The sequence below is a fragment of the Emys orbicularis genome, chromosome 2, assembly GCF_028017835.1.
Source record: "Emys orbicularis isolate rEmyOrb1 chromosome 2, rEmyOrb1.hap1, whole genome shotgun sequence".
NCBI classification, from domain to species: domain Eukaryota; kingdom Metazoa; phylum Chordata; order Testudines; family Emydidae; genus Emys; species Emys orbicularis.
Window position 1 is genome coordinate 14,210,910 of NC_088684.1, and position 288,358 is coordinate 14,499,267.

General features: G+C 41.7%; 1 protein-coding gene across 1 annotated transcript; it reads right to left on the minus strand.

Moving 5' to 3' along the window:
- Window positions 1-12,311: 12,311 nt before the first annotated feature.
- On the minus strand, window positions 12,312-234,644 carry KHDRBS3 (KH RNA binding domain containing, signal transduction associated 3). Its single transcript, XM_065399700.1, has 9 exons — window positions 234,557-234,644; window positions 167,171-167,289; window positions 139,770-139,886; window positions 134,700-134,846; window positions 110,044-110,183; window positions 76,390-76,582; window positions 51,935-52,017; window positions 14,682-14,740; window positions 12,312-12,403 (listed from the first exon to the last, which is right to left on the minus strand). The coding sequence occupies exons 1-9, from the start codon at window positions 234,642-234,644 to the stop codon at window positions 12,312-12,314; spliced, it is 1,038 nt and encodes a 345-aa protein (XP_065255772.1).
- Window positions 234,645-288,358: the final 53,714 nt, after the last annotated feature.

Sequence of the window (288,358 nt, forward strand, 5' to 3'; positions counted from 1 at the left end):
GAAATCATGACATTTATGATTTTTAAAATACTATGACCGTGAAAGTGACCAAAATGGACCATAAATTTGGTAGGGCACTATTCATTACTTCCCATCCTGGGTCTACTACTGATGGGGAATTCTCTGGTTGAGTCTTGATCCTATGGCTACTGAACTGCTGAGTACTCTGAAGCTTGATTAGGTCATTCATAGTAATGACCTATTACACTTACAGGACTTTCCCACTGTCCTTCCCAAGGCATAACGCTCACAATCACTGTACACATTCCTGTTAATGTGCTACACAAAACAAAACTAGACAACTAAGCTTTAAATTTCTGGGGTTGAACTACAGGGCCTTAACCTCCTGACTGTCTTTATGGCATACTACAGCAGTTCATGGACTTATGTAACTTAGCAGTCATCGTTTGTGCTAGCCACTTGTCACATTACAATGGCAATACAGAAAACTGCAGGCTATGCAAAGATCCTGAGGTTCTAATGTCAGAATTTTTCCCATTGCCTTTTAAATCCCTTTTGAGTGGTTTATAAACAGTTGAACAATGCAAATGAGCTTATCCTTTCAAATACTGAAAAGGCAAGTCTTGAGAGTGGTTGCAGCAGCGTTAATTGAAAGACCTTGGCTGTTTCGATCGCCTTGAAAGTTGAGCTGAGTTTTCTGCGCTCTCTTCTCAACTGCTTTGGAAAATAACAGACTCAGGTTTTTATACCAGAGTATTATATCCCTCCCATATTCTCTTTAATCTAATGGAACTTCTAAAAAACAACAACTCCAAAACCCTAAGTTTGGATTTGAAAAATTTGCGTCATACAAGGGACTTGTATGTCTTTTGAGTAATCTCTTGATAGGACACATGGGCATACATCCTATTAAGTGGCCTATTTAACAACATGGGCTAATTATGGATTTGCACTGCAAATGCGTCATCTGAACTCTGGGCCTGTTTCTTAGTTACTCCATTCCTGTGATTGGGGATTTGGTTTGGTGGGAGCAAAGGTAGATTTAAGCCTCCTTTGCACTCTCCAAATTACAGGGCCATGTAGACACTGGCCTGGCAGTCAGTGTAAGTCAGAGCAGCCTCAAGGCTATTCTAATGTACGCTTTGTTCCATAAGTCCTCAGAGAAGCAAAGAATAGCTGTAGTGTAGCACACTCTGGCCACACTATCACATGCCCTTGGTACACCCTGTATGCAGGGGACTGTGAGAAAGACTGGTTCAGAGCCTTTGTATCAGCTAAACACTGGCCAGGAATAGCCTCTGTACAACAGCTAATCTCAAGAAGACATTTCTGCCTACTTTAATGCTGCTAGAATGGCATAAATGAACCTTAGAGTAACTGGGAATCAGCCCTTCTCGGTCTTTGATGAAACCAAGATCCTGACAACTTGTATTCATTAGAGAGCCCATGGCACTCTCTCCAAATAGGGTGTTAATGCTGGGACATTGCCCAGATCCAATTAAAGGTAATTACATCATGTCTGCCTAAATACCCTCTGCAGTTTCAGTTACTTTTCCTGTCCTGAACTTGTGCAGTGTTGCTGGGCACTGTGATACAGCTGCTGACTTCCAACCTGGAGCTGTCTGCCTTCCAGTAGGGAGTGAAATGGTCCAAATGTATCACCATTGACTTACTTCAAAAGTCTTTTGGGAAGGTTAGTGAGATCCTCAAATGATAAGCCCTGTGTAAGTGTAAAGTCTCCGGTTCCCATTGGCAGAAGTGTTACGTCACGATAGCACTGAATTTACTCTGGACACCAAGTAGGCAGTGCATCCAGCTAGTGCCTAGATAACTGGCCTTTCCCTCAAAGGACTGACTCTGGGATAATGGCATACCAAAAATGGGCTATTACTTACTCAGCTATAAAGAACAGCACAATTGGCTAGGTATATTGAGGGGGTTTCCCTTTCGTCTGATGTGACAAGTATTGGCCACTGTTGGGGGTAGGCTGCCAGACCTGATGGACCAGTGGTATAATCTGAAACGGCAAATCGCTCAAATACTTTTTTTTTGGCACTTCCGAAAGGTACTTAAAGTTTTTTAAAAAGTAGATAAACATTAGTCAGAAGTTCATACCACGATTTTTCAACGGGGCCTCAATTGTGGCACTTCTAAATGTTTCAGTGTATGCCTTACACCATACTGAATGAGTTATTGTTCTAATGCAAGTGACCCTGACAACATGTAGCCCTGAGCTACAGAGACGGAGATTAAAATGCCAACCTAGGACTTTGAAGATCTCAGTTCAAGTCCCTGCACTGATACAAACCTCCCCTTGACTTTAGGCAAGTCACTGAGCCTCTCAATCCTCCATGTGCAAAATGGGGGTAATAGTACTTCCCAACCTCACTGGGGTGTTGTGATGATCAATAGATTAAAGAATGTGAGGTGCTCAGATACCATGATAATGGGTGCCCTATAAGTACCTAAAATAGATACCAACACATAATGCTGACAAATGATCTTACTAGACAGATGGTAACAAGAGGGCTGACACTTTGAAAATGAGCAGCTATCATGTGGTTGCCCAAGAAAATCTGTTAATTTAAATAAAATAAATATATAAAACCATTGTCTAAAGGGACTAGAGAGCTCAGGAATTTGTATTGTGATGCAGAGCCTTTCACTTCCCAAGTCTTAATTTCCACTCCAGAGCAGACCCATGGTAAACAAGGGTTGTTAGAACCTAATGATTTGGGGAGGGGGAGTGACCTATGAAAAGGATATGACGGTGTTTTTCTCCTCCTTTAATTTCTTCAAAGACACCATGATTTTTTTTTATTTTTTTTTACAAAACCAGTTTTACAATGCCAGTCATGATCAATTAAAAATTAAGGTCCAAATTACAATCACAAAAAACAAGAAACTTCCCCACCGTTCCTGACATGCATCTTGTTGTTCACTGAAATGGAATAACTCACTCAGGCACATGTACTCTCCTCCCTCAATATACTCTTTCATCAACCTTCAGATGCTTTCCGTTTATTAAGTAGCAATCTTTTGCTAGTCAGCTGAATCAGTAGATGTTGTCCTGTAATTTACTAATGGGTAGAATACTTCTGAGGTCCCCCAGTAGAAAAAATGTAGTGTCCAAGAGAATACCACTGCTCAAAACATATTAGCTTTTTGATATACTTCAGGCCAAATTCTCAGTAGGTGTAAAAAGCTGAAACATCAGAGGAGCCAAGTTAATTTTCACAAGCTGACAATCTGGCGCATCATCTCAGAATGTACGTACAAATGACCATTCTCAAAATGCATACAGCAAGGTAGCACTCAGCTCATTTTAGACTTGTCATTTGCTTTGAACTCTATATTTAGGCACTCTGAATGGAATTCTTAAACAAATAGACCAAAATATTGCCATACAAACACGGCAGGAAAAACCACAAAGGGTAATCTGGCTTCAGGTAATATTTTGATGCCCTAGCAGCTGCATGCATGGGAGACAGAAATGAGTGATCTTAAGCAAGAATAGCTATTTTACATAAGAAAAGGATTGTTGAGCAGGCCACATGTGGTCATGCCATGGGGAAATACGTAACTAAACCAGGTACCATTCTATTCATCATTCATAAGAAGCCAATATGGTTCTCAAGGAGATGCCGTGTATACAGGTCTGTCTCATCTTACGCGGGGGTTCCGTTCCGCGGTTAGCGCGTAAAGCGAAAACCGCTTATAGCCAAAATCCCATTGAGTTCAATGGCGGGCGAAATTGCCCGCACTACAGGTATAGTATTAAAATTGTTATTTTTCTCTTTTTTTTTTTTTGCCGACCGCGTAAAGTTGAAATCGCGCATGTTAAATGCGCGTAAGATGCGACAGACCTGTATCTTGTCTCCTACTAACACAGGACAGGATGCCACTACTATAATTCTTAATTCAACAGATAATGAGGCAATATAACATCTGGGAAAACACAGAAGGGAAAAATGTGAAATTAATTACCCCAAGGAAGATTTGGGAATGAAGACACCGACTTGGGGTTCTTTCAACAAACAAATCAGCACTAATAGGACAAACTGCTATCAACCAGACCACTTAGCACTTTGCAGGAGATGGAAGCTAATTACTAATAAGTCAGTAGGTTCTCTTAAGTGGGCTCTTCTGTATACAGTAGTTAGTAATTTAAGTTCAAGAGTGAGATTCTGGCCCCATTGAAGTTAATGGTAAAACTTCCATTGACTTCACTGGGGCCAGGATTTCACCCTATATATTTTATTTGCCTAAATTACATCTCACTGTCCGTTAAAATTACTAGCCTATATTTGTGTTCCACACATCTATATAATACTATTAATATAATAAAAACAATCTGTGATAAAAAATGTTCAGGTTTGCAACAGCACAAACTGACCTGTACAAATTGATTGAAGTTCGATTTTTGCCTCTGACTGGCAGAAATAAAAACAGAAGCTTGTTTAGCTAGCATAAGGAGTCTACGGTAACTTTCTATCTTGAAAGGACAAGAGTAATTTTCACTGTTTAATATACTAAAAGAGAGTTCTGATGATTTTTTGGCATAAGCCTTCATGAAACTAAATTATTTTGATCCTACAAGGCGTTTGGCAGAAGATTTGAGGTGTCTATTAAACCCATTCCATAATTTGCCATGTTTATTAACACTGTGTCATTGTGCCATACATTCTTAACGTTTTCCAGTGAACAATTTGGTAGTTCAGAGTAAAACTACATATTGAGTCAGCTTTACGTTTGCTGTCGGCTAACGTTTCTATGCATTTTTAAAATAAGGGTTTGTCTGCAATATCCTCTCAACACCCAGTTTGCAAAAAGTCTGCCTGAGCCCATGGCCAAATTTCTTGGATGATCATTGTCATGGGCGCTTCTATTTTAAGATAGCCAGCTTAGTACAAAATAATGGTGAGCAAGGTGTAAGATCCTAAGCAGAACAGAAAGAGAAGGGGAAAAAAGGAGGAGGGGGGAAAATAGGAGGGCAGAGAAGAATTTTTCATTTTACTAAATTTATTTTCCCTTGTAAAGAGTATAATCTACTCCCAACTATCAAAGTCAAATTCGATCTGATTTATTATTGCATATAGATCCATTTTATCCCTTTTTTCCCCCTGAATATATAATTGCTTCAGCTGTACAGATTAAGAGCTCCAAATTGAAAAGCAGTAATAGCTATGACTTCAGGCTTATCCTAATTCACATTGTCATTGGAAATTAGTATTAAATCTATTAATGATGCTCAAATTTCCAGGAGTTGTTTCTTGTGGCTCAGTTATAAACATCATGAGCATCAGCCCCTAATGGGGAGATGCTCACCTCAGAAAATCCACCAGCACAATTACTGACAAGATAACATGGAGACTGAAACATCCACTGCTAGAGATGGTCAGGTTCTCCACACTCTTATACCACCTTTATGTTTTCCCACTGAGATGTGGTATAAAACTGGTTAACAGGACAGCAAATCAGGCCCACTGTCTCTTGGTGAGAGTTAAAGCACAGTCCCAGGCACACTGCTGCTGCCCATACACATGTATAACCTCTTGTGAAACACACATTGGGACCAAGGGCCAGATCTACAAAGGGATTAAGGTGCCTACATCCAAAATTTAGAACCTCAACCCCCTTGTACAGCTGCCACCTAACCCTGTCGGTGCCTAAAATCGGCCAGTGGGCATGTGCACAGCTGCCTCTGTCCTGAAACCCAGCTCACATCTAAGCCCCAGTGGGATCCTCAAAATCGGCATTCCCCAACAGACCCCAATCTGGTAAACATGCTCAGAGGCCGCCCTAGATCACAGCAACTGGATGAGACTTGGCACAAAACATAGCTAGAGGAGGTGGTGCTCCCCTTTGCCCAGTGGTAAGACCACTTGCACTAAACACAAAAACAAATCCCACACACTATCTGATATAGCACAGGGACTTGAATCAAGCTCTCCCACATAAGTACCCTAGGCACTAATGGGTGAAGAGGAGGAGTAGTAGCGGTGGCTGCTCCTTTTGATTTGTAAGAAATGGCCAACTTGGCTGACATATCTAACTCCAGGAGAGGGTCCACTGCAGTGAATCCCAGTTGGGGATAGGCCCCCAGTCCCAGAGGGGGAAGTGGCGGTTTAGGCTACACTCCTCTCTTCAATTTCCTATTGGCTAATCTTGGACTGCTCTGAGCTCAGCATGCTGGCGCTTTGTGGATCCTGTTCTCAGGCCCCTGCTTTCCCCGTGCATTGCGTAAGGAGGCTGGGCACCTAACTTGGGGCTGTGGATTACAGTAGGCAGCAGGGAATCTAAAGTTAAGCATTCCAAGGGTGAGCCTAAATCCCATGTATGGATCTAGCCCCAAGGATGAAATCCTGGCCCCACTGACATCAATGGCAAAATGCTCATTGCCATCTCTGGGGCCAGAATTTAACTCAAGTAGTTTGTTACACAAATATGGACGTCTACTTGGTATGTAGATATAGATATTAAATTTAGGACCATCTTAACCAAGTTGCCTGTGTGCATATGAATTACATAGCCTGCAGTCAGACCATCTTGTGTTGTGATCAGATTCCTCAAGGTTAGGCCAGGCCAGTACTTATGTAGGAAATACTAAGAAAATACCAGAGATGCTGGAAATAGCATTGGTAATTTAGTACTGGACACTTTTCCCTCTGAGTCAGTGCTAACATCATTTCCCACCATGATATTTGGAAGCTGTGCTGTTACAGATGCAGTTTAATTAGATAAGACTTAGAACTGAAAATCTGATACCTTATTTGTAAGAGATCACTGTGTGACTAATCCCAGTGTCCTCCTGACCAAATTACAATTAAAGAAATTGTCCTCTGCTCTCTAAATTCCCTCTGCAGAGTCAGAGAAATGTATTCATTTTCCAGTCTTACATACCTGGGTAGAGTTTGCTATAAAAAGTTAAACAGTTGCTATTTCACACCAGAGATGCCTGCATTTTGGTGTGATGTGAACTCATCCCTATGCAGTGATTACCTACTTCATTTGAAGCTTGAGGCTCGTTTATTTTTAAATCACTTGTAAGTCTTCTGGAAGGGGCTACGGCAGTGCAGTTGTAGTAGAGTGAAACAGAGTAAAAGGGAAAATTCTTGGAAGATGTACAATATAATTTTGAATAACTGAAACTTTACGGTGATATAGCTAAGTGGTAAAGAAGAAACAGGAAGACTATCCTTTTTGACTACACCTGAAGCTCCATCCAAACCACCAAAGGAGAAAATAACTAAATGAAACTCCTTTTGCTTAAGGTAGCTTTGAGAAATCAACGTGAAGAATAATCTAAGATCTGAAATCAATTTTCCCACCTTCCTATAAAAACCCTTAAAGACAGTCTTCAACAGCCACTAAATGGTAATAAAACATCTCAATGTGCGTTGATGGAGATGAGGAGTTTGAATAGAAGACACTTATGTTTAGTGATATTCCTTTATTTTGCAAAAAAAAGTAATAGTTTGCCTTGAAAATATACACTTAGCTAAAAAAGAAAAGTCTGGCCTCACAATAAGGACTAATATAAAAATGAAAAAGCATTGAGGAAACAGGTCTACCAGGTACAAGAGTGCAAATTTATCAAGACATAAAAACTAGCTTGAAATTCCTTTCACTGGAAAACATGTGACCTTATATTATAAGAGTAGAAAAGATACTTCTGTAGATGTAAAATTATAATCACAATATACCATGGAGTAAGTGAAAGAGAATGAACAATATAATACAAAAACAACGAGGAGTCCTTGTGGCACCTTAGAGACTAACAAATGTATTTGGGCATAAGCTTTCATGGGTTAGAACCCACTTCATCAGATGCACTGATGCATCTGATGAAGTGGGTTCTAGCCCACAAAAGCTTATGCCCAGATAAATTTGTTAGTCTCTAAGGTGCCACAAGGACTCCTCGTTGTTTTTGCTAATACAACCTAACACGGCTACCACTCTGAAACCAATATAATACAGTCCACAGTGATTATGACCTTCATGTTCTATAAACAAATTAGTGAAGGAAATTGAAATTGGGTTTTTCTCTCTCTACTAATCAGTCTTGTTTCAGGCACATCTGTTTACACTTAGCCTATGAGCAATACAATAGCTTCTGTGTAACACACTTGTTTTCATGTTTACTTGTCCATGCCGCACATACAGTAGATAAACCACTTCCAAAAGTGAACTATGGGTCTAGTCATAAAACTCCACACAAGGTTCGCTCATAGCTGCTGTGTAGGAATTACAAAGTCACTGAAGGAACATAAGGATGCATTATTGCTTTGTACTGGAGATTTAAATGGAGATTCTTTATTGACTTCTACATAAATAACATTGTTAGGTCATTAAACAATTAAGGGCTTTTATAGCAGTTGTTAAAAATAAAGGATATAATATGATACACTTTAGTACTACAGTACGTAAAATACTGGAAGAGAAACAGAACTGCATTTTCAAATTCCAAAGCTGATTTCATCGTTGACTAGGCACATTGGTGAATATAATAGTCTAAGCAGTCCATAATAATCACGACAGAAGTCCCTGGAAAAGAGGAAAACAAAATACGTTTATGTACATCAGGAAACAAATAATTATTACTGACTCTCTGGAGACTGTCAGATTACAGGCAGTGGAAACAGATAATTGGAAATACAATAAATGTATGTAGATTTATGGAAAAGAATGCAAAAAAGGAGCTAATTGTTTAAATTTAGTACACAGATGACAATAAAGCCTGCGTGCAATATGGAAAAATTAATAATTATATGATTAATCAATTGTTAAGATATTATTCACTTATGCTATTGGATTTGACTCTAGTGATATGGAGTGATTGACCAAGAGACGTGAGAACATAAAATTCTACACTGAATGAACTAGCTCTTCTTAGTAATTAAGTTTGTCACACTGAAACAGGATTATCTAATATCTAAACTACCTTCCTTGGTAGGTTATTCCATTATTCCAAAGAAAGCTGGAGATATAATAGAGGAAAATAAGGTCAAAGTGTGCTATTTTAGAAAGTAATGAGAAAAGATTTATACTGAAAATACTGAACCTATAAAAGGGTCTAAAATTCTGCTTCAATGTAGTTTCAATTTTTTGTTTTTGACAAAAAAGATGCGCAATCAAATCCTTGCAGAAAGATGAAAAATATGGACATAAATTATAAAAATATTCCCTGTCCAAATATTTTTAAAATATAGTGATGCTATGGTCACTATTCACAAGGGTTCTTCTGTGTAGAAGTCTGTGTAGATTTAGATAAAGTCATAATAAGAACTATTAACTAAAATTGGGCTGAAGTGTGTAAGGGCTGCAGTTTTCATTTGATTGGTTCAAAAATTGCATATGGATTAACATCAGACTTTTTATGCAACCTTAACTCTTACACTGAAACTATTTTTTTAAAAGCTATTTTGAGGATATGGACAAAATCATGTTAACGTAGTAATTAAGTGTTTGACCCAGAAAGCTATGAACTTTCAGAGAAGACAGCTTCAACATACCCCCACTCTATTGTGCCTAGGTATGGCAGCAGCTGTAAGAGTCAGCCTTGCTCACTAATTTTGGATCTCTGTAATTATTCTGGCCAAGGCAGATAGAAGTCTCAGCTGAACTTTTTAACGTTTACAAGTCTTATGGGGCCTTTTGGCTAAATCTTAAACTAAGTCTTGAATTTGTTCCAGCAAACTTTGCATGTGCAAATGCAGGTTTTGTATATGCAAATGAAGAGACCTCCTAATGTTACTGTGTTAAACAGTAACTATGTATGCATTATTTAAAAATATATAGCTCCATTTATACTACAAATTGCAAATTAAAGGCACCAAGTTGCTGAAAGCTCCAGGAGCCATTTATTAATCAATTAACCTGGAATTTAAATGTTTCTTATGGGCTTAGTATCTAGAACTACCATTCAAAGTAGGAAATAAACCCCTCAAAAGTTAAAAGTTTCTGTCCTAGTTTCTGTCATTTTTTTTTTATAGCACAGCACATAAATCTGGGTGAATTATTTTTTAACCTAGTATCTGACTAACCTCATTAGAAACAGTAATCCACAGCAAACATGCACACAAGCAGTAGATTCAAGCTCTGTAAATACATTTTTAAGGGATTTGACTTTCCCCTTCACCAGTATTCAACATGTTTCTTGTGCAGAAATGTTCATTTTGGTTCACCAAGTCATCCTGTACCAATTTTTTTTCCTATCAAACTATTCTCCACAAAGTTATTCTCAGAAAAATTATAGATTGGGACCTCTCTGATAGAATCTGTCAACATGACTTTCTATCAGGATTGAAGTTCTCTGTGGGGGACTGATGGCATAAAATTATACTCATTTCCTTCTACATTCCTCTATTAGATCAGCAATTCCTTTACCTAGTTAGCTGAAATTGATATTTCAAAGTTAATTCTTAATCTGAAGAATAGAAAGAATCCAACAACAGCTAGGGGCACAATGGGACAGTTCAATATTAAGCTTTACATGTCAGACTGCCTGAAAAAAGGTACTTTTCTTTTTGGCAGATTCTTAAAGTAACTTCAGAATTCAAAACAATCACTGCCCTTAGTGATTATTTAAGGATTAACCCAGAGCCTCGCTAAGTCATTTTTCAGAGTATGCATCCGAAGAAGTGGGTTGTAGCCCACGAAAGCTTATGCTCTAATAAATTTGTTAGTCTCTAAGGTGCCACAAGTACTCCTGTTATTTTTGCTAAGTCATTGGCAGTCTTTCCATTGGTTTCAATGGGTTTTGAATTAGGCCCTTAAAATTCTTTTCTCTGGTACATCACTGATCAGAGAGTTTAAAATATATGAATAGGTACATACCAGAGCATCAACAGATTTAGGTTTTTGTTCTCTTGGCTCCCCAAGATGTTTAGCGTTTCCTGACAAGAGAAAAGATCTGTTTACTAAATACAGAAGAAGACTTTAAAATATAAACTACAAACAAACAATTCAAATTAAACTATAATTAAAAAGACAAACTGAATCTTCAAGGAAAAGCTTTTGAAAACATTTGTAATGTTTAAGCACTGTTCTCAGTTACTAGAATTTATGGAAAAATAAGGTATTACAAACTACTAGTTATGAGGTTTTACATTTGTTTAATAGGGAATAGTTTGTCCAAATTAAACTGACTGAGCTAAGGCTTTTTAGATTACTAAAACAAATTAAACTTTTTAAAATGAGAATTTAGGTGAGCTTAAAACCTTTCTAAAATCTAAAATGAAACTTTCTAATTTGTATCCTCCCTGATTTTATTGGTTATATTAAGATAAATTAAGTGAGATTAAAATCTTATTTGATTTATTTACCTTTGCAAATGAAGACCGTTTTAAGGGTTACACATCCTCTGCCTCTGACGAAAGCGACCTCAATTAGTCAAGTCAGAAAGTCTTTAAAAGCTTTGTGTTTATTGCTTCCAGCACGGAGCGAGGTGGTCATTAAGGTACCAAAATTCTCATAAAAATTCCAAAGTTGCACTAGTGAAAAAATGCTCAACAAGATGAAAACTAGTCACATCTTTTTCAGAAAATTCATTAGCTATTTTAAACCATTTTTAACCAAGATTATTTTTTTTATATGTGGCATTCAAGCAGATCCATACCATTTGGATATTTAACCAGCATTTAAATCTATCGTGAGTATATAAATGTACATTTAGGTTTATACCATTTTTAAAAAAAAAAAGCTGTACAGTGTTTAGTATGAGCGTTTTATGTTGATCATTGTTAGATGAATTTCTCCCTGTTTACTACTATTTATGAAGGTTTATTATAAAATAAACTAAAGCATAAAATTACTCTCACACACACTGATTTTCTTTCAAAAGTTTATTTAGTATCAAGCAAGAGTAAATTTTGCTTAACACTACAGAACATTTCAAGACTTGAGTTACAAAATACCACATTATTTGCATTTGTAATTTGCTTCCCTTTTTACGCATGTTTGCAAGAGAAAAAACTAGCAAAATGGTTGAAAAATAAAACTAAAAGAACTAAATTGCTGAAAAACCTTTAAAATAAAAGGTTACGCTTATGTTAAAAGAATGGATTAACATATTTAGTAAACCTAGTTTTTGTTTAACACTAGTTAATCAGAGGTTATTTTTTTTGATCACCTATTTTTCAAATACAGTCTGGAAATAACAAAGTTCCTTGTTTTACATATCTTTCTGTCCAGGTTGTTCTTTCAACAAAATAGTTTAAGTTCAGTCCAGCCGTTCAATTTTTAAACACGTTGATTTACTAAAAAGGGATTGTTTATAGAAAAAAATTACTTGGAACAGTATACAGGACTGGTGGAGATTGGATATTTCACAACATCAGACAGTACAATCAGTATCTGGCATATGGCTGGTCTCTGTAGATTCCCTTTGTTGTCCTTGCTGAAGGTGCCTTGTGTCTTGAGTTGGTCCATTCTTCTTGCCCTGAAACAAAGAAAAGCAATCATAATTAGACCTTTCCTAATGATCATTGTGGCAGTGTTTGTTTTTACTTATAATTTTTTTAGTTTAATTTTGGAGTTCAGTGCTTTTGCACTGACAGCTGTAGCGAATGAAGTCTAATATTTAGCCAAAGAACTGGTGAACTTCCCCAAACTGCTCTTCCACCATGCCTCAGTTCTGACTGGGATTAGCTGGGGGTGAGAATGTGTTTAGGCACCTATAATATTCAGTATGGCCTCTAATGAGGTTGCAAAGAAGAGTGCAACTTTGGTGGTAGATTGTGTTGTGGGTACTTATCCTAACAGGACCTGGAGTAAAAACATGACATTCTATGTAGGCTACTGAACAGCTATAAATCTCTCCTCCCCTCCAACTTCTTTTGGCCACTACCAATTTAGGATTACTTTGAATTAGAAAGCTACAAGTGAAAAGTTTCATAATTCCACTATGAACACCTGTGGCTTCCCTTCTGAAAACACAACCTAACGCAGCATTTCAGATAACAGTGGATTTCACAGAAACAAATACATTTCCTGTAAAGCGCAAGATCTACAGAGCTGGATTTTTTTTTAATAATCTTCAAAGAGCAAAGGAAATTGCTTTCCTCGCTTGTAACAACAAAATGAATAAACACACAAATAAAGATTTTCACAACACACACTGAACTGTATTATTAACAATAATAATGGACCGAATCAGAGTTCTAATGTGTTAGACATAGAAACACATAGCTCCCCAAGGTGCTAACAATCTTACTGCAAATCTCGAAATATGATGAGGTACACTTAACATTTTGACCTAAACTCCTGGTAAACAAGTTTGCCCTGACAAATAACAAGCTATCAGTTTTAAGTAACAAAAGATTTAATGAGAAAATTTTAATTTTTTTACCTTAAATACTGTAATGCTACAAAATGTTACATCTTGTGTCCTGCATTAGGCAGGTTGTAAGCTTTATCACTATTGATTTTTCCCTTAGTGAGATACTCTGAGAAATCAGACCCCTACTGTCAAACAGTTAACTTTAATGCTGAAATATACAATGATTTAAGCAATGCAGTCCACAGAGACCAATTTAAAGAACTGTGAGGGGCAAAAATTGCTTGAAGTGACCTCCTCTTTTGATGCACTCATCTAATCAATTACTTTCCCTCAAGTTACTTGCATCAATTCCAGTAGATGACATGTGGCAAACTTATATGTTCAAAGTGTTTGTTATGACAAACAAATCTTAGCTGAGGTCATCATTGCTTTAGGGAGGAGACATCGTAAAATGCACTTCAAAAGATACACCAGGAAATGGTTTTCAGTTATGTTCTAAAGAATGTCATAACATCCATTAACCACAGTCATGATTCACTTGCACCAGTCACTGGCAATTCATGAGTTTTTGAGCTTCCTGACTGATCGAAAACTGCATTTCTCTGATCTCTAGCCAGAGGTATGAAGTAAAGGTGCCTTTTAACAGGCTTTATGCTTCTAATCCATAACAGATTCCTTTAATTAAACCTGTCACCGCTGCACTTCTGATTTGAAAAAAATAATCCTATCATTGTGGCATATGCTTTTTGCTTTATTATGTGTTGTCTTGCCTTCATACAAGTACTCCAGTACCCTTGTGTCTATTACATACCTAAAATACTTTATAACTTTTATATAATTACTACCTGCTTGAGTTTACAGAACTGGAGCTTGGAAATTAATTTATACACCAAAAGACCATGAACTAAGTGTGCAATGTGCTCAATTCAGCCCTGATTCAGCAAAGAACTTAAGCATATGCTCAAGTCCCACTGACTTCAATGAGTCTTAAGCACATGCTTTACATTAAGCATATGCTTAGGTACTCTGCTGAATTGAGGTTTTATGGCCCAATTCTTTGCCATCCTTACTCACACTAAATATTATTGTACGCTGAAAATAATCCCATTGATTTGGGGGAATGTAGTAAATAGGAGTAAGGGTGGACAATCTAGCCCTTAGTGCTTATTTTTACTGTTATATGGCAAAGATAGCAAACAAAATTACAAAAAACAACAACCCCCCCCACCCGCCCCCGAAAAAAACCAACAAATATGTCTCAGTAACCATAAATCTTCAACGTCTATAACAATGGGACTCCAGACCAGCACAAGAGTTGATGCAAGTGGATCCTGATGCAGGATTGCAGCATTCTTCATAAAAAAATTTTTTGTTTTAAATTGATTTTTTTCAAAATTCTTTAAAATACACTGATAATTCCACTTACAAAGCTACTCACCATAAGAATCATATGTTTCCTCACTAAGTCCATGTCCATAATCATAGTAATCTGTTCCACTGTATGAAAAAAAAGACAGACAACGTAAGTAATGCTGTTAGAAATGTAGTGTTAAGCAACATGTCTTAAATCATGATGGACTAGATTCACAAGGGACTTAGGCACTTTGCCTTTTTAGGTGCCAAAGTCCCTCATTTAGGTGGCAGTGACATTCAAAAAACCATTGTTTAGCTGCCACCTGATGCTGTCGGTGCCTAAGTTTCTGCCAGAAGGCATGCAAAATCATCTAAATCTTGACACTGCGCAGCTGCTCGGTGCCCTAGCTTATTTTACAGGGACAACATCCCACAATGTTTTTATGGTCCAGACGTTCATAACTATGTATAACCTTTTGTATGATTATTGCTTTAAAAAATATTTTACATGTGATCAAATGCCTACGGCAGGGGTAGGCAATCTATGGCACATGTGCCGAAGGCGGCACGCGAGCTGATTTTCAGTGGCACTCACATTGCCCGGGTCCTGGCCACTGGTCTGGGGGGCTCTGCATTTTAATTTAATTTTAAATGAAGCTTCTTAAACATTTAAGAAACCTTATTTACTTTACATACAAAAATAGTTTAGTTATTTGTTATAGACTTATAGAAAGAGACCTAAAAATGTTAAAATGTATTACTGGCACACGAAACCTTAAATCAGAGTGAATAAATGAAGACTCGGCACACCACTTCTGAAAGGTTGCTGACCCCTGGCCTATGGGATGTTTGCAGGACACTAAGCAACAAATAAGAAACACCATTTAAAATACAAAATGGGTGATTGTGGTAGTTTGGTATCCAGTAGCCAGATAAATCCAGAGCCAGTGTGGAACACATGGCTATTTGGAAAGTAACTAAATTACAAACTGCTACAACCAAAGCCTTGTCTTCACTAGGAAAAAAGGCTGTGTTCTTATCTTATGTTGGCTAACAAGTGCTAACTAACACAAAGTAAAATCCAAGTCAATCCAAAGCAATTTGTAGTTTTACCAGGAGTTCGCAGGTAGAGGTAAATGCCAGGCTCTCACATAATCTTTTTATGTACAGAGTAAACAATACATGTATTGCAGTTGCATTTAACTTGCAGAAAGAACTACAGAGCTGAGACAGGTAATGAAATAGAGTTGTCAAATTTTGGAAAATACCTGGGCCAAAAGTGTAAAAATTCGGACATATGCAAATACAAAACAATAAGAGCAGTGAATGAGTCTCTGTTATTGCCAGTCTAAAGGTGCCTGAACTAAAAATTCTACTAGTGTCTGCACTGTAAAATTCTGAAGACCTATATAAGAGCTAAAATTCTCATCTATGGTTTGTCAGCCCACGTGATACAGACCTGTATATTAAGGACAAAAATGTGAAGCATACAAAGTAGCATAAATTTGTCCTGCAACAGTTCAGTGATAAAACAATCTTAGTTTTGACAATCAAGAACTTTAAATTGACATTCTCTATCATTTCACACAGCATCAGATTATTTATTGTAAGACTGTCATCAAGTCTAGAGGTCTATAGCAGCTGAGCCCCATCCCTGTGCCTGTCAATCCTGTCAGAATTACTTTTGCAGTGTTTCATTTCACAGACCTAAAATGTCTATTAAACAAAAAATGACTCACATTTTATGGCATGTAAACCGCAAAACCAATAAACACTGGAAGGGAGAAAATCACTTATTTGCATTATAAGTACATCAAAATTTAACTTTATTACCTGACAGACTGTTCAACATTAATAATCGGGTCAAATAATAATGTAAAGTGCTCAAAGTTGCTTAAGGAAGTGCAATGCTCTCTCTCTTCCCTGCACCCTCTCCTCTCAGGCTCTATAACAAAGTAATGCTGCTAAACCCTTGCATGACTGACTTCTGTCTGAACTTGAGAGTCTATACACAAATATGAAATTTTACACAAAAGGGCAATGGAATGTTTGTAACACAGTGAACATATTTTGTGTAAATGGTTGTAGGGAGGACTGAGGAAAGGAGAAAATATAAAAAACGGTAAGACTACCTATATATCGCAGGCCTTCCTATAATTGGAGCCACGTGAAATTCTTTTATTTTTATAATTTTTTCATTTTATTTTTTGGGAATTTCGCGTTATTTTGTTTTATCCCCAAATCCTCACAATCCGCCCCCTTTGCCCTCTGTTGTAATAACTGGGCCTACACATTTACACGCATTGTAAACTTAATTGTAAGACATGACAGTTTATAAAATGTCATGTTAACTTATAACGACAAATGGAAAAACGGTGCAAAAGGGACACAAAAAGACTAAATTAGTCCAAACAAAAAGGCCTATTGATATAACTCAAGGACTGAGTTAACATCATGTCTGGTAAACAAGAGAAGTGTTGGACCAGAAATCAATGAACAATATGAGGTCTAATTAATGAACAAAATAATGAGAGAATGGGCTATTCCACCTATCACTCCATTTGTTTTTTTTAAAAGAAAAATACTTTTTGGGAAAAATTAAGGGAAGAACAGAAGCAAATGCTGGCTGACTGAAGAACTAGAAAAGGGGAAGGAGGGATGTCACCATGACAACTGTCACTCCCACTGTTTCATTGGACCCCTGACCTTCTTTGTCCTAATCCTGAGAAATGTCCTGACCAGGCTGGGCCAGAGAGAGGGAGCCAAATTTCATTGTCACTCCACTAGCTCCGGCTAAGTCTCCAAACACCACCTGGGAAGTGAGACTTTGCCATCCCCCTCTCCATGTGTCCTTTTTCCTTCCCCACCTTATTTCTTTTCTTTCCTATCTCTCCTTTTCCTTGTGTCTAAGAGGAGTCTGGCTTAGCTGGCCAAGACTGTATATTTTGCAACACCGCTGTGAGCCTTTGACCAGAAAAAGGCAGCTAAATGCAATTCCCTGAACAGCCCAACATTGGTACAAGTTTGCCAGGTCTCAATATGGCTAGTAAGATCACATGCTGTGCCCGTGTTTCTCCAGCAGTGAGGCTGCAAGTGAGTCAGCACCAAAGACAGAGGCTGCATTTTCTATCTTTGCTGTTCTCTTCTTTCCCCTCTTCTTTCCCCTCTTGTGTTTGTCTTGCTTTGTCTTCTAGAAAACAGGACTGGACTTCAATAACAACAGCAACAATGATAGCTCCAGCCCATTTCAACTAACTTTTTCTCATTTCCCTAGAAAGGACAGTTATTGCCATTTTAAATACCACCGAAAAGACTATAATATGGGGTAGGGTGAGGGGAGGGTTTCCTTTTAAAAACTCTTTCCAGCTAAAGGGAAAGGGAACACGGGTTGTTGTTAGAATAAAATTTACTTAATACTCTATATGTTAAATGCTTTAACTGTTTTTCTCTCTTTTCTGTATCTTTAATTAAAGATTAAAAGGAATTTTAATGGTGTGTTTGTCAATGGTTCTAAGCAGGCTGAGGGCTCTGTATACAAAATCCTGAATCTTGTTTAACATTGTTAATGTTGGACATTGACAGGGTCATGGAAACACCTTTGACTCCTTGGGCCTCTTTATAACATCTACATTAATATAACACCTCTCCCCCCAACAACCCTGACTCCACCTGCCCCCCCAACCCTTGCCCCTCTGAGCCTTAGACATCCCTCCCCCGCCTGCCTCGACTCCTCCAACCTCTGCCTGAGGTCCAGGCACCATCGTCTCAATACCCAACCCGTGCCCTGACTCCTCTGCAGTGATGCCTAGTGCCCAGCCAGGACTCATCACTCCATCCCATGGAAGGAGGGGAAAATGCAGTGCCACGACTCCCTTCATAGTCGTGGTCAGGAGAGGTTGAGCACCCGCTCTCCCTAGCTCCCTCACCACAATGGCTGCCTCAGTCAGGTATCTGTCTCTCTCCTGCACTCTTCATGCGGCTGCCAAATCCTCCTGCCAGCCCTGCCTCAGTACGCACAGTACACATGCACCATGAATGCATGTGATCCTGGCAGGCCCTTCCCCAGGCTGGTGCACTCCATAAAGTGATCCTATTAGCTCACTGTTTGTACCTGTGGGTGCTGACACTGGCCACTGAATCTCCCATGGTTAATAAGAAGCTTCGTCTTTTTGTTTTTTGTTTTCATTTTATATGTAGTTTTTTTGTTTTATTTCTGGTTATTGTGTATTTGAGAAAAATATGGGGCTCTACCTCTATAACTGCAGACTCTAAGCAATGCTTGAATTCAAAAGCTAACACCCTGTATTTTCTTGGATTAATTAGTATATATCCATCCTCTTTGGAAGCATCTCATATAAAATATGAAGGTACTAAAATCACCTACAGAAGAACTGTCTCATCCAGGAGCGAAAGATTTAGTTTTTGATAACTTTCCTTTTATAGATATTTACTTATAGATCGGGGTCGGCAACCTACGGCACGCGTGCCAAAGTTGCCATGTGAGCCGATTTTTCCTGGCACGCAGCGTGGGCTGCCGGCTCCTGCCAGCTAGGGTCCCGCCGCGGGTCCAACTCAGCATCAGCTGCTGGCCTGGGGTTCCTTCCCCCAGGCTAGCAGCGGGCTGAGATCCCAGCTGGCAGGAGCCTGCAACCGAAACCACAGAGCGGGGGTCGAGCTGAGCTGCTCAGCCCACCCCGCTCTGGAGTTCCCGCTGCCGGCTCCTGCCAGCGGGGGTCCCCGCGGGTCCAACTCAGCACCCGCTGCTGGCCGGGGGAGAAGGAACCTCAGGCTGGCAGCGGGCTGAGATCCCAGCTGGCAGGAGCCTGCAACCAAAACCCCAGAGCGGGGTCGGGCTGAGCCGCTCAGCCCGCCCTGCTCTGGAGTTCCTGCTGCTGGCCCCTTGCCAGCCGGGTCCCACCGCTGGTCCCACTCAGCACCCGCTGCCGGCCTGGGTGAAGGAACCCCAGGCTGGCAGTGGGCTGAGACCTCAGCTGGCAGGAGCTGGGGCAGAAACCCCACAGTGGCCGCAGGCTGAGCTAGTCGCTGTTCTGGGGTTCTGGCTGCTGGCCCCTCGCCAGCAGGGGTCCCTACCGCGCAGCTCCACTCACCTTGCTTCCGGTTGGAGGCTCCCTTGCAGACAGGGTCCAGGCCTCCAGCCCTGCTCAGGCCTACCAGCCACCTACTCCACTCACCTCAGCTTCCAATCTTGGTTTCCAGCCCTTGCTCAGCCTGCTTTCGGGCCTGGAGTCCCAGCAGGCCACCCTGGGCTCTGCTCCTGGCCTTGGATCAGTCCTCTTCAGCCTCCCTGCTGTGGCCCACTGTCCCCAGCCTGGGACAGTGAGGGTTGCACGCCAGGCAAGAGGGGGTGCAGCTCAGCACCCCATCTTAAAATTGCTTATCTTAGACCACACTGCCTTGGACTTGTGCCTGCCTTCTATTGCCATTTTTTTTCCCACTGAGAGTTGAAGGGAACATTTGACAAAATGGCAGCTCCTAAGAAAGCGAAGCTAGATGTCCTATCATTTCAGCCTGCTTGGACAGATGCATTTGGATTTATTGAAAAGAAGGACCATGCTATTTGTGCTTTCTGTTATGAAGGTATTGTTTGTCGCACATCAAGTGTTCGATGACATTTTGAAACGAAGCACGAGAAAACCTTTCTTGATGAAGCAGACAAGACTGAATCAATCAAAAAGGCAGTAGCAGCCTATGAGAAGCAAAGCAGTGTTTTTAAAAGCTTAAGTGTAAGTAAAAATCAAGCTACAGAAGGAAGTTACAAGATTGTACAGTGCATTGCAAAAAACGGAAAGCCGTTTACAGATGGGGAATATATAAAAAGGTTTTCTCAGCAGTTCAGAGATTTTGTTCAATGATTTGCCAAATAAAGATACAATCATATCTAGAATAAAAGAACTGCCCATCTCTGCCAGAACAGTTGAGAGACGTATAAGTGAAATGGCAGAAAACATTAAGGAAAAGCAGACGACTGCATTGAAAGACACAGCAGTGTTTAGTGTTGCAGTTGATGAGAGCGTGGATATAAACGACGTTCCACGTTTGGCAATTGTTGCAAGATACTGTGCTTCCGATGAAATCCAAGAGGAACGTTGTTGCCTAAAACCCCTGCATGGCACAACAAAGGGGGAAGATATACTGGAAAGTTTTGTAAACCATTTTGAAGAACGAGGAGTTGACATCAGAAAAATATTTTGTGTGACAACAGATGGTGCTCCTGCCATGGTTGGAAAACAGGAGGGATTTGTAAAGTTACTTGAAGATCAAATTGTCCATCCGACAGTCAAATTTCACTGTATCATCCATCAAGAAAACCTGTGTGCAAAAATTTCTAATTCAGAGCTTAATAATGTGATGAATACAGTGGTGCAAATTGTGAATTTCCTTGTTGCTCGATCTGCTTTGACTCACAGACAATTTAAAGCACTGCTAGAAGAGATGGATAGTGCTTATAACGACATCCCACTTCACAGCAACATTCGGTGGCTAAGTCGTGGCAAGGTTTTGGTGCGCTTTTTAAACTGTTTTGAGGCAATCAAGGCCTTTTTGTCGGAAAAAGAACAAAACTACCCCGAACTGGATGATGACAAATGGCTGTGTAAGTTCATGTTCCTAACTGATTTCACTGCTCACCTGAACGAACTCAACCTCTGTCTCCAGGGTGCAGGGCAAACAGTTCTGGATCTTTATGAAACCTGGAAAGCATTTGTTGTGAAACTAGCAGTTTTTTCTAGGGTTATTCAAACTTCTACTTTCCACTACTTCCAACACATAAAAGAGCTATCGACACGTTGCACTGTCAGTGTCGATGAGATTGGAAAGTACATGCAAGAACTGGAATCAGAATTTTCTGACAGATTTCAAGATTTCCAGCGATTTGGCCCAATGCTTTCTTTTCTAATTAAACCTGAAAAGTTCAACGAAAGGGACTTGGATTTGTCTGTATTTCAGTGGATGGGTGTTGAAGATTTCGAAATGTAACTCATTCAGTTAAAAAGCTCAGAATTGTGGACATCAAAGTTTGTGGATCTGCGGAGCGCACTTGAAGCTACCAAGAGAGATCATGGGGCCTCTATTCTGACCTGCTGGACGTCCCTGCCAGTGAAATTTAACTGTTTGAAGAAAATTGCATTTGCAATGCTTTCAGCATTTGGATCCACATACCTGTGTGAACAGGTATTTTCACACATGAAATCTGTCCTCTGTCCCTCTCGGAGCCGGTTAAAAACTGATCACTCAGAAGCCTGTGTGCAGCTTAAAGTATCCAAATACGTGCCAGACATTGGAAAACTCAGCAAGGAAAAGCAAGGGCAAGGATCACACTAAACTGATAAGATCTGCATTTTAATTTAATTTTAAATAAAGCTTCTGAAACATTTTGAAAACCTTGTTTACTTTACATATAACAGTAGTTTGGTTATATATTATAGATTTATAGAGAGACCTTCTAAAAAGCGTTAAAATGTATTACCGGCACGCGAAGCCTTAAATTAAAGTGTATAAATGAAGATTCGGCACACCACTGCTGAAAGGTTGCCGACCCCTGTTATAGATATTTACTATTGACAGAGCTGAGCGCATTTCACAAAGAGTCTGCTCTATTATAACTTAAGGTTCCTTTCAAATTAAATGTTTTAATTCATTAGCTGAAACAATCAAGTAATTTCTATTTTTATGGCCATCACATTCCTCACAACGGGTATAATTTACACCTATGCAGAGGACCCATGGTAAGCCTGTTATGCGAATAAAGGGATCTTTGGTTTCCAAAACTCTCAAACACTTTCAAAAGCATTAAAATATAAAATAATTAACTAAATAAAAAGTTTAATTCTCTGAATTTGTAAACAACCTGGATGCACATCTTTTTCACATGTTAGAGCAACAAGTGCGTCAGCATTTAAAGATGCTGGTCAAAGATTGCCTGAAGTTTGTATTTGTTTTTAAATGGTCTAAATCAAGAGCATTGGAATGGGAGGGGGAAATCTGAAACCCGCTTTGTCAATAATTCAGTATTGCTGAATAATTTTTAAAATACGAAAATTTTCTTTCCTGACAATTTTCTTTCTGAGATTTTCTATGCTGCCCAGATGTCTGAGAATAGCTCCTTCCTACCAGCAGATGGAGACAGTACTCTGAAACTTTTTTGGTGATGTCTGCTCTGATTATAAATAGGGCCCTACCAAATTCTCGGCCATGAAAAACATGTCACAGACTGTGAAATCTGGTCTCCCCCCATGAAATCTGGTCTTTTGTGTGCTTTTACCCTATACTATACAGATTTCACAGGGGAGGCCAGTGTTTCTCAAATTGGGACCTGACCTAAAAGGGGGTTGCAGGGGGGTTGCAAGGTTATTTTAGGGGGGGAGAGGCATGGTATTGCCACCCTTATTTCTGCGCTGCCTTCAGAGCCAGGCACCCAGCTCTGAAGGCAGCTCCCCACCAACAGCAGTGCAGAAGTAAGGGTGGCAATACCATACCATGCCATCCTTACTTCTGCACTGCTGCTGGAGGCGGCTCTGCCTTCAGAACTGGGATCCAAGCCAGCAGCTGCCGCTCTCCAGCTCTGAAGGCAGCACTACTGCCAGCAGCAGCACAGAAGTAAGGGTAGCAGTTCTGCAATCCCCCCTACAATAACCTTGTGATCCTTCCATAACTCCTTTTTGGGTCAGGACCCCTACAATTACAAGACTGTGAAATTTCAGATTTAAATAGTTGAAATCATGAAATTTATGATTTTTTAAAATCCTATGACTGTGAAATTGACCAAAATGGACTGTGAATTTGGTAGGGCCCTATTTATAAATATATTGCTCTCCCATGTTGGCTGAAGCTTTGAAAGCACTAAGGCCATATTTTCTCAACACTATATAACTTCATGTAATTGGGGAAGGGATAGCTCAGTGGGTTAAGCATTGGCCTGCTAAACTCAGGGTTGTGAGTTCAATCCTTGAGGGGACCATTTAGGGATCTGGGGCAAAAATCTGTCTGGGGATTGGTCCTGCTTTGAGCAATGGGTTAGACTAGATGACCTCCTGAGGTCCCTTCTAACCTTGATATTCTATGAACTTTAATTCTGAATCTAGTCTGACTGCCATTAGAATTTTAACTATCTACCAGATGCTTCTGTACATTCATATATCTAATATCTACATCTGTTTGTGTGTATGTAACTACCAGGATTTTGATAGTACAAGTGTAGTATCTTAGGCTGAAGGGAAGGGAGAGCCTGAAATATAGTAAAGAAAATTAAATTATTAGGTAGGAAAAAAATCCCATTCTCTTTGATTTTCTGTGCCAAGCTAAAAACTTGGAACCTCACAAAGCAGTATGTACACAACAGTATGAAGGGATTAGCATCCAACAATAGACTTCAGTATGCTGCTCCTAATTGCTGAGGTCTGGACATTAATCCTATAATGCTTAGAGAGAGTGTGAAGTGAGACCCAAGTAAGTAGTTTACATATTGCCAAGAGGGTAGTGTCTAATTTCTCTGTTTAAGAAGTCACCACTGATCAAGCAGAGTGAGCTTTGAGAGATTCTGTCGCTTCCTTATCACCACACAAGTAAGCCACTTGGATGAACTGTTTTATCCAAGTAAACAACATGGTACATAATGTGGACCTGCAATAGCCTGTCCTTTCCTGGTGCAGTGTGAAAAATGTGTCTCTAATGAACTGAATTTATAAGTGTAGAAGATTGTGTAGAACAGGGCCTAAGTTCTCCAATTCTTTTTGCTGTGCAGACTGCTTCTAAAAATAAAACTTTGGTAGACCATAGCTACAGAGTGATTTTTCATTCAGATACAAACAACAGTTTAGTAAAAAGCAACAAAGGATCCTGTGGCACCTTTAAGAGTAACAGAGGTACTGGAGCATAAGCTTTTGTGGGTGAATGCCCACTTCGTCAGTTTAGTAAGGGCTTTCAGCACCAAGCTCATGCCTCAAAGAGAAATGGCAGCTTGATTGCTGGCTTTAACTACAGCCTGTTATTGCTGGAGATGGCTGGATGTTCCCTAAGGCCTTGGCTACACTGGCAATTCACAGCGCTGCACTTGCTGCGCTCAGGGGTGTGAAAAAACACCCCCCCTGAGCGCAGCGAGTGCAGCGCTGTAAAGCGCCAGTGTAATCAGCGATTGCAGCGCTGCACGCTCCCTCGCAGCGCTGCAAGCTATTCCCCTTGGAGAGGTGGAGTACTTGCAGCACTGCGAGAGAGCTCTCGCAGCGCTGGCGGCGCGACTACACTTGCGCTTCACAGCGCTACCGCGGCAGCGCTGTGAATCCGCGAGTGTAGCCAAGGCCTAAGTGACAGTTATCTCCAGAAGAGTGGACTTATAAAGGGCTGGCATTCATTCCCAAGTCCAGCCCATCTTATAAGGATATTTGCTATCTGGACAATCAGAGGATCAGTACCTTTACATCAACACCAGACAGTGAACATATTCCATATTTTTGCATAGTGTACATGGGTGTACTCTAAAAATATACTATTGTTGATGAATTGGGATATAATGACCCTTTAAGGCTGATGAAATAATCCTCCAGGATCAGTATTACCACATATCAAAGTATTCTCTAACAGACCATGTTACAGGGGGCATGATTGCTGAGGGAGAGGAAGTAGTCTCAGAATGGCAGTTCGTAGTTTGGGGAGAAACCCAGACTGTTAACTCTGATAGGGCTGGTCACTGGAGTGCAAAGAGAAGAATATTCTGGAAGCCCTTTTCCCCAGTCAGTGCCTAGAGGTTGCTTTGAAGTGTAGTTCATAGGCAGCCAGTTGGTAGTTCTGGGCTAGTGCAAGGCATGGTGGAAGAAGTGACAAGTAATCCATTAAAACAACAAGGAGTTTGGTGGCACCTTAAAGACAGATTTATTTGGGCATAAGCTTTCGTGGGTAAAAACCTCACTTCTTCGGATGCATAGAGTGAAAGTTACAGATGCAGGCATTATATACTGACCCATGGAGAGCAGGGAGTTACTTCGCAAGTGGAGAACCAGTGTTGACAGGGCCAATTCAATCAGGGTGGATATAGTCCACTCCCAATAATAGATGAGGAGGTGTCAATTCCAGGAGAGGAAAAGCTGCTTCTGTAATGAGCCAGCCACTCCCAGTCCCTATTCAAACCCAGATTAATGGTGTTAAATTGGCAAATGAATTTTAGTTCTGCTGTTTCTCTTTGAAGTCTGTTTCTGAAGTTTTTTTGTTCAATGATAGTGACTTTTAAATCTGTAATAGAATGACCAGGGAGATTGAAGTGTTCACTTACTGGCTTATGTATGTTACCATTCCTGACGTCCGATTTGTGTCCATTTATTCTTTTGCGGAGGGACAGATACAGACAGACATCATCTTCCTCTCCACAGATACAGATACAGACAGACATCATCTTCCTCTCCAAATGCAAACAGATGGACATCATACCAAATGGACTGAAGGTAAAAAATCCATTGCAATCAACATACTACACTGACTATGGTGAGAGACTGTGCCACACACTCTCAAAGAAACTGAGGAACCACCTGATCAGCATCCTGTACAGCAGACAGGAGAAGATCAAGAATGAGCTCTCAGAACTGGAGACTCTCATACAATACCAACCTTCCACACAAACTTCCACGTGGCTGGACTTTACAAAAATGAGACAAGCCATTTACAATGCCCACTTCACTTCTCTACAGAGGAAAAAGGACAGTAAGCTATCTGAACTCCTACCTGCCACAAGGGGCTACAACAGTGGTACGCTCAACTCATCTAACAACATTGTCAATCTTTCCAACCACACACTTAGCCCAGCAGAAGAGTCTGTCCTATCTCGGGGACTCTCTTTCTGTCCCACCATCCCCACAAACACGATACAGTTCTGCGGTGATCTGGAAGCCTACTTTCGTCATCTCCGACTCAAGGAATATTTTCAACGCACCACTGAACAGTGCACTGACCCACAGGAACCCTCCTACCAACACTACAAGAAGAGGAACTCTGCGTGGACTCCTCCTGATGGTCGAAATGACAGAATGGACCTCTACATAGAGTGCTTCCACAGACGTGCACAGGCTGAAATTGTGGACAAACAACATCACTTGTCCCATAACCTCAGCCGTACAGAACGCAATGCCATCCACAGCCTCAGAAACAACTCTGACATTATCATCAAAGGGGCTGACAAAGGAGGTGCTGTAGTCATAATGAACAGGTCGGATTATGAACAGGAGGCTGCCAGGCAACTCTCCAAGACCACATTCTACAGGCCACTATCCTCTGATCCCACTGAGGAATACCAAAAGAAACTACACCATCTGCTCAAGAAATTCCCAGCTACAGTACGGGAACAAATCTACATGGACACACCCCCAGAACCCCGACCAGGGGTATTCTATCTGCTACCCAAGATCCATAAACCCGGAAACCCTGGACGCCCCGTCATCTCAGGCATTGGCACTCTTACAGCAGGATTATCTGGCTATTTGGACTCTCTCCTCAGACCCTATGCTACCAGCACTCCCAGCTATCTTCGAGACACCACCGACTTCCTGAGGAAACTACAATGCATTGGTGTTCTTCCTGAAAACACCATCCTGGCCACCATGGATGTAGAAGCACTTTACACCAATATTCCACATGAGGATGGACTACAAGCTGTCAGGAACAGTATCCCTGATGAGGCCACAGCACACCTGGTGGCTGAGCTTTGTGACTTTGTCCTCACCCACAACCACTTCAGATTTGGGGACAACTTATACCTTCAAGTCAGTGGCACTGCTATGGGTACCCGCATGGCCCCACAGTATGCCAACATTTTTATGGCTGACTTAGAACAACGCTTCCTCAGCTCTCGTCCCCTAGTGCCCCTCCTCTACTTGCGCTACATTGATGACATCTTCATCATATGGACCCACGGAAAGGATGCCCTTGAAGAATTCCACCTGGACTTCAACGATTTCCACCCTACCATCAACCTCAGCCTGGACCAGTCCACACAAGAGATCCACTTCCTGGACACTACAGTGCAAATAAGTGATGGTCACATAAACACCACCCTATACCAGAAACCTACTGACCGCTATACGTACCTACATGCCTCCAGCTTCCATCCAAGACACATCACACGATCCATTGTCTACAGCCAAGCCCTAAGATACACCGAATTTGCTCCAACCCCTCAGACAGAGACAAACACCTACAAGATCTTTATCAAGCATTTGTAAAACTTCAATACCCACCTGGGGAAGTGAGGAAACAGATTGACAGAGCAAGACGGGTACCCAGAAATCACCTACTACAGGACAGGCCCAACAGGGACAATAACAGAACACCACTGGCCATCACATACAGCCCCCAGCTAAAACCTCTCCAGCGCATTATCCACGATCTACAACCTATCCTGGAAAATGATTCCTCACTCTCACAGACCTTGGGAGGCAGGCCAGTCCTTGCTTACAGACAACCCCCCAACCTGAAGCAAATACTCACCAGCAACTACACACCACACCACAGAAACACCAACCCAGAAACCAATCCCTGTAGCAAACCTCGTTGCCTACTCTGTCCCCATATCTACTCTGGCGACACCATCAGAGGACTCAACCACATCAGCCACACCATCAAGGGCTCATTCACCTGCACATCCACTAATGTTATATATGCCATCATGTGCCAGCAATGCCCCTCTGCCATGTACATTGGCCAAACCGGACAGTCCCTCCGCAAAAGAATAAATGGACAGAAATCGGACGTCAGGAATGGTAACATACATAAGCCAGTAAGTGAACACTTCAATCTCCCTGGTCATTCTATTACAGATTTAAAAGTCACTATCATTGAACAAAAAAACTTCAGAAACAGACTTCAAAGAGAAACAGCAGAACTAAAATTCATTTGCAAATTTAACACCATTAATCTGGGCTTGAATAGGGACTGGGAGTGGCTGGCTCATTACAGAAGCAGCTTTTCCTCTCTTGGAATTGACACCTCCTCATCTATTATTGGGAGTGGACTACATCCACCCTGATTGAATTGGCCCTGTCAACACTGGTTCTCCACTTGCGAAGTAACTCCCTGCTCTCCATGTGTCAGTATATAATGCCTGCATCTGTAACTTTCACTCTATGCATCCGAAGAAGTGAGGTTTTTACCCACGAAAGCTTATGCCCAAATAAATCTGTTAGTCTTTAAGGTGCCACCAGACTCCTTGTTGTTTTTGCAGATACAGACTAACACGGCTACCCCCTGATACTTGACAAGTAATCCTTTGTTTGTTGCTTTTGCTTGTTATTTTGCAATATCAATACTATGGTTGTTTGGTTTTTTACAGGCTTTGAGGCTGACCCCTTTGCGGAGAGGTCAGGATAGCTTTAGAAAGAGTAGTTGAGGAAAGCCAGTGGCAGGGAAATTTTAATTTGTTTTTGAAAGAGCTTTATGGGTTATGTCCAGTAAATTCCTGCTCAAGGAGACATACCCGCACTAGCACTGACTGAGCTAACTTGCTGAAAATAGAGTGCAGCCACAGAAGTGCAAGTGGCTGGAAGAGCTAGCCATCTGAGTATGGGCCTAGCATCTTGGACAGGTATGTATCTGGGGGGCTACCACTGCCACTTGCACCACTGTGGCTACACTCAATTTTTAGCAGTTTAGCTTGATCAGAGTGGGTCTTGATCATAGGTATGTCTCCTTGAGCTGAAATGTATACCTCTATGCTGGAGTGTAGACATACTCTATGTATGTGGACTCTTTTGTTTGGCCTGCTACAGACTGATAGCACAGAACAAGCGAACTAGGGAACAAATGGCCTGTCAAAACAATTGTCTTATTTGTTCTGCCACCACTGTTACGAAGATGTCTGACAAACCCTCTTCCCATGTCTTGCCCTCTCAATAGTTATGTCCTAAACCTAAAGTGAGTTAGATCTTCCTGTGTGAGTGGTCCTTATATTAAGAGATTTTCCCAGCAGTGAATTGTGAGAAATGTGTCCTGGATTTTCCTGTGGGGGAATCCTCACATCTCGTTTACTTTCTTGAACATCCTAGGGTTGAGCTCCTTCTGAGCTTCTTGTGTTCTTCTAGATCATCAGTGCCTCTTATGGACACTGCAACCAGACATTTATGTGGTAGTGTGTTCTGTCATAAAGGTAGGATCAGGCGGATGAGAGGTACCATTTTTTTATGTCTTATGTGTTAAAAATACAATGTTTTCCATCTGCTGGAGTGAGAAATGACTGCCCAGGTTAAACCAACACGCCTGTCATACAAACAAGATGACATCACTGAAAATATTTCAGCATATTGTCTTTATCTGCTGATAGAGATGAACTGTAGCCAAGCATGTGGACTGGTACAGATGATCAAAGATAGCTGCTGGTTCATGACTCATTAAAAATAAAGTTTAGATACTATTAACCCCCTCTCAATTCCCCCCTGCCCCGCCATGTTGAAAAAAATTAAGGTTGCAAAGTCAAGCACTCAAAAATTTAGGAAATGTGAGAATTAAGGTTGCTTCTGGAAAACTTAGTTCAGGCCCATGTCCACATGCATTTTCACAGTCTTGAATTACATGATCGCATACTATTTTTACCACAGGACCCCGGCTTGCTTTCTTTAGTGCCGACGATAGACCTGCTCTGGGACTGAATCGGAGTCTTGCAATGGAAATTTATTTTTCCTTACTCTCATTCTTGGAAACAGCTGAACTGTTTTATCTGAAAATTTTCAAAATAATTTAGCCTGACACACCCTCAGCATGGACAATTTTAACCCAAACTGTTAAAGTTTGGCAGCGACATAAGGAACTGAAAACAGGGTCTTATAATGCGAAGTGTCAGACAACCTTGGTGATAGGCGGTGCCACCAGTCCTGACTTTAATAACCATTGTGGCCTTAACAAATTTATTGTTCAGCATAGTATATGAAGTCCAGGATTTTTAATACTCGACTATTAATTACAGTCGTCAGATGCTGCTATTAAAAATTTTGTGAGTCAAAATACACACAAAACACATCTAACAGTGTAGGCTGTTAGATCTTGAAGAAATGCTATATTGTTATTGGATGCAACTATTTTAGAAATTTTTGAATATAGCACTAAAATTTGTGCTCTCCCTTGGTTTCTGACTAGAGCCACAGAACTGCTGCCCTACAATGATGCCCACAAATATTAGAAAGTGAACATTAAAAGGCTTTCATTTTTTTCTTCAGCCGCTGTAGATAAGGTGCTCCTACTTGGGAGTCTTATTTCCCACTGCAAAATATTAATGCTGTACAAAATGTTGAGAAGGGCAGCAGAAAGGACATATGAAGTAGAGGTGATTGACACTAGTCCCTATCACACTGCCAGTAGGCAACTGGCTTTATAAGTGTCCCATGCTGCAGAGGAAGACATACCATGACCAAATTCTTCCCTCAGTAGCAGCCTTCTCTCCTACTGTGTATGTCAGTCACAGGACATCTATACATGCTGGTGACCTGAGAAAGCTAAACCAGGAAGGAGGTAATGAGGAGCTACTGAATCGACAGCTAAGCATACAAGATCATTGTAAAGGCCGACCAAGCTATCAATATTTTTGCTTATAGCAATCTGCCATTCTGGTTCCATTAGACTCTGAAGGGACACAACTAAAATAGGTAATTTGTTCTAAAGGGTAATATTGGCTGACACTGCTCTGTTATCCACACATAGCTTCTGATAATACATGTGTTATGTGGGCAGTGCAGGATGGTGGGTTTTGCCATTTACCCATCTTTGCATGTTATCTAAAATTGATCGTGAGGTTATTCCCACTTGCACAGCATCCATTTTGAATAGAATACTGACCAGGGCAATAGGAGCTGTGGCCACTTTAGCCCCCTTGTTATCCCTATTTGGCATTGTACACGGTCTAAAAGTTGCAGTTGCAGCTATTGGTGAGGCTTCCCTCCATTAAAATATTCCATAAACAGAAACTATGCAATCAAAATTGGTTAAGCATAATATCTACCCAATACAAATTCATAAAAGAAAGGAAATGCCAAGTTTTGGACACCACTTAGCTGTACCTAATGTGCATTGCATGAGTGATAAACCAAGGTTTGAACCTTGGATCTACAGCACCACAGCACAGATCTCTACCACTAGAGCTAACTTAAGGAGAAACTCAGTAGCCTGTTATTCTTTAGTGAGCCAGCCATTACAGAGAGACCGAACATGCACTTTTGCAATGAGTTACACTGTCATCTCACATGATCCATCTATTGTAAAGCGAATAAACCCCTTGAGGGCACTATGACACACTTCCCCTATTAGATGAATATAATGGTCTTCTCTGCACCCTCTGATCCCAGCTCAAAAGAGTGTAAATTTTGTGTGTATAAACTATATAATGTTTTCAACTCTCTCTCTTAACTCCCAGACTTTCACCCATTTGCCTAACAACCCATAAAAGACAATTTCCCAAAGATGACAAACCAGCTCTGCCTCTGCTCATAAGTGAAGTTTCGTTTTTTTTTTTTATAGCTATGGCAACTCCCCCAGCCCTTTCCAATTTGCTGTTTTTTTTCTCCCAAATGAAAGTTTATTTGAATCACTGCATCTAAAAAGAGACTAGACTATTTCCGAAAAGAAAGTGTTCAAAAGGGTCAGAAAGTAAAACTGCAAAATTTCACCCAGCTCTAGTGAAAACCATCAACATGTTGAATGTGAATATGCAAACTACTTTATCTTTGAAAAAATGTGGTCTTGGTAGAAATTCTGGTGCATTTTTTGTAGCATTTAGAGATTGAACTGAACTTTTAGATTCAGCACATTTTTCTTCCATAGGGCAGCATCTGGTGCTTGAAGTTGAGAAAGTTAAATTGCACACTTTACTTTTAATATAGTATCACTTTATTGGGAACACACAAACTTTCAAAGAACAGGAATAGGCAGATGGCTCATTAAAGCCCGTTCTTATAACCATTATTTGTTATTCCTATAACAAGTCAACCAATCATTTTAACATCAAGCAGTACATTTTTGAAGAGATGTGCAGAGAGAGATTTAGTCAAATAATTCCCTCTGATAGTGGGAGTTGTATAGCTCAATCTCTGCACAATGGTTTGAAAACTTACCCACAAACAACTGTCTAGGCGATCACAACCATAGTATCCAAAGTCCAGATCCACAAATGGAATTGGACTTTTAAGCCCCAGTTTTAGGCACCACTGCAATCCAGAAAACTGCTTGGCTGCTGTGTAGCCCAGTAGACATGCAAATTCACTTGTGCCTAAATTTTCATTGTAAAAGTTCCCTAGTCACTTAAGTTTCTGCTTCTGGGCGTGCATGCTGCTGCCTCACTCTAGGTTTCTGGATGCCTCTCTCACACCTAAGCCCCGGCACGATCCACAAATCAGGAAAAGACAGACATTCACCCATGTATCTTGCCTGAGAGGCCCAATTTAGTAGGCATGCTTACAGCCCCATTCAAAATCCAGGTGGAAATGCAGGTAATGGCGCCTCCCTTATAATTTTTAGCCCTGTGCTTAGGTCACTCACCCACGCTGTGGGAGAGAGAGGTTCAATTCCCACTTCTGCCTGATAGGGAGAAAGGTTTTGAACACGGGAATCTCAGCTCTCAGGCGAGTGCCCAAACCACTGGGCAATGCCATATTCTGCCGTGGAGACCCTCAGTTTCTCCTGTTGAAGATATTTCCTTTTGGACACAGAATTAGAGTCACTGGAGCAGAGACACTGGATCTCCCACATGGGTGTCCTAACCCCAGTCTATACAGTCATTCGTTCTCTCTCTCTCCCTGGACCAATGATTAAGTATGCCCCGACTCAGGCACATAACTCCTTGATAGGGGTGTGGCTTAGGACACCCCTTCTGGTCAGCATCTCCTATTGGCTAGTTTAGGGATCACCCTGCCTAGTGTGCTGGCTTTTGTGGATCCCACCCTTATGTGCCTATTTCTTCTTTTCATTGTATAGGGAGCCTAGGCACCTAATCTAGCCTTTGTGGGTCCCATTGTTATTCCAGTGATTTTCTAGGCACTTAAGACCTTTTGTGGTTCCGGGCTCGTGTGCCTAAAGAAAAGCTATACTCCAAGATTTCTCTCTTCAAAAAACTGTCCTGTTACTTGTTGAACTGAAAATTACTTGCTCTAGATTCATCTTTGGCAGTTTTCTAAACTTCAGCTATCTTATCTTTTGTGTCAAAATGTTTTGCAGTTAGTTCAAGTTGTTTATGTAACTAAAGATATTTTTAATCCACTGCTTTTTAAATTAGTTACTATTATAAATATCTGCAATGTATAAGTCCTGAAGATCTCACATTTTAAGATTACTAGCTTATTAACATCTTTCTTAAGTAGAGGTCACACTTCACCTATCCTTTCCTAATGATTTCAGCTCTCCAGTAAGCAAAGGAGAAATTCTTATGTCCTATTGATTCTCTTCCACCTTACCAGCATGGTGATAATTCAGACAGAGGTTCAAAAAACTGTATCTGGGCAAAACTGAAGAATTTGTGCAATATGAATGAGTTAAGTTTGCAATCAGAACTTTTTTTTTTCCATTTCCTGAATACTTAAAATATGACTGTTCTTGTATTTGTATTATAATTATAGCAAATAAAAAAATCTATAGCAGTTCTCCAAACTGATTTATTTTATTTATTTTTAGATATATCCTAAAACAAAGTTCAGGGAGTATTACTTAAATCATTTATCGCATACAGGCTAGATTTTGTTTTTTTTCCAACAGTTGAATTTTCAGGCTTATAAAACAGTCTATTCAGTATCACTAACACTACCTAAAAATACTCCTAATATTTATTTTATTTAGTAGCTCCCTGATTTGCATCTTGGACTACCATTTGTTTGATTACCCCTCATCCGCTTTCCCCTATTTTCTGAAATATCATATGGTATGTTAGCCTCACGACTTCCATTATCATTAGTCTCTGCTAACTTCCTATGCAATAATTTGGAAGTTTATCCCTTTGTAGCATTCCAACTGCTCTACATTTTATAATGTTTACTAAATTTGCAGACTAATCATTTTGCAAAGCATCAAACACTTTTCTTAACCTCAAATTATTTGCTAGATTTGGGGCAAATTTTTCAAAAGCACATAAGTTATTTAGAAGCCTATGGCTAGATCCACAGAAAGGTATTTAGGTGCCTACTCCATCATCTAGGCCTTTTTATAGACTAGACACAATAAGAATTAAGGGGACGTCTAAAGTTCAAGTTAGGGCTGTGGTATCAAGGTTGAGGAGACATATTTGTGCTAGCTCTCATTGAGCTAGTCAGCTAAAAATATAGTATAGCCACAGTAATGCCCTTGAGTAAGTGCCTCTGGTGTCAGATGGGCATGAGTTAGGGTGGCTAGCACGTCTTGCAGCTATTAGCTCAACGAGAGCTAGAGCAAGTATTTGTCCTCGAGTTCAAAGTGCATACATACCCTTAAAAGCAAGTCACAAGACACAGCAGACTCATTTTCAATTAGAAGCTACAGTACTATCCATGAACATAAGAACGGCCATACTGGGTCAGACCAAAGGTCCATCCAGCCCAGTATCCTGTCTACCGACAGTGACCAATGCCAGGTGTCCCAGAGGGAGTGAACCTAACAGGTAATGATCAAGTGATCGCTCTCCTGCCGTCCATCTCCACCCTCTGACAAACAGAGGCTAGACCACCATTCATTACCCATCCTGGCTAATAGCCATTAATGGACTTAACCTTTATGAATTTATCTAGTTCTCTTTTAAACTCTGTTACAGTCCTAGCCTTCACAACCTCCTCAGGCAAAGAGTTCCACAGGTTGACTGTGCGCTGTGTGAAGAAGAACTTCCTTTTGTTTTAAACCTGCTGCCCATTAATTTCATTTGGTGGCCCCTAGTTCTTATATTATGGGAACAAGTAAATAACTTTTCCTTATTCACTTCTTCCACACCACTCATGATTTTATATACCTCTATCATATCCCCCCTTAATCTCCTCTTTTCCAAGCTGAAAAGTCCTAGCCTCTAATTTCTCCTCATAGGGGACCCGTTCCAAACCCCTAATCATTTTAGTTGCCCTTCTCTGAACCTTTTCTAATGCCAGTATATCTTTTTTGAGATAAGGAAACCACATCTGTATGCAGTATTCAAAATGTGGGCGTACCATGGATTTATATAAGGGCAATAAGATATTCTCCGTCTTATTCTCTATCCCTTTTTGAATGATTCCTAACATCCTGTTTGCTTTTTTGACTGCCACTGTACACTGGGTGGACATCTTCAGAGAACTATCCACGATGACTCCAAGATCTCTTTCCTGATTTGTTGTAGCTAAATTAGCCCCCATCATATTGTATGTATAGTTGGGGTTATTTTTTCCAATGTGCATTGCTTTACATTTCTCCACATTAAATTTCATTTGCCATTTTGTTGCTCAATCACTTAGTTTGGGGAGATCTTTTTGAAGTTCTTCAGTCTGCTTTGGTCTTAACTATCTTAAGCAGTTTAGTATCGTCTGCAAACTTTGCCACCTCACTGTTTACCCCTTTCTCCAGATAATTTATGAATAAATTGAATAGGATTGGTCCTAGGACTGACCCTTGGGGAACACCACTATTTACCCCTCTCCGTTCTGAAAATTTACAATTTATTCCTACCCTTTGTTCCCTGTCTTTTAACCAGTTCTCAATCCATGAAAGGATCTTCCCTCTTATCCCATGACAACTTAATTTACATAAGAGCCTTTGGTGAGGGACCTTGCAAAGGCTTTCTGGAAATCTAAGTACACTATGTCTACTGGATCCCCAGTTTGTCCATTTTGTTGACCTCTTCAAAGAACTCTAATAGATTAGTAAGACATGATTTCCCTTTACAGAAACCATGTTGACTTTTGCCCAACAATTTATGTTCTTCTATGTGTCTGACAATTTTATTCTTTACTATTGTTTCAACTAATTTGCCCGGTACTGACGTTAGACTTACCAGTCTGTAATTGCGGGGATCACCTCTAGAGCCCTTTTTAAATATTGGCGTTAGATTAGCGATCTTCCAGTCATTGGGTACAGAAGCCGATTTAAAGGACAGGTTACAAACCATAGTTAATAGTTCCACAATTTCACATTTTAGTTCTTTCAGAACTCTTGGGTGAATGCCATCTGGTCCAGGTGACTTGTTACTGTTAAGTTTATCAATTAATTCCAAAATCTCCTCTAGTGACACTACAATCTGTGACAATTCCTCAGTTTTGTCACCTACAAAAGGACGGCTCAGGTTTGGAAATCTCCCTAACATCCTCAGCCGTGAAGACTGAAGCAAAGAATTCATTTAGTTTCTCTGCAATTACTTTATCATCTTTAAGTGCTCCTTTTGTATCTCGATCGTCCAGGGGCCCCACTGGTTGTTTAGCAGGCTTCCTGATTCTGATGTACTTAAAAAACATTTTGTTATTACCTTTTGAGTTTTTGGCTAGCTGTTTTTCAAACTCCTTTTTGGCTTTTCTTATTATATTTTTACACTTAATTTGGCAGTGTTTATGCTCCTTTCTATTTACCTCACTAGGATTTGAGTTCTACTTTTTAAATATGCCTTTTTATCTCTCACTGCTTCTTTTACATGGTTGTTAAGCCATGGTGGCTCTTTTTTAGTTCTTTTACTGTGTTTTTTAATTTGGGGGTATACATTTAAGTTGGGCCTCTATTATGGTGTCTTTGAAAAGTGTCCATGCAGCTTACAGGGATTTCACTCTAGTCACTGTACCTTTTAATTTCTGTTTAACTACCTCCTCATTTTTGCATAGTTCCCCTTTCTGAAATTAAATGTCACAGTGTTGGGCTGTTGAGGTGTTCTTCCCACCACAGGAATGTTAAATGTTATTATATTATGGTCACTCTTTCCAAGCGGTCCTGTTATAGTTACCTCTTGGACCAGCTCCTGCGCTCCACTCAGGACTAAATTGAGAATTGCCTCTCCCCTTGTGGGTTCCTGTACCAGCTGCTCCAAGAAGCAGTCATTTAAAGTATTGAGAAATTTTGTCTCTGCATTTCGTCCTGAGGTGACATGTACCCAGTCAATATGGGGATAATTAAAATCCCCCACTATTATTGAGTTCTTTATTTTGATAGCCTCTCTAATCTCCCTTAGCATTTCATCGTCACTATCACTGTCCTGGTCGGGTGGTCGATAATAGATTTCTACTGTTATATTCTTATTAGAGCATGGAATTACTATCCATAGAGATTCTATGGAACATGTGGATTCATTTAAGATTTTTACTTCATTTGATTCTACATTTTCTTTCACATATAGTGCCACTCTCCTCCCTCCCCCCCCCCCCCCCGGCATGACCTGTTCTGTCCTGCTGATATATTTTGTACCCCAGAATGATTGTGTCCCATTGATTGTCTCCACTCCACCAGGTTTCTGTAATGCCTATTATATCAATATCCTCCTTTAAAACGAGGCACTCTAATTCACCCATCTTATTATTTAGACTTCTAGCATTTGTGTACAAACACTTTAAAAACTTGTCACTGTTTATTGGTCTGCCCTTTTCTGATGTGTCAGATTCTTTTTTATGTGAATGTTTCTCATCTGGTCTGGCCCATACTTTATCCTCTTCCATCCTCTCATTCTGACTAAAACCTAGAGAATCTCTATCAATAGACTCTCCTCTAAGAGAAGTCTCTGTCTGATCCACGTGCTCCTCTGCAGCAATCGGCTTTCCCCCATCTCTTAGTTTAAAAACTGCTCTGCAACCTTTTTAATGTTAAGTGCCAGCAGTCTGGTTCCACTTTGGTTTAGGTGGAGCCCATCCTTCCTGTATAGGCTCCCCCCATTCCAGAAGTTTCCCCAGTTCCTAATCAATCTAAACCCCTCCTCTCTACACCATAGTGTCATCCACGCATTGAGACTCTGAAGCTCTGCCTGCCTACATGGCCCTGCATGTGGAACTGGGAGCATTTCTGAGAATGCCACCATAGAGGTCCTGGATTTCAGTCTCTTTCCAAGCAGCCTAAATTTGGCCTCCAGAACGTCTCTCCTACCCTTCCCTATGTCATTGGTACCTACATGTACCACGACCACCGGCTCCTCCCCAAAACTACACATAAGTCTATCTAGATGCCTCGAGAGATCTACAACCTTCGTACCAGGCAGGCAAGTCACCATACGGTTCTCCCAGTCAGCAAAAACCCAGCTAGCTATGTTTCTAATGATCGAATCTCCCATTACTAACACCTGCCTTTTCCTAATGACTGGAGTTCCCTCCCCCGGAGAGATAACCTCAGTGCGAGAGGATACCCCAACATCATCTGGAAGGAAGGTCCCAACTATGGGAAGGTTTCCCTCTGCTGCTGTTGATTGCTCTCTTTCCCTGAGCCTTTCATTCTCCTTAACAGCACAGGGGCTGTCTGACCGGAGGTGGGACAAATCTACAGTGTCCTGGAAAGCCTCATCAACATACCTCTCTGCCTCCCTTAGCTCCTCCAGTTCTGTCACCCTGGCCTCCAAAGCCCGTATGTGGTATGCTTGTGATAATTCTTTTAGAGGGTTGCTTTGTAATAAATTATGTACTTCCAATAAATAAATGTGTCCCAGGTGCTCTGTAATCAACAATTTGCAAGATACTAGCCATTTAACCTATCACAGGAAATCAAACTGTTATAGATAGGATCGATCGATTCCTGAATACATCAGAGACTGAAACATATTCTGCTACCAGCAGTAAGATGCAGAAAATTACACGTTGAAAAGCTGTAACAGACACTGTTTTGCATATAATCCATATTTATACACCCTGAAAATGCATGATTGCTAAGACGCCTAACAATGTAAATTTAAAACATTGAGCCCCACAAACAAAATGTCAACAATTAAATTTTAGTACAACTTTGAAATACCATCATCTGCAAATCAATGCATTAATGAAACTTTAAAATGAAAATTCCCATAATACAAAGACACTGCTGCTTACCAGCCTAAGAAACTTTTTTCTGATTGTATGCTTAGTGGCAGCTATGGATTCAAGTACAGAGTATCAGGAAAAATCTTCCTGACGTATATTAAGTTGTAAAATTGTTTCCAAGGACATTCAAATGGTTGAGGTGAAAACTATAGCTGGTCAGGAAAAAACCTTTGATGGAATCGTTTTCTGAGGTAAAATGCAATTCCATTGAAATAAAAATGCCTTGGAAAGTCATGCCGATTTTACCAAAATTTCATTTAGGAAAAATAAAAAGAAATTTCCAACAATGTCAAAACATCCCGTTTTGACACTGTCTAAATGAAACATTTTGATTTTTCATTTTGAAATGACTTTTCATTTCATTTTTTTTTATATTTTGCATTGTATATTATAACACATTTTAAAAAGTCAAAATCAAATAAAAATGTTCCCATCATTCTTATACATTTTTTGAGTTGTCCTTAGAGGGGAATTTCAAAATTTTCAGGTTTCATTCCAATCTGAAATGAAGCAAATTTTTAAATCTTATAAACCTTAGTGAAATGGAATGTTCACCCTCTGCGCAGTTCATGAAGTATGGACATTTAAAAGTAGACTGAAAAGTACGGTAGTAAACATACCGGATGGTACGATCATTCAAAGGAGGAATATAGGCAAACACTACAGGAATGCAGGGGCAAGCTTAGAAAGGCAAAGTTACAAAATGAGCTCAAACTAGCTACAGAAATAAAGGGAAACAAGAAGACTTTTTATCAATACATTAGAAGCAAGAGGAAGACCAAAGACAGGGTAGGCCCACTGCTCAGTGAAGAGGGAGAAACAGTAACAGGAAACTTGGAAATGGCAGAGATGCTTAATGATTCTTTGTTTCGGTCTTCACCGAAAAGTCTGAAGAAATGTCTAACATAGTGAATGCTAATGGGAAGGGGGTAGGTTTAGCAGATAAAATAAAAAAAGAACAAGTTAAAAATCACTTAGAAAAATTAGATGCCTGCAAGTCACCAGGGCCTGATGAAATGCATCCTAGAATACTCAAGGAGCTAATAGAGGAGGTATCTGAGCCTCTAGCTATTATCTTTGGAAAATCATGGGAGATGGGAGAGATTCCAGAAGACTGGAAAAGGGCAAATATAGTGCCCATCTATAAAAAGGGAAATAAAAACAACCCAGGAAACTACAGACCAGTTAGTTTAACTCCTGTGCCAGGGAAGATAATGGAGCAAGTAATTAAGGAAATCATCTGCAAACACTTGGAAGGTAGTTTTGTAAAGAACAAATCGTGTCAAACCAATCTGATAGCTTTCTTTGGTAGGATAACGAGTCTTGTGGATAAGGGAGAAGCTGTGGATGTGGTATACCTAGACTTTAGTAAGGCATTTGATACGGTCTCGCATGATATTCTTATCGATAAACTAGGCAAATACAACTTAGATGGGGCTACTATAAGGTGGGTGCATAACTGGCTGGATAACCGTACTCAGAGAGTTATCATTAATGGTTCCCAATCCTGCTGGAAAGGCATAACAAGTGGGGTTTCGCAGGGGTCTGTTTTGGGACCAGCTCTGTTCAATATCTTCATTAACAACTTAGATATTGGCATAGAAAGTACGCTTATTAAGTTTGCGGATAATACCAAACTGGGAGGGATTGCAACTGCTTTGGAGGACAGGGTCATAATTCAAAATGATCTGGACAAATTGGAGAAATGGTCTGAGGTAAACAGGATGAAGTTTAACAAAGACAAATGCAAAGTGCTCCACTTAGGAAGGAAAAATCAGTTTCACACATACAGAATGGGAAGAGATTGTCTAGGAAGGAGTACGGCAGAAAGGGTTCTAGGGGTTATAGTGGACCACAAGCTAAATATGAGTCAACAGTGTAACACTGTTGCAAAAAAAGCGAACATCATTCTGGGATGTATTAGCAGGAGTGTTGTAAGCAAGACATGAGAAGTAATTCTTCCGCTCTACTCCGTGCTGCTTAGGCCTCAACTGGAGTATTGTGTCCAGATCTGGGCACCACATTTCAGGAAAGATGTGGGCAAATTGGAGAAAGTCCAGAGTAGAGCAACAAAAACAATTAAAAGTCTAGAAAACATGACCTATGAGGGAAGACTGAAAAAATTGGGTTTGTTTAGTCTGGAAAAGAGAAGACACAGGGGACATAACAGTTTTCAGATACATAAAAGGTTGTTACAAGGACAGAGAAAAATTGTTCTTAACCACTGAGGATAACACAAGAAGCAATGGGCTTCAATTGAAGCAAGGGAGGTTTTGGCTGGACATTAGGAAAAGCTTCCTAACTGTCCAGGGAGTTAAGCACTGGAATAAATTGCTTAGGGAAGTTGTAGAATCTCCATCATTGGAGATTTTTAAGAGCATGTTAGACAAACACCTGTCAGGGATGGTCTAGATAATACTTAGTCTTGCCATGAGTGCAGGGGACTGGACTAGATGACCTCTTAAGATCCCTTCCAATCCTAGGATTCTATGAAAAAAACATATGGCATATAGGTTTATGCAAACTAGTTTACTCTCCATGGCTTTCACAGTTTAAATTATTAACTCTTTTCTTGACAAACTTCCATCACTGGTGGGGATACTATGGATATAGCACCCAAGAGGAAGAAATCACTGTATCCATATCACATATATCAACAAACGATTCTAGAAATACTTTTTTTTTGAAGTTTCTAGGAGACGTGGGGAAAATTGAAATAGTTCTATACATTTTTAAGAGCTTTGAAATCTGAGAAAAATTAAGCATTTTGTTTTGTTTGCAAGCATTAATCATTCTCTCTTGACAGAAAACTTTAAAGTAGATACTAAACCTTTAGTGCTGTTGGACAGGTAACAAACACATATCCTTTTTCAGCAATCTTGTCACATAATCTGAATTTTAGTAACAAACCTCATTCTCAGGCATGTTAATTCTCTGCAGCATCTGTCACTGCTATGAATGGTTGATCATAAGTACCTCTGTAGTCATCTCAATGCTATTAAGCAGATGGCAGCGCTAAATCTGAATGATGTAGTACATCTCCCTAGTGGACTTTGTTTCCATATACTACCATTATTCTACAATTCCTCAGTGATAAATCTTATGTATTCTAGAGAACATTAAATAGTGAGCTGACAGTGGCAATTGATTTATTACCAGTAGTTTGCCTTTGCCCTATTATTGTCTTCGCAAACACTTGTGTATATCATGTATGAAGCTTCCAAGGCATAAAGGCCATTGGCCTAATTTTTTCTGTAGTGTTTTAGAGATTTAATATTTTAATGTAATTTGTCTTCAGAGTGAACATGTTTAAACTCTGGTCTACAGATCTGAAATAATTCCCTGTTAAAATTCTCCTTTTTCCTCTATTATATTCTAATCTGTGGATTTTCGTGATAAAATGTTCTAGTATTAACATTAGGCCATTAAAACAGCAACTTCTTTTGACCATAAATCCAAGTAAAAGATTATTGCCTGATGTATGGTTTTGAGAAGTATTATTTGTAATTCAACTTTGTTTCATAAATATCATATATACACACACACACACACGAGTGAAGTTGGTAAAAAAGGCACTTGTGTGCCAAGCACAAATGAATACAATAATATGGGGGGTTATTGTTTTAGCAGTATTTAACTTCTGCAGTTCAATTTATATTTAAACAGATCATTTGTGCTATATACAGCAGTATATGTTAAATTATTATGTATCTATGTAGTGCAGCTTTCATGAAGAAATTACTGAATGCATAATGCAAAAGCTGCCTGCAGAAAAGCTATATTGCATGGCATATGGCAACATTAATTTTAGTCTTTTTGCTTTCCTTAGCTTGGCATTGAAAATCTACCATGAGCGTTCATAGCTTTTGACAGTTTCCATTATACTCTGGTTTTTAGGTAGAGCTGGCTGACTGACAATTTCACAAATGTTTCCTATTCTCAATTTTCAAAAGCTTAAGCAACAATGTTTCATAAACTCATTTGATCTTTCTTACTATGACTGGACTGCTTTAGCATTATTTGTTCAATTAGCCTTACTAATTTGTATGGGTATAATTTCTATCTAATATTATCCCCTAAATGTTAAGTGCTGCATGGGAATTTAATCACATGTCTCCCACAGAAGTCAATGGAGCTGGCTGGCTAAATCCAGCACACTTCAGAGTTATCTATTTGAAGACTATCATAATTGCCAAAGATAGTTCCTTTGAAAGCCCACCAAAATGCACTCTATTTGTGGATTTACTCTATGAACAAATTATTTGTAGACGATGCAACATTTTAGTATTCAAAATGGAAACACTCCCCACAGATATTGTACTTGCTTGCTGGGACACTACCATGTGTAAGAATTGGAGAGAAATCTCAAATTTAGTCTTCTCCTCTCTGGTATTAGAGTGAAAGGTTTTTAAATAAAACCCAAGGTTGATAGGTACCAGGAGTCATGCAAAAGTGATTCTCAGTGATGACATCTGAATACCAAACAAAATGCCATTAATAAAACTTAAAATGGGCATCACTTTCAGTCTCCTAGTTGGAGGTTGGCTACTATATAACAATATTGGTGGCTGGAGAGAAGGGGAGGTTAGGTTGTAGAGAGAGGAAGAGCAGCTTTTCATGAAGGCAAGTGAAGATTCAAGTACCCATCCACCCACAATATTTAGACCATGGTATCTGAATGTCATATCATTCCCTTCAACCCCTATCAGCTACAGATATCCTGGGGAGACAGTAAGGAGGATGTGAAAGTATCATATGGTGCCGTGCTAGAGGAGAGCTCTATCCAGTTGTACTGGATGCCCCAAAATGGAGAACAAACTACAAAAATTTACTACTGCACTTCACATTTGAGATGTACTTGGGTTGGACAGTGAGCTATTCATTCCACTGCAAGAACATTCTCTTTAACTAGCACTGTACTATTTTGATTCACATAAGAAAACTATGACTTAGCCTAGAACACCAAAAATACCACTACCCTGAGATGTACAACAAATACGCTAAAAAAATCATTATTTTGCAAATCAGGAATCCTAAGACTGAATAACAGCAAATAGATGAAGCATCTGTAATTTCCCTTGAGTAGTAGAAGTACACATACAGTGGAGTACACTTCAAAACTTTAGTCTGTTTCTAGAGATATTTCCAGTTCTAGTGGCATTCCTCATTTTAAGTACACAGAATATCTCTGAAATCTGCAATATTTTTAAATCAGTATGAACTTTTTAAGAATTCCACGTACCCACAGTACTAGAAAAAAGGAAAATGTAGCCCTAACTGTTGACTGAGTTTAAAGAGGCTGATTAACCTAATATTTGCTTTAACATTATTTTAGGGGTACTTAAAACAAGCAAACCTTGCTTTTACATGCTAATCAAAAAGTGACCCATTTTAAACATGTGGACCTCTTCTTCATTCAAATACATCAAGTTTTTTTCCCCTTATAATGAGGGGAAAGTATCAAAAAAAATTTAAGATACTATAGCATCACAATTCTCTTTTGTTTCACATAATTTGTGTAACACCAAGACATTTAGATATATTCCAGTGTTACAAGCATCTCTCAGTAGTTACAAATGACATTACAATATGTGCTATTCTTTGATCATCAGATTAAAAATTGTTCTGTGTTGCTCAGATGGTTTGGTTACAGCTATTAGTTTTAGCCTGCTAATGCAATTCTGAAATATGTTTGCAAAAAATGTGAGCCGGGATTGTGTGAGCAATATTTCATTGAGCGAATTCATACCCCCTTCCCTTTCACCATGAACTACCCCTATTGTTTATAAAAACGGCAAAATAAGTAAGTGAATAAGTCATTCTTTTAAAAAGTTTATCAAATTTGGAGTCTAGTGAACATAACTGGAACTATATCCCAGTTGCAACATAAAGCAACTACCTAATAAAGTAATTCTACCCTGGTGAGACTCAGGCTTGGTCTACACTACGAGTTTAGGTCGACTTTAGCAGCGTTAAATCGAATTAAGCCTGGACATGTTCACACGACGAAGCCCTTTCTTTCGACTTAAAGGGCCCTTTAAACCGGTTTCTTTACTCCACCTCCGACGAGGGGATTAGCGATAAAATCGGCCTTAGCGGGTCGGAATTGGGGTAGTGTGGACGGAATTCGACGTTATTGGCCTCCGGGAGCTATCCCGCAGTGCTTCATTGTGACCGCTCTGGACAGCACTCTCAACTCAGATGCACTGACCAGGTAGACAGGAAAAGCCCCGCGAACGTTTGAATTTCATTTCCTGTTTGCCCAGCGTGGAGACCACAGGTGACCACGCAGAGCTCATCAGCACAGGTAACCGTGATGGAGTCCTAGGATCGCAAAAGAGCTCCATCATGGACCGAACGGGAGGTACGGGATCTGCTCGCCATATGGGGAGATGAATCAGTGCTAGCTGAGCTCCGTAGCAGTAAACGAAATGGCAAAATATTAGAAAAGGTCTCCAAGGCCATGAAGGACAGAGGCCATAACAGGGACGCACAGCAGTGCCGCGTGAAAATTAAGGAGCTAAGGCAAGCCTACCACAAAGCCAGAGAGGCAAACGGAAGGTCCGGGGCAGAGCTGCAAACATGCCACTTCTACGCGGAGCTGCATGCCGTGCTAGGGGGTGCAGCCACCACTACCCCCACCGTGTGCTATGACTCCTTCACTGGAGAAACACACAGGGAAGCGGGTTCGGGGTACGAGGAAGATGAGGATGAAGATAATGTAGATAGCTCACAGCAGCAAGGAAGCGGAGAAACCGGTTTCCCCAACAGCCAGGATATGTTTATCACCCTGGACCTGGAACCAGTAACCCCCGAACTCACCCACGGCGTGCTCCCAGACCCTGAGGGCACACAGGGGACCTCTGGTGAGTGTACCTTTGTAAATATTACACATGGTTTAAAAGCAAGCGTGTTTAATGATTAATGATTAATTTGCCCTGGCAATCGCGGCCAGTACAGCTACTGGAAAAGTCTGTTAACATGTATGGGGATGGAGCGGAAATCCTCCAGGGACATCTCCAGAAAGCTCTCCTTCATGTACTCCCAAAGCCTTTGCAAAAGGTTTCTGGGGAGGGCTGCCTTATCCCGTCCGCCATGGTAGGACACTTTACCACGCCAGGCCAGTAGCACGTAGTCTGGAATCATTGCATAACAAAGCATGGCAGCGTATGGTCCCGGTGTTTGCTGGCATGCAGACAACATCCATTCCTTATCGCTCTTTGTTATCCTCAGGAGACTGATATCATTCATGATCACCTGATTGAAATGGGGCGATTTTATTAAGGGGACATTCAGAGGTGCCCCTTCCTGCTCTGCTGAACAGAAATGTTCCCCGCTGTTAGCCACGCGGTGGGGGGAGGGGTGAAGTGATCATCCCCGATAATTGGGTGTGGGGGGGGGGAGGGGGGTTAGTTGGGTTTGTGCTGCATGTTAACCCGGAAACCGCAGCCCCTCCTTTTACATTGCAAACCCATTTTAAATGGCCAACCCAATGGGTGCTTGGTATGGGAAATGAGGGCGCTACTGTTTGAAACTGTTCCCACATGTTAAGAAGGTTAAAAAAGCCAAAAGACTGTGGCTTACCATGGCTGCCTGCAAGCCGAAATCTGTTGCCTGGCACTGCATGAGTGATCTCTCACACCAAACCGGCAGGCCCTCAATATAAGAGGAAAAATGCGACCTTGTAACGAAAGCACATGTGCTGTGTAATGTGAACAGCAAAATTTAACGTGAAAGAGTGTACCCATTGTTCTCTAAAATTTGTCTTTTTTAACCACCTCTCCCTTCTCCTCCACCAGCTGCAAATGTTTCTCCTTCACAGAGGCTAGTGAAGATTAGAAGGAGAAAACGGCGGACTCGGGATGATATGTTCACGGAGCTCCAGATGTCCTCCCACGCTGACAAAGCACAGCAGAATGCGTGGAGGCAGTCAATGTCAGACTACAGAAAAGCACAATATGAATGAGAGGAGAGGTGGCGGGCTGAATCGCGGGATGAACAGAGCAAGTGGCGGGCTGAAGAGGATAGGTGGCATCAGCTTGCAGACAGAAGGCAAGAGTCGATGCTCCGGCTGCTGGAGCATCAAACTGATATGCTCCAGCGTATGGTTGAGCTGCAGGAAAGGCAGCAGGAGCAGAGACCACCGCTACAGCCCCTGTGTAACCAACAGCCCTCCTCCCCAAGTTCCATAGCCTCCTCACCCAGACGCCCAAGAACACGGTGGGGGGGCCTCCGGCCACCCAGTCACTCCACCCCAGATGATTGCCCGAGCATCAGAAGGCTGGCCTTCAATAAGAGTTAAAGTTTTAAACTGCAGTGTGTCCTTTTCCTTCCCTCCTCCCCCACCCATCCCGGGCTACCTTGGCAATTATCCCCCTAGTTGTGTGATGAATTAATAAAGAATGCATGAATGTGAAGTAACAATGACTTTATTGCCTCTGCAAGCGGTGCTCGAAGGGGGGAGGGGAGGGTGGGGTGGTTGGTTTACAGGGAAGTAGAGTGAACCGGGTGGGGAGGGGGGCGGAGGGTTCATCAAGGAGAAAGAAACAGAAGTTTCACACCGAAGCCTGGCGAGTCACAAAACCCGTTTTCAAAGCTTCTCTGATACGCACCGCGCCCTGCTGTGCTCTTCTAACCGCCCTGGTGTCTGGCTGCACGTAATCAGCGGCCAGGCGATTTGCCTCAACCTCCCACCCCGCCATAAATGTCTCCCCCTTACTCTCACAGATATTGTGGAGCGCACAGCAAGCAGCAATAACAATGGGGATATTCTTTTCGCTGAGGTCTGAGCGAGTCAGTAAGCTGCGCCAGTGCGCTTTTAAACGTCTAAATGCACATTCCACCACCATTCGGCACTTGCTCAGCCTGTAGTTGAACAGGTCCTGACTACTGTCCAGGCTGCCTGTGTACGGCTTCATGAGCCATTGCATTAAGGGGTAGGCTGGGTCCCCAAGGATCATGATAGGCATTTCAACATCCCCAACGGTTATTTTCTAGTCCGGGAAGAAAGTCCCTTCCTCTAGCTTTCGAAACAGACCAGAGTGCCTGAAGACGCGAGCATCATGTACCTTTCCCGGCCATCCCACGTTGATGTTGGTGAAACGTCCCTTGTGATCCACCAGGGCTTGCAGCAGCATTGAAAAGTACCCCTTGCGGTTTATGTACTCGGTGGCTTGGTGCTCCGGTGACAAGATAGGGATATGGGTTCCGTCTATGGCCCCACCACAGTTTGGGAATCCCATTGCAGCAAAGCCATCCACTATGGCCTGCACGTTTCCCAGAGTCGCTACCCTTGATATCACCAGGTCTTTGATTGCCCTGGCAACTTGGATCACAGCAGCCCCCACAGTAGATTTGCCCACTCCAAATTGATTCCCGACTGACCGGTAGCTGTCTGGGGTTGCAAGCTTCCACAGGGCTATTGCCACTCGCTTCTCAACTGTGAGGGCTGCTCTCATCTTGGTATTCTGGCGCTTCAGGACAGGGGAAAGCAAGTCACAAAGTTCCATGAAAGTGCCCTTACGCATGCGAAAGTTTCGCAGCCACTGGGACTCGTCCCACACCTGCAACACGATGCGGTCCCACCAGTCTGTGCTCGTTTCCCGGGCCCAGAATCGGCGTTCCACGGCATGAACCTGCCCCAGTAACACCATGATTTGCACATTGCTGGGGCCTGTGCCTTGTGAGAGGTCTATGTCCATGTCAATTTCCTCATCACTCTTGTCGCCGCGCTGCAATCGCCTCCTCGGCTGGTCCTGGTTTTGCTTTGGCATGTCCTGGCTCTGCATATACTCCAGGACAATGCGCGTGGTGTTCATAGTGCTCATAATTGCCGCGGTGATCTGAGCGGGCTCCATGATCCCAGTGCTATGGCGTCTGGTCTGAAAAAAGGCGTGAAACTAGTATCTGACAGACGGAGGGAGGGAGGGGCGAGTGACGACATGGCGTACAGGTACAGGGAATTAAAATCAACGAAGGTGGCTGTGCATCAGGGAGAAACACAAACAACTGTCACCCAGAATGGCCCCCCCAAAGATTGAACTCAAAACCCTGGGTTTAGCAGGCCGTTGATTTCACAGAGGGAGGGGGAAGCAAATGAACAAATCTATTTTTTACATCTTAAGCTGGCAGACGATGGTGCAGCATGACTGATAGCCCTCGGCATCTTCTGGGTGCTTGGCAGAAAATACTGGGCGCTTGGCAGAAAATAGCATACTACGACTGATAGCCATCATCGTCAAGACAGTTCGATAGGACTGAGCATGTCTGCCCAGGTGCCCATGATTGACAGCCACTGCAGTACGACAACGACGGATACCAATCGTAATATACCATCTTCTACCAAAAGGCAAGGGGCTGCTGCTGTGTGCAATGCAGCCCCATGTCTGCCAGCCCCACGTCTGCCAGCACCCAGATCGCCGATGAAGGCTACCAGTCATACTGCACTGTCTACTGCCAAAAGGCAATTAGCTGCTGCTGTGTAGCAATGCAGTACCACGTCTGCCGGCACCCAGAGGACATATGGTGACGGTGAGCTGAGCTGAGCTGAGCGGGCTCCATGCTTGGCGTGGTATGTTGTCTGCACAGGTAACCCAGGTAAAAAGGCGCGAATCGATTGTCTGCCGTTGCCCTGACGGAGGGGGAGGTGCCTGACGACATGTACCCAGAACCCCCCGCGACACTGTTTTGCATCATTCAGGCATTGGGATCTCAACCCAGAATTCCAATGGGCGGCGGAGACTGCGGGAACTGTGGGATAGCTACCCACAGTGCAACGCTCCGGAAGTCGACGCTAGCCTCGGTACTGTGGACGCGGTCCGCCGACTTAATGCACTTAGAGCATTTTATGTGGGGACACACACAATCGGCTGTATACAACCGATTTCTATAAAACCGGCTTCTATAAATTTGACCTAATTTCGTAGTGTAGACATACCCTCAGGAATAAAACATTATGGCTAGTAATCAGTACTTTACATATGAATTACATGTTGTGTTTCATTTTCTTGGAAAATTGATTTTTGCTCATCACCATTCAGAGGACCACCAAAATTTGTAAAAGATAAAAAAAAAAGTTCATAACAGGTCTTGTTTAAAACCTGACAAAAAGGAAAAACAAATTCAAATAATCATTTTTAAGTTTTAGTCTAGTCCAGTATTTTCATCGTGCTATCTGGAAGCATAGCCTGCAATAGCAAATAAAACCTATTACTAACATTAAAAGCAACAAAGCAAAATAGAACTGTCAATATTAAAAGTAAGAATTCTAAGACTTTTTTGACCAGTATCTTTACTAAAAAAATCATGTTAACTGCTGCTATTGTCTAAAGGTAGTATGCAAGGTAGACACGTCCTCCAGAGTTCTTAATGCTTCTGGTGTGCACATCAGTTTTTAGAAATTTACAAAACCTTTTCAGGTAGGAGACACCATGAATAAAGACTACTCTTTTCTGGTTGTCAAAAACGTCATAAAAAAACAATCTCAGTGAAAACAGTGAAATTAAAACTTTCCATTGATTTTTCACTTTGAGCAGTTTGCCTGGTTTTGAGAGCTTTCTTCCCTCACAAAGACTTAAATCATTCCTGACAAACAGAATGGCAAAATATTCCTCAGTTGCCAGCTGGGAAAGTGTTTTTCCTCCTCAACTGTGTTGTGAAATCAGGGTTCTTTAGTTTTTCAGATTTTGCTGCAAAGCTACAATGCGTTTAAGTAAAAGTTGTCTTTAACTTGTTTACTGGTGGGTGAGATATATTGTCAGTTTGAACAGCACACTCCCTATCCTTAGAGATATTGTAAAGGACATCTTACAATAGACATGAGAAAAATTGTAAGAGAAATCTTTTAAAGTGAATAACCATGGATAATGAATGCAGGAACATAAAACCAGAATATCTGCATACTCAGCATGATCAGCAAAATGAGCTCAACCAAATAAACCAAATCAATCAAATATAAAGTCCCCTAAAATTCTTTTATCAAAATCTATTTGTACTGAACAAGTTACACGTTATCCTTTGATTCTTGAAATTTTTCGAAGTCAAGTTCCAACAAGCTAAAAAGTGAGTGAAAATTCCTTTTCTTTCAAATATATACAGTTCAGGCACTTTAGAATGCCACTGTCAACCAAGTTTCTGAATAATGTCATCTAGTAAAATTTGCCATTCTTTCAATACCTCTTCTCCTTGTTTACTGGGTTCCTTTCAACCCCTTTTGGTGGCAATTTGTCTTTTATACATACCTGATAGCAGAGAAGTATATACGACTGCAGATTGTTGCTAACAATCCTCTTGCATAATATTTATGCTGTTTAAGATTAGATGTAAAAGGAATTCATCGGTACTGAAAGTAAAATTAGCTACTTGATTTTAGGAGTTTTCTGCTATAAATACAGTGGGACTTGATACTTACCTTTGTGCCTGGGTGCTATAGCTGTTGTCATAGGAGTCGTAGCCCTGCTCATCATAAGCAGTGCCATATCCATCATCATACTCCTGAAAAATATAATAGAAAAGTAATATTAAAATTTAAAGAACACAATTCAGAACCTGAAAGAAATACGTTAATAATTATAAATGTGAACAACACTATCAACTGAAATCTAAATTCATGCAACAAGATGTAAACCGTGGAACTATAAAAGCTTAATTTACTTAATACACACCAATTCTATCTGAGAGGCAACATAAATCTAAGATCTAAGATTTATGTAGTTACTTTGGATTTAAGTTTGAGATCTTGGTGGCAACCTATTTTGCACTTTTAAGAGACTAGCATGTTGAATAAAAATGGCTACTTACCACAAAGTAACTGTGGTTCTTCAAGGGTGCTGCCTCTGCATATTCACACCTGTGGTATGTCTGGAGCCACAGACCTTCAAGAAAGCAGTGTCAGTTCGGGACCTTTTGTGGCAACAAACTTTGGACCCAAGGTTATAAAAAGGCTATGCAAATCCAGTTGCCTTAGTTTTTTCCCCTAAACTCAAGAATCCTGTAAGAGTATAATTCTGAAGAAGAGAGAGGCTGACAGGCAGTGTAATTATGCAGAGACAACACCCTTAAGAACCAGAGTTACTAACGTAAGTAACCATTTGTACTTCTTGAAGTAGCCTCTGCATAGTCCCACTTGTGGGAATTTAGTAAATGGCATAACCCCATGAAGGAGGGCAGAGATCTAATTAAACAAGAATTGTAGAACTGCCCTCCCAAAACCAGCATCAGACCTAGATCCCAAATTGAGAGAACAGTGTTGTATGAAGGTTTATACAGAAGTCCAGGCAGGACCCTTCCAGATGTTTATAATGAAAAGAATACAGAGGTACCCCCGTGATATTCGCTTATGCGTAGCAGAGTGAAATCTAGAACTGTAAAGAACTGACACCTTAGATAATTTACAACATGACTCAATGCAAAGCCTAATCCATTTAAACAGATGCTGACTGGAAATGACATTCCCTTCACATTGATCCCCCGAAGTTAAATAATTGTTGACATTCTAAAGGCCTCAATTTTACCCAAATAACTCAAAGCCCTCTCTTGCCATAGAAGGTATACAAGCCTAGTTCCCCCAGGTAAGAAAGAAGCTTTGAAAAGATACTTGGGAGACTGATGATCTGATTCAGATGAAATTAAGACATCAGATTTGGAATAAATTTGAGATAAAAATACAGGGTAGCTCTCTTGTAGATGTAATTGTGACTAAAAATGGTGCTTTTAGTGTCAAGTGGAATAAAGAACACGGTCATAAGATCTCCAGCTGTACAATCTTGTCAGCACAACACTAAGGTTCCTTGATGGAATAGGTTCTCAACTCTGATGGGAAAACACCAGACCCTTTCAGGAATTTTTTGATGACTGAAATCAATAGAAACATCCACTGGGAGAGAATATAGTAAGATTATAGATAGATGTACCTTGATAGAATACAATACAAGGGAAGACTTAAACACCAAGTACAATAAATATTTCAAAATCAGTTATGTGGGCATGGGTCATGGAGACATTATGTTATTACCTTTGAGAAAACATCTTCTGAGATGAACAATTCAACACAGATGGCTTTAGAGAATGTAGCAGAGCCTCCTCTATTTCCACAGAGCATTCCACATCAGAAGTAGTCAATGTCTTATGATCAAAGCAACGGAGATGAAGTGACTCCAAATTGGTAAAATAGAGAAAATAGTCTTCCTGTGATAGCAGGTCTGATGATGAATGTTGAAGACCAAGGAACTTCATGTACCAATACTGTCTAGCTCAACTAGGGCAACTAGTATGATTTTGGAGAATGTCTTGTATCTTTTTATTACCATTGGAATTGTTGGAAAGGCATCAAAGAAGCCCTTGCTCCAGTTCAGCAAGAATGTGTCTGTGATAGTCTATCCATCACTGTCTGTTTCAAGGAACACTCACACTGTTCCTGCAGCCAGCAACTGAGAGTCTGTTGCCATATTCTCTGTCAGTCAGATCTGCTGAGTTGCATTTGATGAGCCAGACTCCCATCCGACACAGCCATTAGTTCCTGGCATTATTGTTAACTAGCACCTCATTATTTATTAATGTAATATTTAGCCATTATGTTAACAACATAGCCCTTATTCAATGCCAGAAAGGATTCGAGGCAACCTAATAGCTTTGGTCCACTACATGTATATGGCACTTGGTTTCCTCCCCCAGATTCCACCAATTTTGAACTCTCAGCTTCGGAGATAAGCTTTCAAACCCAAACTGGATGCATTTGTGATGATCACAATGGCTGGGGGGATAGAGGATCAAAATGAACTTCCTATATTATATTGGTTGGGAGCTTCCACCAATGGAGAGTCCTAAGGAATTTTGGAAGTCGACTCAGATAACCCATATTGGCTACATTAGGAGGGAATGTTTTGCTGAACAGTTGGCCCTGAGGGGTGTGGGGGAAGAGAAGGGTCATAAGACAAAGAAAAGAAAAGTGGCTTTTGCTTGAGACCCAGCATATCTAAACCTTCTTAAAAGGAACAATGCCAAAATGTGCTCCAAGTAGGAAAGAGTGCTAGCAAACTGACTCCACCACAAGGGAGACAGAATGCTGGATAAGTATGGCAGGTTCAACTTAGAGTACAGAGAGAGGATTGGTTCCATAAGTTGCTAGCCCAATTGCCTTAATAGGGTGTAACTGGCATGGCCAATACTATCGTTTCCTGTCCCATCCTGGTTGGCAGCTCTGTGTGTTACTATATTTAGTATCTGGATAACTTCTCTTTAAATATAATCTTCTTCCAAAAAGTTAGTATATTATTTAGTAGCTTTGGGTTTCACTGAACTTTCCAGTCTCTGAACAGGTATTGGACTATTCTGTTTTGATGCGTTCACTTTATAGCATGTAAAGGATGATAAATGAAGGTTACTTCCCTATAACTCACAATTCTTTGAGATGATTACATATTGACACTTACAGGTATTGTGCCACCGGGTGGTGCCTAACCGGAGAACCTCCTCCAAGCAGTGCGCGTTAAAGAGCACATGCCTTGCCTCTTTCCCTTGGCATTTCCAAAAGCTTTACAAGGGGACGCTGGCCCTCTACAGTCTCAATTCCTTCCATTGCTAACTCAGAGTGACCATAATAGGACCCTGAGAAAGAGGGGGAGATAGGAGGGAAGTGTGAATATGCAGTCATATTGAAGAACTTGTGTTACAACAAAGTAACCTTCATTTCTTCTTCGAGTGGCTCTGCTTATTATCTGCTATGGGCAGTTTGACAAGCAGTGCTGAAAACCCAGGAGGTGGGACCAAAGTCAAAATTAAATAATGACTGAAGCACTGCTCTACCAAATTTGGCATTCACTCTTGAAGCCAGATCCAGAGCATAACATTTAGTGAATGCGTTCACTGACTTCCAGGTAGCAGTTCCTAGCTGGAACATGTTTAAGAAAAACAAAAGATGCCTCTACCGCCATGCAGAATGAGACCATACAATACAGAAAGTACAGGACTTTCTGCTAATTTGTAGCACTAAATAACACATTGCTTAACCCATCTGGAAATAGTCTGAGCAGACACACACTGATCCCTATTTTTCTTAGCATAACAAACAAAAACCTAGATTAACTCTGAAAACTCTGTTATATTTAAATAACATGGAAGAACACTTCTAGCATATAAAGTACATAACACAGATTTCCCTTTATTAGTGTGAGGTTTTTGGGGAAAAAAACACTAGTAAAATTGTCTGGTTGATAGGAAACTTGGACACCACTTTTGGTAAAACATAGGGATCAGGTCTAAGAGCTATTTTATCTTTACGAAAAACTATAACTGGCAAGTCAGCCGTCAGGGATGGAATTTGCTCACCCTTCTGGCTGACGTTATAACAATAATGAAGATCTCTTTAATAGATAAACAAAATAAAGAACATTCTACCAGAGGTTAAAAAGGTACCCTCATAAACGTAGATAAAACCAGATTAAGATCCCAGCATGGGACTGGATACTTTAAAGGACGATACACATTAAATATCCCTTCATAAACCTTTTAACAGAATAACATGCAAAGAGTGACCTACCATCAATCAAAGCATAGTAAAATGAAACAGCTTCCATGTGAACTTTTAAGGAAGAATCAGATAATCCTTCAGATTTTAAGTGCATTAAATATTCCAAAATACAGGGTATGGAAGATGAAACTGGACAATCAAATTTTCCTGCATTCATGCAACAAAATCTAGCCCATTCTAAATAGTAACATTTCTAGTAGACAATTTTCTAGAATTAAGCAGTACATTTTGAACCAAAGAGGAATATGACTGTTCAAGACTAGCCAAGGTCCAATAGCAGGTAGTAAGATGAAGCGACTGAGGATCTGGATGAAGGATCCTGCCTAGTTGCTATGATAAGGGATCTGGAGCCAGAGGAAGATACAGGTACAGTCTGACTAATAGCTGAAGAAAAAGCTTATGCTAGTGCTGTCTTGGCTAAGCTGTGGCAATCAAATACCATTTTTGCCCTGTCCTGACGTTTCCTCTGCACCACTTTCTGAATCAATGGAAAGGGGAGAAGGGCATACTCTTACCCAGTGTAGAAGGACTCTCCCTCTCTGCTCTTGAACAGAGAGGAGGAAACTTTTTATTGATCCTTGTAGCAAACAGGTCTACATCAGGCCGATCCCAACAGGAAAAGATGTCTCATGTTACTCAATCCTTTGGGGACCACTCATGAATTTGAGAACTGTTCCTGCTGACAATCTGCTAGCACATTGCTTTCCCCTCCTAAATTCAGGACAACCAGATAGATCTCAAAGCATGCATAAATCCCATAATTTGACTGTTTCACAACATAACTGGAAAGAATGAGGACTCCTCTGGTTTGTTCATGTATTGTCTGTTGATACATGAACAACCTTTTCTTTTATATGAAGGAAAGATCTGAAGGCCAAACGAATAGTTCTTAATACCAACACGTTATGAACAAGCTCTTTTCATGAAAATACCAGTGACTCTGGATTGTAATCCAGCCTCAAAATGGGCTCCCAATCCACTGTTGGATGCATCTGACATTGTGGTGATCGATGAAGCGGGACTGAACAGAACACCTCAAATAACATGATTTGTCTGTTTACAAATTCAGTGAATTCAGAATCCATAAGACTTTGGAACGCAATCACTTTCTAGGATTGGCAGGCTCAAATTTGGAAAACCACTTGTTCTATTTGTAGAAACCTGTCCTCTGGAAGAAAAGCCTTCCCTGCCACTGACTCCAGTTTAGAACCTATAAAAAGAATTCTCTGAGTTGGACAGAGATATGATAGGATGACATTGAGAAGCAGACCCAGATGCGAAAAGAGGGAGATTGTAAATGTGATGTAGCAGCTTTTAGCCACCAATCATCCAAATATGGGTAAACAAAAATACCCTGTTTTCTTAGATGTACCACTACCATGAAAAGGCACTTTGAAAAGATTCTTGGTGCTGTGGAGAGGCCAAGTAGCAGCACTTTGTATTGGAAATGGCATCCCAACACCATGAAATGCAGGTATTGTCAATGACTGTGTCGGACAGAGATGAAAATAAGCATACTTTAAACAGAGAGTGACAAACCAATCCATAATTGTAAACGAAGGAATTATGGAGGCCAGGTTTAACATACGTAATCGGAATGTCCGGGAGGATCTGTTAAGTTTTCTTAAATCTAAAATTAGACAGAAACCCCCACCTTTTTTTTTCTATACCAGGAAATATCTTGAATGTAACCCTGACCCCACAGATGTTTGGTTACCTCTTTAACAGCTCCTGTCTGGAGCAGCTTTTGAACTTCCATATGTAGAATAACTTTGTGAGAAGGTTACCTGAAAAGGGAAGGATAGGGACAGCCATGCAAACTGAATAGCATAGCCTCTGTCTGTAATTTTAGTACCCATGCATTCTATGTAATCAGCCTCTGATGAACTGCTGATGAATTGGGCTAGCCTGTCCCCAAATAAAAGAAGAGATGGATACTTGCTCATAGGACCATGATTGTCAATCCTCACATCAAATGTGAGATCTGGTGTTAAAGGAAGATGAAGAGGGAACAGATTGCCTCATAGGTCTACATCTGAAAGGCCTCATTTTATGATTGGTCTCAAATAAAGATGGAGGTTGCTGGTGCAGTTGCCGACATCAGATTTGTAGAAAAATAAACAGATGACGGAGAGTAATATTTCTACGGATATTGAAAAAAAGAAGCAGAAAGTCTTCTGATTGAGGGCTAAAGACCTAGAAAACGAGCAGTGGCTCTAGAGTCCTTTAAACAACAGTACATTAGTCTTATTGCAGAAAAGACAATTCCCTTTGAAGGGGACATCTTCCACTTTAATTCTAGTGTCTGCTGCCAGAGAAGAAGAATCAAGCCAAGCATGCCTCCTCAAGGTAACTACAGACACCAATGCTCTGCCGGAAGAGAGTAATGCATCAAACAATGCTTTAAAGACATGCTTTGCCATGTTCTGTCCTTCTGTCAAAATGGCATTAGACAAGCCTTTTTTAAATCTTGAACAAAGAAAATCATCCTTTCGCACAGGTAGAATTCATAATGGGCCATCACTGCCTGGTAATTAGCCACTCTAATTTGAAATGCTGAGAACAAAATTAATCAAGGAACCAAAGGACACAAAGAGAAGAAATTCTTAAATTGCTTGTACATTAATACTAGGAGCCTGGGCAACAAACATGAGGAACTGGAAGTTCTCATTTATGACCATAAAGTTGATTTAGTCATATTACTGAAAGCTGGTGGGATGATTTGCACGAGTGTAATGTTAAAATCAATGATTATAAGCTATTTAGGAATGACTGAGTGGGGGAAAGGGAGGGGGCATGGCATTCTAGGTCAAAAACAGCATTCTACTAACGTCTCAGGAGGATGTTAAACAGAAGTTACTAAAGTTAGACATTTTAAAATCAACAAGTCCAGACAACTTGCATCCAAGAGTTTCAAAAAGCTGGCTAAGGAGCTTGCTGGGCCGTTAATATTGATTTTCAACATGTCTTGGAGCACTGAGGAAGTTCCAGACGACTGGAAGAAAACTATTGCTGTACCAATTTGTAAAAAGAGAAATGGGATGAGCCTGTGAGCCTGACATTGATCCTGAGCAAAATAATGCAGCAGCTGATATGGGACTTGATTAATAAAGAATTAAAGGAGGGTAATGTAATTAATGCAAGTCAACATGGATTTATGGAAAATAGATCCTGTCAAACTAACTTGGTATCTTTTTTTGATGAGATTACAAGTTTGGTTAATAAAGGTAATATGTTGACAAAATACACTTAGACGTCTTTAAGGGGTTTGACTTGGTACCGTATGACATTTTGATTAAGAAACTAGAATATAAAATTAGCATGGCACACATTAAAGGAATTCAAAAAATGTAAATGGTGAATTGTCATCAAGCGGGTCTATTTCCAGTGGGGTCAGTTCTTGGCCCTATGCTGTTTAACATCTTTATCAATGAGCTGGTAGAACACACAAAATCATCACTGATAAGGTTTGCAGATGACACAAAAACTGGGAGAGTGGTAAATAACAAAGAGGACAAGTCACTGATTCAGAGTGCATCAATATTTCTCTTTTCTCTATCAGCAGGAGTGGAGTGAGTTTGGCCAGACCTAAGCTTATTACTGGAAGCAGCCACAACCAACAAATTTGGCAGAGCATGCATATAAAAGAAAGAAAACCCTTCATGGAGAAGCTGATACAGTTTGTCTGCTTTCTTGGAAATTGGTCAACTCCTGCTTCCTGTCAGCCTAACAGTCTTAGGAGGCTGCAAAAAACCATCCAGGATAAGAAGTGACAGCCTATTGGTGCAGTAGCCCCAAGAAAATCAAATGGATGGGAGGCTGCGTCCGCAGTCACCAAAAGTAAGTTTAATGTGGCTACCATGTGATCTATGAGGTCATAGAATTGCAAAGCATCCTCAGAAGGGGAAGAAGCAGAAGCTACACCTAACATGCTCATCTGGTGACAAATCAGGATTAAAGTCAGTATCCATTTGTATCTCCTCATCCTCTTCTTCAGAAAGCATATCAGGTACAACTACCTGAGCTGCTGATGGATCTGGAGGAAATAGATCCAAAGACTGTTAAGCCACCGGATCCTTATTGGATGAAACATCACCTCTCTATCTATAAGGAGGATAACCCAAAAATTCTTGTGGTGGAACCCAACAGGTCTCTTTAGTAGCTAGGATCTGGAAACATTTCCACAGGGGAAGCAAAAGCATAATGAGGCATAACCTGGGACAAAACAAGTTTCCTTCCTCTAACCTCCTCTAAAATGGGATGGGACCTCAGATCTGCTATGTATCACACCAGACACAGCTACGTAACCACAGGGTGAAGACAGACATAAGGTGAGAAAGATCTACCTGAAGATCCTGTTGGAATTGGAGGAGGCGGCAGCGGCACAGATGGTCCCCAGAGAAAAACTAACAACCTTCTCTGCTCTTCTCCTCTTTGCAGGTGAAGAAGTAGACCACAGAACTGAAGAAGACTGCCTCTTCCTCATTACAAACTTCCAGTCAGTTGGATCTGAGGAATGCACAGATGCAGGAAGATACACATCAGCCACCATTGTTAACATCCTCTTTGGATCTAAGGACTGTCCCTGAACAGGAGTGGAGGATGGAACTGGCATCACAGGCCTGAAAGGCACCAGACTTTGAAGCGGAGCCCAATTTGGATTTCGAAACTGGAACCATAGAAGCTATGGCAGAAGTGGACGGATCCAATAAGTCTATCATACAGGATCTGGCACTGCTAACAGTGACCGCCTTCTCCCTCAGCTGCTTCTTTTGAACCAATACAGTTGGAACCGAAATGGCTCTACCTTGACAGCTTTTTCTGAAGGACTGAGAGCTGGCACTGGCAAAGATACCAATGACTGGGAAGCCTTAGACAATTTAACCTTGCTGGAGAAAGCCACCAGATTAGAAACACTTAGTCTTCGGATCCGATGACCCTCCAGATCTGGATAGCTTAGTGGCAAGAACTTCTTTAAGCAAAAGCACAGAGATCTGTTCTGCCTGGCTTTGTGTGTTCTGGGCATGAAAGTCCAGCAAACAGAACATCCAGAAGGAGAGTGACCTTGTCCCAGGCACTTAAAACACCTAATGTTTTCGTCCAATGCCAGGAAGACCATTGGTCATGAAACATCTTTTAAAGCCTGGCTTCTTTTGTGGTACTACCATCACATGGCACCAACCTCACAAACTACATTAAACTATTTATGCTTATTACTATGTTTAAGACTACCTTATACCAAAAACTGTGCTAAGAACAACCATTATAAACTATCAATGCACTATAAATGGAGAAGAACCCTGGTGCAACAGTTGAAAAGAATTTAGGCGGCAGAGGGCACAGACTTGCCCTCAGAACATTCAGAAACACTGAGGGAGCGTACGAGGGTGGTGCACATGTACTCTAATGGGCACTGCCTGCAGAAGGTTCTATTGTTAGGCTCCACCAGTTGGCCCTATACCCATAAGCGGGAATATGCAGAGCCCCTCGAAGAACTGCCGCTTCACTGGAATGCTATTGCACTTTCAAAAAACAAATCTATCCTCTGCAAAGTAAAAGTATGATTCTTTGACTTTGTGATGTAATTCAAAGGTAGAATTACAGTGGCCTAAGTACTTACAGTGAGATGAAAATTAAAAACAGCTGTTGTACTGTGATTGCTGTCTGATGTATTGTTAATATTTAAATATGCAGTAGTGGATATCAGGATGACAAAATTAATAGTTTAAATAGAATTTTCAAGTCATGAAATTGGGTACTTGATTTCAGTCACTCTCAAAAGTGTACAAAGAGTCTTAGGGGGGAAAAAATCTATTGTTTTTTTCTCTTTCCAAAATATTGTGTCCACCAAATGATTTTATCACGCACAAAAGTTTCTTTGGACTATTTTGCAATATGATACTTGCAAATAGAAAATAGTGCCTTCCATATGTCCATAAAAAGCTGCCTCAGTTCCTTGTTGTTGTTGGGTATCCTTCTACTGGATTCAGATCAGGTGACTGATGGCCAAAGCACAAAATAATTAATGTTCTTCAAATTTCTAACTTTTTGTGTACTTTGGGTTATTTCTTGTTGAAAAATTGTCTTAAGGTTTATTCTCTAAAGGAATAGTTGTGGATAGTAATATCCCTTTATGTGCTGCTTTGTCCATTATGCCATCAATGAAATATAGTTTTCAGAACAATCATCCAATGCCTTCATACTACAGTACCTTCATCATGCTTACTTATTGGAACCTTGAATATTCAAATCTTTCTAACACTATGGAGCATTTTAATCACACCATAAAACTGTGTTTTAACACTTCACCCTTTTCAGTTGTTGGGAGCAGAGTTTAATTTTACTGCTTTACAGTATTATGATTTCCTACAGGCTATATTTTCATTGAAGCAGTCACTCCTTATTGCTTATCAGTTCTTCCATTCACATCAGTAATACTGTGTTCCTTAGATCTTTTATATTTTTAGTAGTATATCCTCCTTTCTTACTGGAAATATCAATATTGCTTTTTCCATTTCATATTGGTAGCCCCTCTCTGGTTTAACAGCATACAACCTGTTTTGTTGCATTCTCCATAATCTATTTAGATAATGTGTCACCAGTTCCTCATTTGCAGCCTAGTATTTAAATTTATCAAATAAATTACCTTGAAAACCAACTAACAAGATAACTCTTTCTACAAAAATAGAAGATGTCTAAGAACTACTCAGAATGGATTATAGCACCAAAACAGAAGGTAAGACATTCAAATCCTACAAATTCTCTTACAACCCATGAACCCCTTTAAACAGCAATCTGGCATGGGTGGTTCAAGTATGTTTTAAAGCTTGCCCTTAATTAGATTTGACTTCTTCGTGTTAGTATTTTGTGTTAGGAGAGCTTTTAAATGCTGAATATTTATCTTGGGCCATCTGGCATGTAAATTTATAGTTTTAATTTTAGATAAATCTCTACAAATTTGAATATATAGAAAAATTAGACCACCATTTGTTTCCAAAATAGAGACTTCTTGTGGCTCTGCACAATGTCCTCTTTAATCATATTTATAACATCAGTGAGCAATACCCATTGCCATTTGGCAACCTGCATTATTGTAAAATTTCATAATAATTTAAATAAAAGATATGTAAGCACCATTTTGCTGCATTATACAATAAAAAAACTACTGAAGCGATAACTTTGCTGCAAGAGATCTGTATACTTTAAAGTTCTCTTTGTAAGAAGGTATTATTTACGAGGGTTGTTATATTAAATATTTTATTATAATAGAAAATATATTCATAACAGATGTTACCTTTCATGTTAATTTTGTATTGAGTTTATTTACACATACAATTCAACTATTTGCTTAAGGAAACTTCAATGTATTCCATATTTTTTGATTTGGTGCATGGAAACCATTTTTGAGTAGTAGGTGGTTTTGAGTTCCCTCTGATCCCCAAAGAAGATGATATTTCCAACTTACATTTGCCTCCCTCTATACCTTTCTGTCTAGCCAAGGAAGGTGCTACGTTTCCTTTTGGAGCCAGTCAATGCTACTCCAGAAACGGCCAAAGAGTTTGCTTCAGAATCACTAGTTACTCCCACCATATCAGAGGCAAAGAATCACAGTCTCTCATCTTGTACCCTCTAAATCAGTGGTTCTTAACCTGGGGTGCACACACTAATTGCCATTAGTCTATCAGGACAGCCTAGAAAATCTACTTTCACCAATTTTATTTCTATAAACAGAAGATCATTTTAAAGTGTACTGCACTGCTGCATACATCCCCAAAACAAGTAAATACTGATCTGTAAGTAGTACAACCATCTTAAAAACTTTTGTGTATTTTGGATGTCAAACCATGAACTGGAAAAGTAACAGAATAATTATTGGCTAATTTTCTGTAAATTTCAATCTTTAGAATAATTTCCTGTAAAAGAATCACTTCTCAATGCAGAGTATCTTAGAATTCCAAGATGGGAGATTTTCTGAGAAGAGACCAGGCAGCTCTTCTCACATAAGGCATCTCTGAAGCATACTTAATATCCATTTCTTTGGAACGGATTCATATTAGCCAGTTGGCCAATGTCCTTGTAGTTGAGGCAAGAACAAAGGTCAGGAAGTGGTATTGGTAACAGCAACTGTCCATTGCAAAGAATAAATGTTTCTAATGGGTTCAAGCAACAAAGATGTGTAAATAAGCACCATTCAACTCTATAAACATCAAGTGATTCCTCTGAGTCAGTGGCTAATAGGGTGGTGGAGGGAATCTCATCCAAAACTTCTGTTGTTTCACAAAGTAGCTACACCATTTTAAATCCAGAAGAGAGTAGATCTCTTCAACTTCTTCCTTATGATGAAGTAATTTCAGTTCACTCTTTGACCCTGCTGATCTTGGGGAAAAGAAATGATAGCCTTAACTTTTGAAACATGGGCAATGATAGATTAATAATTGGCTCTTTTCTTAAAGGGGAGGGCACAAGTGTTTGGGAGAGAATGAATACAGGAGCACAGGGAAAAGGGAAGGGAGAAAGAATGCAAAAATAGCTGCTCGCTTTCAGCAAAAGAACTTTTGTTTTGTTTTGGAGTGTTGAAAGTTCCTGGGGTGTGTAAGGAATCAATTCCCTTCCAATCCAACTCCACAAATTATGTAAGGGCCAACCCCAGGATGTCAGAACGCATTACAGCTAGACAGATCTGAGCTTGTTGCCTCGTTTATGAAAGGAATGGGTGTTCTCCTGAAATGAATACTTCAGCCAGTACTTTACCATGAAATGCTGAGAACTATGCCTTCTTTTAGATAAGACATTGTGGTTGAGATAACTTGAGGCACACAGATTGGAAATCTTGTAAATGGAGAGAGGACTTCACAGACAAATCTGTGGGTAAAATTAAGCACACCCGTGGAAATGTCGGAGCCTTGAAGTGAAGGAACAGACATTTTCTGCTGTGAAGACATCGCCTTCCCACAATAAGACTTTTGTCAGTCCCACATGACATTCTCATAAGCAAAGTAGGGGAATGTGGTCTAGATGTAATTACTATAAGGTGGGTCACTAACAGTTGAAAGAAGAGTTACCAATGGTTCACTGTCAAACTGCGAGGGCATAACTAGTGGGTTCCGCAGGCGTCAGCCATGGATCTGATACTACTCAATATTTTCATTAATGACTTGGATACTGGAGTAGAGAGTATGCTTATAAAACTAGTGGATGATACCAAGCTAGCAGGGGTTGTATGCACTTTGGAGGAGAGGATTAGAATTCAAAACAATCTTGAAAATTAGAAAATTGGTCTGAAATCAACAATATGAAATTCTAGTGCAAAGTGCTTCACTTTTAGGAAGGAAAAATCAAATACACAACAACAAAATGGGGGATAACTGGCTAGGTTGTAGTATTGCTGAAAAGGAAGTGGGAGTTATAATGGATCACAAACTGAATATAAGTCAACAGAGTGATGCAGCTGTGAAAAAGGCTAATATTGTTCCAGGGTGTATTAACAGGATTGTCGTATGTAAGACATGGGAAGCAACTGTCCTGCTCTACTTCAGTACTGGTGAGGCCTCAGCTGGAGTACTGTGTCCAATTTTGGGCATCACAATTTAGGAAGGATGTGGACAAACTGGAAAGAGTCTAGAGGAGAGCAACAAAAATGATAAAAGGTTTAGAAAACCTGACCTGTAAGGAAAGGTTGAAAAAACTGGGTAAGTTTAATCTTGAGAAAAGAAGACTGGGGGGGGGGGAGGGGGACCTGATAACATTCTTCAAATATGTTAAGGGCTGTTATAAAGAAGACGGTGATTAATTGTTTCCATGTCCACTGAAGACAGGACAAGAAGTAGTGGGATTAATCTGCAGCAAGGGAAATTGAGGTTAGATATTAGGAAAATCTTTCTAAATGTAAGGGTATATTAGTTGTGGAACAGGCTTCCAAGGGAGGTCATGGAATGTCCATCATTCAGGGTTTTTAAGAACAATTTGGACAAACACTTGTCAGGGATGGATAGTATAGGTTAACTTGGTCCTGCCTCAGCGCAGGGGGCTGGACTTGATGACCTCTTGAGGTCCCTTCCAGCCCTATATTTCTATGATTTTTAAAGTTTAATCCAGAGAGCACTTCATGCAGCTGCAAAACTACTAAGGATGTTGGCCAGTATCTAAGGCCAACCTGAGTCACATCATTAAGGATATCAGAGGGGTAGCCGTGTTAGTCTGGATCTGTAAAAAGCAGCAGAGAGTCCTGTGGCACCTTTAAGACTAACAGATGTATTGGAGCATAAGCTTTCGTGGGTGAATGCCCACTTCGTCGGATGCATGTAATGGAAATTTCCAGGGGCAGGTATAAATATGCTGGCAAGAATCAGTCTAGAGATAACGAGGTTAGTTCAATCAGGGAGGGTGAGGTCCTCTGCTAGCAGTTGAAGTGTGAACACCAAGGGAGGAGAAACTGCTTCTGTAGTTGGCTTGCCATTCACAGTCTTTGTTTAATCCTGATCTGATGGTGTCAAATTTGCAAATGAACTGAAGCTCAGCAGTTTCTCTTTGGAGTCTGGTCCTGAAGATTTTTTGCTGTAAGATGGCTACCTTTACATCTGCAATTGTGTGGCCAGGGAGGTTGAAGTGTTCTCCTACAGGTTTTTGTATATTGCCATTCCTGATATCTGACTTGTGTCCATTTATCCTTTTACGTAGTGACTGTACAGTTTGGCCAATGTACATAGCAGAGGGGCATTGCTGGCACATGATGACATATATAACATTGGTGGACGTGCAGGTGAATGAACCGGTGATGTTGTAGCTGATCTGGTTAGGTCCTGTGATGGTGTTGTTGGTGTAGATATGTGGGCAGAGTTGGCATCGAGGATTGTTGCATGGATTGGTTCCTGAGTTAGAGTTGTTATGGTGCAGTGTGTGGTTGCTGGTGAGAATATGCTTAAGGTTGGTAGGTTGTCTGTGGGCGAGGACTGGCCTGCCTCCCAAGGTCTGTGAAAGAGAGGGATCATTGTCCAGGATGGGTTGTAGATCACTGATGATGCGTTGGAGAGGTTTAAGCTGAGGACTGTAGGTGATGGCCAGTGGAGTTCTGTTGGTTTCTTTCTTGGGCTTGTCTTGTAGCAGGAGGCTTCTGGGTACACGTCTGGCTCTGTTGATTTGTTTTCTTATTTCCTTGTGCGGGTATCGTAGTTTTGAGAATGCTTGGTGAAGATCTTGTAGGTGTTGGTCTCTGTCTGAGGGGTTGGAGCAGATGTGGCTGTAACTAATTCAGGAACAATTCAACATACCCTTGGAGCCCTGACCGGGGTTATTCTATCTACTACCCAAGATCCCCAACCTGGAAATCCTGGACGCCCCATCATCTCTGGAATTGGCACTCTCACTGAAGGACTATCCGGATATGTAGACTCTCTGCTCAGACCCTATGCCACCAGCACTTCCAGCTATCTCCGTGACACCACTGATTTCCTGAGAAAACTATAATGCATTGGTGACCTCCCAGAAAACACCATCCTAGCCACCATGGATGTGGAGGCTCTCTACACAAACATCCCACACACAGATGGAATACAAGCTGTCAGGAACAGTATCCCTGATGATGACACAGCACAACTTGTTGCTGAGCTCTGTGACTTTATCCTCACGCACAACTATTTCAAATTTGGTGACAATATATACCTCCAGACCAGTGGCACCGCCATGGGCACCAGCATGACCCCACAATATGCCAACATTTTTATGGCTGACCTGGAACAACGCTTCCTCAGCTGTCGTCCACTCACGCCCCTCCTCTACCTATGCTACATTGACGACATCTTCATCATCTGGACCCATGGGAAGGAGACTCTGGAAGAATTCCACCACGATTTCAACAGCTTCCACCCCACCATCAACCTCAGCCTGGACCAATCTATATGGGAGGTCCACTTCCTAGACACCACAGTACAAATAAGTGATGGCCACGTTAACACCACCCTATACCGAAAACCCACCGACCGCTATGCCTACCTTCATGCCTCCAGCTTCCACCCTGGACACACCACACGATCTATCGTCTACAGCCAAGCACTGAGGTACAACCGCATCTGCTCCAACCCCTCAGACAGAGACCAACACCTACAAGATCTTCACCAAGCATTCTCAAAACTATGATACCCGCACAAGGAAATAAGGAAACAAATCAACAGAGCCAGACATGAACCCAGAAGCCTCCTGCTACAAGACAAGCCCAAGAAAGAAACCAACAGAACTCCACTGGCCATCACCTACAGTCCTCAGCTTAAACCTCTCCAACGCATCATCAGTGATCTACAACCCATCCTGGACAATGATCCCTCAATTTTACAGACCTTGGGAGGCAGGCCAGTCCTCGCCCACAGACAACCTGCCAACCTTAAGCATATTCTCACCAGCAACCACACACCGCACCATAACAACTCTAACTCAGGAACGAATCCATGAAACAAACCTCGATGCCAACTCTGCCCACATATCTACACCAACAACACCATCACAGGACCTAACCTGATCAGCTACAACATCACCGGTTCATTCACCTGCACGTCCACCAATGTTACATATGCCATCATGTGCCAGCAATTCCCCTCTGCTATGTACATTGGCCAAACTGGACAATCACTACGTAAAAGGATAAATGGACACAAGTCAGATATCAGGAATGACAATATACAAAAACCTGTAGGAGAACACTTCAACCTCCCTGGCCGCACAATAGCAGATGTAAAGGTAGCCATCTTACAGCAAAAATCTTCAGGACCAGACTCCAAAGAGAAACTGCTGAGCTTCAGTTCATTTGCAAATTTGACACCATCAGATCAGGATTAAACAAAGACTGTGAATGGCAAGCCAACTACAGAAGCAGTTTCTCCTCCCTTGGTGTTCACACTTCAACTGCTAGCAGAGGACCTCACCCTCCCTGATTGAACTAACCTCGTTATCTCCAGACTGATTCTTGCCAGCATATTTATACCTGCCCCTGGAAATTTCCATTACATGCATCCGATGAAGTGGGCATTCACCCACGAAAGCTTATGCTCCAATACATCTGTTAGTCTTAAAGGTGCCACAGGACTCTCTGTTGATCATTAAGGGTGTTAGTGGCCAAAATTCACTTAGATCGTAGGCTCTTTGTTGCAGAGTTCATGTCTCTTTTGTCCACCTCTAGTCTAGTACACTTTTGATTGGGATGTAAGTAATACATAAAACTTTTCTTGACTGAGTTAGGGAGAGAAACACAAAGTGTTTTTTCTCCAGCTTTACGTCTGTAAGCCAAAAAATGGCTGATTGAGAAATATAGCAGTGGGCAACCATTGTAAACTGAGCCATCTTGAGGTCAAAGAACACCCATTACTTCTCTATTTATTTGGACACAGAGGGAAATATTAGACTCAAGAGAAGGACGTGTCCATACCATAAATACAGAATGTACTTTTTTTGGGGGGAGCACACCAAGCCATTTGCTGGAAAAGCTGGATGAGAAGCTAATATGGTTTGGAGGTTATTGTTATTGTTTTTTAGACGAATCAATTTAAAAAATGCAAAATAGCACTGGCAGTCATGAGTTTCTGTACAAACAGATGGAGAAGTAAAGCTTTTCTTGGACTTTACTCACACAGACATGTTGCAATCCTTAAAAATCCAACTTTTCTTTGTGCTCACTCAACTTCATGGCCACAAATAAGAGTTTAATAAGGTATCCTAAGTCCTCCTGAGAAACTGTGTGGGGAGGTTTTAAAAATCCTATTTTCCTGGCCCAAATATGAATTAGTTTACACTCTGAGAAAGGTCAAGAGAGGAGAGACAGGCCGAAGGCATTAGAACCACAGCCTACATATCTGCGACGTCTACTGAGGGACCACGGCAAAAAGTACATTGGATGCCACAGAAAAAATGGTCTATTGAAAAAGTGGGAATCTCCTGCTCAAGGGGTGATCTGACGAGATGATATTTGGCAGAGTAGGGCCTCCATCCTTCTGTAGGCAGCCAGATAGCACATTTAGAACTAATAGAGTAGGACATACAAGAGAGAGGGAGTCTGAAATCCTTTACCAGTCCCAAGGTCTAGTTTCTCATACCATTCACTGAATCTATATCTCCTTCTCTGCGGTCTGCCGCTAGATCTCATGGACTACTCTGTATGCTACAATCCCAGAGCACTGAGTCTACAGTAATTTTGTAGGAGCTTCCATTAAGGGATCTGCTGAAAACTACTGCTATGGGAGTGGGAGCTGCTCATACTGTGAACAGTGAAGTATGGAGCTAGTAATTGGTAAGCCTTTTTTCATTGGTCTAAACTCATTTTGAGCTGAGAAGCAAAAATGTAGGCCTAAAAACAATTGCAGTTGCTGAACCAACTTGCCACACTATATGCTGTAACAAGACAGGAAGAAGACTGGGGGTTACAGTGTTCATTCATGTGGAAAGAGGCAGAACTGGAGGGACAAAGAAACAATGTGATTGAGATAACCTCCTCCTCATGGAAACACAGGCAGGTCAAAGTCTTTTCCAGGAGACTAAGTTTGAAAATCCTGTACAGTAAAAACATGGTTAGAACTCTGTTGTGATTGAATCAGAAAACTACCAATGTTTGGCTGGCCAATGAGAATGAGGCTAAACAAAACTCCATGAAAACAATGTTCTTATAATAATTTTAATGCAAGTTACTTTAAAATGGGTAATGCTTACATTTACATTAATGGACACTGCTGAAGACTCAGCAATTCTGAAAATCAGGTCACTTATTTAGGTGCCTAAATATGGATATAGGAACCTAACTTCAGGCACTTAAAAACAAAACAAAAAAACAAACAAACAAAAAACAACCTTGGCCCAGAATTGTAAAATAGTTCAAAGGATTTGTAGAAATATTACCTTTTATTTAAAATTAGAAAGGATCCCTAAACCTCTATCTAGTATACTCTCCATCTTAATTAAATTTCCTATTACGGAAACCAAGCTAATTGAAGCATCTTAGAGATTAGTTAACTGTCAGAAATTATGCAATTAGGCACTGCATTAGGAAAATCTGCCATCAGTGCAAACCTTGTCTGAAGGCTAACAAAAAAAGCATCAATAAAATAGCCAGACACATAATTAAAGCTCTGTCACTAATTTTCACAGACTGGAAGGAACCCTTAGAACTAATCATTGGCTTCCACAGTGGTCTTAAAGAAAGACTACATTTCAAATAAAATTACAACACTCTGACTGTGGTTTGCAGGACTTCTGGGATTCTCTCATTTACAGTGCAGAATATCCCTACACTCATGAACCACTGGTTCTAAGTTTAAATTCAAAACCCAATCCATAATTACCACTTGTCTAAAAACAAAACATTATCTTGAATGTATATCCTGTCCATTTCAACAAATACGAGCAGTGCTTAGAATAGTCACTTGCCATGCAATCATTATATAAAGTCTTTATATAATTCTTGAAGTCAAATATTTCATTTGGAATAAATCATTTTAAAAATTCTATAAATCAGAACATCAGTAATATTTAAAATCTATTCTGAAAACAATGGCACTTGGGTATAGTCCCTTCCAAATTATTAGTGAAGAGGTTTAGAAAATCTTTAAATATTGTGGGAAGGGAATAATGGCATAAAAGGTAGTAAACTCTGATTATTTATAAGAAAAGTAAATTATGGTAAACATGTAAGTTTATTTCTATAACCACAGTCATTGTTTCAGAGAGAACTAAACGGTATGAAAACAATGAGTTATAGGTATATTGCTATGAAATATCTATCTTCTGCTTACTGAGAGAAGTCTAGAAAAATATGAAATCATCTCCATTCCATTAGCTATTTATTAGAAATAATTACTGTTTCTTATTATAATGGAATAAAGGCAGTTGACTAAATCACGTGCACACAAACACACGTGCACACACATAATGTCTTGATTTTTTGTTAGCTTAATTTGGCCCAGTGTTCAGGAGAATATTCTTTTCCTCAGTAAACAAGCATAAACATCTTTATTAAGTGGCTTAGAAAGAGGTTACTCTAACTTACTAATTGAAGCAGTGTTCCAGCTAAAGTCTTTTGCCATCCTCCAGTTAAGAAATCATGAACAGAACATGTTTTGATTGTAGTTATAGGAAAGTGCACAGATTGCTTTTCTGTAACCCTGTACCTCCTAAAGATGCAAGTCTTAAACAGATTGTCTGTCACTTGGAGGCCATATATGTCAATAAATTAATTTAGTAGTTAGGGTTGTGGTTGAAACTATGTATATAGTATATACTTGCTACTATATATACACAATTTCATTTTAGATTGCCTTTTTTGAGAAAAACAACTATCTAGAGAAGTTTATAGAATCATAGAAATGTAAGGTTGGAAGGGATCTCAAGAGGCCATCTAGTCCAGCCCCCTAGAGCCAAGTATACCTAGAATGGCTTAGTATTTTGGATAAAGTAAGCTTTTACTTAAAGATCCATCCCTTTCACCCCTTCTCATAAGCTGTTCAAAAACTCATGAATAACCTGTCTTTTGACCTCCCTGGGTATGTCTACACTGCAATAGAAGACCCACAGACATGGCCGCAGTTGGCCTGGGTTATCTGACTCAGGCTTGCAGGGCTCAGGCTAAAGTGTAACAAAATTGTAGCAGGGCGAGAAAGTCTCAGAGTACATCTACACTGCAATAAAAAAAATGTAGCACCATATCTCAGAGCTGGGGGTCAGCTGACTTGGGCTAGCAGGGATCGGGCTGCGGGTCTAAAAATTGCAATGCAGACGTTCAGGCTTGGGCTGGAGCCCAGGCTCTGAGACTCAGAAGGGAGGGTCTTAGAGGATGGGGTCCAGCCCAAGCCTGAACGTATACACTGCAATTTTATAGCTATACACCCCAAACCTCACAAGCCTGAGTCAGCTGACCTGGGTCCTGAGACTCGGTGCCATGGGTTTTTTATCATAGTATAGACATACCCCGAGGCCTTGCTGCAAAACCTTTCTGCATCAAGAAGAAAAAGGACACAACGCACTTAAAAAAAAAAATTCTTTGCAAGTTACATAACTGCTTTAGGTAACTGATCTCTTATCCTCTGGCAATGTACACAAGCTCCTTCCCTTAAAAACTGACCCATTATATAACACATTAACCTCCTTGAGATAGTGGCAGTTAAGCACTGTCCCAGTTCCTAGAAGCTCCTTGAACATCCAAAAGAAATGACCTTCTTCCCATCCACATCTTGTAGATATCCAACCCCAGGTGATGGTGTGTGTTTATTACAAAAAGTCTTGTAAGGACTGCAAGGGCACAGCCATACTCCCTTCCCAGCACAGCTAGTATAATATGCACAATCATCTGTAGCAGTAGAGTGTTCACATCTTCACCGTAAGGACTTGGGGTCATCCAGTTCTGCCTACACTAGGGTGTTACTAACCTCCGATATAAATGAGGACCTCCGATTTTTCGCCCTTATGCTGTTCCAAATCTATACTATTCCGTATAGGGGAACATATCTGACTTTCCCCACCCACTATTCAGACTGCTGGCACTTAACATTAAAAAGGTTGCAGAGAAGTTTTTAAACTAGGAGATGGGGGAAAGCCAACTGCTGCAGAGGAGCATGTGGATCAGACAGAGACTTCTCTTAGAGGAGCGTCTATTGATAGAGATTCTCTAAGCTTTACTCAGGAGGAGAGAATGGAAGAGGATAATGTAAGGGCCAGATCAGACGAGAAACATTCACATAAAAAAGAATCGGACACATCAGAAAAGGGCAGACAAATAAACAGTGACAAGTTTTTAAAGTGCTTGTACATAAATGCTAGAAGTCTAAATAATAAGATGGGTGAACTAGAGTGCCTCATGATAAAGGAGAATATTGATATAATAGTCATCACAGAAACCTGGTGGACTGAGGACAATCAGACACTGCAGGAGTTATATCTCATTGCCACAGGCAGTAAGAAGGAACCAAGGGATGACTGACCTGCTGTTTTTTATGCCCTATGATGGGCACCTAGGCCCTAGGCACAGTCCCAGCAGATATCGCTGGTCAAAAGAATCTAATCTCACACATGGGGCATATGCACCCAGAAGCAGAATCCACGTGGACTATCACTTGAAGATGATGGAGTTAAGGTTAAGTATATAGCAGTAAATAAAGGGTAAAACATTACAGGGATGTTGTAATTATCTCAAAAAGAAACATTAGCAATTCAAAGTCAGGTGTAAAATGCACAGTTAAGAAACACCAACCTTTACTTCTATCTGCACTAACACCAAGAGGAAAAAAAAGTGACGCATCTTCAATTTAACCTAATATTGGACTACAAACACTAAAATGTACTAATCATAATTGCAACTATATTGCATGGTGTCACTACATGACAGAGTTAAGGCTGTTTGAGCACCTTAACTGTGCATTTCTATTCCTTAATGTTTTCATTTCTTTTAAGTTTATCCTTAACGCTGAAGTTCCTGGGTTTGTAAATCATGGTTTTGGCATAACAGAACAGTTCTCAAATGTTTTTACCCTGGAGCTACAGATATGTAATCAACTGTAACTTCATCATAGCACAGTTTATGTCTGGGAATATATTGTAATGTTAAAAATGCAACAGCAGGCTCTATTGTATAAAATATGGTTTTAAATGGTGTTTCCATTCTAGCTCAAACATTTTCTATTGTAAAACAAATGATATAGTATTGGAGAACATTTCATTTAAAAGTTACTTTGTGTCTTATTCATTTTCTTTGTTATTGTTTCCTAAGAATTCTCTTTTAAAAGCTAGGTGTACCTCAGTATACTGACAACCCTAACAATCATTACCATACTACATGCAGCTACAGATAAAGGCAATAGGTACATATTAATTAACAAACACCAATTTATTTTCTAACATATATTGCCAACAGCAATGAAGAATATGCCTTGGGAATAGTTTGTGAGAACAGATTTAATGAGGAACATTTAAAAGACATTATAAGTTACTGAATAAATTCATTGCTCTCTTTGACACAATCAATCTTCAGTTAGGTGTTATCAGGTATGGCAACAGGACATACTTTGTCATATGGGCTAATTAACTATATTAATCTATTAAGAATCCTTTTTGTTGATCACTCAATTGATCCTAAACCAATGCCTACATTCAACTCTCTTTCTTTACACAGGCCTAAGAAAATTACAAGAAACTACAGGCACATATTTATGATTATGTGATATAAAGGAGGGTTTTTTTGCGGGGGGTGGAGGAAAAGGGGGGCAAGGGTGATATAGACTGAAGATCTAATCCATCAGATATGCTGTCTCTAGCAAAGGAAGACCATGAGACTCCCACTACAGGGAGGTCACTTGTGAGATATAAAACACTCACATCCTCAGACCAGTCTGTAGACCTGAACTCAGATATCACCTAATATATCATCATCAGAGTGCCAAAGCTTTTCATAAACAAAAACAAATCCTTTGACCTATCTACCTGCAAATTTCTGTAATGTTTTTAATACTGAACCCATTTTTATTTGTACAGTTAATGGATTAATGAGCTATTTTTTTCAAACCATTAGCTTTGTGTATTAGTCAAAATTAAGTTTGTTCTTTAACAGTTTTTGCCATGCAACTGTTGAATACTACATTAAAAATAAACTAATTTAGAATATGCTTGAGATCAAACATCTATCTTTTATTTAAAATGTTTAATGCCTATACTGTAAACAAATTAAAACATTATTTTCTCATGGAACATGGGAGACTTATAACTCAGCTTTCAAGAGCCAGAACTCTTTTAAATCTCATATAAGAATTTTATGTTATATTTTCAACATATGGAAGTTTTTCAACTGCTTAAACATAACACAACGTGATTCCTATAAATAAGGAAAAAGACGTATATGGCTGACTGCATGGTTTTTAAACCACTTGCATTGGAACCTAAAATTTAACATTTTTCTTAAAGCTTATTAAGTAAAACTTCATTAATTCACACTTACAACTAGACAACTGACCCATTACATAGTTTTGAATGTTATAGGTTAGTAAAAACAAGAAAAAAGCGGGTAATTCATTAAAAGAATAATTTTATTCATTTGTCAACTGCAGGTTAGATTTATTTGTATCTTAAGGTATGACAGCAAAGTGTAATAGAGTATTTTGTAAAGATACTAAAATTTAAGAATATGATATCCAGTACACTGTTAAATCTTTGTAAAAGTGCTGAGAGACCACCAAATCTGGTGCAGATTTCAGGTGTGGGGTTCAGTAAAGTGCAGATTAAAGACGTTCTACTGAATTCTAAAATGACACTCACAATCTTCTGTTACTAGAATAATGAAGATTATGCTTGGTGGTACCAACAGGTAGGTGAAAGGTTTCACTTACATATTCTCCATATGTCTCCTGCGCTGGAGGTGGTGGCAGAGGCCGGTATCCTGCAGGTGGAGGTACTCCTCTTGCTCGGGGGGCTAGAAGTCCACGACCACGACTGACTGGACCTCTACTGGGAGGTACTCCCCTGGGAGCTGGTGCCCCTCTTGGTACACCTGCTGGTGGGGGTGGCACTCCTCCACGGCCCCTATGAACAAGAAGATAATTTTATTAAATACCATATTCTTACTTTTGGTCTTCCCTCTGCAAGGTTTTTCCCAGTAACTTGTCAATTTTGCTCCAGTGATTACTTCTACAGCTCGCTAAGAAGAATGTTTAAAGGTTCTTTACAAAAGAGGCAATTTAGAGTTTGGCATTTGTATTTCACATTTTGATTCAGTTACGCTTAGTATGACAGTACTACCAAAGGCACAAATTGCATGTAGGCGATTTTTTACTAATGTCTTGTGAAGGTTTCTGCTGATAGTGTACGTGGAAGCCTCCTAGTGAAATTATAGTAATCAGTCAATTGCACAACAAATTTAACTTGAGATGTGGAAATACCATCCCAAAAAATAAAGGATTATCTTGAAGCTATTATTGGTTACATCATATCCCTTAGATCCATGCACAGAGAGATCAGACCCATCTCCCTAAGACTTAGAATCATAGAATATTAGGGTTGGAAGAGACCTCAGGAGGTCATCTAGTCCAATCTCCTGCTCAAAGCAGGACCAACACCAACTAAATCATCCCAGCCAAGGCTTTGTCAAGACTGGCCTTAAAAACCTCTAAGGATGGACATTCCACCACCTCCCTAGGTAACCTATTCCAGTGCTTCACCACCCTCCTAGTGGAATAGTGTTTTCTAATATCCACTTCTCTGCATGGTTCATGGAACATGATGAAAGGAGAGACTAGGTGGGGACAGCAGTTGATTTTCTTCCCTTTCTGGCCCTATGGAAACTACATTAAAAGATATAGCCATAGCTGTACACTTGTACTGTGGTGAGAGCTATAGAAACACATTAAACTTGCAAAACACAGCCACCTACTTGATTATCAGTGCTTCAAGCGGGAAACATATAACATCCCTACTTCAAGAGTTTTATAAGATTGCTATATAAAATTCAGGTGGTATTCAAGGTGCTGGTTTTAACCTATAAAGCCTTTGGGGTACGAGGAGTGGTTACATTAGAGAATACACTTGCCCACGTGTGTGGTTTATGGTAGTGGTAAGATGTTTGCTGATGTGTGGAGGAGTACAGATATGTATTGCTTGGTGGCTTACCTTTTCATTTCCTTGCTTTTGTGATTTAGTGTCTGGCATGTTTTTAATTGTTCAAGTGGAGTGAATGAGGGTGGGAGAAGTTACCCAGAGCTTTGTCACAGAAGTGTAGCTGCTGACACAGAAGCTGCACTTCTGTGGCAAATAAAACCTTCTCCATTGTAGGATAAAATCCAACAGAAAAACGTAGTTGCTGAAGGTAAAGATGTTATGATTGTGCTGAATAGACAATCAATAGGTGTGAAATACAGATAGCAAGTCAATTCTTCAGAAGTACTTAGTCTACATACAAAGCTTTAGTCAAACTCCTTTTCTTGTTCTATAGGATTTATATTTGAGGATATGATGCAAGAGCAAAACAAATGAGGAAAAACCTATATAAAAATCTGTATGTCTCTTAAATGTAAAAAAAAAAAAAAAAGATAGTGGTTAGCTTACAAACTATACCTTCTTTGCTTAGTTTGTGTTTTAAAATCGATGATGGATGACCTTTGAAATGCTAGCAGAAAGACCTAGACAAACATCTTATTTCTTCCACAGCAAGGATTTAAAATGTGCACTTGGTATTCTGATTCACTTATCTACTGCCCACATCTTGTAATACATCTAGAGTAACATCAACAAAACACTCCATTCTCTACCAGAGAGATAAATATACTCTGTAATTCATCCAAAAGAAGTAGAGAAGCAAGAGTGACCCTTGCAATTACAACCTGGCTATTAAAGAGAATAGATTCTAGACAAGTCTGACTTGGGCAGAAAGGTTTAGACTCATCTGATATGATATAAAATAAGGAGGGCCAGGCTTGTCTTGTGGATAACATATTGGTGATGGGATCTATACACACTTTCTGTGTAACCTTGATTAAACCACAGAACCACTCTGCACCTCACTTTTCTTATCTGTACAATTGTTTTAATATTGCCTTACATCACTGCTGAATATATTAATGTATGAAAAATTGTGGCACTGGCTGAGAAACTTAGAAGTGCAAAGTTTGATCATAACAGAGCAGATACATATGAAATTACTCATAATAATTCATCAAAATATCAAAGGGCAAAACATTTTGAACAAGACGATGAACAGTATGATTAACTGGTGTGGTCTGCTGAGTACTTACTGGTCACAAGCTGCTAGCTGAAGCTCCTACTTTATTGCTGCTTTTACAGGGTTTGCAGTGATGTGTCTGACTACCTGCAGAAGTGGCATTAAAGGAGAAAAAGCAAACCTAGCACTTTCCACTAAGGGATGCAAAGAAAGGGAGAAGCACTTGAGGTCACCAGCAGGGTCAGTGCCAGGAGATATCAGCAGATCTAGACCAAGAGCCAGCTGCAGTGCCAGACCCAAAAGTTTCAGGAGAGAGAAGTACTCAGGGGTGCAAGAGACCAGGCAGATACATGCAGGGAAGTGGAGGTGGTGGATGGGGAGAGGAAAAAAAGAACCTACAGGATTCTTTGATGAGAAAGTAAACTATTTAAAAAGTTTATTAATTGACCAAATGTTACAGTTGTCACAAATGCCTCATCCACCTTGCCTTCCTGATCTGGTGGTCTAGAGTAGACCCCCCACCATGACATCACTCCTATTTTAACCCTTTTATCTTTACCCAGAGACTCTCAACTGGTCTGTCGCTCATCTCCTTGTGGACCTCATGAGAAGTGTATCTATTCTTTATGTATAATGCAACCACTCCTCCCTTTTCCCCTGCCTGTCCTTTCTGAACTAGCCATACCCCTCTATATCAATACTCCAGTCATGAGACTTATCTCGCCAAGTCTCTGAGATGACAATTAAATCATAATTTAGCTTATGTACTAATACATCAAGTTCTTCCTGTTTATTCCCCATACTCCTTGCATTTGTATATAGGCATCTAAAACATTAATCAGATTCTCCCACTCATTTCCTTCTTGTTCTCCCTTCAACTCTATTGTAATTTTCCATGTCCCCCCTCCCCCGCATCTAACCCTCTGTTATGATCATTTTTTATACTTATCTGTGGGCTTTTGTCATCTACCCCCATTGAACCTAATTTAAAGCCATCCTCGTTATGTTGGCTAGCTGGTGCGCAGAAATGTTCTTCCTCTTCTTGGTGAAGTGGACCCAATCTCTTCACAGCAGAACTTCTTCCCAGAACGGCATTCCATGGTCAAAGAAGCATGTCAGCATACCCTTTGGAGGATTCTCTCCATCCTCCCTACCAATTTTCTATGGGGGTTCTACAGGTCTTTGTCTTTGCTACCCTTCTTCCAACTCTCCCTCTACACCTTTTTCTTGGGTAATCTCATCCCAAACACAAATTCAACTACCATCGCTATGCTGATGACTCACAGATCTAATTCTCTACTCCAAACCTGTCATCTTCTCTAAAAACTAAAACTCTAAAAACACTGTTGACTCATATCCAGTTTCTCGTCCACTGTAATCCCCTCCTTTTCTGCAGAATTATCGCTTAGCAAGAAAAGGACCTGGGGATTACAGTGGATGAGAAGTTGGACATGAGTCAACAGTGTGCCCTTGTTGCCGAGAAGGCTAACAGCATATCAGGCTGCATTAGTAGGAGCACTGCTAGCAGATCGAGGGAAGTGATTATTCCCCTCTATTCAGCACTGGTGAGGCCACACCTGGAGTATTGCGTCCAGTTTGGGGAAGGATGTGGATGTAAATAAGAAAGAATGTGGATAAACTGGAGAGAGTCCAGCAGAGGGAAACGAAAACGATTAGGGGGCTGGGGCACATGATTTACGAGGAGAGGCTGAGGGAACTGGGCTTATTTAGTCTGTAGAAGAGATGAGTGAGGGGAGATTTGATAGCAACCTTCCACTACCTGAAGGGAGGTTCCAAAGAGGATGGAGCTAGGCTGTTCTCAGTGGTGGCAGATGACAGAACAAGGAGCAATGGTCTCAAGTTGCAGTTGGGGAGGTCTAGGTTGAATATTCGGAAAAACTATTTCACTAGGAGGGTGGTGAAACACTGGAATGGGTTACCTAGGGAGGTGGTGGAAAAACCTCATTAGAGGTTTTTAAGGCCCAGCTTGACAAAGCCCTTGCTGGAATGATTTAGTTGAGGTTGGTCCTGCTTTGAGCAGGGGGTTGGATTAGATGACCTCCTGAGGTCTCTTCCAACCCTATATTCTATGATTCTATGAAAACTAAAATCTTGGCCTGTCTCTCTGGTATCTTCTTGCAGAGGTCTAGCCATCAGTTCAAGTTCAACATGGCTAAAACAGAGCTCTTAATCTTTCCTCTCTTTTCCCCTCTATCTCCTTTCTTGATCACTGTTGAAATACCACCATCGTGCCTGTCAGTCAGGCCCGTAATCTGAATATCATCTTTGACTCAGACCTCTCTCTAGGTCAGCCGACCTGTGGAACTCTTTTCCTGAGGATATTGTGAAGGCCAAGACTATAACAGGGTTAAAAAAAGAATTAGATAAATTCATGGAGGATAGGCTCATCAATGGCTGTTGGCCAGGATTGGCAGGGATGGTGTCCCTAGCCTCTACAACGAGGAGTCCTTGTGGCACCTTAAAGATTAACAAATGTATTTGGGCATAAGTTTTCATGGGCTAAAACCCTCTTCATCAAATGCATGAAGTGGAAAATATAGCAGGGAAGTATAAATACACAGCATATGAAAAGATGGGAGTTGCCTTACCAAGTTGGGGGGGGGGGCAGTGCTAACAAGCCAATTCAATTGAGGTGGTAGTGGGCTATTCTCAACAGTTGAGAAGAAGGGATGGAAATCATGTTGGTAGTGCTAATGAGGCCAATGTAAACAAGGTGGACCATTTCAAACAGTTGACAAGAAAGTGTGAGTATCAGCAGGGGAAAATTAGTTTTTGTAGTGACCCATCCACTCCCAGTCTTTATTCAGGCCTAATTTGATGGTGTCTAGTTTGCAAATTAATTACAGTTCTGCAGTTTCTCGTTGGAGTCTGTTTTTGAAGTTTTTGTTGTTGAAGAATTGCCACTTTTAAGTCTGTTATTGAGTGTCCAGGGAGATTGAAGTGTTCTCCAACTGGTTTTTGAATTCCTGATGTCGGATTTGTGTTCATTCATTCTTTTGCGTAGAGACTGTCCAGTTTGGCCAATGTACATGGCAGAGGAGCATTGGGAATGGGGGATGGATCACTCAATGATTACCTGTTCTGTTCATTCCCTCTGGGGCACCTGGCATTGGCCACTGTCAGAAGACAGGATACTGGGCTAGATGGACCTTTGGTCTGACCCAGTAAGACCGTTGTGATTTTCTTCACATCTAGACTATGGCTCAATCTTGCAGATGGCTTCTGCATAATATCTCTAAGATACAAATTTTCCTATCCACTCACACAGTTTAAATTCTTGTCCAGGCTCTCATCATCTCACATCTTGATTACTTTAACATCCTTTTCTCTGGCTGTGACAAATGTAATCTTGCTCCACTCAAATCAATTCAGAATTCTGCTGCAGAAATCATTCTCCTACCCATCTCTTTGAACATGGGCAAACCTCTCTTTGCATCCCTTCATCAGCTCCCTCTTCTTTCTCTCTTTAAACAAACTGCTTGTCTTCACTTTCAAGGCCCTTCACGGCCTAATCCAACCATATCTATCATGTCTCATTCGCTATCAAAACCTTGACTCTGACCTCTGATCAGCCTATGACATAGGTCTCCACTGCCCCCTTATTACATTTTCAAAAAAGCTGTGTTGTGCTTTCTCTCATTCCACCCCACACCTTTGGGAAGAGCTCCTAGTCCAGTGACTCTCAACCTTTCCAGACTACTGTACCCTTTCAGGAGTCTGATTTGTCTTGTGTACCCCCAAATTTCACATCACTTAAAACGGACTTGCTTACAAAATCAGACATAAAAATACAAAAAAGTGTCACAGAACACTATTACTGAAAAATTGCTTACTTTCTCATTTTTACCTTATAATTGTAAAATAAATCAATTGGAATATAAATATTTCACTTACATTTCAGTGTATAGTATACAGATCCGTACAAACAAGTCACTGTCTGTATGAAATTTTAGTTTGTACTGACTTCGCTAGTGATTTTTATGTAGCCTGTTGTAAAACTAGGCAAATATCTAGATGAGTTGATGTACTCCTTGGAAGACCACTGCGTACCCCCAGGGGTTCACATACCCCTGGTTGAGAATCACTGTCCTCGTAAACACCTGCAGAGATACCTCATTATCCTCCTTCAAATTCTCCTTTGCCATGAGGCCTACAAAAATGTGTACAACTGTTAAGCTGCTGCTATCACTGCTTATCACACTGACCAATACTGTCTCATTGTTCCCTTGTATCTATCTGTCTATATCCATCTGTTGTCTCTTGTCTTAGATTGTAAACTCTTTGGGGTAGGAACCATCATTTTTGTTCTGTGCTTGTACAGCACTTAGCACAATGGGGTCCTGGTCAATGACCCCCATGATTATTTGTCTAGTAATTCAAACAAATAATAATATTTGTATAATCCTCATCATTCTAGTACCTGAGCACTTCATAATCATTAACGGATTTCTATCTTCACAACATCCCGATGGAAGAAGAGAAGTCCTTTTCCCTAAGCACACAAGTCACACAAAGCTTGCGTTAGGGGTGTGTGTGGGGGGGAACCCAGACCTGAGTCCCAGCACAGCACCCTGCCAATTAAACCATCCTTCCTATTGAATGCAATTATAGAAGCTATCTTTAGGAAGGATTTGAAAAATGTACTCAATACATGGTAACTTTTAAGCTTGAGCTGCTTCCCCAGTCCACTCCAGACAATGCTTGCCCCTCCTGATTCTGGGGTCTGGTTCAATGACAACAAAACTACTGACTCCCTAAAAAGTAGCACTCATGGAATATCCGGTTTAAGCAAATCTCAAACAGAAAAAAATGCATACATTTATACAGGACAACCCTGATGTCCAAGCCTTCTCCTCAGGCATGGTTAACCATCGAGTTTCAGATTCTCCATAAGCACCTACAACAGGTCTGGCTCTTCTCCTTACTGGAAAGATCCACCAGCAACCCCTTTCGTTCTCCACGTGTTCTCTGTAGAAAGACCCATAAGCAGCTAATACTCCCTTCATGCCAAAGCAAAGCTGAACACTGAACCTCACTTAAAAGGGCCAGCATGCCTTATGACATATCTAAAATGAAATACATCTGTTTCACCTCTTCCCTGGTACACCAAGTCTCTTGCAATTAAACAGAGAAACGGCTATGTACTTTTTAAAGTGAACTGTATTTTATTTGTATGTTTTTTGAAAATTTATCAAATAGCAGTTGATTGACAATGTAATTAATACTAGATCTGACTGAACAACAGAGATAAATATCTGGTAAATGTATTAAATGCATTTCAAAAGTTGTAGAACAACATAATTGCCAAATAGTATCTAACTATGAATTAAAAACTCAGACATTATTCAACAAATACCAGAGAAAAAATCATTTACATTTTTGCTGAATATTATTTGACAAGCCCTATTACATTTCTTTTGATTTTGTTATACCTTCCCTTTCTTCTTAGCTTCATCTCCAGTCCGCACGTGCTCATAGCTATTCATGGACCTACACACTGGGGCTGTAAATTTTACCAGATACTTAATAGCCAAGACCAATTCTAGGCATGGGCAAGCAAAGCAGTCACCCTGGGTTCCTTCTTCCAAGTGGCACTGTACTGCTCAGCTGTTTCTCTTTTGTTTTCTGGGGACTGGCGCCACACTGATTAGCCAGCTTCCCCGCTCCCCTCGGCCATTCAATGGAGGGAACACAAGGTCCATGTGAAAACATCTTCTGTCCTGGATTGCAAAATGGCTAGGGCCACTCCTTAGGAGAACTAAACCTAACAGTCACAGACTTATATGAATGATGAGAGAACCCTCACAGTACAGTGGCAATGCAATTGCTAGAACAGGGAGTGTGCTGTATTTGCTACGAGGGTGCTGTCCTGGACTGCTCATGAGCACATTCTTTTATACCAACCTCCAGAAATTTGATAAACTTGAAGAAGTCCACTAGAGTCTTCTGGCCACGAAGCAGCATTCTGTCTTTTGCTCTTCTAGAACTTCCCAGCGGCGGCAAGGAAAGTTCTCCATTATTGGGATCTCCATTATTCTACTTCTTCCATTTTTGAGCAGTGAATCACCTCCTTTAGTATAGGTACACCCTGTCTCCTCAATATGCCCAGCTAGCTCTGCAGGCTCCACTCCCTCCCTACTCCCTTTGTCATGCTCTACAACCCCCGGAAGCACACAAAGGGTAAGACCGCTGCTGCCTCTTGAATTCAAGGACTATGTGATTGTTGCCAAAAGTTTTCAATAAAAAGTTACATTTTAAAACTATAATGTTGAATGTCCATTAAGAAGAATATTAGAAGCTAATAAACTGAATATCTGTCTGTTATTTTTTAAAATAAAAACAGAACAAATGTTATATTTGCAAATAGCCATAAAATAATGTCATGAAGGTAAATTAACCATGTTAGAATAAGGTACATTTTATTTGGAATTAGTATGCAAATACCACTAATGAGTCTCTGGAAATACATACTTAATTTCAACAACTGCAATTATCATCAATAACTATTTATTTGTTCTCTAACTGAAGCTGATAGTTGATTAACTCTCAAGTGTATGAATTACAGTAGAAAAAACCTAAATTAAAGAGGGTCTTTCTCACAAATAAAATTAGAACACTTTACCAGAAATACAAGACGTTTTCTACATATTTGTTATTTACTCTAATGCTGAGGATATTTGCCTGAATTTATTTAAATACATCTCCTATTAACTAAAAAGACAAGAAAAACCTAAAAAGTAGGGCTGTCGATTAACCGCAGTTAACTCACGCGATTAACTCAAAAAAAGTAATCGAGATTAAAAAAATATAATCGCTATTAATAACAGTTTTAATCGCACTGTGCAATAGAATACCAATTGAAATTTATAAAATATTTTTGGAATTTTTTTTACATTTTCAAATATATTGGTTTCTATTACAACACAGAATATAAAGTGTATAGTGCTCACGATCATTTTTACAGTGTAAATATTTATAACAAAAAATATAAAAAGAAATATTATTTTTCAATTCACCTCATACAAGTACTATAGTGCAATCTCTTTATCGTGAAAGTGCAACTTACAAATGTATTTTTGTTACATAACTGCACTCAAAAACAAAACAATATAAAACTTTAGAGTCTACAGGTCCACTTAGTCCTGCTTCTTGTTCATCCAATTGCTAAGACAAACAAGTTTGTTTACATTTACAGGAGATAATGTTGCCCGCTTCTTATTTACAACGTCACCAGAAAGTGAGAAAAGGCGTTTGCATGGCACTTGTGTAGCTGGCGTTGCAAGGTATTTACATGCCAGATATGCTAAACATTCGTATACCCCTTCATGCTTCGGCCACCATTTCAGAGGACATGCTTCCATGCTGACGATGCTCATTAAAAAATTGTGTTAATTAAATTTTTGACTGTACTCCTTGGGGGAGAATGGTATGTCTCCTGCTCTGTTTTACCCACATTCTGCCATATATTTCGTGTTATAGCAGTCTCGAATGATGACCCAGCACATGTTGATCGTTTTAAGAACACTTTCTCTGCAGATTTGACAAAACGCAAAGAAGGTACCAATGTGAGATTTCTAAAGATAGCTACAGCACTTGACCCAAGGTTTAAGAATCTGGAGTGCCTTCCAAAATCCGAGAGGGATGAGGTGTGGAGCATGCTTTCAGAGTCTTAAAAGAGCAACGCTCTGATGTGGAAACTACAGAACCCGAACCACCAAAAAAGAAAATGGACCTTCTGCTGGTAAGCTCTAAAGTTTTACATTGTTTTAGTTTTGAATGCAGTTATTTTTTGTACATAATTTTACATTTGTAAGTTCAACTTTCATGGTAAAGTGATTACATTACAGTACTTGTATGAGGTGAATTGAAAAATATTATTTCTTTTGTTTTTACAGTACAAATAATTGTAATAAAAATAAATATAAAGTGAGCACTGTACACTTTGTATCCGGTGTTGTAATTGAAATCTATATATTTGAAAATGTAGAAAACATCCAAAAATATTTAAACAATGGTATTCTATTATTGTTTAACAGCATGATTAATCACGATTAATTTATTTAATTGCTTGACAGTCCTACCAAAAAGACATTTCAGATTTCAGCATAGTATATTTGTCACTGGAACAAAAATTACACAATATTAGTATTATATATCTGTATTACTCCTGAAAACACTGTTAATGCTGAAATGTCATCCTTAGCTTTTGTACCCAGCTATTGCAGTACCTTACATCTGATCATATACTGTTCTAAGAGTCTTGTAATTGCTAGTCACAACATGAGTCCAATAGATTTACCTAATTTTCTTTAGTTCTGCAAATTCAACCAGACCTTCAACATTACTTTTAAAGGTTTTTTCTTTACATTTGTGGTAGTTTAACTATTAGGTTGACCCAGTGGTACAACTTTTGGAGGCCGACTAAAGAATGACTCCTCTTAAACTCATCTTGGGATGGATGTTGTATTGGTAAGGGGTTTTATTTCCGTGGGATATGTTTTTTAATTACTGACTGAAGTTTAAAGGCAAGTTTTATTAAAGTTCACTGTCTTCTCTATTTAATTTGCACTCAGGAATGAGGAGGTTACTTACGTGTAACTAGAGGTTTTTTACAAAACCTTTACCCAGGAAAGCTTATGCCCAAATAAATCTGTTAGTCTTTAAGGTGCCACCAGACTCCTTGTTGTTTTTCTAGATACAGACTAACACGGCTACCCCCTGATACTTGACACCATAGAGGTTTTTTGAGATGTTTGGTCCCTATCTGTATTCCACTGACCGTTTACGCATGCACATCATGCGTCCGAAGTTGGAGATTTTGAAAGTAGTACTGTCTATTAGTCTGCGCATGCACCCTTGGCTCACCTCAGGGTTTCGACCGAGGTGATAAAGGGCAGGGCGGACCAACAGTTCCTTCGCCACTGCAAATCCAACAGACCTGCAGCAGAGGGGAAGGAGGGCAGGAAGTGGAATACAGATAAGGACCACATAGCTTGAAGAACCTCCAATTACAGGTAAGTAACCTCCTCTTATTATTTGAGTGATGTATTCCACTGAAGGTGATTAACAAGCAGTACCTCAGTAGGAAGAGGGTATGAGGATGAAGATGGAATGGTTGAGCAGAGGACAGTTGCGCTGAAGGAGGCACCTGCTACTGAGACATAATGCATAGCAAAGGTATGTACTGAACTCCATGTGGCCACTTTATATATGTCCCGGAGTGGCACATCATGGAGGAAGGCGATGGTCCAAGCCTAGGCTCTTGTAGAATGGGTCCACACCCAGAGGGTTAAGGCAATCCCAATAACTGATGGAGTGTAAAATGCACCCTGAAATTCACTTGGAGATTCTCTGTGTGGAGGTTGCCTAACCTATAACTCTTTCAGCTACTACAACAGTCAAGGAGATTTCCTGATCAGTCTTGTCCTCTGCAGGTAGAAGGACAAGGCCCGATGGACATCGAGGGAGTGGAGTCGTCGTTCCTATTCCGAGGCATCCGGCTTTGGAAAGAAAGCAGATAAGTGAATGGGCTGATTGGAGCGGCGAACAGCAGACGCTAACAGAGGGAGTTTGCCTGGGATCAGTCCGAGAAGAGGTACGCTAAGTGCTGCATTGGGGGGCTGTGTTGGTGAGTATCCGAGTGTCTGTTGCGGGGACAGTTTGTCAGTTTGACCGTGTGCTTGATTGATTGTTTGAAAAGTGTGAATTGGGACTGCTTTGTTCCAGGTGGGCCTTGAGTGGGCCTGACTGTTATAAAAAGGCAGTCAGCAGCGAACCAGCTGAGCAGCGAACAGTGGAGGCGAACAGAGGGAGTTTGCCTTGGATCTGTCCGAGAGGAGGTCCGCTAAGTGCTGCATTAGGGGGGCTGTGTTGGTGAGTATCTGAGTGTCCGTTGCAGGGACAGTTTGTCAGTTTGACCGTGTGCTTGATTGATTGTTTGAAAAGTGGGAATTGGGAGTGCTTTGTTCCAGGTGGGTCCTGAGTGGGCCTGACTGTTATAAAAAGGCAGTCAGCAGCGAACCAGCTGAGCGGTGAACAGCGGAGACTAACAGAGGGAGTTCGCCTGGGGAGAGCTCACTGAGGCTTTCATCTTGCGGGCTTCTGTGAGTAGCTGCAGTAGCTGAGGAAGCTCTTAGAAGGAAGAAATTATGGAAGGTGAGCGTTCAGCTGTGGTAACCTGCACAGGTTGTGCCATGTTTGTCTTTCTTCCACAGGACAGAAGCGACTTTGTCTGTACCAAGTGCAAGCTGGTCTCCATATTGGAAGAGAAGGTTCGAGATCTGGAGAAACAAGTATCGACCCTGCGTTGCATAAGAGAAAATGAAGATTTCCTGGACAGACGTCAGGATATGCTTCTATGGGCACAACATTCTGAAGAATCGGAGCAGGCTGCACAGAGGGGACAGAGGGACGCTGAAGAAATTTGGCAGCATGTGACCTCCAGAAGAAGAAAGAGGAGCGTCCATGTACCAGCAATGGAGATACAGGTGAGCAACCGTTTCCATGTTCTCTCCACAGGCACTAATGTGGAGAGTGGACTAGATGATACATCTGAGGGAAGGGAGCAGAAGGAGACTCCACCGATTAGAAGGCATGAGATGCACTGTCCTAGGGATGGGGGTTCCACGACCACCGCTCCCAAGAGAAGGAGGCGGGTGGTGGTGGTCAGGGACTCCCTCCTCAGGGGGACTGAGTAATCTATCTGCCGCCCTGACTGAGAAAACCGAGAGGTCTGCTGCTTGCCGGGAGCTAGGATTCACGATGTGATGGAGAGACTGCCGAGACTCATCAGGCCCTCGGATCGCTACGCCTTCCTGCTTCTCCACGTGGGCATCAATGATACTGCCAAGAATGACCTTGAGCGGATCACTGCAGACTATGTGGCTCTGGGAAGAACGATAAAGGAGTTTGAGGCGCAAGTGGTGTTCTCGTCCATCCTCCCTGTGCAGGGAAAAGGCCTGGGTAGAGATCGTTGAATTGTGGAAGTCAATGAATGGCTACACAGGTGGTGTCGGAGAGAAGGCTTTGGATTCTTCGACCATGGGATGGTGTTCCAAGAAGGAGGAATGCTAGACAGAGATGGGCTCCACCTAACGAAGAGAGGGAAGAGCATCTTCGCAAGCAGGCTGGCTAACCTAGTGAGGAGGGCTTTAAACTAGGTTCACTGGGGGAAGGAGACCAAAGCCCTGAGGTAAGTGAGGAAATGGGATACCGGGAGGAAGCACGAGCAGGAGAGTGCAAGAGAGGAGGACTCCTGCTTCATACTGAGAAAGTGGGACAATCAGCAAGTTCTCTTAAGTGCCTATACACAAATGCAAGAAGCCTGGAAAACAAGCAGGGAGAACTGGAAGTCCTGGCGCAGTCAAGGAACTACGATGTGATTGGAATAACAGAGACTTGGTGGGATAACTCACATGACTGGAGTACTGTCATGGATGGATATAAACTGTTCAGGAAGGACAGGCAGGGCAGTAAAGGTGGGGGAGTTGCATTGTATGTAAGAGAGGAGTATGACTGCTCAGAGCTCCGGTATGAAACTGCAGAAAAACCTGAGTGTCTCTGGATTAAGTTTAGAAGTGTGAGCAACAAGGGTGATGTCGTGGTAGGAATCTGCAATAGACCACCAGACCAGCGGGATGAGGTAGACGAGGCTTTCTTCCGGCAACTAGCAGAAGTTACTAGATCGCAGGCCCTGGTTCTCATGGGAGACTTTAATCACCCTGATATCTGCTGGGAGAGCAATACAGCGGTGCACAGACAATCCAGGAAGTTTTTGGAAAGTGTAGGGGATAATTTCCTGGTGCAGGTGCTGGAGGAACCAACTAGGGGCAGAGCTCTTCTAGACCTGCTGCTCAAAAACTGGGAAGAATTAGTAGGGGAAGCAAAAGTGGATGGGAACCTGGGAGGCAGTGACCATGAGATGGTCGAGTTCAGGATCCTGACACAAGGAAGAAAGGAGAGCAGCAGAATACGGATATTCTATGTTTCTATGATTGAGATCATACTGGGAGACAACCTTTAGCAGAAATTTCAGATGCAGGTGCAAGGAAACTATCTTTATGGAAAGTGGTGAAAGAAAGGTCCGCCATCATGGCCCCAAGTTCACCTACCCTTCTCTCCAAAGCGACAACAACAAGGAAGGTGACTTTCATTGAAAAGAGGGACAGAGCGCACAAAGTCAAGCTTGAATGGTGGATTTTGTTAATGCTGAGAGAAAAAGGTAGAGGTCTCACTGGGGAGTGATGGGTTGAACGGGTGGAAAGGTTCTGATGAGGCCTTTTCAAAACCTAGCAATCAGTGTATGTGTAAAGACAGAATGTCCTTCTGGGGATAGTGGAAGGTGCTAATTGTTGCCAGGTGCACCTTAAGAGAGTACAAGACAAGACCCGATGTCTTCAATGACAGGAGGTAGTCTTAAAGGAGGGGAATCTCCATTGCTTCTGGAGAAAACCCCTTCTGTTGGACCCAGGAGACTAAGCATTTCCATTTGCCCCAGTAGGAATGCCTCGTGGACTCTTTCCCGCTGCTCAAGAGATTGTTTTGTACTTCTGATGAACATGCCTGTTCTAGAGAAGATGCCCATCCAAATACTATGCTCTGAAGTGAAGCATCTGGGCTTCGGGATAGATCCTGCCATTGTGCTGCAGCAGTAGCTTGTGGAAAGTAGGGATGGGAATTGGGGGACGGGTGGACATACGGAGGAGTTTGGGAAACCAGAACTTTCTGGGCCAGCAGGGGGCAATCAGGATGACTGTCGCTCAGTCTCGTCTGATCTTGTGGAGTACTCAAGGCAGGAGTTGAAGAGGATGACATCACACGCAAAAGGACACTAATAGTTCTGACCTGGACCATGCGGCACTGAGAAGGAACTGGAGACACGGTCGGGTCCGTCCCACCCTTTATCACCTAGGGTGAAACCATGAAGCGAGCCAAGGTGCATACACGGATCAACAGTCACTACCTACTTTCAAAATCTCCAGTTCTGCGCGCATGTGTAAACCCTCAGTGGAATACAATAAGGACCATCACATGAAGAAGAACATGTTCTTAAATAAAACCATATAAGCTGGATACAGGATTGTCATTTAACACCCATCACACTGCATCATATGTGAAAGTGTGACAAATAGGAAGAAACTAGCATCTTCATTATTATCTTAATTGAAAATAAACCTCTTCTGGGAACCATTTTTGCGGGACGCTTATTCTTCACATATTATTGTTTCTTGATTATATTTCCTATTTTGTTTTACTAGATTTGAAGGGTAATGAAAAAATGGGAAAAAGTATTACTTTCAAAATTGTTTTGAAGGTCACAGACTAGTTCCACTCATTTATACAATTCAGTAACTTTTTAAACTGACATCATTAAACATATTAAAGAGGAAGAGTGGGATTTTGTGTACAAAATATTGAAAGACAGCTACAATATGGATTCTAAGTAGTATTCAAAATGCAAAGTATTCAAGTACCATTAATTATATGAACAATAGAAAGCAAAAAGATCCTTAATCGGATACGGACACAAAAAGAAGGAATAGTACTATATAAAGACTTATTTTTGTACTTATTGCTTCCCCCCCCCCCCCTGTTTGTATGAAGAGTATTTCTAACACTTTGAAAGACATTCTTAGTAAATATAGTCTCTCTCTCTCAGCACCATGTTATACTGTTTACTAGGGTTAGAGATGAAATAAAATTAGGTCCATCCCAGTCTACGTTTCATTAGCTGAAGAGTATTTTCATTGCCATGGAGCAGCAAAAAAGGGGAAAGATGCACTTTTCTTTTGTTCCCATTCTTCTCAGCTTCTTTATGCACTAGAGGATAAACTGATTTGTCTGAAGTATTTGCTTCTCACAAAAGAGATTTTTCAGTGCATTTAAGATTACTTTAATATTTTTCTCCTGTTTTATTTAGTCTCCTGGAGGAATTTAGCCCTTTTCTAATTGGGGAAGATAGCTTTGGGAACTACTCTGATTTTCTTGAAACACTTTATTTGATAGGATCAATTCCTGATATGTATTGCCCTTCCTTTTTCAAATCTGCACTGGCTCTTTTTAGAAACTGTTCTCAGCAAGAATCTGCCACCAGGAACATATAGCCTGGATAAAGAATATTCTACCCATACAATGAAAGAAATGAAATTAATAGATCCAACCTAAACATCCCCTTCTGTTTCAATTGGCTGCAATAGATACCAACTGTCTATTTAGGAGGGAAAGTCCAAATTTGTACAATTTACTTCTTCTGTACCACAAAAAAATCCATTTATTCCAATGAATTAAAAGTGTACCCTATTTTTTCCCCTTCCAATATCCCTATTAATAGTTCTCAATTGTTGACACCTATGACTATGTACTATTTACTTCCAGGCCTAAACTGTTGTGCATTACTGAACTGTACTGTTAAACCATTATAGATTAAATTTATAACTGAGATCTCAGAACAGCATCTCCTGATATCACAAGATGCTATTTTCATGAGAAATAATAGCAAAGATGCACTAACTTTTAATATAACCATTGAAATCCCATTATGGGAATAAAATATGGACAGCCATTGTTAAACTATTACCAGCTGCCACAGCATTATTACAAATAGCTTTAAGCCAGAAGTTTTGTCAATGTGTTCTATTTAATATTATGAATTATATTCATAATAGTCAAACCTTGCTTAATTAATTCAAAGAGGCATATTCACTCCCAAAGCACTAAGAGGGATAAATCCTTCCCTGCATAATTTCTAATGCATGTCAGTTCAAATGAGTCTAAGATTATCTGGCATCCAGGGGCTCTTCCAATAGTTCCTTATCCAATTAATGCCCCTAGTTCAAAATATCCAATCCTACCAAGCCATTCTACCTTGCCCATACTCTGGAATTGCTGCCACTTTTGCAGTTCCTAGCTGAAAATCAGTATGTCTTACATGTTCATGTTACAAGGGTGTTCATGCCCGATACATGGAAATGGTAAATTCTCCATGTCTTGACGTCTTTAAATTAAGAATAGATGCCTTTCTGGAAAAAGATATGCTTTAGTCAAATAAAATATTGAGCTCAATACAGGGGTAACTGGGTGAAATGTAATGGCCTGGGATTTACAGAAGGTCAGACTACATGATCTAATGGTCTATTCTGATATCATACTCTGTGATCTATATGTAGAGTCCTCCCACAGCCCCAGATATCTCTAATTTATCATCTTCAAGAAGCACAGCACATTCTTCAGATGTCGTTTTCAACTGCGCTCTCAGGTTTCAAAAAGAAACACAGCCACCTTACTGTTAGTAGCCAAAACTTCTGGGGCCACAACCTACCAGAAGCCCGCGGAAGAAAGGGAGCCTTACCACTGAAAAAGCCACAGTGATGGGTACAGTAGAAGAACCTAAGTGGAATACACAACTCATTAAGAGAAAGCTCTGCCAAACACCAAACAAAGAATCCCACGCTCATGATAAGAAATTTGATTTGGTTTCCCCTCCCAGTAGGTCAGAAAGTACATCTCTCTGAGATTTCTGAAGAAGGAAAAATGTGTTTTCATCCTCTTTAGATCAGATTGATTCTGAGGACACCTCACTGAAGAATTTTAATGCCCAGAACAGCAGCCACTTACGTGATTTGCATACAGGGGGGAAAAAGGCTTCTGCATTCTTCTGCTTCTTTGATGTAAATGGGACTTCTTTTAAACCAGGTTATGATTTTCCCCTGAAAGTGAGGTTTTTACCCACGAAAGCTTATGTCCAAATAAATCTGTTAGTCTTTAAGGTGCCACCAGACTCCTTGTTGTTTTTGTAGATACAGACTAACATGGCTACCCCCTGATACTTATAACCAGACTGTTAACTAAACTTACTAATGTTTGTTTAATTTCTGAGGAGTCTTGCATTGTTGCTTGGACTTGTGGGTCTCCTTTGAAATATCAGTACTACTGTCAGGGGGCAGTGAGTCCATTTGCTCTGGCAGTGTTATGTCCTGGGGCCAGATGTCCTGGGGCCAGATGTCAGAGACCAGAGGCCAAGTGAGGGCAAAGGCCTGGGCTGGTCCCTAAGGTCAATCCGGGCAAGGAAAATGGTGCGAAAACTCCTTAGACATTTTGTGCTTACCTAAACCAAGAAAGGAGATTAACCCCTCTTTCTGAAACAATCTAGTTGATCGGACTTATTCAATCATTTTCAGGTAAAATTTAAGGGCTCAGACCAGCTGAGACGAATGCAGGTTCATTTCTTTGTCACATTTTGGGTTGAGGCAGGAAAAAACCAGGGATACTACTTGATTAATGTGAAGGCTAGAATTTTTCTTTGGAACAAACTTTAGGCAGAAATCTCAGGACCACTTTGTCAAGGTGAAAGGAAATTAATAGAAATTTGCAATAAACAGTAGATTTCTCCTACTCTTTCTGGTTGAGGTAACTCCAATGAAAAAATGCCAACATGGATGAAAGAAAATTTAAGGTAGCAGCTATCAAGTTTCATAATTCTTAAAGACATTCTTCTGCTGTGTTTTTTTTAACCTAAGAAATATTAGAAATACTCCCAGATATTTTCTGGATAACCTCTTATATATCTCAGAGCAAGCTTACTGTAAGTTATCAGATCTTATCTTACAGGGAAGGGGTGTTCAATATACTCAGTAGCCTCCTTTATTCAAACTCTCAGTTACTGAAGTTAAAGAATTGTTAAAGTTTAATTTAGTGAAATTAAAAATTCCTTCCCCACAAATTCCATCTCATCAAGGTTGGTGGTGAGGCACGAGAATGACACTCAGGGGATATGAGTTCTGATTCAAGTTTTCAGACTTCCTTTGGGCAAGTGGCTTGATTTCTCTCTGCCTCAGTTCCCTATCTACAAAATAGGAATAAAAAAGCCTTAACTCACAGGCATTTAGTGGGAATAAATTAATAAATTGAGAGTGGTGATTGATGCCATTGTTTGACTTTCTCCAATCATCACAGACTTCCTGGACAGATAAGACTTTACCATCTCATAAATGTAAACTTTCAGGGGAAAATCATAACCTGGTTTAAAAGAAGTCCCATTTACATCAAAGAAGCAGAAGAATGCAGAAGCCTTTTTTCCCCCTGTATGCAAATCACGTAAGTGGCTGCTGTTCTGGGCATTAAAATTCTTCAGTGAGGTGTCCTCAGAATCAATCTGATCTAAAGAGGATGAAAACACATTTTTCCTTCTTCAGAAATCTCAGAGAGATGTACTTTCTGACCTACTGGGAGGGGAAACCAAATCAAATTTCTTATCATGAGCGTGGGATTCTTTGTTTGGTGTTTGGCAGAGCTCTCTCTTAATGAGTTGTGTATTCCACTTAGGTTCTTCTACTGTACCCATCACTGTGGCTTTTTCAGCTTCATAGAGTTTAATGCCAGAAGAGACCATTAGAACAGTGTTTCTCAAACCTGATCACCTAGTACAACCTCCTGTGTATCATAAGTAAGGCTATGTTTTAGTCATAGGTATTTTTAGTAAAAGTCACGGACAGGTCATGGGTAGTAAACAAAAATTCACGGCCCATGACCTGTCCATGACTTGTACTAAATACCCTTAACTAAAACTTGGTCCGGAGGGCCGCGGGTGCTCGGGGGGGGGGCGGGGGGGGCTGTGGCCTGGGTGCTGGAGGGGTGGCCCAGGACCCCCACTAGTGCTGGGGGGAGAGTGGCCCAGGACCCCCTCTGGTGCTGGGGGGTGGAGGATTGGCACAGCTGGCAGGCTCCCTACCCGGCTCCGCATGGCTCCCTGGAAGCATCCGGCATATCCCTGCAGCTCCTAGGGGGAGGAAAGGCCAGGGGGGCTCCGCACACTGCCCCAGCCACGAGTACCAGCTCCACAGCCGGGGCAGCCCTGGCCTCTTCAACTAGGAGCTGCAGAGACATGTCAGCTGCTTCTGGGGAGCTCCCCTGAGGTAAGCACCAACCCCCAACTCTCTACCCCAGCCCTGCGTCCCCTCCCACACACAAACTACTGCTGCTGCTTTGGGGGGGGGGGGCACACAGTGGTCCGCGACTGCCCCAGCAGCTTGGGCAGCCCCTGGGCCAGCCGCACCAGCTGCTGCTGGGCAGTCTCAGGCCACTCTGCGGGCCCCCCTGCAGCGGCTGGCCTATGGGCTACCCATGCTGCTCGGGCAACCCCAGAGCCAGCCACACTGGCCACTGCAGAAGTCACAGAGGTCACAGAATCTGTGACTCCCGTGACCTCCGTGACAGGCATGCAGCCTTAATCATAGGCCATTATGTTTCACCCAGCTACACCTATATTGAGTCCAATAACTTGTGTTTGACTAAAGTAGATCTTAGAACTTCCAGAAAGGCATCCAGTCTTGATTCAAACACATCAAGAGATGAGAATTCACCATTTCCCTAGTTTGTTCCAATGATTAATCAACTTCATTGATAAAAATCTGAGCCTAAATTCCAATTTGAATTTGTTTGGCTTGTTACCCCTTTCTTTGCTACATTAAAGAGCCTTTTAGGACCCTGAATTTTCTTCCCATAAAAGGTACTTATACACTGTAACCAAGTCACCTCTCAACCTTCTTTTTCATAGCTAAACAGATTGAGCTCTTTAAGTTTCTCATTGTTTAGCCATTTCTTGAACCCTCAAATCATTTTGTGCACCCTCACCAGTTTTTCAACATCCTTATTAAACCCCAACTGTATGGAATATTCCAGTATTGTCTCACCAATATCATACACCAGTGGTTCTCAACCTATTTACTACTGTGGACTGCATATGCAGTTCTCTATATATTATGTGGGCTGCATCAACACAACATATATACAACCCTGCCTGCTGTGGCTGGCCAGTCGGGCACATCCCTTGATGCCTGCGCCCAGACAGTCAGGGGCAGAGGTGATCCCACCCCCTGAGCCATGAGAAGCTGCCCACATGACAAATTTACACCCCGCAACAGCTCTCTACCCAGTGACAGGACTTAAACGGTAGCCTCCTGCTCTGGCTGTGAGCTCTGGATCTGGACATGGCCAGCAGGGGATGGGCTGGAAGGCGCTGTCTGTTGCAGGCATTCCAGAGCACGCTGCAGCCTGGAGCATGGTCATCCGCCCCAGAGGTGACATGTAGCTGTTGCTGGGGGGGGACGACCATATACCTCCCCCCCATTTTTCCAGACGCCTCTGGCACGGACAGCCAGAAGCGAGGAGGCAGTGTTCCCCCAGCGATGGCACTTGGTCATCCTCTTTTCTTCCCCCTGCCCCATTCCCCTACTCCTTTTCTTCTCCCCACTGTCCCCTGCTCCATCCCTCCCCCCCGTCCTCCTCCCCTCCATCTCCCCACCCCATCCCCTTTCCTCTCCACACTGTCCCCTGCTCCTCCCTCCCGCCCTATTCCCTCATCCCCTTCTTTTCCCCCTGCCCTATCCCATCCCTCATCCTTCCCCACTGCCTCGCCCTGCCCCACACGGGCACTCACCACTGTACGGAAACAGGACTCAGCACACATAGAAGAAGACAACGATGGGTACTTGGACCCAGGAGGCAGTATCCTGGAGCTGCCAGCTCAGTCTGGGGGAGGCACTGAGTGAACTGGCATAGCTTCGGAAGGACAGAATATCCCTCCTCCAAGACAGGCTGAGCAGAGCAAGCCCTGCTCAGTGCTCGCAGAAAATGGGGGTGGGGAGCAATGCCCCCAAAACTACACCCATGGCTGGTGTGGGTTGATGATCCAGCGCCTCCCCCCAACCTGGCAACCCTACAGTGTGTCACTGCAGTGTGGGAGCTCCTCCCCCACCACAGTGAGCTGCTTCACCTTCCCTGCTGGTAGGGAGCACTCCAGCAGGACTCCATGGCACCGTCTCCCTCCTCAGCCGTCTCCACCCCTGCCAGGACCCGGAAGCAGCAAATTTTGATTATTTTTTTTAAAGCACTCAGCTGAGCTCTAATTGGGCCACAAGCAGCCCGCAGGCCACATGTTGAGAACCTCTGCCATTCACAGAAGTAAAATCACCTCCTTATTCCTACTCACTACTTCCATGTTTATACATCCAAGGATCACATTATCCTTCTTTCCCCATAGCTTATGTTTAATTGCTTGTCCATTATGATCTCTAAATCCTTTTAAAATTCACTGCTTTTCAGGATACAGACATTCCCTTTTGTAGCTATGGCCTGAATTCCATGTTCCTAGATGTATTACTGGTATAAAAATGCATTTAGTTTGAATGGCCCACAGTTTACCAAGCAATCTAGATCACTCTCTATTATCATCATTTACCACTCCACTAACAGGCCTATAGTTATCTGACTCATCCAACCTGCCCTTTTTGAATATAGACACAACATTAGCACATTTCCAGTCGTCTGAAAATTGCCAGCATTCCAAGATTTATTGAAAATTAACTTCAGGAGGCCAGATATCCTCAGCCAACTCTTTTAGGACTTTTGGATGCAAGTTATGTGGGTCTCCTGCTGAGGATTTAAAAATATTTATCGCTAGTAGATATTATTTAACATGCTCTTACTAATGGACCAGAAAAATATTTCATCATCCTCACATAAGTACATCATCCTGCTTATTTCCACAAAGATACCAGAAATATTTTTGACCATCTGTCTTTTCTGCAATATTCAAAATTTTACCACTCCCATCTAGTAATGGGCCTATGTTATGCCTAGGATTTCTTTTGTCATAATATACTTAAAAAAAAAAAAAAACATTGTCCTTAGCCCTGCTAGTCACTGATTTTTCCCTTTTGTCTTTAGCTTCCCTTATCAGTTTTCTACATTTCATAACTTCCAATTTATACTGATTGCTCTCTATTTCTCTTCCCCCCCCAAGTTTTATATATATATATTTTATTTCTAATTGCTGACTTTGTTTCACTACTGAACCAGGATGGGCTTTTAGCTAACTTTGTTCTCTTTCTTGATGGCTTTTGGCCATCCAATTAACTCTTCTTAAAGAGCTCCCAATTTTCATTCACATTTTTGTCTGCGCTCTCCCTTCAAATCAATTTTGCTCATAGATTTTCTTAACTTTATAAATAAATAAAATAAATAAATAAATATATGGAGATATACCTATCTCATAGAACTGGAAGGGACCCCGAAAAGGTCATTGAGTCCAGCCCCCTGCATTCACTAGCAGACCAAGAACTGATTTTGCCCCTGATCCCTAGGTGGTCCCCTCAAGGATTGAACTCACAACCCTGGGTTTAGCAGGCCAATGCTCAAACCACTGAGCTATCCCTCCCCTCCACTTTACTAGACTCAGCAGCTGATTGCATGTTGAGCTGGAGGTCTCACCTCACATAATTCAGGCACAAAATATGCCATAGCTGGAAGCAGGCAAATGCAGACATTAGCTGGCAAAGACCCTCTTAATTCAACATTTTACATTTTTTTTCTTCCATCTACTGAATTAAAAAGAAGTTTCTTTGGGGAAGGGCTATACAATAGCTCCTTTCTGATGTGGAATGGAAACTGGTTCTTCTATGGTTAGGAGCAGCAATCCGTTGTGGAAAGAGACTTTTCTTCTTTGGCCATCTGCTTGTCAATCATAGGTGGAAGCATCTCCCTTAGTAAAGATTGTGTGACTTATTCATGGTAAAAATACCATGAACCGTACCGCTGCCCCCAATACCTACACAGCCCAATGGTACAATTACATGACAATAGTATTTTTCAAATATAGAACCCTTTTCCTACAACCCTTATATACATGAATATAGCATTTTGTAATACCTTTTATCATTCTTGTATAGCTACATAACATTCATTTTTATAAATGTAAAATATGTCTTTAGTGATTTAGACTTACATGATAAATTCTATTTTTTTTAAAAATGGTATGGCTTTAGTGATTTCCTTTCTACAAAAACTATGTTTCCCTTCTATAGGCACAGATACAAATCTTATTTTTGTAGTAGGTCAGAAACTGAACCTCAGAGAAATGTAACTATAGAGGTGGCATTTAGTAAATATATTATTATTTAATTCTCTCATCACATTTCTTCAGCAACGTTGATATCTTAGCACCTTGCTATCCACGTGCCAAAAACAAGTAGGTAATTAGCACCTCTGCCTTCCCATTTTGTTTTGTTTTGTTTTAAATACATGTCATTGCTGGAATAAAAACTATCAAAAAGGTGGCCTTCATTTTGAGCTGAACACAGTTAGGCTCATACTCAGTCTCTCATCCTCCGGTAACTGCAATAAAGACATAGAGAACACACTGCCCCACAGCTCCTGAATCTTATCTCTCAAGCTTCAATATCCCTATGGAGTACACTGCCTCAGTGGATTGTGGACAAAAAGGCAGTCTTTATAATTTCCAATTAATTCAGAGTATTATAGATTAGGACTGGGAGTTTAAATTTGCTCTGGAAATTAATGAGGAATTTGTGAGCACATTATAGGAGTGACAAGATCCTATGTCAATTATGACTGAGGCAGGCTGCAGCATTCTAAACTAGCTGTAGAATTTGTGTGACTGTTATATTAAGCCCCAGACCGAGTTGCAGTAATGACGCCTTGAGGACCCCAGTCTGCACACAAAGGTAAGTAACAGGGTTTTAACAACATATATGAATAGAGCTTCTGATCTATATTAATTGGAAACTTGTTTCATTTTTCCAAATAAGCTATCCCAAAACATAAGGACACTATAAGGAGGGCTAAGAAAAGGCATTATATGGGGTGAAAAGATTTGATAATAGCTGCATTCTTAGACGCCATGATTCTAGGAATTTTCTGTTGTAGGACCAACATAACTCCTGCAAGCACATAATTCCATCAAGGAACTGGAGCCACTGAATTGTAGGTGGATAATTTTGGAGATTTTCTACATGATATTAATACTCCAAAGGAGGAAAGAAGGTATAAAAATTGGAAGTCACAATGTTTCTTCATATACCACAATTGCACAAAAGTTACTGTATGCTAGTCCACCTTTAAGCAAATACTTGAAATGACCACTTATATTCTCCAGGGGAATATTAGTCAGAGTAGTTTCTGGTGGTCTTGTATGAGATCCTCAAAACCCAATTAAATATTCTACTGTAACTCCCATCAGTTGCTTGCATGAATTCCTCAAGTATTGGAATTTTGACTGCAAATTTGATCAAAATAAGTAGAAAGAAACCAAAGGGCTAAATGGATTATTGGTGGGTACAAGCATTCAACATAGGTGAAATTACTCAACCCCACCAGAAAACCAGGTGAGTCATAAAAGCAATTCTCTTAGCAACATCAAGAGCTTTAAGAAAAAAAAAAGAATCAGGGCAAAAGGTAAATTCCTTCACTAAGGTAAATTGAGAAGTAGTGTCAGTAAAGTTATATTTTTCCAATATTTTTGGGTTAGGAAATTTGTCAGGAATCTGATTAATTCTGAAGAGTCATGTTTTAAGTTTAAAATAAGCTAATTACTTTACACTTGGAAAAATAAATAAATAAAAAGAAATGCAGTTTTCAGGTTTGCAAAAGGCCCTTGGAGAGAGACACTAGCTAGAGTCCATGAGACTATCAACATTATTCAGTACACACTTATAAAAATTGTATCTGCAATTTATATTATCATTGTTAATGCATGCATTTTTAAATAAGAAGATACCAAAAATCATATTGATTCCAAGGGAGATGTTACAATTAGAGTGTGCGCAGATACAAAATTTGTATTCACATCTGATCCACAAAAATGTTCCATGGATATCTGCAGATGTACAGGGCTTTAAATATAAAATCCACATCCACATCCATCTGCAATCTGCAAAAATGGTCCGCTGATATCCGCATCTGCAGATGTGGATATCTGCAGATATAAAGCAGACATCCAAGGATTTGCAGGGCTCTAGTTACAATCACGTGAATTAATACAACTGTAGGGAAGCGAAATTGGCCCACTCACCGTTGAATAATTTTGAAATTTTAGAGCTTGTTGGGTTCCCGGAGGTGGGTAGGTGCGGGGATAGAGGAAGGGAAGGATGATAGAATCCCTTTGTCCCTTCCTTTCTGATGCATACTCAGAATAGATGTATAATATCTAAAGGGTAAGAGATGTTTATCAATGTAAGCCCCACCACTTTGTAGTACTGCTTCCTTCCTCCTGTCATTATCAGGAAGGCAGAGAAACAAGTGGTGGGGGGGACACAAGAAAAAGCAAGTAGCACTAGACTCAAGATCAACGGAAGGAAGGAAAGTGAATACCTAAAAGCTCAAGTTGGGAAGGGAGGCAAATTCTTCTGTGACAATTAACTCTTATTTTCTATTTCCTCTTTTTCTCCCTCAGGAGGAGTAGGCAAGCTTTCTGTACAAAGCCACAGTAGGGAGGGAGGGATCTCTCTCTTTCATATATTATATATAAATATGAAATATATATACACACACACACACAAATATACACGCACACATTATAAAAACCTATATAGAATATACAAGAACAGAGGCAAGATGACTGGGAGAGTTCTAGTTCTAAGCAAAAGAATGCTCTATGAAAAAAGTACTGTTGTCAAGGAAGTTACAAGGAACCAAACTGACATACATTTATGACAATCCAATGTCTGGCAATTTACAAGAGATAACAAATGTACTGATCTCTATATTCTGAAACTTCTGTATAAAGTGTATACTGGAATTTTATATATGTAAGAAAAGTCTCTTTTGACAAGCTATATTGTCTGCCGGATTTAGAATATAAAGTCCATAGGGAAAAAATTAGATCTTTCCCTGTGCAGCACTCAAGCACACAGTTGGCATCTAATAAATAAAAATGTGACCAATTACCAGGTACTGTACAACAGGTATAGATAAAGTACAGAAATTGAAAAAGAACAAGGTATTCTGTCATGTCCTTAAAATGAAACAGTGAATAAGATTCATAGATTCATAGATTCTAGGACTGGAAGGGACCTCGAGAGATCATCGAGTCCAGTCCCCTGCCCGCATGGCAGGACCAAATATTGTCTAGACCATCCCTGATAGACATTTATCTAACCTACTCTTAAATATCTCCAGAGATGGAGATTCCACAACCTCCCTAGGCAATTTATTCCAGTGTTTAACCACCCTGACAGTTAAGAACTTTTTCCTAATGTCCAACCTAGACCTCCCTTGCTGCAGTTTAAGCCCATTGCTTCTTGTTCTATCCTTAGAGGCTAAGGTGAACAAGTTTTCTCCCTCCTCCTCATGACACCTTTTTAGATCCCTGAAAACTGCTATCATGTCCCCTCTCAGTCTTCTCTTTTCCAAACTAAACAAACCCAGTTCTTTCAGCCTTCCTTCATAGATCATGTTCTCAAGACCTTTAATCATTCTTGTTGCTCTTCTCTGGACCCTCTCCAATTTCTCCACATCTTTCTTGAAATGCGGTGCCCAGAACTGGACACAATACTCCAGCTGAGGCCTAACCAGAGCAGAGTAGAGCGGAAGAATGACTTCTCGTGTCTTGCTCACAACACACCTGTTAATACATCCCAGAATCATGTTTGCTTTTTTTGCAACAGCATCACACTGTTGACTCATATTTAGCTTGTGGTCCACTATAACCCCTAGATCCCTTTCTGCCGTACTCCTTCCTAGACAGTCTCTTCCCATTCTGTATATGTGAAACTGATTTTTCCTTCCTAAGTGGAGCACTTTGCATTTGTCTTTGTTAAACTTCATCCTGTTTACCTCAGACCATTTCTCCAATTTGTCCAGATCATTTTGAATTATGACCCTGTCCTCCAAAGCAGTTGCAATCCCTCCCAGTTTGGTATCATCCGCAAACTTAATAAGCGTACTTCTATGCCAATATCTAAGTCGTTAATGAAGATATTGAACAGAGCCGGTCCCAAAACAGACTCCTGCGGACAGGGCCGGCTCTAGGATTTTTGCCGCCCCAAGCAAAAACAATTTTGGCCGCCCCCTCTCCCCCGTTTTTTTCTTACCCCACCCCCGGCCCCGCCTCAACTCCGCCCCTTCCCCAAATCCCCAGCCCTGCCTCCTCCCCCCAGGCTCTCAAGCCTGGGAGGGAGGGGGAGCAGCGGCGCACGAATCAGCTGTTTCGCGCGCCGCGGCCGCTCAGGATCTCCCCCTCCCTCCCAGGTTTGAGAGCCTGAGAGGGAGGGGGGGCAGCTGTTTCGCACGCCGTGGCGCGCGAGCGGCAGCAGTGGAGGTGAGCTAGGGCGGCCGGGGCACATTTTTAGGGGCGGCATTCTGGCACCGGCCATGCCGCCCCTAAAAATGTGCCGCCCCAAGCATCAGCTTGTTTTGCTGGTGCCTAGAGCCGGCCCTGCCTGCGGAACCCCACTTGTTATACCTTGTTATGTTATAAGGAGAGAGAATTCCACCATGTGGAGAAAATATAACAGGTGAAAACCCAATATTTTAACCTGTAAATAGGAAAATAAACATAATCAAAGGAATTGAAAAAAGATTCTGTGCTGAAAGGTGTTTGTTATATCATATTACATAAAGAGGTTACTGAATGAAGGGAGAGGAAGGGTTTGAGATATTATATCCACAATGGATTTAAAACTACTGGAATTGTAATCTTCTTGTCTTTTATGAGGTATATGACTGAAAGGTGTTTTTTTTTAATCATTAACTTTTCTGCTTCTATGTTTTCTTAGAAATATCAGGAATGTCATTTTTTGTCTTCTCTGCTTTTGTTGGAAGACCTCTGGGAGATCTCAGGGATGCTTGTTTGTTTGTTCAAACATCATTATTTATGGGGCTGGATGTTAAAGCCTTTAACAAAGGCTTCCTTAAATCAAAATGTTAGACATTTCAAGTTAAACAGGTAGGCGCGCTCTCTCACACACAGGGTTTATAGAAAGTCTGAGTAAAAGTCTCTTTCCCTCACAATTGTTCAATTTACATTCTCTTGACTACTGTGATATTACCATTTCATCGGTTCTCAAGCCATCAGCTGAGACAAGACTTCAATTTTTAATGTAAAAACAAACAAACACAACTTTAAAACAACTTAAACAAAAAAAAAAGGAACTCATTTCAGGGCTTCTTTATATCATACATCAAAAAAAGGAATAGAAGACACAAACTCCATTTTTTTCCCTTGGCAGATCACCTTTAAGTTGAACTCAAACTCAGAGATATCTAGCAGACATTTAAACAGAATTGCATGGCTGTTATAAGAATTAAAAAAAGATTGGAGGATTGCAAATTGGAAAGGATAGAAGCTTACAGAAAAATGGTAACTAAAGATCTCTTAAGAATCAATACAAAAACAGAAACAAATTAGTCCAAGTTAATGATCAAATTCTGTATCCCAGAAAAAGGTGTTCTAAGGTAAATGAAAAATTTCTCTCTAAGGCTATGTCTTCACTACCCGCCGATCCGGCGGGTAGCAATCGGTCTATCGGGGATCGACTTACCGCATCTAGTGAAGACGCGGTAAAATCGATCCCTGATCGCTCTGCCATCGACTCCGGAAATCCACCTCGGCAAGAGGCGGCAGCGGAGTCGGCGGCAGCGGTCGACTTTCCCGCGTCCTCACCGCCAGGTAAGCCGACCTAAAATACGCAACTTCAGCTACGGTATTCACGTAGCTGAAGTTGCGTATCTTAGGTCGGACCCCCGCTGTAGTGTAGACCTAGCCTAAATATTAGTAGAGTAGAAAAGCACATGACAGAACCAAAAGTCTTTGTGATGAGAACTAAGTTTAGTGTGCACTTGTTAGGGGTGTCACTGAGAAATGTAGAGACAGACCCTGAGAAGTATAAACCTAAGTTATCTACAAATAACCAAACATGATGTTTGTAGGAATTAGCACACAAAAACCTTTCAGATGCAAATATAAGTGGATCTAAATCTGAACACTATGGAACACCCATCAATAAATCATATGAAGAAAAATTAGAGAAGCACATTAGCTGGAGAAAAGAACGAAAGATATAACCCAAACCAGGGGGAAATTCCTGACAATCAGAATAATATTGCAAGAAAGATCTACAGGATAACCAAGATGTTTGCAACTGGTACCTTAATTTTATAATAACAATTCAAATATATTTTATAGAAATAGAAATATCATTGTTAAAACTTCAGCAAAAACATGTGTTATCTAAGCCTTTATCAAAGGATTTTCATGCTAACACATTGATTGATCTATCTAAAATATACACTTAAAATACTGTAATGAAAATATTACACACGCCGAATGGAGGGATGTAGAGGCTCCTTTCTTTTAAAATAAAAAGTGAATGGATTTAGCAGCATGGATTCTTAATCCTAGTGAATAACATGTACAATGCTAAGGAAGTGGGACATCATGACAGTTTTATCACTGTTTGAATAATCTTTAAATTGAAACAGCAAAGTAGACCATACGTATCTTGCAATAGATAATTTAGCAAACTGTACAAAAGCAAATCATTCCTCCAATATAATAAGCCAGAACAGAGAACAAAACTATAACCTTGAAGGAACAAGGCTCTGATGCAGAATACCACCATTCTAGATAATGTAAATGCTTAAAAATTGACAGACTCAATCTGCATTGTTAAATGAGATGAATAATTTGGTCATCTTTCCAGATTGTCTCAGTTCTCCAGACAGTTCTCCAGACATTTCCCCCCCCAAAACCATCAGTTTACATGAGTTAGGTTAGCCTCAGGATTGTATTTTGAACTTAATTTTGAAGCTAACCTGTGAGTTAGGATTTACCGTAAATAAACATGACAGATCTGGTAGAAGGAAAATGGCTTAATTTACACAGTAGCAACAGTTTTCTCCATAGAAACTAAGATCTGTGCTATAACGTAAATGCCCTGCACTACTTTTTTTACCCCCTCCACCACCCAACACACACTAGGGTTTCAAAGGACTTGGAGAAAAAAAACCTGAGCTGTCACTTCTGTACTTCAAGAAATGGGTATGCAGAGGGTTGATAACGAAGGCATAAAACTGTTCTTGTAGCAGAGGAGAGTACTATAGAAGAGGAAGCATATTTCCCCCCTTTTCTCCATTTAACAAAAATGCTTGTTAAATACTCGAATTCAGTCTGAAGGATTTGGACATGTGGCTTTTTTTAAAGTGAGAGATGGGTTCAAACCCAAACGGAAGCTTCAAAACACCTATGTGAACTTATATTTTTAGCTTCTGATCATGCTGAGTTATCACAATAATGTTAAAATTAAAAATTTAGTACATCTTATAAACCAGTTTAAGAGTTAAAGCAAATTAGTCTTAAATTCAGGACTCAACAAAGGGAAGCCAGACCATTAATTGTTTATCTAAGAAATGTGTCCCAAAAAGCCAATATATAGCAGTTAAAACAACCGAAACATCAGAAGTATCATTGTGGGAGTAAAGATGCAAGACCACTTGTATCAGTGACTGCAGTTACTTGAAAAGGTAACTGAAGAAACTTAAGGAAGGAAGGAAGGATGACACACTATGGTGTTGTGGCTAGTGAATTAGACTAGAAATCAGGAGGCCTGGACACTAATCCTAGATGTGCCAATGAGCTCCTTTGAGACCTTTGGCAAGATTAACTTTTCTGTGCTTCAAAGAGTTTCTTATTTGTACAATGGGGAAAATACATACACTCTTCTTACCTAATAGCGTAATCAATTAAAGTATTGATTACAAAACCCTTAGCATTTTATAACCCTTCCTATCTGAATATCTATCTATTAAGCACATTGTAACTAGGGCTTCTGTTTTTCAGGGTTTATTAGTTTAGTTGGGGGGGGGGGTTATTTTAGTACATTTTGAGTTTTATGTAGGTGCCCAAAAATTGGGGGGTGGGAATTGAGGCCCTCTCTTTGTATATACATTACTCATTACAGTAGTATATACCATAATAAGTATCTCATTGTGAAGTTCCCTAGTGCACTTTAACGTAATACTGTTTCAAACAGCATTACTTTGAATCAGGATAGGGAACCTTTCATGCGCACCATCAGGGCCTACTCAGATCAATTAATGTGCAACACATTAGTGTGGTTCAGAAATCAAACCCTCACACTCTGCAGTACAACTTAGTATACACAAGTTACAAGTAACCATTTCCAGTGCTATACTGGCCTTCATTGGCTAAACACCTTTTTTATTTTGGATAAGAGGCGTTTTATAACTAAAACGAAAAATCAGAAGTCCTATTTATAACTAAAACAAAACTTGATTGGTCCCTTATGTAACTGAACATCCAGGGTAACACTCAGTATTGCAGAGTTATCTTTTCTCAACACGGGCATCATGTCACCCTTGCTAAGAGTTCATAAGACATATGCTTGCTAATTCAAACCACAATGTGTGTATATCAACATGTGTAATCAGGAAAGCCAAAGCACAATTGGAGTTGCAGCTAGCAAGAGATGTGAAGGATAACAAGAAGGGTTTCTACAGGTATGTTAGCAACAAGAAGACCAGGGAAAGTGTGGGACCCTTATGGGGTGGGGCCTCATGGAAGGGGTGGAGTGGGGCCGGGGCCGGGGGGGGTTGAGCACCCAGGGGGAAGAGGGGAAGTCGGCGCCAATGCTGGTGATTAAAATGGGCGAGAAGCTGGATACAAGTCAACAGTGTGCCCTTGTTGCCAAGAAGGCTAACGGCATATTGGGCTGCATTAGTAGGAGCATTGCCAGCAGATCGAGGGAAGTGATTATTCCCTTCTATTCAGCACTGGTGAGGCCACATCTGGAATACTGTGTCCACTACAGAAAGGATGTGGACAAACTGGAGAGAGTCCACCGGAGGGCAATGAAAATGATTAGGGGGTTGGGGCACATGACTTATGAGTAGAGGCTGAGGGAACTGGGCTTATTTAGTCTGCAGAAGAGAAGAGTGAGGGGGGATTTGATAGCAGCCTTCAACTACCTGAACGGGGGTTCCAAAGAGGATGGATTTAGGCTGTTCTCAGAGGTGGCAGATGACAGAACAAGGAGCAATGGTCTCAAGTTGCAGTGGGGGAGGTCTAGATTGGATATTAGGAAAAACTATTTCACTAGGAAGGTGGTAAAGCACTGGAATGGGTTACCTAGGGAGGTGGTGGAATCTCCATCCTTAGAGGTTTTTAAGGCCCGGCTTGACAAAGCCCTGTCTGGGATGATTTAGTTGGTGTTGGTCCTGCTTTGAGAAGGGGCTTGGACTAGATGACCTCCTGAGATCTCTTCCAACCCTAATCTTCTATGATTCTATGAACCACTGTGAATCTTTCTGCAGAACCAAGACAATTTCCTCACATTTTGGTACCCATGTAAATAGAAATCATATGGCACAGAGTTGCTTTGCCATTCTTGTTTTTCTTACATAATACCTTCCCATATGCTCTGGAGAGTCAGACTTGATTCAAGACTGAGCCGAAATGTACATGTTTAAATAAAACGGTGCAGCATTTTGAAGTACCTACCTGGCCAAAGCAGGGACTGGTACTCCTCGTGCTCGTATTGGTGGTTTTCCACGAACAACTGGAACTTCTGCATTTTCTGAACCACCATTCAAATATGTTAACTCTTGAAGCTGTGCCTGTCTGATTTCATCATTGTAGTCCTAGACAGAAGGGAGGAGTGGAAAGCTATTCAACCAACACAGAAAAATACTTATCACAAGAACTGCTTCTAAAAAAGTATTTTTCATAATATTCTAGATGAATTTTTTGTTGAAAATCCTTTAGAAACAATGCAGAAAAATGCTGCAATAGGAACTCCAATTTAACCTAAAATATGATTAGAACCTTCAAATAAAACATGTTTTTAATTATATTTTGGCTCAAATCCTGTTTTCCTCTCTGAGGTTGCCCATTACCGCCAGCATATTTTCCATTATAAATAAATAAATAAATAAGGGGCGGGGGGTTTACTGACTAGCGAAAATAAATTACCAGTACTTAAAACACTATATATGCCTCTTAACAATTTAGAATGAGTATCAGGCAAGACCCGATGGTGGAATCACATTCCATTGCAAAGTGGTGAAAATCCCATCACTTCATTTCAGCTTGTCAGATCTGATGAATTTTCAGCCCAAAGCATTTTGACTGCAGGCCCATGTGCCACAGGGAGAAATTCTGTGCTGGTGGAGGGTAGATTAAATGACCTGCCCCAATAGTTCATTTCCATCCTTAAGTTCTGATTCTATGAATTTCTTCCATATATATGAGTAATTTTATCCAAATAATAAACATAGTGACTGCTGAAAATATTTTCCTTTGAAAAATCTAAAATAGACTTGTATAAGTAAACTGAGGACACTGTAGATTTATTTGCTCTCCTCAACAGAGCTACTCATAGGAAGACTGCAGAATTCATAACAGTTATTTATACAGTTAGTAGAATATTTCTCAAACACATGCAGACCTTGAAATACTATAAGCTATCCTCCAAATCATGTATGCTATATAGGAATGAAACAGACGTTGTGAGCTAATGTGAACTCAGAGCTGAATTTCTTTATCATCAAATTCCATTTAGTATAAATGAACCAAGGATTGCAGTTTTAGTGTAAACCAAGAAAAAGATTGTATTCAAAACGGACTATTTTTAACAGGCTCCTCCATGTACCAGTAATAAGTGCTGGTTCTCACATCATTTCACTCTTGTTTAGTTCAAGAAACAACTACATTGTGTCTATTCCTTTTCCACCGAAGTGGAAGAGTTTTATTCAAACACTGTCAATAGTTACAATTCTAATTAAGTAAGAAAGGAAATCTAGCTCATGATGGAAGTGGAATTTTATCCCATCTATCAATGTGAATGCAACCAAAGAAATATCAAATGTTGACTCGTGTACTTTACTATGAAGCACAGAAACTGAACGAACAAAAGGATTAATGCTACTCTAAGAACACTGGCACTCATCTGTCAGACTTTGTGCCTCCCCTCAATTGTAAGGGATTTTTTTGAAACAAAAGAAGGTTTGGATTTTCCCTCATACTTCATTCCAGAAGGCAGCCTTTTGGTTGAAACACAGGTACTAAATAGCAATGTTACCTGTTAAGCATCTTTGTACACCCTTGGGATGTTAATTCAGAGAGGATAGGTTGCAGTTCACTCTCCATTCAGGCACGAAGGCTGCAACAACCAATCAGTAAGTAAGGCTAGGTCTACATTAGAGAGCTTACAGCGATGCAGCTGTACCGATGCAATAAGATCTCTCGCGTAGCCGCTCTATGCCGACGGGAGAGAGTAATCCTGTTGACATAATTAATCCACCCCCACGAAGCGGCGACATAGCTCTCCCGCCGTTATAGCGCTGTGGACTCTAGCGCTTATGCCGATGTAATATATGCTGCTCAGGCGGGTAGAATATTCACACCCCGAGAGACAAAAGTTTTGCCAAGGTAAGTGGTAGTGTAGACATAATTAAAGACAAACCTTTTTGTGCCCTTTCATAGATGCCTTCTGTGACAGTTTTATTTCCAGGACCTTGTTCTTTCTAAAGCAACTGCTTCAGTAAACTGTTAATACTTTAAACTTGTGTAAGCAGCAAAGATTTTACTGCAATAAAATCTTAGATTAATACCCACATTTCAATTATTTCCATGGGGTGAGCGGTGTTTCATTCTGTTTGACAGAGTACAGAAAGACAATTCAAACATAACATGTCTATTTCTGACATGCCAAGTCATGATGGATGGGAATTGTATATAGGAATCCCTTAGCGACAAAATACCAAATTATACACAAGGAAGAACATTAAGGAACCACTGGATGAGCACAATAAGTAGGATGCATTGGCCAAAGTCCCCCACTGAGGAAAGCAGAGGTGACTAGTCTGCAGAGTTTTGATAAGGCATAGGTTACGGGTGCCCTATATAACTCCTATCCATATGCATCTCTGAACCAGAAATTGCCAAAGCCCCAGACAAAACAGCTTTGACTCCGAGGGGATGTGGCGGATTAGACTTTTGGTAAGTTTTTTTTAATAGATCTTTATTCATTAGGCTGGAGCAGACCTGATCCAATAGACCCTGATCTGGATTCTTCAATTAAAACGAACAGACATTCTGATTTATGAACTGCAGGCCTTAGAATGGTGGAGAACAGCATGCTTCTCCAGTCACATTTGGGAGATGGTTAGAAGGTATACAAGAATATCTTCTGTTTAACCTGGAAATCAGAAGGGAGTGGGGGGGCATTTCAGACTGCTCTCATCTCTAAGAAGATGAGACTGACTGTCAGCCAGATACTTTGACAAGTTTTAAGTAGGTGAACTTCCCTGCCTAGGAGACTGGCATTCCTTATGAATGTTGTCCATTCTGGCTATCTTATCTCCATTCTTCTAAGCAGTTTGACATGCTATAACCATGGAGGACAGTACTGGACAACATCCTAAGGAGGCTGACCTTCTTGGGGTCTCTATTCACAGAAAAGCAAGAGAACTGAATAAGTAGCCTGGCACAGGAGACTTGAGTATGCTGGCATGTCTCTCTCAGGTATAAATCTGACATTTTTTAGGGACTTGGGGAACCAAAAGGACCTCAAGCATATTAGAAATATTGAGATTTTGGAGCAAAAACTTATGTATTTCTATCATCTATGGGCATACAGTGTATTATCTTGGAGATCAATATATGTTAGATAATCCTGGATGATTGATAGAATCTATCTTTTTATTATTAATAAAATAATATTTATAAAGCACCATCACCCTGGAAAAATGCTCATAGTGTTGAACAATCATAAAAAACAATCTCTCATTCATTAATAAAAACACTCTGACCTCAAAGTTACAAACAAGGTGGATAAATAAAACACACTGATTTTTAAACTTTTTTTTTTTAATTACATTTTTTATTTGCAAATTGGATCCATAAATCCAGTATGAATTGTACCCCTCCTCACATCTTCTGGACAATATATTTATAATCCTTTCTGTCTCTGTCTGATTTAGACATTGTAATTGCTGAGCTTATGAACAAGAGATATTGTATTTTGGACTTTGAGATCGGGTATGCCACTTTTCTGGATAGAGGGGGAGACCCGTACAAAGCATGCAGTAACTCATGTGAAATACTGATATCACCATCTGTCCACTTTTATTTATACCTAGCATTTCCAATACCATGACAGACCTCCTCCAACAGAGATGGGCTGGTGAATTTGGTGTCAGCCAATCAGAAGAATTCATGGGGATTTATTTCAGAGGCCAGAATGGGAGAGGAACAGAATTTCATAATAGATTATTCTCCTAACCCCTTGAAAAAGGGAAATGAATATACAAAAGATTTGACTCAGAGGACATGTCCTTTCTGCCATTGTCACAAGTGGAAACCTAGTTTTCAGACCTCTGAATTATCAGATCCTTTCACAGCATCTAAATACACAGATGGTTGTATTCAAAACACATTCAACGGAGAGATAGTACATAGCTTTGTGTTGACATAAATATTTTGGATGGTGGTGAGCTACTATCATAGAAGCTGTATAAGCTTGGACTCCTTTTAAAAAAATGGAGCATTGTCAGGCAGGAAAATAAGTTATTTAGCAGGCCTTGATGTTTCAGCCTCATGGGAATAGGATCTCAAAAATCTCTCTCTCAGTGGAAGTCTAATAAAACACAAACGACTTATAACATATGAAGGAAGCAGTACACATGAAGGTGTACCTTGTGAAGACAAGCATTTTGACAGACAGGCATCCCTGATGGAGGTCCTTCTACTCTTTAGTAAGACCTATCAAACTTGTTCCAAGCAAGTTTGTTCTCTGGGATTTAGCCATGGAGCTTCCAGACCATTATTAACACTCAACTATTTACAATAAAATAGCAGAATACAGTCAACTGAGAGTACTTGCAAAAGCAAGGAGAGCAGTTCCAGTGACCGTCACAGGCAGTAAGAAGGAACTGAGGGGGCTCAGGGTCAGATGGGCCTTTTATACTGATGCCAATGGCATGCAGCATGCAGCACCAGAAGGTGCCCTAGCTGCCCCCAACAGGTATTGTTGAGGGAAAATGTCCGGCCACTGTGAAGGGGGGCACACATTCACCAGTAGTGGACTGCACATGTACAATCACTCAAAGAAGAACTTTAAATTTATGCTGCAAAAAGAGAATAAAAAGTATCGGTAATATTTTTGTTCCAATGAAACTAATGGTACAAGAATCACCTCTCTGCTCTGTCAACCATGCTGCCCCCAAATACCTGTTCTGTAGGAAGAACAGTTAGTTGTGCAATTTGTGGTTAAATAGTTTATCTTAGGAGCTTCTTCAAAAATCCTGTTCACATCTTGTTTTATCAACTCTTCAGTGGTGTTGTATTTAAAAGTTACCTTGTCTACCACAACGTTTTATTTTTCAAAAGAGGAAAGAAAGAATAGGGTGCTGCTCTTTCCTGCTGGCTAATACAGTAAATTAGTGACTGAACAATTTCCCCCCCCTCAAACTAATCTCTGTATCTGTAACCATGGGAGTTCTGTACCAGGTATATATCTTGAACATTTAAGACTGACCTGATCTCTTGGAATTTCTAATGAAAGTGTTTCCTCAAGGAACTGTTCCCTAGGGGTATTTAGCTTCTGAGTGAAAGGCTCACCGAATTGTTTGATCAGATCTAATATGAAAATACTTTTGAATCAAGGATTTGAAATCAAACTTTGATCAGATTTTATATTAATTCTCTAGACATGGATTCTCTTCATACAACTAACATCTCTAGTGTCTCTTCAACTGTCAATCATTTTTGGTGTTGGGTCTGGCTATCTGTTAAAGATCATTGAATCAAATCAGAGAAGAGAATGAGTTACTCCTTAAGCACTTGTCTAATGTGCAGAAAGAAAAATTATGTTACTGGTATTTTAATTTGGGATAAATATGCTGGCGATCTCATGCAGAAATGGTATGGCACACAACACAAGGTAACTCTTTTGGATCTCATTATGACAGATGAAGATGAATTAATCACTAGACTAGAAATTGGTAGTGGTTGCCTAGGGACCCGTGATCATTACCAGATTACATCAATATAGGCAAAAAGAGGACAGTCATAACTAGTAATTATATATTGTGACAGACCCAGACCAGTGGGGTACAGGAGTCTGGTAGAGGGCAAATATACTGGTCACTGGATGAGTAGTTTTCTGTACCCTGAGTGACCGGAGAAGGGGCTGCACTAGAGTAATCAGGAACCTGCTAGAACCAGTTAAGGCAGGCAGGCTAATTAGGACAACTGGAGCCAATTAAGAAGAAGCTGCTAGAATCAATTAAGGCAGGCTAATCAGGGCACCTGGGTTTTAAAAGGAGCTCACTTCAGTTTGTGGTGCGAGTGTGAGGAGCTGGGAGCAAGAGGCGCAAGGAACTGAGAGTGAGAGGGTGTGTTGCTGGAGGACTGAGGAGCACAAGCGTTATCAGACACCAGGAGGAAGGTCCTGTGGTGAGAATAAGAAAGGTGTTTGGAGGAGGCCATGGGGAAATGGCCCAGGGAATTGTAGCTGTCATGCAGCTGTTACAGGAGGCACTATAGACAGCTGCAGTCCACAGGGCCCTGGGCTGGAACCCGGAGTAGAGGGCGGGCCCGGGTTCCCCCCAAAGCTCCCAATTGACCTGGACTGTGGGTTCTTCCAGAGGAGAAGGTCTCTGGGCTGTTCCCCAACCCACATGGTGAATCTCTGAGGCAAGAAAATCTGCCAATAAGCGCAGGACCCACCAAGATAGAGGAGGAACTTTGTCACAATATCTAGGGGGAGGGATGTGAAAGAGTCTGTATCCCTATGTTCATCCTTTTTACAAAACTAGAATGGATTTTGTACAAAGTATGCCTTGTGAGGTATTTGAAACTCAAGATGTGCTCATCATTATTGTCCTGGTAAAATATGTATGGCAATATTGTATGTAACGTTATAAGATTCTACTGTACAACACTACTGAGATATATTCCAAGTTTAGAAAAGCAGGCTCGAAGACAAAAGGCAAACCGACACCTCAGCCAGGTGTCAACAAAATCAAATGGACTATCACCTGGTTAAGTGACCATTCTTTAGCAGGAAAAAGGGTGAGAGTGAGAAATGTACATGTTGGCAAAAAAACAGATAGAAGTTCCCATCCCACAGACTTTCTGTCTCCTCAACCCAGGGGTTGGCAATGTGTCTGTACACAGACACAAGTGTCTGTTGTAAAAAATTTGAGGTCCACGGCATGGGGAACACTCACCGTGGACAGCTCAGCTCCCCGCAAGCGGCTCCCCATCCCTGTTGTTGCTGGCGGAGGGGAGGCATGGCCAGGCAGCTCTGCAGGCACACTACCAGCTCTGTCTGCTGCAAGCGCCACCCCTTGAAGCTCCCATTGGCCACGGTTCCGGGCCCATGAGCTGGGAGCTGTGGAGTAAGCAGTTGGCGGGGGGGGGGAGGGGAAGGGGATGGAGGCAGCATCACTGGTCACTGGGCAGAGTCAGCCATGGAAGCAGTATCACTAGTCGCCGGGCAGTACGCTGCCAACTCAGTCTGCTGCAGGAGCCGCTGGGAGCCGCGGAGTCAATGCTCAGGGAGGAGGGACGGAGGCAGCGTCACTAGTCGCTAGGCAGGGTAAGCCAGGATGGCATGAGGGAGTGAGGGAAAAAGGCAGGAAACGGGCTGGGAGGTGGCATGAGGCTCCCACAGCCACTGATAGCGCGAGGGGGCACGCTGCCTCTGTCACCCCTCCCCAAACACTTACTCCACAGCCAATGGGAGCTGCGGGGGCGGTGCCTGCGGATGGAGGCAGTGTGCCTGCAGAGTTGCCTGGCCGTACCTCGCCTCCGCCAGCAACACCAGGGACAGGGAGCCACTTGCGGGGATGGGGAGCTGCCCGAGGTGCTGGAAAAAGGTGAAGAAGAAAGAGGTTCTTTCGAACTGTTGGCACTGCAAGTCTCTGTAATGAAATGGGTCCTTGCAAAAGTATCTGCTTTTACCCACTGTCGCATGTTGGTAGGTATGTAGAACGGGCCATCTCAGCGGGAGCACCAGGAGACACTGAACCTGATGGGAGCATAATCCCAGACACACAGGGTTAGAACACCCACAGCCCCATCCCTTTAGGGTAGTAGCCATGCTCCTCACCTCCTGCATCTGAGCAGTGGGCAGGCCATGACCCTGCCTCCTCCTCAGCCCCTTTTGTGCCCAAAGAGGCCCAGCCCAGCAAGGCCCCGCTGTCAGCAGAGCATGGAATATGGGAAAGTGGAGCAGGAACTGCATCAAGGTAGGATGGTCTTAGTGAAGGTGCTTTCGGGTCCCTGACAGACCAGGTTTGTATTCTTGGCACTGCCCCTGCCACTGATTTCCTGTGTGACCTTGGGTAAGGCCTCAGTTCCCCAGCTGTCACAGGGATAATAATAACCCATTGTGCAGTAATGAGGGCCATAAAGAAATATTTGGAAAGAGAATGAAAGTCTGATGCTAAAAAAAGATTCAAAAGATGGGGAAGGAGAATTTCTAGTACCTTCCCCTTTCCCCCCACCCCCACACAGCTGAGCATCCATGCAGGGCCCCGGTGCAATCTGGCCCATAGTTTTTATTAGTGAACTGTTACTGCAGTACAGATCACAGAACTTTGATTTTCTGTGGATCCTGTAAAAAGTAGTTATTTTTAAAAAGTACTCATAATTCAAAAGAATTTCCTCCATATTTAATAACTTTATAAACAGTTTTTAGTAATTGCAAGCCCAATAAAATGCAGCGGGGGTACCTTTTATTTCATATGATGTTTTGATACCAACCAAACCCATGCACAGCTATAGCAGGCTTTAATCTACTGATCTACCTACCTATATATCCACACAACAATTGACTACACATGGGATATGTAACATTTCTGAGTGCCATCAGCTTCAGTTAAAGTTAGTTAGCCCAGTCCTGAAAGGTCCCGAGTACCTTGAACTCACACTGCAGTCAATGGCTGTTGAGGGCCCTCAGAAGCTCATAGCAGCTGCTCAGCACCTTGCAGTATCAGGACTTCATTCTCTTTCGAAACATCTCCCTAGGTACTTATATGGAACTCAGTAACAGTATTTGAGTGCATCATAAACAATGAATTTAGCCTCATGCAACCTTTTTGAGGTCTCCGTATGTCTGCCTCTATGTATGCTATTATAGCCTGGGCCGGCTCTAGGATTTTTGCCGCCCAAAGCAAAAACAATTTTGGCCGCCCCCCCCCCTCCGGTTTTTTAATTACCCCACCCCGGCCCCGCCTCAACTCCACCCCTTCCCCAAATCCCCAGCCCTGCCTCCTCCCCCCAGGCTCTCAAGGTTTGAGAGCCTGGGAGGGAGGGGGAGACTCCGAGTGGCCGTGGCGCGGGCGCCGCTTCTCCCCCTCCCTCCCAGGCTTGAGAGCCTGGGAGGGAGGGGGAGAAGCGGCGCGCGAGCGGCAGCGGAGGTGAGCTAGGGCGGCCGGGGCACATTTTTAGGGGCGGCATTCTGGCGCCGGCCATGCCGCCCCTAAAAATGTGCCGCCCCAAGCACCAGCTTGTTTTGCTGGTGCCTAGAGCCGGCCCTAATTATAGCCCAAATCTATAGCAAGGAGCAGCCCTGGCAACAACTTACATGGCACTGTTTCTCATTTTCAATCTTAGTTTCTCTCATTGTCTCTGGAACCTTTGATTTCCCCTATGCCCCCTTTTTGGGCGGGGGTGTTACTTATCCACTAGTGCTATATTATAGAAGCAGGACAGAACTAAAGCTAAAGAACTGCATTTATAATGAATTCCCAGCACCTGTAGTTTTGCACGTAACTTGTTTGGGGTATTTTCCCTACATTATGAAAGTAACTATTCCACAGTAAGGGCCAAAATCTGTCCTTAGAGTTGTGTGTAGGAAGAATTGTACTTCAGCAACAGCTGTATGAAAAGGATGGCTGTAATAAAGAATAAATACAGAACACTGGGAAAGTCTGATTAACATAGTGTTAAACTGTTTCATATTGAGATGACAGACGACATGGGGATAGGGCATCCATTTCTGATGCCTGTTTCCTGTATGTATGTATGTACGCACTATGTTAGGTCAATCAGTCCCACCATGACATGTTTTCCCTTCTTAGGGTCTTTTACTAATATGGTACTTCCTGATCATAGCTTGTGAATACAGATCTACATTACATGAAATTGGTTCTGCCTTTTCTTAGTGGAATCCAAATGTTCTCCATTTTAGTTAACTCCTCAATTTCTCTTTTGTTTCCCCTACCGCAGATGAGCATTACATTTAAAAAAATATATTCTAACAGAGATGTCACAAAAAAGACAGTTATATTGAAAATGGGTTGCCAAACCCTAGGAAGCTCTGTCAAAATACTTCTCATTTCTCCAAATACTTGTAAAGATTTCATGAAGTTTGGTGGGCTTCTTGAGCCCCCGCAAGAAATTGTTCTCAAGGGCTCAATCATGCAAAACTCCCAAAAAGGAATTTAAGAACAGGCCCTAATTATTATAAACCCTCAGTAACATACAGTATGTAGCATTATTTATATACATCTGAAAATATCCCACGAAAAGCTGTTGAAATAAATTTTCAAGCCATATTTTTCAAGGTGCTGTTTTTCCTGTAGCTCCTACTATTTTTTCCACCGTTGATCAAATTTATGCTATTACAGTTTTCAAGTTAATTTAATATACTGATCCTACAGCCCTTGAATTCAATGAGTTTTCCCCTTAACATCAATGGACGCAGGATCAGGCCTTTCACTGAATGTATCTGAACTGAGTTTCTGTGGTGTTTTTTTTTTTAAGTACATCTTAAAAATAACACTTGATATGAACATGAAAATGTATGTCCAAGAACAATAAAAAAGTAGTGACAACAATGCACTGGATATATGGTTTTAGGATAAATATTTATTTAAATACCCCATCCTACAAAAAATATTGACTTTCATTTTTTTAACAAAAAACCCATACTGGAATTTACAGAAAATAGAATATGCACTGATAAAACAGAATAAAAAAAATAAAAAATGGGGGTATTCCATGTTTTTGCCTCACCATGTCAGACTGAGCTTTATCTTGAAAGTTAATGAATTACCATTCCCATACTACGTGTGTCAGTAGCAGCATGATAGTAGAATTTTGCTTCACTGATTAGAATAAAGTAAAATAAGTTCCTCTAGAATCTTGATGACACGTAACAAGAGGCTTTGTTATCCAATCAGACAAAGTGTTAGCTACGTTCAATCAATGTTGTGTGAGGTTTTTCCCCACAGATTGTTTTATGGAGTGTGCAAGATGTGGCCAAGTAATGAAACAGCTCAAGTTAACTGTAGCTCGCGACCATGCTGAGAAGTGGTGCAAAAAAATGTCCAAGGCTTCAAACAACTCGAGTGTAGAGAAGAACAAATTCATTGAGGAGGCCACATCAAAAAGAGGAAGAGAGGTAAAGTCAATGACCAACTTTCTTAACTGGGATTTCAAAGATGCACAGAATGATCTTTGCCTTGCCTACAGTTTAGCAAAAGCCAAATTGCCATTTACAGCAGGCATCGTCTTCAAAGAAATTGCCAAAAAAATTGACCCAAAATGTGCTCCCTTTTAAAGACTGCACTGCAGTGCCAGGACTGTAGCAAGAAACACTGAGGATTTAGGTGACTACCTTTACAATGAAACTGTTAAAGCAGCAGTAAATGCTCCGTTTGTTAACTTAATGTGTGACAAGAGTACCGACCACAGTCACAAGAGTCAGCTTATTATTTACCATTGTTTTGTGAATGTTGACACAAATGAAATTCGCTTCGAGTTTTTGAGCTTAATTGAAATAGCTGAACGCTGTATTGCTGAAAATCTGAATGCAGCCATCGTTGGTTGCTTGGAAAAGGACCAAAACAAGTATCCTATGGAGAAAACTGTGGCATTTACATTGGACAGGGCGTCTGTAATGCTAGCCCAACGTGAAAGCGTTTTAAAGCGACTGAAAGATCGCTATGGTGATTTTTTCATCCAGCACTGTATGACCCATCACCAAGCCTTAATGGCTAGAGACGCTGAATCAGTCGTACCTGACTTTGTGGAAGATACGATCAAAGCGACACAGACATTTCAGTGGGGTTGCGAGAAAAAAGGAGTTTAGATAAATCTGTATCAGAGGGGTAGCCGTGTTAGTCTGAATCTGTAAAAAGCAACAGAGGGTCCTGTGGCACCTTTAAGACTAACAGAAGTATTGGGAGCATAAGCTTTCGTGGGTAAGAACCTCACTTCTTCAGATGCAAGTAATGGAAATCTCCAGAGGCAGGTATAAATCAGTGTGGAGATAACGAGGTTAGTTCAATCAGGGAGGGTGAGGTGCTCTGCTAGCAGTAGAGGTGTGAACACCAAGGGAGGAGAAACTGCTTCTGTAGTTGGATAGCCATTCACAGTCTTTGTTTAATCCTGATCTGATGGTGTCAAATTTGCAAATGAACTGGAGCTCAGCAGTTTCTCTTTGGAGTCTGGTCCTGAAGTTTTTTTGCTGATAAATCTGTGAGCTGAATGAAGAGGAATATTCAAATCTGGTTAGCTCCAAAAATTTCGCTGGTTAAGTTTGGCTGCCTGAGTTGAGAGGTTCGAGCTACTGCGCGATTCTCTAGTGCAATACTTTGAGAGAGTGTCATTTGGGAATGGGTTGCTAAATTATACAAGTTGCCAGAATATCTATGACATGCTACAGTCTCCTAAATTCATTCTGTATCTGTTTCGTTTCCTGAATCGGGTTTTGCCACTTCTCGCAGCAATGAATTTGGCACTGCAGAAAGAGAACTCTGATCTGTACAACGCATACTGCTCTCTGGAGAGCACTGTAAGGTCATTTTGAAGACGTTTAAACAACCTTCAAATGAGGATTCTACGCTGGAATCTTTCGTATCTCCAAGCAACCTGTCTATACCTAGTGCCAAGGTCACAGAGATGCTCATGGAGTGTGAGGAGCAGCACTAGTCGTCAGAAACAGAGATTGCTCAGATAAAAGCAACGTTAATCTAATATACAAAGAAACTTGAACAGGTATTCAAGGCCAGGTTTCCTGAAATACATGCTTTACTTGGACCCTTGCAATCAAAAGCCACCACTCTCAGAAATTCAAAAACTTTCAGCAAAATTTACAAAGCACATTGACTCCAGCAAGGTTGAAATGCAGTATACATTGTACTGTGAGGACGACACGGTCAAGACGCTTTTCAACTCAGACCGCTGTGGCAATAACGTTATCAAATTATGGTAACTTTTATTTAAGTCAAGTGAAAGTGACTACAGTTACCTGGCAATGCTTTCACTTATTTTACTGACACTGAGCCCTGACACATGTTGCTGTGAATGAAGCTTCAGCCACATGAGCTTTATCAAAACATCCACAAGGAATCGTCTTGAGAACTGTCAGGTTGATGCCGGTTTCGTTTTGCAACTTCAACAATGAGCACAAAGGACTTCAATGTAGCTGCGGCGGCGAAGTACATTAAAAAACCCTAAAGTGAGTTAAATTTATTATTATTGTTATTATTATTAGCTAGCTAGGCTACTGTTGTTGGGTTTTTTTCAGTGTGGAAAATTATGTACGCTATTTTACAGGTTGAATGACTGAATGACATAACCCCCCGCCAACGTCCGTTACTAAGTCTGGTAATTTTGTCAAGTGTCTGTCGCGCAACATGGTGGTGCTGACCCCTGCCTGAACCCCAGCTGGAGATGATTCTCAAAGAGGAGGAAAACGATAAAAATGAGGAACAGACTCCCCAAATGATCGCTCCCTTCATCTCTACTCATGGCATCAACACCACCTAAGGACAAGGAAATCAATACTAAACCGGAGGAGGGATCCTTGCTGAAAGGATTCCAGCCAATAAGACTGTTTAGCATGTGGTGAGAGAAATCTTTGATTTGAATTCACTTGCTTGTTAAGTTAGGCATTTTGTGTGTTCTTACCTTTTATTTCTTTGTATACAATCCTGAGCTTGTATTGTCCTGGAGGGTACTGGGCAGTACAAGACACACATTTCTGGGGGGAAAGTCTGGGACTGGAATTTGCTGCTGCTGCTCTGTAATGTAGTTCATGGCTGGCTGGTTGGCTATAGTACTTATACAGTATAGCTGGAGGTGATTTACAAGCTGGAGGCTGTGTGGGTGCAGACTAGGAACAGTTGCGCTCACAGCGAAGCCCTGTAAAGGGCACCCCAGGTAGGAGAATAGAGGGGACATAGTTGTCAATCTGTCCAGATTGTACCTTGGGTAATATCACCTTCTGTGTGTGTACATATACAAACGCTCATGCACACACAGTACTCCAAAAGGGATAATTCCCCAAGCTGAGGAAAATTCTGTGCGAACTGGGAAGGAAGGTGTAAATAGAAGTGTAAATTAAAATATGAAGTTCTTTACAAACAAGTTTATTAGGTAGACAAAAAGCTATGATTCTACAATCAAAAATGAGAACAACTTTGGCTAAAAGTCCAGCCTAGTTCATTAATAAAGTGAAGGCGGCAATTAGAAATCAAAATAATATTATATAACAAGTGGGTGAAAAGGGGAAAACAAAAAAATCAACATCAATTAGAAGCTGCAGTTAGAAAATTGATAAGGGAAGCTAAAGACATCAGGGAAAAAATTGTGGCTGGCAGAGCTAAGAACAATCAGGACTACTTTTTAAAATATATTGGGAATAAAGAAATCCTAGCAATGGTATAGGCTCATTACTAGACAGAGGGTAAAATTGTTCATAATGATGCAGAAAAGGTAGAAAGAAGTATTTAATTTCAAGTGTTCAGATAACACTGGTCTACAATTTTTGAGAAGTCGTCTGCTTCAGAGATAAAATGTGCTATTTATTATGTATTTTGATGTGCTGAATTCAAATATGACAATTAAAACAACTGATTGGCTACTGTTTCTAAGATATTTAAGTTTTTACATTTTATGTCTATGTATATTGTGTAGATAGTAGAGTTTTAATCATAAATTCTAAACCTAGGTCTTTTCATGTGTTTATGGTTGCTTTACATGATAATATTTCACCTGTCCTGTTTATGTAACACTTTAAAAATCAGCAAAAGGGTTATATAAATAAAATTTATTATGAAACAAAAGGCAAAAAACTATGATGTACATAGTTTAGTCCTATTCAGTGTCTACTCAGCACTTCTTGGCTTGTCTCTTGTATTCATTAAATGGAGCATCTCTTGTCACTGTCCAGCAATAGTCTGCAAGCATTGATGGGCTCCATTTGCCCTGATAGCGTTTCTCCATTGTTGCAATGTCCTGGTGAAATCACTCGCCATGCTCGTCGCTCACTGCTCCGCAGTTCGGTGGAAAAAAATCTAGATGAGAGTGCAAAAAATGTATCTTTAGTGACATGTTGCAACCAAGGCTTTTGTATGCCTTGAGGAGGTTTTCCACCAACAACCTGTAGTTGTCTGCCTTGTTGTTTCCCAGAAAATTTATTGCCACTAACTGGAAGGCTTTCCATGCCGTCTTTTCCTTGCCACGCAGTGCATGGTCAAATGCATCATCTCGAAGAAGTTCACGAATCTGAGGACCAACAAAGACACCTTCCTTTATCTTAGCTTCACTTAACCTTGGAAATTTTCAACGGAGGTACTTGAAAGCTGCTTGTGTTTTGTCAATGGCCTTGACAAAGTTCTTCATCAGACCCAGCTTGATGTGTAAGGGTGGTAACAAAATCTTCCTTGATTCAACAAGTGGTGGATGCTGAACACTTTTCCTCCCAGGCTCCAATGACTGTCAGAGTGGGCAATCTTTCTTGATGTAGTGGGAATCTCTTGCACGACTATCCCATTCGCAGAGAAAACAGCAGTACTTTGTGTATCCAGTCTGCAGACCAAGCAGGAGAGCAACAACCTTCAAATCGCCACAAAGCTGCCACTGATGTTGGTCATAGTTTATGCACCTCAAAAGTTGTTTCATGTTGTCATAGGTTTCCTTCATATGGACTGCATGACCAACTGTAATTGATGGCAAAACATTGCCATTATGCAGTAAAACAGCTTTAAGACTCGTCTTCGATGAATCAATGAACAGTCTCCACTCATCTGGATCGTGAACGATGTTGAGGGCTGCCATCACACCATCGATGTTGTTGCAGGCTACAAGATCACCTTCCATGAAGAAGAATGGGACAAGATCCTTTTGACGGAACATGGAAACCCTAACATCACCTGCCAGGAGATTCCACTGCTGTAATCTGGAGCCCAAGAGCTCTGCCTTACTCTTGGGTAGTTCCAAATCCCTGACAAGGTCATTCAGTTCACCTTGTGTTATGAGGTGTGGTTCAGAGGAGGAGGATGGGAGAAAACGTGGGTCCTGTGACATTGATGGTTCAGGACCAGAAGTTTCATCCTCTTCCTCTTCCTCATCTGACTCAAGTGAGAATGATTCTGGTGCATCAGGAACCGGCAGTCCTTCTCCGTGGGGTACTGGGCGTATAGCTGATGGAATGTTTGGATAATGCACAGTCCACTTTTTCTTCTTTGACACACCTTTCCCAACTGGAGGCACCATGCAGAAGTAACAATTGCTGGTATGATCTGTTGGCTCTCTCCAAATCATTGGCACTGCAAAAGGCATAGATTTCCTTTTCCTGTTCAACCACTGGCGAAGATTTGTTGCACAAGTGTTGCAACATATGTGTGGGGCCCACCTCTTGTCCTGATCTCCAATTTTGCAGCCAAAATAAAGGTGATAGGCTTTCTTAACCATAGTGGTTATACTGCGCTTTTGTGATGCAAAAGTCACTTCACCACAAACATAGCAGAAGTTATCTGCACTGTTCACACAAGTACGAGGCATCTCTGCTCACTTTGGCTAAACAGAAATGTGTCCCTTTGCAAAATCAAACACTGACAAATAAGAGAGCACGACACTGTATGATTTCTAGAGCTGATATAGGGCAATTTGTTCAGCAGAGTGATGTAAGCTTCGTTATGATTGCATCATCCATGACTTCTAGGAATAACATGATGCAATTCATATCATGTATGACGCAATACCAGCTTCAGATTGCATCATTCATTGTTTTGCCTAAAAAGCAAGTACTGTCCAAACTCAGTCATAGATTTATTCATAGATCCAGTCAAAGATGTATTTTAGTCATTTCTGGTTTAAATTGAGATCCCTTCCCTTTATAACTCACTTATCCTCCGCCATTCCCAAGTCAAGGGTCGTATATATACTGACCCAATAGCATATCTTGAAAACTAGAGCCAATCAACAATTTTAAGCATCATTTTCGTTCTCAGTGACCCAGAACTAGTAAAGTTTGACTACATTTATTTCAGAAGCATTTTGGCTGTAGAGCAGTGTAACCTGCTGACATGGGTAATTGTAGGCTGATTAGCTTGACATAAATCCTGGACAAAATAATGGAAAAACTGATATGGGATTCAGTTGATAAACAGTAGGACTATAAGTAATGCCAGCAAACAAACAGATCTTATCAAACAAACCCAATTTTATTCTTTGAGATTATGTTTGGTTGATGAAGATAACTGCATAGCTGTACTACAGTTTATAGTACTGCACAATATTCAGGTTAAAATATTAGGACTACACATCATCAATAAAGCACACTAAAACAGGTCAAGATAGATTTAGAACTGACAGATTTCAAAGTAGTCAATGGAGAACCATCATCAAATGGGAATGTTTCTAGTGGGGCACTGTTGGGATTGACACCAGGTCCAATGCTTTTCAAAATTTTCAGTAGTAAAGTAAATATAAAACTACTGCTGATAAAATTTGCAGAGGACACAAAGACCTCCCATCATACAGAAAGATCTGGACCGCTTGGTAAACTGAGCCATTCAAACAAAATACATTTTAATATGGCCAAATACAAAGTTGTACAACTAGGAATAAGGAATGCAGGCCATAACTACAGAATGAGGAACTGTATCCTGGAAAGCAGTGACTAAAAAGGATTTAGGGATTATAGTGGACAAGTAACTCAACATGCACTCCCAGTGCAATGCTGTGGCAAAAAGGGATAATGTGATCCTTGGATGTATAAACAGAGAAGAAGTGAATAGGAAAAAGGAGATTATTTTACCTCTCTATACAGGATTGGTGAGACAATACTGGAACACTATGTACACAGTTATGGTTTTATGGATATTGAAACATTGGAGAGGGTGTAGAAAGTGATTGGGTTGGAGAATTGCCTTACAGTGAGAGGCTTAAAGAGCTCAAGCTGTTTAGCTATCAAAAAGAAGGTTGGGAGGTGACTTGATTACAGCATATAAGTACCTTCACAGGGAGAAAATACAGGATTCTAAAGGATCAGAGAGGTAGCCGTGTTAGTCTGAATCTGTAAAAAGTAACAGAGGGTCCTGTGGCACCTTTAAGACTAACAGAAGTATTGGGAGCATAAGCTTTCGTGGGTAAGAACCTCACTTCTTCAGATGGCATGCCCGGATGCCTTTCAGGAAGAAGTTATTGGGCTCAATTCAGGTGTAACTGGGAGGGAAGATTGGCCTGTAGTATGCAAGCCAGACTCACTAGATGATCTAATGTTCCCTTTTGGCCTTAATTCAATGAATCTATCATTGTTTTTTTAGAGACTTTATTCTGGAAACAAAACAAGAATCATGGGTATACTTGTGTATGTAGGAAGTTCTCTATAGTCCATTTATTTTAAAAGGCAAATTGAAAGGGTAAAATACTAATCTATAATCTGTTTTTTTAATTATATTTCACAGGACTCTCTTTCTTGGTTCTTGTATTTTCAACATAAGAAAAGCTTAGAATTCACATTCTTAATCCACCAAGGCACTGATAGATGAGCATAAGGCTCCCATATTAATCCTTCCAAATGTCAGTGCCTTTAAGGTAAAAAATAATAATGAAGAGGCGGTAGCCTGTACCAATGCCACTGCCTCCTAAACAGCTTTCAGTCAGTTCTTGAAAGTGCAGTAAGAAAGGTGAATTGAAATCTTCAAAGAAGCAGAACTACAGGTATACAAATTTTCATTTTTTTAAATAAGATACCATCTGCACTATTAATTGTACTCCTGGAGAGTAGATATCTCAAATGATACCTCAAAATATAAAGCATAATGATTAATAGCGCAGCTGGCAGAGACAGAATGAAGGGCAATAGCTTACATTATGCAACAAAGACTGAGAAGAATCCTCCTGTGAGCTACAGTAATACAAATAATGAAATAGTCAATGTTATCTGAGCAATCAAAGAGTATCAGGTTTCTTTTCTGCCTGACAAAGACATGAAGAAATGCTGGGAGTGGGATAAGTGATAACAGGCACAAAGATACTGCCCTCCCAGTCAGGGTGGAGGGAGATCAGAGCAGTTGAGTGGGAAAGAAGAAAAGAGATCTCAGCTGCTAAGAGAAGGGGAATGAGAAGACACGAGCAGAGCAGAAGAAGGAGAAGACACTATTGGTACAATAGTCCAAAGCCTCAAGTCAGAGGGGAATGAATTAGGCCTTGATTTCAGCCACAAAGACAATTTCTGGGGAGCAAGTGTTGAAACTATGGAGACGTATATTGCTGATTATGCTTAGGGATGAACATCATCATCTCTGCTCTCTGCTAATGTTCTCTGCTAATGCTTGGATCATGGATGTATGAGGACTTGAGAACAGAGGTTGGGCCTGGGGTTTTCCGTACTAGTCAGTTACTTGAAAGGCAGTCCTCTGTACCAGAATGAAAAGTAAACAATTTATTTTTCCAGCCAAGCCAGAATAGTCTACTTAGCAACTTCTAGAGCCTTGCAAACTTAGCAGCAGCAGCTACAGTTGTTGCAAGCCAGAGTTTGATTTTAAGAAAGAGAATAATGTTTGCAAGCTACAGGTTATAACCAGAGCGTCTGAAGGCAATTATTTTTCCTGAAAGACAAGTGATAGCTCAATTTGCCAAGAAAGCCACACTAGGCTTTGTAGCAAATAAACTACAATTAGGTTATCCACTGCTGCTGAAAAAAACAAACTTGATTGGATTTTAGGAGGTGGACAGCTTCTCTCTTGTGCTACCCAAAATGACTACTCGGTTTTTAAAATGTAGATTTTTAGTCCTTCTGGTAGACTCCTTTTGAAAAGCCAAGAGGACTTAAGACAACATGGGATTGACCCTGGATCTAACAAAAAGGTCATTTTGTACTACCTGAGCTCAGCACAGGCAAGGTTCAATCCCATCCCTTGCAATCTGCTATGAAAAAAATAAACCATGTAATTAGGGAGGAAAGGAAAAAGGTTGCTCTGGTTCTCAGTCTTCATCTTTCCATACTCAGCACTGCTGAGTTGAGAAGCATATCAGTCTCATCCCTTAAGGTGCTAGTAGAATCACAGAACAACTTCTCCACTGAGGTTAATTAATGCCTTTGCGCCAGATGTCCCAGTGGGAAATACCTTCATCGCCAGTGGATGGAAATCGTGTTTCTTATCAAGCAGTCTTCTGTTGGTACCAGGTGCAAATAGTTTCTTGTTCATTAGATTAGTCAACAATATCTACCTCCATTGTCTCCCACTCGAAGAATAGTTCATCCATCACTACCTGATTAAAGAAACAGGGTTTATCATCTGTTGACTAAATGTAATAATGTTCTTATGTTTGGATTAGTGGCAATCCAAAATACCTTGTGAGTACGGCCTATCTGTATGACTTTCTGACACAGGGGGTTATAATCTGGTGCCTTCTTATTTATCTAGAACATGATGTTCAGATTGTTCATTTAGACATGAGATCTGTTTAGGACAGCATGACTGATTGCTCTCATCTCTGGAATATTCAAGAGTAGCTGTTCTTGGAGAGAGCAAACTCTCTAAGTGCAAAATTCCGCTGTGTGGTCTCCCATTCATTCAAGATTTGATGCAAGTTTAGTACAGTGTTTAGACACTGTGGTGATAAGGTACTTTATAAATACCTACAGATAAATCCAAGTGGTTCCTTCCATACTGGTGTGCCTGATCAGCCAGCCATCAAGATAAGAAACCATGTGCACTCCCAGCCCATGCAGGCAGGCTGCCATTACAGCTAAGAATTTCACAAGTATACACAATGCTATTGTAGCGCTGCTGAGGTACAGTCCTTTATAGAGTCTGAACTTTTGGAGTCGCCAGATGCAGAATCTCTAACATACTGGAAGACAGCCAAAGTTCAAAGGGAGTCTCTCACCTTAGAAACCTATGGAAGGGCACGCACAGGAAGGTACTGCCAACCAAGAGGAACAGATGCTCCAAGGAGTACCTCACATTTAGAGCATCGAACTGTCGCCAGTTATTGCTATAGATATACAGACATATGCTAGGCAAGGTATAGGTATGGAGTAAGGTACTAACACAAAAAACAATAGCTTAGCTAAACTAACTGAGGCCTAAGGTCTAAAGATTTGACATAATCAACTAACCAGTAAGTGACCCTATATCATAAGTTGTCACAAGATAGAGTGCTGAATTAAATAACTGATCCTAAACTGCTGACAGGTAACCACAACATACCTGTTTGGACCAGCTTTTCATATTTTAAATCAGAAGCATCAGCAGATAATAATGCCATGGTAACTAAACATATATGCTAATAAGCTTGAGGTAAATGGCCTAGTAACGTATGGGAGAAGAGCACCCCAACATTAGTAGGGTGAGGTAGTACAGGTAAGGAAAAGAGGTTGAAATCCCTATTGTATATGCATGAGGAATAGGGAGTGTTGTCATAACCTATTATAAAGTTAGTGCTCTACCTGTGTACCCCTGTGAGATTTCCGGGAACCTACAAGTCCAAGGGCAACTTGTGGGTCATCTCACCTACTATTAGGCTCCCCACAAAGAATGATGCGAGTACGTGAATGCTGATGTGAGTACATGAATGCTGAATTCTGCATTATCTATTTTGCCGAGTTGTAGTGTTTGTGATATTGCTCATTGTGCTAATAAAACTATTACAAAATCAGAAATTGTTTTCCCTACGTGCGAGTCTCTCTCTGATACACCAGGGCCCTCACTCTAATGTTGTGACCGATCTAGAGGTAGTTGACCAGCGAAATAACACATCATGTTAAATTGCAAACTCTAAATAATACCTAACCAATAGATCAGACAACAAAAGTAAACTGGAAACTATATGCTGCTCCATACACCCAGTGACATCTATGCTGCATCTAGGTCTTACGTGACAAAAAACAAATCTCCTCCACACCAGAGGCACTTCAAGGTATGGATCCGCTGCTGAACTGTACCAATTTCAAAGGCACTGAATTTTCATTTCTTTTTGCACATGGTGCCTCCACCAGGGTATGTCACCAACGTACTGTTACCCAGGGTTTTCAGAACCCAAAGCAGTGGTAACTTCACTGTTTCACTCCAGGTGGTATCAGGAATAAATCAATGGGAACACAGCACTTCCGGCTGATGAAAAATTGATACAAGTAAGGGTGCTCTGATCTAAAACTACTATTTATTAGATTTAAGCACACACAGACACAAGGAATAAGTTTAGAACATCCCAAGCAATTACACAGAATCTGAGATGGTATTGAGTAGTTAGCAGCAGGTCCGTGATGGCTGGTAGCTTCCCCACCAGGGAGTATGGTGTCAGGAAAGTCTCTCAAGATAGCTTCAGAGAGCTCGCTCTAAAGTACACTCTATTATCTAGTCTTTTGATAACTAATTTTTACAAAACACATACCTCATAGTGACGCCTACTGGGTCATCAGTTCTCCTAACTTTAACAAACTACTTATCAACAAAACATTCCTAACAATCTTCGTCATAATAAGCTTCTATATCAAAGGCGCCCTAACTCAAGGTCCCCATCCACTTATTTTATTTCAGTCTCAATTTGTTCAATCTCCTCCCATTCTGATTAGTGAAAACTGCAACCCTGAGCTACTTTTGACCTTGCCTCCAGAAGCCCTGCTTATTCAAATTAAACCTTAACTATGTAGTGTTCTATATTTCATTAATTCATGATGGCTGAAATGCACACAATATGGTTGCAATTAGCTTGATCCAATTCTGGGGTAAGAAAACCACTCCATTCTGGAGCAACAGTACAGCCTCCCCAACTCCAGGCACCACCAGTGTGTCTCTGACATTTAAGATGTTCACTCTGCTCCAGGTAATGGTATTCTGCTGTGGCTCTAAGTTCCAATAGAGCACTGGAATTTGTGCTTGTACCCCAGTGGTCCAGAAGAGAGAGAACTACTGAGTTACACAGACCTGCTTGAATGACTCCTTTCAAGCTTCATAATCATAACCATTAAACATAACATCCAACAGAAGCCAACTTTTGTCAGAGTAGTTCATCAACTTAGACAGGCAAAGAGCTTATCTCCACTATGTGGTGGCAGTGAGTCACTCACATTGTAAAGTTTGTCTTCTACATGCATCACAGAACACTAACACTCTCTATGAACTTTAGATACGCACAGTTTCAGTAGCATCCCTATCATAACAGGCTCAATTAAAAAAAAGACACCATGTAGGTGTATCAAACCTCAATGCTGAGGACTGAAAGTGGGAGCAAACTCTGCCTCAGCTGCACTTAAGGACAAAATCAAATACATAACAATAGCAAGTGATGAAACTTCAAGGAAGACTCTCAGTGATGACAAATAAATTAAGTTCCCATAGCTCACACTTGGGGTAGGTCTACACTTACCTCCGGGTCCGGCGGTAAGCAATCGATCTTCTGGGATCGAACCCGGAAGTGCTCGCTGTCGACGCCGGTACTCCAGCTCGGCGAGAGGAGTATGCGGCATCGATGGGGGAGCCTGCCTGCCACGTCTGGACCCGCGGTAAGTTCGAACTAAGGTACTTCGACTTCAGCTACGTTATTAACGTTATTAACATAGCTGAAGTTGCGTACCTTAGTTCGAAGTGGGGGGTTAGTGTGGACCAGCCCTTGGAAAAAAAAATCCAAGAGTAAGAATGCTGTGTGGGTAGTATCTTTAAAGAAGGCTCTTTATCTACTAAGATCTGATGTAAGAGTTCAGTGTTTTCCTGCAACAGCTCAGGTACGCTCTAACACATAACACAATCATCTGTACCAAAGAAAACATCACCTGAATTAAGATCTTAGCAGGCAAGTAAAGGAGAGGAACTGATTTTTTCAAAATATTTTGTCTTGTAATTATTTGAAAACTTAAAGTTCATGCATATGTTTACGGAAAGCGATTATAGCTTAACTTAAACATAATTTGATCTAGCAGAATAAGAACAATGTTTAGATAAATAACCCTCTTATTATCTAGCTATTATTATCTATGGCATTTTACTTATAACTGTTAATATTGTACCCTTATTTGCAGATAAGGTAACCATGTCTAATTTGCCTTCACCCAGTTGTCATTTGAAATTGGAGATTATTTTTTTTTTATGGTTCCCACTTTTTGAATTACAATGCAAATTTGCTCGCACTTGCATCTTACCCCACCTAAAAGCAAGCAAAATCATGGGTCTGCATATTTCCCATACTTTCTAAGGACTTCCTTAACAGCCTACATGAAGAAACCCAAGTTACCAGGGCCATTTGAATCTCGTGTTTCACTACTAAGAAACCAAAAGTTCCTTTAAAGCTATATTGCCAAATCTGATTATAAAACTGAAGTTTAAAAATCAATTCAATGTCTACCTAATCTGTTTTGACAATGTATTTTTGATAATTAGCTAACTCCAAATTATATTCAATTTTAAAACAGAAGTAGCTAAATCAAAAATATAATTAGGATGAGTTATTGGGAAACAGGCATACCACCAGTGATAAATAACTTAGCTCACATATAACGGTTTTCATCCATACATCTAAAAGTGCTTTTCAAAGGAAGGTATCAGTCCCCGTTTTACATATGGGGAAACTGAGGCACGGTGAGCTGGTCTGACTTGACCAAAGTCACACAGCACATTAATGTCAGAGCCAGGAATAGAATCCAGGTTTCCTGATTGCCAGTCCAGTGTCCTACCCACTAATGATCATGCTGCCTTCCTATTAATATACACATATTAAAATGTTTTATTTTACATGGGAATATCACAGTTTAAAGATTTTCATTCACATCTAGTGCAAATGATCTCTCAAATGAGTTATGGTACACATCCTTCAAAACCTAAGAGAGAGGTTTAGGTTTTGGTTTAGATTGCACATTAAAGAGGCAGAATTAGTAAATAACAGTATAAGATTACAATACTAACAGGGATAAGGAACTTCTTGATTTCTTCCAAAGCATGTCCCATTCTGGCATATGCCTCTGCTGGTGGGGCAAATACTTCAATTAGAACATGCAGGTCATCATTTAGGTGAAAGTATTTTGCTTCCCCACTTTTTCTCAACTCTTCTTCCTGGGAAGGACAAAAAATTTCACTGTAACAAATATAATCATAAAAAGAGAACAATAAAAGTAAAATGAATTTGTGTTTGAGATCAAGTATCAGGGGGTAGCCGTGTTAGTCTGTATCTACAAAAACAACAAGGAGTCTGGTGGCACCTTAAAGACTAAGATTTATTTGGGCATAAGCTTTCGTGGGTAAAAACCTCACTTCTTGTGTTTGAGATGTTTGCCATATACATACAATTCATTCACTTTTTGCTTCAAATACTAAATGGAAACATAACTGGAAATTATAAATTAATATTTTCTACTGTACTCAAAGTCAATGAAACTTAACAATATTGCTATTTTGCCTATCAAAGAATGTTTTATGAAGTATATATTACTCAAGAGAAAATTAATAGATAAGATTTCTACCTTGAGACAATGACTGGTTCCTCTAACAGACAGAATTGTTTCCATTGTTTTGACTTGATTGAAATAAACTCTCAGTATTTGTGAGCAACATGGAAAAAAAATCTTTGTCCTATTTACTGTTTCAACATTGAGGGTTTTGTTCTATTTATTCCTCTTGCTCCAACCTAATTCTGGGCTGGCTGGAGAGAGTGCATAATCTTCATTAAGTGGATGAGCACTCAGTTCAATCTGTGTATGCTCACATTTCTGGAAACAGAAATTTCTGGAAATGCTTAGAGGCTTAAAGGATGTCATCGATTTAAAAATCATAATTATGCCTGAAATTTGTTTTGATGACTTTTTAATAAGCATTGGAAAAACAACAATGTGTTTAAAAATCCCAACACAAAAAGCACTGCTAACAGCCTAAGTATGGTTTCATTGTGCTATTAGACAAGCAGTAAAACATTCTGCTAATCTAAGTATTCAATATAATTTGATTTGAAAATTTTTCTGTCAAATATCTGAGGCTCTAAAAAGTATGCTATTCCTGATATTTATTCTATTTAAACAAGCAATGAATAGTGCTCGAACATCTCTTTTTTAATTGGTCCACAAATAGTAGTTTTAATGAGAGATTAAAGCTTTCTTATTTGTTCCTTCTGGGTCATAATTATGAGTTAAAGTTATGACAATCAGTTCTAGCTTATTGTAGGTAATCTTTTTGTTGTCAAATTTACACAATATATGAATATTGCAAAATTGGTTGGAAAAGCAAAGCAATCTGATTATTGATAGAGCGTTCAGAGCAGGAAAATTAACACATCATAATTAGCTGGCTGAATCTTGTCAGCCTTAACCATCATCTTGTCAATACAAATGATGAATGGACCACAAAAATAGAAAGGAAAAACCTCCCTCAATGAATACAACATTCTAGCTAAGAACTTTAAAAAAGTTAAAGGGGTGGGGGAGTCCTCTTAAGCTAGTTTAACAAATCAGACTGCTCAAAATGCTAAAGAAAATTTCTGCTTAAGAGTCATTTAGCATGGTCCAAAGGGTATAGGTGAGAGCATATGAATTAAATTAAAAATTGAGAAATGTAAGCTGGATATCACAAACAAACTTAACTGAGAACGATTAGACTGTATACTAGTCTCCCTCGGGAAACAGCAGAAGCTCTTGAATAATTTAAGAGTGAACATACCACTGGAAAACATATGATAGTGAATAATCCTGCATAACACTATATGACTTAACAGAAGAAAGATGGACAATATCTAGGATTCTTTGGGTGGTAGCAGGTTCACAGTACAAAACAAAAGGGATTTAATCAGCCTAATTTTAATAATGTGATTAAGTAGATTTCAACAAAGTTTGTTTAAAATCACAATAAGCAAAGTTTGCTCATACTGAGCGCTCATATGCTAAATTTCATCCCTAGGAAACTTGTTGGCTAAAGGGTTTAAAAACCTAATAATCGGAGCTGATAACAGTAGTGTGCACAGCGCTTGGATGTATTAGACCTTTCAGAAAAACATAATTGATGTATTAGACCCTTGAAATAAAACAACCTAAATTGCTCAGATCAGGACTATAACCACTCACCCACTGCTAAGTGCTTTTTCCTTGCACACAATGTAATCTGTATTTTTAAATTATACCTAAGAAAAATAAAAATGTAATCTCAGAAGTTAAGATCTTCCTCTTGCAGATATCTTAAATTCAATGCAGATTTCATAATCAGTCTTTACTATTTAATCCCTTCAGCGCTGTCAATACTGCCCATTGGTTATTGGATGAGAGCAGTGTATTACAGTTAATATACAAAGTATTTAAAATTGTAAACACTGAAGTCATTAATCTGATTGTTAAATACAAATTGGTTTAGCACATAACACTTCTAGTGCTTTTCATCCACAGATTTTAAAATACTTTACAAAGGAAGGTAAATATTATTTTACCCTCCTTTAAAAACAACAAACAACAACAAAAAAACACAAGAACAGATTTAAGGATCTTCCACCTTTAATCCACCATTATTTGACAGGTTGGAAAGTTGTGATCAGCAGCAAAAGGTCCAAAAATTCTGACTTCAGTAATATACTACCATGGAAAGCATTTAGGTAAAAATTGCCATCCCATCAGCTGATCTTTCAGAACACTCTACTCAACAAAAAGTATGTACTTTTGTTAAATTTATGTAATATTGCTAAACATCATGAACGTCTAAGAAACGAGAGCAAAACTCCTATTTTTGACCTCCAAGACTTTGTTATCAGTGATAGAATACACACATACTTGATTTTTTTTTCATTTGAATTTCCTGATCATGAAAATGAAACTCTAGTACCTCTGGCTAGTGGTATCATTAGTAGGAATACTACTATACAGGAATTGCCAGACCATGTCTGGATGATGATTATCTGATAGCAACCAACAGCAGATGATTCAGAGGAAAGGGTGAAATCCATAAGATAATTATAGGACAACGTACTCTTGAGCAACATTTCTATGTCAAATATGAAGAAGAACTATTGTGTTTGTGTTCATATTTTTGGAATGCAACTCCCTAAGTGACACTCATTTACTAAATGACACCTCTATAGTTACATTTCTCTGAGGATCAGTTTCTGACCTACTACAAAAATCGGATTTGTATCTATGCCCAAAGAAGGGAAACATATTGTTTTTGTAGAAAGGAAATCACTAAAACCATACCATTTTAAAAAAAAACAGAATTTATCATGCAAGTCTAAATCACTAAAAAGACATATTGTACACTTATAAAAATGAATGCTATGTACGTACACAAGAATGATAAAATGTATTACAAAATGCTATATTCATGTATATAAGGGTTGTACCAGCATAATGGCCTGTTGAAATACAACTGTACAACTTTATATTTTAAGTGCTTTAGCTGTTTTTCCTTCTTCTCTATATCTTTAATAAAGGTTACATGGATTTTTAATGGTGTGTTTGCCATGATACTAAGCAGGCTGATGTCTCTGTATACCAAACTCCTGATCTTATTTAACACTGTTTAATATTGGACAGCGACTGGGTTATGTGAACACTTTTGGCACATATATTCCATCTAAATTAATATAACAGGCCCTGACCCTGGATATCTAGATTCTAAATATCATTTTTTCTTAAAATAGAAATGAGCCTGAACTAAATGTCTGATTCAGACATCCTTCCCACAAACTCGGAGATATAATTTTGGATCTGAACCTTTTGGCTTAGGCCTTTCCCTTTACAACAAAAAACAAATTGCTTTTGCTGTGAAATTAACCAAAATGGCCTTTGTACATATAAGACCAACAATATTTTTGTTGTAACAATGTAAAGCCAGGAGAGGGAATTATAGGTCAGCTAAACCTTGCCCCAGGAAACCTGTTGATATTATAATACTGGTACACCACAAAAAATGCACAAACCAATGAACAAAAAGAATGCCAAGATGGCATCTGCTCCATCAGAAAATGGAGAGAGAGAGAGAGAGAATGAAGAAAATTTGCCAAATGTCAGAACCAAATCAGTAAACCAATATTTTAATCCATATTTTCCTAGTAAACTTGGCCTCACCCTTTCATTCATCTCCCCACGCCCATTTGTCTCATCCATCTGTTACATTTTGACATAGCTAAATTTTGAACTTTTTGAGATAGAGAATGTATTTTACTGCACATTTGCACAGTGCGTTTAATAAATAAGATACTAATAAGAAGCCACACATCTTAAAGTGCTACTGTAATAAAAACTATACATAATATAACCCCCTGCAAATAAAGTGCATCAAAAGTTGTATTTAAACGGACCATGCAAACTATATTGTGTGGGAATATGAATATTTTACACATTGATTTTTTTTTTTTTATTAGAGAAAGATGTTCCTAACAGGCAACCCTAACAACCACACTTTTAAGTGTAGTTGACATCACCTTCTACCTATGCACTTCTGAAGGCCATCATCATAGTATCTAATTATTTTCTTGGGAGGCACTCCATCACAATATGCCAGTGGTCTAAAATTTTCCTCCCTGCATTCTTTGAGACAGTTTGATTTTAAATAACTTCCCCCTTTTCTCTTCTACTGTTACATTTGTTTATCATGAAATAAATGTCTTTATTTCAAATGCCTCTGAATGGCTATTCATGTTACAAGTTTTAGGTCTGTCTGTGATTAAATTATTTCCTCAGACATTTAACATTCTGGAAAGTTCATGACTTAGGCCCCAATACTGAGATGAGTTTTGTGGTGGGCAGACCCACAAGCCCATGCTGAGCCCCACTGACTTCACTCTCTTCACACGTTTAGAGGTTTGCTTGCATAGAGTTCACTGCAGAATCTGAGGGTTCATATGGAAAAACAGACCACATCTGAATCTGGCCCACACATGCTTAGTTTTATATTCATTTTCTGGTTCTTCTGGTCTTTTTCCACTTTCCCAAACTGTGCCAGGAAGACTAAAGGAAGCCACGTACCATGGTATGCTACACACTAAAATGTTTCAGCTATTTGGTTTACCTTGGCTTTGTCCCTCATGGAGCCTTTTCCCAATATAGACATTTTTGTCAATGTTTCTTCCTGTAAACGTTTCAGTGAATTGCCACGTGGACCCAAAAGTTTTCCCACAAAGTTGAACTGTAAGGAAACAACAAAAACACAATAAAAATATTAGTCTCTAAGGTGCCACAAGTACTCCTTGTTCTTTTTGCTGATACAGACTAACATGGCTACCACTCTGAAATAAAAATATTGTAGCACTGAGGAACTGTCATCATGTAAAATTCCAACAAGGTATGAAATGTTGCTTAAGCAGCATTTTGATGTAGCTGCGAACAAAACAATATATTAGGTCATAACTTTTATAGCATTAAATAAACATATGTGGAATAGATACCACCACTTCAATAACTTCTCCCATTGTACAGAAACCTACAAACATCAATATATAAAAACTTTCAAATACTATAAAGAGAACTCAATTCAGTTCAACTATATTATTTTAGATTTAGGACAGAAAAAGATGCCAACCCTTAAGCCCTAAGTACCTCTGGCCACTGTCTAAAAGCCCAGTTCAATATAAAAATAAAACCAGAAGCTAGCTCAACCATATAGAGAAGCAACCAATCAAGTCTTTTTATTTCTTAAAAGAAAAAGTAGCTCATGCTCCTTAAAAATTATCTGTGAAGGAATATGCCACTCTTCCCCACCCCCCCAAAAAAAACCCCAACAAACCCTCCCTAAGAAGATGAGCACTTATGATTAAGGCTGCCAATTTGTCACGGAAGTCACAGAAGTCACGGATTCCATGACTTCTGCAGCGGCCGGTACGCCTGGTGCAGGGGCAGTTCAGGCAGCCCCCGCATCAGTCGCACTGGTCACTGGGGCAGTCTTGGGCCCCTGCACCCTCCCCTCCCCAGCAGAGTTTGGGTGTGGGAGGGGGAAGGGGATTGGGGCGCAGGATGGGGTGAGGCGGGCTCTGGGCAGAGCTTACCTGGGGGTCTCCCCAGAAGCGGTGACATCCCCCTCGCTCAGATGCTAGGCGGAGGCGTGGCCAGGCAGCTTTGTGCGCTGGCTCCAACCCCCGGGCAGCCCCGTGCAAGTTTTAGTCACTGGTATTTTTAGTAAAAGTCATGGACAGGTCACAGCTGGTGAATTTTTGTTTACTGCCCATGACGTGTCCGTGACTTTTATACAAATACCTGTGACTAAAATGTAGCCTTACTTATGATCAACAGATTTAATCAATATCAGATCAAGGTCAGAAGCCATTTCCAAAGATCAAGGAGCTGTTATGGAGAACATCCTATCGGCAGCTCCCACTTGTTGATACCAAGGTGCTCAAGCACCTAGGTTGATCTCAACTGCGATTTGTCAGAAAAAGAAAGGAGATACAATAGCATAATGATAAAAATTCCTATATTTTCTATATGCCTGAGTGTCTGTCTGGAGAGGTAACACTGAAAGGTAATCTATTGCAGGAGGTATATTCTCAGACACTGACCATGATACCTTTTTGATCCCATGATTAACAAGAATTAGAACAGCAGTTCTAACAGAAAGATTAGAAAAAACGGTTACCTACCTTTTGTAACTGTTGTTTTTCAAGATGCGTTGTTCACGTCCATTACACATTAGGTGCGCACACGGATGTTGGAAACTTTTTCCCATAGCGGATCCCGATGGGTCGGCAGGGGAGCCCCCAGAGTGGCGCCTCCATGCTGGTGCATATATACCCCTGCCGACCCGACCCCCCTTCAGTTCCTTCTTGCCGGAGACTCCGACAGAGGGGAAGGAGGGTGGGAAGTGTAATGGATGTGAACAACACATCTCGAAGAACAACAGTTACGAAAGGTAGGTAACTGTTTTTTCTTTTCGAGTGCTTGTTCACATCCCTTCCACATTAGGTGACTCACAAGCTTACCATAGGAGGAGGGTAGGAGTCATGGAACAATTGATTAAAGAACAGCCCTGCCAACCGCTGCATCATCTCTGGCTTGCTGGTTGACTGTGTAGTGGGCTGTGAATGTGTGCACCGATGACCAGGTGGCTGCTTTACAGATCTCCTGGATCGGGACGTGCGCCAGGAAAGCTGTTGAGGATGCTTGTGCCCTCGTCGAGTCAGCCGTGATTGCCGGGGCAGGAACCTTGGCAAGCTCGTAGCAAGTGCGGATGCAGTCCGCAATCCACTATGATATACATTGCGCCGAGACCAGAAGCCCTTTCATTCTATCGGCTATGGCGACAAAAAACTGTGTTGACTTGCGGAAAGGTTTAGTTCGCTCCAAATAGAACGGCAGTACCCTTCGGACATCCAGAGTGTGCAGGCTACGGTGACTCGGGTCCATGTGTGGTTTAGGAAAGAACACTGGCAAACAAATGTCCTGTCCCATATGAAATTGTGAGACTATTTTAAAGAGGAATTTTGGGTGTGGCCTGAGTTGCACTTTGTCCCTAGAGAAAACTCCAAGGTTAGGTCTCTCAACTCGGACACCTTCCTTGCCGACGTAATGGCCACCAGGAACACCACCTTCCAGGAGAGGTGAAGGAGAGAGCAAGAGGCCAGGGGCTTGAACGGGGGCCCCATGAGCTTGGAAAGGACCAGATTAAGGTTCCAGAGAGGGACCGGCAGGCGTGAGTAGGGGAACACTCTCTCCAGTCCCTTGAGGAACCGCACCACCATGGGGTTGGAGAACACAGAGCATCCGGATTCCCCCGGGTGGAATGCTGAAATGGCAGCTAGATGTACTCTGATTGAGGAAGGACTGAGACCCTGATGCTTGAGGTGCAGGAGGTATTCTAAGATGACTGGAATAATGGCCTGGAGTGGCTGTATCTGCTTAGGCTCACACCAGCAGGAAAATCTTTTCCACTTAGATAGGTAGGCTGCCCTAGTGGAAGGCTTTCTACTGCCAAGGAGAATCTGCTGTACCGGAACAGAGCACTGGCTCTCCATAGCATTTAGCCAGAGTGCTTCCATGCCATGAGATGCAGAGACTGCAGATCCGGGTGGAGCAGGCGCCCGCGGACCTGCGTGATGAGGTCCCGGTATAGGGGCAGGGCAATCGGGGTGGCCACTGACAGCCCTAACAGGGTTGTAAACCAGTGCTGACGAGGCCAAGCTGGGGAGATCAAAATTATCATCGCCTTGTCCCTGCAAACTTTGAGGAGGACTCTGTGGATGAGCGGGAGCAGAGGGAAGGCGTACTTCAGACTCCCGCTCCAAGGGATCGCGAATGCGTCTGCGACTGAGCCCGGACTGTGGTTCTGGAACGAACAAAACTGCGGACATTGGCTGTTGTCCTTGGTGACAAAGAGGTCCATTTGGGGAAACCCCACTTCTGGAAGACTGACTGCAAGATGTCTGATCTCATCGACCACTCGTGCATGTGGTACGACCTGCTGAGGCTGTCTGCTAGCTTGTTTAGTTCTCCCGGGAGATACAACGCTACGAGATGGATGGAGCGGGCTATACAAAAGTCCCAAAGGAGAAGGGCCTCTCAGCAGAGGGGAGAGGAGTGGGCTCCGCCCTGCTTGTTTATATAAAACATGGCGGTGGTGTTGTCTGTCAGAACTGTCATGCTGTGACCTTCCAGAGTAGGGTGAAAGGTTTGGCAGGCTAGACAAACCGCCCTGAGCTCCATCACATTGATGTGGAGCGACATCTCGGCTTTGGACCACAAACCCTGTGTCCTTAGGTCCCTTAAGTGAGCTCCCCAGCCGAGGTCTGATGTGTCTGTCACCAGCGTCAGAGCAGGCTGCAGTGCGGCAAATGGGATACCCTCGCATACTACTGGCCAACTGAGCCACCAGCACAGGGAGTCCAACACCTGGGCCGGAACCGTCACAACAAGGTTTAGGGGATCTCTGCCCGGGCGATACGACCGGGCAAGCCACGCTTGTAAAGTCCTGAGTCGTAGTCGAGCGTATTTGACTACGTGAGTGCACGCTGCCATGTGCCCTAGGAGCTGCAGGCAGCATCTGGCCGTGGTAGTGGGAAATCTTAGCATCGAGTCTATGACCCGCTGGATGGCCAGGAACCTGGATTCCGGAAGGCTCGCTCATGCTGGACCGAGTCCAGCACTGCCCCGATGAACTCCAGCCTTTGGGTTGGTATCAGGGAAGACTTGGGCATATTAACAAGAAGACCCAGCTTGCGGAATGCATCTAGGGCCACCGTCAGATGGGAGCAAACCTCCTCTTCGGACTGACCCGCGAGGAGCCAATCGTCGAGGTATGGGTATACCCGTATTCTCCTCTTCCGCAGAAAGGCTGCCACTACTGACATGCATTTCGTGAACACGCGGGGGAGGACCGTAAACTGGTAATGGTGCTGGTTTATGGTGAACCGCAGGAACCGCCGGTGAGCGGGGTGAATAGCGATGTGAAAGTATGCATCTTTCATATCGAGGGCAGTGTACCAATCCCCCAGATCCAGGGACGAGATAATAGTGCCTAGGGAGACCATGCGGAAGCGGACCTTGACTAAGAACTTGTTGAGCCCACGAAGGTCTAAAATGGGCCGAAGGCCCCCCTTTGCCTTTGGGATGAGAAAATAGCAGGAGTAAAACCCCTTCCCCCTTAGTTCCCGAGGGACTTCCTCCACCGCCCCCGCCTCTAGGAGCAACTGTACCTCCTGCATAAGGAGTTGCTTGTGAGAAGGGTCCCTGAAGAGGGACAGGGAAGGGGGGTGGGTTGGAAGGAAGGAAGGAGAACTGTAGCATGTAACCCACTTGTACCATGCGTAAGACCCAACGGTCCAACGTTATACGGGACCACACCTGGAAAAAGTGGGACAAGTGGTCCAAGAAACACGGGGAAGGATCCTGGAGCTGGGTTGGTACGCTGTCCTCGAGCGCACCTTCCAAACCCCTGCTTGTTGCCACGGTTGGGGCTTGAATGGCTTCCTCTGAGTTGCCAGGGTGTGCATGCCTAATGACTTGAGGGTTGCCCGGGAGTCTTTAAGGCTATGCAGCCTGGCATCTGTCTGGTCGGAAAAGAGGCCAGACCCTGTAACTGGGAGGTCCTGGATGGTATTCTGGACCTCTGGTGGAAGGCCTGAAGGCTGAAGCCATGCCGAACACCTCATCACCACACCTGAGGCGACTGTTCTGGCTGCTATGTCTGCCGAGTCCAGAGAGGCCTGTAAAGAGGTCTTGGCAACTGCCTTTCCCTCTTCCATGAGGGCCGTGAATTCAGGCTGAGAGCCCTGGGGCAATGAGTCTTTAAATTTGGAAATTGCTGCCCAGGAATTAAAATTGTGCCTGTTTAGGATCGCCTGCTGGTTAACAATCTGTAATTGGAGGCCCCCAGAGGAGTAGACCTTCCTTCCGAAGAGGTCCAAACGTTTAGCCTCCTTGGCCTTGGGGGCCGGGACTTGCTGGCCATGACGTTCCCGTTCATTCATGGCTGAGACGACCAGCGAACAGGGGGCAGGATGAGAAAAAAGGAAATCGTATCCCTTGGAAGTGGCGAAGTACTTCCTCTCCACCCCCTTTGCCGTCGGTGTGCTGGAGGCTGGGGTTTGCCAGACCGTCTTGTAGTTAGACTGAATGGTCTTTCTGAGCGGGAGCACAATTCTGGAGGGGCCTTCAGGGCTTAGTATGTCCACCATAGGATTCTCCTGCTCCACCACTTCCTCCGCCTGTAGGCCCAAGTTCTGGGCAACCCTGCAGAGCAGCTCCAGCTGTGCCCTCTGGTCAATCGGGGGAGGCCCCGACACCGCCGTGCCCGCCACAGCTTCATCTGGGGCCTGCTGTGCTTCCTCTGTCTGCTCTTCCTGCCCCTCATCATAGGCCAGGGGCACGTCCGAGCCCTGCCTGGTTGATTGTCCCTGGGATGGCCCCAGGCTCGGTGTCGCTTCCACTCGCCGGTGTTCCGGAGAAGCATCTGGTGCCCTGGATACTGTAGCCTCCTTGGGTGCGGAGGGGTGCCTGCGTGGGGACTGAGACCGATGCACCGAATAGCCGGACCTCGAAGCTCTAGAGGAGGTTCCTTGCTGCTGATAGGCCCACGGTGTCCAAAAGGGCCATTGTCCTGGCGGGCCCCATTGGGGATGCCACGTGGTCTGGGGCTTCCTGCAAGCCGGTACCCTGTGGGCGTAGCTGGAGTGGCCTGAGTCGACCTCGGATTCTGAGGACGCCGACCTCGAATGTCAAGCTAGTGCCGTGGCACAGTGCCGTCAGAAGGCTGGAGAGCGGATCCTCACCGACTGGGACCAGGATCGGTACCGATGCTCCCGGGAGCGGGGATTGCGGCCTTATATCCCCTCGGTGCCGGGGAGCGGTGCGCCAACGGAGCCGGTGCAGTGTGCTGACTCGGTTCCGGTGCCATCAAGTCCTGCTGAGTCAAAGGTAGCCGGCAGACCACGGAGGCTGAGCTCGACCGGGACCGGCGCCGGGAGCGGTGCCCGGGTGGTGACCTCGAGCGGCGCAACATTGCCGGCTTGCCTCTGGACAGCACTCCTTGCGAGGGAGGGGACTTGCCGCCGACACCTTGATGAGGTCTTTTGCCGCCTCAAAGGTGTCTGGCGTGGATGGCTGTTCTAGGATGTCCTCCAGCCTTTCTTCCGCACTCAACCCACTTAGCCCGGGGCTCAATGGGCCCTGCGGTACCGGAGCCACAGGTGCCGGTGCATGTCCTGGGGCCACACTGCCCTTTTGAGTGCTCGGTCCCTTGGGAGGCGCCACCTTCTTATGTGGGGAGCACCCTCTATTGCCTTTCGGGTGCCCCTTCGACTGTACTGGAGAGGTCGAGTGGTGCCAGGGCTTGTCCTGTTGCCTCGGTGCCGCATACTTGCAGTGCCCCACCGGCGCCGGATCACGGACTGATGCCGGGGCACTCCACACCGAGGACGCTGGTACCGAAGCCAGCTGGTCTGAGGTCGCAGGTTGCAGTGCGACCTCCATGAGCAACTGCTTGAGGCGAAAGTCTCTTTCTTTCTTGGTTCTTGGCTTAAAGGCCTTACAGATCTTGCAGCGCTCAGTCTGGTGAGCTTCCCCCAAACAACGGAGACACACGTCGTGGGGATCACTGATCGGCATAGGCTTGCGCCACATGGCACAAGCCTTAAACCTTTGGTCCTGCAGCATGCCCTGCAGCCCAGGGATGGTGCTGGAAACGACTTCCAGACACCTAAACAAAGGAAGCTTAACTGTCTACTATTAAGAAGTGCTAACTACTGATAACTATTAACTACAGATAACAGCTAACTACTGATAACTGCTACAAATGTGCTAAGGGATCACTCGCAAGTGAGAGAAGAGTTGTTCCAATGCTGCCACGGACGGTAAGAAGGAACTGAAGGGGGGTCGGGTCGGCAGGGGTACATATGCACCAGCGTGGAGGTGCCACTCTGGGGGCTCCCCTGCCGACCCGATGGGAGTCGCTAAGGGAAAAAGTTTCCGACGTCCGTGCATGCACCTAATGTGGAATGGACGTGAACAAGCACTCGAAGAACCCAATATTGGAGTAGTCAATGAACATTTAAGCATAATATACCAAAAATATTAAATCTTTCTTTCAGGAGGGGATCAATCTTAGCTAGATATTAATGTGAAATAAAATCTTACCAGATAGCTTAATCTGTCTCTAGTTAGGATTTCCACGAATTCTTTATTAAGATGTTACAAAATTTTCAATAGCCTTAAGCTTCCAGTCTTCTACACATTATATATTTAAACAGACTGCTAGTTAGTTGATCCCCTCCTTACAGATTTAATGGTTTTGGTTAATCATCATTGCTTACAAACAGTAGCCTTATATTTAACATGTAAAAAAAATCTCCATTTCAGTTTAATGGAACGACAGGTCAATAGTTCGAACCATCCCATGTTTCAATGTTTACAAGGCTATTTTTGTACAAACAGAACCGCTAGAAACACAGAGCCAGGTAAGCTATTAGAGCAAGTAATAGAAAGAAATCTTCAATGCATATATAAAGGAGGATAATTCATTATAGTAAACAATGCTGAAATGTATTTCAGAATGTCAAGTGCTTATTTTATTACATAAATCAGAAGACAGAACTTTAATATTTATCCAAAATATCAATTAGAAATATTTAGCTTCAATTCTTCTCTCAATGCCATTTGATAAAAGTAGTTTATAAAAACAAAATTGCTTTTCGTAGTCTTCCCACATAACCCTATACAGTAAATACTATTTACAAAATTAAAATAATTTTAATGCATAATTAATTACAGTTGCTGAACTTCACTTCCCTTTGAAAACAAAAAGCTTTTCCAACTCATTTTAACTACTAAGCTCTCCTAACTAGCAGGCATTAGACTCAAAAGAACAAAAACCAAACACAGTACACACTTTATCCTGAGGGAAGTAAAATCCACCTCAAATACACCACTCTCAAATCTCTGCAATATTCACATAGGAGAAAACAAGCAGAACAAACCAGAACTAACGTAACTAAAAATAAATTAGCTTCACTACTCAAATAAAGGGTGAGAACCCCTTCTCCTCAGGCTTGCATTTGTGGAGATGACTATCCTGACTGGTTCTCCTACTGGAAAAATCTAACCTGAGTCTACTTGGATTCATCCACCACCTGATTGACCTGAGAATCTTCTTGGGGTGAGACACCTTCACTGAGGGATAGATAAGACAGTTGAAGGAGGAATAAGAGGAAGGTCTGTAGTGACTTCATGTGAGCACTGGCACACTATGAATATCCACACAGGATACCACTGATTCCCAGAAGAGACAGAAGCATATGAATGGGTAATTCCCCTTGAGAGGTTGACTATTTGGTAAGATTTTTCAGCTTCTCCAGTCTTTCCTGCAATAACGAACTTTGTAGAGGATAATGACTTCTCCCACTCAGAGAGATTGAGAATATGTCGAAACTGTTAACTGATTCTTTCACAAAACCATAGCTCAGCAGCATCCTTGCTGTTTGGGTGATACAATTTATGACTGACTCTAAATGAGGCTTGAATAAGGAGGTTACCCAGGAAGGGACAGACAGACAACTTTCTGTCTGAGAGCTGCTATTAACAATACCATCACTTTCATAAACACTTGCAGTGTTGTTGCTAAACAAAAAAGGGCAAGGAAGAAGAGGAAAGTTTAGGAAGCATCTATGAGACTCTTAGTTGTGATATAGACATAGGCACCCTTCAAATCTACTTGAAGTCATGCAGTCCCCTTCGCTGATGGCAGCTAGTGTGGATTTTAAGGTCTCTATGTTCAATTTTTAGTTCTTCATAGATCTGCTAAGATAATTGATGTCAATAACTGCTCTGCAGCATTGTTTTTGGTGGGGTTTTTTGGCATGACTATGAGCAATATGCAGTGATGTCTCTGGAAAGGAGGAACAGGTCCTACTGCTCCCATTTATAGAAGATCTAGGATGGCTGTCTGCTTACCCAGATTCTTCCTCTTCCTCAAGAAGAAGGCCTAAGGCTTTGCAATTTATTTATAGGTTGAAGGGGACCATACTTGCAATACTGTCCACACATGTAAGCATTGTTTGTGAAAGTCTGCGGAGGCACTTAGAATGTCTGATGATAGTTCTTTTTTATTTATTCTTGTTGGCCTGTTGTCCCGGATAGATTTCATGCCACAAAGAGGGGGCTGAGATTATGGCTGCCTGGATTTAGCTGCTTGTGAAGGGCCTGTATAGTGAGGAGGCCATGTGACATTACCCAGGGTACAATCTGGACTGTTGAACAGCAATGTCCCCCTTAACTTTATAACCTGAAGTGCTTTTTACACTGCTTTGCTGTCAGAACAGCTACTACTGACCTGCTCACACAGCCTTCAGCATGCAAATTCACTTTCAGATAAATACATGAGCACTCTGACCACTCGCTCATGAATTAAACTGCAGAGTAACATCAGCAAGTTCCCTAGTCCAGACTTTCCTCCCAGAAATGTGTGTCTTGTACTGTCCAGCACACTACTGAACAATGCAAGCTCATAGAAAGTCCATCATTTCATCAAAGGAAGTGATATATGCACCAACCTTGTTATTCCTAATGGTGTTTCCCCACACACTTTAATCCAAACACACTCATTAAGATAAAACAATAAGATAAGTTTCATAACTACAGAAAGATAGATTTTAAGTGATTACAAGTAATGATGCATAAAAGTCAGGATTAGTTACAAAACAAAATAAAAGAGTAATATACAAGCTAATCTAACTTAACAAGATAAATGAAATTAAAAGCAAAAGGTTTTCCTCACCATGTTCTGCTGTACATTTTACAGCCTGGGTCCCCTTTCAGCCTGGGACCACCCCCCTCCTTTAGTTGTGTCCTTCATGTATTCACTGATGTCATAAACAGAGAGATGTGGGGAGGAGAGGTGAGTTGGAGGTTACTGTCTCTCACTCTTATATCCTTCTCCCTTCTTCAAGGATTAACCCCAGCTGGGGTGCAGATGACAAGCAGTCTCCTGAGAACGTGAGAATGGCCATTTAAGCTTCTGTTTTTTAACACCTGGCTGGGGTCAGTGTGTCTGTCTCTGAAAAACTGGTTTGTAGGTGTTACTGAAATATCTTATAATTCTGGGTAACAATATACAGTAGAATCTCATAACCTGACATATAGTATTACTACACATATTTCAATAGGATAATAATGTTCAGCAGATTGTGACTTTTCAAATGATACCTCAAGGCATACTTTGTACAAAATTTGTCATAGTCTTGTAAAAGTGGTGAACATAATGGCATAGACTGTCACAGTCACTCTTTCAGATAAAAATCTCTCGCAGTTAGAAACGAGTCCCTGACCATCAAAGAAAAGGGCACATTTATCTATGGCAGTGATGATAGGATAAATTTTGACTGGTGCACACCAAGGAATCTTCTGGCCTTGTAAAATGGAAGTCTGGGAGGAAGCATGGAGTAGAAAGAAAGACGCCCCTTACTGCCTGCCAGCACTTCCACATGTGGGCTGCTATCCCTCTCATCAGCTGATGGGGGAAGGAGGTGGAGATGGTAGAAAGGCATGTGGCAACCTGCAACAGAAGCTGGAAGCAAAAACCAGGATGGCAGGGCCTGGTGACCTACAGTGGAAGCTGAGGATGACAGCCTGATGCTTTCCCAGACTATTAGGTGTGACAATAATACACTGGGAAATTAGAGCTATTAGGTATCCCACTATTTTACTTACACACACACACACACACACACACACACACACACACACACACACACACACACACACTCTGAGTGCATGAGGGATATACAGCTATAGCTTGTCTAAGGCATCTTTATACCTCATAACTGTAGTTTACATTTCTCAAAATATTCAGTGCACTCTGCCCTGAAAGTCTAAGTCTATCCTGTGTGTGTGGTAGGCTTTTGTTGTTTAAAATACTATATCTGAGTCTCTAGTTCTGATCTGGAGTATTGGCATTTCTCCCCTAAGTAGGGAGATTCCCTGAGGGGAGTGCAGGATATGCACGCTTAGAGGAGACAGCACCTATTTATGGCCAGGTCTTTTCTGCACTGATTTGCCATGCTGCATTCTGGGAAGGTGGGCAGAGGACCCCAGCATTGACTATTATCCCTCATGCTGCACTCCGTGAAAATGAACAGGGTACACAGGCATTGAGGCATCTGCCCTGGTGCACTCCAGGGAGGTAAGCAGGGGAGCCATGTGCTGAGAATACCTCTCCTGCTGCATTCTGCTGGTGTATGCAACTGAGGAGAAACAGATTCCACTTTGTGGCTCTTAGAGTGCCTCCTAGAGGAATCCCCTGAATCAGATTCGTCCAAAGATAGAGCTTGGGGACTCTTTTTTGTGTGCCCATGGTTTATGCTGGGGAGACTTGAAGGGTCTGAATGTCAGAGACCTTTTTCTTCTACCTACCCTTGATCTGCCTCCTCCCCAGAAGGAGAGAGTGTAATTCCATTCTGACAGTGCCCTGGAGAGGGAAGGACCTTGAGGTTACTCTTTTCAGCAACCTTCCTGTCCTGAGAAATAGAAGATTCAGACTGAAGGTGTTGCTGGACTGGGTGCAGAAGAGAGATTCCCAAGTTCCCAAGCTTTGTTTAAGGGAAATTCCTGGACATGGCCTGAACACAGGCTGACCTCACCCCAGAAGCACCAGGCTCCAGTCCTGGAGGTTCAAAGTGAGTCCACCTTGGCCCACTTACTGCACTGGGAGACAGCGCTGGGCTGACATTGCTGGCAGCGAGTAGCCCTGAGCCATTGCAGGGCTGGGGAGGGGGCATGCTGCAGAATGAAGGAAAGGGTTGGGCCTGACTTAGAATACTCTCCTTGTTTTGTCCCAGATGCCTTTCCTTAGCTCCCTGTCACTGCCATAGCTGCAGGGGAGGAGCTGGGCAGCTGCTCTGCAGTCAATAGTCTTGACTGTGAGCATTGGCTCCAACAGCTGGGTGGGAAACTTCCTTGACCCTTTAATACTGTACTTCAAACTATATTCTCCCCATGTGGGGGGAATGAGGGAATCACCACTTGCTGGTCCCAGGTCTAGGGGATGTTGCTGTTTAGGTGCTGCCACAGCTTCCTGGGAGCTCTCCTGGCTGCTTGGGGACTGAGGCTACAGGAACCGTTGCCCCTGCCTGAGTACTTGAGATGGGGATGGGGCTCCAGAGAACAGGCTCACATCTTCATGCAGGCACTTAATCAGCAGGAGAGGTGCAGGAAACAGTGTCTGGCTCTCTCCTCCCCATTTAGCTTTCTCATCCATGAACACTCCACATGGGCGAGCTGCTGGCACAGAGTTCCAGTAACTGAGGGGAAAGGGAATCCTTTCTTTCAATAAAGGCAGGCCCTGACAACCTGGAGATTAAGCCTCTCCCCACCCCCTTTTCCTGCAGCAGCAGCAGCTAGTCTGCTTGCAGTTGGCGAGGAAGATGAGGTTGGATTTTTCAAGTGGAGCCACACCTCCCCTGCCTCTGACTGGCAGGTATGGTCTGCCTCCAAGTCTGTATAAAACAAAGTACCCAATGTCTTGGATCTGTGGACCTTATTAGGAATCAGAAACAGATTTTTTTCCCAGATTTATGTTCAGACTACAAAGGACATTCCTTTCCTAGGCATTTAATCTGCTGTATGAGTTTCCGCTAGAAAAGAATTAATATCAATGCTAAATCAAGTTTAAACATATAAATTACGGGGTAGAGGGGATACATAATAAGACAAGTAATCCTTCTTTATCCCCACCAAGACAAATCTGCTGAGAATGCTATATATCCAGCTTAAATGCTTAGTGAAAGTACGGTATAAACACTTGACCAAATGGTCTATTTGCAAAGCTCTAACAAGCCAATTTCAAAGCTACACGAAGCTTTCTGGTATATTAGGTCCTCCGCTAGGGGGTTCTGTCATTTGGGATCCCTGAAACAGAGTATGGTTGTAATTTGTTTATTGAGCATTGGGAAGTCATTGTTCCTAAACAGTCTGATACCAGAAAACCCTGAGAGAATTTCCTCTGCCTCTTGCAAGAAATGCAAGGCTTCCACAGCAAAAATGTCTTTCCATTTCAAGCACCCAGTTTGTAACACACAATATTAGCCCCCTTCACTTGGGGTATTAGGTAACCATAGCTTTAAATACAACAACAGATCTTAAAGCAATGTTATCAACTTTAGATTTAATCAATTAAAAAAATGCCAAAGCAGTTTCCAGTACTACACCTGTCCCTGATTCCCTGTACCAATTTTTGTCGCTTTATAACCATCTTTTCCTGTTTTTAAAAAAAACATTTATTTCTCCTTCCTCTTTTTGTCTGTGTTAAATATCCATGCAGGAGACACTGACTTGTGAAACAGATTAAGTAATGTCAAATGTGCAAAATAAATACATTGATAGAAAGAGGAAAAGGTTACACTAATCTTTGGTGTTACTTGTAACAGTAGACAAAATGCTTATAGATTGAAATGTAATTTTTAAGTAAACAGTAGCAATTTAACTTGGGGATAAACCCACAATACGGGCTCTGACTGCTGACGGTACATAATTTAGATTAATTCTTAAGGGAATACAATACGTAGATTGCTCACAGTTTTATATCTATTTACTCAGTCATTCTCAAAAGTCAATCTGAAACAATCTTTAAATGTTAACTTATCTTAGAAGGGGAGTAACTGCCCCCAAAGTTATGATGAATCTCTTCAGAAAACTGGTTTATTATTGACTGAAGCCATTTTTTCCCATATCCATTCTAATGCCAACGCAAAGTCAGGTTTCTGAGAAGATGAACTGGCTCAACAAACTACTTACTCATAAAATGGAAAAGAATAGTTACTTAACAGTAACTGTGGTTCCTCAAGATGTCCTGTTAACAAGGATTCCACTTCTGGTTTGTGTGCATCCCATGCGCATGAGATTGGGTTCTTTTGGCCAGCGATGTCTGTTGGAGCCACACCTGCACCCTGGATGCTCATGGGCCTCTCCCCCACATAGGACATAAAGGACAGATTGGGCCCAACCATCCTTTAGCTTCTTCACCAATACAAAAACCCCAGAGCTACAAGACTCTGCAGAAGTAGGGAAGGAGGGCAGGTCATGGCTTCCATGAGAACAATACATGTCAAAGAACAACAGTTACTGTAAAGTAAGTAGCAGTTCTTTCAAGTAATTGTCCCTAGGGATCCCATTTCTGGTGACTAGCAAGGAGTTACACTCCCTAGTTTGGAAGTAAATGCTAGGAGTCCTATTTAAAAAAGGATTGCAGGACAGCTCTACCAAAGTGGAAATCCAATCTGGAAACCTCAACTAAGGAATAGGGCTTGGAGAACATGTTGACTGATCTCCTTGTATCCTGCAATGGATGTATCTTAAGGAAGCAGTAGAGGCTGCCCGAACCGGCTGGGCTAACTTATAATCTAGACAGGTGGCTCTAACCAGGCTAACTTGCAGAAGGATCTTACGAAGAGTTACCCATGCCTTTTACTGCTCAGAGAACAGTGTCCTAAGTTCCTCTCTAATAACCACAGAGGAGAAGGGAGATGAACAGGAGATGACTATTTATTTGTAAAGACATAGAAGATGAAAAGGAGTACATGCCCAGCAGCAGTGGGGCTACTTTTTCTGGCATGCTATGGTGCCCTTGCCTCTCTTTTATCTGGGAAGGAGGAAGGCGTTGGTACAGACATCACAGTTCCTACATATGGGACAGTTATGATAACAGTACCAAGGAGCTCGGTACCAGTGTCAGATACTGCTCTGTGTGTCAATATTGAAGAGTCTGTGTTGGAGGAAATGTGACCTGTTGATTTAGCCAGTACCACATGCACTTGTTTTATGGTTAATACAGAGGCCCTAGGGGGACCCATCTTATGGCACAGGTTATCCTTTGACTGGGGAGCCAAGCCTGAACCAAGTCTAATATATGATGACTCACGTCTTGTTTTCATAGACACCTACATCTCAGCTCTAGAGGAGGACTTCATTGCTCTGCCACCCTCCTTCAATTTCTCCCGCTGAAGCTGTTCTACTTGGGATAAATAATTAATGAATCATTAGGCCACACAAACAGCATGCATGAGAATGGCTGTATATGTGAAACACAGGATCCAATCCCCCTGTTCCAACAAGAGGCCAGACTGAGGGAGACAGACATCAAAATATCCCAAAGCCCAGTGATTAGAGCACTCCCCAATGAGGTAGAAGATCTTTGTTCAATATCTCTTATCCCCCTCAGGTGGAGGGGGAACTTGAACCAGGATCTCCCAGATCCCAGGTGAATACCCCAACCACTGGGCTAAAAGTTACAAGGGAAATTCTTCTCCCCCTCTACCCATAGCTTCTTGCAAGAAACACCTTCAGCACCTAACTTAAAGTAAGGGTTCACAGCTCCCTGCAGCCCAGATTTAGGCATCAAACCCTCTGAGAGGGGCAGGGATCAGGACACATTCTTATCCTTAGCATCTTCCATTGGCTATTAGCATGCTGATTTTTGTGAATCCCATTCTTAGGTGCCTAACTTCCTCCATTCATTGTATAAAAAGCCTGAGCACCTAACTCAGACTTTGTGAATCCCAATGATCTTTTAGGCACCTAGAAGTTAGGCATTCCAACGCCTATGTCCCTTTGTGAATCTAACACTGGATTGCTATACTGTCAGCTGGATGCTCTGCAAACATTTGCACATGGCAACATTTATTCCATTTTGAGTAATGTTCTGAGCAACATTAAGATATGTTGCTCAGAACATTACTCAAAATGGAATAAATGGGAGATACTTTTGGCCCCTCCTTTCCCTAGAACAGAGTGTATAATTTAGAAGGGGCCCAGAGAACATCTTAATAATGAGAGAGAGTGGGTTAGTAAATGAAGTGTTTCTATGAATCTGAAATGAATCTATTAGAGTTCTTTGAAGGGGTCAAACATGTGGACAAGGGGGATCCAGTGGACATAGTATACTTAGATTTCCAGAAAGCCTTTGACAAGGTCCCTCACCAAAGGCTCTTAAGTAAAGTAAGTTGTCATGGGATAAAAGGGAAGGTCCTTTCATGGATTGAGAACTGGTTAAAAGACTGGGAACAAAGGGTAGGAATTAATGGTAAATTCTCAGAATGGAGAGGGGTAACTAGTGGTGTTCCCCATGGGTCAGTCCTAGGACCAATCCTATTCAACTTATTTATAAATGATCTGGAGAAAGGGGTAAACAGTGAGGTGGCAAAGTTTGCAGATGATACTAAACTGCTCAAGATAGTTAAGAACAAAACAAACTGTGATGAACTTCAAAAAGATCTCACAAAACTAAGTGATTGGGCAACAAAATGGCAAATGAAATTTAATGTGGATAAATGTAAAGTAATGCACATTGGAAAAAATAACCCCAACTATACATACAATATGATGGGGGCTAATTTAGCTACAACAAGTCAGGAAAAAGATCTTGGAGTCATCGTGGATAGTTCTCTGAAGATGTCCACGCAGTGTGCAGAGACGGTCAAAAAAGCAAACAGGATGTTAGGAATCATTAAAAAGGGGATAGAGAATAAGACTGAGAATATATTATTGCCCTTATATAAATCGATGGTATGCCCACATCTTGAATATTGCGTACAGATGTGGTGGTCTCATCTAAAAAAAGATATACTGGCACTAGAAAAGGTTCAGAAAAGGGCAACTAAAATGTTTAGGGGTTTGGAACGGGTCCCATATGAGGAGAGATTAAAGAGGCTAGGACTCTTCAGCTTGGAAAAGAGGAGACTAAGGGGGGATATGATAGAGGTATATAAAATCATGAGTGATGTGGAGAAAGTGGATAAGGAAAAGTTATTTACTTATTCCCATAATACAAGAACTAGGGGTCACCAAATGAAATTAATAGGCAGCAGGTTTAAAACAAATACAAGGAAGTTCTTCTTCACGCAGCGCACAGTCAACTTGTGGAACTCCTTACCTGAGGAGGTTGTGAAGGCTAGGACTATAACAGCGTTTAAAAGAGAACTGGATAAATTCATGGTGGTTAAGTCCATTAATGGCTATTAGCCAGGATGGGTAATGAATGGTGTCCCTAGCCTCTGTTTGTCAGAGGATGGAGCTGGATGGCAGGAGAGAGATCACTTGATCATTGCCTGTTGGGTTCACTCCCTCTGGGGCACCTGGCATTGGCCACTGTTGGTAGACAGGATACTGGGCTAGATGGAACTTTGGTCTGACCCGGTACGGCCTTTCTTATGTTCTTATGTTCTTATGAAGTGGGCAGAACACCCTTCAACAACTTTATACTGATTAAAGCATGAAAAAGGTTTAGTTAAGAAGTAGAAATATAGTTTAAGTAACCAAATAATTTGTTAGAGTGTATTTCTTAAATTGCATTTTTGCCTGAGACAGAGAGGTTCAAAGTGCAGAGTCACCATCAATACCCCAAAATGCAATCTGCTTTCTTTACAGTTCTAGCGTGGCAGGTACTTAGAGTTTTCTCTTGCTCAGTCTATTAACTGACAGCAATGTGAAAGCTTTTTGTTAAAACTGTTGGCAGGACTATATTAACTTTTATACAGGGTTGACGCAAAACTTTTATGCTCAATTATTCTGAGCAGAAACAACCCTATTTTAGGCACTCGCTGCTGTAAACCATTAATCACACCATCTCCAAGCAATAGTTCTCTCAGCAGGCTACTCAAAAAATTAGGCTGGTAACAAAATGGCATTCTGTATCTTATCTGCAATCATAACAGACTTGATCACCAAAAATCAGAATCCATATTAAATATAAATCACTGACAACTTTCCATTTCATACCAACATGAACACAAACAGAGAGTGCCTAAGAAAAATAATGTAGTATAATAAGCAAAATATAATAATGGAGGAGAGGGGATTTCATGCATTAAGGACAAAATCACTTAGGGCTTTTCTATAGGGAGTGTTAGTGCGCAGAAAGCTGAAACAGCAATAGGTCCAAGTGCACTACAGATCTTTTATCATGCGGTAGCAGGGCTCACATGACCCAAAAAGCATTTGCGACCCCTCCCAGCTTGGTGTCGTCCGCAAACTTTATAAGTGTACTCTCTATGCCATTATCTAAATCATTGATGAAGATATTGAACAGAACCGGACCCAGAACCAATCCCTGTGGGACCCCACTCGTTATGCCCTTCCAGCATGACTGAACCACTGATAACTACTTGCTGGGAACGATTTTCCACCCAGTTATGCACCCACCTTATAGTAGCTCCATTTAGGTTGTATTTCCCTAGCTTGTTTATGAGAAGGTCATGCAAGACAGTACCAAAAGCCTTACTAAAGTCAAGATATACCATATCTACCGCTTCTCCCCTATCCACAAGGCTTGTTACCCTGTCAAAGAAAGCTCTCAGGTTGGTTTGACACGATTTGTTCTTGACAAATCCATGCTGACTGTTATTTATCATCTTCTAGGTGTTTGCAAATCAATTGCTTAATTATTTGCTCCATTATCTTTTGGGGTACAGAAGTTAAGCTGACTGGTCTGTAATTCCCCGGGTTGTCCTTATTTCCCTTTTTATAGATTGACACCATATTTGCCCTTTTCCAGTCTTCTGGAATGTCTCCCATCTTCCGTGACTTTTCAAAGATAATTTCTAATGGCTCAGATATCTCCTCAATCAGCTCCTTGAGTATTCTAGGATGCATTTCATCAGGCCCTGTTGATTTGAAGACATCTAACTTGCCTAAGTAATTTTTTTACTTGTTCTTTCCCTATTTTAGACTCTGATCCTACATCATTTTCACTGCCATTCATTATGTTAGACGTCCAATCACCATCAACCTTCTTGGTGAAAACCGAAACAAAGAAGTCATTAAGCACCTCTGTCATTTCCACATTTTCTGTTATTGTCTTTCTCTCCCTCATTGCGTAATGGGCCTACTCTGTCCTTGGTCTTCCTCTTGCTTCTAATGTATTTGTAGAATGTTTTCTTGTTTCCTTTTATGTCCCTAGCTAGTTTGATCTCGTTTTGTGCGTTGGCTTTTCTAATTTTGTCTCTACATACTTGTGTTATTTGTTTATATTCATCCTTTGTAATTTGACCGAGTTTCCACTTTTTGTAGGACTCTTTTTTGAGTTTTAGATCATTGAAGATCTCCTGGTTAAGCCAGGGTGGGCTCTTGCCATACTTCAAACTATCCCACTGCATAGGAAAGATAGGCTCTTGTGCCCTTAATAATGTCTCTTTGAAAAACTGCCAACTGTCTTCAATTGTTTTTCCCCTTTGACTTGCTTCCCATGGGATGTTACCTACAACTCCCTGAGTTTGCTCAAGTCTGCCTTCTTGAAATCTATTATCTTTATTGTGCTGTTCTCCCTCATACCATTCCTTAGAATCGTGAACTCTACCATTTCATGATCACTTTCACCCAGGTTGCCTTCCATTTTCAAATTCACAACCAGTTGCTTCCTATTTGTCAAAATCAAATCTAGAACAGCCTCAGACTTGGTCCTGCCTCAGAGCACAGAGCTGGACTAGTTAACCTATCCAAATCTCTTCCAGCCCTACATTTGTGTGATTTTATATTAATTTATTAGTGTCATTTTGTTAACCATCTAGGCAACAATATCCAGTGGGTAGTGTACAGGACTAGGAGACAGGAGGCCCAAATTCTAATCCCAGCTCTGCCACCTAATCATTGTGCAACCTAAGGCAAGTCACTTCATTTTTTTTGTGCCCTTGGTTTCCCCACTTGTAAAAAACAGTATAATAATGCTTACCTACTTTTGAAAATTGCTTTGAGGTCTATGGATTAAAGTCACTATAAGTATTATTTTATTCTTTTTTTTTTATTTTTTATTAGAGGTTATAGAACAGCTGCAATATCCTGGAGGTTTTGGTTATGTGCTAGTTTCAATATACTACAAAAAATTTTTCCTTTTTCTACTGCTTGAAATGAGGGTTACAAGTAGTCTTCCCTTCACATAAGTAGCCATAGGTATAGCTTTAAATCTAAAGTTCATAGAAAATGTATCTGGAGCAGTATGGTGAGGAAGCTGGTATGAGAACTTGTCATAACTATAAAGGGAAGGGTGACAGCCATACTGTGTACAGTACTAAAGTCCCTCCTGGTCAGAGACTCTAAAATCCTTTTACCTGTAAAGGGTTAAGAAGCTCGGGTAACCTGGCTGACACCTGACCCAGAGGACCAATAAGGGGACAAGATACTTTCAAATCTTGGGGGGGGAAAGGCTTTTGTGTGTGTCCTTTGTTTAAGGGGTTGTTCGCTCTTGGGACTGAGAGGGACCAGACATCAATCCAGGTTCTCCCCATCTTTCTAAACAAGTCTCTCTTATTTCAAAATTGTAAGTAAAAGCCAGGAAAGGCGTCTTAGATTTACTTTGTTTTCTCAACTTGTAAATGTACCTTTTACCAGAGTGCTTATCTTGTTTGCTATACTTTGAACCTAAGACAGAGGGGATTCCTCTGAGCTCTTTAAGTTTGATTACCCTGTAAAGTTATTTTCCATACTGATTTTGCAGAGATGATTTTTACCTTTTGCTTTAATTAAAAGCCTTCTTTTTAAGAACCTGATTGATTTCTCCTTGTTTTAAGATCCAAAGGGGGTTTGGATCTGTATTCACCAGGAGTTGGTGAAAGGAAGGAGGGGGGAAGGGTCAATCTCTCCTTGTTTAAGATCCAAGCAGTTTGGATCTGTATTCACCAGGGAATTGCTGAAAGGTTTCTCAAGGCTTCCCAGGGAGGGAATCCATCGAGAATGGTGGCAGCGGGACCAGAGCTAAGCTGGTAGATAAGCTTAGCAGTTTTCATGCAGGCCCCTACATTTGCACCCTAAAGTTCAAAGTAGGGATACAGCCTTGACATGGTGGCACAGCGGTGGGATCGTTTTAAACCCAAAAGCCAGTAAGAGATTTTTTTTTCCTTCTAGCTGCTTGGAGAGCAGAGCTGAAGGTAGATGCATATCTTATCTCTCCTTGCCTGAAGGCAGAGGTGTTAAGTTTTTTTTAACAAGGTCCTTTGTTAAGAGAACGGTTCAATCAGTGAGCAAACTTTGATCTGGTAAAGGTAATTTACAATCTGAATTGTGTTTTTTTTCTTTTTACATCCTCGGGAGTAGCTTGTTAGAAAGTCTCTGTTAACTCAGCAGCACTCAGCAGGAGCCTGAGCTAAATACATCCCAGTTTCAGTCAACTGCAGAGGGGTGTGGCCCAGCACAGGAAAGCAGGAAAATGACTACCAGTGAAGCAGCTAGCAAACTAGAACTGGCCAGACTAGAAGCAGAAGAAAATGAGAAAAAACATCAGAGACTACTTCAAATTAAAAAACTCGAGAAAGAAGCCAAAGAGGAGGCCCACAAGAGAGAGATGGAGCTGGAAAAAGCCAAACATGACAGAGAAGAGAAAGCCAAACAGGAGGCCCATGAAAGAGAAGAGAAAGCCAAACAGGAGGCCCATGAAAGAGAAGAAAAAGCCAAACAGGAGGCCCATAAAAGAGAGATGGAACTGGAAGCAGCAAGGACTAGGCAGGGTGCATCAGACCATCCTAACAACTCCTCTCCAGGTACCACTTCCCATCCCAGGAAATTCCCCACCTACAAGGCAGGCGATGATACTGAGGCCTTCTTAGAAAATTTTGAAAGGGCCTGCCTTGGATACGACATCCCTCCAACCCAGTACATGGTAGAGCTGAGGCCGCAGCTCAGTGGACCCTTAGCAGAGGTGGCGGCTGAAATGCCTAAGGAACACATGAACAGTTATGAACTTTTTAAAAACAAGGCCAGAATCAGAATGGGGCTAACACCTGAGCATGCCTGTCGGCGGTTCAGAGCCCTAAGGTGGAAACCTGATGTGTCATTTACCCGACATGCCTACCACATTGGGAAAAATTGGGATGCCTGGATATCAGGAGCAAATGTTAAATCTATGGAAGAGTTGCCCTTCCTATTGCAAATGGAGCAGTTTTTAGAGGGTGTTCCTGAGGAAATAGAAAGGTACATCCTAGATGGGAAGCCCAAAACTGTAACCGAGGCGGGGGAGATTGGAGCCAAATGGGTGGAGGTGACAGAAAAGAAAAAAGCTAGTAGCAGTTGGAGCGAATATCAGAAGGGGCAAACCGAAACAAAACCTTATCACCGGGGACAACCCAAGGCCCCACCCACATCCCAAGGGAAACCCCAGACGCCTTCTCACCCCACCACACCAGTCTCCATCAACCAACATCGCCCCGGTGATACCTTAGCAGGGCGATGTTTTAAATGTAATGAACTGGGGCATATAAAGGCTCACTGCCCCAAGAACCCCAACCGATTACAGTTCATTACACCCCAATCACACCAAAGAACCCCAGACCCAGATGCCTCTCTCATACCCTCGGAGCGAAGGGAAACCTTGAGAGTGGGCGGAAAGAAGGTTATCGCTTGGAGGGACACTGGGGCACAAGTGTCAACTATCCACCAATCCCTAGTGGACCCCAAACTCATCAACCCGGAGGCTACAGTGACAATTCAACCCTTCGTGTCACAGTCTGTAACCTTGCCTACAGCCAAGTTGCATGTCCAGTACAAGGGCTGGTCAGGAATGTGGACTTTTGCAGTCTATGACAATTATCCCATTCCCATGCTACTGGGGGAAGACTTGGCTAACCATGTAAAGCTAGCCAAGAGGGTGGGAATAGTCACCCGCAGCCAGGCTAAGCAAGCTTTCACCCCCATCCCTGTTCCTGAGCCGTCCACCAGGACCCCGTCTGTGTTACCAGAGACCCAAACGAAGGTGGTGGAACCGGATCCCCTACCAACGACTGCAACAGCCGTAGTGGATCCAATCCCAGAGACCCAGCCAAAGCCAGTCCCAGAACCGGAACTGGCAACGCAACCAGCACCAGGACCATTGTCAGCACTGAGTCCAGCGCTTGCAAGCCCGTCTACAACTCCAATGCCAGAGGACACCAGCGAGCCTGAACTGGCGGAAGCAGCAGATAACCTTACCCAAGAGGCTCAGCCAGAGCCTGAGATACCACATAGTGCACCAGCGAACAGCGGTTCACAGTCAATGGAAACAGCCCCAGCACCTGCATCGCTTCCAGAGGGACCAAGCCCCAGTCCACAGTCCAAGGAGGAACTGATGTCTCCAGCATCAAGGGAACAGTTCCAGGCCGAGCAGGAAGCAGATGACAGCCTTCAAAAAGCTTGGGAGGCGGCGCGGAGCACCCCACCGCCTCTCAGCTCTTCTAACCGATCCCGGTTTGTTGTAGAAAAAGGACTTTTATACAAGGAGACTCTTTCTGGTGGGCACCAGGAAGACTGGCATCCTCAAAGACAGTTGGTAGTTCCCACTAAGTATCGGGTAAAGCTCTTGAGCTTAGCCCATGATCATCCCAGTGGCCATTCTGGGGTGAACAGAACCAAAGACCGGTTGGGGAAGTCCTTCCACTGGGAGGGAATGGGCAAGGACGTTGCTAATTATGTCCGGTCTTGTGAGGTGTGCCAACGAGTGGGAAAGCCCCAAGACCAGGTTAAAGCCCCTCTCCAGCCACTACCCATAATTGAGGTCCCATTTCAGCAAGTAGCTGTGGATATTCTGGGTCCTTTCCCAAAGAAGACACCCAGAGGAAAGCAGTACGTACTGACTTTCATGGATTTTGCTACCCGATGGCCGGAAGCTGTACCCTTACGCAACACCAAGGCTAAAAGTGTGTGCCAGGCATTAGCAGACATTTTTGCCAGGGTAGGTTGGCCCTCCGACATCCTTACGGATTCGGGAACTAATTTCCTGGCAGGGAACATGAAAAACCTGTGGAAAGCTCATGGGGTGAATCACTTGGTTGCCACCCCTCATCACCATCAAACCAATGGTCTGGTGGAGAGGTTTAATGGAACTTTGGGGGCCATGATACGTAAATTCGTAAATGAACACTCCAATGATTGGGACCTAGTGTTGCAGCAGTTGCTTTTTGCCTACAGGGCTGTACCACATCCCAGTTTAGGGTTTTCACCATTTGAACTTGTGTATGGCCGCGAGGTTAAGGGGCCATTACAGTTGGTGAAGCAGCAATGGGAGGGGTTTACGCCTTCTCCAGGAACTAACATTCTAGACTTTGTAAGCAACCTACAAAACACCCTCCGACACTCTTTAGCCCTTGCTAAAGAAAACCTAAAGAATGCTCAGGAAGAGCAAAAGGCCTGGTATGATAAACAGTCCAGAGAACGGTCCTTCAAAGTAGGAGACCAAGTCATGGTCTTAAAGGCGCTCCAGGCCCATAAAATGGAAGCGTCGTGGGAAGGACCATTCACGGTCCAGGAGCGCCTAGGAGCTGTTAACTATCTCATAGCCTCCCCCACCTCCAACATAAAGCCTAAGGTATACCATGTTAATTCTCTTAGCCCTTTTATTCTAGAGAATTAAACGTTTGCCAGTTTACAGCCCAGGAAACTGATGACGCGGAGTGGCCTGCAGGTGTCTACTATGAAGGAAAAAGGAATGGTGGCGTGGAAGAGGTGAACCTCTCCACGACCCTGGGACGTCTGCAGCGACAGCAAATAAAGGAGCTGTGCACAAGCTTTGCACCGATTTTCTCAGCCACTCCAGGGCGGACCGAACGGGCATACCACTCCATTGACACAGGTAATGCTCACCCAATTAGAACCCCACCCTACCGGGAGTCACCTCATGCCCAAGCGGCTATACAAAGGGAGATCCAGGACATGCTACAGATGGGTATAATCCGCCCCTCTACCAGTGCATGGGCATCTCCAGTGGTTCTAGTTCCCAAACCTGATGGGGAAATACGCTTTTGCGTGGACTACCGTAAGCTAAATGCTGTAACTCGTCCTGACAACTATCCAATGCCACGCACAGATGAGCTATTGGAAAAATTGGGACATGCCCAATTCATCTCTACTTTAGACTTAACCAAAGGGTACTGGCAAGTACCACTAAATAAACCCGCTAAGGAAAGGTCCGCCTTCGTCACCCAGGCAGGGGTGTATGAATTCAATGTACTCCCTTTCGGGTTGCGAAATGCACCCGCCACCTTCCAAAGACTTGTAGATGGTCTCTTAGCGGGATTGGGAGAATCTGCCGTTGCCTATCTCGATGATGTGGCCATTTTTTCTAATTCATGGACAGAACACCTGGAGCACCTAAAAAAAGTCTTCGAGCGCATCCAACAGGCAGGACTAACTGTTAAGGCTAAAAAGTGTCAAATAGGCCAAAACAAAGTGACGTACCTGGGGTACCAGGTCGGTCAAGGAACTATAAATCCCCTACAGGCCAAAGTGGATGCTATCCAAAAGTGGCCGGTTCCAAAGTCAAAGAAACAGGTCCAATCCTTCTTAGGCTTGGCCGGATATCATAGGCGATTTGTACCACACTACAGCCAAATCGCCGCCCCGCTGACAGACCTAACCAGAAAGAAACAGCCAAATGCAGTTCAGTGGACTGATAAGTGTCAAAAGGCCTTTAACCAGCTTAAGGCAACACTCATGTCTGACCCTGTGCTAAGGGCCCCAGACTTTGACAAACCGTTCCTAGTAACCACAGATGCTTCCGAGTGAGGCGTGGGAGCAGTTTTAATGCAGGAAGGACCAGATCAAGAATTCCATCCTGTCGTGTTTCTCAGCAAGAAACTGTCTGAGAGGGAAAGCCACTGGTCAATCAGCGAAAAGGAATGCTACGCCATTGTGTACGCGCTGGAAAAGCTACGCCCATATGTTTGGGGACGGCGCTTCCAACTACAAACAGACCATGCTGCGCTACAGTGGCTTCATACCGCCAAGGGGAATAACAAAAAACTTCTTCGGTGGAGTTTAGCTCTCCAAGATTTTGATTTTGAAATACAACACATTTCGGGAGCTTCTAACAAAGTGGCTGATGCACTCTCCCGGGAAAGTTTCCCAGAGTTAACTGGTTAACAATTGTTCTTGTAATGAAACATATTGTTAGTTTTTATATAATCAGTAGTATGTCTAAAGGTACATGTGTCTTGTTAACTCTGTTTTCTCCTAGAACTCCAGGAAGAAATCACAGCCAGTGTGGAACCGAACGTCCAACACTATCTGTGATTTGGGGGGCGTGTCATAACTATAAAGGGAAGGGTGACAGCCATACTGTGTACAGTACTAAAGTCCCTCCTGGTCAGAGACTCTAAAATCCTTTTACCTGTAAAGGGTTAAGAAGCTCGGGTAACCTGGCTGACACCTGACCCAGAGGACCAATAAGGGGACAAGATACTTTCAAATCTTGGGGGGGGAAAGGCTTTTGTGTGTGTCCTTTGTTTAAGGGGTTGTTCGCTCTTGGGACTGAGAGGGACCAGACATCAATCCAGGTTCTCCCCATCTTTCTAAACAAGTCTCTCTTATTTCAAAATTGTAAGTAAAAGCCAGGAAAGGCGTCTTAGATTTACTTTGTTTTCTCAACTTGTAAATGTACCTTTTACCAGAGTGCTTATCTTGTTTGCTATACTTTGAACCTAAGACAGAGGGGATTCCTCTGAGCTCTTTAAGTTTGATTACCCTGTAAAGTTATTTTCCATACTGATTTTGCAGAGATGATTTTTACCTTTTGCTTTAATTAAAAGCCTTCTTTTTAAGAACCTGATTGATTTCTCCTTGTTTTAAGATCCAAAGGGGGTTTGGATCTGTATTCACCAGGAGTTGGTGAAAGGAAGGAGGGGGGAAGGGTCAATCTCTCCTTGTTTAAGATCCAAGCAGTTTGGATCTGTATTCACCAGGGAATTGCTGAAAGGTTTCTCAAGGCTTCCCAGGGAGGGAATCCATCGAGAATGGTGGCAGCGGGACCAGAGCTAAGCTGGTAGATAAGCTTAGCAGTTTTCATGCAGGCCCCTACATTTGCACCCTAAAGTTCAAAGTAGGGATACAGCCTTGACAGAACTATATATAATAAATTAAGAATAGCATGAGCAATAGTAGATAATACTGTTTTAGGTTTAGAACAATCTTTTGTTGCTTAAACAACTGGATATATTTTGCTATCACATTCTTACAAAGAACCAGTTTTAAATTTCTGACAAATTAACTTACCTTAGGGAATTGTTTTACTGGAATTAATACTTTCTGCCCCAGCTTCATATTTTTATTTATCACTACATCAATATACTTTTCTTCTTCCTTTCCTTCCCCTTTTTGGAATTTTTCAATTTCTGTAAAGAAAAGTACAAAAATCTGTTACTGATTTTTTTAAACTTGATATCATGTTCTCAAGTAAATGAATAACTTTTATATCGGCATAAATTCCAAAACCAGTGTGTAACTTGTAAAACAGATTGATTTCTCTCCTAGGATGCAATTTACAACTACATATTTGAGTCATAAGAACATAAGAATGGCCATATTGGGTCAGACCAAAGGTCCATCAAGCCCAGTATCTTGTCCTCTGACCGTGGCCAATAGCAGGTGCCCCAAAGGGAATGAACAGACAGGTTATCATCAAGTGATCCATGCCCTGTCACCCAATCCCAGCTTCTGGCAAACAGAGGCTAGGGACACAATTCCTGCCCATCCTGGCTAATAGCCATTGATGGACCTACCTTCCATGAATCTATCTAGCTCCCTTTTGAACCCCGTTATAGTATTGGCCTTCACAACACCCTCTGGCAAGGAGTTCCAGAGGTTCACAGTGCATTGCATGAAAAAAATACTTTCTTGTGTTTGTTTTAATCCTGCTACCTATTAATTTCATTTGGTGGCCCCTTGCTCTTGTATTATGAGAAGGAGTAAATAACACTTCCTTATTTACTTTCTTTATACCACTCATGATTTTATAGACCTCTATCATATCCCCCCTTAATCGCCTCTTTTCCAAGCTGAAAAGTTCTAGTCTTATTAATCTCACCTCATACGGAAGCCGTTCCATACCCCTAATAATTTTTGTTGCCCTTTTCTGAACCTTTTCCAATTCAAATATATCTTTTCTTGAGATGGGGCGACCACATCTGCACGCAGTACTCAAGGTGTGGGCGTACCATGAATTTATATAGAGGCAATATGATATTTTCTGTCTTATTATCTATCCCTTTCTTGACGATTCCCAACATTCTGTTCACTTTTTTGATGGCCGCTGCACATTGAGTGGATGTTCTCAGAGAACTATCCACAATGACACCAAGATCTCTTTCTTGAGTGGTAACAGCTAATTTAGACCCCATCATTGTATATCTATAGTTAGGATTATGTTTTCCAATGTGCATTACTTTGCATTTATCAACATTAAATTTCATCTGCCATTTTGTTGCCCAGTCACCCAGTTTTGTGAGATTCTTTTGTAGCTCTTCGCAGTCTGCCTGGGACTTAACTATCTTGAGTAGTTTTGTATCATCTGCAAATTTTGCCATCTCACTGTTTACCCCTTTTTCCAGATCGTTTATGAATATGTTAAATAGGACTGGGCCCAGTACAGATCCCTGGAGGACACCATTATTTACCTCTCCATTCTGAAAACTGACCATTTATTCCTACCGTTTGTTTCCTATCTTTTAACCAGTTACCAGTCCATGAGAGAACCTTCCCTCTTATCCTGTGACTGCTTATTTTGCTTAGGAGCCTTTGGTGAGGGACCCTGTCAAAGGCTTTCGGAAAATCTAAATATACTATATCCACTGGATCTCCTTTGTCTGCATGCTTGTTGACCCCCTCAAAGAATTCTAGTAGATTGGTGAGGCATGTTTTCCCTTTACAAAAAACATGTTGACTATTTCCCAACAAATTATGTTCATCTATGTGTCTGAGAATTTTGTTCTTTATAATAGTTTCAACCAATTTGCCCGGTACTGAAGTGAGGCTTACTGGCCTGTAGTTGCCAGGGTCACCTCTGGAGCCCTTTTGAAAAAATGGCATCACATTAGCTATCCTCCAGTCATTTGGTACAGAAGCTGATTTAAATGATAGGTTACAGATGACAGTTAGTAGTCCTGCAATTTCACATTTGAGTTCCTTCAGAGCTCTTGGGTGAATACCATCAGGTCCTGGATTCTTATTACTGTTTAGTTCATCAATTTGTTCCAAAACCTCCTCTAATGACACGTCAATTTGGGACAGTTCCTCAGATCTGTCACCCAAAAAGAATGACTCAGGTTTGGGATTCTCCCTCACATCCTCAACAGTGAAGACCGATGCAAAGAATTCATTTAATTTCTCCGCAACGGCCTTACCATCTTTGAGTGCTCCTTTAGCATCTCGATTGTCCAGTGGCCCCACTGGTTGTTTAGCAGGCTTTCTGCTTCTGATGTATTTTAAAAAAAAATTGCTATTACTTTTTGAGTCATTGGCTAGCTGTTCTACAAATTATTTTTTGGTCTTTCTAATTATATTTTTACACTTCATTTGCCAGAGTTTATGTTCTTTTCTATTTTCCTCATTAGGATTTATCATCCACTTTTTAAAGTATGCCTTTTTGCCTCTCACTGCTTCTTTTACTTTGTTGTTTAACCATGGTGGCTCTTTTTTTGGTTCTCTTACTATGTTTTTTTTAAATTGGGGTATACATTTAAGTTGAGCCTCTATTATGGTGTCTTTAAAAAGTCAAGGAATTTTTTTTAAATACTTTATCTGTTACTATCAGCACTTTGGACTACAACTGACATTTAAGAAAATATAATTTATACTACACACTGGATCATTTATGAGACTTTTTTATATAGTTTACTCAGGTTGGACAATGAACTGTCTGTACTATCATTTTAGGGGGTTCTCCCGCATTTGCCCTATGCTGTTGCATGTTTGAGGTTCCAAAACTTCAAGAGAACGTTTTAAATAAAAAGAAAGCATCCATTGAAAATTCAAGAGTTCATGAGAACATTTCTATTTGATTTTATAAAACCCGTGAATTAACAACAAAACTTAAATCTTGTAGCTTAAGCACAAAACAGTTGCTTTGAAAACTCTTTAAAAAGCTTTAATTTTTTGTAAAATATATATGCGATGGTGTGTACCTGGACCTACCTTGACCGTATGGCTACTACACCCTGCTCTAGAAAGGAGTGGCAAAGGTGGGTCCTCCAGGCCTGCCCGGAGAGGCCTTGTGGAAGCAGCCAATCAGAACTCAGCAAGCTCAGCTAAAAGGAGCTGCAGGGCCTTAGCTGGTCAGTTCCTGGCTAGGGCTAGAGGAGCAAGGGAGGGTGCTCCGTTCTGGACAGAAGAGCTTGATGGGCTGTTTGCGCTAAATCTGGGAGTGAGAGGACCTGAGAACACTAACCCTAAGGTAAACAGGTAGAGGTAAAGGGACCAGGTAGGAAGAGGCCCAGAGACTGCAACGGCAACTAATTAAATGAAGCATTATGTGTGTCTGCCTGGGGTGGAACTTGAAGTAGCGGGTGGACCCAGGTTCCTGCACTAGCCACTAGCAAAGTGGCCTAAGCCCCAAGAAGGGGACAAGGGTCCATTAAAAGAATGAGAGAAGAGCTGGATTTAAAGGGCCCAAAGATAGGGGGTGAAGACCCTGGTGAAGACAGTTTGGCAAATGCTTTGCTACCCCAGAAGGGCTCCATTTTGACGGTGTGACTTGGCCACAGGGCTGAACCACTGAAGACATGCTTAGTGAGGTTGGCAACCAACAGGGGGCTCCAGTAGTAGGAGAAACAGTTACAGCACCACACCTAGCTGCTAGGGCATACTTGAGGTGAATGCCCCATTACAATATTGTATATATTTCAAGTTTAATTCTCTTCTCCCTCCATAATCCACTTTCTATTCCCAACATACATTTTAACAAGAGTTGTAATGGAGTCATATCCTCCACTGTATAGGTTTGACATCTACTTAAACACATTACTGTTAACCTCCAAATGAAGTAAAAACAATCTTTCCAATGTTTAAAGCTACAAAATACCAAAACAAATAACTACATGCCAAGTCCAAAAGTCTAGGATTGAAGTTAATGTACAGATGGTAACATTCCTGTGGATGATGCTTAGAAACACATTCACTCTTCATGTTTTTTAACATCCTGAGGATGTTATTTCCGCATCCAGATCTATGGTCTCTCATTACATTTTCCACGTTACTTTAGCACAGTCTCCTTTAAAACAAACAAAGTGTAAAGCTTTGCATATGCTTAAATCTTTGCAGTACTAGAGCCCTAAACCCTTATCCTGCAATATGTTAACCAGATGTGGAGTCCTGTGCCCACACAGAGCCCAGCTGATTTTAGAGTGCTCCATATAGGCATAGGGTCACCCTCCATCATGATGTCATATTAAAGGATCAGGGGCCTTTGTCAGTTAACCCCTCTGCAAACTGATGGACATTACCATAACTTTTGTTTGTCAACAGGAAGAAAATGGATCAAAAGACCTGTTAAACATTTATTCAATATAGGCTTGACCCTACACTCACTGAATTAAATAGCAAAGCTTCTAATGACATCAGTCATGCAGAATCAGAGTCTTGTTTATTCCTCACATTTTTGCTTTGGGTCAACGCAAAACTCTGAATTATTTAAAAAACTAGTAAGAGAACCAGAGCGTCTTCAAGGTACAGTCTCACAGACTAATTTGTTTGAGTGATTTGTCTCTTTTACTGCTAACAGAAAAAAACAATTAGAAGGAGTCATTCTCGTTCATCACTGCAATAAAATTTGAGGGACAGCTAAAATAGATTAATCAGCTCACATTTTTCTTCGCTACTGAAATTTCACTCTGCTTTTTTATTTTTAGAATACACTTTCACATAGCAAATACACAAAGTAGGAAATAAATACTCTTATGCTTATTATCTATATTAATTTCTTATCGTGATCTTACAAATTAAACAAAAACATGATTCACAAATGAAGACAAAAATTTCTGGTAGGGTGTGCTTCTAAAGTTTAAAATTTATTTTAGTAGCCAAAATGTTAATAAATGCAAAACAAAACAAAACAAAAAAAACTATTTTTAGATGTCACAAATATCTATTGGCCACCTCTTTACTTTTAAAGACCTAGTGCATTTTGACAATTGAGTCAAATGTAAAGTTACCTTGAAATTTACTTTCAGGTGAAATTGACAAGAGTGCGCATACAACAATGAGGAATTTAGGTTATAGGAAGATTAAAGTTTAATGATCCATTTAAAGTTATAAAACTTTTGCTTTTTACAGCTTTTGATCTCCAGATTCACATGCCGAGTGTAGTACTCTCTATACTGCCCTTGTTCCAAGCAAGGTAAATTTCATTATAATCATCTACATTATATATCACTCAGCTAATAAGGTCAGAGTATTACAAAACTTTTTAAGAGGTTGTTTACTCAATTAAAATAAATTCTGCAATATTTAATATGGAAAAAGTGGGAGGAAATGTGTGGCATGTGTGTGTTAATTGCAACATCAAAGACAACATACTAAAGATACATAAACTGCAGACTCAAACCCAAAGCTTTCTTATCATTTAAAAGACTTCAGTTATTCAACACTGGTCCCATTTTACTGACATAACATCTCATGAAAGAGATGACAACACGTTGTATATTAATTGTTTGTAATATAATCTTTTGCCTATGCATTTATTGCCTGTGTCTGAAACAAATTAACTACAATAATAGAAATAATATATAAACCTCAGATTTGATTATTTCCCCTCCTTTGCATAACAATTTTTACTAGAAATTGCTTATAGTTGGTAAGTAAAACAAAAGGTATCCAATGTACATTTTTACTTGTTTTTTTTGTTTCACTGAGATAAAAGCGCCACTCAAAATTGAGACGTCTGGGCATGTACTGTGCAGGAGTAAGTTAAATTTGCAGTGACTTCTGATTATGAAACTGATGTATTAATAGATGATATGTAAGAAACACATTCAAAGACATACTTTAATTCATAGAATAATTTATTTTCTAGTAAACCTAACTTATCTGACGTTTATCTCTGCAGGTGAGCTAACCTGTAAACAGTCATGTTTTTCCTGGTATTAAAAAGGTTACTCATCTCAGCATAAACAAATAAAAACTGAGGTTTGTTTTCTTCTACTAATTAAAGCTGAAGTCATGCACTGTTGCACCCAATTGAACAGATGACATGAGATTTATTCTTTTTTCCCAGGGCAACAAGCAAATTTAACTAGTTCAAAACCAAATCAGAAAGGACTTGTATTAAAACTTTAAAATCTACTTTTGCAATGAATGCTGGTTCACTCTAGGCTTTTATGTACACTGATGGCAAACAACAACAAAAATCACACAACTGAAATCAGCAGTCTGACCAAGAGCTGCTTATAGAATTAAGGTACATTGGATGATAGGTAAAAATAAAAGCTCCCACAATACCTATATTTGCTATTCAACAGACATTGGGATTAGTTCCCTACCGTCATGAGCACTGTGTAAAATATGGTATTTTCTTAAAATGAGATTTTACTCTACAAAATGAAGAGTAATGAATATATATTAACTCAGTATTCTTAAGTACCTCACTTTAACAACAATCAATCCACTTAATATTCGTTGACATGTAATTTATATTGTAATTAGTTCTACTTCAAATATTTTAAATTTCTAAATTAGATTTAAGTTGATACGAGTAAAAATATGTATTATCTGGGACATAAAATGCTATAAAAACAGGTAGCTTTAAGATATTGTATTTATTCACCAATGACACATATTTTGAATTAATTTTGATCTGTCACAGATAAGTAAAAATAAATTCATTGATTCGTCTGAATATTAGCATTTCTGTCCAGAGCAGGGCATATCAATGTACATTTTATTGACCAGCCATTTGACATATCCTACCTGTCCTGCTTTCCCAATGTTTTTCAAGCTTTTTCTTAGCCTCAATACAACTATTTTGTAAACCCGTAAAGGGCCACTCATAACTTGATGGTAAATAACAGATGTTCTTTTAAAATTGCCATAGTCAGGTTTTTTCTAAAATGAATTACTCTTCTTGCAGTAATAGTAAACCTTCCCCCAAAAGTCACCATGTTAGTACTAAGAACAACAAACCAAGAAAGACTTCTCCTATTGCTCTGTTTTAACAGATTAATAATAAACTGCTGTTCCAAGAGTTGTGCTAGTTCATGTTAACATCATAAAATTGAATCTGATTCTGAAAGAGCATTAAAAAAAATGTCCTGTTGGCTGTTGTATCACTAAAGAAACATAGACAAAATTTTTATTATGCATGCCAGAGCCAGTTTATTTTTACCTCTATCTTTTCTTCTCTTTCTGTTCATTTCTTCCCACTCCCAAACCCTTTCAGAAAATCATGAACACCAAGAGTTTTAGCATCAGAGTATACACTCATAAGATATACAAGACTCATTTGACAAATATCATTCATGTATATCAAGCTTAACTTAATTGGGGAAAACTATGCCAGTCCAAGAGCAAATCCAATCAGATTTTCAAGGTCGAACAGATAGGAGGATTTGCCTTTCCCTAATCCCAAGATTACATTCTGTACTACTCGGCTTTGTGTGACAGTGCAGTCTCCTTGTTCAGAAATAATAAATGAACATGTGATTAAGGCTTCTGATAATGCCAAGGGATTAAAATCCCATGTTCTCAGGCCATAGATGTAGCATTTGCATTAGTCTAGGAATTCAGCTGAATGAATAATTATGTGTGTTTTTTTATCCACAGCAGAGAAGGCTAAGCAATGATTGCTTGCCGATTAACCCATATGACACAATATAACATTATTGAATATATTAGATAATGGCAAAGTAGACTTCTTTAACTTTAATCTCAAACTAGAATTAATCTTCCTATCAGAGAACTACAATAGTCAGACATGTTATTTCCAATTTAAATGGTATGCAATACTTAAAAGTCTAAGCAATATTAAAAATGATGCTCTGCCTTTATCTGTTTAATTGTCATCATCATCCTCAGTCTGAGGCCAAAATGTCAAACTCAAATCTGAAGTAGATATTGCTATACTCTGTTCTTTTGTGGGCAGTTTGGTCAAACAATATTGCACAAAACTGAATTCCCAATGCAATGTTTTCCAACTCACTTATAATATTATAGCTCCTAAGCAAGATCCAAAAGATGTTTCTGCCCCTAGTACCATGAGGACTATTTGTTTCAACATGACAAATGCAAGGGTGAGAGCTAAAATGTGTCTCCTAATCTAAAAGGGATGTTCTTACAGCAATAAACTGAAGTTTTCATGCAGTCTCTCTAACATTTGTTCAACAACCATATATATGTGCTGTATTCATCTTAGTTACCAGAAAGAGCCTTTAGGCTTAATGAGATGCTGAATACATGCAATTGCCAACTCTGCTCTCTTACATGAAAAAGCATAACAATACTTGCTGCTGGACATTGGTAAGATGTGAATCAGTGTGAGCTTCACAAGAGACTTATGTCTAGGTTTTCTAAAACTACCGGTGCTGTGGTTACAGCTCAATTATGAATAACAAAAATAATTGTGAGAACAAGTTTTGTATCTGCAAGCCTGGAAAAAAGAAACCACATCACTATTATTTTCAAACAACAGGTACAGTGGCCATAAAATACAAGACTCTTCAACAAACTTCTATTGCACAAAACCTAACCACTTTACATAATGTAAAAAGTCAGCAGGGCTAGTACTCTTTTTTTAAAAAAATAGTGTGAATTCAGAGCTTCTAAAAGGAAATGACTGAAAGTTTGTTAACAAATTACAGCAATGGACCTGACTAAACACTCTAAAATGGACAAGAGAGTATAGGATAGTCAACAGTTTAAGGAAATACTGAAAAAAATGTAATTTGAGTGACAATTATAACTATTAATTGGTCCAGTCCCACATTTCAGCACTTCAGGATCAGATCCAGAAACAAAATAAGTACTTTTTAAAATATCTTCTGTCCACTGACCCCAAAGCACTTTACAATTAATACCCGAGTGATTTTATATATATAATATAAATGTGGGACTTAAGTTAGTTTTAACAAAGATATTAGAATGGTCCTCGATGTCACTGAATGCCCACCATCCAGCTTTTTTTCTGTGCGACAGTTCGCCTTTCTGATTGTGGCGCATGTTGACTTCCTGGCCCAAATAAACGTATTTATCAACCTCTTGGATCTGCTCTCCTCCAAGAGTTATTTGGGTTCTCGGCAGAATATCTGATTTCATGTATTTTGTTTTCGACCAATTCATTTTTAATCCGACTTGACTACTTTTTGCGTTCAGTTCTTTAAGCATTCTCTCAAGCTGGGCTGTATTTTCGGCTATCAGCACTATATCATCTGCGAACCTGAGATGGTTTAGCTGCTTGCCGTTGATATTAATCCCACCTTTCAAGTCTGCTCGTCGAAAAACCAATTCAAGACAGGCTGTGAATAATTTTGGTGAAACTGTATCTCCTTGTTTCACACCTTTCTTTCTGGGGATTCGGAGGGGAGTATCAAACAGCAATATCAATGACAACAAGGACATCCTCCAAGGAAAGATCAGCAAAACAACTCGTGCGAATCTTTTCAACTCGACCGTGCTTCCAGCTATGTTATATGGCAGCGAAACACGGTCGCTGACAAAGATTGAAGAACAGCAACTGTCTGTCACACAGAGGGTGATGGAACGAATATTTTGGGGCATTTTGCGCTGTGATCACATCCCCAACGAGATAATTAGGCAGCAGTCTGGAGTGCAAGACGTTGTTGAAAGCAGGTTCAGCAAAATGTGGTGGGCAGGACATGTGGCCCGACTCAGCGACAACAGATGGACCGCAGCTATATCCGAGTGGTATGCGCGAGAACAGAAATGGCGACGCGGTCAACCTCCAAAGAGGTGGGATGATTTCCTAACAAGGAGATATGGACAAGCATGACGAAGGATGGCCAGAGCAAGAGAAGATTGGAAGACGTGTTGTGATTGGCTCAGTCTCAACTGATGAAGGACCGACAGTCTACGCGTTATAATGGTCTCATAATACCACATTGATTTAAGGCATCCAAATCCACTTTCCCTGCCCTCCCCACCCCCACCAGATTCAAGACCACCTTATTCTTAGGATCATTTGAAACTGGTTCAATAAACATAGGTCAGGCTGCTGAAAGCCAACTAAACTGGGTCTATACTAGCTCTAACCAATTTTAAAATCATGTTAGCTGAATCAGTTTTAAACCTGTTAGAAAGTTTCCCCTGAATAGACAGTCCTTAGATCTCCTTTTTCAAAGTTTTAACTTTAGCAGAAAGGTTAAGCAACTGATTGCAATATGCCTGCACACCCGTGGTTCTCAAACTTTTGTATTGGTGACTCCTTTCACACTGCAAGCTTCTGAATGCGACCCCCCCTTATAAATTAAACACTTTAAAAAATATTTAGCACTATTATAAATGCTGGCAGCCTTGTGACTCCCTGAGAGGTCACAACCCCCAGTTTGAGAACCCATGCTACACACAGAGCACATAATTACGCACATAATTAAATGTTTGCAGGATTGTGGCCTTAGTATAACCACAGGGAAGATACTGTTTTGTATCATTTTTTACACTACAGTTTAGAACTGAAACAAATTCACTAGAGAGAATATTTAAAGGAAGCAAGATCAGCAACAAACAATATGTATCTTTGTCTGGAAGCCACCAAAGGAAATAGCAGTTTTATCTGCCTTCAAGTTCAGAAAACTTTCACTTGACACTGTGCTAAATCCAGCCAACCATCTTATATTTATATAAATAAGTGCAACTGTTTCTATTTCAGACAGAAGTAAACAAAGAAGAGCCCACGCCTGCATTCTTTATACACCCATCATTGACTTCAATGGAAGCTCTATATAAAAGACCAGATGCGATAAAGGATCTAAGAGCTGACAAGACAAAAATGTCTCTATTAAAGATTATAGCTAGAAATTCAACTAACCGCTATGACAAATCAAAGTGTAACAAGATGGTGACCTTCCTTTAAATGCTGCCAATGCCTGATTGATACTGGCTTGTGGAAGGGAGCCCCAAGGAATCCAGAAGGGCCATCAGTAAGGATGTGGGACCAATTCTGAGAATGCCACTGACTCTTAAAATGCTGAAGCTGTGAACTGTACTACAGCGGACAAGCACTCCACTAGGGCTGTAGGGCAAGCTCAGATCAGGACACAATGGATCCAATTTTCAAGTCCTATGAGGAGTCAGTTTCCTGGAGGTGAATGCCTGACAGTGAAGATGGTGTCACCTGGAGGACTTCGGCTTCCTGGACCACAGGATATTGTTCAGGGAAGGAGGACTGCTATCATGGAAGGGGAAGAACATCTTTGCATACAAACTGGCTAACCTAGTGAGGAGGGCTTTAAACTAGGTTTGATGGGAGCAGAAGACAAAAGTCCCCAGGAAAGTCAGTCAAAAAGAGAAGGGTCAGAATCTGGGGGGAGGATGGGACGTTATAGCAGCAACAAGAGAGAGACAAGAGAGAACATAGGGGAAAATCAAATCACTATATTAGATATCTGCATCCTAAATGCGAGAAGTATGGGGAATAAGCAGGAATAACCAGAAATGCTAGTTAATAAACACAATTGACATAGTTGGCAACACAGAATTGATGGGATAATACACAAGACTCGAATATTGGTATAAAAAGGTACAGCTTGCTCAGGAAGGACAGGCAGGGAAAAAAGGGAGGAGGTGTTGCCTTATATATCAAAAATGTATACACTTGGACTTAAGTTCAGATGGAAATAGGAGACAGACTTGTTGAAAGTCCCTGGATAAGGATAAAAGGGGGGGAAAAACAAGGGTGATATCATGGTAGGGGTCTACTACAGACCACCAAACCAGGCAGAGCAGGTGGATGAGGCTTTTTATAAACAAAATCATCCAAAGCACTGGACTTGGTGGTAATGGGGGACTTCAACTACCCAGACATCTGTTCAGAAAATAACACAGCAGGGCACAGATTATCCAATACGTTTTTGGAATATATTGGAGATAATTTTCATTTTAGAGAGGAGAGAAAGACACTAGGAGAGAAGCTGTTCTAGATTTGATTTTGACAAATAGGAAAGAACTGGCTGAGAATTTGAAAGTGGAAGGCAGCTTCGGGGAAACGATATAGTTGTTCATGATTCTAAGGAATGAGAGGAGGGAAAACAGCACAATAAAGAGAATGGATTTCAAGAAGGCAGACTTTAACAAACTCAGGGAGTTGGTAAATAAGATCCCATGGGAAGCAAGCCTAAGGAGAAAAACAGTTCAAGAGAGTTGGCAGTTTTTCAAAAAAGAGATATTATTAAGGGCACAAAGCAAACTATCCCACTGCATAGGAAAGATAGAAAGTATGGCAAGAGACCACCTGCCTTAATAGGAGATCTTCAATGATCTGAAACTCAAAAGAGAGTCCTACAAAAAGTGGAAACTAGGTCAAATTACAAAGAATAAATATAAACAAATAACACAAGTGCATAGGGACAAAATTAGAAAGGCCAAGGCACAAAATGAGATTCAACTAGCTAGAGACACAAAATAACAAGAAAACATTCTACAAATACATTAGAAGCAAGACGAAAAACAAGGAAAGGTTAGGCCAGTTACTCCATGAGGGGAGAAAAAGAATAACAGAAAATGTGAAAATGGCAGAAGTGCTAAATGACTTTTTTGTTTCAGTTTTCACCAAAAAGTTTAGTAGGAATTGGACATTTAACTTAAAGAATGCCAATGAAAATGAGGTAGGATCAGAGGCTAAAAGAGGGAAAGAACAACTTAAAAATTATTTAAATAACTTAGATGTCTTCAAGTCACCAGGGCCTGATGAAATACATCCTAGAATAATCAAGGAACTGACTGAGGAGATATCTGAGCCATTAGGATTATCTCTGAAAAGTCCTGGAAGATGGGAGAGATTCCAAAGGACTGGAAAAGGGCAAATATAGTGTCAATCTATTAAAAGGGAAATAAGGACAACCCGGGGAATTACAGACCGGTCAGCTTAACTTCAGTACCCAAAAAGATAATGAAGCAAATAATTAAGCAATCAATTTGTGAACAACTAGAAGCGAATAAGGTGATAAGTAACAGTTCAGCATGGATTTGTCAAGAACAAATCATGACAAACCAACCTAATAGCTTTCTTTGACAGGGTAAAAAGTCTTATGGATAGGGGGATCGCTTTTGATACTGTCTCACATGATCTTCTCATAAACAAATTAGGGAAATACAACCTAGAGATGGGTGCATAACCAGTTGGAAAACCACTCAGAGTAGTTATCAGTGGCCCAGTCAAGCTGGAAGGGCATATCAAGGGGGGTCCTGCAGGGATCAGTTCTGGCTCCAGGTTTGTTCAATATCTCCATCAATGATTTAATAATGGCATAGAGAGCACACTTATAAAGTTTGCCAATGATAGCAAACTAGCAGGGGCTGAGAATGCTTTGGAGGACAGGCTTAAAATTCAAAACAATCTGGACAAACTGGAGAAATGGTCTGAAGTAAATAGGATGAAATTCAATTAGGACAAATGCAAAGTACTCCACTTAGTAAGAAACAACCAGTTGCACACATACAAAATAGGAAATGATTGCCTAGAAAGGAGTACTGCAGAAAGGGATCTGGGAGACATAGTGGATCACAAGCTAAATATGAGTCAACAGTGCAACACTGCTGCAAAAAAAGTGAACATTATTCTGGGATGTATTAGCAGGAGTGTTGTAAGCAAGACACAAGAAGTAATTCTTCCACTCTACTCCACGCTGGTTAGGCCTCAACTGGAGTATTGGTGTCCAGTTCTGGATGTCACATTTCAGGAAAGATGAAGACAAACTGGACAAAGTCCAGAGAAGAGCAATAAAAATTGCTAAAGGTCTAGAAAACATTATCTATGAGGGAAGATTTAAGAAACTGGGTTTGTTTAGTGTGGAGAAGCACAGACTGAGGGGGGACATGCTAACAGTTTAAGTACATAAAGGGGTGTTACAAGGACGAGGGAGAAAAATTGTTCTTGTTAATCTCTGAGGATAGGACAAGAAGCAATGGGCTTAAATTGCAGCAAGGGCAGTTTAGATCGGATATTAGGAAAAACGTCCTTACTGTCAGGGTAGTTAAGCACTGGAATAAATTGCCTAGGGTAGTTGTGGAATCTCCATCATTGGAGATTTGTAAAAACAGGTTAGACAAACGTCTGTCAGGGATGGTCTAGATAATCTTGTCATGAGTGCAGGGGACTGGACTAGAAAACCTCTCAAGGTGCCTTCTAGTCCTACGGTTCTCTGATTCCTCTGAACACACAGGAGCTGAACCTTTAGGTCTTGAGATGGGGGTACTAGCAAAATCATTGCTGGCTTGCCTCTAGACTTAGTCCTCCACAGAGGTGCCACAAGAGTAGAAGCAGTCAGTACTGATCGGTGCTCTGGGGCTGGAATTGAGACTGCAGGAGCATGTGGTTCCAATGTCAGTACCATGTGAGGCTCTTGCATCGCAGGAGAAGCCAAGTTACTCCCTATCTGCCTCAAACACCTCGGGTGTCGACAGCACCAGAAGGGGTCTTGAATCTGTGGTTCCAAGAGGTGTGTTGATGCTTCAGAGATTTATATCAATGGACCCTTCCTGGGTTCTGGAGTCATCAATCCTTTGTGGCTCATATATTACTCCGGAGGGTGCAACTTTTTAGGGTGCATCAGCGAGTCATTTTGAGACTTGGTGCCTTCCTCTTGGAAGGTCCCAGTACTGATTCCTTAGGAGACTTACACAATCTCTTCTTAGGCACTGGTGATGTACATCTGGCTGATGACTCTTAGAAGAGGAGCATTTCTTATAACCTCTGAAGTGCTCAGTACCCGTTTAGAGCAGGTGGGTTCCAATGGTGGACCAAATGCAGACTCTGAGCAGATACTTAAGTCTGGCAGCCCTGTTCTTTTTTTCAAACAGAGTTTGAACTCCCTACGAATGTGACATTTGTCACTCCAATGTGCCTTAAGGCAACTGGGATGAGGATCGTTCACTTGCACAGACCCGTTTCATGAATGACAGGCCTTGAAGCAAGGAGAATGGGGCTTCAATCTGGTACCAATCCCGGTACCCAACCTGGCACCGGTTATCACATACTAAGGAGATAGGTATAAGTTTACATTATAACAACTATGTGTAGAACTACTATACAAGACTAAAACTAGCACTGCAGTTACTATAGATTACTAAGGGAAGGAAGATATGAAGAAATAAAGATAACAGGTCTTTAATTACTGTGATCTTGCTTAAAAATATTCCTTACTCAAAACACTTATGTTGGTGACTGAACAGTTTCTTTTCAGACCAGCAACCACTCTCTTTAGTGGAAAAAATACTCTACAATACACAAGTGGTAGGAAACTGAACTTTTAACACTACTTGGATTAAATGTAAATGGTGAAGCGTGTTTTGTTAGCACTTCCTGACTTATACTGGCTGGTACATGGATCAAACTGAAAACAAAACATGTTCTACAAAAATTACTGAATTACGTTGTAGCTGAAGAACTCAAATCAAATTAATATTAAGAACCATGTTGAAGATGAACACTGGAAGCAAACCATGACAGAACCAAAAAGAAAACTCACTTTAGTATTCTCATTCACTTCCCCTACTTACATACATTACTTGCAGCACTTTTACACAGCATTGTGAACTCCTGTTTGTCGCATGAGAGGCATATATAGAGTTATACTTTTAAAGTTGTACTTAAAGGTAAACCTAAAACAGATAAAAGTAACTAGTCTATTATCAGTGAGATGGCATGTACTGTTAAAGTATACACCTCAGCAATAAGATATTTGGGTATTTAAAGATTACTGAAGCTATAACAATGTATAAAAACATATTTGTGGAGGAACACTAATGGATATGGTCTTTAATCTAGTTTCAGGTTATTAAAACTATTTTTGAGGACATCTGAATTAAAGTATACAGACAAGATGCAATATCTGAATTATACTTCTTTAACTGGACTAGTTTTGTATCAGTCTGCCCACAAATCAAATTACTGAAGACCTGAAAAATTAGATACAGTGAATAGCTCAATGTACATTTTTGAAGACCCAAAGGGTTTATCAGACAAGTTTAACATAACTACAAGTTGAAAAAAAAATCAGCAGTTTAAGTTAATATCTCCCTAAACTAGTGAGTTTTGGGGGGAGTAAAGTGTGTAGATTATTAAAGTCTCAATAATGAAAACAAAGTCAACTCTTCAGCTAAATCGGCAGAAGGGTTAAGCTACATTTCTCACTTTTAATTGCAAAGGCCATTTAGATATACTGCAAAAGATCAGCTATCTTATACAATTATCAGGCTCTGGAGGTCACCAATTAGAACCCTGCAAGGATTTGAATTAAAAAAGGCTTTGTGATTAGGTGAAGTAATGATCCAAGAAAGAGATTAGTTCTGTTCAGACTGCACTCATTATAAAACCTATTTCCTTTGTGCGAAGATTCAGTGTCTCTCACATTTATCCTGCTGGCGTTATCACACTATGAGACAGAAATATGACTGTACTAATACATTCTGTAAGAGGCATAAGAGCATTTAACTCCCTATTTTATCACGAGATGTGAAAATAGACAAAGCTGTATTTTTCCCTATTGACTAGGTACAAGTATGTCACAAAACTTAAGCCACAGTAAGAGCCACAATGAATATGGCAGGTAAGTCTAAGGAAAAATTAAACTATTCATTTCTGGTTTTGGGTTTTGTTTCTTTGACTAGTAGTTCAGTACAGGCTGTGGGTTTGGGGGGGAGGAGGGTTTTTGTTTTTGTTGGGCTAAACATGAAACAGGAACTATAATGTACATGTCAGCACAGATAAAGTGTGTGGAGAAACTGATACCTTAGAAAGGTTATTTTAGAGGTAATTAATGTACCTGGGACTGTTACTCTTAAATCCAGATGGATTTTAAATTTGAAAGATTCTAATGAAATTCCAAAAGAGAAAAACATTTTCAATTTATGTATAAATTGTATGGGCAAAAAAACAGAACTGTTGGATAAAGGCTTATTTATAAACTATTTTTTAAACAAATATGAAATGTGGGAAATCATGTAATAAGAGTTATCATGTAATAAGAGGAGGTTACTTACCTGTAACTGGAGGCGCTTCAATATACGAGATCCCTTTCTGTATTCCACGTCCCACCTCCTCCTCCTCCGCTGCAGATCGTTTGGATTTGCAGTGGAGAAGGAACTGGAGACGCGGTCAGTCTGCCCCACCCTTTATCACCTGAGACGAAACCATGGCACACATGCAGACCAACAGACACTATTACTTTCAAATTGTCCAGTTCTGGACACATGGTGGAATACAGATAATAGATAGGGGCCACACATCTGGAAGAACCCCCAGTTACAAGTAGCCAACCTTCTTCTTTGAGTGATGGTCCCTATTGTTGTCCACAGAGGGTGATTACCAAGCTGTACCTAATTCGGAAGAGAGTGCAAGGATGAAGATGGAAGGGTGGAGCGGAGGACAGCCACCCCGAAGGAGGCATCTGTTGCAGAGTCTTGCACCAAGGAGTAATGCATAGCAAAAGGTGTACTGAACTCCACGTGGCCGCTCTGCATGTCAAGGAGCAGCATGTCGTGGAGGGAGGCCATGGTCGAATCCTGAGCTGTCGTGGAATGGGCCCTCACCCCAGAGGGTGGAAGCAGTCCCGGTAACTGATAGAGTGTAATGCATCCCAAAATCCACTTGGAGATTCTCTGTGTAGCGATTGCTTGACACTTAACTCTTTCAGCTATTACAACAGCCAGCCTTGGGGATTTCCTGATCAGTCTCATTCTCTGCAGGTAAAAGGCCAAGGCCCAACTGACATTAAAGGAATGGAGTTGTCGGCCCTCTTCCAAGGTGTGCGGCATCGGGAGAGGGAGGGGTAAACAGGTAAGTGAATGGGTTGATTTACAAGAAACTGGGAGATGACCTTTGGCAGAAATTTGGGATGCAGGCGCAAGGACACTATCTTTATGGAAAGAGGTGAAAGGATGTCTGCCATCATGGCCCCAAGCTCAATAACCCCTCTTGCTGAAATGATAGCAACAAGGAAGGTCACTTTCATGGAAAGGAGGGACATAGAGCACGATTTCAGCAGTTGGAATGGCAGTTTTGTTAGTACAGATAGAACTAGGTTGAGGTCCCACTGTGGAGCAATGGGTTGTATGGGTAGGAAGGTTCTGATGAGACCCTTCCAAAACCTAGCAATCAACAGATGTGAAGACGGAATCCACGCAGGGGTTGAGAGTGGGAGCATGTGAAAGGCACTAATTTCCACTAGGTGGACCTACAGGGCAAGACCCCAGGCCTTCAAGGATGGAGGTCGTCCAGGATAAGGGGAATCCCCACCACTTCCAGGAAAAGTTCCTGTTCTTGTACAGTAGATGAAGCATTTCCACTTCGCCTGGTAACAACTGGAGAGGATATTTTGAACGTCTGATGAACACTCCCGCTCTATAGAAGATACCCATCCAAATACCACAAGCAAAGTGCTTGTGGACTGGGATGTCTGATCTTGCCATTGTGTTATGACAGCATATTGGGGAAGGTGGGAAATGGGAATTGAGAGATGGGCAGACATACGTAGCAGTTTGGGAGACCAGAATTGTGTGGGCCAGTAGGGGTGATCAGAATGACTGTCACTCTGTCTCGTCTGATCTTGTGGAGTACTAATGGTAGGAGTGGAAGAGGCGGGAAGGCATAGTTGATCTGATCTGACCAAGGCAGTATGAGGGCAAAACCCTGAGAGTGGAGATCCAAGAGACACATATCCCTAGAGTACTATGTACTGTATTTATTGTTGACGGGGAAAGCAAAGAGGTCGCTGGTCAGAGTCCCCCATCAGCTGAAGATGTTATATACCATGGTATTGTGGAGTTCCCATTCGTGCCCAATCACCAAGTACCTGCTGAGAGAATCTGCAACCATGTTTTGCATCCCCAGGATATAGGCTGCCAATAAGAGGATCCGGTGAGTGATGCACCAGTTTCATAGGTTGACTGATTCTGCACATAGAGCAGTTGACTTCATGTGATGTAGCAAACAGTGGTGGTGTGTCTGACATGATAAGAACATGATGGGAACGGATGAACAGGAGGAAAGCTTGGCAGGCCTTCCTTACAACCCAGTGCTTCAGAATGTTTATGTGCATCCTGGATTCCTGAGGAGCCCATGTTCCGTGTCATGTGCTCTCCCATGTTCGCGCCCCAACTTAAGTGGAATGCATCGGTGATAATTGTTTTGTCCGAGGAGTGGGGGAGAAAGGGAATCCCAATGCAGACCTGATGTGGGTCCGTCCAGCAGTGGAGGGAAGAGAGCACTCGGAGTGGGGGGGGGGGAACTATTAGCATATGGTCCATGGTGTGATGATTGGGAGAGTAAACCATCTGCAGCCACCTCTGGAGGTAACAAAGGTGATGACGTACGTGCACGAGGCCAAGGACGGATAGACAAGTCCTGGCTGGGACCAAAGGATTGCTGACGATGAGGGTTCTGAGTTCTTGCAGAGTCTGGAACCTGTCTAAGGGTAGGTAGGTCCATGCTGTGACTGAGTTGATGGAGGCTCCTATGAAGTCTAGGGATTGTGTGAGGTCCAAGGTTGTTGGTTATTTTTTTTTTTTTTTTTTTTTGCATTAATGTTGACTCCAAGGGAGAAAAGGAGGCTGAGTGACATGGAGGTTGAAGCTCAAGCTTCACCTCTAGATTGTGCCACCAGGAGCCAGTCATCAAGATATGGGAATACAAAGACCCCATAATGCCTGATGTAAGCCACTACAATGGAGAAAACCTTGGTTAAGACCCTGGGAGCAGTGATGAATCCAAATGGGAGAACCCTGTACTAAAAATGGTGTGAACTGACTGTGAACCTCAGAAACAGTCTGTGTGCCAAATAAACATCTATGTGAAAGTAGACATCTTGCATGTCAAGAGCCATAAATCACGTATTTCTTTTTTTTTTTTTTTTTTTTTTTTTTAATGATGGAATGATCGCTGCAAGTGTGACCATTGAGAATGTGTAGGTCTGGAATCGGCCTCCACCCACCCTTCTTTTTGGGTATCAGGAAATAAGTTGATTAGAACCCTGTCCCCTGGTATTCTGAAGGGACCTGCTCTATCACTCCTCTTTGTCTTAAGGAGTTCACCTCTTGGGTGAGGATGCTGTCATGAGAGTGGCCCTGAAGAGGGATGGGGGGAGATGTGAATGAGGTAGTGTGATTAACTCAATTGTATATCCATGGTGGATGACATTTAGCACCCATATGTCCATTGTTTTACACCCCAAGCTGGTAGAAAGAGTGCTAGATGACCTCCAAACGGAGTGAGGGGGTTGTATGGCAGTAAGCAAGGTGGTTGACAGCTCTCTAGGCTTTCTCAGAAATATCTTTTCTGTGGAGGTTGTACATGGGAGGAGGAAGGCTGTGACAATGAACCTGGAGGGTGAGACTTTGGGTCTTTTGACATTTGTGTGGTGGTTCATAAGGCCTCTGATGGAAAAACTGGGAAGTCCTGTAATGCTGTGTGGTGGCAGGTGATAGAATTTATGCTTCGGCACAGATATTTAAATACCCAAGGAACAAAGTGTAGCTCTTGAATCCTTTAGGATGTGGAGGAAATCATCCACTTTCTGATTAAAAAGATGGGAGTCATCGCAAGGTAGGTCTTCAATAGTATTTTGTACCTCCCTGGGTAAACCAGAGGAATAGAGCCATGATTCCCGCTTCATGACAATGCCCATAGCCATAGAGTATGATGAAGTGCCTGCCACATCTACAGCTGATTAAAACTCTGTCCTTGCCACCAGTTTCCCTTTCTCCAAGATTGCCTGGAATCGGATCTGATCTTGTTGTGGCAGTTTTTCAGCAAATTCCTCCAGTTTGCTGTAATTCAGGAAATTGTATTTGGCAAGAAATGCCTGAAAACTCAAAATTCTGAACTGAAGCCTAGCTGAGGAGAAGACTTTGTGGCCTAAGATGTCCAACCACTTGCCCTCTATCAGCTGGAGTGAAGCATGGGTGCTGTTGTCTGGACCATTCCCTCATGGCCTGTACCACAAGAGAATGTGGGGGGGGGGGGGTAAAGGGGGAGAGGACACGGACTTGAGAAAAGAAACTCAGACTCCATAGCTGGTACATAGAAGCCCTTTTCTGCCCCCTTGGGAGTAGGCATACAGGTGGACAGCGTATGTCACACTGTTCTAGCTGGCTCGAGAATGGAATTGTTGATTGACAGAGCAACTCTACCTAGTGTCAATGAGTGATGTCCAGGAGCTTATGTTGTGTGTCTTGGATCTCCTCCAGGGGATGTGAAATTCACCTGCTACCCTACGCACGCGACCTTGGAAGTGCCAAAAGTTATCTGAGGGCAAGGGAGACGCCAAAGCCACTGCAGCATCTGGTGAGGATGATGGGAATCATTCCTGCCCTGGCAATACTGGTGGAACCAGACTGAGTGGCTCTTCCTCCATCAGCTCAGAGCATCTACTAGAGGGCATCTGAGACAGGGAGAGAGGCAAAGTTTCCCTTGTAGAACAGGTGTGTACCAAGGTTAGTTATTGTGGCCAGGGTCCCCAACAAGGCCAGCATGACATATCTGGAGGGTGTTGTGGCAGGCCCCACAACATGCAGACCCAGTGGCTCCTTGTCAGTTGAACTGGAGGATATTGCCATGATGAAGACAACCTCTTGGAGTATTTGTAGTTGGGAGGTCCTTGCCCTTCATCCGACTCCTCCGAAGATGAAAACACAAATACCAGTTCCATTGGCAGTACCGTTGGAGCCGGTAGAAGCATATAGACCATCAGAGCAGGGGGTGAAGGGTGCCTTGGCTGTGGCATGCCCTGAGGGGGAGATCTGGCCTGCGTGGAGGTGGAAGGTATCAGAAGGCATGGAGACCTGGGGTCTCCCAGGGCAAACACTTTCTAGGGCTCTGGGGCTTTTCCCAACCTTCCTGATGTTAAGGGTACTCTTTCCATACCTGAAACCGGTACCAGAGCAGTGGACTTCCCCGGAGTGGGCAGATCTTGCACCTTATGGGGGTCTGATGTTAAGCACAGTTCGGTAACTGGTACCGGCAGTTCCGTCGACTTGCTGGTTTCTTCTCATGTTTATGTGCTTTAGAGCGTACTCCCTCCCCATGACTAGAGCTCATGGAAGGAGTATCCCCTTTCTTAGATTTGGAGGAGGGCATATTGCCATGCTTATGTGCATGCTTCCTTACCTCCCAGCTAGGCCCCGGTGTAGGGCACATAGTGGTGGTACTGCCGATGCCAGACTCAGACTCCGTAGCCGGAGGTGCACTCTTGGCTGTCTCAGGCTAATGTACGGCAGGGGAGGGGGAGATTCAACAACCTGTGTCTGAATAAGGTCTCATGGCAACTTCCATGAAATGCTCCTGGAGGCAGAGAGTCCAGCCTTCTCAGGTACATCTGGGGGAAGGACTGGCAGATACCGCACTCCGATGCAATGTGGGCTTCTCCCAAGCAGTAGAGGTAGCATTGATATTCGTTGCCAACCAAAAAGGAGCACAGGCAGGAGGTGCATATTTTAAAGTCTTGAGCCTTCAGCATAGTCCAGTACCTGCATGTGGATACTGGTGGGGAGTTAACAAGGAAACAAAACTCCCAAAGTTCCAATTCTACTCTAAAAACCTATCTAAGACAGTAAAAACAGTAAAAATACTGTTGTTAAAAAAAACTATATACAACTATACTCTTTTAAAGGTGCACCACATGCAAGCGGACACTAATAGTTCCGACACAGACCATGCAGGGGTGAGAAGGAACTGGAGATGCTGTTGGTCCATCCTGCCCTTGGACAAAACCATGAGGCGAGTCAGGGTGCATGCACAGACCAATGGACACTACTATTTTCAGCTTCTCTGGCTCCAGACACATGGTGCACATCCTTAGTGGAATACAAGAGGGCCCACACTTGAAGAAGAAAGTTTGCCTACTATAGTGTATTTCTGAAAACAAAACAGTTTCCCTCCCTCCCTCCCCCACATCCAATTCAGCTCTAAGTATACGTATATTGACATAGCTGATTAGTCAGATAATATGTAAACACACAAAATAATCTTCCATATCTGCAGTAAAATGTAAACTTTGTTTGCAGTTTATTAAATTAGATTTGATGAAGGCTCTAAAATGTATTTAATGAAGTCAGTCAGTTTATACACTAGCCACATAGTGGGGAGGGGGCAGTGGGGAGTGGGGCAGGGAGATGGGATGGGGAAGAGAAGGGGATAGGGGAATCGTGGGGTGCAGCAGGAGCCCAGCATGCAGCATTCCCTCAGCAGCAGCAGCAGGGGCTCTCCCGTTAAGTAGGCCCATCAAATGCCCATCCTGATGAGCTTCACCCCCTCTCGCCCCTGGACCACCCCAATGAGACCTGTGCATCCATATCCCGCACTGAGCCGCCCGCATCCAGAATGCCCCACACAAAACCCTCTCACCTGGATCCCCCCACACTTGGACCCTGCTGGGCTGCGCCTGCCTGCCCACACCTGGTGTGCCTGGTACAGAGTGGCAGGGCCCCAGGGTGTTTCTGGGGCAGACCCAGCCCTTGCTGTGTGTCAAGCTCAGGTACAACCTCACCGCTGAGTCCCTATCCCAGGGGGAGGGGGCAGCTGCAGGATGATTCCCCACCTCCATGCAGCCAGATGCCTGTGCTTCCCAATGCCATGATGGAGCCTCCACAATTATGTATTAACAAATAAAATTTCCAGAATTTTAAAATATTGTGTGCAGAATTTTTATTTTTTCGGCACAGAATTCCCTCAGGAGTACACAGTGTATGTGATACATTGAAAGGCGGTATTAAATGGAAGCCCCTTTTAACTTTCCTTAAATTCTGCAATAAGAGCTCAAGTGTTTGAATTACTTACGTATTGCATTTTCTCTTCTGACACTACTGCCACATTTAGATAGAGTCCTCCTTTTATACATGTAAATTATGCCTCCTTGATCTAATCCAGCATATTTTATGTTGCGGCTAATTAACGCTCCTTTCCCCTACTCCTTCCCTGAGTCACTTAAAGAAGGAGCAGATGAATGAGTGCTCTACAGTATGTCAAACAATTTGATATCTAATATTGACCTTGTGAAGTCTGCAGCAGGGTTGTGTGTCCCAGTGCAAGTGTGGTGAATGTGGTATTTGTACTGTGTTTTGTATATGTTGGAGATATATGGTTCTTAGTTGTGAAGGGGTGCAGTCTGTCAGCAAGAGAGGTTAATGGGATACGAGAGTGGTAAGGTATGTTATAAAAGTATCTCTCAACTTGACTTTATGCTGCTTTTAAGAGTTTGCTCAAAGGCAACCCCCCACTCAGTCTTAACTGGCTGTTAATAAAGTTTCTTTATGGTAATTGTGTGGGTCTTTTCAATCAAGGCACGTATGGTAGAAGAGAGGTGGAACTGACATTTTTTGAGGCACAGATCTTTGTTAACTGAGCTATAAATTTGGTCCTCCCAATGATATATTATAAACCAACATGGTCCAAGAAGTTTGAAACCAGGGAAGATACTTACATTTAGTGAACATAGCAATTTGACTTCAGTGGAACATGACAATTATGTCTGAAAATATGCCTGGACAGAATAGTTATTCCTCATTTTCTTAAATGGGTCTATCATCTAAAAAATATTTACTATACCAAGAACTCATTAAGTTTACAAACAGTGTTGTGAATAAGAGAAGGCACTATATGCATAAAGCACATTGTTAATTATTCAACTGACAAGGCAACAACACTACAGGTATTACATAAAAATACTTCATTACAGCCAGGTCCACTAAAGTCAGAGACATTGCAGCAGTGGAACAAAACAAGACAGCACTTGGAACATAAATCACAGATTTCAAAGCATTACTCCTCCCCCACCAAATAATCAACAATGCACTACAAATTCTATCCCAGTCTGTTAGCAAATGAGAAGTGGGTAAATTTTACTTGTAAAAAGGAATGAAACTAACAGCAGACAAGAGAGACTTTTCATAGAAAGCTTGTCTATCACTGATATAGACACTGACCACTTTGTCTCTTTCCATAGGATTTTGTGGGGTAATTTTTAACTGCTCTTATAATGCATGATATTTCAAAACATCAGAACTGACAACTTGTCTAAAGCTGTAGAAGCTAGAAATGAGACGCCTATCTGGTCATCCAGTTCATCTCCCTACGAATGCTGGATTCCTCGCTATACTATGTTTTCTAGTGATTTGTAGAGTGTATTTTGAATATCCCAAATAGAATGGTTATCCCCACGGTAACTATAGTTCTTTAAGAGTGGAATCCACATGAACAACGCATCTTGGACAACCCACATGAGAGAGATCAGATTATTTTGGTCAACAGTGTCCACACCTGTGCTTTTGATATCCTCCCCCACTTCCAGTTGAGAGCATAGAAGGCAGAGTGGGCCTAACCAACAGTCAGGAGCAGCTTCAGCACTGTGGTTTCCAGACAAATGCACCTCTCCTCCTCCCTGAATTGGGGAGCTATCCCTTGAGTTACACCAAAGCTGTATTAAAAAAATAACCCAGGAAAATAACAAAATTATGTTTAGTGACAATTAAGTTTGCATCAAGGACATATTCTGTCCACCCAAAACCTTAGATCATGGAAATAAATTAATGGGAAAGACTTCTTCACTTCTTTCCATCTTCACATTGCCTTCAACACACCTTAAATATTCTCATTTCCATCTTCAAGGGATACATAAACAAATTGCACTCTAATGCAAAGCATAACAGTGAATCAGCAGCGTTAAGGCAGACAAACTTTCCAGTTGCATGGAATGTGAAGCAATCGCCAGCGGTTCTCAAATTTCATTGCACCGTGACCCCATTCTGACAACAAAAATTACTATGTGACCCCAGGAGGGGGGAAATCGAAGCCTGAACCTGCATGAGTCCTTCCACTCTGGGCGGGCGGGGGGGGGGGGGGGGCGGGGCGGCAAAGCCAAATCCCAAGGGCTTCAGTCCCAAGCAGAGGGGTTGTCCTGACCCACAGTTTGAGAACCGCTGATCTGATCTGTTGATATAAAAGCATATGAGGTCAACGTAAAGATTTTGTTAAGTTTGATAAAGTTTCAGGCATGTCTTGCTTTTTGATACCTGTGGAACATGGGTGGTATTCTGATGCAACCTAAAGTTTAACTAAATGTAGTTTTTGTTTGTTAATGTAGCTTTGAGCACCAATTTAAAGTATTCCCAGGGAAACCAACTTGTGAATGAGAAAATTGCCCGCAAAAGTAGCCACAAAACAACAGAATGTTTCAGGTGCAGAGCTCACGTGTGGGAGTGACATTTAGATCTACTGAAAAGTAGATTTTTTCTAGCTTTTGGAGAACTGAAAAGGAGAGGGAATTTCCAATGTTTACATTTTGCTCAGCCAACGTTGGTTAGACAGAATTGATAAAATTGTAATTGATGGGAATTTTTGTAATTGCATTTTTCATATTGCCAAGAGCCCCTAGAGTGACATATTAGTGCTCTTTCTTCAACCCTCACCCAATATAAACTGAAGGGAAAAGAAATAATAAATAAGCCTAATCAGGTAGCTCCTATGCACTGAGAATATTTGCTTGAAAATATTTCTGCTGCTCTGTCCCCTTCTATATCTCAAGAAACTTCATGGGGGGAGCGGCTTGTGGTTAAGGCACTGGACTGGGACTCAAGGTATGTCAGTTCAGTTATTAGCTCTATCGTGGACTTCTTAGGTAAGGCATTTAACATCTCCATGCCTCGGCTCCCCACTTGTAAAACAGGGATAATTCTGCCTTTCTCCCTTTCTTTGTCGATAATGGTGCCTGTTTAGAATAGGGTTGCCAAAACCCTCCAGTATTGTCTTGGAGTTTCCAGGAATAAAAGATTAATCTTTAATTAAAGATATTGTGTGATGAAACCTGCAGGAATACAGCCAACCAAAACTGGCAACCCTACATATAAGAACATAAGAACGGCCGTACTGAGTCAGACCAAAGGTCCATCTAGCCCAGTGTCCTGTCTAACGGGAGTGGCCAATGCCAGGTGCCCCAGAGGGAGTGAACCTAACAGGTAATGATCAAGTGATCTCTCTCCTGCCATCCATCTCCACCCTCTGACAAACAGAGGCTAGGGACGCCATTCCTTACCCATCCTGGCTAATATCCATTAATGGACTTAACCTCCATGAATTTATCCAGTTCTCTTTTAAATGCTGTTATAGTCCTAGTTTAGAGTATAAGCTCTTAAGAGCAGAGACTGTCTCTTACTACATATATGTACAGTGCTCAGTACAATAAGGCTTCATCTTTGATTGGAACCTCTAGGCACCAAGTAATACAAATGAATACAATTCCATTTCTCTTGACTCTACTAGAGGGGCAATGAGGTCCTTGGCAAAACAGGGCTAGAAAAGGTGCCATTTTTCTTCTTCCACCTTTGATAGGGAAGAAAAGGAGACTGAATCAATCGTGAAGTGTGATTTGGATGCCAGATGTGCCCTATATGGGTGTACATTATTTACAGTGCATCATCAGCTATATTGTCTTTCTAGGGGATGATGTTGGATGGAAACAAGTTTATTGCATAGCTGCAGGTAGTCCATTGGTGACACTGTCACCTGCTTGCAGTCAGTTAGGGCCTTTGGGCCAGTTGTAAAAGACAGAGCAATTTTTGAAATTTCCCACAGTTTTTATGGTATTCTCTGGGCTTACCTCATATACTAGACTTAAAACTATGACGCGGAGTTTACTAGAGGATAGATATAACGTCTCAAATTTAGGAAGCACCTTTAATATAGTATTTATACAATCATAACTTTCACCCAGGGATTTGACAATGTATTTATATCATGTAGTAATATGTTTAAAATCGGAAAGCTTATGCTCAAATAAATGTTAGTCTCTAAGGTGCCACAAGTACTCCTGTTCTTTTTGAGGATTTACAGGGTTAAAAATGTCAAAGCAGCATCATTCTGTGGCTTAGTCATTCACAGCACCTCTCCTCCTACACTCCACATTCAGATCACAGCCCTGCTTTCACCTTGATTCACTCCCCTCTCCACCTCCCATTCAGCCAGGCACTCACTCCATCCTCACACAGACAGGTGTCAATCCTCAATTCAAACATATTTCATTGGCATGATTATCTACACAACTATTGCTAAAGTGTAAACTACAGAGAACATTCAAGCCTCTGGGAGAAATAGGTAAAACCTGCCTATTGCAAAAGAAATATTTAAGTTATCCAGTAAGAGCACATACCTTCTCATTAACAAGTTCAATTATCAAATTTACAAGATTATGGAACATTGTATTTTATATGGCCCTTCAATTCCCAATAAAACTGTCTTCTTTACATAAAGTGGAATCTAAAAATCACATTTCACAGTTTAAATGAGGTGTATGAAAGATTTTTGTTTAATTTTTGTCAGAGTGTATTTGTGATTCTTCGGGTAGACTACCTGACCAAAAAACTGGGGTGTTGGAGGGGGAAGAGTTCTACCACAAAAAACTTTCAGCATAAGCACAAATCAGAAATGACAATTAATGTATAACAACCTTTACTCTAGACATATACTCTCACACTGTTTACAACACCACTTCTTGTAGTATTTTTGTTTAAGAGGTGTTTGTTAAATACACTGTTAAGATACTATCCTAATAGGTTTACTACAACCTAACAGTATTTATGTAGTGACTGGGGGAGGTGGAAGATTGAAATACATTTAGTTCAGATAGTCTCTTTAAAGAGACTAAAAAACTTGTTAAGCATGGCCACAAATGATTGTCTATTTCCTTGCACTGTCAGTAATTGTTTTGTGTAGTAACTTAATATATTGGTACATGAAAATACTATATTACTTCAGTGCAATTTTATTTTACATAAACACATACATTTACAGGTCTTCTAACTTGTAAATGTACAATTTATAAGATAGTGGGGGGACAGTTTCAGAAATTGCCTGAACACACTAAGTATATAAATATATTTATGTATTGAAAAGCTGAACTCACCTGTTCTCAGGGAATGGTGCCACATGAACTTTGATTATTTCTTATTCATAATTGGACTATATTGATTAAACTATTTCTCCTGAAAGATAAAGTTATTTCTAGCGTTTATGGAAGATTTCCTGCAATCTTTAATATTTGTATTATGGAGGAATGGGCATCAGCAAGCTAAACTCTGTGGTAAAGCAGTTGTGTATGTTTTCATTCCAACCTCATTTACCATAAAATGTAATTTTACCTACACAAGAAATCTGACTATTTTGAAAACATATTTAACGAGTGCAACTGGTTTGATGAAATGATATATAATTTAAAGGATTTATCTCAGAACAGAGCATTAAGCCTGATATCCTTAAAATCAAACAGTGCTGTTTTCACACTTGTAAGCAACATTGTCAATTAACTAGTTGTCCTACACACTGATTGATGTGGGTTCTTTTTGTCGACAGGAATGTACGTTGATTTTATGTGTGGTATACATTATGCAAGTAGAAGCAGAAAATATCCACTGATCATGAGGATAGTTAGTCCTTTCTTGTCCAAACTAACTGTAAAAAGAGATCTTGCTTTTTTTGGTAGAGAGATTAATGTCCACTGCATCTTGTATAATGATCCCTTCATTTCTTTTAGAGAGAGAACACTGAAATAAGTAGATTAGTGATAGCTATTTGCAGTAATGAAGAATATAAATAAAACAGAAGTGTCACCAAAAGCACACAAAAAAAAACACAAAGTTCATTTCTACTGACAAAAATTAGACTAAATGCTCCAGCAGCTGCAATAGTAGATGCTATACTATAGACAGTACACATGCATTTTTAATCACAATGTTGTCTAACTGTTCAGGAACACCAATCCATTGACCAAAAAAAGTTGTAATAGCAGTGGAACGCTCCGTAATGGAACTGGTACTCTAGCAGCTTTGTTGCATGAATTCTAGAATGTCAAAATAGAGACAAGTCTATTTTTCCATGTCTCGCACCAGAAGAGAACTTTTCCATCCTCTCGAACAGGCAAGGGAAGTATATGTACATAATATTTATTGCCCGAGATTAGATTTTTTGTTTGCTTTTCCATTGCCAGTTTAATGGCTGCCAACTGCTATTGTTCTTAATGGGGCAGATGCTACAGCTGCCGTCAGGTAAGATGCTTTCTTTTAAAATGCCCAGTACCTCCTACTACTAATTTATTATCACATCTGATAATCTGAACTGTCCTTAATTCTGTGCTACCACATAGCACTGCTTTGCTGCCTGAAAGTGTAAAAGGTCAATTCTATTCATAAAATGTAAGCTAGATATCAACTTCTTCCTGTAGTTCATTTTAATTGTGTTGGCTTGACCTATTGTTCACAGTGTTCTTACACAGTTTGCTAATTTTGAAAGGTTTACAAGTTCTATGGGCCTTTGATGTCTGTCACTGTCACCAGAGACTCCAGAGCCCTTATGTATGTGACCTCCGGTTTATTAAAGTGAAAGCCACAGAAGAAGTGCACACAAGCCGTGTAAGTTAATAAGACAAAATTTGTATGCAAGGAGAGCAATAAACCAAAGATGACCATTGTAAATTCTTTAAGAAATGCATGCGGATTTTTTAAAAGGACATAAGAACAGTATTCTGCATGGTTGGCTTGTTTGTTTTTGGTTCATTTGATCCATAAAACAAGATGATAGCATAAGAACTTAGAAATAGGTTTTTAATGTGTTCTAGGAAAGTATGAGAATATTCTACCTGTCACTACAACAAATTCATCTGAAGATCTTAAAGGGCATCTCCATTTCACAGATACAGAAACTGAGGTAGGAAGGTTAATTGACTTGTGCATGATAACAGGAACAGAATACAGTCAGGATATCGAAGTCTGGCACTCGATCCACTGGATCGCCCTGACTCTCTTCCTTCCAAGAGGGCATTACTCCCAAAAATCAGATCCTGGAGACAAGAAAGGAAGCTGAAAAACTTACAGGAAGCAGACTGGATGTGTTACATTTCTTATTACCACCAAAGAACTCATTTGTTCTTTAAGTAGGTCCAGACATTAGTAATAAGAACTTATCTTAGCCAAGAATGAATAACAGCATACAAAAAATTGACCAGCTACCTGGCATTGTACCTAGCAATTCTTAATAGTGTTCCATTGCATGGGGTAAGCCAGATATGACCCGAATCTCAGTTCCCACAGCATACTGGAACAAGGAAAGAAAACAAGTCACTGGACTTCTGATCTAAACCCTCTTGCCACAAGAAAAAAAAAAATGTTGTGTACTATGAATGTGTGCAAGGAGCACAAGATGTCTATGTTGCAGAGTTCTTCAACGGAATCCCCATTTTTTTCTGTGCAAGAAGCTGTGATAGCCCTACTAGAATGGGTGCAGCTATTCACTTGAAAAAGATTACTTGTTTTCCAGGACCCAAATACAGGCTAGGATCCAGGTTTTAATTATCACCTTTTCTTAATGAAAAGCCAAAAAATCAGAGGGAGTAAAGCAGGACAGGGCAGCCAGATCTTCCACCCTCCTAGCGATCATGAGAGCCAAACGGCCCTCTTTCACGAAATAATTGATACAAGATCTAAAACAGATGAAGATCTTATAAAATCATGAGATGCAGTCGCCATGGGAATGTCCCTGGAGGTCTGAGGAAAAATTACTGCCTTTAAGAAACAAAAAATGGCAAAGGGAACCCAGTCTATGCCTCTTTTTGAGATACAAATACTTTAGGTATAGTCAGGTGCACATCCTGACAAGACAGCATTAGCCCAAACATTCTATCAGGGAAGATACTGAAAAGTATTCCAAGAATGTTCCACAAATGGAAGACCAGTTTATATAACAGCACCAGACAGAAATTCCAGCTAGAATCTATTAGAAACCTCAAGTCCCACAAGAGAATTAGAGTGGTTAAAAAAATGATCTTTTCTTGGTCCCCACCCCATCATGTTAACTGAAACCTATGTTTTACTATAAAAGCTATTGCTTCTGCTTCCAGAACAAAAGGGGCATGGATAAGCCAGTCATCCAGGCACACACCATTGCACTGGGACCATATGTTTAGTTGCTTATTCACTATAACTCCTAAATCCTTTTCAGAGTCACTAGTTTCTAGGATGCAATCCCCTATTCTATAGGTCTGGCCTGCATCCCTGGTTTCTAGACATATCATTTTGCATTTGACTGTATTAAAACACATTTGCTTGCATGGGCCCATCTTACCAAGTGATCCAGCCTGTTGTATAACTACCCTCTCATTATTCCACCAATTGTTGTCATCTGCAAGTGATCAACACTGATTTTATTTTTACTTCCAGATCACTGATAATATAGATGTCAGGCCTAATATCAATTCCCATTAGAAATACCCCATACAATGTTTGAGCACAGCTTTTCTTCCAGGCCTTGCAGTGATGATTCCCTTGTTCTAATAAGTCTTTTGGTTGAAGGGACTTCTAGTCTCTCTCTGGGTTAGCAATACAACATTTTCTGATGCCTGTCTTTGCTACTGCTGCCAGCTTTGTGAAGGTGGCAGGCTTCTTCTGACATCAGAAGGGGCAAGTCTGCCCTAAAGGAACTGTATCTTCCCATTCCACTTCCAAAAAGTGTTTGCAATTAAAAATCTCAAATCCCATTTTCTACAGAGTAAAGATCAGGGAATATACAAGGACAATGACCCTTGCAGTTTTTGAAAGCACTGCCTAGAATAGTTTTTAGCATCTTGCACAAGAAAATGCAGTCTGGCGATACTGGGGACGCGCCATCATATATTGGGATGTCATAAACCACCCAGAACAGGCAGGGCAGTTGTGTCCTAAAAAGTTCAAACTTCAATTTTATCAACACCAAAGCAAATTAATCTAAGTATGTGCCAAGATGACTAAATCTACCCATAAAAGTTCTCAGAGATCAAAGCAGAAAGGCGTGAGGTGCTGAACAATCTGCAATTTCAGCCACTGTAAGCACAGTGCAATGCTCCTATATAGCCCAGCTCCACCTCCATGCTCTCAAAAAGCGCTCTTCTATATACCTGCTGAAGCAGCTTTCTGCAGATTTCCTCTTAATAAAGGCTCTTCCCATGACTTCCACTCTTCCAAACGATTAATATTGGATGGAATTCCATGGGGCCCATCAATGCCATTTATTCAGCAAGTGGGTGAGCACACTAAACATGTATTTGTAAAAATAATTATTAGCAGGGTTTGTGTTAAGGAAGAGATCTGTAAGAGATCTTCAAAGATGCAAAGAGATGAGAAATACACTATTTTAATCTTGAAAGTACACAAGAAACATTGCAGAATTTCTAAACATACTTTAAATTAAAGGAGGCATTATAATCAATAGAAGATGCACTACAAATCAACAGAAGAGGCTCTTCTATTAAAAGAGCATTCAAATGGAACTAGTTTATGGCTGATATCTTTCCTAAAAATAAGGTCACTTTTTTGACCAAAGGCAGCTAACAGAAGGCTCATGGCCACCAGTTCACACAGATATTTTAATTCATTGTTTGTACACCATAAGTAATGCTTTTCACCATGTGAACCTACATCTTGCTCCATACCATAACATACATCTAATTTCCTTTTATGCAATTTTCTGCATTACTGTAGCCTTTGGCGACCTAGCTATGTATTTCTGACCTACAGCTAAGCATTACTTCTGCTGCTTGCTGGGAATTTAATCTTTGAAAAAACACATTTTATTCTTTTCTTCCTTCCCTTAAGGCTTGTTTACACAGTGCAGCAATGCGCATTACATGGCTGTGAATTCTAAAGCGCACTAAAATGTTGCACACTAGTTGTTTCATGTAGACCCTTCTGAGGCACATTAAAAGTTCCCTTGTGCACTTCAAGGTAGTGTGAAAGTAGCAAGCAGCACTCAACTGGGGACAAGATAGCAATGGCAAACAACAAGTGCATGTAGCAGATGGTATCTTGCATGGGTGCTGGAACAAATTTGTATAGCTGGGGTGCTCAGAGCCATTGAACCAAACTAAACCCTGTATATAATGGAAACCAGCAGCACCCTTAGCACCTCTAGTTCCAGCCCCTATGGTATCTTGGAAATATGCAGCTCCTTGGAAGGAGATGTTCTAATGTTCACTAGTTCTAGAGAGAAGCAACGAAGGCTAGCATCAAATGCCTGTGTGACGTGTAAGGCCTCGAGAAACTAAGCTTCCCAAGATCTACTCAGTTGTGTAAGGACTGCAAGTGTTGTTTCTTCATAAGAAAGAAAGGGTTTCTATATATTTAATATTAGTTGCCATGTTAACAAATTAAGAATAGGAGTTATATGTTGATTTTTCTCTGTTCCACATCTAACCCCCACTTGCTCCATAGGACTTGATGTATAAGAATGCCTCACTTCATCCAAACGTATGATTTGTTATTTTTCCTTAAATAATACACCTCTACCCCGATATAACGCGACCCGATATAATATGAATTCGGATATAACGCAGTAAAGCAGTGCTCCGGGGGGGGGGGGGGGGGAGCTGCGCACTCCAGCAGATCAAAGCAAGTTCGATATAACGCGGTTTCACCTATAATGCGGTAAGATTTTTTGGCTCCCGAGGACAGCGTTATATCAGGGTAGAGGTGTACAAGATAAAATCTTTAGTGGCCTTCCAGGTGATGCATTTAAATAGCACATGAGAAATACAGGTGTTCTACTCTCCCCTGAACAGCTTCATACCTAGAACATTTACACACACACAACCCTCACCACCATCACGGAAAGAACTCTACACTCTTCACAAGGACCAGTGACTGACTTAGTTCCATCAAGCAGCCAGAGGTGCCACTGAAAACAATCCCCAACTGAACTGTCAATGCTATGCTAGCTCAAAGCAGCAGGGATTAACATTACCCAACATTACTTATAAGACCTCAGAATGTACTTCAGGAAGCACCATTCTGGCATGCTGCCAATGTTTAATAGCCACTCCCTAATTATTGGAAATATGACAGGGAATTTAAAGATTCCTCAAAGATACAAAGCTCAATGTGTCTGTTTTGGCATACATGCTACACCTCTATCCCGATATAACGCTGTCCTCGGAAGCCAAAAAATCTTACCACATTATAGGTGAAACTGCGTTATATCAAACTTGCTTTGATCCGCTCCCCTCGGAGCACTGCTTTACCGCGTTATATCCGAATTCATGTTATATCGGGTCGCGTTATATCAGGGTAGAGGTGTATTTTAAAAGAATATACTGTAATGGCAACTCTAAAGGAAGGGATTCTCAATTAATAGACATTCACAGCTGTATTCATACAATCTCCCTTTTCTCTAATGCTTGGCACATCATTTTTCAAAACAGCATGCATTTTGCACTGTACTTTGTGAGATGCACTGTATTTAAATGGCTATTCATTGTTTTAATTTAATATATTCATGTCTTTTTTTTTAAAAAGGAGAAGTATCAGAATCTTCCTGAATTCGACAGAAAGGGGAAAGGATAGAGCTGGAAAGCTCTAGGTCATTTTTCTGCTTTTCATTAAAGTCATAGAGCTCGCTATAAATTTCTATCCTACTCACATAATCACTAGCAATTGGCAGTACCTCTTGACAAGAGACAAGGGATTAACTCTGTAGCTGGCCAGGAGTGTCTATTCTCTTTAATCTATTTTTCTGAAGGGGCCATCTGCTCCTATTTCTTAATTTCATGCCCTAGCTCTAAATTACATTCACCATTCGGTCTGATTTCAATTAATTACATGTAAAAGTTTCTTCCATTTCAGGATAACTGGCTTGATTGAGGATCAAATCATGTAGGGCAGAGTTTTTACTATAGTAACCTGATTCCCCAAACTTTAATAACTGATTTTATTGGTGGCTCAAATAACTGATTAGCCACCAATAAAATGAAGCAGAGAAAATAATCCCCTCTTTAATAACATTTGTTTTATTATGCCACAACCTGACATAAGTTACAAACCAATGTGGGCAGCCATGTTTTTGAAAAACCACAACACTGAACTTGAATAGGAAAGGGACCATTATCCATGTTTTCTATGGCCAACCATGCTCACTGGTCACACGACAGCCCAGCAGTGTAGGGAATCTGCCTTGAGAGCAACACTGAATGTGTACCCTCCAAATAAAGATACTAGAGGAGCAGACTTCACAGAAAGATCTGTGCCACCATCAATATAAGCATTTCCCTTGCAGGTTCAAATTCTACAGATTTTTTTTTTAATGCAACTTAAGGTGCCATATCTTCTCCTCTCCCCTCTCCTCCCTCCCCCCTCCACTCTGTATTACCTCTCCATGGTCCCTTAACGGCACCCACTCTAGGCACCCCTCCCTTCATCTGTCACCTCTCTTGGGCAGAGACCTCTTTCCCCCACTCCTGACTAGCAGTTTTCCAGGTCGCACAGTCCCCCTGCCTACACTGTGATATTTTTAGAAAGCCAGACTGCCTCAACATGCCAGGATCTGCACTTTGTTTTCTCTCCAGAGGCTATCAACTGCATAAATGCCTGTAGTTATAAGTTACCATACAACTCTTTATAAGCAAGCACTTTTATTCTTAAGGTGAAAGCATAAAATAGAAAACACTAAAAAATAATTAAAAAGCTACAATACATGCTAAAAAGCTTACAAAGGCCATCCTTTCTAACTTAGACAAGCTAGATGTCTTCAAGTAACCAGGGCCTGATGAAATACATCCTAGAATACTCAAGGAGCTGACTGAGGACATATCTAAGTCATTAGCAATTATCTTTGAAAAGTCACGGAAAACAGAAGAAACTCCAGAGGACTGGAAAAGGGCAAATATTTTGCCAATCTATAAAAATGGAAAAAAGGACAACTTGGGGAATTACAGACCTATCAGCTTCACTTCAGCACCCGGAAATATAATGGAGCAAATAAATAAATAAGCAATTTGTAAACATCCAGAAGAGAATAAGAAGATAAATAACAGTCAGCATAGAACAAATCATGACAAACCAACCCAATAGCTTTCTTTCACAGGGTAACGAGCCTTGTGGGGGGGAGAGAGGGAAGAGTGGTAGATGTGGTATATCTTGACTTCAAGTAAGGTTTTTAATACTGCTTCACATAACCTTCTCATAAACAAATTAGGGAAACAGAACCTAGATGGAGCTACTATAAAATGAGTGCATGACTGGTTGGAAAACCACGCTCAGAGAGTAGTTATCAGTGGTTCAGAGTCAAATTAGAAGGGCATATCAAGTGGAATCCCACAGGGATTAGTTATGGTTCCAATTCTGTTTAATATCTTCATCAATGATTTAGAGAATGGCATAGAGAGTACACTTATAAAGTTTGCAGACGATATAAAGCTAGGAGGGGTTGAGAGTGCTTTGGCACATAGACTTAAAATTCAAAATGATCTGAACAAACTGGAGAAAGGGTCTGAAGTAAATAGCATAAAATTCAATCAAGACAAATACAAAGTCTTCCATTTAGGGAGGAACTATCAGTTGCACACATACAAAATGGGAAATGACCGCCTAGGAAGGAGTACTGGAGAAGGGATCTGGGGGTCATAGTGGATCACAAGCTAAATATGAGTCCACAGTAACACTGTTGCAAAAAAAAGTGAACCTCATTCTGGGATGCATTAGCAGGAGTATTGTAAGCAAGACACAAGAAGTAATTCTTCCGCTGTACTCCACGCAGATTAGGCCTCAACTGCAGTATTGCGTCCAGTTCTGGATCCACATTTCAGGAAAGATGTGGACAAATTGGAGAAGTCTAGAGAAGAGCAACAACAATGATTAAAGTTCTAGAAAACATGACCTCTGAGGGAAGACTGAAAAAAATGGGTTTGTTTAGTCTGGAGAAGAGAAGACTGAGAGGGCACATGATAGTTTTCAAATACGTAAAAAACTGTTACAAGGAGGAAGGAGAAAAATTGTCTCCTCCTCAGTGGTTAAGGAGAATAAGAAGCAATGGGCTTATATTGCAGTAAGGCAGTTTAGGTTGGCAATTAGGAAAAACTTCCTATCAGGGTAGATAATTACTGGAATAAATTGCCTAGGGAGGTTGCTCTTAAAAATCCCCAGTGATGGAGAAGATTCCACAGTTTAAACAAACATCTGTCAGGGATGGTCTAGATAATATTTATTCCTGCCACAAGTGCAGGGGACTGGACTAGATGACCTCTCGAGGTCCCTTCCAGTCCTACAATTCTATTATGATTCTATGATGATGATTTACTAAGTAGATGGGACAAATATTTGTCTACAATTCTATGATTCCAACTTCAACCTCAGGCTCTGTTAGGTGTTAGTCCTTCGAAACCCACAAATGGGTTTTCCCCATGGTTACAAGGTCACAACTGTCTCAGATTCATAACCGAAAACAACCATGAATAGTTCATTCTTTCCTTTATAGAGCTTGGGCCTTTGATCTCAGCCTCATGTAACAGTTGATCAACAGACAAAGGCCCATCCCTGAAAACACAGGTTCAAAAAGCTGGTCTTTTGCATAACCACAGATAGGAAAGTTGCATTCACCTCCTTTTAGATATTCCTCAGGAAAAGTACTTAACACTTTTTGTACCAACAGTCCATTCTTGTCTGGCACATTATTCAATATAGTCCTTTGACTCTCCAGGTCTCACATCAAGGGATATGCACAATCCTGGACCACAATAATAAACAGGCTACTGATCTAATACAATGGACCCCAAAGAGAAAAAACTCAATTCAATAAGGTCTCTTAAGGAGACTGCAGGAAATTGCCACATCTGTCACACATTTAGAATCTTTAAAAAAAAACAAAACCCACCACCACTACATACAGTTTGGTGCAGTGTTTCTCGTTGAAAAGTTCATTCAGTGAATATCAAATGGGATTGATTGCATTAGAAAATGAAGTCATATATCAGCAGAAGGGCTAAAGCATAAATAGAAGCAATATTAACTTCAACCAACATGCCCCAACTATATCTGGAAACCCCAACTCTATAGATAAGATGGTCTAGTCTCAGTTGTGATGCTCATTCTATCCTTAAGTCTGAGCTTCCCACCAAGGATACCAACTCTAATGAGAGCGATTGAGATAGATACCTAGCTAGCCTATATGAAATAAGGTGGAAGAGAAGGCCGACTAACTGTTTTGCCACACAAACACCGCTAAATTTCAAATTGGCCAGTTATAGATGAAGTCTGCACAGTTTTAACTTTGGCATCTTTCATATTCATACAGAGTGTAGCCACCTATACCTGAAAAACATCTCCCATATGTTTTAATTTAAAATTAAGACCCCAGTTTCAAAAGTTGACAACAAAATGTTCCTCCAATGGACATTTCGAGGAGGGGGGCCAAAAGGAAGGAATGCAAAAGTATTCCAAGGGCATCATCTCTCTTAATACATCTCACCCTATAAGTCACTAAACTATTACACGTTAAGCATGAAGAGAAGCTCTAAATATACTGAACAATTTTCTTCAGCTTCCACAATAATAGCTCCCAAATTTCCTCATTAAAGGCAAAATTAATTCCCTATAATTTTATCTTTGCTAACTATCTGCTACATCTCTTGTCCAGTACTGATAGGGTTTCTGCCTTTGTTGCACACATCGGGAGGTAGACAATATCCTTCTGATTCTCTCGTCAGGCTTAATGCCAGCTCCCCCGGCTGGCATGCTTCTGGTACTCTAGCTACATACCAGCTCTACCATACTTCCTCTACTGAAGAAAGACAATATCCAAAAATGATCTCAGAAAAGGTTGTCCAGGAAGGAACAAAATTAAACCAAAGAGAAAATAGCAAACAACAACAAACAACCTCCAAAATCTAGATTCTGAGGGGAACTGAAAACACTTAATGGGTGCCTTTTTTGGGGGGGACGGGACAGTTTCCAAGAACAGTTCTTGCAGAAGACCACGAGCATACTGGAGGACTCTTTATCCAAAAGCATGTTGGATAAGTCTAAATAACTGTGAAAGCAATTAGTATATACACCTCTACCCTGATATAACGCTGTCCTTGGGAGCCAAAAAATCTTAACGCATTATAGGTGAAACCGCGTTATATCGAACTTGCTTTCATCCGCCGGAGTGTGCAGCTCCACCCCCTTCCCCCCCGGAGCGCTGCTGTACCGCGTTATATCCGAATTCGTGTTATACCGGGTCGCGTTATATCGGGGTAGAGGTGTACATGATTGAGACCAAGTTGCCCTAAAGAAGATCTCATTGCAGACATTACATACTGCTCTCCCCTTGACGTAGCCAGGTTGAGTGATCCCCTCAGCTACACTTCTGAGGTTTTGCAATGGGTGGTTAAACAGTAGACACTAAGTGCTGCAGGAGTACGGACATTTATGAAAGCTTTCAATCCTGCTAGGAGACACTTACCACCACCAATGGAGAGAAGCGAGAACAATGGAAAACTGAGGTAAAGGGAAACGCCAGCCAGTCTTCAAATCCTGTGTCTCGATATAGGCTGAACATTGGGTTTAAAGTGGCATACTGCTGCCAGATATCAATCATCCTCCTGCATTTTTGTGGTTGCTTCACTTCCCTTTACCATAAGAATCTCTAGTTGACTCCTAGGAATAGCAATCAAGATACAAATGAGGAGAGGAATCACTAATCAATACGTTTGTTCTCCTAGCACAATGTAGGCAAAAAGAAAGTTATAGAAGCAGTCTGAAGTTCCTGCAGTTGGGATATTTCCTTCACCTCTGACATGTTTCTTGATCTTGCAGCTATGTTCAATTTTGAAGCACTTCGAGGAGAGGAAAGTGATCAGGAACAGTCAGCATGGATTCACCAAGTGCAAGTCATGCCTGACTAACCTAATTGCCTTCTATGATGAGATAACTGGCTCTATGGATGAGGGGAAAGCAGTGGATGTGTTATTCCTTGACTTTAACAAAGCTTTTGATACCGTCTCCCACAGTATTCTTGCCAGCAAGTTAAAGTAGTATGGGCTGGATGAATGGACTATAACAGGGATCGGCAACCTTTGGCACGCGGCCCGCCAGGGTAAGCACCCTGGTGGGCCGGGCCGGTTTGTTTACCTGCCACATCTGCAGGTTCAGATGATGGTGGCTCCCACTGGCCGCGGTTCACCACTCCAGGCCAATGGGGGCTGCGGAAAGCGGTGTGGGCCGAAGGATGTGTTGGCCACTGCTTCACGCAGCCCCCATTGGCCTGGAGCGGCGAACTGTGGCCAGTGGGAGCCACCATCAGCTGAACCTGCGGATGCGGCAGGTAAACAAACCGGCCCGGCCCACCAGGGTGCTTACTCTGGCAGGCCGCGAGCCAAAGGTTGCCGATCCCTAGACTATAAGGTGGATAGAAAGCTAGCTAGATTGTCGGGCTCAACGGGTAGTGATCAATGGCTCCATGTCTAGTTGGCAGCCGGTATCAAGCGAAGTGCCCCAAGGGTCGGTAATGGGGCCGGTTTTGTTCAATATCTTCATTAATGACCTGGAGGATGGTGTGAATTGCACCCTCAGCAAGTTTGCAGATTACACTAAACTGGGAGGAGTGGTAGATATGCTGGAGGGTAGGGATAGGATACAGAGGAACCTAGACAAATTAGAGGATTGGGCCAAAAGAAATCTGATGAGGTTCAACAAGGACAAGTGCAGAGTCCTGCACTTAGGAAGGAAGACTCTCATGCACTGCTACAGACTAGGGACCGAGTGGCTAGGCAGAAGTGCTGCAGAAAAGGACCTAGGGGTTATGATGGACGAGAAGCTGGATATGAGTCAACAGTGTGCCCTTGTTGCCAAGAAGGCTAATGGCATTTTGGGCTCTATAAGTAGTAGCATTGCCAGCAGATCGAGGGACGTGAGCATTCCCCTCTATTTGGCATTGATGAGGCCTCATCTGGAGTACTGTGTCCAATTTTGGGCCCCACACTACAAGAAGGATAAGGAAAAATTGGAAAGAGTCCAGCGGAGGGCAACAAAAATGATTAGGGGGCTGGAGTACATGATTTATGAGGAGAGGCTGAGGGAACTGGGATTATTTAGTCTGCAGAAGAGAAGAATGAGGGGGGATTTGATAGCTGCTTTCAACTACCTGAAAGGGGGTTCCAAAGAGGATGGATCTAGACTGTTGCAGTGGGGGAGGTTTAGGTTGGATATTAGGAAAAACTTTTTCACTAGGAGAGTGGGGAAGTACTGGAATAGGTTACCTAGGGAGGTGATGGAATCTCCTTCGTTAGAGGTTTTTAAGGTCAGGCTTGACAAAGCCCTGGCTGGTATGATTTGGTTGGGGATTAGGTCCTGCTTTGAGCAGGGGGTTGGACTAGATAACCTCCTGAGGTCCCTTCCAACCCTGATATTCTATGATTCAGTATTATCTGGAAGAAGCAGCAGGAGATAAATTGGCTGTGAACATCTAAAGCAGTGGTTCTCAAACTTTTGTTTTTGTGGACCACTTGAAAATTGCTGAGGGTCTCAGCGGACCACTTAATGATCTTTCCAAATGTTGTTTGTATCATTAGCTAACTATTGTAAAGCGCTTTGGATAAAAGTGCTATATAAAAAAACCTTAATAAATTTTTGTTTTACAAATAAAAGCACACAACTCATATTTTAATATCAGTAGTCTTACTTTTCTAATGCGATGGCTGTGCCCTCTCTCCCCTACCGCGGCATCCCCCGAGCTGGGGCAGAAGGCAGTCTCTCCCCAGCAGCCGCAGCCCTGGAGCTGGGGAAAGTCGCCTCTTTCTTTGGCCGCCACAGCCCTGCACGTCCCAAATTCCCCCCACCCCCTCTTCTGAGCCCACTGACCCCTCCCCAACAACCCCCTCTTCCCCCCGGCCACCACCTCACCTTACATGTGCATCTTCTCCAGGGTCCAAGCACCTAATTAGTGGAGCCATGCCTGCATGCCTCCACTAATAAGGTGGGTGGCCCTTCATTCTCTCATGTGCGGCTGCCCAGGCGCGCATCTTAGAGGGAACTATCTGCGGACCACCTGAATGGAGCTCGTGGACCACTGATGGTCCGCGGACCACAATTTGAGAACCTCTGATCTAAAGCATCTGCTTTATATTCATGGAATATCAGGGTTGGAAGGGACCTCAGGAGGTCATCTAGTCCAACCGCTGCTCAAAGCAGGACCAATCCCCAGACAGATTTTTACCCCAATTCCCTAAATGGCCCCCTCAAGGATTGAACTCACAACCCTGGGTTTAGCAGGCCAATGCTCAAACCACTGAGCTATCCCTCCCCCTTTAAACTTTCCCCAAATCAGCCAAGACAATTGTTACTAGCATTGCTGTTGAGTGGGAGAGGTAAGAGATGCATCCCAAAGCACAGAATGAATGCAGAAAGCCCATGAGTACTGAACTAATTGTAGCAGCAGTCATCCAAATAAGAAAAAAGGGGCTTTGTGTGTAACTCATGCACACATCCCACATTTTTCTAAGACGTCTTTTTCCTATTCACAGTTCCTCTTGCTGTATGATTCAAATAAGTTAAAATGAGAGAAATTCTCACTGAAATTGAGGGGTATATAGAATCTTAAAGGATTCAGGGGCAGCCACAAGTCATCACTGTCACTCCATCATACCAATACTTCCATTGTGGATAAAAAAGATAACCCAGAAGAAAACTGATACAAAGCTTCATATTAATGCAGACACAACAGCAAGAGTTTATTGAAAAGTTTTTAGCCCAAGGTTTCACAGATAGAATTTCTCTATAAAAAGAAAACCAAGAAAGGAAAAGTCCTCCCAAGAGTTGTATAAAAACTTCCTATATGCTCACCAAGAGAGCGTAAAAGATTTACCAACCACTAATGTTAGACTGGCATTTGTTTGCTGCCTTGTAGCTTCGCTCCTGGTGAGCTGCTAGCTGAAGCTGAAAATCTGATAAAGACATCAAATGCGAGAGATGGAAAGCAGCCAGTGATATAGCAGCAACTGGAAGTGGAGAATAGTAGGTGAAGCAAAACTCACTTAACTTCCCAGTTTCTATTAATTTTATAATAGACATAAAAAAAATGTGATGAAAGAAGGCAGTTGAAAAACACAGAAGACAAGCAATGGGAAGAGAGCAACAAGGAGAATAGCATACATGAAAAGAAGTTCTATTTAAAGGGATGGATCTGAAAGGGGAATCTATGCAAGGAATAAACAGAGCATTACATAACCAGCGAGACACCCCAATGCTGAAAGAAAATTATGCTTTAGCCTCTTACAAGTTACAGTACATAGATATTTGTTCCCTTCCTCCTCTTCCTTCCCCAGTCTTCATGGCCTGCTCCTTTCCTCAAAGATCATATAGTCTATATATTAAAGACCATCACACATCACCCAGTTACTCTTATGTTGAGCCTGATAACCTAGTTGACTAAAGCATAAATTCTAGACAAGGACAGTCTTGATAGAAGTGGATAGAGAATCCACCACTTCCCTTGGTAGTTTGTGCCCATGGGTGATCACCTTCCCTGTTACAAATCTGTGCCTTATTTCTAATTTGAATTTGTTTGGCTTCATCTTCCAGACACTGATTCCTATTATCTTTCTCTGACAGATTAAATGACTCTGTAGCACTCAATATTTTCTACTTGTGAAGATACTTACACCCTTGTATCAGTCATCTCTCAATATTCTTTTTGATAAATTAAAGAGATTGAACTCTAAGTCTCACCGCAAGGCATTTTCTTCAGACCACGAATCATTTTTGTGGCTCTTCTGTACACTCTCATTTTTCAACATTCTTCTTAAAATGTGAAAATCAGAACCTTACACAGTATTCCCGTATTTTTTCCACCAATGCCGTATACAGAGAATCACCTCCCTATTCCTACTCCCTTTGTTTATTCATCCAAGGATCACAATAGCCCTTTTTGTCACATCACACTATTTAGTTGATTGCTCACTGCCCCCAAGTCCTTTTAAGAGTCACTGCTTTCCAGGATGTAATCACGCAGTCTGTACATTTGGGCTACCTTCCCTGTTCCTAGATGTATAATTTTGCACTTGGCTATATTAAAATACATTTTGTTTGAATGGGCACAGCTTACCAAGCAATCCAGATCACTCTATACCAGAGGTTCTTAAACTAGGGTGCGGGTCCCCTTGAGGGGGCACAGAATGTATTCTGGGGGTGACATGAGAACCTTTAGGGCGGGGGGAAACTTACTGCCTATATTTTAACCCACATCAATGAATAATTAGCAAAGCGGATTCCTCCAGATATATGCAGTCCTCAGATGGCGCTGTGCATTAGACTCTAGATGGCACGGTGTATTTTGACGGATTTCTGTTAAGCTTGCATAGCCTTATACAAAGTTGTTACCATCTGTACGTTAATCCATTTGCTACAGTGCAGTGTGCATATTTAATTGTAAATATCGACCACAAGTGCAGTTTTGCTTTTGCTCTTATTACAATGGATCATTTGCTCTGTCTGAATCAATGCCTTACTGATTTTAATACGTAGTGAGGTTTATACGGGTTGTTTTTTTTAAATCGGTATATGTTCTTGCGTTGGGGGGGGTGGCAGCGTAAACTATGACAGATACAAAGAAGGGGGACACAATCAAATACGTTTGAGAATTCAAAAAAACACAGTACGGGGGGAAATTCCAGAGAGGGCATAGAAAAGGTTGCATATGTAGAATTTAAGAGTACATGCAAGTCAAGTCAAACAAGACCAGGCTTAGAGCAGCCAATCAGTACTCGGTGACCTTCTTACTGACTTCTCCAGTAAAGTGCTCAGAAGGTTACAGTTTTAATTTGCACGGCTGGTGTTAATGAGGACTGGAAGTGACAAACCATATCAATGTAAATTTGAAACCTTTATATTCGATCACTCTCATTGACTGCCAAAGTAAGTGTGCAACTGAATTAGAAGTCAGTTTAGACTAGATGAGATCATCAGTGAGTGGTTGCAGGCTGGAGTCATGCTTCAGAGCAGAGGAGCCCAGGGTGAAGCACAGTGTGATTAGCTTAAGCTGTATTTTACAGCATCCCCGTTAACTACTTGCAACATAAAGTATTCTACTCATATTAGCTTTAAAAAAGTCAGAGGAACAATTACAGAGTCCACAAATTTGACATTTGAGGTTCTTAGAAGTTTCATATAGCTATTCAAAACCCAGTTTTATTGGGGGAGGGATCACAAAACCAGTCTTTTCAAGAAATGTCTAACTACCCAACCAATCCTATTACTGAAAGTTTTAACCAGTGAAGTCTTATTTATTGCAGGTATAAATCATATGAGTGGGTGAGGAGGAGTATTCAAACACTAAATGATTTCTAATGTATCTGCAACCCATTGCCTACTACTGCAGTAATAAACTAATGAGAGGGGGGGAAAGAAGAACCAAAGCAGCTCTTAGTTATTTGTTTTTTGTGAAGCTATTAGAAAACCATGTCCAGTCATATAGCTACTTCTATTTTCCATAAAATCTGCTAACTAATCTATCTTTGCATAAACCTTTTCATGGTCTGACAGTATCTGATTAAAATATGACCATATAGATCATCGTTTCAACCACTGTTATATATGTGCAACAAATCTTTTACAAAATGTGGCTTGTAAGACGTCTATGGAAAGGTTATGATTTGCTGAATAGGATTATTCTATTTGTATGCATGTATCATTTTTGTATTTTAAGTTTGAGTATTGGCTCTATACCAGGATTTCAAATGTTTGGTCCTGGGGTAATGTCCACAAGGTAGTTAGCTAGTACATCTTGGAGGGACTGTTCACATTGAGTGGCCCATCAAAACTCACAATGAACCATGGGAGACATCCATCTAAACTGAATGGACTTTCCTGTGGATGTTCCATCTGAAGTATAAGTAATGGCTTCCTACTATGACTAAGCAAAATTGGGCATGGACAGGTGACTTGCCCACATGACTCTAAACTCCCATCTTTTACCTGTAATTTTCCACTAGCTGTGCTGAGGACTTTGTTTGAAACAATGGGTTTCCCTCACCATGGCAGAAGCTATAAAAGGCCCTGGAAACACTTTCCTTTTGCCTCTTTGCTGCTCAAACCTCTGGACTATGGACTTACACTAATGGGAGCATTCTAACCAAGAGACTGAGGTCCTTCTAATGATTTGGAAGCAACCAGAGACTTAAGCCAGCAGTTTATTCCATCATTGCTACAAGTTTGAGCCAAGAATATTGCATGTATTGTATGTATTTGATTCCTTTAACCAATTTTAACTCTCATCTTTCTTTTTATGAATAAACCTTTAGATTTTAGACACTAAAGGATTGGCAACAGTGTGATTTTGGAGCAAAATCTGAGTTATATATTGACCTGGGTGTGTGGCTGGTCCTTTGGGATCAGAAGAACCTTTTATTTGACAAGGCTGGTTGTAAAGAACCACTCATCTTTAAATCCAGTGTTTTTGGGCATGATACAAGGACTGGAATACGTAAGGAAACTGCTTTTATAACTTCTTGTTAGTCAGTGTGGCGAGACAGAACTTTACTTTTGTTGCTGATTTGGTATATCTTATGGAGAAATAACGACCAGTTTGGGGTGTGTCTGCCCTATTTCTCAGCAGTTTGTCCTGAATTTGGTATTCTCAGTTGTGACCCACAGAAGCACGGTTACACATGGAATAGTGATAATGGCAAAAGACTGAAAGATCCATCAAGAAAACCATTGCCTGATGGGGCAAAAATATTGTCATGGGTGGTTTTGGGTACATGTTGTCAGTCTCCCCTGCCTCCCTCCGTGAAAGGAACTGCAGACAATCATTTCATGCCTTTTTTCCTGGGTTACCCGTGCAGACACCATAGCACAGCAAACATGGAGCCTGCTCAGCTCACCGATGCTCTTGTGAGCATTGTAAACACCTCACACATTATACTTCAGTATGTGCAGAACCTGGCTAAGAGGCGGCAGCATGAGGACGATTGTGAGGAGGACATGGACACGCCTGTTCCTGAAAGCATGGGGTGTGGCAATTGGGACATCATGGCGGCAGTGGGGCAGGTTGATATAGTGGAGTGCCGATTTGGGGCCCGGCTAACAAGCACAGACTGGTGGTACCGCATAGTGTTGCGGGTATGGGATGATTCCCAGTGGCTGCAAAACTTCCACATGCGTAAGGCCACTTTCCTGGAACTCCGTGAGTTGCTTTCCCCCACCCTGAAGCATAGGAATACCAAGATGAGAGCTGCCCTGACAGTTGAGAAGTGAGTGGCGATAGCCCTGTGGAATCTTGCAATGCCTGGACTGCAACCAGTCAGTCGGGAATCAATTTGGAATGGGTAAATCTACTGTGGGGACTGCTGTGATGCAAGTAGCCAATGCAATCACTGATGTTCTGCCATCAAGAGTAGTGACTCTGGGAAATGTGCAGGTCATAGTGGATGGCTTTGCTGCAATGGGTTTCCCTAAGAGTGGTGGGGCAATAGACGGAACGCATAACCCTATCTTGGCACTGGACCATTTGCCAACCAGTACATAAACTGCAAGAGGTACTTCTCAATGGTGCTGCAAGCACTGGTGGATCACAAGGGACGTTTCACCGACATTGTGGGATGGCCGGGAAAGGTGCATAACGCTCACATCTTTAGGAACTTTGGGCTGTTTGAGCTGCAAGAAGGGACTTACTTCCCAGACCAGAAAATTACTGTTGTGGGATGTTGAAATGCCAAGTTATCCTTGGAGATCCAGCCTAACCCTTGCTCATGAAGCCATACACAGGCAGCCTCAACAGTAGTAAGGAGCAGTTCAACTATAGGCTAAGCAAGTGCAGAATGGTGGTAGAATGTGCCTTTGGACGTTTAAAAGCTCGCTGGTGCTGTTTGCTGACTAGGTTAGACCTCAGCGCAACCAATATTCCCATTGTTATTACTGCTTGCTGTGTGCTCCATAATATCAGAGAGTAAGGGGGAGATGTTTATGGAGGGGTGGGAGGTTGAGGCAAATTGCCTGGCTGCCAGTTTTGAATAGCCAGACACCAGGGTGATTAGAAGAGAACAGGTAGGCGCGCTGCACATCAGAGAAGCTTTGAAAAACAGCTTCATAACTGGCCAGGCTATGGTATGACAATTGTGTCGTTTTCTCCTTGATACAAACCCACCCCCTTTGCTGATTTTAATTCCCTGGAAGCCAACCACCTTCAATCACAGCTGGCAAAGGAAATAAAGTCATTGTTTTGAAACCATGCATTCTCTTTATTAAATTTTAAATAAAGTGAGATAACTGACAAGGTAGCCCAGGAGGGAACGACAAGGCCACATTGCTTATTCTAGCCACACTACAAATCAAAACTGTTTGAATGACAGCCTTCTGTTGCTTGGGCCATCCTCTGGAGTGGAGTGGCTGGGTGCTGGGTAACTAGAGCCTCCCCCCCCCCCCCACATTCTTGGGCGTCTGGGTGAGGAGGATATGGAACTTGGGGAGGAGGGCAGGCGGTTGTACAGTGGATGCAGCAGCAGTCCGTGCTCTTGTTGGCTTTCCTGCAGCTCCACCAGATGCCTGAGTAGGTCTGTTTGCTCCCCCATTAGCCTCAGCATTGCATCCTGCCTCTTCTCATCGCGCTCACTTAATGCTTTCCTGGACTCTGCCATGGAATGCCTCCATGCATTCAGCTGTGCCCTATCACTGCGGGAGGAATGCATGAGCTCGGAAAACATGTCATCGAAAGTCTGTTTTTTTCACCTTCTAATCTGCGATAACCTCAGGGATGGAGATAAGGGGAGCATAGAAACATTAGCACCTGCGGGGGGAATAAAAAGGGAGAGCAAATTTTAAAGAGGATACATTTCTGAGAACAAAAGGGAGACTCTTTCACAGTGAATCAAGCAATTCACAGCAGACAGCACATGTACTTTAGGTACAAGGTCGCATTTTGCCTTTTATATTGAGCGCCTGCTTGTATGGTGACACATCACACACGACTGGGCAACAGAATTCGGTTTCCAGGCAACCATGGTAAGCCAAAGGGTACACAGGTTTGGCTTCTAACGCCTTCATAACATGTGGGAAGGTTTTCAAACTGCAGCACCCTCCTTTCCTATAGCAAGCAATGCCAATTGTGTTTGCCATTTAAATGGAGGGGCTGCTGTTTTCGGGTGGATGTGCAGCACACACCTCCCTCTACCCCTCTGCATGGTTATTTGGGATGATCCCTTCACCCCTCCCCCTGCCACGTGGCTATTCTCAGGGATGATCCTTTTTAGCCAAGTGCAAACAGCCCAGCATGAACGGGGTCCTTACTGTTCCCTTACAAAAATCCCCCTATTTGAACCAGGTGACCATGAATGATATCACTCTCCTGAGGCTAACACACAGAAAGATATAAACCAATGCTGCTTGAATGCGACCAAAACCCAGGACCATTCACTGCCATGCTTTGTGCTGCAATGATTCCAGACTACTTGCTAGGCGTGGTAAAGTGTCCTACTGTGGAGGACTAAATAAGGCAGTCCTCCCCAGAAACCTTCTGCAAAGGCTTTCAAACTGCCTCCAGGAGAGCTTCATGGACATGTCCCTGGAGGATTCCCACTCCATCCCCAGACATGTTAACAGACTTTTCCAGTAGCTGTACTGGCTGCGAATGCATTCCAAGTCTTCAGGGCAAATCAAACATTAAAACACTATTGCTTTTAAATTCTATAGTGTAGTTACTAATGTGCACTCACCAGAGGTGCCTTCTCCGCCGTCAGGGTCGGGGATTCCACCTTGGGAGGGTATTGGCTTCAGGGTGATGAAAAGGTCCTGGCTACCAGGGAGAACAGATTAACCGCTTGCCTGCTGCGCATTCTCATCAATCATCCTCCTCCTCCACAAAATCCTCCTCCCTGTTGCGTGATACACCCCTCTTGCAGGTGTCCACGGACAGTGGTGGAGTAGTGGTAGGGTCCCCCCCCTAGAATGCCATGCAGCTGATCAAAGAAGCGGCATGTATGGGGTTCTGACCCAGAGTGACCGTTTGCCTCCTTTGTCTTTTGGTAGGCTTGCCTGAGCTCCTTAACTTTCACGCAGCACTGCTGTGTGTCCCTGTTGTAGCCTCTGTCCATCATCATGCCCTGTGCGATTTTGGCATTATATATATATATATATATATATATTAGCATTTCTTCTTTTTGATCAGAGTTCTGCCTGCACAGATTCTTCTCCCCATACAGCAATCAGATCCAGGGTCTCCCGTCCGGTCCATGCTGGAGCTCGTTTGCAATTCGGGGGGGGGGAGGGAAGACTGCATGGTCACCTGTGCTGCTGAACTCACCACGCTGACCAAACAAGAAATGAAATTCAAAAGTTCAAGGCTTTTCCTGTGTACCTGGCTAGTGCATCGGAGTTGAAAGTGCTGTCCAAAGCGGTGACATTGGAGCACTCTGGGATAGCTCCCGGAGGCCAATAACATCATCAATTTGGGTCCGCACTACCCCAAATTCAACCCAGCAAGGTCGATTTTAGTGCTACTCCCCTCACTGGGGAGGAGTACAGAAGTTGATTTTAAGAGCCCTTTAGGGAGACAGAACGGGGTTGCTTGTGTAGACGCATTCATTATAAAAATTGACCTAACGGTTAAATTCAACCCAACTCTGTAGTGTAGGCCAGGGCTCAGAGTGACTCATTGGCTTAAGCAAGCCTCCCTCATTATGGATCAATTATTTTCAACTGAGTAGACGAAGCATACAGCCCATGAATGGTTTGGTACATTTTATTAACTTACTGTTCTCATCTCTGATCAATTTTCCTTATCTACATGTTTAGGTAAAAAATGTCTACTTCTCTTACAAAGCAATTTGATAGCCACTCAGAAGAAACACTTGTACAAGTCAGTGCTGTCCCTCCTCCTCAAATCAAAAGAAATAGATGCTGTGATAGCAGATGAAAGATTAGAGGTTATGCAGTAAAAAATGGTGGCCACAGAATGAAGGCTTAAGGAGAGATCATGATTTTCCCTCCACCTTGTCACACTCCCAGTCGCCACACAAACAATCACTACCAAAGATAGTTAATATATAAAAAACTGCTTCTCTCCTGAGGAAAGGTCTATTGCTGCTAAGGACATCTGGCCATGTCAATGGAAATTGAGAGTGGAACTGCAAACTAACTCAACAACTCTGTATAGGATGAGAGACAGGGTCTTGTGTCAAGAACTTGCATCTGTGGACCTCTTCCCTTCAACATACATAAAATATATTGCATCTTTCTGTAATAAGCTGGGATCTGTATTTCTTTTTAGTTTATGTTTGCATCTCTAATGCTTCTACATTTATATGGTCCTTCTATTCTAAGCAGTTAGCCTTAGTGGGTGGTATGGCTTGAGTTTGTTTTCTTTTGAGGGGGTAAAGTTCCCATATGCCTTTTGTAATGAGCAACTAAAATGAAATGTGATTAACACGTTTTATTTCTATTAATTTCTTTAATTTGATCTTAGCATATTTCAGGCATTTACAAGAGCTAGTTACGTATGTTGTTAGTTTGCAGTTCCAATCTTGATTTCCATTGACATGGCCAGATATAAAGCAGCAATAGACCTTTCCTCAGGAGAGAAGCCGTTTTTTATATATTATTAACTATATTTTGATCCATTTTATTCAATGGGCAGCTAGTACTGATCACAGAACAGGCCTGCTGGTTCTTATGTACAAATTCCTTGGAGTAGCAATGAAATAAAACTCAACTAAAGATCTTGTCAACTAAACTTTGTCCCTGAAATACTTCAGGGATAAAGTAAGCTATTGGCTTTTATTCAATTCATTTCCTCCACAAATTAGTAAGTAGCACTGATTTAATTTTATTGTGCTATTAAAGAATTGGGTATTTGAAGCTGTAATTAATAAATAAACAGCATTTCTCTTTGACCTTTTTCAGCATTCTGTGTGTTTACAGCCTAGTCTACACTACAGAGTTAGGTTGAAGGAAGCCGCCTTAAGTTGACCTGTTAATGTATTTGTTTACACTTCCGGGTCCTTTACGTTGACCTAAGTCACCTCTGATGTCGACCTAAGTCACCTCTGATGTCGACTTCTGTAATCCACCTCTGTGAGAGGCGTAGCACTTAGTTCGATTTTCATGGGCCGACTGAGGTAGTGCAGACGCAGCATTGTGTATTTTGACTTAATTGGCCTCCAGGTGGTGTCCCACAATGCTCATCTGTGACCACTCTGGAGATCACTCTCAACTCTGCAGCACTGCAGCCAGGTACACAGGAAACAGCCCCTCCCCTGCTAGAGCCCTGGGAACTTTTGATTTCCCATTTCCTGTTTGATCAGCATTGGGAGCGTGCCAGTTTAAGCACAGCTGATCATGGAGACTACACGCCCCAAACGTGCTCCAGCCTGGTCTGCACAGGAGGTGGTGGAACTCACTGTGTGGGGAGAAGAGTCTGTGCAGGCAAAGCTCAGATCCAGCAGAAGAAACGCTGACATCTATGCAAAGATCACTTGTGGAATGGGGGGGAAAGGGCTGCATGAGGGACACAGCAGTGCTGTATTGAAATAAAAACTTCACCAGGCGTACCAGAAGGCAAGGGAGGTGAACAGTTGTTCTGGTGCTAAACCCCACACATGCCGGTTCTACAACAAGCTGCATGCGATTCTTGGGGGCGAGGGTGACCCTACAAGCAATGTGGCCACCTCACAGGTGTGAGGGATAACAAGGAGAATGATATAGTGGTGGTGTAGGAGGAGGAGAATGGGAGACAGGCGAGTGGTGGATCCATTCTCCCTGAGAGCCAGAAAATATTTAACCCCAGAGCTCTGTGGGTCGCAGGACATCACGGTGGCTGACCGTGATGCTGGGGAAGACGCCTCTCATTGTAATTGTATACTCAAAGTCCAGTTAAACTTTAGCAGCCGCACACATTTGATGGTATTGCATGTTTACTGTGAAGAAAAAGCGAGGTGCTGTGGTTCTCTGCTTACAAGAGGCTGCTCCAGCTATGCTTAAAATGACTGCTTATGTGGACTGAGATATCCATGGAGGATTCCCAGGCTCTCTCTAGGAAACTTTCATGGAGGTATTCTGCAATCCTTTGCAGAAGGTTTCTGGGCAGGGCAGTCTCATCTCTTCCACCATGGTAGGACACTTTCCCACACCACTCCTGAATTAATTCTGCTGACATCATTGCGGTACACAGCATAGGGAGCGGGTTTATACCCAGACGCTTGCAGCATCTCCTTCCTTTCCGCCTCTGTTACCCTCAGGAGACTGATATCACATAGGGTAACCTGGGGAAACGGTGGAGGTCATAATTAAGAGTGCTATTACACAGAAAATAAAGGCATGTAGACCCATTCCACCCACCCCACCCCCCACATTCTGGATCGCCAAACCATGCAGCCACTAATGTGGCTTTACTGTGCTTGGCATGGATCAGCAAATAATTTAAAGTGGCTGATGGGGACTGGGGCCCCACATGAAAGATTCCACAATTTGGAAGTGAAAACGTTTCCTCTGCCCCATTTGTAAACAGCTTCCCATGGTTCTATGGGAAAGAACCATTGTTCGACTAGCTACCTGCGCTCCTGACATGAGCCTGCCATAAAACTTCATTAAAAGCAGTGACCAGTGACTGGGGGGGGGCGCACATATGCCCCACGGCTGGAACAGCAAAACGGCACAGTGAACGGTTATGGATTCTGATTATGTTATGGTTTGCACCTAATGTAATAAGGGATTTTGTTGTTTTTTTATGAAAATGGCCTTGCTATGGAAACATTTTATTCATATACAATGGCTCCTTTATTTCTCCCCCACACCTCCCTCCCCCCGACAACTGGAAATGTGTCCTTTGGCAGGTCATCAACACCTAATCACCGAAAGTCTGCTTTCAGAAGGAGAAAGAACATGGGAGGACATGTTCACTGAGATAATGAATGCCTCTGGGGCTGCTGACACAGAGCTGAGAGCATGGAGGATTTCATTGTCTGAAGCTAGACATGGAGAGCAGGAAAGCGCTCAATGAGCGAGAGTGTGTGGTGCAGGATAAGATGCTTTGGATTATGAGGGATGAAGCAGACACATTGAGGCATCTGGTTGAACTGCAGGAACAGAAGCAGGAGGGTAGAGTCCCTCTGCACACCCTGATGGACAGCCAGCATTGCCTGGTGCAGAATCACCCTCCCCCAAGTGTTCCATGAGGCATGGGCAAAATGTCCCTTTCACTTAACTCGGGGGGGGGGGGGGAGGGTACAAGGAAAAGAAGGTGCCCATTCACAGACCTTTGATGGTCTGGAATGTGGTGGTATGTTACACAGCTGAAAATGTTTCTGCCGTTCCAACTTTACAACCCCTTTCCCCCCATGGTTAGCTTCTCTCGCTTCTCCCTCCTTATGTTTATTAAATAAAGTAAATGGATTTGAGAAATAAATGTTCTTTGTTGAGTAGAATCAGTGGGCTTGGGTCGGGGGTTGGCTTTACAGGTACAGTGACACAAGCCAGGTGAAGGTTTGGGAAAGCATAATGCAGACAAGCAGCTCCCATTACTCTGACTCATTACTGAAACAGCTTTTCAAAGCCTCACAGATACACAGCGCCCCTTGCTGTGCTCTTATTGCCCTGGTGTCTGGCTGCTCAAAAATGGCTGCCATGCAATTTATCTCAACTGCCCACCCCTGCAGAAAATTTTCCGCCTTTTTCCCCCCTTTCCCACAGATATTATGGAGCACACAGCAGGCAGCTGTAACCGAGGAGATGTTCTCCTCACTAAGGTCCAACCTTGTTAATAAGCTTCTCTAGTGCCCTTTCAAACGACCAAAGGCACATTCAACCACTATTCTGCACTTGCTGAGCCTATTGTTGAACCGTTCCTTACTGCTGTCCAGACAGCCAGAGTATGGCTTTATGAGCCATGGGAGCAAGGGGTAGGCTAGGTTGCCCAGGATAACTATAAGCATCTCAACGTCACCAATGTTAATTCTGTGGTCTGGAAAGAAAGTCCCAGATTGCAGCTTTTTGAACAGACCCAAGTTCCTAAAGATGCGTCATGAGCCTTTCCCGACCATCCTATGTTGATGCTGGTGAAATACCCCCTGTGATCCACCAGCGCTTGCAACACCATTGAAAAGTATTCCTTTTGGTTTATGTACTCTTTGGCAAGGTGGTCTGGTACCAAGATGGGGATATGCATGCCATCTATCACCCCACTGCAATTAGGGAACCCCATCGTGGCAAAACCATCCACTATGTCCTTCCGTTTCCCAGACTCACTACCCTTCGTAGCAGAAGTTGACTAATGGCCCTGCACACTTAGAGCACAGCAGCTCCCACGGTTGATTTACCTACTCCAAATTGATTCCCCACTGACCGGTAACTGTCCGGTGTTACAAGCTTCCAAATAGCAACCACCTCTCGTTTCTCCACTGTCAGAACAGCTCATTTTTGTGTTGTTGAACTGCAGGGCATTCGGAAGTTCTGCAGCCACTGCTTGACATCCCATACCTGCAAAAGATGCAGTCCCACCAGCAGTCAGTGCTTGTTTCATGGGACCAGAAACGTGCTCAGAGTGCAGCTGCTCTGGGACTGCCAGCAGCAACTGGGAATTGTTTTATTCCCTGGCCTACAGCAGCACTGCTTGCAGGACATTGCTATGTTCCACGTAGCGGGTCCTACTTCGGCTCTGGAAATCCTGTAGAAGGCGCGAGGTGTTTGAGATGCTCACAGTAAGAGTGCACAACTGAGCAGGCTCCATGCTTCTGGGGTTATGGCGTACGCACAGTGGTTTTAAGGCGCAAAAACCACTGAGTTGTTTGCTGTTGATATGAGGGAGGGAGCACAGTGCATCATGGGATGCTGACACAATGTTCCCATTCTCCTCTGCAACTATGTTTTGGTCCCATGAGGCATTGCACAAACTTCCCAAAACACACTGTGGCAAATTGCACTTTGGGATAGCAACCCACGATGCACTGCTTTGTGCATTGATGCAGGTGCTGCTTCTCATTGCTCCATCAAGACAATGAGCATGGCGTGGCCACGCACAATCGACTTCATTAATTCGGGGGCTCGAGGTCAAATTAGATAAAGTTAACTTAATTTTGTAGTTTAGACAAGCCCTAGTTACTGAACTACCAAATAGTTTAATAGGTATTATGTCAGCCCCTCTAGTATTTACATTCACAAATGTATATTATGTACAATCTGAAAGACAGTCAGCCTTGCAAACACAACACCCCGCTTGATAAAGGGCACCGAATTGTACATCAAGAAAGAGTAACTGAACTTTTGACAACAGTGACATGTCCACAGGTAGAAAACAAGTTAGGCAACCTAATCTAAAAAGCACTAGATTAGAGTTGTACAGCTTTAAGAAAGTATTTCTAGTAGCAGATGTAAAATTAATTTCAAAAACCTGGTGATAAATTCAGCTATGAAGCCTATGAAAGTTCACCCTCACTTCAGAAAATAATTGCTATAAATCTTCACACCTTCAAGTGCATTGCTTTGCTATAGAGAGATTTTATTTTATTTTAACCAGCAGCAACTTACTGCTGCCATCTTCAACTCATTCTGTTTCCATATGTGGTAACGAGCAGATGTAACCATTGCATATTAAAGTTGTTCTACCCACAAAGTTTTAATACAATGACTGACAAGTCACTTATGCTACAGAGATTTTAAATAACACTTCCCTCTGTGTGATTAACCTTACCATGGCAATAGCTTAAGATGAAAGCTGTATCTAATGCCTTTGATTATGGCGATTGTAAAAAACAATTTCTAGGAACCTTTTCTTGAAAATTTCAGCTTCTAAATCCAAAAATGTATTTCATTTCTCTATCAAAATAGCAGTTCCCAAATGCTACAAACATGGAAAAAAATGCATAACTGAGTTGCACGCTCTTACATGGGGGTAGGGGATTCCCCACCACCTTGATTTTTCCCCACATGATCTAACCTCCATGGGAAAGGCACCAGAGCTCTTATTCTCCAGGAAGGCCTACTATATGTAGGTTAGAACTAGCCAGAATGTTTTATTCCTGGTACTTAACAGCTACATATTAATCCTTTCAGGACTGAAAATTTATTAAGTATATGAAAAGTTCACCTGTGTGTCTGACTTTCTTTTATCACAAACTTAACTACGTTTATAGAAAGAAAGCTAATTGTATTACAGTAAACAGGCTTAATATGTTTTGCTCAAGTAGAAAAGTAAATAAAGATCTGATTCAGAGCAGAACTGTGACAATATATTCTCATTACCTCCTGAAGAAGGACCCCTACTGTTCTACCAAATTTAAGCAGTAGTGGATTGCTCCAATACTAGTTTAACACAGCACTTCGACAAATAACCTTTTTTTCCCCATTTATATTTGTGAAAATTCTGTTAAAGCCATTGGAGGCCTCACATTTTGGGGGAAACAATCTGAGAAGATTACTGCTTTATAGCAATTGAAAGTAGCAAGCAATGAAGTTAATGAGTATGTAGGTAGGCAACAAATATGTAGGTGCTCATTTCAATTCCATCAGTATGCTCAATGCCAGCAAATGCTTTTTGCCAAGCAAACATTAATTCTGAAATACTACAGAGAAACAAAGTTTAGTACTCCCCCCGCCCCCAATCCCAATGTTCATTATGCTCTGTAGTTTACAGAGTTCTGTAACTAAACCTTGAGACCAAGAAAGCATACATAGTTTCTGTATGGTTTATGATTTTTCATCTGCCACTAGAAAAATCTCAGTATACTATTGTGTATTACCATGTGGAGACTATAATTGGCAGATATTGAAAGTACAGGCACAGGGAAGCTTCTCAATTCCCTCTTGATACTCAATTTCAACATGGCAAGACATTTGTGAATATTATTGTGCTCTCGTATGTACTGAAAAATTGCACTTATTTCAGCCCTTTTGAGCTTTGTTTGGTGATTTTTCCAATATTGATTGACTGATGCTGCTCAGTAAGTCTCAAGAAGTGATCCTGAAAGTTTTAGGTAAATTGGCTTTATTCATCAAAATAGGTTTGCCTTTCCACAGAGTGGAGCATATTCATAAGACACACAATCTTTGATGTTGATTTGGCAAAACTTAAAATTACAAATGTTTTACAATAATTAAACTGGTTAAGTTATTGTATAGTTCATTTTTGCAACCCAAATCCCAATTTTGATTATTGCACCATTTGGGAAAAAAATAAAAAATATCAGTGTTACTGAATGGGTAAGAATTAAACTTCTATTACTTTCAAATAAGCAAAAATAATGACCTGTTTAGATTTTATGATTCCTGAACAATTATAAGAAAGGGAAGTTAACTCAGGCCTGGTCTACACTACGAGTTTAGGTCGACTTTAGCCGCGTTAAATCGAATTAAGCCTGGACATGTTCACACGACGCAGCCCTTTCTTTCGACTTAAAGGGCCCTTTAAACCGGTTTCTTTACTCCACCTCCGACGAGGGGATTAGCGATAAAAATCGGCCTTAGGGGGTCGGAATTGGGGTAGTGTGGACAGAATTCGACGTTATTGGCCTCCGGGAGCTATCCCACAGTGCTTCATTGTGACCGCTCTGGACAGCACTCTCAACTCAGATGCACTGGCCAGGTAGACAGGAAAAGCCCCGCGAACGTTTGAATTTCATTTCCTGTTTGCTCAGCGTGGAGAGCACAGGTGACCACGCAGAGTTCATCAGCACAGGTAACCGTGATGGAGTCCCAGGATCGCAAAAGAGCTCCAGCATGGACAGAACGGGAGGTACGAGATCTGCTCGCCATATGGGGAGATGAATCAGTGCTGGCTGAACTCCGAAGCAGTAAACGAAATGGCAAAATATTAGAAAAGGTCTCCAAGGCCATGAAGGACAGAGGCCATAACAGGGACGCACAGCAGTGCCGCGTGAAAATTAAGGAGCTAAGGCAAGCCTACCACAAAGCCAGAGAAGCAAACGGAAGGTCCGGGGCTGAGCCGCAAACATGCCGCTTCTACGCGGAGCTGCATGCCATTCTAGGGGGTGCAGCCACCACTACCCCAACTGTGTGCTATGACTCCCTCACTGGAGAAACACACAGGGAAGAGGGTTCGGAAGAGGAGGATGGAGGAAATGTAGATAGCTCACAGCTGCAAGGAAGCGGAGAAACCGGTTTCCCCAACAGCCAGGATATGTTTGTCACCCTGGACCTGGAACCAGTAACCCCCGAACTCAACGAAGACCTTGAGGGCACACAGGGGACCTCTGGTGAGTGTACCTTTGTAAATATTACACATGGCTTAAAAGCAAGCGTGTTTAATGATTAATTTGCCCTGGCAATCGCGGCCAGTACAGCTACTGGAAAAGTCTGTTAACGTGTATGGGGATGGAGCGGAAATCCTCCAGGGACATCTCCAGAAAGCTCTCCTTCATGTACTCCCAAAGCCTTTGCAAAAGGTTACTGGGGAGGGCTGCCTTATCCCGTCCGCCATGGTAGGACACTTTACCACGCCAGGCCAGTAGCACGTAGTCTGGAATCATTGCATAACAAAGCATGGCAGCGTATGGTCCTGGTGTTTGCTGGCATGCAGACAACATCCATTCCTTATCTCTCTTTGTTATCCTCAGGAGAGTGATATCATTCACTGTCACCTGGTTGAAATGGGGTGATTTTATTAAGGGGACATTCAGAGGTGCCCGTTCCTGCTCTGCTGAACGGGAATATTCCCCGCTGTTAGCCACGCGGTGGGGGGGAGGGGTGAAGTGATCATCCCAGAGAATTGGGTGTGGGGGAGGGGAATTAGTTGGGTTTGTGCTGCACGTTAACCCTGAAACCGCAGCCCCTCCTTTTACATTGCAAACCCATTTTAAATGGCCAACCCAACGGGTGCTTGGTATGGGAAATGAGAGCACTACTGTTTGAAACCATTCCCACATGTTAAGAAGGTTAAAAAAGCCAAAAGACTGTCTTACCATGGCTGCCTGCAAGCTGAAATCTGTGGCCTGGCACTGCGTGAGTGATCTCTCACACCAAACCGGCAGGCCCTCAATATAAGAGGAAAAATGCGACCTTGTAACAAAAGCTGTGTAATGTGAACAGCAAAATTTAACGTGTACCCATTGTTCTCTAAAATGTGTCTTTTTTAACCACCTCTCCCTTCTCCTTCACAGAGACTAGTGAAGATTAGGAAGAGGAAGCGAAGGACACGTGATGACATGTTTACAGAACTACAGACTGCCTCCGACGCTGACAGAGCACAGCAGAATGCGTGGAGGCAGTCAATGACTGATTATAGAAAAGCCCAATATGAACGAGAGGAGAGGTGGCGTGCTGAATCGCGGGATGAACAGAGCAAGTTGCGGGCTGAAGATAATAGGTGGCGTCAGCTCGCAGACAGAAGGCAAGAGTCGATGCTCCGGCTGCTGGAGCATCAAACTGATATGCTCCAGCGTATGGTTGAGCTGCAGGAAAGGCAGCAGGAGCAGAGACCGCCGCTACAGCCCCTGTGTAACCAACAGCCCTCCTCCCCAAGTTCCATAGCCTCCTCACCCAGACGCCCAAGAACACGGTGGGGGGGCCTCCAGCCACCCAGTCACTCCACCCCAGATGATTGCCCTAGCATCAGAAGGCTGGCCTTCAATAAGAGTTAAAGTTTTAAACTGCAGTGTGTCCTTTTCCTTCCCTCCTCCCCCACCCATCCCAGGCTACCTTTGCAATTATCCCCCTAGTTGTGTGATGAATTAATAAAGAATGCATGAACGTGAAGAAACAATGACTTTATTGCCTCTGCAAGTGGTGCTCACAGGGGGGAGGGTAGGGGAGGGTGGGGTGGTTGGTTTACAGGGAAGTAGAGTTAACCGGGTGGGGGGGGGGGGAGGGGCGGAGGGTTCATCAAGGAGAAACAAAACAGAAGTTTCACACCGTAGCCTGGGCAGTCACAAAACTAGTTTTCAAAGCTTCTCTGATGCGCACCGCGCCATACTGTGCTCCTCTAACCGCCCTGGTGTCTGGCTGCACGTAATCAGCGGCCAGGCGATTTGCCTCAACCTCCCACCCCACCATAAATGTCTCCCCCTTACTCTCACAGATATTGTGGAGCGCACAGCAAGCAGCAATAACAATGGCGATATTCTTTTCGCTAAGGTCTGAGCGAGTCAGTAAGCTGCGCCAGCGCGCTTTTAAACGCCCAAATGCACATTCCACCACCATTCGGCACTTGCTCAGCCTGTAGTTGAACAGGTCCTGACTCCTGTCCAGGCTGCCTGTGTACGGCTTCATGAGCCATGGCATTAAGGGGTAGGCTGGGTCCCCAAGGATCACGATAGGCATTTCAACATCCCCAACGGTTATTTTCTGGTCCGGGAAGAAAGTCCCTTCCTCCAGCTTTCGAAACAGAGCAGAGTGCCTGAAGACGCGAGCATCATGTACCCTTCCCGGCCATCCCACGTTGATGTTGGTGAAACGTCCCTTGTGATCCACCAGGGCTTGCAGCAGCATTGAAAAGTACCCCTTGCGGTTTATGTACTCGGTGGCTTGGTGCTCCGGTGCCAAAATAGGGATATGGGTTCCGTCTATGGCCCCACCACAGTTTGGGAATCCCATTGCAACAAAGCCATCCACTATGGTCTGCACGTTTCGCAGAGTCACTACCCTTGATATCACCAGGTCTCTCATTGCCCTGGCAACTTGGATCACAGCAGCCCCCACAGTAGATTTGCCCACTCCAAATTGCTTCGACTGATCGGTAGCTGTCTGGCGTTGCAAGCTTCCACAGGGCTATTGCCACTTGCTTCTCAACTGTGAGGGCTGCTCTCATCTTGGTATTCTGGCGCTTCAGGGCAGGGGAAAGCAAGTCACAAAGTTCCATGAAAGTGCCCTTACGCATGCGAAAGTTTTGCAGCCACTGGGAATTGTCCCACACCTGCAGCACGATGCGGTCCCACCAGTCTGTGATCGTTTCCCGGGCCCAGAATCGGCGTTCCACGGCATGAACCTGCCCCAGTAACACCATGATTTGCACATTGCTGGGGCCTGTGCCTTGTGAGAGGTCTACGTCCATGTCAATTTCCTCATCACTCTCGTGGCCGCGCTGCAATCGCCTCCTCGGCTGGTCCTGGTTTTGCTTTGGCATGTCCTGGCTCTGCATATACTCCAGGACAATGCGCGTGGTGTTCATAGTGCTTATAATTGCCGCGGTGATCTGAGCGGGCTCCATGATCCCAGTGCTAGCTATGGCGTCTGGTCTGAAAAAGGCGCGAAACTAGTATCTGACGGACCAGGGGAAGGAGGGAGGGAGGGGCGAGTGACGATATGGCGTACAGGTACAGGGAATTAAAATCAAGAAAGGTGGCTGTGCATCAGGGAGAAACACAAACAACTGTCACACAGAATGGCCCCCCCAAAGATTGAACTCAAAAGCCTGGGTTTAGCAGGACGTTGATTTGACGGAAGGAGGGGGGAAGCAAATGAATACAGAACAAATCTATTTTTTACATCTTAAGACGACGGTGCAGCATGACTGATAGCCCTCGGCATCTTCTGGGTGCTTGGCAGCAAATACTGGGCGCTTGGCAGTAGCCTTCAGGCCTATTGCACGATCTGCTGCTCAGGGAAGACTCTGCTAATGTGCGATGAGCCAACAGGGCGCTTGGCAGAAAATGGCATACTACGACTGATAGCCATCATCGTCATTGTGAAGGCAGCAGGATGGGGGACTGGGGGACATATGGAGTTCCAGCCACTGCTGGACTGACCATGTCTGGCCAGGTGCCCATGATTGACAGCCACTGCTGTACGATGAGGACGGTTACCAGTCGTAATAAACCATCTACTGCCAAAAGGCAAAAGGCAAGGGCTGGTGCAATGCAGCCTACGGCTGCCAGCCCCACAGCTGCCAGCACCCAGATCGCTGATGAAGGCTACCAGTCATGCTGCACCGTCTACCGCCAAAAGGTAGTTAGCTGCTACTGCGTAGCAATGCAGTCCCACGTCTGCCGGCACCCAGATGACATATGGTGACCGTGAGCTGAGCTGAGCGGGCTCCATGCTTGCTGTGGTATGTTGTCAGCACAGGTAACCCAGGTAAAAAGGCACGAATCTATTGTCTGCCGTTGCTGTGATGGAGGGGGAGGGGCCTGACGACATGTACCCAGAACCCCCCCGCGACACTGTTTTGCATCATTCGGGCATTGGGATCGCAACCCAGAATTCCAATGGGCGGCGGAGACTGCGGGAACTGTGGGATAGCTACCCATAGTGCAATGCTCCGGAAGTCGACGCTAGCCTCGGTACTGTGGACGCGGTCCGCCGACTAGAGCACTTAGAGCATTTTATGTGGGGACACACACAATCGGCTGTATACAACCGATTTCTATAAAACCGGCTTCTATTAATTCGACCTAATTTCGTAGTGTAGACATACCCTCAGCTTCTCAACATACGTAGTACAAAACCACCAAAATTAGAAGTTCAGGTAGACAAAAGAAAACCTTCCATTTTACCAAGATCATAGCCTGCTATAATTGAGAAAAATAGGTTCAAGAGCTATTAACTTCTGAAGTCACTGTAATAATAGGATTTTTTTATATTATTTTAAGACAAGCAGATACCCTACATATTACATTTGTTTTAGTCAGCAGCAGCTTCAAAACACTAGATTATACAACTGTCTGTGAGGCCAGCCCTCAACTCAGATGAGTTTAAATAGTTAAGGTTACATAAACCAGATTTTAAATTGGAGCAGTAAATTAGTAGTTATTATGCTTTTATTTTAGGAGCTTACATTTCAAAAGATAAATGGATAGAACATCTCTAAGTCTTTGTGACTTTAACAGCACAGAAATTAGATCTGAAGCCAAACAACAAAATCTACATAAATATAAGATGCAATACTAACGTCCTACTGAGAACACCATCCACGTTTTAGTGGTATGAGCTAAAAGAGCACCGGGTATATATAGATACTAAAACTACTGTACCAGGAAACATGATTAGAAATAGATGTGACCCTGGTAATCAATAAAAACATACCAAGGGACAAGCCCTAGGTATTAATTCTAGTTAATTTACTGTGTCATCAAACTTCAGACCCACAGTTAAGTACATTAGTTAAAGATCCCTATAACTTCATGAAAAAGGATCAGTTATATACACACACAGATTTATAAAATCTGGAAGATACTCTATTCTCAATCTTTGCTCAGAAGTCTAACTGAAAAGTGAATAACTGTCATGATGTTTGAGGACAGTATATAGTTGTAAGTTTTATCAACTTCTATCAGTCATTAAAATAAAATTTAAGCACATATTTAACAACTATACTTATTCACAGTATCAGAAAACTTGATTTACACTAAGATTTTCCTTCTCAAATGATTTTACCTTAAATTAACAGGAAACTTTTTACAAAGAAAAAAATTCCTTCAAATAAGGTTTTTTTTTGGGGGGGGGGGGCAAACTTTCCATTATTTTAGAGTATCAAGCTGAAAATGTCATGGCATTTGCATTTTGCAATTGAGATTATGTGCATTAGTCAACTATAATACAGACCATTTTAGCAACACTTTGTTAGTCCTTAAATTTAAAAGGAGAAATTATTTCCTAGCACACTGCAAAACAAGCTATGCCAATCTTTAACAACATTTGTAACTTGGATATATATCAATGAATGTAATGAAGCAAATACCAGTATAGCCTTCCAATAATTTCAGCAATGAGGTCAAGGTGCATACTCTATTTTCATTTTTAAAATTTAACTAGTGAATTGATTTAGTAATAAATCTGGACTACCATGATTTGTGAATTTTGTACCATATTACCTCAGCATATTTTATGAATGTTTTAAAGTCATCTACCCATCATAAAGATGTTCACCATTCAGACATTTCCCCAGAATTATAGCTGAACACACACACTGCATAATTTACACTATACTTTCTTCTTTAATATTTAGGCAATAGATATTTCTGAAAATACTAGTGACCATTTTAAACAGATTATTTTTCAATTTACTGTTGCTAATTGACTTTATTTGATGCTTAGAAATCACTTTTTTCAATCACCACAGATTGCCTAAAGCAGAATTTTATGCAATTATAATTTTGCATAAAATTGACTTTAAGAGCCATTTTCAATTTTTGAAGTTACTTGCAAAGGTATACATGACTTCCTGTGGGAAAACTTAGTTTGAAGACCACTTCTTGAAGAAAGAATAAATATGAACATAATATTTAGTTTTGCTGGCATACTGGACAGCTCCTAGAGATTAACAAACATTCTCAACAGGAGAACAATTTTGTGTGTGGAATAGCTAAGGCTATTTTGAGATAAATGATGCACATGCAGCTGAATCTATTCTTACTATATATGAATACATAACCTAACTATGGACTGTTTGTAGCCTAAACTGACAGACATGTATGCCCAATAATCCCAAAGCAACACTTCACATAGCAGTGGCAACATGAAAAATCTGGAATCATGACTACATGTCTTATGCATACAAACTTAAACAATTCTTCCCATTCTGCTAGTTAAATGGATGTCATTTTGCTGAAAAAATGAAGATTACACTTGGTTTTATTATTCTTTGACTTTGTAACTCCAGTCCTCCTTAACTCCACTGATACACTGTATAATTCAAATTCTCACACAGCAGCCTGCACAATAGGTAACAATGGAAAACATAGTTCATTAGACACAAGAGCAAGCCCAATCAGCAATGTAAACAGAAAAAAACAAAAAAACCAAAAACAAAAACACACACGAACAATGTATTATAAATGGATCAAGAATAGAAACTGCAGTAATTTAAATGAACATCTTCATCTGTTCATCATTAATCCAACAGAAGTAAAACAGAAAAATGTGGTGATTAATTTTATTTCAAATAAAAGCTAAGTGGGTGTGTTTGACAATTCTATACTATCTGCTCACTAAAAGGGTTATATTTTCCTTCTAAAAAGCCTACTCTTTAAATAATTTGGGTATTTAAGGGAACTTCACTGCATCAGTCCCTGCCAAGATGCAAAGCGAGGAATTACAATATGCATTGTTCTCTGGGGCCAATTTTTTTTTGTTACTTTACACAAAGTCGTCAGGCTTCCTTCTCCTAGCAGAAATGTACATCACTATTAAGATCAATTGAAAGCGACAACATCAAACCCACAAGTGTCAACAGACCGGGACAACGCTTCACGTCCCAAGCACACCACAGAGAGACGAACCGGTTTCCTCCCCACCCCTAGTACCAGACACATCCTATTGAGAGCGATCACAAAAGGCTCCAGAGCTGAAGTCACCCCCCGCCCGCCTGGACAGCGTCTGGACGGAGATTTTACATCCCTGGCAGGTGCGTCTCCTCCCACCGCGTCCCCCGGGCTGCGATGTGCCAAGGCACCAGCCACCCTCTCTCCGGTGCACGCCACGCCCGCTGGGGATCGTGTCTCGCCGGGCGACAGCGACCCAGCCGCCAAACCCCAGCGAGCGAGCGGCGCTTGGCCCCCGGAATAACTTTCACCTGGCAGCCGCGGAGCAGTAGCCGGTGCCCCTGGCAGGCAGCCCGTGCGGGGACCGAAGGAGCCGGAGATACCAGGCACCGCACCTGGCTGCCAGCCGCCGAGAGGAGCCAGCGGGACCAGGAACAGGCAGCCCCGCCGGAACTCAGCCCGCGCCTCACGGACCCAGCGAGCCCCGCTCCCCAACTAAGGGCCGCCCCTCCCCACGCCTCGGGGGTCCCCCCTCCAGCACCCGTGCCCCGGGGTCGCCCACCTTGGTTCACCAGCCGCAGCGCATGGGTGAAGGACGGGTCCAGCGAGTCCTTCTCCGCCATCAGCTCGGGCAGGTACTTCTCGTCCATCTCCGCTTCCCGCGCGCCGGGGGGACCTGCACACACGGCAGGGGGCGGCGGCGGCGGCACCGGCGCCAGGCGGAGTCCGAGACGTAGTAAATCCTCTTAGGCAGCGGCGAGGCGACGCTTCCCTCCGGCCCCCTCCTGCCCGGGGCTCCGGGAGCGCATCCAACGGGTACCACAGACCCACACGCCCGCCCTACAAGAGGGGGACCCCTCCTCCCCCACCCGCCGAACCGCAGAAGCCCACCCCTGCTGCGGAGGAAGGGGGCAGCCACGGGATGAGGAACCCGCGCGCACAACCGTTATCCAAAGCGGCCTCCGCCGAGCCCACAACACCTGCAACGGCTCCGCGCCGACTCAGCTGCTGAGGCAGGGAGCAGCAGGTTTAAATAGGGTCCACTAGGCCACGCCCATCGCCAAGCAAAGGCCACGCCCACGTCATTTCAAACCACGCCCTCGTGCGGTTTAGCCGCGCCCCCGCGATCCTCTCAGCGGGCGGTGCCGTTCAGCCTCCTCAACGATGGTCCTGCCCTTCTCTTAAGATGCCTCCCATTGGGTAGGCTCGCCTGTCAGTCAGCTACTTTCTGCGGTTTCTGATTGGCTGATTCTCTTCAGCGCCGTCTTGTTTGGGTTGGATCTCTAGGCGGCCCGGGAGTGGGAGCGCGTGCGGGCGGGAGTAACCGTTAGAGGCTCTTCTCCTGCTCCCTGAGAGCACCTGAGGCGGTGCTGGTGGCCACAGCATCTCAGCCTGTCTTCCTTACCCAGCGCTCCAGGCAGGGGCTGGGTGAGTGTGAGGGGACAAAGTAAACGAGGGAGGGTTTAAGTGCCTCATCGAAACACACAGCAAAATCTTTCTTCACCCTTCAGATCTCCTCCTCTCCCAGTCACCTCCATATGCACACCCCCCACTCTAGGAGGGTGGGCTCCAGCTAACCCTCCCTCCCAGATGGAGAAGTCCCAGCCCAATATGGAAATGGCATCACTTCTGCCTCCCAATGTCACCACCTGACATTTCCCAAAATCCCATTATTAAAAAAAAAAAAAAAGGGGGGGGGATCTGTAGCTATCCCCACTCACTCATCCCTCCCCACCTGTGGACAGTCTTGTTATCCACCATCCTGATTGTATCAGGAGTCTCATAATATTTGAGATTTCATTTAAACTCCCAGCTGCAGAAGACAAGTAATTGTGGGAATCACAGCTTTCCATTAGAAAATGCTTCTAGCTTTCGTGGTTGCAAAGAAAAGATTCAACATATGACCTGAGTGCACCCTAAAAGCTCAGAAACGAGAATGCCAATTAAAAAAGCAATTTTTTTTTTTAAATCTCATGATTTTTTGGGTACTTATGATATTTTTTTATACACTTGTGGTTGGCTATAGTGAAATGCCCCACTAAAATTCTGCTCTCTTGCTGTACTTAATACTGAGCACGCACATGTCTCTCCAGACTGAGATTTAAAGCTCTTTACAAAGGTTTGCTAAATAATTCTCACAACAGACCTATGATGTAGGGAGATAGCTTAGTATCATTGTACAGATGGGGAAACATAGGATAAATAAGTTGTTCAAGATTACCTAGCAAGCCTGTCACACTTTCCACGTTTTTTCTGTTGGTAAACATATTAGAACAGGGGTCGGCAACCTTTCAGAAGTGGTGTGCCGAGTCTTCATTTATTCACTCTAATTTAAGGTTTTGCGTGCCAGTAATACATTTTAACATTTTTAGAAGGTCTCTTTCTATAAGTCTACAATATATAACTAAACTATTGTAGTATGTAAAGTAAATAAGGTTTTTAAAATGTTTAAGAAGCTTCATTTAAAATTAAATTAAAATGCAGAGCCGCCCCGGACCAGTGGCCAGGACCCGGGCAATGAGAGTGCCACTGAAAATCAGGTCGGGTGCCGCCTTCGGCACGTGTGCCATAGGTTGCCCACCCCTGTATTAGAAGATTGTTTACCTTGATCTGTGTAACTTTGTGACATTGTCAAGTATCAGAGCGGTAACCGTGTTAGTCTGGATCTGTAAAAAGCGACAAAGAGTCCTGTGGCACCTTATAGACTAAGAGACGTATTGCAGCATAAGCTTTCGTGGGTGAATACCCACTTCGTCATGCGTCTGACGAAGTGGGTATTCACCCACGAAAGCTTATGCTCCAATACTTCTGTTAGTCTATAAGGTGCCACAGGACTTTTTGTGACATTGTGTGGCTTCCTGCTTGGCCTTCAGGAATTTCACCAATGAATCCTTGTTGATAACCCAAGAGGAGAGAGAAAAAAATCTGCTCCCCAGTGGGCATGAGAAACACGGACAACCCATTTTGCTAAAGCCTTGACAAGAAACTGCCATAATGCTAGAGGAATATTTTAATTTCAAAGTTTATGTTTATTGAAACAAAATCAATATAGATGCTAACAAGTGATCAATAACAGTTAAAAGATCCGTGGAAAAATACAAAATATATGGTGATAATCAGATAACTTTATATTTATATAGTACATTTCATTCAAAAGTGTTTTGCAAAATAAATACATCAGACGTGTGTATAATATTAATACAAAAAGAGAGAGAGACTAATATTAATATTATGGTTGAGAAACCATGCACTCAAAAGTTAGGAAGTACAGAGTTAAGACTGAGCTCTGAGCATTTCATATGCTCTTTTTTGTACTAAATATAAAGAGATTATGTTTTAAAGCATATGCATCAAATATTACAACATATAATACAAACTGGAATTTCTTGTGAACCTTTTCACATGCTATGTTACTGTATATAAATAACAAAGTCATCAAACTTGACTTGATTAGATCCCTTATATGATTTACAGAATAAACCCGATTCAAAGCTATTTAGTTCAATAACCCCAGAACCAATCTATATTTGGCTAAGCAGTTCCAAAAGCAATCCATCATTAAGCAAGGACTCCGATCCAGCCAAAAAGAAATTTTGAACATACTGTTAAGGTAGTTCCAGTTTGGGACAGTTGTCCCCATATGTATACCTAAGTTTACCAGACTGATTTTATTTTAACTTTGCTTAATACTCAGATCTTTTAATGAGATCCATTCGTATATGGCTTGTTTTATAAAGATAACATTTTTATAGTTATGAACAATCAGTCAGCAAATGGATTTAGAACAAAATACTTTAAAAGAACCAGAACAATTCTAATACATATACATTTAAGTTGTTCAAAGCTGTTGAGGAAGACCAAATAGCAAGGTTTGATAGACAGACACAGATAGTACCTGGGATAGCCAAAGCCAAGAGATCAATCCCTGACAGTGTGCTTAGGGTCCAGAGAAGATATGGGAAAATGTCTGTTCTAGAAGCAGAGCTGAGAAAGGAAGAACAGCCCAGTAGATATTAGTATTACTGTCCCCAAGACTTCAGAGAAAACGAGTCAGATTAAAAAAAACAAAAACATCATTAATTTTCTTCTGCCTTCTGATTTGAGTCTTAGCCCTGGTCTACACTACGAGTTTAGGTCGAATTTAGAAGTGTTAGATTGATTTAACCCTGCACCCGTCCACACGACGAAGCCATTTTTGTCGACTTAAAGGGCTCTTAAAATCGATTTCTGTACTCCTCCCCGACGAGGGGTTTAGCGCTGAAATTGACCCTGCTGGGTCGAATTTGGGGTAGTGTGGATGCAATTCGACGGTATTGGCCTCCGGGAGCTATCCCAGAGTGCTCCATTGTGACCGCTCTGGACAGCGCTCTCAACTCAGATGCACTGGCCTGGTAGACAGGAAAAGCCCCGCGAACTTTTTAATTTCATTTCCTGTTTGCCAGTGTAGCGAGCTGATCAGCACAGGTGACCATGCAGAGCTCATCGGCACAGGTGACCATACAGTCCCAGAATCTCAAAAGAGCTCCAGCATGGACCGAACGGGAGGTACTGCATCTGATCACTGTATGGGGAGACAAATCCGTGCTATCCGAACTCCGTTCCAAAAGACGAAATGCCGGAATATTTGAAAAAATCTCCAAGGACATGAATGACAGAGGTTATAACAGGGACCCGCAGCAGTGCCGCATGAAGCCTACTAAAGAACCAAAGATGCAAACGGCCACTCCGGGTCAGAACTCAGATATGCCGCTTTTATGATGAGCTGCATACCATTCTAGGGGGTGCCCCTACAACTACCCCACCCCTGTGCTTCCCTTCTCCCCCACCCCTCCCGGGCTACCTTGGCAGTTATCCCCCCATTTGTGTGACCAATTAATAAAGAATGCATGAATTTGAAACAACAATGACTTTATTGCCTCTGCAAGCGGAGATCAAAGGGGGGAGGGGATGGCGGTTGGCTTACAGGGAAGTAGAGTGAACGAAGGGGGCGGGTTTTCATCAAGGAGAAACAAACAGAACTTTCACACCGTAGCCTGGCCAGTCATGAAACTGGTTTTCAAAGCTTCTCTGATGCACAGCACACCCTGCTGTGCTCTTCTAACCACCCTGGTGTCTGGCTGCGCGTAATCAGCGGCCAGGCGATTTGCCTCAACCTCCCACCCCGCCATAAATGTCTTCTCCTTACTCTCACAGATATTGTGGAGCACACAGCAAGGAGTAATAACGATGGGAATATTGGTTTCGCTGAGGTCTAACTGTGTCAGTAAACTGCGCCAGTGCGCTTTTAAACGTCCAAAGCACATTGTACCACCGTTCTGCACTTGCTCAGCCTATAGTTGAACTGCTCCTTACTACTGTCCAGGCTTCATGAGCCATGGGAGCAAGGGGTAGGCTGGGGTAGGTACAACCGCGCAGTGCTGCCGACTGGGAGAGCAGCTTGAGGCAGAAGCCTCCAGCTGGCATAATATTTCAGGCAGGACTGAATCTCCATTAGACGAAACTTAAAGAAGAGAATGACCTGGAGTCATTCCCATTTTTGTCCAGGCGTCCCCAACCGACCTCACCGAGGCCAGCCAGGAGCACCCATGTCTGCCCAGGCGCCCCCAACCAACCTAACCGAGGTCAGCCAGGAGCACCCACGGGATGACGACGGCTAGCAGTCGTATTGTACCATCTGCCGTCTGCAAGGCAAGGCAAGGGGATACTGCTGTGTAGCACTGCAGTACCACGTCTGCCAGCAGCACCCATGAGACATACGGTGACAGTGAGCTGAGCGGGCTCCATGCTTGCTGTGGTATGTCGTCTGCACGGGTAACCCAGGAAAAAAGGCGAGAAACAATTTTTTGCCATTGCTTTCACTGAAGAAGGGAGGGGGGCCTGACGACATGTACCCATAACCACCCGCGACAATGTTTTTGCCCCATCAGAATTGGGAGCTCAACCCAGAATTCCAATGGGCAGCGGAGACTGCAGGAACTTTGGGATAGCTACCACAGTGCAACGCTCTGAAAGTCGACGCTAGCCTCAGTACTGCGGACGCACACCGCCAACTTAATGCGCTTAGTGGGAACACACACAATCGACTGTATCAAATCGATTTCTAAAAAAATCGACTTCTATTAAATCGACCTAATTTCATAGTGTAGACATACCCTTAGTGGTCTCCATTTTGTGCATGATTATTTCAGTTTCAAAATTTAATCCCAAAATCATATGAACAGATGAGCCTCCTGCTCAGATGGGGATTCTACTTACCCTCTAACTCTTGTTGTCAGGGGGAAAGACAGCCGTTCTATACATCTTCTTGTATTATCCCACCTCTCTTCTAGTCTTCTGCCCCACTAGCATTCTCCCTCCACATTCTACCAGTCTTTAGTCCTCCAAGTTTACCCCACATTCTCACACCCTCCCTATGTCCCTATTCTGTACATCATCTTAGTCTCTTACCTGCCCCAGCTAATAACTTGTCCCCCTCACAATTTTCCTAACCACATTGCCATATTCTAGTCTATCTTCCTTGAAGGCTGTTTGACTTCACTCTCACCAAAAACAATGGGAGATGGTATCCTTCTTTACTATGAATAGCCTTGCTGCCACTGGCAATCACTGTGGGAACAGTGACGATCTAGCCTGACAGCAGCCTGTGGCTTCAGTCCTGTTGGAAGAGATGGAAAATGATGCCCATTTTGAATCTGAGCAATGATTTGTGAGAACAGTGCAGATGATCATAAGAATCCAAAAAACACCACAGGAAAAATAGTGAGACTTGCAAGAAAAATTGGAAAAGATGGCAATTCTGAGGTTTGCAACCATGAAGCCATGTGGTGGTGTTGGAAGAGCCCCAGGGGAACCACTGAAGAGCAGGTACTGCAACCAGTTCTACCACTCCTTTCTTTTGGGATGTGAGTGTCCTAATTTTATTAGTTCCAAGTGCAATGTATGGCAGAGGATAAACCTCCCACAAAAGAGGTGAAGATCTTTCTACAGAATTTAGATGCTCCAGTTTCTGCTCTGCATGAAACATATAAGCAGAGCAATGAGTGCAAAGCTGATTTCATAAGTGCTTCTATTCTGCTTGATGCTCATCAACCAGAGCAGGGTGTTCCTGACAGTTTTTGCTGCCTTTGTGTTCAATGACAGAAAAGAGTGAAGAACAGAACCAATGAACAGGGTTGCACTCTTGTATTTGTGAAGTTCACTCAATATTGCTGAGCAGTCTGGCACATTTTCATATCTAGCTCCAAATAGTAAAGAATTTTTGCATATTTAATGCATGTTTATACAAATTTCTAAAGGACCATATCCCCAGGTCACCCCCCCAAAACCTCTTTCCATTTGCAATACTGGTCTGGGTGGTAACTATTCATTCACTACCCTGACAGTGACAGATTTTACTCTCTATAGTGTGGCATCACCAAATGAGTCAGGCAGAGAGTCTAAGGCAATTGTATTGAAGAAAAGTTCAGTTTACACACATCTTGGTAATTGTTGATGATGGATAAAGAAAAATACTACATGATGGTTAAGGCAGAGCTTTGTTAGAGATGCTGTGTATAAAGTCTCTCATATAACAATGGCTCTTTAAATCCATTATAGGTTAGGTCAATAGAAAATCAGGCCCAAATTCAAATGTGATGTAACTCTTACACCAATGATTAATCTCGCTTTCCTTCCCCTCCCCTCCCCCGAACTTTCTTATCTATATTACAAACATACACGTTTATAATTGAAATAATTTTTAAAATATTTTTCTCTATGTTTTGAGGGGAGGAAATGTACTTTTGTATACAACAGAAATTATCTTATTGTTAGCATTAAATAAATAATATTCAAATTATTTATTTGGGCATTTCCTGCTTTGGATAATGAAAATAGACTAGGAAATTTCCATTTTTTTGCCAATCTAATTTCACCACTAGATTTTATTGCCCTAGTTGCAATCCAAAGTTTGTATTGCATGCTCTGCAAAAGAGTTTTAGTTAAATACCATCAATTTTTTCCAAATAATTCTGTTAGTCTTAGTTTTTATTAAAACTTATTTTTACTAAACCTATATTTTAGGCTACATTTGAACTTTTAATGTCACTAATACAGAACCATTCATTTGAACATATAAATTATGACATGTTTAAAATTATTTGGATGTTTCAGACTCTTCATCATCTGTCTCAGTGTAGGAGGTAAAGGAGTGGGGGCAGCAGGCCCCAGTCCCCCCCCCCCCCGTCCCACTGGGGAACGAATGGGGCTGGGCTGCCAATGCCTCCGCCCCAGGGCCGCCGCGGGATTGCACCAGTTGGACAGCCAGCCCAGACGCGACTGGCCAGGGGCTGGGCGCAGCGTGCGCGCTGCTGGGTCCCCGCAACAGGCCCGGGCAGTTCAGGCCCGGGCGCCAGAGCCGCAGCCACCGAGCGTCATGGCCGCTTCCTCCGGCTGCGGCAGTGGGAGCTGCAGCAGCGGCTGCTCCCGAGTCCTGCTGCCCAGGTGGGGAGAACAGCCGCCGCCTGGCCCCGCGGGCCGCCCCCCTAATCTCCCTCCAGGTACTGCCTGACTGAGTCCTGCCTGCGCTCGGGGCCAGGCCGGACTCTCACTCACCCCGGCCCCACGCTCCCCTTGCATCTCCGGGGCCTCCCTCCAGCGCTTGTGGAGGGAGGAGGAATGGCGTGCTTGGGGAAGAGGCGGGGATTTGGGGAGGGAGCCAATGGGGGAAGGAGAGGGCGGAGTCAGGGCAGGGGGGGTGCGAGCCCTTCTGGGCTCCGGAGCCTTTGCTTGTTTGTCCAGTGTCCCGACCTTAAGATTGGTCGGGACGCGGGACAAACAAGCAAATATCGGGACAGTCCCGATAAAATCGGGATGTCTGGTCACCCTACCTGGATAGTTTATTGAAGAGATGGGTTGCCACAATAACAGGTAATGTTGCAGGAACGGGTAACACAGCTATCACATTAATAGTTCAAAATGTTATGGTTTTAAAGTTATAAATGCCTGGCTAGCTGTGTTAAATATACAGCCTCCCTTACCATACCTGATTCTAGTACTGTTTAAAATCTTACAAGATTAAAAGCAGTATAAACTGCCAAGGACAGGGAAAAAAACAAGTAACAAGAATGCTTACAAAAAGCATGTGTTAAAACTTAACTGATGGGATTTCCCAGTGATAGTAAAGGGATGAAATAACAACAAAAACCCTTCCAATTATATTTTTGAGAAGTAAAAGAATACAAATCAAAAAAGCATTCACCCATCCTAATGGTAAGTGCTATGGGATTCTGTACTATGCAGCTGTACATTGAGAGAGTGGTCTTGGGAGCATAAAGAGAAATGCACATAGTAATCATGGATTCAGAGAAGTGAAGGTGAACTGTCCAAGAGGAGCTATAGTGAGTGCTGCATTAGGGGGTCTGTGTTGTGAGCTGGTGGGGTGAATATCCGAGTGTCTGTCTGCTGTGACCATTTGTTTGACTTGAGCTAGTTGCAGGGACTGTTTGACTGTGTGGTTGTTTGAAAAGTGTGAATTGGGAGTGCTTTGTTCCTGGTGGGCCTTGAGTGGTTGACTGAGGAGAAGGCTTTGAGCCAGGCCAACTCAACTCAGAAATGGGGGAGGGGTAGCTCAGTTGTTTGAGCATTGGCCTGCTAAACCCAGGATTGTGAGTTCAATCCTTGAGGGGGCCACTTAGGGATCTGGGGCAAAAATCAGTACTTGGTCCTGCTAGTGAAGGCAGGGGGCTGGACTTGATGACCTTTCAGGGTCCCTTCCAGTTCTATGAGATAGGTATATCTCCATATATTATTATTATAACTGCTTCAAGCCAGCAGCCTTATAAAAAAGCAGCCAGTTGCGAACCGAGTGAGCGGCGAACAGAGGACAGGCACACATAGGGAGTTTGCCTGGGGGGAGTTCTCACAGAGGTTTTTTTGCCTTTCAGGCTTCTCTGAGCAGTAAATACAACATCTTCAGAGGCTCTTAGAAGGAAGATATTATGGATAGTGAGCGATCAGCTGTTGTGACCTGCACAGGATGTGCCATGTTTGTCTTTCTCCCAGACAATAGAAGCGACTGTACGAAGTGCAAGCTGGTCTCCATATTGGAGGAGAAGGTTAAAGGACTAGAGAACCAAGTATCAACCCTGCATTGCATCAGAGAAAATGAAGGTTTTCTGGATAGAAGTCAGCATTTGGTACTGCAGGCACAGCATGCTGAAGAAACAGAGAGGGCAGTGCAGAATGGGGAAGAAAATTGGCAGCATACGACCTCCAGAAGAAGAAAGAGGAGAACTCATGTATCCCCAATGAAGATAGAGGTAAGAAACGGTTTTCAGGCTCTCTGCACAGTACTACGTCGGAGAATGGTTTGGAAGAGTCAGCTGAGGGCAGGGATCAGAAAGAGACCCCATCAACCAGAAGGCACATGATGCATTGTCCTAGGGATGGGGGTTCCACGACCACCACTCCCAAGAGAAGGAGACGGATGGTGGTGGTCGGGGACTCCCTCCTAAGGGGGATAGAGTCATCCATCTGCCGTCCAGACCAGGAGACTCGAGAAGTGTGCTGCTTGCCTGGAGCTAGAATTCAGAATGTGACGGAGTGTCTGCCGAGACTGATCAAGCCCTCGGACCGCTACCCCTTCTTACTTCTCCACGTGGACACCAATGATACTGCTAACAATGATCTTGAGCGGGTCACTGCAGACTACGTGGCTCTGGGAAGAAGGATAAAGGAGTTTGAGGTGCAAGTTGTGTTCTCGTCCATCCTCCCTGTTGAAGGAAAAGGCCCAGGTAGGGACCATCGAATTGTGGAGGTAAATGTGTGGTTATGCAGGTGGTGTCAGAGAGAGGGCTTTGGATTCTTCAACCATGGGATGTTGTTCCAGGAAGAAGGATTGCTAGGAAGAGATGGGAGCCACCTAATGAAGAGAGGGAAGAGCATCTTCGCAGGCAGGCTTGCTAAACTAGTGACGAGGGCTTTAAACTATGTTAGCCGGGGGATGGTGACCTAAGCCCGGAGATAAGTGGGGAAGTGGGATACCGGGAGGAAATACAAGAAGGAGGGTGCAACAGGGAAGGCCTCCTGATTCATACTGAGAAAGTAGGGCAATCGGCTAGTTATCTTAGGTGCCTGTACACGAGCGCAAGAAGCCTGAGAAACAAGCAGGAAGAATTGAAAGTCCTGGCATAGTCAAGGAACTATGATGTGATTGGAATAACAGAGACTTGGTGGGATACTCACATGACTGGAGCAGTGTCATGGATGGCTATAAACTGTTCAAGAAGGACAGGTGAGGGAGAAAAGGTGGAGGAGTTGCACTGTATGTAAGAGAGCAAAATGATTGCTCAGAGCTCCAGTATGAAACTGGAGAAAAGCCTGTTGAGAGTCTTTGGGTTAAGTTTAGAGGTGAGAGCAGCAAGGGTGATGTCGTGGTGGGTGTCTGCTATAGACCACCAGACCAGGAGGATGAGATAGACGACACTTTCTTCAGACAATTAACAGAAGTTTCCAGATCACAGGCCCTGGTTCTCATGGGGGACTTCAGTCACCCTGATATCTGCTGGGAGAGCAATACAGCAGTGCACAGACAATCCAGGAGAGCGTTGGAAACAAATTCCTCATGCAAGTGCTGGAGGAACCAACTAGGGGCCACGCTCCTCTTGACCTGCTCCTCACAAACAGGGAAGAATTGGTAGGGGAAGTAGAAGTGGGTGTCAACCTGGGCAGCAGTGACCATGACATGGTCAAGTTCAGGATTCTGACAAAAGGAAGAAAGGAGAGCAGCAGAATACAGACCCTGGACTTCAGAAAAGCAGACTTTGACTCCCTTAGGGAACGGATGGGCAGGATCCCCTGGGAGGATAATATGAGGGGGAAAGGAGTCCAGGAGAGCTGGCTGTATTTTAAAGAAGCCTTATTGAGGGCGCAGGAACAAACCATCCTGATGCCAGAAAGAACAATAAATATGGCAGGCAACCAGCTTAGCTTAACAAAGAAATCTTCGGTGAGCTTAAACACAAAAAGGAAGCTTACAAGAAGTGAAAACTTGGACAGATGACTAGGGAGGAGTATAAAAATACTGCTCGAGCATGCAGGGGTGTAATCAGGAAGGCCAAAGCACAATTGGTGTTGCAGCTAGCAAGGGATATGAAGGGTAACAAGAAGGGTTTCTACAGGTATGTTAGCAATAAGAAGGTGGTCAGGGAAAGTGTGGAACGCTTACTGAATGGGGGAGGCAACCTAATGATAGATGATGTGGAAAAAGCAGAAGTACTCAATGCTTTTTTTGCCTCGGTCTTCACAGACCAGGACAGCTCCCAGACTGCTGCACTGAGCAGCACAGTATGGGGAGGAGGTGAGCAGCCCTCAGTGGTGAAAGAACAAGTTAAGGACCAGTTAGAAAAGCTGGACATGCACAAGTCCATGGGTCCGGATCTAATGCATCCGAGGATGCTGAGGGAGTTGGCTGATGTGATTGCAGAGCCATTGGCCATTATCTTTGAAAACTCTTGGTGATCGGTGGAGGTCCTGGATGACTGGAAAAAGGCAAATATAGTGCCCATCTTTTAAAAAGGGAAGAAGGAGAATCTGGGGAACTACAAACCGGTCAGCCTCACCTCAGTCCCTGGAAAAATCATTGAGCAGGTCCTCAAGGAATCCATTCTGAAGCACTTGGAAGAGAGGATGGTGATCAAGAACAGTCAACATGGATTCACCAAGGGAAAGTCATGCCTGACCAACCTGATTGCTTTCTATGATAAGATAACTGGCACTGTGAATATGGGGAAAGCGGTGGACATGATATACCTTGACTTTAGCAAAGCTTTTGATATGGTCTCCCCCAGTATTCTTGCCAGCAAGTTAAAAAAGTATGGATTGGATGAATGGACTAAAAGGTGGATAAAAAGCTGGCTAGGTCGTCGGGCTCAATGGGTAGTGATCAATGGCTCGATGTCTAGTTGGCAGCCGGTATCAAGCGGAGTGCCCCAGAGGTCGGTTCTGGGGCCGGTTTTGTTCAACATCTTCATTAATGATCTGAATAATGGGATGGATTGCACCCTCAGCAAGTTTGTGGATGATACTAAGCTGGGGGGAGAGGTAGATACACTGAAGGGTAGGGATAGGGTCCAAAGTGACCTAGACAAGTTGGAGGATTGGGCCAAAAGAAATCTGATGAGGTTCAACAAGGACAAGTGCAGAGTCCTGCACTTAAGACGGAAGAATCCCATGCACTACACAGGCTGGGGACTGACTGGCTAAGCAGCAGTTCTGCAGAAAAGAACCTAGGGTTTACGGTGGACAAGAAGCTGAATATGAGTCACAGAGTGCCATTTTTGCCAAGAAGACTAACGGCATATTGGGCTGCATTAGTAGGAGCGTTGCCAGCAGATTAAGGGACGTGATTATTCCCCTCTATTCGGCACTGGTGAGGCCAAATCTGAAGTAGTTTATCAAGTTTTGGGCCTCCCACTACAGAAAGGATGTGGACAAATTGGAGAAAGTCCAGCGGAGGGCAATGAAAATGATTTGGGGGCTGGGGCACATGACTTACGAGGAGAGGCTGAGGGAACTGGGGTTATTTAGACTGCAGAAGACAAGAGTGAGGGGGGATTTGATAGCAGCCTTCATCTACCTGAAGGGGGCAGGAGGTTCCAAAGAGGATGGAGCTAGGCTGTTCTCAATGGTGGCAGATGACAGAACATGGAGCAATGGTCTCAAGTTGCAGTGGGGGAGGTCTAGGTTGGATATTAGAAAAAAAACTATTTCAATAGGAGGGCGGTGAAGCACTGGAATAGGTTATCTAGGGAGGTGGTGGAGTCTCCATCCTTAGAGGTTTTTAAGGCATGGCTTGACAAAGCCCTGGCTGGAATGATTTAGTTGGGATTGGTCCTGCTTTGAGCAGGGGGTTGAACTAGATGACCTCCTGAGGTCTTTTCGAACCCTAATTTTCTATGATGAAGAAACCACAAAGGAGAGTCAGAAAAATGTAAGAAGAGTGAGGAGAACTGGTAATTTGGAGTTGGGAAGTTTTGGTTATGAGAGAAGAAATGAGAGTCAACAGCTACTTATATAAAATAAAAACTAAGATAGGTAACTTGTTACCTGGGTTTTGTATGTACTGATGACCTGATTTCAACTTTTAATTTAAGACTCAGATCTTGACTAGGAACCAACATTCATTTCCTCTGTCCTAGCCATATCATCACAAACATAACAGCATTTATCTCCATATATTTTTATTAAAATGATAGAAGATATAAAAAGAGCAAAGTAGTAATCATATAGAACTGTATAAACTGAAAAATGTTAAAACAAAAATATCTTTTTTTTCTCCTAGAAGGATTTCAATCAAGTAAAGTTTAAGTTTGTGTCTTTTCCATGAAAGCAGCAAACAGAGCTGTTAAAATCTGAGTAGTATTCTGTTAAAGTGTTTTTTTTCTTGTGCAAATTAGAAGTATATCTATAAGACAGATCTTTTTAAGATTATTTCCAATGAATTCATTATTTTTGTAAGCCCTGCAGCCTGAAGCTCTAGATGTGAAGAAGCTCTCTGCCCCATGTATGGGTTAACAGAGGGAAGTACAGCTACAGAGGGAGTTTTATTTACATAACCTTTTTACCTAGAATTCCTTCAGTGATATTGTGGGAACCACCCTAACTGTACACCAACTCAGATTTGGTTGGGCAGTACTACTATATCGCAAGGACTCTGCTCAAAAATCCCATATGCCTCTCATACCCCTCTCCTGTGGATCCTGTGGAAAGAGTTGATGCAGACTGAGAATTTCACTGCAAGAGCTGTTGCGGAAGTGTCTCCTTGACGCGAGATGACACAGAGGCAGTTCATTGATGGGGGTGCAAAGCAGAGAGAGCTCTTCAATGAAGCCACAGAAGACACTTACAGACTTGAATGAAGTTCAGTGAGGCCCTTCGTACCCAACCACTGAATAAAGCTGAAATCACTATAGCTGGCTGGATTATGTGGTGGAGTCTCACAATGCGACCAGGCAGCACTTCTGAAGATACTGAGACAGGTCTGCCAGAGTACATCTCAGGACTCTGGACTACACTCCCCACTGACAAACAGGACATTCTCACTAGCAGTTGGGAACAGAATAAACAGACTATTGCCATAGTTACCATAAGGGAGGGAAGGAAGGAATAGAAGTGATTTACTTATTCATTTAGCTACACTGTTGCTGTGTTTCCCAGTTTGATTCAGAGAAGGAATCTTTCCACCCTCTTTCAAAATGCAGTAGTCTGACCAACACTGAAGAAACCCACACAGGATGCTTCAGTTCCAGCCAACTATCACCCTGTGTCAAAAGTCCCATTCCTGAGCAAGTTCTTAGAGAAGTCAGCAAAAAGCCAATAGCAAGGTCATCTAAATTAAGCTAAAATTTTAGACCCAGGACAGTTTGGTTTCAGGCCTGGATGCAGAATCAAAACTGCCTTAGTGGTACTGATGGATGATCTCCTCCGGTCAATGGATAGAGGACAGATATCCATTCTCATCGTCCTGGACTTCTCTACAGAGCCATGGTCAACCACTGTTGACCACGAGATTCTGCTGCCTCACCTGGGAGAGGTGGCAGGGATCCAGGGTAATGCACTAAAATGGTTTTAGTCCTTCCTGGGAGGATGCTCCCAACAAGTAGTGAGGGGAAATTGCACCTCCACCACTAGACTCCTCACTTATGGAGTTCCACAAGTATCAGATGTCTCTCCGGTCCTTTTCAACATCTACATGCAAACACTAGGTAAACTGGTCAGACAACGTGGACTCAAGTGCCAGCAATATGCAGATGATACACATACAGCCACATACGACCACACCACCATCACCAAGATGGCCCAATGCTTGGATGAGATCCACTCATGGATGAAAAACAGCTGCTTAAGCTGAATCACAGCAAAACAGAGTTGATGTTGGTGGACATAAAGTAATTTGAAGAGCTTGCAGACATGGTGCAGTCTCTATTGGTTGAAGATACACACCCACAGTTGGTCAATTCAGTCTATAGCAGGGGTAGGCAACCTATTGCATGTGTGCCGAAGGCGGCACGTGAGATGATTTTCAGTGGCACTCACACTGCCCGGGTCCTGTCCAACGGTCCGGGGGGCTCTGCATTTTAATTTAATTTTAAATGAAACTTCTTAAGCATTTTAAAAACCTTATTTACTTTACATACAACAATAGTTTAGTTATATATTATAGACTTATAGAAAGAGACCTTCTAAAAATGTTAAAATGTATTACTGGCACGCGAAACCTTAAATTAGAGTGAATAAATGAAGACTCGGCACACCACTTCTGAAAAGTTGCCTACCCCTGGTCTATAGTCTAGGAGTACTCTTTGATTCCTCACTGACACTAAGCCGTCACATAGCAGCATCTGTAAGTAACGCTTTCTACCATCTCTGGCTAGCTAACAGATTCTGTCCCATCCTAGTGGACAAAGACCTGGACTCAGTTATTCATGTCTTTGTCACTTTTTGGCTTGACTACAGCAATGCAATATACCTGGGCATGAAGCCTTCAGCACTTAGGAAACGCCAACTAATACAGAACACTGCAGTACATCATCTTAGAAATACGGGCTACCATGAACATATCAAACCTGTCCTCTGCTCTCTACGCATGTTTCCCATAGAATTTCTTGTGTGTACAGGAGATAGACCTTTCTCTGTTGGCAGTCAAAGACTATAGAATGAATTGTTCCAAGAACCAAGGCCATAACAAACCTTACAAATTTCTGCTTCAAGTCTAAGGCACATCTATTTGGTCTTGCCTTCTCTAATAGAAACACACAGGAGCAAGTATATTTACATAACAAAACAAAAAACCCACTAACAAACCAAGTATCTGAGCTGGAAGCAGCTCAGATACAACAGTAATAAGTATAGTATAAGAACCAATAGAACTGAATAGAATTCTGTTTTCCCTTTCCCTCATTAAAGTTTTCCTTGTTTCATATACAGACTCAGTGCTTGTGAGTGGGAAAGTATTGCCTATTAGAGTGCCCAGAAAAATATTCAGTGATCTCAGAAATTCTGGATAGGGACTTGAGCTGGTGGTGTTTGTTAGTGTTTAAAAGGGACCCCCAATTTGAATCTGGGCCTTGTGGATGCTGAGAACACCTGGCAGAAGAGGTGCATTATAACTTCTTTACTGTTATCTCCCAGACATTTCAAACTGATATTAAAGGTCAGGTCTACACTACCACTTAAGTTGATCTAACTTACGTCACTCAGGGGTATGAAAAAGACATCCCCGAATGATGCAAGTTAGAGTGACCTAAGCTGTGTTCACACTGGCGCTATGTCAGCAGGATATGCTCTCCCTCCAACATAGCTTCCGTCTCTCGCTAACAGGAGAGCATTTTCCCATCGGCATAGAGGGTCTTCACCAAATGTGCTACAGCGGCACAGCTGCACTGATGCAGCTGCGCCGATGTAGCCCTTCTAGTGTAGACCTGCACAAAGAATCCTTTATGCTACCTAAGCACAAAACTTTAATAATAATAAGGCTTATACCTTTTCCCTTCCAATTTAGGATCCTTTAATGTACTCCAGTTGCTTTACTTACCTATTTCTGAGGTTGGGTCTTAGAAGTAGGTTCCCCTCTTCCAGACAACTGGCATGGTTGGAGACAACCTTTCAAACAAGTGGTAAAAGTCCAGAATAGGAAGCAATTCTTCTAACTCCATTTCCCATGCAAAGACAATGCCAAACATTTTTGGAAAACATGGATTAATTCACAATTCAAACAAAAATGCTATCTTAAAGTTGAAGATAAAGAATTAATTGTTTTAGTGGCATACTAAAAACCAGCAGTTAGAGATTTCTGGCTGTTTTCCTCTAGTTACCAATTAATGTAACAATAGCACAGAATATCCTGCCAGTCCATATTTTAAAGTAGTCTCAACTGATTTAAAGCAGTCATGATAATATGTGCAAGAAAGGGTTAGAGGGCTACAGATTGTTATGGCTTATACAACAATCTGTAACCCACTAACCCTCTCTTTTTTGTCCTATGACTGCAGGGGTATTAGCAGGCCACTCTACTTTGAATGGTCCCTTAGAATATGTGCCAACTACTTATGCTAAACAATCTTTTCCACCTTGCTTTTAGCTGTGATGCTCAAAGTACCTTTCCCAGACCTGAAGAAGAACTTTGTGAAGCTCGAAAGCTTGTCTCTCTCACCAACAGGAGTTGGTCCAGTAAAAAAAAAAAAAAAAAAAAATACTACCTCACCACTTTGTCTCTCTAACATCCTGGGTCCAACACAGCTACTCCAACACAACTACTCTATATACAGCATATTTTAAGTCACTTTCAAAGCCAAATACTACTTCTTAATTATAGGTTTGTGCAGTTATCGTTCAGCTCAAGACTAACAATTCAACCAAAGTTTGATACATTGATTAGGACAGTTCTAACATTAGTCTGATTGTCCTCTGCTCTCATTGTTACTCTCTCCCCCTTTCCTACCACTCTTTGCATATTTTCTGTCTTTTTAAATTACAGTAACTCCTCGCTTAACGTTGTAGTTATGTTCCTGAAAAATGCGATTTCAAGCGAAACGATGTTAAGTGAATCCAATTTCCCCATAAGAATTAATGTAAATAGTGGGGGTTCCAGGGAATTTTTTTTTCACCAGACTATATGTGTATTTTATATATATATATATATATATATATATATATATATATATATATATATATATATACGCACACACAGACAGTATAAGTTTTAAACAAATTTAATACTGTACACAGCAATGATGATTGTGAAGCTTGGTTGAGGTGGTGAAGTCAGAGGGTGGGATATTTCTCAGGGAATGCCTTACTGCTAAATGATGAACTTGAACAGCTGAGCCCTCAAGGGTTAACACATTAATATAGCCTCACACTCTACAAGGTAGCACAAATGGAGGGAGGGGAGACAGCATGGCAGACAGAGACACACACCCTGTGTGTGAGAGAGAGAGAGAGATGTGCATTGCCCCTTTAAGTACACTGACCGCATTCTAAGTACATTGCCTTTTTAAGTAGATCAGCAAGTTGAGACAGCAGCTGCAGCCAGCAAGCTCCCTCCATCCTGAGCCCTGCCGTGTCCCTCCCCCTCCCCCCCGCTTTATGGAGATGGGGTAAGCAGGGGGCAGGAGCAGGGGGGAGGGGGACACCCTGACATTAGCCCCTTTCTCCCCCCCCCCCCCATTGCATAGCAAGCAGGAGCCTCCCGGGAGCAGCTCCAAGGCAGAGGGCAGGAGCAGCACAGGGCAGTGGGGTGAGGGACAGCTGAACTGCCCGGCAATTGATAGCCTGCTGGGTGGCTGCCACACAGGTAACTTAGCGGAGGGGGGAGCTGATAGGGGGGCTGCCGGTCCACCCTGGTTCCAAGCCCCCACCAGCTAGCTCCAACTGGCTGCTCTGAAGCAGTGAACAAAGCAGGCGGCTGCCAAACAACATCAGGGAGCATTGCACAACTTTAAACAAGCATGTTCCCTAATTGATCTGCAACGTAACAACGTTAACCGGGACAACTTTAAGTGAGGAGTTACTGTATAAACTCTTCAAGGCAGGAACATTTTTCTTCTTACAGATCTATACAGTGTTTAGTACATTTTGACCGGTATTATAAACAAAATGGTTTATGATTTCGTCTGAAGGCCTTTGATATATTTTCTTGTAATTGTTGTAATTAACAGTTGACTGTCATTTATGCTATATAAATGTATAGTTATGGTATAACCATTAATGATATAATTGAGGGATTTATTCTGGTATTTTTGAAATATATGTGCATATGTAACCCACATTAGGAAAGTATGAGTCTTAGTCCCCCTCCAGTGACCAATGCATAGGAGGTTTAGGACTCTGCTACTGTTGCCAGCTGAAAGAACTGTCTTTCGTGCTTTTAGCACTGAAGGTCCCGAGTTCAAACACAGCTGTCAGTCCAGGGGGCATTCACAAGCTAAGACAAGGTCAACACTACAAAGTTTTTTCAGAATAGCTATATCAGTCAGGATTGCCAGCAAAACCCCCAGCATGGATGCAACTATGCCAACAGAAGAATGATTCTATCGGCATAGCTTATATCAGGGATCGGCAACGTTTGGCACGCAGCCCTCCAAGGTAAGCCCCTGATGGGCCGGGCCAGTTTGTTTACCTGCTGCTTGCGCAGGTTCGGCCGATCACAGCTCCCACTGGCTGCGGTTCACCGCTGCAAGCCAATGGGGGCTGCGGGAAGCCGCGGCCAGCACATCCCTCGTCCCGCGCCGCTTCTCGCAGCCCACATTGGCCTGGAGCGGCAAACCGTGGCCAGTGGGAGCCGCAATTGGCCAAACCTGCGGACGTGGCAAGTAAACAAACCGGCCCGGCCCACCACGGGGCTAACCCTGGCGGGCCGCGGGCCAAACGTTGCCGACCCCTGGCTTATATTATTTGGGGACGCGGTGTTACTATGCAGACAGAAAAACTCCTCCTGTTAGCATATGCTGCATCTGCATTAGGAGGCTCTATATCAGTTTATCTGGATCACCAAAGCACTATAGTGCTTATTCATAGATTCATAGATTCTAGGACTGGAAGGGACCTCGAGAGGTCATCGAGTCCAGTCCCCTGCCCGCATGGCAGGACCAAATACTGTCTAGAACATCCCTGATAGACATTTATCTAACCTACTCTTAAATATCTCCAGAGATGGAGATTCCACAACCTCCCTAGGCAATTTATTCCAGTGTTTAACCACCCTGACAGTTAGGAACTTTTTCCTAATGTCCAACCTAGACCTCCCTTGCTGCAGTTTAAGCCCATTGCTTCTTGTTCTATCCTTAGAGGCTAAGGTGAACAAGTTTTCTCCCTCCTCCTTATGACACCCTTTTAGATCCCTGAAAACTGCTATCATGTCCCCTCTCAGTCTTCTCTTTTCCAAACTAAACAAACCCAATTCTTTCAGCCTTCCTTCATAGGTCATGTTCTCAAGACCTTTAATCATTCTTGTTGCTCTTCTCTGGACCCTTTCCAATTTCTCCACATCTTTCTTGAAATGCGGTGCCCAGAACTGGACACAATACTCCAGCTGAGGCCTAACCAGAGCAGAGTAGAGCGGAAGAATGACTTCTCGTGTCTTGCTCACAACACACCTGTTAATACATCCCAGAATCATGTTTGCTTTTTTTGCAACAGCATCACACTGTCGACTCATATTTAGCTTGTGGTCCACTATAACCCCTAGATCCCTTTCTGCCGTACTCCTTCCTAGACAGTCTCTTCCCATTCTGTATGTGTGAAACTGATTTTTTCTTCCTAAGTGGAGCACTTTGCATTTGTCTTTGTTAAACTTCATCCTGTTTAACTCAGACCATTTCTCCAATTTGTCCAGATCATTTTGAATTATGACCCTGTCCTCCAAAGCAGTTGCAATCCCTCCCAGTTTGGTATCATCCGCAAACTTAATAAGCATACTTTCTATGCCAATATCTAAGTCGTTAATGAAGATATTGAACAGAGCCAGTCCCAAAACAGACCCCTGCGGAACCCCACTCGTTATGCCTTTCCAGCAGGATTGGGAACCATTAATAACAACTCTCTGAGTACGGTTATCCAGCCAGTTATGCAGCCACCTTATAGTAGCCCCTTCTAAATTGTATTTGCCTAGTTTATCGATAAGAATATCATGCAAGACCGTATCAAATGCCTTACTAAAGTCTAGGTATACCACATCCACAGCTTCTCCCTTATCCACAAGACTCGTTATCCTATCGAAGAAAGCTATCAGAGGTGCTTGTATGAGGTGAATTGAAAAATACTATTTCTTTTATCTTTTTACAGTGCAAATATTTGTAATAAAAATAATAATATAAAGTGAACACTGTACACTTTGTATTCTGTGTTGTAATTGAAATCGTTTTAAAATGTAGAAAAACATCCAAAAATATTTAAATGGTATTCTGTTATTGTTTAACAGTCCGATTAAAACTGCAATTGATCAAGACTATTTTTTATCTTGTGATTAATCAATTAATTTTTAATGGTCTATTCACAGCAGAATTCATTTGGGGCAGGGACTGTCTCCCACTATGTGTTTGTACAACACCTAGGACAATGAGGCCCTAATTTTGGCTGGGGCCAATAGGCAATATTGTAATACATAATAGTATCTGTGTTTAAATTTAATCTGGTCCTCACTCCAGTTATAATGTTTTAACTTATCACATGTAATACACATGTATATGGAATGTTGGAATAAACAATTACAACATTTATTAACAGACACAACATAAGGATATATGGAGATGAGCAAAGCCTTCACTGACCTTGTACCAAATTTAAGATTATGGATTAATGGTTTCTGATACTGTCCAAAATATATAGAATATGGGCATGGCCTTATATATATGTTGACATGATTGTGGGAAAGTTGGTACTGTCTTTGTCCCAAAACCTGGAAACATTGATACACGTGAAAAGTCCCATTAGTGCAATGTTGAAGATAATGTGAATGTAGTCTACTCAAGATTGAGAGAGTTTGGTAACACAAAAGAAAACAAAAAGGGGCAAAAAAATGTAATAGTGCCTAAGGGCTACTATAGATTAAACAAAAATAAACCTTTTTTGGTACATATCTATGTAATATTGCTAGAAAAAATGCTCTACACACTGCTGATAAAATTCTATATAGTATTTTGTCTACTGAAATATATTTTAAAATAAAAGTTTAACAAAGCAAATGCAAAAAAAAATGGTAACCGAATGACAAAGTTATGCAATTAAAAATCACACTATATCAGGAAATGGAAGAGTTAAGACCCCAGTCCTGAAACTAGATGCACACAGGTGCACTCCTGCATTAACTTCAATGTGGCACCTTGAAGACATCATTTTGGGGAAGTTCTATGGCTGTGTTATACAGGAGATTGGATTAGATGATCGCAATGGTCTCTTCTGGCCTTGGAATATATGACACAAGGATCTGCCTCTGTTGATATAATTTCAAGATCAGGGCCTAAATTTTCAACAGCAATTTCCCCTATCCACATGCACATATGGAGTACTTTTTATTCCTGTTTACCTCATTAGAATGTGTAATTTACTGTATTAATGTTAAATTGTGTATTGTAATATACATGATATACAATATGGTCAAGTTAACATTGCTGCTGGAACCTTTCCTTTTGCTCCTGACTTTCTGATTTTAACTCTGCAACTTTATCATTGCATTGTCTTTTTAAAAATAATTTATCATACTGTTCCTGAGTGGAGCAGTTGCATTTTTTGTCTACATATTGATAAAATTAACACTGAATACCATATGAGAGAATTTTCCCCACTATAATGAAACTGCTTTAAGAAACATTCTAGTGCTTGTCTTAATGGAATTACAAGATGCCCAAACTATAGTCATGGCTGGGTGATGAGATCTTCTCCATTTTTTTTTTGAGTTTGAATAAATCAAGTTTCTGTTGTCCTAACTGTAGTTTTTTATTAAGTCAGTGACCATTTCTGAGCTTATTTTCTATCACCTGAGTATAAACCTATAAAACGACTTAAGAAAAGTATTAGTGTCACGAGAAAAAATAACCTACTGAAATCAATACATTGAGTTTTACTGAAGTACTTCCAAGCAATATTTTTGTATGTATGCAACAAGTACCAGGGAGCTATGCTTGAGAGTGAAATATTAATAATTCTATCTAATCAGATCTCACTAAATAAAGAAGCTTCCCTAAAAATTGTAAAATAATTGGCTAATATCTTAAATCCCCATACTCTTTGTGATCGTAAAAAAAAAAAATCTGACTAGCCAGTTGTCAGATAATTAGAACATAATACTTCCTCAAGAAATAACTGCAGTTTTCTTAAAGACGCTGTTAAGTTTTATAGACTTTCGAATAGTTTACCTCTTATGAAATTCAAGCAGAAGTGCAACGCTTGAAAAATAGTGAAAAAAGTGAGCCTTTTAAATTATCTTGAGACACTAAGGATATCTTTATAGCATTAGTAGTTAGTAATTGATGCATTCATCCTGATTTCCAGCTTTGCTGTTGCAGCAAGTCCCAAAAATTAGCATAACAATCCCAAGAACAAATGGGTCCCTAGTTGCAAGTTTCTCTGCTTTTTATGTTTTCATTCATTACTGTGACTTTTGTCTGGTGTTTCGCCACAGATATTTTGTTCGCATGAGAATACACATTTACAATTCTCTTATTTTATACTTGTTTTTCTAGCAACTGAATGTGTAGCACTAATGTAAAACTAATAAAAATGCTATAAATGACACCTCTCATTAGGCTCTTTTAATGATATTTTTAAATTCTTATTTTACTTCTTGAGACCCTGCATTATGGTTGCAGGAATAACAATTTTATGGTCTCTTTTCTTCTATACTGTATGAGAAAGATTTCCGCAGCAGCTTGTGAAACACAATTCTAAAAATATCTAAATACATTTCTGCTTTATTTTTACACTATATAAATAGCACAAACATAATTTTATAGTAGTAACAAACATCTAAGAATAAAGGTGGCCAAGTGTGAAACAAATGTGTTGATTTCATTTTGCAGTATCTAAATATTGCAACACTAAAACCATGCTGTTTTTCATATAGTGACAAATTGGAACATGAAAGTTTCTGTATCAGAAGATATTTATAAGGCTCCAGTGGTCAACTGTAGTCTTATAAATGAAAATTTAAGTAGAAGGCATAAGTCTCACTTCATACAGAAATACACCACAGAGTGAAATTTCTTCTTGACCTCATTTAGGCCCCAATCCTGCAAATTAACTCCATGTCAGCAGACTCTGGGACCCAAAAAGAGCCCGAAGGGGGCAGGGGTGGGGGGAAAAAGAGGTCTGCCTGGAGCTCACTTCAGGATTGATGTCTAGCATGATCAGTTCTTACCCTAAAGCATGAGGATTGATAATCCTTGTAATTTTTTATCCTGGCTGTTTTAATTACAGAGGCTATTCTTATTAATGTAGTGTCTGATCCTTATTAATATTTATCTATCCCCAGAGGAGTGTTAAGGATTAGGTAAAGTTTGTAAAGTGCTTTGAACATGTTAAGGCTCTATAAAAGTGCTAATTATTATTATTTTTTAAATTGAGCACGTTAATTGTATGCCTCAACTTTGCCTTTCATTAATTAAACACAAATCTGTTTACAACAGAGCAAGGTATAAACCTTTTTAAGGCTAATTTAATGCCATCACTAAATTGAAGTCTTATTTATCCACAGAACATATACACCACAGGCAGAAAAAGTACATGATTGTCTCATGCTGATCCATCAATATGCTTCAACCCTGAAATGGAACCACCATCGGTAGGGGAAGATCTATGTTCAAGTCCATTTAATTGTTGCACTCAGACTGCCCACAAGAATGCAAATCATGTGATATGCACACCTGTCCCATTAGAAAAGGGTATGAGAATACCAGAGCTATTTGGATACGCACTTTTTTGGGAGGGGGGGTCTATAGAATTAAAAATAAGATAGTGTTGCATAGGAAACATATGTATCTGTCTATAAGATCACAGGAGTTTTCACTCTCTGCTGATTTTCATTTCAGTCACAGACTGCAATATGCTCCATGTGGGTAGAGCCCTGTACCCACAGGGAACCCCACTGACTTTATTGGAATGGCATATAGGCACAGAGGTCTATCCACAGTGTTGTTTGTAGGAGTAGGATGCTAGAAATGAAAGCCTCTGCAATGCCATTCCCCAACACTCAACAGGATAAATTCATTCCTAAATTCTCCATTGATTTCTTAGATTGCATGATCTGATCCATCCATTCCCCTATATACAACTAAAGCTTTGGTCTAAACCAGCTACAGTAGGAGAATTCAGAATTATGGCTAACAAAATACAGGATGACAATATACCTTAATTTTATATCACTCAGCCAAAGTACTGCAGGAACCTTTTAATAGTGTGATTTTACATATACACCGCTACCTCGATATAACACGACCCGATATAACACGAATTCGGATATAACGTGGTAAAGCAGTGTTCCGGGGGGACGGGGCTGCGCACTCTCGTGGATCAAAGCAAGTTCAATATAATGCGGTTTCACCTATAACACGGTAAGGTTTTTTTGGCTCCCGAGGACAGCGTTATATCGAGGTAGAGGTGTACTATGCAGTCAAGCTACTGCACAAACCTGTTAATAGTGTAATTTTGCATACACTATACAGCACAATTCTTAGGCATAATTATGAGACATATTAAGGACAGAGCTTCATCTATGAACTTTCTCTTTTAACAGTCTTGTCCCAGAATGAGATGTGAAAGAATTTTTTTTTTTTTTACACTGAAATCCATAAAGGTGTTTTCAATCGGGATCAGAAAAATATTAGTTCAAACTAAACTGGAAAACCCAAAAGGAGCGTGATCTTTAACAGGGTTCTGGTTTAGGTCTTTTTTTTGTGTGTGTGTGCCATATGTGGTGTTCAAATCAGTGGTGCTAGCATGGTGTATCTTTTTAAGATCAGGGAGCTCAGGCTGTAATATTAAAGCTTTGTGCTCCCAGTTTTCTACAACTTGGTGCTGCCTTCTGCTTAGTGAACTGTAGAAGTAGCTTGAGTCAAATGTTATAAGAATGGAAAACAAGGAAACTCTAAAAACACTTCTTACATTCACTTAAAAGTGACTAAACCTTTTTCAGAAAAAACTTTCAGGCCTTGACCTTGTAATATGGCAAGTTTTACCCCAAACCTAATTTTTGCAGCTGAATTTTATAAGGCACTGATACCATGGTATTATAATATAAACACTGAAACAGCATCAGTTATGATGGTGCTAATAGCACCACTATCACCCAATTAAATTGGTTTCAGCCTATGTGATTGGTAGATATCTGATTTCTTATTTAAGAGCCACTGTAACAATGATGTTGCAGACTAATGGTCTTTTCTACTTCTGGGTAAATGTCAAGGTCAAATGAAGGTATTTGTGGAAAAGTTACCATAAAAGTTATGGGCTTTTGGAGAAAGCCGAGTCAAGCAAATGCTCTGAGATGAGGATTGTTACATTCTTTATAATTAAGACCATCATGTTTAGGTCAACCTCATCATACTTCTGTGCACTGCATTATGGGACACAAGCGGCTCAGAAATAATATTTGCTTTCAAAGTCCCTCAGATGGACAGAATTTAGGAAATCTGTTTGCAAAAATATATAATCCAAAATTAGATGCATAAAGTGGTAATAATAAATGAAAACAAGAGGCTCTCAGACTCATTCATTGAAAGATAGATTTTTAAAAATAAAAGCACCCTTTGTAAGTTTTATAGAAGTTGGTGCCATGGGAGAAAAGGAAAAGCTATAATTTGAGGAACAAGCATTTGTTTTCTTTTTAATTGAGAGAAAATCAAATCTATCCACTATCTTTGGCCCTGATCTTGCAAGCTGGTTTGTCCATATGGAACAGTGTACAAGATCTTGACCCCAGGCACTTTCTTTCCAAGATTATTTTGCTGACAAAAGAAAAAAAAGTGATGTTCTTTTTCTGGAAGGAAAATATCATCTCAACCTTTTCAGGAACAATAAAATGCATTTATATAGTGCCTTACCCAAGGATACAAAATCACTTTAAAATTGTGAAGTTTCACAGCAACCCAGTGAGAGATAGGAAAAGAGATGGACTAAATTGTATACTAATTTGGTATTTAACTAACCTGTTTATGAGCCATCTTCTTCTCATTTAAAACTTGAACAGGGCCCTAAACTATTCAAGTTTTTTGTTTGTTTGTTTTACATTTCCACACAATTCTGCATGGCCCGCTTTCATCCACAAGCTAAAGTGATGACACCACAACAGCCCACTCTGGAGTCATTTCAAGTCTAACTCAAACCACGAAAAACATACTAGTCTAGTGAGATTTCTAGCTTGATTTTTAGACAGCAGTTCAGAATGGATCTGAAATTTTAGATGCTAACCTACAAGCTGTAGTTCATGTGTTAAACTTAGCCAAACATTTAAAAATGGCAATTCATTTGCATATGTATTAACACAATAGGGAAGACTAATAGGGATAGAGGGAAAGGATAGGGAAGAAAAATAGTTTTAGGGAAACAGAGTCACTCATATTAACAAGCCCATTTGTTTTCTCAGATATATTTTTCCCAAGCCCTGAAATTGGAGCTCCATCAGTGTATTTTAGGATTTCTTATAACACTTATCATTTAGCTATCTAAACATTTCCCACGCAAATTAGATCTTTACAAGAGGTCCCTAGTGGACTTTCCAAAGTCTTCTGCTTTTCTTCAGAGTTAAAAGAAGCTATTGTTGGAGTACATAAATGCACGTAAAGGCATCTGTACCACTGTGGTAGAGAGTAGGTAAGTTATCTATAAACAAAGCACCACCGTAACAATTTCTCTTTATTTATCTGCTGGCACATAACCAGGAGTTGGGAACAGTTAAACAGTACCTGTTTGTGTTGTAGTTGGCTCTATTCAATCCTAGAATCCAGTTCCCCAGAAAGGTTAAGGAAAAGAGTAAATCAAACTAACCAAAAGAATTCACTTGTAATTAAAATACTACTGCATGGGGCTTGATGATAGTCAATTGGAAATGGGGGAAGCTAGTGGTTTCCCACTGCCTCTATTTAACACTGAGGTTTTGTGAGGCAGACTGGGAAATGTAGTTCCTCCAATAGGTGGCAATTTTGGAAGACTGGCCATTCTGCAGTAGCATCCTGGGAAATGGGGAGGAGCCTGGGGCCCTTTATAAAAAGGACCTCTTAATAGCAAAAAAGAGGATGTGTTACCAAGAATGAATTAGGCTGATGAAATAATGCCTGTTAGTATTCCCTTTGGCTCTGTTCAGGGTTTGTAGGGTTTACAAGTGTTTTATTTAGGGGCAGAGAGGCTTTCTGTTTGAGTATAGTACAGAGGTGATTTTTTTAAAATGCCATTTGTTTTAATAAAGGGGCTCTTTGAAGAGCACAGAATCCGTCTAAAACTGTCAGGATACAATTTGCTAACAGTAATTGAATGAGTGAATGATGCTGCACTCAGCAACATCCTGACAAAGTGATGTGTGGTGTCTGTTTATACCGTGGCTCATTTTTTTTATCAGTACAGCTTAACTGGTAGCTCTTTGACCTCTGCAATAGCAGGTTGAGTTGCCTTCATCCGAAGCATGTACATGGACATCATAGTGCACTAGGAGTTACTGCACTGTTGGAGGACCCTTTACCCCATCTTGTGCCTGTTAAGGCTCTTTCAGAAAAGTGAAGCTGATTGTCCTAGTGCTCAGAGGAATGTTCTCTCGTCCATTAAAGGGAGCTATTAGTGCTGGTCAGATACTATAAAACAAAGTCAGTGAATATCCAGTAGAATCTTTTAGCGAATTCATTTTGACTTTGTTGTCATCCCTTTTGTTTTTGCTTTATATGACTATCCTTGTTACTGGCTGAAATATTCACAAAGGCAGCACATTTTATGTGATTTGGGAAGACATTGGTACAAAGTTAAATTTGAAATTGTGCCTGGAAATATATACCAAAACCATTATTTCAATGGTTATGCTCATTCAGTCTGTGGAAGGAAACATGCTAGGTAACCTGTGTCTATGCCAAACTAACTAGTATAGTTTATTAGTTGTATATCAAATACACGCAACGAATAAATAACAAGACTTTAATGATACCAGTTCTAGATACCAGGGGGGACATTTATAATTGCTGTTCAATCGTAACTTGAATTTTTAGACTTTAGAGTTTAAAATCTGATTGCTAGTATTGTAGTAATGCTGCTCTCTGTGAGTTAATGATAACTGTGGAGTGAGTGATCCGCTCTCTTACAAAGTAACTGTGCTACTGCATCTCATTGGGGAGGGGGACGTGGTGAGGGTTCTTTGGCATAACCTGAGTATGTAAAGTGGCTATATGAAAACATGCTGTTCTATGAGAGAAACAAAGTTACTGGAACAATGTGTTGTCATAATATAAATGTAGCCCCCTTGGAAAATGAGTGTCTTGGTTTCACCTCATGTTTGCCTTGTTATTAATCTAGCAGCAGACACAACTATCCAGTGAAAACGTTCTGTTCCACTGACATTATCTCTAAAGAAAAATATCTTTACGTTAGGTTATTTCGATCATAAAATGTCCACTTTATAGGGCTAGTGTTTATAGAAATGTTAAAATAAGAATACATTCATACATGTTCAGTACTCTGAGGTTCTATAGTTTTTCAGACAAAGTTCTGATCTCCCAGAGATATTTAGTGGGATTGTATTGCCTTGGTAACTTCCTTGGAGTGTGGAAAAACAAGTTTTCATGTAGTCACTTGAAAATAAATTTTCCACGAATGAAACTGATTGCTATGATCCCCATCCTGCAAAGATTTACGCAGGTGCTTAATATAAGACATTTGGAGTCCCATTATGATGGCCTCTAATCCTCTCATTTATAATGGATTCAAAGACAGAGTGTTCAATGTTAGCCTAAATTAGCTCTCTGTCCAATACCACTTCTTGATTCCTATATTGCAGTGTGGGGAATACTTTAATCCACTCCATTATTTATTTATTGCAAATCAGGCTTCTTCACCTGTCCTTTGCGGCACTTAATTGGCAAAACTAGTATCAAATATGACTCTACCAATTGTGACAACACTAGGGTCAAATATACCCATAGTCCACATCTGGCCATCAGAATATTTGATTTAGTCCACTACTGAGCCATAGACATTTTTTTTCATTATGTAAAGTAGGAAGGGGTGGGGAGAACAAACTCATATATTCACTAAGCCCAGGTCTCCTGGGTAGTAGAGCACATTGTAGGAAATGGCAGACTATGATGAGGAAGCAGGGGAATGCTTGTAATGATGCCTCAAAGTCTGAGGCGCTGAGTGAACTGGATTTAAGAGGTGTATGTTTATTTTGACTAAAGTAATTTCATCAGCCCATATAAGTATTACTGAAAATATTGTGTCTGATTTTATGGCCATTACTCACATGAGTACCCCCCAGTGTCCTCCCATTACTACTGTTTTTTTTAAATATAGTATATTATAATTGTAGCTCCCAATCCTGAAATTGGATCTAGTTGGGAAGATACTTGTGGCCATATTTTTGACAACAAAGCAGCCTGCATCCAAAGTAAGTTGCTTTGTTTAGAGAAAAGAGTTGACATAACACTTATGCTCTCAAATTATTTTCCAATAAGATGTTGCTATAGGAAAATAATGGTATGCTCATTCCTAAAACTGGAAACTAATAATATTAAAAGCCATAACAATTATATAGCATCTTCTGTACTAGGATGTAAAGTACTTTACAAATAGCAATTTTTGCAACCCCCTCTGAATCTAAGCTAATACTGTTAGACCCACTTTACAGATGAGTAAATTGAGGCCCAAAGAGATTAAGTGATATACACAGTGAGTCAACATATCTTGTCACCAGACAACACTCCTTTTCTTGGGAACAAAGGATAATTAAAATGGTGGGGTTTAGATATATATTTGTACAAACAAAATGAACCTGGCAGGAAGTCCCCTTAGCTTAGTTATAACAGAATGTTTGTATATTTTCCAATTTGCATGCTGTGCACAATCTCTGTATTATAATTTATTTTATTTGAAGGTGTGAGTATGAGAAAGAGAGACTGACTACACACAGCAGTACCCTAAGTTCTGTTTTAAACAAAATGAGGCCCCCAAACAATAATGGTAAATACCCATTTTTCCCTCTTTCTTATTTAATGCAAAAACAATTGCGGTTCTGTACTTTTTTAAGAATGCAAGGAACTTTAGCTAATTGAACATGGTGGTTAGAAATGGTGCATGTGATTGTGGTGTCACACTGCTGTGAATCAGAAGCAACTTCATTGCAATGAATGAAATTTCATTGGTGTAAATAAAGTAGATGAGTAAAGGATCAATATGCTTTTTTTCTTGAAATACTTTGTCCAGATGCTTAGTATGAAGTATAATAATAATAATAATTAATAGGTGAATGCTGCCAAGAGGTCAGAGCACCCTTTCTGACCTTTCAGAACTGCAATGGAATTACGACGTCTGGTAAATCAACTAGTTAAGTGTATACATTTACACATGAAAGATGGGGCTTGCAGCAGCACAGTGCCCCCTAATGCCATGGTGAAGTACTGTTCTCAATGACTGATACAAGTCTAGTTTATCTACTCCAGGCTGAGCTGTAGCTCATTAAAAGCTGTATCCCACTCCCATTGACTTCAGTGGAAACAGGATCAAGCTTGGTGTAGAGGAAGAGTCATCGGTACTCCAGCCTTGAGTTATTCCAGGTTCCCAGTGCTGATAATAGATTAGTTTCAGTTGGTCAAACCTGGCAGTTCCCAAGAATTGACACAGATTGTCTCTATCAGTGGTTTCAGATACAGAGAGAGACACTTAGAAAAAAATGTCCTTCCACCTCAGTCTGATAAGCTGCAGATAGATGTACTTGGTGGAGCTGGACCAAGAACCTGTCTTTGATCACAAATGTCAGGCAGTATAGGAAAAATTAAGTTTTATAATGCACCTGTAACTAATGCACCTCAAGGCTACTTAAACTTTGTGACATCAAGGACTGCTTTGGGAACTTTTGAGGAGGACCCCACTTTTTCCTCATTCTTATCCCTCCTAACAACTGACTTCTTCCACAAGGCTCGTAAATTAAGGAATGAAAACATACATGCACTATCACAACTTTCTAAGAGAACCTTTCAGTCCATCTTGTCTTATCTGTGTTTGTCTTTTAGACCACAAGCTCCATGGGGCAGGGACAGTCTGTAGACGTGTCTTGTAAGTGCTGACCACATGACTTGCTTATAACAAGTTTTGAATGGCACATGTAACTAGGATTCACATTTACACAAATTATTTTTAGTAAAGATAAATGCAAACAACCACAATATTTGCTTGTACTTTGTATTGCATATTCTCTCTCTGGTATAGAACTAAAAGATTATTTCGTGTTTGTGTTTACCAGCTGTCATAAACAAATAAAGCAAGTAATCTGCTTTTTCCCCTCTCTCTGAAGCTGTGGGTTGCATTTAAGGATACAAAAGGACCTAGAGCAGTGTTTCCCAAACTTGGGATGCTGCTTGTGTAGGGAAAGTCCCTGGCGGGCCGGGCCGGTTTGTTTACCGGCCGCGTCCGCAGGTCCGGCCGATCGCGGCTCCCACTGGCCATGATTCACTGCTCCAGGCCAATGGGAGCTGCTGGAAGCGGCGGCCAGTATGTCCCTCGGCCCGCACCGCTTCTAGCAGCTCCCATTGGCCTGGAGCAGCGAACTGCGGCCAATGGGAGCCACGATTGGCTGGACCTGCGGACGCAGGAGGTAAACAAACCGGCCCAGCCTGCCAGGGGCTTTCCCTACACAAGCGGCGTCCCAAGTTTAGGAAACACTGACTTAGAGCTTTGAATGCCCTTCCTTTATTCTGATCATTCAGCTGATTTTTTTTAAGACCCTTCTGGAGACTATCTATTTATCTTAGGTAATTGTATGTACCCCATTACCATAGTATCTGAACACCTCACACCCTTTAATGTATATAGCCTTATAACTCCCCTGGAGAGTAGAGAAGTACTTTTCCAAATGGGGGACTTAGGCTCAGAGACACAGAATGACTCGCCCAAGGTCACACAGACAGTCCGTGATAGAGCGAGCAATTGAATCTAGGTCTCCCTAACCACCGGACCATACTTCTTCTCTGGTAGTCTCGCCAGGGGTGCTGGAACAATTTGTATAGTGGGGGTGCTGAGAGCCATTGAACCAAACTGTCAACCCTTTATATGATGGAAACCACTTCAAGTCAGGGGGTGAAGCAGCACCCCCAGCACTACTTGTTCCAGCACCAATGAGTCTCGCTGAATGATTCCAGTGCCAACCATCTTCCACATGACACCAAAGAACTAACCTTTTGTATGCATCATATTGCTTTAACTTTAAAACCTTTAATCTAAAGGGATATTTGTTTTGGGCTGTGTGCCGTTATTCCTCCCCCCAATTATTCTACTGAATGTAGAAATAAAATAATACAAAAACTAGGATGTGCCTTAAATAGTCCAATTATGGTTCTTTACTGATTTCTCATAATATCAGCAAAACTTGATGGGTTAATTTTCTTTGAGTGCTGTGGGGAGTTGCATACACAACCTCCAATAACAATAATTGGAAGTGCATGAACCTTTCTCTATGTGATAGAAGGCATGCATTATGTGGATATCAGCAGGGTTTGAATGAGCTGTCCCCTGACATCTACTGATGACCTGGGGGGAAAGACTTCAGGAGCAGACCGTATTTGCATGGCACCGACTCTTCCTAGGTGTTCAGCAGACAAAGCAGCTATGCCAGAGTGATCAGTTTGGGCTGGTTTTGAGTTACAATTCACGTTCGTATTGAATGCAGGGGTAATGAAATGTTATCTTGACTGTATGAGTAAGGGGCAGCAGAACTACTTAGCACACCCTGACTGAGGAGGTCACCCTAAACTGAGCCTCACTTGCTAAGCAGGTGGTAGGGATGCCAAATCCCACTGCAAATGAGAGAGGGTGGGAAAAGGTGTCTTTACTGTATGGTGTGGTCTCTGCCTAAAGAGCCCTAGACACCATTTGACCCTCCCCTCTCCAGACAGAGCGGATTGGACTCACTTGAGAGTCCTTGTTTCTGTTCAGGGATTACTAAAGCTAAAATCTCTGATGAGCAGGTCTACAGAATAAGCCTTAGACTGGGAGAGAGACAGTGTGCAGTGACAGGAAGAGGGAGCAGCAGTGAGGTTCCCCACTACCTAGTGAAGTCAGTGAGAGCTGAAATCATTACGAGCTGGGCTAAGTGGTGGAACCTCAGAATACAGCATCGCAGAAGTGGCAGTGAGTGGCAAGCAGCTGTGGCACAGGTGGCTGCAAGCGGCCAGTGGCAGCAGAGGTAATGGTGTCAGAGAGCCAGTCGCAGAGGCAGCAGCAGAGACATTGCTCAGGACTCCCCCCACCCCCGGCCCCATTTTCAGGGGTGGTTGGTGAACCTGCATGAATGCACCTCTGAACTCTGGGTCTTTGCTGACCAGCAATAACCATTGTGAGTGGGATGCAGCAGCAGGAGAGGGGAGTGGCATGTTAAAGGGCCATTCGTTCATTGGACTTTCACACTGCAAGATGTGAAACTGAGGCAAAGGACACTGCCCAATATACTGTTGGGTGGGTGTTTGCTTAAGGTTACATACTTTTGAATTGTGGTAATGGTGTTTTCCCAAATTAGTGTTGGTTTCCCTTTCCCTTCTAATAAAAGTTTTCTTCTGTTATACGCAGACTCAGTGGTTGTGAGTGGGGAAGTATTCCCTCTTAAAGGCGCCTGGGGTGGTGTTTAATTTTCCCAGATTACGGGGTGGTGGCTTGAGTGAGTCCTGTTTTGTATTGTTAAAAGGAACCCCTAGATATTGAACTCTGGCCTTGTAGCTGCTGACTCCACCTGGCAGAAGGATCTGAATGCAGGCTGTCATGTGGGTAACAGAGGAAAAGGAAAAGTGCTGTTGGCACGGCCAATTTGAGGAGCAAAATGTTCATGTGACCATATGGGTTAATAGAGATTTGAAGCCATCATTTGAAAAGCATTTTGCCATTTTTACGTGTATCAGCTGTTCCTGCGTTTTACCAAATTCACAGCGACTGGGTAAACCTTGGCAGAAAAATGTAAAATGTCATTGGTAAATGGGAGCCTGCTCTGAGTGCAGCACTGCAATTGAGGGTCACAATTATTTTGAGTGAATGGCTTCAGAATTATAGAAGTTAGAGATGGAAAAGACCTGTGAGATCACCTAGTCCATCTTCCTGCCCGTGAAGGATTATTTATAGTGCTCCAAAACTGAATCTAGCTCAGTGTATCTGCTACAATTTCCCCTTATTTATACATGACTTAGAATAGTAATGAAATGTTGGATAATAAAGGCATGTTCTATTAGCTAGACAATGCATTTTGGACTTCTGACTTTGATCTTTAAAAAATTCACCACACACATCTCTTTATCATTTAATAGGAGCCAGTAGTCAACAGCGATGATAGGTAAAGCCTTGAAACCATAAGAAAACACAAATTTAAATAGGTCATCCAAAAGAAGAATCACATTAAATCACTTAACTCAGTTTATTTTTTACACAGCAGTTTGTGCTTTTAGAGGAAGAATAATCACTCTATAGAAACGCCATAATTTCTCCCTTACAAAGGAGCCCTTTTCTGAGCACGTAAAGTGCCAGTTTGTACAGTATGACCTCTGCTTTCATTAGATCAAGGTTGTATCTGATTAGATATAGGACAGATGAAGGGGATGCTGTACCAAAAAGAAAAAAAGAAGTTGTAGTCTTGGGTCACTTGCAGAAGTGGTTCATCACTTTTATTGGAAATGTTTTCAATACCATTCAAGATAGGTTCAAATACATCAGCCTCTAAAGATCTGTATGTGATATATTTTCTTCACTTTGATGTGCTTATTTGGAAGTTGAGCCGCATACAGTACTACTACACGCTGCTTTTCAGTGTTCTGAGGACATAGGACAGAAGGAGATTGGAGCTCTGACAGCCCTACTTGTAAAGTGACAATACTGCCTCCCAGTGGCTTCGTGTGTCATTCATTACTGGCTTATTGAAATTTAAAACTGTTGGTTGAATCATTTTTCCTTTTTCTTTAAGAGCTAAATAAATAAAAATATATTTTCAGCTGCATTCTTTGATTTGTATAATAATAAAGTAATAGAGTTTTAAAAAGTATTTAAGTGAACTGGCCTGGTGTAGACAAACCATAGGAAAAATAATAAGTATTTTTATACATTAATTTTGGTATGTCTTTAAATCACAGAATTCTCACACAGAAACTCTTGCTACATGATTTTTTCTGCCTGTTGAGCTGGAAACATTTTAAGAGAGCACATAGATATGTCTTTAAACAGTCAAATGTGGGCACAAAATAATTCCCTTTCCAATGTGTAGTGCAAAATTTGTAGGGGTGTCAAATGATTAAAAAAAATTAAGTCACGATTAATTGTAGTTTTGTTGTATCCACCAAGCAAAGTATTAACAACTTCAACAGAACTTTATTTACAGTGGAAGTCTCTTTTCCAAGCTGTAGCTGCACACTCTGTAACTCTCCCAGCCTCCTCAACTCCTCCCCCCTCCTTCCTGTTTCCTGTCCTTTCAGACTCCCAACAGCCAGTGCTCCCAGTTCTAATAATCACATGCAGCATCTAAACACCACATTCCCTCCTCTCTTAAGAAACTTTCCAAATTAAAATAAACATTGTTGTTCTAAGCACAGGAACAAATATGAAACAAGACACTATACTGTTGGCAGGAATATTACACTGAAAACACTGTAGATACTACATAACATAGTCTTTAGTCCAGGCAGGTGGTCGTCTGAGTCTGACAGGCCGTCTCTCAAGCCCCGGTTCCAGTGCAATGTCTTGTTGTGTTGGTTCTACAGTGAAGTCATCCAATGCAGACTGGGTGTTGGCATAATCTCCTCTTGGTGCATAGGCAGGTGCAAGATAAGAAGCATTCCATACCCACCCATCAGAAAGTCGATAGGTGTAAGGTCCCTTCTTCTCTATGATTTTAAGAGGAGCTGTGAATGTATGGTCCCCTTCGCGTAAGATTCCAGGTTTTCATATTCTAACAAAGGAACCACACTCAAACTTTGGTTCCTTAGCACCCTGCCGTTTGTCTGTGAAAGCCTTAGACTTTGCTTGGTTCTGTTCAACTGTCTTTCTCACATCATCCCTGTTTGGGGCATCAGGTTTTAGTCCAGCCTGTGAAATTGTATGCCCCAGAAAGGAGAGTTCAGTTTGTCTAAATTTGCATTTGGACCTATTGAGCTTGAGGCCTGCTTTGCTGATGCAGTTTAGTACAGACTGCAGGTTATTGTCATGCTCCTCAGTAGTATTTCCAAACACAACAATATCATCCAAATAGCACTGAACTCCATGTTGATTCTTCAGAATCAATGACATCATTTTTTGAAAGGCACTTGGGGCTGATGCAAGACCGTATGGAACACGTTTAAAACGAAATAGTCCCTCATGTGTAATAAATGCTGTGAGGTCTCTGCTATCTTCATGCAACATAACCTGGTGGTATGCGCTCTGCAAATCAAGAGTAAAAAACAACTTTGCTCCACGGAGTTCTGCAAATACTTCCTCTATGTGAGGAAGAGGATGGCTGTCAATCACAATAGCTTTATTTGGCTCCCTTAAGTCCACACAAAGGCGAATGTCTCCACCCTTCTTCTGCATCACTACTATAGGTGAAACCCATTCCGAGGAGTTAATCTCTTCAATAATGTTCTTTTGAACAAGTTTTCTAAGTTCCTCTGAAACAGCTTCCCTGACTGAAAATGGTAAGCGCCGTAATTTCTGTCGTACAGGCATCACATTATTCCGCATTTTAACTTTATGCAGAAACCCATAAGCACAGCCGAGTTTCTCCTCAACCTGGAGTTGGGTCCCAGCTGAAACTGGTGTGTGTACCGCAAGAGTGCTTTGCTGAGGAAGATCAATTCGTCCATTAACTACCCTGAGATTTAAAGCAGCTAATAAATCTCTGCCAAGGATAGCAGTGCCTTTGTGGACAATGTAGAACTCCGCAGTTACACAGCGATCACCAAAAGTAACTATTGCTTGCAGGCAGCCATGTACTGGAATATGGTTTTTCAAATAGCACACCAAGTGAAGTTTGGGTTCAGTAAGAGGCACATCTTTAAAGTAACGCAAATAGATGGAATCAGGTAGTATGATGGAATCACTGCTGAGCCAGTGTCCAACATTAGTTGAATAGAGTGTGATTTGCCTGAGGGTATGGCAGAAACATTTACAGTGCACTTTATCTGTTCTGGAATATGTGCAGTAGTGATTTTGTCCACACTCAGCACAGTAACATCTGGTATTGTAACTGCATGCACCTGTTGATTGAACTGGCTACTGCGACATACTTTAGCAAAATGCCCAATCTTTTTGCAATGATTCACTGAGCTACTTTTGCTGGACATCCTGTGTAGCTTGCAAGATGTTGTGGGGATCCACAGCGAAAGCATGCTTTTACTGTATTTTGCATTTGCTGATTCAGTGGCTTTTCATTAGTTTTCCTTTTGCAATTGTTTGTCTGCAGTGATAGCGAACTTTTCTGTAAAGGAGTCACAGCCTGGACTGGGCCTCCTGTACCCTGGCTCATTATTTTGGCTTCAGCTGTAGCTGACTCAATCTGAGTAGCAATGGTTATTGCTTTTTCTAGTGTAAGTTGTGGTTCTAGAAGTAAGCGTTCTCTTACGCGAAGCATGGTTGTTTTCTCAATGAGCTGGTCTCTAATCATCTCATCTGCCATATTCCCAAAGTCACAAGTTACAATCAGACTCCTCAGGGAGACAATATACTGCATTATAGTCTCCCCTGGTTTCTGCTCACACTGGCGAAATCTGTAGCGATTAGCTACTACGTTCACTTTTGGCACAAAAAAGTTCTTTAATGCAGTGAGTGCAGTCTCATATTTATCATCTGCAAGGGAAAAGTGTAGAATATACGCTGCCCTTCTGCTCCAAGGCAGTGGATTAGCAGAGCACGCTTTCTTACTTCAGAAATCTCTGTAGCACTGATTGCAAGCAGATAAGTCTCAAACATATGGATCCAGACAGTAAAAGCAATTGGCGGCTCACCTGGGCTTTGCAGAAAGGGTACAGGTGGGTTCAGAGGCAGAAGATCCATCCTCGTCGCCAAAATGTTGTATCCACCAAGCAAAGTATTAACAACTTCAACAGAACTTTATTTACAGTGGAAGTCTCTTTTCCAAGCTGTAGCTGCACACTCTGTAACTCTCACTCAGCCTCCTCAACTCCTCCCCCCTCCTTCCTGTTTCCTGTCCTTTCAGACTCCCAACAGCCAGTGCTCCCAGTTCTAATCACATGCAGCATCTAAACACCACAAGTTTTAATGGCACAGTTAAACAATAATAGAATCCCATTTATTTAAATATTTTTGGATGTTTTCTACATTTTCAAATATATTGATTTCAATTACAATACAGAATACAAAGTGTACAGTGCTCACTTTATATTATTATTTTTGATTACAAATATTTTCACTGTAAAAAGATAAAAGAAATAGTATTTTTCTTTTCGCCTCATACAAGTACTCTAATGCAATCTCTTTATTGTGAAAGTGCAACTTACAAATGTAGAATTATTTTTTTACATAATTGTACTCAAAAGCAAAACAATGTAAAAGTTTAGGGCCTACAAGTCCACTCAGTCCTACTTCTTGTTTGTCTTAGCAATTGGCTAAACAAGTTTGTTTACATTTATGGGAGATAATGCTGCCTGCTTCTTATTTACAATGTCACCCGGAAGTGAGAAGATGCGATCGCATGGCACTGTTGTAGCTGGCATTGCAAGGTATTTACGTGCCAGATATGTTAAACATTCTTATGACCCTTCATGCTTCAAACACTGTTCCAGAGGACATGCTTCCATGCTGATGAGACTCATTAAAATAACATGTTAATTACATTTGTAACTGAAGTCCTAGGGCAGTAGTTTTCAAACTTTGTATTGGTGACCCCTTTCACACAGCAAGCCTCTGACAGCAACCCCTCTTATAAATTGAAAACACATTTTTTAAATTTAACAGTATTATAAATACTGGAGGCAAAGGAGGGTTTGGGGGTGGAGGCTGACAGCTCACAACCCCCATGTAATAACCTCACGACCCCCTGAGGGATCACAACCCCCACTTTAGAACCCATGTCCTAGGAGAAAATTGTATGTCTCTTGCTCCTTGGTTTTACTCATATTCTGCCATATATTTTATGTTATCTGAGTCTCTGATGACCCAGCAAATGTTGTTCAATTTAAGAACAGTTTCACTGCAGATTTGACAAAACACAAAAGGTATCAATATGAGATAGCTAAATATAAGATTTCTAAAGATAGCTACAGCACTCGACCCAAGGTTTAAGAATCTGAAGTGCCTTCCAAAATCTGAGAAGGACAAGGTGTGGAACATGCTGTCAATAGTCTTAAAAAAGCAATACTCCAATGCAGAAACACAGAACTTCAACACCAAAAAAGAAAATGAACTTTCTGTTGGTGGCATCTGACTCAGATGATGAAAATGAATGAGCATTTGTCCACACTGCTTTGGATCATTATAGAGCAGAACTTGTCCTCTGGTATGGTGATCGAAGCATGAAGGGACATGTGAATGTTTAGCATATCTGGCACCTGAATACCTTGCAACACCAGCTACAACAGTGTCATGTGAAAGCCTGTTCTCACTTTCAGGTGACATTGTAAATAAGAAGCGGGCAGCATTATCTCCAGCAAATGTAAACAAGCTTGTTTGTCTTAGTGATTGGCTGAACGAGAAGTAGGACTGAGTGGACATGTAGGCTCTAAAGTTTTACATTGTTTTGTTTTTGAGTGCAGTTATATATTTGTAAGTTGAACTTTCACAATAAAGAGATTTCACTACAGTTCTTGTATGAGGTGAACTGAAAAATACTATTTATTTTGTTTCTTTTTTACAGTGCAAATATTTGTAATAAAAATAATATAAAGTGAGCACTGTACACTTTGTATTCTGTATTGTAATTGAAATCAATATACAGTAAAAGCTGTTTTATCTGGCATGTTGGAGGAATGGGGAATGCTGGTAAGTGAAAAATGCCAGTTAACTAAGAGGGAGGGAGTTTGGGTGCGGGAGGGGGTGCAGGGCGCAGGCTCTGGGAGAGAGTTTGGGTGTAGGAGAGGGCTCGGGGCAGCGGGTTAGGGCGCGGGAGGGAGTGCGGGGTACCAGATCTGTGGGACGCTCACCTCGGCTGTTCCTAGGCGGAGGCGCGGCAGGCAGCTCTGTGCACTGCCTCTGCCCGCAGGCACCACCCCCGCAGCTCCCATTGGCCACGCTTCCCAGCCAATGGGAGCTGTGGAACTAGCACTCGGGGCCGGGCGGAGGCAACGTGCAAAGCCTCCTCCTGCACCCAAACTCCCTCCCAGAGCCCATATTTGAAAATGTAGAAAAACATCCAAAATATTTATAATATATTAAAATTGGTATTCTATTATTGTTTAATAGTACAATTAAAGCTGCAATTAATTGTGACTAATTTATTTAATCTAGTTAATTTGTTTTGTATTAATTGCTTGAGTTAATTGCAATTAATTGACCGCCTTAAAAATTTGTCTGCTATTTTGAAGAATGCAAACACTACCTGGTGTTCAGGTAGGACATCAGCAACCTTCTACTGATCAACTATGTGCTATGAGTGTCTGTCTGCATTCTTTAAGGCTATATCTGAACACCTGAATCTGTTTGGGATATATGCATAAGGGAGGCTGAGAGCTAGAATTTTAAGCACTCGACACCCACAAATGAGACCAAATTTTCAAAACAGGTCAGCTCTCATTTAGACACCAAAAGCAAGGCCAGCTTGTCAAACGTGTTTGGCACCTAGAAGCTCCCCCCTGGGATGTTTATGGCCAGATTTTCAAAGAGCACTCAATGTTCTGAACACTTTTAAAAATGTGACCCTGATTATAGGTGCCAAGCACCTTAAAATCTGTCATTAAAAGTGCATGTGTTCAGGCATGGGGGTGTTATTTGTATCTATGAATATACAGGTGGCACAACATGTATGGAGCTGAAACTGTTAGTTTGTATAATGAAACATAGAGGCTAGCATACAGTGAGATCTTGCAATCTAAAACTCACTCAGGGTGTTTCAAGTGGGCCTCCCAGAAAGTTGACTGAGAGAGGTTAGGAAAGAATAGGAGCTACACCTTGGACAACATGGGCAAGAATGTCTCTTTGGCACACACACTGAAATCTTTCCAAAATCCTCTATCTTAATATCAAGAACAGGGTGAAAAAATTAAGTTTGTAATAATGCACAGTAGGCTTTATGTTTTTAAGATTTATTTTTAAAATAAGTTTCTATATTTTGTCAGCTACAGACATTATTACAATAGTAGTAGCTGAAGGTCCATGCTGTCGCACCGGTGTAATTTGTAAAATTTTGTATAAAAAAAAGCCAAAAATGACTGAGTACTTAAAAACTGGATGGTAACAGACTGCAAATCCCAGTGATGGTTGAACCTGCTGATATTCTAAGCTCTCAACCATGCTTGAAGTTATTTCCATCACTTCAGATGGACTCAACAGATATTCTAGGCTTCAGGATGGTGCTGGGTTTGTTTTGTGTGCTCGTTGTTTTGGACTGGGAATGTTGTGTTGATTTGTGTAGGTGGCAAATGAGGGATATGTACCGCAATGAGGGACTATGTATGTTTGGGAATATGATGTATGTTGGTTGTGTTGTGTGGCTGGTTTTGAAGAATGGTGGCAGTTGGGCCAAGTAATTCATCTTCTGTGCAGTCTGCCTCATACAACCAATGAAATTGTTGCATGCAAATTAGCTATTGAGTAAGGGGCGTGACTGATAGTTACATCTGATATCACAATGATTTAGGACTCTTGGCATGGCATAAATACATGCCTTACTGTAGCTCTAGACCTCATGGGTATAATTTGTAAAGGCAAAATGGCTGAGAACTTAAATATTGGACAGTATCAGATCTTGAATCCCAGTGATGATTCAACCTGGTGATATTCTGAACAATAAGAGATGTCAACCATAGTTGTAGCTGTTTTCATCACTCCACACTGACTCAACAGACATTCTAGGCTTCAAATTGACACAGTGACAATCCTGGAATCCTATTATATAGATAAACAGATGTACTTCTGCTTTATCAATTAACACAACTTTGCCAAAAGCTTGTAGAGGTAGAAATTTACTTCTCTTCCACCTATTTTTCTTCAATGGCTTGTGAACTTCAAAGCCTCATTGGGATCAATTAAATGTCAACATTATTAAATAAGTAATTTATCTTTTCCCTTTTTCTTAAAAAATAAAACTAACACGGAAACTAGATGCAGAAACGATACTAATGTCATATTTATGTTACACAGTTGAATATCTCTTGAGAAATGCAAAAGTTAACGTTCCCATTGAAGCCAATGTCTGTCTTTTTTCTTGATTTCTTTCATAAAAGGATTTGGCCTAAATTTTTCTTACCACAATGATAAACTGTCCACACATTATCCAGGCCCTATAAACTCTAGAACCTGTAAACATTTAGGTTTACATTTTCAAAAGTAGCTAGTGATTTTTGAGGACCCAACTTTAGGCATCTAAAAGAGCTATGATTGTCAAGGGCAGAGGCACTTTCTGAAAATCAAGTCTGTCGGGTGTCTCATGTTGGGCACCCAAAACCGAATCACCTAATCAGTAGTGACTTCTGAAAATGTAGGCCTTTGATTATGACATATTAAGCAACAGCTAAAGATTTACAATAGCATGGAAATGCAGGAAAAGAATGTAATATATATATGCAACAAAGATGAGGTAATGCTATAGGAAAATTAGTTTTTTCCTGTTCCTGGAATTGTGATTTTTACCTTTAATTTTTATGCTGTATTAACATATTTGCATGTAATACCTATATTTATTAATTACATATATAGGTATGTAAGTACCACAAACACAGGAGTGCACTCAGTGGACCTGATTCTCCACTGCCTTGTTCACTCATTTACATCTGTGCAAAGTGAGTGCAAAGCTGGGTGTAAAATATGTATGTCAGAAGTCTCCTTTCCTTTAAACCCACGTTAGCATTTCATACTCCCTTTGCACAAAGGGACATAAGTACACAGTGTGTGAGGCAGTTGAGAGTCAGGCCCTATGTCTTCAGGTTACTATTAAGACAAGATTTAATAAGAAGATAAGTTGTCATGTTGACTGGTCTCTCTTTGAACATCATCAGTCTACTCACTGTTTCCTAACACTAGATTTTTATGTCCTAGCGTTTATTTTGTTTGTCGTCTACCTCATACGGGAAGCTCCCTTATAATTCTCAAATATGTAGGGAGAGGACAAGTGATCCCTTTTATGTAACCACTTCTTTTTCCTTACCCTGGAGATCATCTCTCACACATTCAATTCGCTAGTCCCCTGCAGGTAAGTACATATTTCCTAACAAGACAGCTCTCTTTGGTAAGTGCTGCTTTTTTGTACACTCCTGCTAACTTAGCTTTTGGGGGGGAAATCAAAAGCCTTCAATTACAGACATGTTATGAAGGCTTAATATGTTATAGCACCTCCAGTGCTACTTGAAGGACAAAGCTGGCTTTGTGTTTTGCTGGCAGGCAACAGCTCACTCTGGACGTTGCACAGATGTAATTACAAAGTGCCACTTACAGATTTAGGAATTTATTCAGTATGACCTAGTACTCCCTGACTCCATTCTATTAGCTCATAAAGGTAAGCCTGTAGATCAGAGCAAATGACCTCAGTGTGTTCAACAGCAGTGGCAAGAGTGAGAAGTCCATGTAAGGTATGAATCTCTCTGGTTTGTGCTCCATAGCACCTGAATCCTGTTTCCAAGGGGGTTATAGGAGAACTCCTTATTCAATTCCTGCTCTCAGTAGTTATATAGAATTACCATGGACATCTGTTCTTATTTATTTTTTTTAAAGAAAGAAAAAACTTCTATGTTGCACTCCAGAGTTGCTAAAAGTTTTCACCATACAATGTCATTATATGATCATTGTTCATAGCATATACTGTTTATTTACAAAGAATGCACAAAGTCTTGTTTCCCTGAACACAGTAGGAATCAAATAAGACTGTTTTTCTCTGCTCACAATTCCAAACCTCTTTCCAGCCAGTATTCTGATCAAAAGGCTCTCTTGGGTTTTTTTCCACAGCTCCCTGCACCAAGTGCTCATTCTAGCTGTCTCCTTGGATTTCTGCTGCTTCTGAGTTTCTCTCACACATACACACATGTATAAGCAAATGCATCCCCTGCCCCTGAGTATGTTACCAGATCATAGTGGAACCACTCAGGTTGTATGGCCCAACTCATATTCCAGCTTTGCATATGCCTGTGTTTTGGGCAGAGGCCCCTATTGTATTAGCTATCTGTTCCATAAATGAGCATGTTACAGGGTGGACTGGGCCCTTTTACATGGAGCTGGTCCAGCCTACTTGTGCCTTGTTAACTGCCTTGCTATGGGGCCTGGTAGAGGGCAGCTGGTCTCTTAAAATAAAAAAGCCAGAAGAAAAGAAGCAATAGAGAAAAAGCTGTGGCAGAGACTGCAGAACGGCAGCAGTGAGCAGGAGGTTCCTAGACCATAAGAACAGGGTGTTGTGGAGTTCATTACGGAGCCCTGAGGAGGGAACACAGAAACAGGGTACTGCAGAGCCACTGCTGGCCATGAGAGAGTGTTCAGAAAGCAGCTGGCCCTATTACAACAGACCTCAACTGCTTCTTACATTTATCCTAAATGAAAGGCAGCTGTTACACCCACCAGCTTAAATGAGGGTTAACCCAACCCATAACAAGACTATATGTTGTCTGGAGGGGCTTGTCATTTGTAATTTTGTTAAGCATATTGAAATGCTGTTTGTAAGAAAATACTTATATAAAATCAAGCTATAGTGTACTCAAGGGACACACTCTGAGTACTGTAATTAGTTACCAATTGAACACTAAAGAATTCCACCAGGTTAGCAGTTCCCACAGGGTAACTTGTAGACTACTGTTGGTCTGTGGAAACTTACTGGTGGTTTGTAAAGAGCTGGCTGGTCACATGGTGCTGCATCTGAAGGGTTTCCATCTGCTTTTATGTGTCTCTGTTTTCATCACAAATGACAGCATGAAAGCCTGTAAAAGCACTTGGATAGAAGGAAGAGAAGCCAAACTAGCTGCCTCTGCTATGAACAGTTACTACATAGGAACAAGAGAAGTTACTCTCAGGAACTGGAGTGGTCAGTCACTGCAGGGAAAGGAACAAAGCAGCCAGGCAGTATGTCCAGAGGAGCAGGGGAAGAAGAGATCCAGGTGGATAGACAGTGTGTCCAATGAGAAAGAAACCAAAGGGCATTGAAGCATGTGTAGGGGAAAGGAGCAACAGGCAAACATGTGCAGGACTTGGGGAGGAAAAAAGGATCAGGTGGTAGAGATGTATGTTCAGGGGGAAGGGGAAGAGGGAGAAATAGAAGAGATCGAAGAAAGAGATAATGTACTAAACAAAAATGGAGAAAGTGATTGTACTCTTATTGCATTAAAGACAATTAAATATATACAAATCTTTTTGCAATATTTTCCATGTGAGCAATTGCTGCAGGTGCCATAGGGGGTGGTCTATGAGCATGTCTGAAATGTGGTGTGTACTCTGAAAAACTTTTTGTGAATCCCTTAACTATAGGATATAGAAGGCTTCAGTCACTTCTGAGCAGAATAAAAACTCTGAAGCATCTTGATATTATTGTTGAATTCCAGTATTTCTGTAATTCTTTGAAGTTGGGTATACAGCCTTGAATCATTCAAGTATGGGATTTGATAAATGGCAGTTAGAATATAGTATATAGTTAGCATAATAGCTCTTAATAATTACAACAAACAATCTTAGATAAATAGAATAGTGCTGCACCACACTACCCAAGAACGTGTTTCCAAAGTCACTACAGACCCATTCCTAAAGCTCTCATTCCATGGCGCACCTATTGCTGACTTGCAGTTCTAGAAGATTACAATATAAATCAAAAGGGGTGGTTCTGTGGTTGAACAATGTAGTACTTATGTCAGGAAGGGAGTGTAGTCTAATGATTACAGCAGGAAATGGGCAATAGGGACTCCTGGTTTCTTTTTTTCCTGGTTCTGCTACTTATTTTGTATATGTCCTTAGAAAAATTAACTATGTTCTGCCTCAGTTTACCTGTTACAGTTATAACTAAGGCTATGATTTAGTCATGGGTATTTTTAGTAAAAATCATGGACAGGTCACGGTCAATAAACAAAAATTCATGGCCCGTGACCTGTCCATGATTTATACTAAAAATACCTGTGATTAAATCTTGGGGCAGGCAGGGACATGCTGCTGGGGGGGAACACTGGGGTAGCTGGTACTGTGGGGGGGGGCCTGTGCACCAGCTGTTAAGGTCCACGGACTGAGGCTGCTCTGGCTGGCTGGCCACCACCGACGCAGACCACGACAGCTCCGGCCGGCCGGGGACTGCTACTGGGGCTGTGTACTGCGGCTTCTCCAGGGCCGGCGCAACCCATTTGGCGACCTAGGCGGTCGCCTAGGGCACTGCAATTTGGGGGGCAGCGACCGCGGCGGTATTTCCGCGGCGGGACCTTCCGCCACCTTTGGGGGGGGGGCGGCATTTCAGGGCGGGACCTTCCGCCGCCTAGGGCGGCAGAAAAGCTGGCGGCGCTCCTGGGCTTCTCTGGCTGGCCAGCCAGCTAGGGACCGCTGCCCAGCGCTGTGGACTGCAGCTGCTCCGTCCATTCAAGGACTGCTGCCACACTGACCCCTGCAGAAGTCAGAGAGGTCGTGGAAAGTCACGGAATCCATGACTCCTGTGACCTGTGTGACAGACACGGAGCCCTAGTTATAATACCCCTCAAGGATGTTGTGAGAATTGATTAATATTTATAAATCTCTTTGAAATACTTTTAGGAAAAGTGGTACTGCATAAAGGTGCAAAATTGAATTCTATATGTATAATATCGTGAAGAAAATTATAACGTATTAGAAGACAGCAGCATATACTGTTAGGCCCAGATTTTTATAGGTATTTAGGCACTGCTGCACTCAGCATTGCAATGCCGAACTGACTTAGGAGTCTAAGGTTGGGTCTACGTTGCTCTACAGTGCAGATTATGGTGTGGCAGGGGGGAGAAGTGAATTGCAGAGTGCACCAAAATGTTGTGATCTGATTGCCCTGTGTGGACAATGCCGTCACAACCTAAAAGACACCTAGTTCACGTTAATGTAACCTGGTGGGATTTTGCGTTCAGAGCAACGTCTAACCCTTAGGCAACTTGCCTCAAAATGGAACATTCAGCCCTGAGTTAGGTGTCTCTGCGCTGCCCAGGCTCCCTGTGGAAGGCATGGGGATAGTTAAGCACCTCAGAAAGGGATTTTCAGAAGCTGGCCAGCTGAGCAGGGAGTTACCTGAGCAAGCCAGGACTGAAATGTCGAGGAGAAGGGTGGGGAGAGGAGCATTGCTTAGGCACCTAACGGTCTGTCTACACTTTAATGTAAGCCCAGGGTTAGTAGCACTTGAGTTAACAGATCCTGGGTTTGTTAATCTAGGGTTTGAATGTCTACAGTCACTTGTCTACAGTTCAGGTTAGGATTGTTGAATGCTGGGTTCCAGTGCCTACCCTGCATTATGCTGGCCTGAGACCAACCACCCATATCCCAGACTTCCTAGCTGCCCATGCTAGGCCTTTATTCATGGTGCAGTGTGAGAAAACTTGATTTCCCACCAAACTTGACTGTCCAGAGAACTAAGAAAGTCGGCCCATGGGAGTGTGGAATACTTTTGCTGGATCCCAGTGGTGCTGCATCCTATGCTGCAAAGCAATAGGGCTTGAACTGTGGGTCACAGCTTGACTCAGGCTTGGACCCTCTACTCTAGTGGGATCCTGCGGCCCTGGGTCCAAGGCCTGAGTTAGCCCAATTTGTGTGTAGATTTCCATTGCAGTTTAGACATACCATAAGAAACTGACTTCATCCTCCTGGCTGAGAGGCCAGAAATAGTCACCTCCCTCCACTGAGGATCTTCAGCCATGAACTCTCTCTTGGAGTTAGGCCAATAAGCCAGGTCAGCCGAGTGAGGCAACACTTAAATGCCTTTGAAAATCTCTGCCTTAGAGTCCAGTCCTTCATCCCTCTACTCTCATAAGTTCCACAAATGTCTATGGGACTAGTTGCATGAATAAGGGATGCAAGATTAACCCTTTCCTTAGGCTCATTATGAGAGCTACGTTTGTGCTTACTGGTGATAATGGACTGATTGAGCCAATAAGGAGACCTAAGTTAAATATGTATGGCATGAAACAGGGAGTTAAGGCAAAACCTATTTTTCTTAGCAAATATATGGATACAACAAATGGGTGGTAAAGCAAGAACAGTTGTGTTCAGTGCACAATTGGATGACTTTTCTAAAGAAAGTATAGAAAATATAGAACAAATCAGCGAAGGAAGTTAAGAAAGTAAGTGTGCTCAAACACCTTTCCCCTTTCCTGCAATTTCCAATGTTCTCACAATAGATAGTCACACAATATATTGCCTATCTTTGCGAAACTGTGGGGAAGCATTCAGTGATGCAGAGGATGACATCCAAGCACCTGTTTCATAGACAGTAAAGTAAACCAGTAATTTAGGTTTCTATGATTTATAGATAAACAACCAGACCACATATTGGAATTGCCTCTAGGCAGGGACAACTCATTCAGTGTTCTCTTAATAGTAATAACTTAGATATATGGAGTGTCTTTCATTCCCAAAGATCCTGAAGCATTTTATTAACTCAACCAACTACTGTGTACATAAAGGAAATGCTTGACTCATGAAGAAAATGCAACCACTTCTGGGGCAAAAAGCAACAGTTGCTTAATATCACTATACAACAGTTTAGGACAGGAAGTGAAGAAAGAAACTATATCAAATTAAAATTGTAGGTGGAATTTGGTTAGATAGAATATAATTAAATCTAACTACTGGAGTTGGAATGTGGCCAGAGTACAGCATACAATACATCTCCACTAGAGAAAAAATTCTTTTTTTTTCTAAAGTCTCATTTGAAATTAGCAGAGTGTCCCTCAATACTACATTGGAACATAGTTTCAATGCTGTCTTAGCCCCTTATCCTGCGAGCTGTTTTGTGTGGGTGGACCTTTGTGTCTGCATGCAGCCTTACTGCAGTGGTGCTCTTCATGAGTACAGGACTCAGTCCGCGTAGAACAGCTTGAAGAATCGGGACCTTGGAGAGAAGAATACAATACCTCTTCTTACTGCACTTTGGGGTTTCCTGAGAGGTCTCCTATCCAAAAACTGACCACGTTCAACCCTTCTTCGTGACATTGGAGAGGATTGCTGTGGTTTCAGTTTCCTTGGAAATATTTAAGTGGGTGCATGTGGGTGAAAGGAATATATGTTTTTATCATGTATATATCATTTATATTCCACAATCACCCAAAATATAGGTGCTGTACAGACTCTACAGGGAGACACTGTCTTGGCCCCAAGGAATTCACAGTCTAAACAGACACAACAAAAGACATGGGAATAGGATGGATGCACAAGAAAAACTATTCGATGTGCTGTTATGGCAGTAACAAGTAGTGGATTTGACAGTGTTTTCTGTCCATTACCTCCTTCCTTCATGCTTTGCATGTGTTCTGCTATTCCAAACTAGTTGCTCCCCCATGTGCGATTCTCAGTTATAGTAAGCCCCCTTCCTAACTTACTTCATAGACTAGGAATTTAGTGTGGGAGATAAAAATGCAAAACAATCAGACAGTAAGAAGGTGTTTCTGTTTTAAACATATTGGGCCAAAATCTCATCAGACTTGCACTCTGTTCAAATCAATAGGATCACTTGGAGTGTAAATCAGGACACCATTTGGTCCATTGTTTACTTGTTTTAATACAATGTTTTTATTATTCATGCATCTGAGAAGGCAATGGCAATTTTGAATTCCTTTCTCTGCCCTTTTTAGTCGACAGGGCGTCTGAAGAGAATGCCTACAGTGAAACATTTATTTGCAGACAAGTGAAGAGAGGTTTATCGAGTAGTGAAAATATGGTCTTATTTGGTTGCTGTCTTTTCCATTTTTTGAGAGAGAGAGAGAGAGAGAGATTAACTTGTACAAGAAAAGCACTTTAATGGAACATAACTGTTTTATGAATAGAGCGCAAAGAGATCTCCATGCAATATTTATATGCTGTCTCAATTACCATTGCAAATAGATTTGATGATTCAGCAGATAGGAGTTTTAACAGGATCTTCAGTAATTCCTTTCTCCATTAAGTTCTCTGAACGAGAACCCAGATCTACACTGTAGCCTGGACTTGTATTCCGTTTAAGTCACACATTTCAGTGCAGTAAGAAATAATGTAATCTGTTGTAAACCAGAAATGCAGACAAGCTAGTGAAGCAGAGCCGAATGGAATGCTGATATTCTGTAGCAACATAAGTTTCCAGTAAGCTTTCTTTAATATAAGATTCTTTGAAGTAAATGTGTCTGGCTTCCAATCACATTGAAATGTGTTGGGGATGTGTGTGTGGGAGGAGGCAATGGGGGAATGTACACCTTATAGTAACACACACACTCTGTACAGAAGCATTCTAGAAAGAAGCGAATGTGTCACTTCCAAATTTTGTTCACTTTACTGTACAAAACAAAGGCATACATTTTTATGGTCTCCAAAGGGGAAAGTCAGTCAGTTATGAGAAGTTAAGAAACCCAGAGCAGAAACTTGGAGGAATTAGCACACGGCACTGTGTGAGAGATCTTACAAAGAAGGACTTTCCCCTTTACCAATGTCAGAATGCTCGCTGCCTTTTTAAAGCATCATCAGGGGAGTAGAGAGCAAGTGCCACTCGCACAGGAATACATGAAGAACTGCTGTTAAGAATATTGTGACAAGTTATATGAAGCACCAAGGGATATTCCAGACTTTATCAAGAGTGAGGCAATCATTTTCACAGTCATAAAAGTACCTTGGCAGGCAGACTGTAAATGTAATAAAAGGACGGAGAGCAGGGGGGTATGTTGTCTATGCTCATAAAAGGGGATGGTGATTGTATAGTTACAGTCCTTCATAAAATCCTTCAAGTTAGATGGAGGGAAGGAAATTAGGTCAGAAGACTGGTACAAAGCAACCTACATTATGTTAGCTTAAAATAAAGGTGACTAGCAGGATCGAAAACAGCAAAACAATCTCATTATTCCAATACATAAGGGGCTTCTACATGTCATTCTAGATCAAGAACAACAGACAGGACAAGGTAGATGCTTAGGAAGAGAAGAGAACTGTGTCAGATTTCTTCTCTGGAAAGCTGTGATGGAAGAGGCAAGGGAGTGTAATCAATTACTCTTCTCAATGGGATTCGTTAATTGCGCAAAGATTTTTAATGTCCAATCCTTTGGGAACTTGAATGGTTACAGGTTTCCCTTTTGGCCTAAATGGATTTATTCAGAACCAATAAAGGAATGCAGTGGATTGTCAGCATGTTACAAGACTGTAGAATTACACAAGAAAGGGCTTTGCAACAATAAACTTCCTTTTTATCTCTTTTGAGAAAATGATAGTGGGTGGTTTTGAGGATGTAGTGCGGACACCTGATAGGCAATTGGAAATGTGAAGTTCAGTATGGTTTTCTTTTTCATATGTATCATAGACAGCAACTGAGACAGTCTTTTGGCAGATGTTTTGTGGCTTGTACTGTGGCATCTTTCTGGCTATTTAAGACACCAAGGCCATGGTAACAGAGCTAAAAATACATAGATTTGGAACAAGAGGTTTGCTTCAGTCGTTTAGGCTTAGTGATTAATGAGAACTGTGATAGCTCTCTGGAGATTCATAAGAGACCATTAATGACTGGTTCATTTATAAATGATAAAGATCTCTCAACATCAAAGTACTTCAAAAAGTACAATAAATAGGGGGAATTTTGAACTTTGCTGAGATCTGGACAGTGGTGCAATATAATTGTCACCTAGTTAGTGTGACTTCTGAAAGGATGGATTTATCAAGAAGATAAGTTTTCATGTTGTTGTTGTTTTTTCTCCAAACATTTTGTTTTCTTCTTCTTATGTTTCACATATCAGCTTACCAATACAAGGTTGTACATGTTTCAAACAGCTGTGAATCTCTCCAGAACGCCCATCAAATCCCAAAGCATGCACATAAATAACGTCTACAAATTCAGTTTACAAATTTTAATGAATAAATAGCCTTCCTATTCGTTATACAATATATCTACTTTCAAATTTTAATCCTACCCATGTACTTTAATATATATTGAAATTTGATCAAATATGTATGGTAAATAAAAGCACAAATTTGATATTTACAAGATATTTTTCTATAAATAGATAAGTATAGTAGTTATTTCAGTGAATACTTTTAGAAAGAACGAGTAAAAGAAGCAAACGTGGTCCAGTGTTTAGGGCACTCATCTGGGAGTCAAGGTTAACAGGCTATTTTCCCAAATCTGTTCCTGACTCGTCAAATCTTGGCCAAGAAATTTAGGCTGAATTTTTAGAACTGTGTGTGCAGCTGGTTATTCATGTAATCCCTCTGTGCCTCCATTTCCTCCTGTAAAGTTGGCATAATACTTATTTCACAAGAATATTGTGATGCTCCATTGATGACTGTATAGTATTTTAAGACCCCTGAATAAAATCCTATATAAATGCTGTATCTTTATTATTAAATTCCCTTACAGTATAAGAAGGCCACATATTCAATGCAATTTTGAAAAATAACTCTC

Bases quoted from the DNA above. Each gene is read 5' to 3' on its own strand.
- KHDRBS3 (XM_065399700.1), bottom strand. From the start codon at position 234,644: ATGGACGAGAAGTACCTGCCCGAGCTGATGGCGGAGAAGGACTCGCTG. The intron at 139,887-167,170 runs GTAAGTTAATTT...GTTTCCTTACAG, and splicing joins CAGTAAAACAATTCCCTAAG to TTCAACTTTGTGGGAAAACT. The intron at 12,404-14,681 runs GTGAGTAGCTTT...TCTTTGTTTCAG, and splicing joins GGAAACATATGATTCTTATG to GGCAAGAAGAATGGACCAAC.